This window comes from Chlorocebus sabaeus, chromosome 20 (assembly GCF_047675955.1).
Source record: "Chlorocebus sabaeus isolate Y175 chromosome 20, mChlSab1.0.hap1, whole genome shotgun sequence".
Classification (NCBI taxonomy): Eukaryota; Metazoa; Chordata; class Mammalia; order Primates; family Cercopithecidae; genus Chlorocebus; species Chlorocebus sabaeus.
In genome coordinates, this window is record NC_132923.1 from 16,524,297 (window position 1) to 16,812,654 (window position 288,358).

The 288,358-nt window shown below is 40.9% G+C and overlaps 3 protein-coding genes and 1 pseudogene across 3 annotated transcripts; 3 read left to right on the plus strand and 1 right to left on the minus strand.

Annotated features, from left to right (window-relative positions):
* Nucleotides 1-49,341: 49,341 nt before the first annotated feature.
* Nucleotides 49,342-207,847, plus strand: NOTCH2 (notch receptor 2). Its single transcript, XM_007977333.3, has 34 exons — nucleotides 49,342-49,828; nucleotides 89,906-89,987; nucleotides 114,464-114,723; nucleotides 122,090-122,425; nucleotides 132,440-132,562; nucleotides 150,037-150,270; nucleotides 151,860-152,015; nucleotides 152,462-152,650; nucleotides 153,594-153,707; nucleotides 154,533-154,646; nucleotides 156,301-156,534; nucleotides 160,717-160,827; nucleotides 164,967-165,159; nucleotides 166,506-166,651; nucleotides 169,393-169,506; nucleotides 171,115-171,234; nucleotides 171,673-171,825; nucleotides 177,971-178,199; nucleotides 178,969-179,170; nucleotides 181,719-181,872; nucleotides 182,263-182,447; nucleotides 184,093-184,225; nucleotides 190,407-190,643; nucleotides 193,005-193,117; nucleotides 193,851-194,356; nucleotides 195,698-196,045; nucleotides 196,902-197,044; nucleotides 197,235-197,445; nucleotides 197,876-197,972; nucleotides 199,543-199,711; nucleotides 200,338-200,639; nucleotides 201,400-201,547; nucleotides 202,204-202,301; nucleotides 203,222-207,847. The coding sequence occupies exons 1-34, from the start codon at nucleotides 49,357-49,359 to the stop codon at nucleotides 204,608-204,610; spliced, it is 7,815 nt and encodes a 2,604-aa protein (XP_007975524.2). The 5' UTR covers nucleotides 49,342-49,356; the 3' UTR covers nucleotides 204,611-207,847.
* A 15,869-nt stretch (nucleotides 207,848-223,716) lies between these two features.
* ADAM30 (ADAM metallopeptidase domain 30) lies at nucleotides 223,717-226,303 on the plus strand. The gene has a single exon (XM_007977331.3). The coding sequence runs from the start codon at nucleotides 223,717-223,719 to the stop codon at nucleotides 226,117-226,119; it is 2,403 nt and encodes an 800-aa protein (XP_007975522.3). The 3' UTR covers nucleotides 226,120-226,303.
* Nucleotides 226,304-261,160: 34,857 nt separating this feature from the next.
* Nucleotides 261,161-261,582, minus strand: LOC103224076 (profilin-1 pseudogene; annotated as a pseudogene).
* Nucleotides 261,583-265,248: 3,666 nt separating this feature from the next.
* LOC103224089 (NBPF family member NBPF4) lies at nucleotides 265,249-287,696 on the plus strand. The gene is made up of 13 exons (XM_037997387.2): nucleotides 265,249-265,567; nucleotides 267,320-267,422; nucleotides 268,253-268,461; nucleotides 269,513-269,585; nucleotides 270,442-270,653; nucleotides 272,383-272,434; nucleotides 273,614-273,753; nucleotides 274,732-274,783; nucleotides 275,621-275,790; nucleotides 278,446-278,497; nucleotides 279,246-279,418; nucleotides 285,102-285,338; nucleotides 287,353-287,696. Exons 1-13 carry the CDS (start codon nucleotides 265,393-265,395, stop codon nucleotides 287,556-287,558), a joined length of 1,854 nt encoding a protein of 617 aa, XP_037853315.2. The 5' UTR covers nucleotides 265,249-265,392; the 3' UTR covers nucleotides 287,559-287,696.
* The last annotated feature ends 662 nt before the right edge of the window (nucleotides 287,697-288,358 follow it).

A 288,358-nucleotide genomic window follows, 5' to 3' on the forward strand; every position in this document is an offset into this window, starting at 1 on the left:
GACTGTTTAGGTAGCCTTGACTCTGATTTACCCAATAGGGCAGGTTAGTTATCTTGAATCTTGAATTTAGCCATTTGTGACTTCATATTAATCTTTCGTCTCCAAAAACATTGGGCTGTTTTGCCTCTTTCTACTCCCTTATATCTTCTTTATCTTAATTCCAAATCCCAGCAACTCAGAGAAGAATTGGGTCCCACAAATGATATTCACAGTCTGTTGCTTTATGGGAGGTCATTGAAGCCCTTTCCCCATTTACTTTGTCAAAATCTGTATCTCTTTTCATTCCTAATTTTTTATCTGCAAGATTACATAGCAACATGGGAAACATTTGTAATATTAAATAGTGAAAGAAAGGGACACAAAAATTGCATGTAAATTATGATTCTATGTAAAAAAAGACTGAGCAAATAGACAAACAAAAAGACCTACACAGATACAGGGCAAATAAAACTGGAAGAAAACAAAACAAAAAATGAATAATGGCTATGGTAAAGTGCTGGGATTGTGGTTTTTTTTTTTTTTTATTCTTCTCTATTTACCTAAAAATTTTAAGGTAAGAAGAAAATACTTTTATAATTAAGAAACAGACTTACTAAAATAAAATAGGGGCAGAATGAGGAACAAAGTTTGCTGAAACAAATAAAACAGGAAAGCTTGTAGATAAGGTTTTATGGAAGTAAATATACGTAGCTTCCAGCTTAGTGTGTGTGAACTGATGGAGAAACACGACTACAGAGCTCTTATGGAAGGCGTTTAACCATTTGTCACCCTTGCAGTCTACTCCAAGAGTGACTAAAAGGAAGAACAACATGAGGAAGACTTCAAACCTGTTGAGGATTTGAGAAGAGGGGCTAGAAGTCCAGGCATGTTAGAGGTTTGGGGGCTGTAGAGAGATACTGTAGAAGTTACTACATTGGGGATTTTCTGGGAAGTGCTTCAAGCATGACATTGTGAGGCTATAATACTGTTTATTTTTAGAAGTCCTGTTGAGAGGAGTATCTTTCACCTCTCACTAAATTAGCTATGCTCCTTGGAACCATGGACATCTTTCTGCTGTAGCAGCAATAGGATCAAAGCACGTGTTTAGAAAGAGAAGTGAAAAACACCAGATGTGAGCAAAACCACAAGGGGAATTTCAGACAGGCAGCATGCACCAGATGACCCAATTTGGAATGTGGCCCAGGCCCCAGGACAGGCAGACCCTGTAAGTATCAGGCTGGACAGTCAGAGGTTATTGATCCCGATTTAAGCCAAATGTTGCTAAAACTTGATCTGTGACCTTGCTTAAGCCATTGACCTCCTCTAAACCACTTTCACCATCTGTAAAATGCAAGGACTGTGAATTTCCTCTCAGGAATAGCTAATGGAAACCATGCTAAAAACTAGAGATTAGAATGAAGCAGGATCTTGCGATCTTGAAGAATGGTGGTAAATTGTATTTGATTATATAAATACCACAACATACACACACTTACAGTGTATAGATGCACATACTTTATGAGAAGAATGTGTATAAAAAACAGAGTTGGCAGGGCACAGCGTCGCACGCCTGTAATCCAAGCACTTTGGGAGGCCGAGGCAGGTGGATATCTTGAGGTTAGGAGTTCCAGATGAGCCTGGCCAACATGGAGAAACCCCGTCTCTACTGAAAATACAAAAATTATTGGGGCATGGTGGCCCCCGCCTGTAATTCCAGCTACTTGGGAAACTGAGGCACGAGAATCACTTGAACCCAGGAGGCGGAGGTTGCAGTGAGCTGAGATTGCACCTCTGCACTCCAGCCTGGGCAACAGAGCAAAACTCCATCTCGAAAAAAACGAAAAACCCCCCACGGATTAAAGATTGTGTTCCATCAATTCACAGAGTAAATAATCTACATGTTGACAATTGAAGGGGTAAAAAAAATATTTTTTCTCTTGCACATAGCTCTTTAAGACTCCTAGGGCCAGATTCAGCATACTGTCTAGCACAGTTAGTGACAAATGAATTCTAGTATAGAATAGAGCTTATGCTTCAAATTTCAACTCTCTTCACCACTTAGTTGCTATGTGGCTTTGGGTAAGGCACTCCATCGTTTTGTGCCTTGGTTTCCTAATCTGTAAAATGGGGATAATACTAGTACCTACCTCATAGACTTGTGAAGATTACATAAAGTGATACATCTAAAGAGCTTAGATGAGTGCTGGGTGGATAATGTTAGTTATTACTATCTTCTAAAGTCTTCTATGTGGACTTCAAAACTCTCTGCATTTCTTTAGTTTATCTCCATTTTCCCATCTAAATGTTTCCCACATTCTCGCTCCATTCAAGACTATTTCTTGTTTGTCTTATTCATCTATGTAGGATATTGCTCCCTACAGACTTTAAACCAGCTTACTCATTCCCCCTCAAAGCCATTACTTTATTCCTATTTACGTCAATTTTGAGTCAGTCTCTAAGTTGACCCCACAACCAGAAATCTATGAAGTGTCACTAAATCCTCTGTTCTCCCACTCCTGGGCTTCTTATATAACAGGATGTCTAACCACAGGGGATGTTTCACTAAAATTAAAACATATATCTTTATCTTCTTTAATAGAAGAAATAATCGGTTATGGCATCACAGTATATAACAGAAAATCAGCTTTGGATCACTGAGCATGGCTGTCTTTAAGACGATGGGGCAGGGAGAGGAGTCCTGGGTGCAGTGAAAATGCCTTCCACCCTTTGGAGAGACATTGTCATTGGAGAGAAAGAGGGATGCAGTACAGGGTCCAGGAAGGGAAGATACTGGAATTCATCTTAGGTCTCATGTACCCAGGAAGTGACTCTGTATGAGAACAGAGGGGAAAATCAATAACTGATCAATGAGAGCTATGGTATTTTGGACTTAGGCCTATTAGGGGATGATGAGGGCAAAACTGAGAGGAATGTTAGGGAATCACTTTCTCTAAAGTATCAATATAAATTGACTCTACTTTTGGCGCTCATGAAAACAGCAGAAAGAGGACATCACAACCCCTACCTGGACAGCTTCTGATGCAGTTTACCAGCAACAGCGTCACTCCTTTCAAAGAGCACTCTTGTCTTCCACTGTTACCTTGTATGATTATGTGATTGTTGTTATCATTCTTATCATTATCACTTTCAAATCAGTTGACTTTTCTTTCATCCCTCCACTATATTATCTTCTAAAATAACTTTACTATAAGATGATTTAATCCCATGGAAATTTTTGGGCCCCTATTATGAAGGCTAAATCCTAGGGAATACATAGATGAGTAAAAAAGTCATTGCTCTTAAGGAGCTCATATCACAAGATTTAGGCAGATTGAAATTGCTAACCGACATTTAACCCAGGTCCAGGTGCTCCTAATTATCTTCCCTATTGGTTTGTCTTGTCCTGTTCATTTATTTAACACATATTTATTGAGCACCTACTATGTGCTAGGCACTGGGCTAGCCTAAGGATGCAATAGCAACTAAAATAAGCATCGTATTTACTTTTAGAGAATATAACTACAATGTGAAGAACTAGGCTCAATGATATACCTGGTTGACTACAGAAAAAATATTAAGTATTCCTGTCTCTCCTCCACAGAGTGGGGTGCACGCCAGTGCACTCCTCTTCCAGCCATTATGTAGTCAAGTTATAGCTGAGACATATTTAGTTCTTATGTGAGTCCAACTTGAGAGGCACCTGAGAATAAGAGGACAAATCTCCACTGCAATGCTGAGTAGCTGGTAGCCTCATGTCCAATATTCTTGTGCAAACACCCTTTCAGGAACCAAATACCCTTCATATTATGCCCTGATTCTATATGGGTTAGACATACACATCAAATAACTTTGGTTGGTCAATAAACAATCTAAATAATGGAAGGTGAAATCAATTATATAAAGTTTCCAAAGAAGGCTAGGGGAAGAGTTTCCAAGAAAAGTTTTTTTCTTATTGGAAGAAGCATATCAGATGAAGGCAGCATTACTTCATGTATGTATGTATGTATGTATGTGTGTGTGTGTGTATGTATTTTAAGGCAGGGTCTGGCACTGTCACTCAGGCCAGAGTGCAGTGGCATGGATCTTGGCTCACTGCAACCTCAGTCTTCTGGGCTCAAGTGATTCTGCCACCTCAGCCTCCCAAGTAGCTGGGACTACAAGCGTCCACCACCACACCCGGCTAATTTTTGTATTTTTTTGTAGAGATGGGGTCTTACCATGTTGCCCAGGATGGTCTCAAACTCTTGGCTCAAGTGATCCTCCTGTCTCAGCCTTGCAAAGTTCTGGGATTACAGCTGTAAGCCACCACACCTGGTGGCTCACTAATTTTCACTAATGGCAATAAAGCTACTACTTACAACATCAGAGTGTACAATTAATGTATTAGCTGACTAAATAAGGAATGTAGTAAGTTTACTCAGAGCTTCTGCCTATATAGAGTAAGAACCCAAGGCATGGAAGAATGACTCACTGTAATAAACTAAGCCAACTAAATATTGATTAATGGTGCTCACATAACAGCATAATATTAGAACAGAAAAGAAAATTATAGATTGTACTGGATAACTCATTTAAGCATAAAATTTGGAATCAGATGGTCCTAGGTTCAAATTCCAACTCAGCTTCCTCTTTGCCACCTCTGTGGCCTTGGGCAACTTGGCCTCTCTGCTCCTGCATTTTTTTTTTTTTTTTTTCCGAGACAGAGTCTCGCTCTGTCACCCAGGCTGGTGTGCAGTGGCACGACCTCAGCTCACTGCAAACTCTGTCTCCTGGGTTCACGCCATTCTCCTGCCTCAGCCTCCCGAGCAGCTGGGACTACAGGGGCCTGCCACCACGCCCGGCTAATTTTTTGTATTTTTAGTAGAGGTGGGGTTTCAATGTGTTAGTCAGGATGGTCTCGATCTCCTGACCTCGTGATCTGCCCACCTCGGCCTCCCAAAGTGCTGAGATTACAGGCTTGAGCCACCGCGCCCGGCCTGCTCCTGCATTTTTAAATTTGCCTGATACAGATCTATATTCCTAGCTAGTAGAGTTCTTTCTCTTATGGATTAAATAAAGTAACATAATTGAAGTCACATGGTGCACAGTGAGCACTTCATAAATACTGTAGTCTTTTCATTTTACAGAAAAGGAACAAAAGCCTGGAGGACTGATCTAACTTTCCTGAAGGCCCACAGTTAACCAATGTCAGACCCAGATGAGAGCTCCTGGCTTCCTGACTCCTGGTCCAGCTGGCTGTCTATCATTTCCAAAATAGGACTGTGCCAAAGACAACTGAAAATACATTTACCTCTGGTTTTTTAAAGCTGAAGAGAATGAAGTAAAAAGAGAGAAGGAGGCTGATGCGGGGTGAAAGGTGTAAGAATCAGATTTACTTTCCTGGCTTTGCATTACCTTCCTGAGTTTACACTGCCTGAGCACACACCCACTAATGGTGGGGGAAGTGGCAGAGCGTAGCCAACATGGGATTAAAAATTGTGTTACATCAACCCACAAAGTAAATAATCTACTTGCCCACAATTGAAGGGGGTGTGACAGGGTATTGTGTTTTTCTGACACATAGTTCTTTGGGTCTCCTGGGGTCATCCCAGATCTAATTTTCCAGAAGATCCTATATACACCTTTCCATTGGAGTTTTGAGCTTGCTAATATGTGGATTTGGCAGACAGATGCAAATTAAAGAAGATATATATGAAAAATCACTTGTAGCCTAAACACGATTTCTGTGTGGGACTGGTGCTCCACATGGAGAAAAGAACCATGGGCCAGAGACAGGATGCCTGACTGCTTCCCTGCACTGCTGTTAACACTCGGGGGGACCCAAGAGAGGAGGTTAACTTCTCTGGGTATCTATTTTGTCACCTATAAAACACCATCAAGTAGTCATTTGCTATACATTGAATGCAAAACGTTTGTCACATTTTATTTTTCTTTATCCTTTTAAGAGCTTCATGGGGCAGACTGTACTCCCCACATTACAAGTAAAGAAATAAGGGTTTAGGGATATTGTGACTTGTCCAACGTCATTTAGCTGGTAAGTGGCAGAATCTGACAGAACCTGGATTTGAATCCAGAATCTGCTTTCAACCTCCAAGCTATACTACTTAATATTGTGAGGGAGGGAAAGGATGTTAAACTTCAAAGTACTTTACAGGAGTTTAAACAAATGTTCAATACAATCATTTGTTAGAGGTATGATCCCTAGGAGGTGCCTGTACTTGTCATTTTCAGCTCATTGACTTTCTCATTCATTGCCTCTCATCTGATCTGTGAGCCTCAAACCACAGTTATCCTATTTCATTTCCTTTGTTTTTGGTGTCAGTACTCCTCCCACACTGGGTGATTTCAGGGGGAGCCGGCACCACTTCTCTTCAAGTAGGGGAGTGTAAGTGTAGGAAGCCTGTCACACACACACATAAATATGCATGTGCACACACACACATATTCATATTAGTTTGTGATACACACATGCGGTTTCAGAAATTGACAATTTAAGAACATGTCATTATTATGACAGTGCATATATCATGTATAAATAATTCCCCAGAATTGGGGTTGGGTGAAAAAAACACTGTGACAAACTGATAGAAAGCGAAGAGACATGTACTAAGGAGAATACCAACAGACTTAGAACCTTCTGGCTTCAGCCCCCACCTTGAATTTTAATACAAGTTTATGAATTTTTTCCTGCTCACTTGGTCTCCTGAAAGATCCTTACCCTTGGTAGGAAATGAGCTTGATACAACCCAGTGTCTCTTCATCAACTGATACTGAGCTTTCACTTTGTTATCTGTATCTGCATTCCAGGTAGTGGTGGTCATCACACTGTAAACTTTGGAGGCTCAGGGTCACATCTGTGGAATTCTCTCTTCTGTGGTCTGGCATGGCATACAATTAGCAAATTGGTGATGACAATGTTTTTCATTCCTTCTGTTGCTTTTTGTTTGGTTTGTTCAGGAGACAGACACAAAAGATTTTGAGACTGGGCACGGTGGCTCACGCCTGTAATCCTAGCACTTTGGGAGGCCGAGGCGGGCGGATCACAAAGTCAGGAGATCGAAATCACGGTGAAACCCCGTCTCTACTAAAAATACAAAAAATTAGCGGGGCGCGGTGGCAGGCGCCTGTAGTCCCAGCTACTCAGGAGGCTGAGGCAGGACAATGGCGTGAACCCAGGAGGCGGAGCTTGCAGTGAGCCAAGATCGTGCCACTGCACTCCAGCCTGGGGGACAGAGCGAGACTCCGTCTCAAAAAAAAAAAAAAAAAAAAAAAAGATTTTGAGACTCATTTAATTACAGCCCACAACTGTCATGGCATTCAACAAATGCAGTTATTCATTAAATATGTACTTGTTGAACATCATGGTAATATTATTGAACATCATGCTAATATTTCATTTTTTGCATTAACCCTTAATGGTTACAAAGTGCATCTATAATTAGTGTCACACCTGGCTTCCTAAGAATCCTTTGAGAAGGGAGGAAGGGATAAAAGCATTACCTACCTTATGAGGTTTGTGAGAATCATACAATAAAAGGCAAAAGTGCTTAGCACTGGAAGCTGACACTGTAAACAATCATGAAATGCTACTATTAGCACAGTTATTAGCCCATATTACTGATGACATACCTTAGTTCAGGGAAGCTAAGTCACTTCCTCAAGGTCGCACAGTGAAGTAGTAGAATTCAGCTAAAAGTCTGTTTCCAGACCCCAAATCTGTCTTAGGAAACTATCAGTTGAGATTACAATTATGGAAGGCAAAAAAACAGAGCCTTAAAGGAAGAGCAGACATGACAGGTTTTATGGTGGGTGAGTAGGCAGAAGTGTTTAGGGACCTCATGTGCATTGTCAAGTGCTCAGGGGGGAGGGTGAGGCCCAGGCTATGTACCACAGGCAGCTGTACCATTCATTTTTGGTTCCTCAAATGTTCTATCTTCCCTCAACACCTTCACATAGAATGTGTTCCTTCTCCCCTGTCTTCTTCTCTGTCTTCACTTCTCTTCCCAACACTTCACCCAAGTAACACTCACGCTTCCAGGCTCAACCCAAACATCTCTTCTTCCAGGAGGCTCTCCATCAGCCCCTGTCTGCATCTACTGACAGGCACTCACAGCACTCTGAATGCCTCCTTTAGAGAATAGTTATCCAATATTCGTCTTCCCAGCTAGGACGTAAGCGCTGAGAAGTCTGCAACTTTCCCTTGCTTGCCGGCTGATGTCTCCCTAGCAGCAGTGTCTGGCACGTTTCTCAAGTGCAGAGCAGCTGCTGGCCACCATAACGATGGAAAGGAATGAGACTGAAAAAAGGGTGGGAAGTCATGAAAACAAATGTAGAATGCTTTACTATTTTGCCCTAGAACCACTCGGGGTGGTGCTATTGGGAAGAGCTAGGCAGTGAGAAAACATAAAGGAGGCAATGGAAAGGAGCTGAGAAAAAAAGACACAAGAAAGGCATGGAGAAGTCACTTGATGCAAAGCGTAGCAGACACAGGTGTTCATCCTGAAGGAGCCGTGGATGCCAAGCCTTCCGAAGACATATGAAAGCTTGCTGAGAATTAGCCGTTTCTCTTTCTTTCAAACTTCCTCTTGTTTATGTCTGCCATCTTTTGTCAGAAAGAGATGCAGGGGCCCTGCTCTCTCCAGGAGACTAACCCCTGCAGCAGTCCACGGAGTCCAGGGATAAACCTGCCAAGGTAAGAGGAAGGGAGAGTTTCCACCAGGATGACATATTTCTGACTCTGCCCTCTGACAACAAAGGGTGCCGGCAGTGGGACTTTTGGCAGGAAGCACCCACCTTTGGGGGAGTCAGAATCATGCGGGGGGCTGACAGTGACTGAGGCCGACCCTAGAGCCCTGGCCGTCTCCCCTGCACAGCCCTGGGCCGCGGTGCCTGGATGACCTCCTGGGCGCCTCCTCCGAGGTTCGGGCAGGGCCGAGGGAGGATGTGATGCCCGAGCTCCGGCAGGACCCATTTTGTTTATGTTCCCACTCCTTCGCCCTGGGAAGCCCCGAGTTCCCACACTCACTGAGGCAGGAAGGTCACCACGGACACCTCATCTGTCTGGGCCGTTGACTAACTACAGATAAGCAGCAGCTGCCACATCCCTGTTGGGGTTACCTCCCAGTCTGCCCACCCTGGAACCAGGGGAGAAGCCCTCATCCCTGCCTGCTTGCACATGATGCCTCCCCAGCAAGGCCAGCTGCCCCTGAGGCCGGGATGGCAACATGGGGCCCCAGAAAAACATGCTTTTGCAGGAGAAACAAGACATGACCAAGAAATTGAAAGGTCTTAGACATCACTACCCAACAGCCCAGCCTTATATTTCCACCTTACTTTTTTTTTTTTTTTTTTTTTTTTGAGATGGAGTTTCACTCTGTCGCCCAGGCTGGAGTGCAGTGGTGCAAACTCTGCTCACTGCAACCTCCGCCTCCTGGGTTCAAGCCATTCTCCTGCCTCAGCCTCCTAAGTAGGGATTACAGGCATGCACCACCATGTCTGGCTAATTCTTTAATTTTTAGTGGAAATAGGGTTTTACCATGTTGGCCTGGCTGATCTGGAACTCCTGACCTCAAGTGATCCGCCTGCCTCGGCTTCACAAAGTGCTGGGATTGCAGGTGTGAGCCACGGCACCCGGCCTACCTTGTATTTGCTGAGCACTTTAGAGTTTTACAGCGCTCTACTGCCTGCATCTTTTCACATGACTCTGACCACCACCCGTGAAGATCGCAGAGCAGGTGTTTTTTGTGTCCATTTTGCAGATGAGTAAACAGCCCCAGGATGTTCAAGACGCTTGCCAAATTCACACAGCTAGTTAGTAGTAAAAGTCATGTTCACGGGGGCTTTGCGCTACCCCATGCAAACACACCAAACCAACTGAACAATCCCAATTTTTATCCCTAAAAGAGGACTCTTTCTCCCAGGTTTAACCTGTTTTCCACCCAAGCCTGCCGTGTTGTGAGGAACACAGCAGTTTTGGAGTTTGAATCTGATTCCTCTTCTTGTTAACCAAATGATTTAGCAGTTGTGTATTTGGGACTTGATTTCCCTGAATATTTGCTTCCACATGTATAAAATGCAGATAATGCTGCCTAACGTGAATGGTTGTAAGGTTTAAGAATAACAACAAACATCTATTCCCTGTTATCCATACTCTAAGCTCAGTTCTAAGCACCTTATGTTCATTGAATTCTCACAGCATGTCTATGTGATTTCATGCATGCTATCATTATTTTATTGTACAGTTAAAGAAACAATGGAAGACAGGTAAAGAAACATACCCTAGGTTACACAGCAAGCAGATGGCAGAACCAGGATTGCAACCCAGGCTACAGAGCCGAGTGCTTAATCTCCACGCTATATTGACTATGCAAATTATGTTTACTGTCCACAATCGGCACTCAATCAGTAGCTATCACTAAGAATTGGGAAAGGGTTGGTTTGAATTACAAGCAAAGCGATCGGCTAACTTAATTAGATAAGTCAAAAGTCCTGTCTACTCAAAAATATTTTCTACGTAGTATGTACTGGTTTCTAATTTCTTCCCACTAGATTCATTGCTGTAGAGCACGAAGTCACCCAGGGGACATTTGGCAATGTCTGGAGACATTTTTGGTTGTCACAACTGTGGGGTGCTACTGGCATCTGAGGGGTCAGGCCAGGGATACTGCTAAACTTTCTACACAGAAAGAGTTCCTCAAAAAAGGATTATCTGGCCCAAAATGTCAATATGTCGAAGTTTAGAAACTACTTTAAAATTGAGTATTTAGAGTTGAGCCAAGATTACTTAAGTTTTGAAGTGCCCTGATGGATCGAAATTTGACACACATACCAATTTGTTTATTCAAATTGGACACATATACCAGTAAAGTAATGCCCTGTTTAATATCTAGTGATACATTAACATGGTTCCTTATATGCGATCATTTGTCATTACTTATTGTTGCTGCTGCTGTTGTTACCACGCAAAACAGATGTGTGCCCTAGAAATGGTCAGGCTGATTTGGGGCTTGTGGTAGAGTTAGAAAATTGAAGCTGTTTTTCTGTTAAATTATGTTACCAACCTCCAAATTGCTGACATTTCTTCCAACATGTTGAAGTAGGTCATAAATAAACTCACAGCAATGCCATTTCCTTTCAGCATGCAACTCTATGAATCCCTGGTATCTTTCAGTGCAGTCAGCTCTTGTTTTGTGTGTTATGTACACACCAAAGAGATTTTTAAAGTTTAATTTTTGTTGGCCCCTTTTGAAAACTCCTATAGCTACTGACATTTTCAAAATGATAAAAGTTTTATTTTGTCAAACAGAACTTTGACCAACAGAACACCCTTGGTACCCGATGCACGTGTGGCACATCTGTGATGCCTGGCAGCACACTGAGCTTTCTTACTTTGTTGGAAAATACTGTGTGTCACATCATCAAGACTCACTGATTTTCATATCATCATGCATTAGCTTCAAAGACTCTGTTTATAATCCTCAAAGGAGTTGTATCAGTCAGTTTTATCTGGGTTGTGATACGGTAATGGATAATCTCCATATCCTAATAACAAAATAGATTTGTATTTGTTGATGTTACGTGTACACCATGAATTGGCCATTGATCTACTTCATGTCTTTTGCATTCTTAATCTAGACTGAAGGAGCTGGCCCTATTTGGGATATGGTAGCACCATAGCAAGGGAAATGAGAAAGATGAAACCACATGACGGCTCTTATAGTTTCTGCACAGCATATATCACATATGTTTGCATTCTATTGGCCAATGCAAGTCCGTGGCCAAATTCCTTCCATAGGCCCCATAGGCAGGGGCAGCAAATATTTTAAACAATATGATAATCTGCTATAAGAGTCTGTTTTTGCCACCAAAGTCACCAACTTCCTAAGAGCCAGGGACTTGGCCTTGAATCATTGCTTTGTAAAGTTGTTTTTATCAAGAAATGGGGAGCGAATAAAAAGTGAAAAAGTCAAAGAAGTAAAATTGTCAGATTCTAATGGTTAATTTGATAAGGAGTAGAGTTGGGTTGCAATGCCAAGGAAAAGACAGAAGTGAAAAATAATTTCTAAGATTCCAGGTCGGGTGACTGATAAATGATAGCATCAACAAGCGAGGTAGAGAAGAGAGAAGAAAAGGAGGTTTAGAAGGAGACAAAACGAGTTTCATTTTTGATGCAACGACTATAAGGTGTCTTTGGAACATCCGTGTAGAAATATACAGTGGACAGCTGGATATACGAGTGTGGCTCCTGAGAGAGTAGTAAGCTGGAAACAAAGCTCTGAGTTGCAAGACCATGTAAATAATAATAATCACTATTAGGGTTGCATTTATTGAGTATTTACTATGTGTCAGGCACTGTGCTAAGAATGTTCATACAATTTGCATATGTTTTATTATTTAATTTTCATGTAACCATATAAACTGGGTGTATATATATATATATATAGTCGATGTTATTTATACTCATTTGGCTGATGAGTTTAAAAGAGGGAAGCTTAGGGCCGGGCATGGTGGCTCACATCTGTAATTCCAGCACTTTGGGAGGCCAAGGCGGGTGGATCACGAGGTCAGGAGATCGAGACCATCCTGGCTAACACAGTGAAACCCCATCTCTACTAAAAATACAAAAAATTAGCCAGGCGTGGTGGCGGGCGCCAGTAGTCCCAGCTACTTGGGAGGCTGAGGCAGGAGAATGGTGTGAACCTAGAAGGCAGAGCTTGCAGTGAGCCAAGACCATGCCATAGCACTCCAGCCTGGGCGACAAAGCGAGACTCCATCTCAAAAAAAAAAGGAGGGAAGCTTAAAAGATGATATAATTTGGCCTAGGTCTCACAGCTAGGAAGTTGCAAAAAAGACGCAAGTGTTTAATCTGTGCAATGGACATTTTAGCCAGTTGTAGTCTCAGTTGGACCTATGATGGCAAATGAGAACATCCAGGAACCAAAGATAGAAAGAAAAGAGAAGAGCAGTGGGCGAAGGGCAGGACCCTAAGGAATACGAACACTTAAGGAGCAGGAAGAAGAAGAGCCCTTGAAGAAGACAGAGAAAGAGCAGCTAGGGGGAGACCTGAAGAGCACAGTCTCAGAAGCTAAGTGTGCAGAGAGTGACAACGAAAGGGAGGGTCTAACAGAGTCAGGGATGACAGGGTAGTGGAAGAGCAGACCTCGGAAATGTTCCTTGGTGGTGAGAGTTAGGTCTGCTCCCTGAAAGCATCTCTAACCTCAGGGAAGCATCTGTAACCAGCCTATTCCCCACCCACAACCCAGGAATAATAATAATAAGAAAACCCACGGTGGCTAGTCACACACTGACTTCGGACACATCAACCTGTTGCTGGTTCACTCTCTGAACATTGTTTCTCAAGACTGCCTTGACTTTTTTACCTGTCTGGGTAGATCTTTGTTTCTGAGTCTTAGTGACCTGGCTTTCAGACTCTACCTATGTACACTTCTCTGAGGTTCTGGACTGTTCTCTCAGCTTAGGAAACCCAGCCTTACACCACATCCTTACTCTTGGTTACTACCCACTCCCACCTACAGTCAGTGAGGTTGGGCACTGGCCCTCAATCCACAGGACTGTATCTCCAGCTGGTTCTCTGAAACTCAGCCTCCATAAGGCAAATGAGTTGTGGTCTCAGCTGGAGGCTGCTGTATCTGTTCTGTAGACGTAGCAAATGTCTGACAACAGGGCTGCTGCCTTTGAGATCACAGGTTGCTGGTCAGACTTGCCAAGTCTTGCACTGCCTGTTACCAGAGCAAGCTCTCTGTCTTCAGGTAAGCCTTCTCAGTTGCCATGTTATTTTTTGTCCCAGCTCCAGTAGTTTATGGAGATACAAGGCTTATATCTGGGGGCAAGAGGATACTTATGTAAATGGGACTTCTCATGTCTTCTGGACAGTGGCCTGGCTATAGTCTGGAAGGCCACACTGTGTGGGCACCACTGGGACTTTCTCACAGCTCTGACTGATCAGCAAGAGTCCTTGAAATCTGTAGAGTAGCCAACTACAGCATTAGAGTGGGTAAGTATCCAGACCTGCCTCACTCTCAGAGAGTGAACCGAATGAGCCAGTATCACGGAGAAGAGCAAAAAGCATCCCCTCCAAAGTCCTGCAAGGAGAGTCCCCTCTGATGTGAGGGCACCAGTATCCTGTAGCGTTTCTATTATTTTTGTTTAGTTGGAGGTTGCACCATTCATCAGCCTTCCCTGACCATACCCCTCAGTGAGGGTTACCAGACTTAGAAGGTGAAAATACAGGATACCCAGTTAAACTTGAACTTCAGATAACAAAGACATATTTGGTATAAGTATATGCTACACAATATTTGGGATATATTTATATCAAGACATTATTCATCATTTACTGGAAATTCAAATTTAACTGGTGTTCTGAATTTTATCTGACATCCCTGTGGCCACCACAGCACCCATAACTTAAGACTTGGTAGGAATTCATAGGCCTTGAAATCCACTGGGGCCCTATCTCTCCCAACAAGGCAGTGGAGCACTTTGTGAGGAAGAAAAGCAGATGACTGGGCCTCTGCTAAGATTACTGGGATCCTAATACTGTCTGGTTCCCTCATTCTCCTGGGCCAGCTCAGAAGGACCATAAAATTAGATCTTCTGAGTGCCTAGAACCTTGTCTGCCTTCCATTGTTGTATTTGGATGACAAAGAGTTTACAGAGAACACAATGCCTCTTGACCTCTGGCAGCAGCACGAGGGCTTCTACTTTCATGGTCTCTCAAAGCACTGCTTTCCAACCACAGCCCTCAGCTATGCCTCAGTTTGGGCCTATCAGGTCTACATCCACATATCCACCACCCCTAGACAGGTGACAAAAGTAGTGCTTCAGAAACACATGTGCTTTTTTGCCTCCCTGACACAACTGACTGCTCTGGCTAATATCACTGCTACACACTTTGCTTTCACGAATTATTATTTCCTGCCCTCCAGAACTGCTTTTTTGCATACAACAGTTTGAAAGTCCTGCAGGACTTTCTAGGGGATGCTTTTGGCTCTTCTTGGAAAACATCCGAATATACCCTGAAACATCCACATACAACCTGACCAGCTATGCTTCATATGATACTCTAGTCCCAGCAGTGCTGAGTTACCTGAAACATGAGCACCTTCAAAATAGCACAGAAATGTGTGACATTTCTGAACCAAGTTCAGTGTAGCCAGTTATCTATGATTCTGGAGTGAGAGACACCCTTGTCACTGAGGTTACCTAGACATTTCAAGAGATGTCTAACACCATTTTGTCTTTTTCTGTGCAACTGCACTAGTAATGACCTCCTAAAATAGAGAAGGAAGTTTGCCTGATGTGCTGAGGTTGACACTATGTTTGGCAAGTCAAGACTTGCTGCACCTCTGCTCCAGGACAACACGAGCAAGCACTGACGATGTGCCAGGCCCCGTTGAAAGGGCTTGCCTGTATTAACTAATTTAATACTCATGATGACCCTATGAGGTATATGCTATTATTATGATTGCTGTTTTGCAGATGAGGAAACGGCAACATGGAGTGATAAAGTAGCTCCTATAAAGCCATACAGGTAAAAAAGTTACTAAGAAATAAAAATGAATGCAAGCAACTCAGCGGCACAGTGTGTCCTCTGCTCCTGCATGCCAGCTCTACACAGCTGCAACCTAGCTTGGTTCAGCATCACACTGTTGAGACTGGTGCTGCCAACACTGTGGAGTGGGCAATCCTGACCCAGAGAAGCTTTATGCCACACTTCATTATCCCTGCTTGGAAAGGGGAAAGGACTGAGGTCAAGCATGTTTTCAAGCCCTAGAGAGTCCAATGTACAATAGGGACTTCAGTCTGCCATAGCCTGAAAGCTCAGCTCATGTTATGCAGGACAGCTCACCTTATCTGTGCTTGGGTGCTCCATCAGCTGTGTGCCCAGCACTCAGAATCACAGACCAGAGAGATGCTCTATCCTGAAAACCTGAGTACAAGGGGTAACAGAGAGACTCGCTCTGGAAGACCACGGCTTGAGTATTTCACAATTATTCTGCTCAAATGATGTATTTCAGACATTTATGCATGGTCTTAATCCTGACACAAGGCCTCTTGGGGGCAATTTGGATTGATGTTAAATGCCTCGAAGGTCTTTATAGGAGTAAGGTAGTGCTCATCCCTGCTAGCAAGGCCAGAATGCAGCCTCAGCGCAGCCACTAGCCCTCCCTGAGGTGACATGGTCTGGTACACTACCACAGAAGCACCTGGACCCAAAGCAAAGATAACTCAGGATTCCTCAAGAGCAGCAGTGACTCTTTCTGATCCACATTCACATCTGAAACTCTAGTTTTGGGACTTCTATTTGTTGTCTGTCTGCTTCCTGGATTGATTGATTGATTGTTTTAGAGACAGGGTCTTGCTATGTTGCCCAGGCTGAACTCAAACTCATGGACTCAGGTGATCTTCCCACCTCAGCCTCCCAAGTCATTGGGAGGTCTGCCTACCCCTCTTGACCTCTTCTCTGACTCTGCCCTCTTCCCTCCCTGTGTTGCTCCTCCACCCACTCCAGTCATTTATACCCTGATGGGTAAAAGAGGGCTTCTACTTTCATGGTTTCTTAAAGCAATGCTGTCCAACCACAGCCCTCAGCTATGCCTCAGTTTGGGCCTATCAGGTCTACATCCACATATCCACCACCCCTAGACAAAAGTAGTGCTTAAGAAACACATGTGCTTTTTTGCCTCCCCCACACAACTGACTGCTCTGGCTAATATCACTGCTACACACTTTGCTTTCACGAATTATTATTTCCTGCCCTCCAGAACTGCTTTTTTGCATACAACAGTTTTTATCCTTACTGTTTTCTTTTTACACCTCTTCTTGGTATTATTATTATTATTTTATTTGTTTATTTTTGAGATGGAGTCTTGCACTTTGGCCCAGGCTGGAGTACAGTGGTGCGATCTCGGCTCACTGCAAGCTCCGCCTCCCGGGTTCACACCATTCTCCTGCCTCAGCCTCCTGAGTAGCTGGACTACAGGCGACTGCCACCATGCCCGGCTAATTTTTTTTGTATTTTTAGTAGAGACGGGGTTTCACCGTGCTAGCCAGGATAGTCTTGATTTCCTGACCTCGTGATCCGCCCGCCTCGGCCTCCCAAAGTGTTGGGATTACAGGCGTGAGCTACCACGCCCGGCCCTCTTCTTGGTATTATTGATACTCCTGCAGTTAGACAGTACCCGGGAAGGAATGCACCAACTAGAAGGAGCTTGAATGAGCCTACCATGTTATGGCTGGCAGCAGCCTTCAGAGAGGTTTGAGTATAGGATGCCATCTAATTCCCCCCAGCCCATTCATTCTACCCAGCTAACAGGAAAACAAGACGATTGCTGATAGCAATATCATCAGCAAAAATAGTTATCATTTATCAAGCATTTACTACGGGCCAAGTACTATGCTAAATGGTCTGCATATATTTTCTCACTTAATTCTCAAAAAATGCATTGAGGAGAATGCCATTTTATCTCTAGTTCACAGCCTAGAAAACTGACCTGCCAAAAAAGTCACATAATGAATAAGTGATAGAGTCAAAATTTGAACCCAAGTTAATCTAAAGCCTGGGCATTCAGCCACTCTGCTGCCATTGTCATACATCATCTGACTTCCTTCATGTCCCATCTCCCAACTTCTGTTTTTTTTTTTTTTTCTCTCTTTTCCTGATTCTCCAGTTACCCACCCTAGCAGTGCAGGGTGATATATATGAACTGCATGCCAAAGCGGGTGTAGACTCATAATGACACCATAATGACACCAGCTGGACCATGGGAAATGGTGAAGGCAAGAGCAGTTATTTTAACTTGGCCCTTTGAAACAGAGAACCTGCTGCACGTTATGAGGGGTTTGTTTTAAGTGTGTTCCTGTTTCATTCACCCATAGATCCCAAACACCTAGAACTGTGCCTAGCTCATAGTAGGAGCCCAAGAAATACCAGCATGGAAACCCAGAAAACCGGGGTAGATCCGATGAAGAGCACAGGGATCTTAGTAAACCTGGGTGGTCTGAAACTGGCTTTTAGTTGAGCCAGTTGATAGGATCTTAATGACAATGGTGCACCACTTCTCATTTCTTGCGACTCTGCAGGTTTGCTTCTTGCTCTCTTATTCCAACTAACAAATTCTGTTTACTTTTCATGTATTTTCTCTACCTCAGAATTGCTGCTTATTCATAAATTCTGCCTTCTTATCACATTGTTCTGCTTCCTCATAGTTTTGGTTTGCTATAATCCTCCATGGCCCTGCTCCATTGTATGCCATCCTTTCAGCTTCAACTCCCATGGCTAACTGCTTCTATCCATGTTTCCCAATTCAAATCCTAGAAGCAGAGAATCTTATTGAGGAAACTTATCTTTTCCATTCAAGCCCTGGTTTTTGGAAAGGCAGCCCCTAATGTCAAGAACCAATCACTAGTCCAATCAGGAGCCATCCCTGGGTAAAGAACAACCTACCTCTGCTTCTCAAAGCAGGGGGCTGTGGGTGGGGCACTTTCATCTCAAAGAGGAAGTTGGGTGTGGCAGGCACTGTGTTGACATATCCAGTACAGGAGTGCCCTGGGAGCCCATCTCTCATTTCTGAAAGAGATAACATTGTAGGTCTGTACATTTCATCACATATTCCCAGGAAAGCCCAGCCAAGTGCAGCTGGTAAGTTGCTGAATTTGGAATTCCTCTTGGCCTTCCAACTCCTTGCACTCTTCCTTCTGGGACTACTTTGGTTTTTCGGTTTATTACGTATTTGGAATTGGCTTGTTTCTGGACTCTGTCTTCTGCTCAGGTGAACAGACTTCTAACTGGAATGCCTGGCTCTTGGACAAGGTAAGTGTTTGGATCCAACTCTGGTTCTGCGCCATTCTTTCAACTTGGATGACATTGCCTCACCTCTTGTATCCTTGTCCTCTCCCTTCTACTCAATCCACTCTATTCTGGGTTATTATTTACCTGAGGGTGCCTTCCCTTCCCGGACCCACCAACATACTCCCGAGGGAAGAACATTCAGAAGCAGCTGGTGGCTTCAGGGAGAGCAATTTTTAGAGGAATGATCGGGGCAGAAGCTAGATAGAAGCAAGTTGAGGAAGTGGAAATAGTGAGTGCAAGACACTTTTCTGAGAAGTTTAGATGAAAAGGAGGGGAAGAAAACAGCTATGTGTCAAGAGTTTGGTGTGTGTGTGTGTGTATGTGTGTGTTTTGAAAGAATTTGCTTCTTATTATATAACACATGATTTTGTGAAACATTTCGAAAAAACAAAAATTGTAAACAATATGTTTACAATTGCCCATTAAACTACTACCTAAATAATTACAATAGTTACCACTTTTTGAATACCTACTAAACAGAAGAATTATGCCAGGAACTTCATGAATTATTTTTCTATTTCTTGTGCAATACAATGTCCCAGCTGGGTCAGAATTCAGACAGATATGGTTGTGATGCAGAATAAGACAATGTCTCTTCCCTTTAAGCAATGATTGGCATCCATTGATTTATAAGGGGCCTGAGAAGTTTGCTGGGGGCAAAATGGAAATATTTGCCTCAGTAGGGTTTTCAGCATTTATGGGCATATCTGGAGACAGTTACAGAGGTAGGCAGTGCTGGCAGGAATAGTGGGGCCCCTGAAGAGAGCACAGTTGGTTGAGGAAGGAGTTTGTAATGGTGAGACTGGGCTTTAGACCTGGAAGGTCACGGTAAGTCTGGCTGTCACAGGGAAGGACCTAACCTAGCTTCCTTGCATGTGTCTTCCCAAAAGAAAACAAAGAAGGGCCTCTGAGTCATGGAGCCATGAAACTCTTTGATGCTCTAGGTCCTATCACCCAGTAACTGGTAACTCAGTGTAATATTAAGGAAGAGAGCTTTTCTTTTCCCACTTTGAAAGAGGATGCTGACAGACATCACAGGGGCTATCACAGCCCTCAATTTCCCATAAAACCAGCACCACAGTGCCAGCTGTGATTGCAGAGAAAGGCTTTTATCCAAGTTGCATTAAGGAAATAGTAGTTGATTTCAGTTAATTCAGTAATAACACTTTATCTTGAGCATTAATGCTGAAAAAGTCAATTCTCTTACTTCCTGTTTTTCAAAAGCATTGTTGGCTAGGGTAGCTGTGCAGGGCTCCACACTGACACAGTTTGTGGACTTCTAGCCCACAGTGGCACTGTCAGTGCCAGCATCTTGGTGTCTGGCTAAGCTAACTATAACAATACACATGATGACGGCACTGGCTTAAGAACACAGGTAAGATCTGTCCACTAATGACACCCAGATGTCTTTGTACAAAAACACCTACTCAGTGAGGCCCTCCCTGACAACCCTATAAAAAAACTGAACAACCCCTGTGCCTCCTCACCCTCTGCCTACCTCAACTTTCTTTCCATGGCACTTACCATCATCTCGTGTTTTGTAATTTTGGTTTCTGTTTCTTCTTTTTTAATCATCATTTTTCCTATCCTAGAACGCAAATGCCAAGAAAGCAGTGTCCAGGCCTGTCTGTTTATTGTTGTGCCCCCAGAGCCCACATCACTGACTCACACAGAGTGCTCAGTATTTATTGAGTTAATCCATTTCATGAGTTTCTCATAAATATTTGGGGAAGGATGAGAACTGTTAAGATTTTTAATTAACATGATCACATTTGGATGTATAGCCCAGGAGAACCAAAGATATTTGCTTACATTTATACCACCCTTACAAGGTCCATACTCTAATATGACCATTTTACAGATGAGGAAACCGAGGATTAGAGTGAAAGCAACCTGCCTCAGCTCCCGTAGATAATAAGGACCAGAGCCAATATAAACCGGTGTAGTAAGTAAGAAGACCAAGTAGGCGGCATTGCTATAGGTAAAGCAAGATCTAAGGAAAGCCTTAGTTGATATGGCAGAAATAGGAACAGAGAGAAAGGGATAGAAAACGAAGAAACTGTGAAGGCTGATTAGAAATATGGAAGGCAGAATTCAATATACTATTAGAAGCAGCCCATGAAAATAAAATGAAAGAAGGATTTTTTTCTAAGAGGAGGGTGGCTTCAATTTCTTTCAGAAAAGATTGGCTAACTGAAAACTAAGAAAGAAACAGACCAAGTCCTTGTAGCTTCTAGCACATCTATGATAAAATTATGTTAATTGGATTTCATACTTGGATTATAACTGCACAACACATGAGAGTAAAATGCCTTATGACAAAAAGAGTAAAAATTGAGTCATAACATGGAGACGATACTATTCTGGCAATAATATTCAAAGAACAGACCAGGGAGCAGTGCACAGCTTTGGGAAGCAGGGATTGTCAATATTAGGACTCAGAGTTGTTAGTGATGCGGTTCCTAGGCAACATAAGAGACCCTTGAAAAAGACCTTGGCTTAGGGAAAAAGAATTATAGGGGCCAAGCGCGGTGGCTCACGCCTGTAATCCCAGCGCTTTAGAAGGCCAAGGTGGGTGGATCACCTAAGGTCGGGAGTTCAAGACCAGGCTGACCAATATGATGAAACCCCGTCTCTACTAAAAAATACAAAAATTAGCCGGGTGTGGTGGTGTGTGCCTGTAGTCCCAGCTACTTGGGAGGCTGAGCCAGGAGAACCACTTGAACCTGGGAGGCAGAGGTTGCAGTGAGCTGAGATTGGATGCCACTTCACTCCAGCCTGGGGCGACAGAGTGAGACTCCATCTCAAAAAAAAAAAAAAAAAAGAAAAGAATTATAGGACCTAAGTGAGAAGGTCTGGCTCCCTTGGCATTTCTCACCCCCGGCCCATTAACTGGTGTTGCAGACTCCACTGTAGTACTCCGAGGGGTTTTAGAGGGAGAACCAGGGCAGATGACTATCCAGATCAGAAGGGCCAGGGAGGATGGTCAGCCACACATGTGAGGGGCAGATAGGGAAACAGAAGATTAATGCATATGGGAAGACTCAGGAGGCTAAATCCATCCCAGGTCACTCTGGATACTGGCTATGATGAGGCAGGCCGTTGGGGGTCAGCCTGGTGACAGCATATTTGTTAATTCAATCAATATTTACTGAATGCTTTTTATATTCTAGGCACTGTGCCAGACGTTGGGCTAGGTGCTGGGAATTGAAATAATAAACTATTTCCTGATTTCTCTTCTCTCTTCTGGAGAAAGAATTGGATTGGAACAAAGTATGGTTCTCACTGGCATGGGGATTGGGCAAGGCCATCTGCAAGAGGCAGACATCAGCTTGGGCAATGGGGTCAGGTTGGGGACAGCAGGCCCTGGCTGATACAATACTTATAATTTACCTGAAATCTGTGTTTATTTTCTATCTTGAACCTGGTGTTGTTTATATTTGATAAGCAAATTAATTATTTTATGTTTTAAGTAATTCCTGGATACACAGTTAGGACATTTTGCAGGGGAGGGCTTTTGATTTTCAATCCTAAAAGCATTAGTGTATCTGTATTGCTGGGCTTGACAATCACCTAAAATAAGTGTATTTCAAATCACTCCATAGGAGTGGCTGCAAATAGGGGAAAGGACATGATCTGTTACTACTTTGGATTACTACTTTATTCTGGCAAACCATAAATCACAGTGGGGAAGCCACAGTGGAGTATAAGGATCTTAAATCATGGCAAGAGTGATTTAAGGTCAGTCAGTGCAGCAGCTAATCTGGAGAGATGATCCCACTCATAACACTTTAAGACATGACACTTGGTAAACCACCTAACTCATAAGGGCGTCCTGGCAGTGAACCTCCACACCTCCTGGTTGGGGTGTGTGCTCCATCTCACCCAGCTTAAGTAGGCCTGAAAGACCACCCTGTTCTCTCAGGCAAGAGTATTCCTCTTCATTACTAGAAGGGTATTAAAGACAAAGCTGGTCTAATCAGTAACCCCAGGCCCTTGTCTTACTGAGAAGAATAAAAATGAACATGCAATTATTTGCCATTGTGGAATGTGTTTTCCCTAGTAACAATGCTGTATGTAATACTAAGGTTTCTACAGCCTATTTAATCTAGAATATATACATACATGCACATGCAAACACATACACACACACATATATAGTTATATACAGTATATAACTATATAGTTATGTATAGTTGTCTCTTGTATGGTATCCAGTCAAGTGTCTTTACTATAACTGGAAGTCAAAATTATATTAATTGAAAAAAATGTTACACCAGTAGAAAAGGTGGAGGGGGGAACAGGAGAATGAAAAAGAGGAGGAGCAAAAATGAAAATTCACTTTTAAACAAATGTAATTTTGGCTATATGGTTACAGGTATAGGTTCTGGCTGAAAATATTTCAATGTCTGCTTTAATGTAAATTATAAGTATTCCAGAAGACAGATTATTTTATTTTATTTTATTTTATTTTATTTTTTTGAGGGGGGGTCTCATTCTGGCCCCCAGGCTGGAGTGCAGTGGTGCAATCTCGGCTCACTGCAATCTCTGCCTCCTGGGTTCAAGCAATTCTCCTGTCTCAGCCTCCCGAGTAGCTGGGACTACAGGCGCCCACCACCATGCCCAGCTAATTTTTGTATTTTTACTAGAGATGGGGTTTCACCATATTGGTCAGGCTGGTCTCGAACTCCTGACCTAAGGTGATCCACCTGCCTCAGCCTCCCAAAGTGCTGGGATTATAGGTGTGAGCCACCGTGCCTGGCTGACAAGATAATTTTAGGAGCCACTTTAAAAAGTTTCCGGAACTGTAGTTTGTATTATTTCAGTCTCAGTCCCATACCCCATGAAAAATTTAGGGCATTTCATTGCTACAAAGAATTTTAAAGCAGAATCAATCCATGTAATTAAATCTTAACATTTATTAAGTGCTTACTGTATGCCAGGTACTTTTACTTTTCTAATCATTGTACAGGTATTAATTCATCCAAATCTTACAAAACTCTATGAATTATTGTTTCCATTTTACAGATGAGGAAATTGAGGCACATATATTGCCCAGGATCTCACAGCTAGTGAATGACAATAAGATTCACACTCAGACCATCTGACACCGGAGGCCTCACTTGTCATTCATGTTAATCTTTCTTAACACGTTTCATGCTAACTACAGACTTAGTTATCTCCATATGCATCTTCCAAGTAAATAGTTTATCATGACAACATTTAGACCTGTTTACATGTTTGGCACTCATTTATTGAATGATTACCTACTACACACTGAAATTTGTTAAGTTTGTTTCTAAAAGTGACAAGCTTAGTTTTAAAAACAATTCATCTTCTTCTGCTCTCTTTTTCACAAGAAGTAATTGTTTGGATAGTAGCCTTTTGAGAACCAAAATAAGTGAAGTAGAGCTACTTCTGTGAGAATAAATGATGGAGGGCCATTCACTCAAGAACTTGTTTTTAACAGGTATCAGTTGTCAGTATGCAAAAACAACAAGGTATACCAATGTAATTAATGTTCAATAAAAGCATAAAATTTATTTATATACATTAAAATCTTCCTACATAACAAAAGGCGTGTTTTATTTTTATCTGCCACTTTTCTTAAGTCAGTACACAATTCCCTCTTCTTTCTCCCAGGCTTGATATGAGGTTAGCTTTTCACAATTGATACTTCGGGGGGCGGGGGCGGGAGGGGAGGGGAACAGGCAAAATAAGTGAATGGGAATGCACTCAGACTTATTATTTATTAATTTGTGATATTTTAGCCTTTCAGTGACTTTTTTCATGCTATTTTCTCCAACTTCTGTGGGATGGGGAAAAATTGTTTGGAGTGATAACATTTCTCTTTTCCATTATTATTTCTTGCATGACATTTACAAACAATTTTTTTGGCATCATCTCACTTCGAAGATAAAGAAAGCAACAGTAAATATGAGCCTGCATATTGGGAATTCTTCTAGAGAATATTATTTAGACTTCATGAAACAAAAGAGGAGCTAAAATTATGCTTTTTGTAAATCTCAGATAGTGTGTTTGGCTTAAAATTTGCTATCCCAGCACTTTGGGAGGCCAAGGTGGGCAGATCACGAGGTCAGGAGATCGAGCCCATCCTGGCCAACCCGGTGAAACCCCATCTCTATGAAATATACAAAAAAAAATGAGCTGGGCGTGGTGGCGGGCGCCTGCAGTCCCAGCTACTTGGGAAGTTGAGGCAGGAGAATCACTTGAACCCAGGAGTCGGAGGTGCAGTGAGCCCAGATCCGGGCACTGCACTCCAGTCTGGCGACAGAGCAAGACTCCGTCTCTAAAAACAAAACAAAACAAAAAAACAACAAAAAAAACCAACTTTCTATTGTGTTAAAGTTAACTAGCGAGGAGACTCTTGATTCCTAAGAAATATTAATCTTATATCCCCAAATATATTTCATGTGTAGTTCAACACATGAAAATTAGATGCTCTGAATACGTTTTGAGCTTAATGAGTCTATTAGAATACGTGCTTTTTGTATAGCAGCCTCGGAGAGCTAGCCCAGCCAGGCCCAGTTGCTGCTGTTTCTCAAGCACAGGAGGCTGAGAGTGGAGAAAAGTGCTCTGTAAAAAGGCTGAGCCCCTCACTGGAGGTGGAACTATTACCCTACACGTCTTGTTTAGATGTTTAGATGATATGCTGAGAACCAAATCCACCCTGTCAGCTTACTCTTCAAGAACAAGCCAAGCAACTGAGAACTGAGTCCATGCTCAGCTAAGTCAAAGCCCAGGGGATTACTGGCATCATCACCCACCCCACCTGGAGCATGACAACGTCTGTGAGAGAATAAGAGGTGGGCGGGGTCACCACTATCTTTCTCTTTCTGTTCTCCAAATTATAATAATAAACAGTCTCTTTTCCTCCTCTAAACATTTTAGAGGAGGTTAAATTCAGTTGAAATATCTTGAAATTACTGTGGCTGGTTTACAAGTCACTCTGGAAAGTTATGCCCTGGCATAAATTTAGCAGCTATGTTTTACTGTAAAAAGAAACCCAGGGACATAGCTTATTAAGAAAATGTGGTCAAAGTGAGAATTTTCTTTGGTTTTATGAATATAGATATTATCTTACAAAATTAGATTTATATCATTGAGCTTGATACTAGACAGTAAATAGTATTTCTTAGGAAAAGGTTAATATATCATTAAATTTTCAAAGTTGAACACAAAATCTCTAACAAATTAAATTTAAATATTTCCATTTCAATATCAATGCAGACAGTTCATGATAATGAAGTACATTAAGAAAACTTGTTCTTTAAGAAAACAAACTTCTGGGTAAAAGATAGTAATATTATATCATCAAAAAGAGATTTTCATCAAGAAAGTTGAGGGCTATAGCATCATCAAGATAAAGATCAAATAGCATGGAGGCTAAAATAAACCTGTGCTTTTTTGTGGAGTTGGTCAATAGATATTGACTCTGTTGCTGGAGATCTTGAATTTTAAATTCTGGTGATCAGGCCAGCTGATGAAGCAGAAATGTCATAGCATATTTTACTAAGTCGAAGATAGGCAAAAGTTATGAAAGGGACATGGAGAACCTGGTAGAGCTCTGTGTACTGTGCTGAATTAATAAACAGAGAACTAACTTAAGGTGGACAAAACTGCTGGGTGTCTCTCAGGCTTCTAATGTTTTCAAAATGTATTTGAAAATTTAAAGGCTTATAGTAAGAAGAAGACTAGTCCAAGTTCTGTTTACTTCCTTTAAAAAGGAGTCAACGTTTGAGGAGACAATTCTGTACTCCCACAACAGGAGAAATGCATCCTTTTACCGTGTGAATAATTGAACCAGAGTCATTGCCCACTCTTCAGGAAATGGCTCATGTAACCTTTCGGCTGACCTGTGCTTCACAGTGCACTTACCTCTTGACATCCACCTCTGTAAACTTTTATTTGTATTACCAAATATTGACTGCAAACAAAAAAAAAGAAAAAGGAACCTCCCTTATACAATTACAGAACGTTAGAGCAAAAGAGAACTGAAAGATGATCTTGTGTAGGCCACCATTTTATAGATGAAGAAACAAAAGCACAGAGTGACTTGCTAATGCTTCACCAAGCTGGTACAGCCTGGCCTAGAGCTACATTCCCCTGTGTTCCAGCACCAACATCATGGATCCTCTCTCTCTCCCTCTCTTTTGAGACAGAGTCTCACTCTGTTGCCCAGGCTGGAGTATAGTGGCGCAATCTTGGCTCACTGCAGTCTCTGCCTCCTGGGTTCAAGCGATTCTCCCGCCTCAGCTTCCTCAGTAGCTGGGACTACAGGAATACTGCCACCATGGCCAGCTAATTTTTTTGTATTTTTAGTAGAGACGGGATTTCATCATGTTGGTCAGGCTGAAGATCCTCTCTCTTATTGTTTGATGAAAAAATGTATTAGGCACTGGGAGGATAGAAATTAGAGAGCCACAATACTTGACATCAAGGAGCTCACAATCCAGTAAGTCCATATGTAGACTACCCTCCAATATTTTATTGTACTCTGTACACTGTTGCTAGAATGATCTTTCTGAAAATGCAAATTGTAATGTATCTATCCTTGTGTAAAACCCTGCAGTGGCTCCTTGCTGCCTATAAGGTAAAGCTTTCCCCTTATTCTCCAGCCTCCTGTCTAACTGGGTCTATGCTGATGCTCAGGATCTAGCCATGGAGAACCAATTGCTTTTCTCTAAATATAGCAGGCTCTTTCATCCTGCCAGGTCTTTGCTATGCTGTTCTCTGCCTGGAATTACCTCCTCTCATTACCCTCCAGGAGGGTTATCTCTCTTGTAATAGATTTCCTTAGGTTTCTCTCCTTCCACCTCCAACCCCACAGGGAGAATTAACCACTCCTTTCTTCGTTTATTTGTCCTGCCCATATTTCTCCTACAGCACCTATAGTGCTTTGTAACTATTTTATTTTAATTTAATTTAATTTAATTTTATTTTATGACATCTTGCTCTGTCGCCCAGGCTGGAGTGCAGTGGTGTGATCTTGGCTCACTGCAAGCTCCGCTTCTTGGGTTCACGCCATTCTCTTGCCTCAGCCTCCCGAGTAGCTGGGACTACAGGCGCCCACCACCACGCCCGGCTAATTTTTTGTATTTTTAGTAGAGACGGGGTTTCACCATGTTATCCAGGATGGTCTCAATCTCCAACCTCGTGATCCACTAGCCTCGGCCTCCCAAAGTGCTGGGATTACAGACGTGAGCCACCATGCCCAGCCGATTGTTTTAAAATACATAAATGTACTTGCCATTTACACTTATGTCTTTCTCTACTAATTGAAGATAAACTCCTTAAGAGCCATCTTTGTAAGGACCATCTTTATCTTTGTACCCCTAGAATCTAGCTCAGTGCCTGGCTCAGAAGAACTCCTTTGAATGAACCATCCATAGAGGCCCTTACATCATGCTATGGGAATGCAACAGAAGGAGCAGTGAACTGTGCTTGGAAGAGTTTCCTTGGAAGCTGAAGCATGTATACCAAATAGAGGAACATCAGGGAAGGGCAGGGGTTGGTTCGTAGCTGGTCACCAGAATAGAATGCTCAAAGAAGTGAGAAGTGGTAGAAAGGTTGGCAGGTGTGGGAAATTTGAGGATACCTGAGAGGATGGACTGTGGGATGTGGTGGTTTGCTGTTGTTGTTATTGTTAAACTAGAAGAAGAGGCTACGAGCTAGTCAGGGGCTGTGTGTGAAAAGGCCTGGCAATTCATGCTGAGAAAGGAGTTTTGATTGTATTACAAAGAGTTAGAGAAAGAAGAGTTTTGAAGGTCAGTATTCAAGAGTAAGGATGATTGGATGTGCCTGTCAGAGAGCAAGGACAATGCAGTGACGAGGAGAGGTAGCTCCAGGGAGGAGTGGGACTGCAACTCAGAGTCTGCGTGGGGCGTTGCTGGTCCGAGGGTTCAGAGTACTGAGAATGGTCCAGGTGAAAACTAATGAGGGCCTGAGGCAAGGCAGTGGAGATGGAGAAAATGAGAATGACTGGAGAAATAAACACAGCAGTGGTGGAATGGTGAGTCGCAACCAGTTGAAGGTGGGGGAATGAAGGGAAATGAGGAGTCAAAAATGATCCCAAGTGTTTATCTTGAATGTTTAAGCAGATGGCGTTGTCCTGATATGGAATGCAGAAAAATAACATCGAGTTGAGTTTGTGATGCTTATGAGATACTTAAATGAAAATGTTGAGAAAGCAGTTGAAATTATGTGTCTCACACTCAGGAGAGTTGAGGGCATGAGTCTCTCTAGGTAATAACTGATTCCATAGGAGAGGATGAGAGCATCTGAGAGCATGTGAGGGCGAGAGAAGAAGGTCTAGGATGAGGCCCTTGGTTAAGCAGGAGAGAGAGGAGAATGAGACAACAAAGAAATCCAATGTGGAGTCATGAGAGCCATAGAAAAAGAGTTTATTCACACAGAAGAAAGAGTTTGTACTGTTAAAAATCAAAGAAAGGATATGGATTGAAAAAAAGGTTCTGAAAGAACTGTAATATAAGGCTGCAGACATAGTCATTGGGGGCTGGAGGCAGTCCAACATAAGCCAGCGCCAGAGTTGAGCCAGTGAATCAGAGACAAAAGGCTCCTTCTCTTTTTTAGTCCCAGCCAGTTCATAAGCCTGAGGTTGAATTGCAACTATGATTTATGCTAAATAGCTTCACCTAATTAGGGCTGGTAAAATTAAAGTGGTTGGAATACCTCTGGCAAGAACTTGATAAAAATTTGAGAGTCTTTCATATTAATTTTAATCTTCGTTTGCGTGAAATGGGATGGGTTAAGGAGAAGTAAAAGAAAAACATGAAAAGGAAGGCACAATAAGAAGTATTTATTCTCTAAAGGAAAATGATGTACCAAAGAGTAGTCCCAGAGCTCTTCCTTCTCCTGTCTCCACATAGTCTAAGGTCTATTTACAGGAAAAACATAAGCTAGCATGACCAATACAGGTTTCAATGGGCGAGCAAAAAAACACACACACACACACACACAAAAGGTCTTCATGGCCAAAAAGGAAAAAGCAATTGCAATAAAAGCAAAAATTGACAAATGAGATCTAATTAAACTAATGAGCTTCTGCACAGCAAATGAAACTATCATCAGAGTGAACAGACAATTTACAGAATGAAAGAAAATTTTTTGCAATCTATTCATCTGACAAAGGTCTAATATTCAGAGTTTACAAGGAACTTAAACAAATTTACAAGAAAAAACTACCCCATTAAAAGATGGGCAAAGGACATGAACAGACACTTCTCAAAAGAAATCAAACATTGACCAAAAACATATGATAAAAAGCTCAACATCACTGATCATTAGAGAAATGCAAATCAAAACCACAATGAGATACCATCTCATGCCAGTCAGTATGGCTATTACTAAAAAGTCAAAAAACAACAGATGCTGGCGAGGTTGTGGAGAAAAAGGAATGCTTTTACGCTGTTGGTGGAAGTGTAAATTAGTTCAACCACTGTGGAAGACAGTGTGGCAATTCCTCAAAGAGCTAGAGGCAGAAAAAACATTTGACCCAGTAATCCAACTATTGAGTATATACCCAAAGGAATAGAAATCATTATATTTTAAAGATACATGCATGTTTATGTTCATTGCAGCACTATTCACAATAGCAAAGACACGGAATCAACCTAAATTTCCATCAATGACAGACTGGATAAAGAAAATGTACATATACACCATGGAATACTACGCAGCCATAAAAAGGAATAAGATCATGTCTTTTCCAGGGACATGGATGGAGTTGGAGGCCATTATTCTTAGCAAACTAACACAGGGACAGAGCACCAAACACTGCATGTTCTCACTTATAAGGGGGAGATGAATGATAAGAACACATGGACACATGCGGGGAACAACACATGATGGGGTCAGTCAGAGGGGGGTGTGAGGGGAGGGAGAGTGTCAGGAAGAATAGCTAATGGATACTGGGCTTAATACGCAGGTGATGGGATGAATCGTGCAGCAAATCACCATGGCGCACATTTACCTATGTAACAAACCTCCACATCCTGCACATACGCCCCTGAACTTAAAAGTTGAAGGGAAAAAAAAAAGTAAAAAAAATTAGACACTTATAAAAAATGTGTTCCAAATCCCTCAAAACTCTTTTAGTAAGGGACTTACTAAGTATGGAGATTTCAAATGTGCTATGTGGATGGTGCTAAAATTGAGAGTAAGCATTCAGAAATTTTTAGAGCAAATCGAGAATGCTGTTACATACAAGCACACTGTCAGTGGACTCATGTCAATGAGCAGGGTATGGACTGGTTTGGGTGTCGTGGAATTCTCATAGTGAGTCACAGGTGGCATGACCTGTGCACTAGTCATATGCAGGAAGACACTTAGACCACAAGCTTGGAAATTAAAAAAAAAATTAACCACACAGATAGTCTGAAAAGCACTGCTTTAGATCACAACCAGTTTGTAAGTTAAGAGTCCCTACAGCTTGTCTGGTGCAAGGAAGTTGACAACTTGAGCACACACCAAAAAATTCAGATATAAAGTGAGAGGAAATTTGAAGCCACTGTAGAAGATATGAATTGGAGATGGAACTACCCAAAATTACCTTCTATAAGGATCTTCTACATTAAATGTAAAGTAGCTTATTTTTTAAATCGTTTCATTCATTATGATATGAACAGAGTCTATAACAGAACCTGGAACATGATAGGCACTAAATAAATATTTTATCAATATTGAATTAGTTGTTCTAACGACATGGTGGAGAATAGCTTGAGAAGGGGAAAGGCTAGAATCAGAAAAAGTGGCTAGGAAGACTTTAAAGACTGACTAGACATAGGTTGATGGGCGGATTAGCCTAGTGGATACAGAAATTCAGAAAATACGAATCTGAGAAATATTGGGAGGAACTTCCAGTTTTTCCCGTGTCAGTAAGCACATGGCCATTCACCAAAGTCCCAATCAGGAACGTAGGGTCATCCTTGACTCTTCCCTTTCTTCTTGCTCCTCATAGTTGGTCACTTTCTGAATCCTAAATATCACTACCTTGCCTTCTCCTACTACTCACACTGCTTTAGTTCAAGCCCCACCACATCCCTCCAGAACTTTGTGACAGCTTCCTTCAACAGTCTCCCTGCCCTGGGCTCTTCCCCATTAAGTTTTTCTTCCAAAACTGAAAATTCAGTGTTTTTCCTTTTTTGTGTGATACCATGAAATGGCTCCTGATTTACCTTCTAAGCTTCAGCAATACCTAAGCTTCATGGTAGGGCTGCTCCTTACCAGGCCCTGTGGCACTTGCCTTGCATGCCAGTGTATTCTTCTGCTCCTTACTTGGTGATTCTTAAACCTGAGCAACACTAAACTACTTGTAACCCCTGCCCCGAGGGTTTGCCATGTTATTTCATGCCTCTGTGCCTTTGCTTATACTATTCCTTCTGCCTGGAATGCTCTCACCCCCAACACCCTGGTTGCTTCTCCATCTGTATTCATTTCCTGTTGCTGCTGTAACAAACTATCATAAACCTACTCTTCTTGAGGTCAGAAGTCTGAAATGAGGCTATTTCGTGAGGCTAAAATTAAGGCATTGGCAGACCTGCATACCTCCTGGAGCTGGAGGAGAGACTCTGTTCTTTGTCTCTTCCAGCTTCTAGCCACAGTTTTTGGGTTTTCTTGTTTGTTTCTTTTTGGTTTTGGCTGATGGCCCCTCATTGTCACATCTCTTTCTCTGACACTCCCGCCTCCTTTTTCTATAAGGACCCCTGTGATTACATCAGGCTCATCTGAATAATCTAATCTTCCCATCTTCCTTAAACTTAGTCATATCAGCAAAGTCCTCATTGACATGTAAGGTAACATTTACAAGTCTGGGATGTGGATATCTTTGGGAAGCTATTACTCTGCTTACCACACCACCCAACCGCAATTAATCTCTTAAAGCTCTGCTATCACTTTTTCTCTGAAACATGTTCTGCTCAGAGCTAATCACTCTCTATTTTGTGTCATATACATACTACCTTCACTGCATGTGTCGACTTTTATTGCACATAATAAGTTTTAAAACACATCTACCTCTCTATTATATTTTGATTTCTTGAGGGGACAGCTCATTTATCTTTGTATTACCAGCAGTAAGCATGTTACATGGTATATAGTTAAGTAGTATGAGCTAAATTTACTGTTTAAAAATGAATGTTAGGCAGTGCAATGATCCATTAGACATGTAAGTTTAAATGGTGACTACAGCTGCGGTACATTCCTAACTTTCCAGGGTCATTGCCTACCACTCCCCCTGCCCCTCTTGCCTACTTCCCCTCCAGTCACATGGCCTTTCTAACCTTCCTTGGTCATGCTGTTCCTGTCCCATCCTCATCTCTCTGACTGTAATGCCCTTCTTCCAACTTTTCTTTTCATAAATCCCTAATTCATTCTCAGAGCACAAATTAAAACTTTTTCCTTCTGCAATGCCTTTTATTTTTCTCAAGACAGAATTAATCACTTCCTCTTTTGAGTTGCTACAGATTTTGTACAGATCTGTATTACATATTTCACTTTGTGTTTTGCTTGGTTATATATATATATCTGTTCCATCACAAGAATGCGCAAAAGCCATATCTTGTTTATATCAGTGCTAGGCATATAGCAAGCACTCAACTATGTTTATGACCTTAAAGCGAACATATAAACAGATGAGAATGGAGGGGCAACAGAAAGGAACCAAAAGATTAAAAGAGTGCCTTTGATAAAAGATAAAGAGGAAGGAAGAGACCGAGAAGACCCTCAAAGACAGCATTCAGAAGACTCTAGAGGCAGAGTGTGATGAAGGCTGCAGTTAGAGTGGCTGACCTCTAATTAAAGAGGAGAACGTGAGAGGCAGCACCACATGCAATGAGCTGCAGGCCTGAGAAAGAGAAAGGCTGTTGGATGTGACCATGAAGAGATCCTAAAGGTTTTAGGAAGCATAATGAGAATGTCCAGTCAGGACCCTGGGTCTGCTCCTGTTTTAGGTTAGGAGAGATTACGTTAGGTTAGGATCTCCAGAGGATAAATGACTTGAGGAAAAGGAATATCACACCTTATATCCGATCAACCTGCTTGAATGCCTGAGGGCATGAATACCTCAGCACAGCTCCAAGTCAGTTTGGAAGGCTTGGTTCTTTCATCTGATACCACGACTTCAAAGTACTAGGAGATGTAGATGGTTCTCAGGGAATACAGGAGCCAACATAATGTGCTCCCCTATAATAATCAGAGATTTTCATCAATAGGGCACAGTCGACTGGGTAGTCCAGGCTCCTGAGGAACAAAGGCAAAATGTCTAAATCTGGCTTCAGACCTGAGAATAATTTCTCTTTCACGGAACTTTTCTGGACGATGAGATTTCTCTATATAAGGCATTCTCTGACCCAGTGGACAAATATTTCTCACATCTCTGCCTGCCTTGAACCTTGCCCTCCTATCTTCCATCAACACTGCTGTCAGCTGTATTCTTCAACCTGTGCCCTGTTTGGCTAACCTGTATGGCCAACTGTCTGTCTTTACCTTTACTAAGCCTGATCTAGACAAACTTCTTTGCCTGACATCTGCATCAATTTTTGCCCAAATCGATTTTGTCTAGCATCTATTTCTGTTTTCTACTTCTGCTGTGTCCTGAATCAGTCTGCTGTGGTCTGATAGGTTGCACATTCTCAATGGGAGTGAGAAGTGTTCTTGGGGGATAAAACACAACTTAATTTTTTAAATGCAGAAAGTGCAGATATACATACAATGCATAAACTGATATCACAATATATCTGTGTGTATTAGGGCTTTCCAGAGAAACAGAACTGATAGCATATATTGCATATAGATATACAGAAATAGATTTATTACAAGAGATTGGCTCATGCAATTATGGAAACTGTGAAGTCCCATGATCAGCTTGTCTGCAAGTTGGAAGCCCAGGAAAGTCAATGGTGCATTTTAACTCCAATCCAAGCCAGAAGGCCTGAGAACCAGGAGAGCCAATCCTGTAAGTCCCAGTCCAAGTCCAAAGGCCCAAGAACCAGAAACACTACTGATATCCAAGGGCAGGAGGAGATGGATGTCCTAGCTCCAGAAGAGAGTGAACTTGTGCTCCCTTCACCTCTCTGTTTCATTCAGGCCTTCAAGGGATTGCATGAGGCCTACCCACACTGCCAAGGGTGATCTTTTACTCACTCTACCGATTCAAATGCTAACCTTTTCCAAGAACACCTCTTAGACACACCCACAAATAATGTTTTACCAGTGATCTCATCTCAGCAATCCTTAGACCGCTAAAGTTGTCACATAAAATTAACCTTCACACTACGGTACCAAAATTTCGTAGAGGAGAGCAATCTTTAAAAATGTCTGAAAAGCCTCCTTAGGAAGGCAATGACGAAAAGAAAAGCCTGCAGTTCCTGTAATGGAACCTAAGGAGACTGGATGGTGAGGAAATGGAGGTAGTCACAGTTGATTATGTGACTGAGAAGTAGACTATTGAAAGAATTCCAATGCAGCGACCAAATTATGAGCACTTATGATGTGCCATGAACTGTGTGAAACCCTTTCACATTTGTTAGCAAAGAGCTTCCCCTTTAGTAGTAAGGTACATATTCCTTGCAGAAACAACAGCAACATTTTCCATTGAGACAGGAGCACACCTACCTCTCTGCTTCAGCAGCCTTTATGCTAATTACTCTTTTGGAAGTAACTCCTCATTCACATTTTGCAACAGAAGATAATGAGAAACACAGCCCAGATTTTGTTTGTAGAAGCTCCTTTCACGGCAGCCTTTCAACAGGTTGGGTAATTTAAAAGATGCAGTTGTAATCGTTACTAACTCATTAAGATGCTTGATGGGCATCTTAATGAGTTAAAAAACCTGGACATTTTTAACCCACTTTTGGAAAGAGGCAAGAAAAATATAAGAGTGGGAATAATCCAAGGAAAACAATTTGAAGTCTTTGAACAATAGACCCTAGAATTTCCTTAGCTTGAGATAGGTTAGGACAAGAAAACAGAATGTTGCTTAAAAGAAGCCCAGTGATCATTTGTGTCTACTTGCGCTTCTGGAATATGACTTTTGTTTGTTAGTTGGTTCATTTTGACTTAAAAAACGTTTTTCGGCCAGGTGCGGTGGCTCACACCCATAATCCCAGCACTTTGGGGGGCCGACGTGGGGGGACCACGAGGTCAGGAGATCGAGACCATCCTGGCTAACATGGTGAAACACCGTCTCTACTAAAAATACAAAAAATTAGCCTGGCATGGTGGCGGGTGCTTGTAGTCCAAGCTACTCGGGAGGCTGAGGCAGCAGAATGGCGTGAACCCGGGAGGCAGAGCCTGCAGTGAGCCGAGATGGCGCCACTGCACTCCAGCCTGGGTGACAAAGCGAGACTCTGTCTCAAAAAACAAACAAACAAAAAACCCACAACATTTTTCTTTGTTCTCTCTCCGTACTCATTAAGAATTACTACTGAGTCTTTATGTTTTATCTCAGGCAGATCAATGCTATGTATTTGTCCCCTGAACCTGACCCCTGTGCTTTCCTTCTCTCCTACTTTCCTACTCTTGTCATGAGTGCTGAGGCAGGGATGATGTTGGGGTGGAAAGCTGAAGGGTGAAGATGAATGAGCCACAGTGTCCACTTAGAATCTACAGCCAACTCTTGGCAGCTTATCCGTGGTAAATCTTGTTTCAGCTTCTTGTTGACTTTATCACCCACTCAATGTGCTTAACTCTATGATGGATGTTATCACCAGCTCTGTTTATTCACAATGCCAAGAGCACCAGTGGAACAGGGAAATATTCAGGAAAATCCACTTTATGGTGTCAACTTGACCAGAAAACAAAGCACAACTCCATCACTGTTTTATTGAATTTGGCATCATTCTAGAAATAAACTATCATTTATATTTTGTCAAACAAAAAGAAGAGGAGAAGAGATTTCAAAAGCACTGCTTCTGGGGAGGGTCTGGATCAAAGGTAAATGTGTGACTTTAGGTGACAGAAAAGCATCTCCACTCAGGTGCATCCAACTTTGAGGGGGCACTGACTACAGGACAGTAGCGACAAGGGGCACTCATGAACAATCAGGCAGCTTTTCCAGTTCTGGGTCCTTTTCCAACTGTAATATCAGCACATATTTTTAAGTTTCATAAATTCTCGGAACATTAAACATACCCATTCAAACAGTTCTTTCAATATGGTGGGTATTTGTAGGCCGCCCTGGAAATCAGAACACCGTGAATTTAATTCCTGCTATGACATTGGCTGACTCTGTAACTTTCACCTTTTTTAGTTCTCCTAGATGATATAAATAATGGAAAACATATAGGGCTTTAAAATGGTTGCAACATAGGTTCAAGTCTGACCCCTACCACTTATTAGCTTGTCAACCTTGGATAAGTTATTTGACTTCTTTGAGCATCCGTTTCTTTATTTGCTAAATGGAGATAAAGATATCTATCTTGCAGGAATGTTGTATGGATCTAATGAGATCATGTATGCAAAACACCCAACACATAGTTGTCACTTTATAAATGGCTGTTCTAGTAGCCATTTGCACAGAGATGGGGAACGGCTAGGTGAAAACAGGCATGGGCATTCTGAGCTCCTGAGTTGATAGATGCTTCCTTAACATCATAGTTTTATTAGATAATGAGGAGGATACAGCCAGCCACATAGGAACTCAGGCCTGTTTTATTTCTGCAGGATCTGGTCACCACAAGAATCAGAATGTGCAGGGGTAAGACTAAGGAAGAGAGAGAGAGGAAGAATGGGGGTGGGGGGAATCTCTTCTTCCTGGCAGCAGAGAAACCCCCCAGCATTCCTTCAGTTGCAGAAACCAAATGGAAGGCAAATGGCTGTCTGCTGGCGGTGCATGCACCAAGACAAACTACGAAAGTGTTTCCTGCCCAGTCCCCACAGGTGTTGCTTCTCAGCTTTAGATAAGTCCTCCAGCAAGTACTTTGCTGAAAGCAAGAAAGGCAGCTGCATAACTGCCCAGTCCACAGAGCTGACAAACCACTGTGTCATCAAAGAAAGAGGGAATCATGGGAAATAGCCTGTGGTTCACCCTCTAAGGCAGGGAGTCAGGAGGCTGTGAGGTGGCACGTTTGATTCTTGCTCATTAACAAAGTTTCTCTTTGTGTCCTCCTCCTCCTTTTTGCCTGCTTGCCTGTTCCACTGGGCAAGCAGCAAGTGCCTACTCAAATCATTATTTATCAAATGTGTACTATGTTCTCAACATTCATTCAATGCACCTATATTGAAAGCCTTTTATGACAATAACGAAAATAATAAGATAGATTCACAGTAAGATTCAGAGACTGAAGCAAGTCCCCATATAGTAATCACATGTTCAACTAATTGTTAAGTGGTACATATAATATTTAGAAACCAACCGTGGAGGGCCTCAGGGAAAGGAGCCAGGAAGCTGAGGAAGGCTTTGGACAAGAGATGACATTGGAGTTAGGCCTTCACCCCAAATTCCATAGGTATTGGTCCATTTTGCATTGCTATAAAGGAATACCTGAGACTGGATAATTTAAGGGAAAAAGGGGTTTATTTTGGCCGGGCGTGGTGGCTCACACCTATTATCCCAGAACATTGGGAGGCTGAGGTGGGTGGATCACTTGAGGTCAGGAGTTTGAGACCAGCCTGGCCAACATGGCAAGAGCCTGTCTCTACTAAATATACAAAGAGTAGCTGGGTATGGTGGCGCAAGCCTGTAATCCCACTTACCCAGGAGGCTGAGGGATGAGAATTGTTTGAACCTATGAGGCAGAGGTTGCAGTGAGCAGAGCTTGCACCAGGGCACTCCAGACTGGGTGACAGAACAAGAATTTGTCTGGAAAAAAAGAGAAAAAAAGAAGTTTATTTGGTTCACAGTTCTGCACCTATAGGTGAAGCATATTGCCAGCATCTGCTTCTGGTGAGGGCCTCAGGAAGCTTGCAATCATGGTGGAAGGCAAAGGGGAGCCAATGTGTCACATGGCAAGAGAGGGAGCAAGAGAGAGAGGGGGTGTCAGGCTCCTTTTAAACAACCAGGTCTACTGTGAACTAACAGAGTGAGAACTTTCTTATCACCAAGGGGATGGCACTAAGCCATCCATGAGGGATCTGCCCTCAAGATCCAACACCTCCCACTGGGCCCCACCTCCAACACTGGGGATCACATTTCAACAAGAGATTTGGAGGGGACACACATCCAAACCATATCACTATGGCTCCACTATACCACTATAGATCCAGGGGAGGACGGAATAGGGGAGGGCAGGGAGCAACGGAAGTGCACATATGGAGGTGAAGAGGACATGAGCCCACAGCATGTCTGGGGACTGGCTAGAGCTTGATGTGCTTGGAACAAAGCCTATGCAATCCTGGGCAGCAACAGCGGGAGAGGTAAATGTGGTCGGAATGCCAAAGATTTTCCATGCCAGTCTGTCCAGTTTGGCCTCTAACTGTAGAGAATGGGGAGCCATTGGTGGGTTTTAAGTATGAAGTGATGGGTTTATACTTGTATTTTGGACAATCGTGTAGGCTTCAGGGAACTGAATGGACTAAAAGAGAGGCTAAAAGCTGGGAGACAGTTAAGAGGTCACTGAAATTGCCAATGATGTCAAATGCTGCAAACTCATCAAGGAAAATGAAGACTGATAATGAGTTCATTGCATTCGTCAGTTGGAGATCTCTGATAACATCTAAAAGTAATTTCACTATAACGACTGAAGCAGAAGCTGGACTACTAAGCCAGTGGTTCTCAAAGTGTGGTCCCCAGATCAGCAGCATCGGCATCACTTGGGAACTTGTTATAAATGTAAATTATCTGGCTCAATCCGCACCTCATCTAAAACTTTGGGAATGAAGCCTAGCAATTGGCATTTTTATAAGTCTTCTGGGTGATTCCAATATATGCTACAGTTTGAGAACAACTAGCCTAAATGACTCTTTCTTCATCTCTTCCCCAAACATTCCTTACTCTTATGACACCTGAACTATTTGGTATTTCCTAAGTAATCATTAATACGGTTTCTCGGTTATCTGCATAAGTTGTTCCTGTCAGTCATGTGCAATATATGTACAGTCTCTGCCTGGTAATATTGCATTCATTGTTCAAGGCCTAACTCAAATGTCACCTCCCTAGGAAGTCTCTCCAATTTCCTCCAGGCAGCCCCCATGGATACTTTTTTATGTCATAAAATTTATTTTATTGTGTTGTGTTGATTTGGTTTACTGTCTTCCCTACCAACTAGAAGCTCTTTGGGAGTAGGGACTACTTTATTGATCTCTGTTTCCACATTGTTTTTACATAGTAAGTGCTCAATAAATGTAAGGAGAGGAAGCTGTAATAAATTGCAGAAATAAAAACAGCAAGGGACAAACACTCTTTTAAGAGGTTTGGAAGTGAAAGATGAATTTGAAATAGAAATACAATAGAAAGTATGTGTGTGTGTGCGTGTGTGTGTGCGTGTGTATGTGTGTGTGTCTGGAAGAAAATTGTTGGCTGAGGGATAAAGCCAGTAGAGAGGGAAAGATGAATGATGAGACAGTGGGAATCAGTGGGTAATGAATGCAAAATGGTCCTGGAAAAGGCAGAAGGGAATGAAATCAATAGCCAGTGCTGAAAAATTAGCATTGAAAGAAGGAAAGACTCTTTTTTTTCTGAGATACAACGGAAGGAAGTAAAGGTGGGTACATAAGTGATAAGTTGTGAGGTTGAGAGGGGAGATAGTAGGGAGTCCATAGATGGCCTGTCAGTGTAGCAATGGTGACGGCTAGGGAAGGTTTTGCAGGGGAGGTGATATTTGAAAATAGGAGATGTCTTTAGTGAAGTAGGAAGTGAAGCCTTTTGCTGGGAAGAAAATGGGGAACAGAAAGAAGGAAAGAGGCTCCAGGAGAGTGGTGAAGACTTGTAAATGCCAGGGAGAGGATTGGAGAGCAACAGCAGGGGATTCTTTTGGGCTGAGCCATCTCCCCGATTCAATTATAAAGAAAGAGTCCACTTATTCATCCCATTGTGATGGGCAATAAAAGAAGTATGGAGGGATTGTCCCCAAAGGCTGTCTTTGAAATAAGATGGACAACTTCTGGATACAGATCCCAATACTAATATAGAAAGTATTCTAGCTCTATATATTAATTAAGGCTGGAATATTTTGCAGACAATAACAACACTATAGGTATGGCAACTATGGACAATGAAGGAAAATATTTATGATATATGAATTACCTAAGAAATCTGGATAAAAATTATATGTATGTCAGCTGGCCATGGTGGCTCATGCCTGGAATCCCAGCACTTCGGGAGGCCAAGGCGGGTGAATCACCTGAGGTCAAGAGTTCGAGACCAGCCTGGTCAACATGGTGAAACCCCATCTCTACTAAAAGTACAAAAATTAGCCGGGCGTGGTCGTGTACGCCTGTAATCCCAGCTACTCGGGAGGCTGAGGCAGGAGAATCACTTGAACCTGGGAGGCGGAGGTTGCAGTGAGCCGAGATCGTGCCACTGCACTCTAGCTTGGGCGACAGAGCAAGACTCCAACTCAAAAAAACAAAACAAAACAAAACTCTATGTATGTCTTGATTACAACTCTGTAAGAATATACATATGAAGAACAAATGAATAAAACACACGAAAATGCTATCAGTGGTGGCATTATAGGTCATTTTTCCTTTAAATTTTAAACTGATGTTTTAATGTTTATAATTAGTTGGCAATAAACAGAATTTCTTTCCTTGCTGGCTTTAAAAAATGTATTAGGAACACTTAGAAGAGAGTATTTCAAAATAAAAAGTTGTAAGGTGAAACCAATCAATAAAATTGTCTGAACATATCTCCCATATGAGGGGCAGATGCCAGGAAAAGAAGTCCTTAAGTAGCCCCAGAGTTGGAAGCTGACAAGCAAGAGGTTGGATGCCACAATACAGAAGACCACAAAAGAGGTATATGACCTAGCCCTTGACTCACAATAAACTTGAGAGAATAGGCTTACAATAAATGATTCGAGGATAACTTATTCAGTGGTTAAGTTGGTCATCTAAACAATGGATGAGACTGGATCACTGAAGCAGCAACCTGTGGGCAGGTGGGACAATGCAGAGGTCAACTATGTGCCATCGGAGTTGATCAGATGGACCTGGGCTTAAATCTCTGTGCCACTGCTTAGCTGCTGTGTGAGCTCAGAGAACTTACTCAGGTGTCACTTTTTTGCACTGTGAAGTAGAAATAATAATACCTACTCATAAGCTGTTGAAGCATAACCAACAGTAAAGCAGGTAAAGTGCTTAATGTTTGACATACAAAATTGCCATTATCATTATTAACGCTTTATTGTTGTGGTTATGTATGAGTATTTATGATGGAAGAAACTGATTTGGACTAGGGGCACAATGAATTCTTTGGAGGGACTTCAGGGAGGTATCTTAAGGGCCGTGAGAGAGTCTCAGGGGGGCAGTGAGACTCCCTCACTGCTGGAACAACGCTGTGGGCTCACCCTAGGCCTTCGGGAGGGGAGAGAGATGTGCAAGGAGGAACTCCATGGTGGTTCTTCTTTTGCTACTGTTTGTGCTACTTCCCCACTTCTAAAGAGGTGCATAGTACTCCAGAGCACCCTTACATTTTCCTTTCCCACTCTTCTGTTCTGTTTTTCTTCTCTTCAACTCTTCTTACTTCCCTTTTCTCCTCAAAACCCAGTAGTGGATGGGTAAAAAACTATACTACCTTTTGTGTGTTCTAACTTTGCCTTTTTTTTTAAATTTTTTTTATAATTTAAAGGTTATCTTCTAACTTCAGCTTTATCTAAGTAAGCCTGGGTTTACCCTATCCACTTCTTCCCTTATTTTTAAAATATCTATTTCCCCAACCATTGTCTTTGGTAAGTACTCTCAAATGACAGTCATCAGCAGAAAGGCAAGGATTTCAGGCCATAAGAGTCTGATTAAGGAAGGATTTTTTGAGGTAGCAATATCTTGCAAAAGAAACAGAGGTGTGAACTGTTTGCAGGGCTCTTCTCAGCAATGAGGTGTTCCTTCTGGATTCAGATATAGATCTTAATGGGGTAAACATTCTAGGTCTTACTACCATCTGTTCTTCTCTTTCTGCTTAGACTGTTAGTATGTGTTACAAGAGGAAAGGAGGCAAAGGTTTGAAAGAAAAATGATTGGATCAGTTGTCTGAGAAAGAGGATAAAGTAGTCATGTGACATTATTCTTAACAGAGATTAGAATGATTAAAAACAAAAACACGTTGGTATCCAGGATATTCAGGTACAACCACCCCTCACCTGCTGATTCCAATTTCACATTCCATTCCACATTGATGAATAATAATAATGATGTACTTTTAGCTTTGTCAGAAATCCTATTTGCATATTTATAAGGTCATTATGTTCAGTTGTTGCTGATATCTGGTCTGAGTCCAGCAATTACCACCTCTGTCTCTTTGCACACACTAGTAGACATACACACCCCTGATTTGTACTTTCCTATAAAATTACTCTTTCCCTTTTTAATTAGAGTGTTTTCAGAAGCAAACCCTATCGTTAAGGCCATGTATGCTTCCATTATAAATACCTGTTGCCAGCCATTAATTATCTCCCGATGAATTACTTACTTAGAAGGAGATTTCTTTTTTCTTTTTCTTTTTTTTTTTTGGGAGACAGGGACTCACTTTGTCACCCAGACTGGAGTGGTGGAGTGGTGTGATCATGGTTCACTACAGTCTTGACTTCATGGGCACAGGTGATTCATCCACCTCAGCCTCCTAAGTAGCTGGGACCATAGGTGTGCACCACCATGCCCAGCTAATTTTTGTATTTTTTTGTAGAGTCAGGGTTTCAACATGTTGCCCAGGCTGGTCTTGAACTCCTGGGCTCAAGCGATCCTCCCGTCTTGGCCTCCCAAAATGCTGGGATTACAAGTGTGAGTCATTGTGCCTGGCCTGTGCATACTACTTCTTGTAATGGGGTTTCTCTTCCTTACTTTTGATGCCCCTACTCTCATACTTAGTTAACCATTTTGAATTCCACTTAATAAGAAAAGTTTCCATTTTCTTCTTCTTTGGGGGACTTAGATATAATCTGCACCTAGATGGTATGAAGATTTTCCATATTTTAAGGTAGAAACTTTCTGTGTGCCTGAATCTTGCTGTCAAGAATGTCTTGGCTAATCATGAAGGAAGAATATAAGAATGTGAGTAAAAACAATTCAACAGTCCCTGAGAACAACGTGAATAAATATTCAAAATTGCATAACCATTTTAGTGACTAAAGCACTGAGACTCATCCAATAATATTGTGGTTTGATAATTACACAGTTGTGAATTTATGATACTGTGAAACTGGAGAGACATCTTGGTGCATACAGGTCAACCCTTTCATACATCATACGCAAAAAGTGCACACCTACTTAGGAGTTGAAGTGTAATACCTCCTAGCATAAAATGCTTAAAAGAATTAAAAGAAGATTTTAAGGTAGTGATACAGTGGGCATTCCTATATGAATTTTCCTGCTTATCTCATGCATAGCAGAAGATGTGAAATTTCTAGGTAAGTTTTTTTTGACAGGGTCTTGCTCTGTCCCCCAAGCTGAAATGCAGTAGTGGTAACATGGTTCACTGTAGCCTCAACCTCCTGGGATCAGTCAGCCTCCCGAGAAGCTGGGACTAGAGACATGCATCACCATGCCCAGTTAGTTTTTTGATTTTTTGTAGAGACAGGGTCTCACTTCGTTGCCCAGGCTGGCCTTAAACTCCTGGGCTCGAGCAATCCTTCTGCCTCGGACTTCCAAAGTGTTGGGATTACAGGCATGAGCCACTGTGTCCTTCCTTAACATCAATCAAATTGAGATAATCACTTTCATAAAAGGGCAAAACTGGGTCAAGAAGCCCATTGTATTAATCTGTCTTCACAGCGCTGTAAAGAACTGCCCAAGACTGGGCAATTTATAAAGGAAACAGGTTAACTGACTCACAGTTTAGCATGACTGGGAAGGCCTCAGGAAACTTACAACCATGGCAGAAGGCAAAGGGGAGGCAAGGTACCTTCTTCACAAGGCGGCATGAAGGAAAATGAATGCAGGAGGAACTACCAAATACATAAAACCATCAGATCTCATGAACTCACTCATTATCAGGAGAACAGCATGGAAGAAACCGCCCCCATGATTCAATTACCTCCACCTGGTCTCTCCCTTGACACATGGAGATTATAATTCAAAATAAGATATTGGGTGGGGACACAGGCAAACTATATCGCCCATGTTACAATGACTTATATTACTGATTCCCTTAATTAGAGCAGAGGTAATTAATTGGGTGTAGGATCAGTGGAAGGGTCTGGCTGGTTCTTAATTCTCAGAGCTAGTTTGAATCCTGAGGTTAACTTCTTGCCTTCTAGAACTTGTCCTGTGTTTGGCTGAACTTTGTGAACCTTTCAGAAAGTAGGTCTTTATTGAGCACATACTCTATGCAAGGCAAAGAACCAACTACTGTGGAGTTTACAAACATCAATAAGGGGTAAGAAATGACTCTTGTCACATGGTTTACAGTCCAGCTGTGTAGGCCACCACAGTTCATATCTTTCAGGCTAGGGCCTGGATGAGATGAAAGTGGACTCAAAATTAATCCCATGCTCTCTACTTTCCCATATCCCTGTGCTTTATCTCTGTTTTAGTTATGTTATTTGTATGCTGGCCTCCCTCAATGCTCTGTGATCTCCAAAGAACAGGGGCTGGGTTTTATTTATTTCTGCATTGCAGCAGAGCCTAGTATGTGCTTTGTAGAGAACAGGCTCTGAAAAATATTTTAAATTAAAAGAATGTATTCACTTGTTTATGTTTCCCAGTTACAGTGGGTCAGCTTGTTCTGTACTAACATGGAAGTGACAGGAAGCTGGTGTCCCTCTATGCAGAGGTCCCCATGCTAAATATCATCTTGGATGTGCTTCACACTGTTGCACAAAGGGGCAGTGGAGTGAGACTGAGTAAGAGGACAGAAATAGTGGGGGGTTTGTCTCAGCTCACTAATTACTTATTTAACCTTGGGCAAGATACTTAAAGCTCAATCTCAGTTTCTTCATCTGCGAAATGGGGATAATAATGACTGGGGTGCCTATTTCCCACGATTGTTTTGAGGATCAAATGAGATAATATACTTAAAAGTGTTTCTGGAACGTCTAAATCACTGCACAACTGCAAGGCATTATTAAAAGAAATCTTCCTTTTAATTCCTGCTTCCACAAACATCTCATCACATATCCTTGGGTTCCTGGGTTACATGGAGAGATTCGTGGTGTAGCTCAATCTGTGCGTCATAGCTACCCCAGAATCTCTTCTTCAACTTCTCCAACACAGTAAGACATTCTTCCAGTCTTGCATTGCTCCCCAGTTTATATAGATATATATGTTCCTCATTCAGCATTTATGTAAAACGTATATTATTGAGCACTTATGTGATAGAAACTGGGGCGAAACAGAAAATAAGACAGAGTCCCTGCCTGTGCGAGTTTTTTACAGCTTATTGGCTCTGAGAGGACAGACATGAGAACAAATAAGTGCCCAATTCTGCATTTATTTTGGAAGGTAGTTTTATGTAAGTTTAAATTAGTAAAGATATAGATGTACATTTTTAGTTTTGATTAAAACTAAAACAATTGGTAGCCCTTATTCATATTTTTCTATTATTAAAACTTACCTTTAAAACATGTCTTCAGTCATATTTTTCCCTTACTTCCATTCATACTATTTACTCTTTACTTCTCTTGTCCTTACCAGAATGTATGCAGTAAGTTTCATATTGTAACACATTTAACAAAAGTTATATGTGAACATAATAGCTGCTTTCTTTAAAACGGTTACTTTGAGAAACTGCATACCTATTTTTTTTTCTTTTTTTTTGAGACAGAGTTTCGCTCTTGTTGCCCAGGCTGGAGTACAGTGGCACGTTCTTGGCTCACTGCAACCTCTGCCTCCTGGGTTCAAGCAATTCTCCTGCCTCAGTCTCCCGAGTAGCTGGGATTACAGGTGCCCACCACCATGCCTGGCTCATTTTTGTGTATTTTTAGTAGAGATGGGGTTTCACCATGTTGGCCACGCTGGTCTCGAACTCCTGACCTCAGGTATCTGCCTGCCAAAGTGCTGGGATTACGACATGAGCCACCACACCTGGCCTGCACATTTATTTTAATAATGTTGTCATAGCTACAGTCACTTCTAGAGTTGCTCTTTGGGGATAACTATCTTATATTCTTCTGAATATATTTTAATAGTGACAAAACTTATCTTTGCAAGTGATTTTTAAAATTTGTATGCAGCCAAGTCACTATGAATTATCTTTAGTGAGTAAAGAGGAAGATCAAACTGGTAACACTGTGGGTAAACAACTGAAAAATAGTGTTATCTTTCTCTGAACATATTTGCACAACAGAAATTCCAAAAATGTTTTGACTACGCTATTTTTGAAAAGAGTTTCTAGTATTCCAATGTGACCACTTTCACTAACAGTACTTGCTTACCGTAAGTGCCTGCTAACATACAGTTTTGGAACTTCATAGGTCTATGCCCATACTGATTTGCACTTGCTTAGTGTTGTTTTACATTCTAGTTCAACATCTATTATGTGATAGACACTGGGGATGAATAGGCTGTGGTCCTTGCCCATGAGGACCTCAAAATGTAGTTGAGAACACAGAAATACAAAGAGTCCTGTGTGAAAAATAAATATCGGTGTAAGATAAAGAAGTGGCAGTGGAAGACAGTGGAGGGACTGTCTGTTAGGGGTAGGAATTTATTGCGGTGTCGGCAAAGCCTTCTTTGGACTGAAGGATGAATTATGATTAGAAGTTCATTATGAGGAGGAGGGAAGGGGACTACAGGAGTCATTCCAAGCCAAAAGAACAGAAGGTACTGGGACAGCAACAGCAAGATATGTTTGGGGGAATCTCAAGTTAGTCAATACTGTTATTGTGTGAAGTTCACAACAGGGGCAGGGAGGACAGGAGATGGGGCCCAATGACGAAAAGGCCTTGTATGTACCATTTTTAGAAGTTTGAATTTTACCCTATAGGAGTCAGGGTAGGATTTCCCATCCCAACAGGACTGTAAACTCCCACATCCAATTAGTCACATCCCCATTTTTTTTTTTCTTTTTCTTTAACATTGTCTGAGATCCATTCCTTCTGAAATCTACCTCATTAGTTCAGGTCTTCTTAAATTTGTGCCTGGACTGTTTCACTAACTCTTGACTGGTCCTGGGGCTCCAGTTCACCTCTTGCTCCCAACAATCAATTTTGTACAGGATTATCAGACCAATCTTCCTTTCCATCAGTCTCAACTCTGTTTAAAAACTTTCAATAGTTTTCTGTGACCTAAGAGGTAGCTGCCTCCCCACCCTTTCAGCTTGCCATTCAAAGCTGCATAATTTGGTTCCAATCCCCTTTCCCTCCTTGACTCCTCTCACTGCTAACAGAGCCAGAACTCGTTTACTTACTCTTTTGACTGTACCTTTGCTTTCATGAGGGCTCTTTCCTGGAATGATATGTCCATACAACTATTGCTGCTGTTCTTACTTTTAGCTCTTTTCTTAGTAGCCCATTTGTACCCAGGCTTGATCACACCCCCTACTCTCCTGCCCTGCAAGTAACTACTATTCTGGTTATAGTCTCTTAATATCTATATCTATATACATGCATCCACAGATAATGTGTAGTATTGTTTTGAAAACAATATGCATAAATGGTATACTTTGTCTCCCTCTGCGATTAGTTTTGTCACTATCATCTAGTTTTTAAGCTTTATCCCTATTGACATAAATATAGTCTTTTCAGTTAGTGTGTTGCATTTCATTTTATAAATGTACCATACATCATTCATCCATTCCTCTGAGGGTGGATATTTATGTTGTTTTCAAGGTTTTGCTATTACAGTGTTACAATGAATATCCTTAGCTTAGCTGGTCTCCTTGTCTTATACAAATTTTACTGACCTTTCAAGATCCTGCTTTCATCCCAGCTCCTATGTGAAAGCCTTCCCCGAATCCCCCAGCCCACAGGGGCAAAGTCTTGGTCCTCAAAGTTGCTTGTGCATCTTTGGTATCATTCCACTGCCAAACACACAGCTACGCAAAGTAAGGCACTTAAGAAATACTTGCTACACGGATGAACAAATGAATGAATGAATGGGGCAGCACCACTCCGTGATGGCTCTATTCCTTTTTAATGGACTTTGGCGCCTTGGCCCCCTTTCCTTCTTTGACAGCACTGGTCCTACTCCAGCGCATTCCTCTAGCTAGCAAAGCAGTGTGTGGATGTGTGGGTGTAGGAGGCGATACAGACCTCACTGGATGAGGGCCGCCTCTCCCTGCAAGTTCACGATCCCGGCAAACTCCAGTGCTTGAAGTTCAGAGCCCTACCCCACCCCGCTCCGCCCCAATGCCCCTTCGGCACGGGCCCGGCCAGCGAGGCGCTGCAGCCCTGATCGAGTGAAGGCGCGGCAGCCCCCGGGGCGGCTGGAGAAAGATGCGGCCGGCACCGATGACTCGTAGTAGATCCCTCCGCGCGGAGCTCGGGCCGGCGCTTCTTCCTGCGGGAAACCCCTGGGTGCCCAAGGCGGCGGGGCCGAGGCCGCGGCGACAGTGGGGCGGGGCTTGCGGTGGGAGGAGGCGGCTGAGGCGGAAGGACACACGAGGCTGCTTCGCTGCACACCCGAGAAAGTTTCAGCCAAACTTCGGGCGGCGGCGGAGGAGAGGCGGACTCGGGGCGCGGGGAGTCGAGGCAATTGCGCCGGGACTTCGGAGCGCAGCGCCAGGGCCTGAGCCTTTGAAGCAGGAGGAGGGGAGGAGAGAGTGGGGCTCCTCTGTTGGGACCCCCTCCCCATGTGGATCTGCCCAGGCGGCGGCGGCGGAGGCGACCGAGAAGATGCCCGCCCTGCGCCCCGCTCTGCTGTGGGCGCTGCTGGCGCTCTGGTTGTGCCGCGCGGCCCCCGCGCGTGGTGAGTATCCGGCTGAGGGGCGCTGTCCGCGGCGCCCGGGGCCGCCACCTAGGGCGACCCTTCTCCCCCTCGGTCCTCCTCTGTGTGGGAAGGCCAGGCTCGGCCGTCGGCGCAGAGCGAGGCCACTCGCCGGGTTCCCGAAAGTTTGGACATCGCCGGGGGCCCCTCCCGTGGCGCCCCCGCCAACCCCCGGGGTTCCCCGCCGCCTCTGCTCCCCGCGGCCCGGGACCCCTCACACGCCTCCTCGGCCGGAGGGAGGCCGGCAGCAAGTCTCAGAAACTCCCTTTTCCTAGTGTCAGGGTGCGGGGAGGTGGGCAGTTTTGCCCTTCAGGTTCCGCGTTTCCTGGGGTCGAGCGAGAGCCGACGGCGGGCCTCGGAGGGGCTGAGCGAAGGAATGCCAGATTCTGGCGTGGAGAGCGGGGGCAGGGCCGCCAAGCCAAACGGCCTGCACCTTCGCAGCCAGCCTCGCCTTTGCCGGGGGGCGGCACACGGGCCGGGTGTGTGGGCTTGGTTTGGATGGGGACGGGGTTTTGCGGCGCGCCTGAGTTTTGACACTCCGATCCCACCGAAAGTCCGGAGGAGCCGGGTGTACTGCTCGTGTCTTTGAAAGGTGGAGGCAGGAGAAGTAGGGCAACTGGTGTGGCTGCATGCTGAGGCACATGATTTAAAAATCTCAACTGCTGTTATTCTTTCCGAGGCGCGGAGCTCTGCTGCTCTTTCAGGCTGTGTCCAGACGCAGGAATGTGGTGTGACGATCACCAATTCCTCCAACCTGGCAGCAGCATTTGCTGCTGCTTTGGCATGGCTGGGGGTGGGGCACGGGCGGGTGAGGAAAAGTGGATACGTTAATTCAAAGGGCTTCCTTAGAAAGCTTCTTTATGGTTGGATGTTTCTAACACGGTTGGACCAAGGAAAGGGAATCAAATCGTATCTTCCCCATCCCACCCACACTTTTAGATTCTACATTTCTTCAGACTCTATAGTGGAAGTAACTTGGGCTTTGGAGCCCTGCTTTGTAATCCTGGATTCAAATCCAGCTCTGCTGTATGAACTCACCAATAAAATAGGGATGAAATTATCCAGCTAATAGGATTAATTAAAATAATGTATATTAAACGGATGACACTCTAAAGGTGTTCATAAAGTCCTTTCAGGGCCAAGGCTGTGTTTTACTCTTTCTGAGATTGATGCTCCCAGTGGGATGGTGTTTTGTGCATTTTTGTTGAACGGTAAGGAGCCCCTTCTTTTTCTGAGCCTAATCTGAACAAAGATTTTTACCTTCACCAAAAAACTAGTACGTGAACTACATCTTTTTTCAGATAAAAGGTTAGGAAGATGATGAGCTTCAGAAAAATATGGTCTTTGTTCATTGTTAACAGGCAGTCGACATGTCAATCGCAGATGTTTAAAAAGAGAACAAGGTTATTTATCACCTGAAAACAGTAGTGGGTTGTTCAGCACCAACTAGATACTTCTTGGAAAGTTCAAATTTCGTACACGTCTAGGTCACTAAGAATTTCAGAAGTGGACCAGGAGGCTTTGTAATGATGAAGCAGAGCTGTTGTTTCTGAAACATTTAATAAAGAGCATATGATGGTGTTTTTGCTTTTCCTTTTTCTTTGAGTGAAAGCTTTAAGTGTAGCTTTAGGATAGAGATGAGTATAATCAATGAGACAGTCTGAGGGTCATAATCCTTGGTCTGCCATTAATTTGTTTTGATGAATAACTTAATCTTCACGATATGTAGTCTCCTCACCTATGAAGCAGGACTAAAGGAATAACCGGCTTTAGAGAGTTGTAGAGAATAATACATATGATTGTAAAGTGATTTGCAAAATTAAGTGTTAAATAATCTGACTGATGTCAGAAATAGGATTACTCTGACACATAGGGCTTTTTTCATTCTAGGATCTCGGTGCATAAAACTATACCCTCCACCTCTGCTGTGCTGAGGTGCTGTGATCATTAGCTAGCGTTTAGGTAGTCAAGTTGAGTGTTAGTCAAGTTGACTCAAAGGATAGGATTTGGATGTTTTGATTTTTAGACAGGTGTTCTTTAGATGCTAAACTAATGCGATAGAAGAGATTTGGAAGCCTGTTTCTTGGTACAAATCTTAAATCTTCTTAGAGTCTACAGTGAAGGCTTCTTGAATCCTCTTAATTTATTGTTGTGTTTTGCTAAGGTACCAATTACAGCACGCCCTTCTAAACTTTTGAGTGTTCCTGTGTTTGGCTTGTGGCCAATTGTTAATTTAAACATCACGGAGTTTCTAAGGCAAGGAGATGTCAGCCCGTATGTCTGATTGTCTAAACAGCTATCCAGGACCACCCTCTTGCTCCTTGTTTTCTTTTGCTTTGCAATGGGAAGTGACTCCGTGATTTTGCTGCCTGCTAGATCATTTCTCAGCTGAATTCTTCTCTTGCTTAAACAAAATCGGAGTAATTTTCTTTCAGATGGAGATGAATTTTAACCTAAAACTTTTTCCTTTCACTTTCTTGTTCTTTCTACATTATTATTATTCCTTTTTTTGGTTTGGTGGTGGGGGAGGAGAGTGATTATTCCTAGTCTCTCTTATTTTTCTGAATGTTTAGATTTAAAAGATATTTACCCATAACTTCTTGGGATCTCTCTGCTCCATTCCCACCCTACTGCCTTTCCTGTAGGCTTCTATGGCATAGAGGAGCAACTTTTGGTTCACCGGTATTGTAGTTGCTGACTTCAGGACCTTTAAAGAATGTTTAAATTCAGTGGGATATGCTTGGATGCTTCAGAGCAGCCTTACAATACATTTTAAAAATATCACACCCACAGAAATTCTATTTTACCCACAACATTTGCATTGATCTGGTTCCCACTCTGTGATGCCATTCCTAGTGATCCTCCTCCCTACCTCTTCCATTGTGGTAGAAAAAAGCTCTGTGTCCTGGCTACATCAAAATCTGTTGGGATGAATCTTGGACTCAGCACCCAGGGATTCTGATAAGGTAAGTGTGAGAATCCATATTTTTTCAAGGTTTACAGGTGATTTTGACAAGTAACTTGGTTGCAACCCACTGATTCAGTAGTTTTTTTTTTTTTTTTTTTTTTTTTTTTTTTTACCTTCAGGTGTGTGTATGAGGTCTTTCTAAATTTAAGAAATTTCCGTAATGAATGTGACCTTAGTCATTCCAGTGTTTAATGCTTCTGACTGAAGGAATTTTAAAATTGCTAACGTAAGAGCTATAGAATATAATGTCTTTCTTCTGTTTATCTGGGTGCAATGTGTCTGCATTGACTCTTTGGAAGGGCTTCATATATTTGCATATTATAAATTCTCCACCTCTCCTTTTCCCTTTTCTTCTGTTATTTCTTTTTTCTTGTGTCATTCATATATGTCATTTTTTGACTCTTTATCTGTATGTCTGCAATGATTTTAAAGTAAAAAACTGCAAGGCATGATTTGAATAAGCATATAATAAGAAATTTGACACCATTTTCTTTATATTGTGTTCACAGTCCATAGTTACATGCTTCCTTTCTTTTTTTTTTTTTTTTGAGACGTAGTCTCACTCTGTCGCCCAGGCTAGAGTGCAGTGTCCAGATCTCAGCTCACTGCAAGCTCCGCCTCCCAGGTTTACGCCATTCTCCTGCCTCAGCCTCCGGAGTAGCTGGGACTACAGGCGCCCGCCACCTCGCCCAGCTAGTTTTTTGTATTTTTAGTAGAGACGGGGTTTCACCGTGTTAGCCAGGATGGTCTCGATCTCCTGACCTCGTGATCCGCCCATCTCGGCCTCCTAAAGTGCTGGGATTACAGGCTTGAGCCACCGCGCCTGGCCACATGCTTCCTTTCTTGATGTCTCAGTCAGAATGCCTAAATCTGAACTATTAATTTTCCTTCTACCCTTTCCTGATTTTCCTGTTTTTGTTTTCCCCCCTTTCTCTGCTAATGACTTGAAACCAAAAGGTCTTCTTTTCTTTCTTTGTCAGTCTACCATATGCATAGTATTTTGGACAGATCACTGAACTAGGAGCCAGAAGACCAGAATTCTTTTCCAGGTCTGTTATTAATTGGTTTGGTGACCTTGTAGGAGAGCCACTGTTTTGGTACTTCATTTTCTAATGTACATTGTTCATGGTCACAGAGCCAATTAGAGTTGAGACTAGAATTCCTGTCTTCTGGTGTCCAGTGCCTCATTGTCCACACTGCTTCCATCTCATGTACAAATGAGCTTATGTACACAAAAACTCTTATAACATCCTCAAGTGCTTATTGTTAATGCGTACATGAGGAAGGAATCGTGTCTTTTCATTTATGTGTTTATTCTAATGCCCACACCCCTACACCTGTACCTGGCATGATGCCTTGGCATCTAATAGGCACACAGTAAATATTTGTTCAGTCGGACAATTCCTTTTAGCCATTTTCTTATTTTGGACAACTGTGGTACTCCTAGATATTTTAAAAATAGTATTTGCAAGAGTCATGCTTACCTTACATTTGGGGAAAAACCAAATTTTTCCCTTCCCCAGATGTTTCATTTAAACTTATAATTTTGAATTTCTTTGTGTGTGGGGTTTCTTTCTCTCTTTTTCTGATCACTTCTGCAATTTATAAAGGTCACTTTGACTTTGGAATCTCACTTCAAAGGCACTGCCATCCACCCCCTGCGTCTCACTCAAATTTGCTTCCACTGCTTCCTGTATTACTATATTACTAGGCCAGCAATTTCTATTATTTTGTCCAGAATAGCCACACCTTTTTGTAATTTCATCATTTTGGGTACTAGTCATTTTTGTAATACTATTTTTAAAATTAGAGTTAACTAGGTTTGTGTTTGTTTTGATAATTTTTTTTGAGATTATTTTCATTGAGTGGGATATTGCAAACTTGTACTGGACTGAGAATATGTACATTTAGTAAAGTGTATTTGCTTTTTTTTCCCCCACCAAGAGAGTCCCCTGAACACCCTACTGACAAAAACTAAAGGTGAAATATAATGAATAAATATTTGAGAGAATCACATGGTGTTGAGTTGTCTCTGCCACAAGATTTTGCTCCTTAAGGGCCAGGACTGTGCTACATACGTTTCTTCTCTGTGCTACAGAACTTGTCTGGCATGTGCCCCAAATTCAGAGTCAACTGAGCAGCAGGTCTTAGTCACAGCATCTGTGACTCCTGCTTTCCCACCTTTAGAACATTCTACGGGAGAGGCTGGTAGTGAGTTGGAGTGTGTTTCTATGTTCTTTTTTCCTTTGAAGGGATAGGATCAGTTGAAAGCTGACCCTACCCACAGACTTTTATGCTATCCGTTTTAATTAATTAAGGAGTGGCTGAAATTTTCCTCTTTGTTGACTTATGCATTGGCAGGAACTTTAAAATTCATCTAGTCTTTCTGTCCATCCTATGCTGGATCTGATGTTTACAACATTCTGGTCAAGAGGTACCATACTTTCTCTCTTCTTGAACATCTCTTTTGGTAGACAGCTCTGCCTCAGCAGTTTATTCCATCTTTGGCCAGCTCTAATTCTTAGAAAGATCTTATATTCAGCTGTAATCTGTCTCCTCATGACTTGTCCTCATTGTCATCTACTCAGAAATTTGTCTCGGAGTCCTGAGACCTGTGCAGGTGATAGGGACCCAAAGAGGTGCTTATTTGTACACTTCACTGAACTGACATCCAACTCTCCATAAAAGGAGTCAAACCCATTGAGGAGCATGAAGATGACCCCATCTTGGGTGATTGCTCAGGTAAAGCATCTTAGCCCTACTTGTTTCATACCTCCCTGCACAGGTGGGCACTGGTGGGAGAATAACATTTATCAAGCAGTGTTTCCCTAACCTCTCTTATGATAAGAATAGCTCAGGTGTTCTCATGGAGATTCTGATTCAGTGCATCTGGGATGACATCTGGGAATTCGTATGTTTAAGAAATAGCCAGGTGATTCTTACATTAGGAAAGTTTTAGAATCATTGCAGCGTGAATCTGGGAAATCAAGGTGTTTGGGTTTTTTTGTTTGTTTTTTGAGCGTATTAGAGACAGGTTGCTTTGACTGGATCCTGTGGTCATTTTTCCCCCTTGAAAATGCCTCCTACTTGCTGGCCTCACTTAGTACAGAGAAGGAAGCTGCTATGGTATAAGGTTAGTAAAGTTGTTTGTTTTCTCTCAAAAGAAATTTGTGAAATCCAGTGTTTTCAGACTTCTGTTAGTGTTGTATGGCTTTGTTGGAAGCCTCCTTATTTCTTATGCCTCCATTAGAATGTTACCTGAGATGACAGAATTCATAGGAGTTCCACAGCCTTTTTGGTGTCCACTAAAGAATTCTGTCCTCAGCTGTTGCAAATAGTGCTTCCTTTGAGGATTTCTGCTTCATTAGCTCATGAACACATATTTGGTGTCAGCAGTTTCCCTCAGATGTGTTAGGGTGAAGAGATATAAAGGTCACTCATTTCTGGCAGTCATGCTTTTGGGGTGTCTGGGCTGCTGCAGCAAATGGAATAAGAAAAAATAAAGGAGGAATCTAGGGCCTCTTGAGCAGAACAAAACAATCTGCAAGAAGGGGCACAGGATTGCCCCTCTCACAAAGACACTTGATATTACTGTCCTTGATAGGAAGAAGGAAGTGGCTTCAGATCTGAAAGGATATGCTCATAGGCTTGAGACGGGACAAACTGCATCACTGGTAGTGGTAGGAGGTTTGCTGTAGATCTGTTTTTTTCTCTTCTCTCTCCTTTTTGAGAGGAATACTGTCTGTATGGCAGAACATACATTGTGGCCTTAAAAAGGAGAGTAAAGCCAAGAAAGGGGGATGATAAAGCCATAGCTTGGAGTAAGAAAAGCAAAGGAATTATTGTATTTGTGTATGTAAATATATAGATTTCTAAGTAATTCACTGGTAGGATCACTAGCCCTTGGCTCTAAGATTTACTATCTTTGTAGCTCTGCTGTCTTAGTGGTATATTGGGGGAGCATTGTGGTGTGTTGTGACACTTAATTTGTGGGTTTCCCTTGGCATCATGTGGTAGCAAGTACAGGGTATTCTACTCTTTTAGATGTGTGGGAATCATTGACCAAGTAGAAAATATGGTCCTGCCCCCAAGGAGCTGACATCATCATGGAGACAAGACAGATAAGCACACAATTAGGAATATGAAATACAGCTATTTCATCATTTATCTATGTTCTCTGAAAGCAGTTTCCTGCAGTCAGGGTGACTCGGAGCTATAGGGTCTTGGGGGTAAACTTCAGGTCTTAATACCACCAGGGCAAGGCGACCTCCAGCTCACCCTTGCTGGGCTTGTCTGCTGTCGTGAGCTGTCTGCCATTTTCCTCTTTCTGTGTTGTAATTTAGAAGTATTAGAACTTGGCTTGGGGAAAAGACAAAAACCCCTTTGTCTGGTGAGGGTGTAAATATAAATTTGGCACATGTTGTGGTGTCTATTATGTCTGTTAGTGGGTTTGTGGCAAGAGAGAGTGCTGTGTTCTTAGTCCCGGATGCCAAGCCCGATCTAGGACAAGTTATGGTGGAAATTTCTTCGGAAGATACAGTTCTCAGTGACAGTGACTGAAGGAACTTCTCGTCACAGCCAGGCAGTGACTGAAGTGTGGTGTGGACACACCCAGAGTTGCTGCCTCAGGTGGCATTGATTAATCATACTAATATCTCCCTCACCCTTTTGTACTTGTCTTGGCAAAACCCTGTTCTACTAGCTCCCCAATAGTTTGGCCTTTACTAGATATGACTGAACAAGCTTTTGGGGGTTCACCTTAGTGTCCCTTGCCCCTCTTGCATTTCCAGCCAGCTGTGTCGCTCCAGCCATGGTACCCTGGGTCTTCTGGCCCGGCAGTGAGGGGCCGGGTTTTTCTTCCCATTGAACTGAAGCACCTTTCCCTGGAGGCTTGCCTAGGGCAGTTTCTGGTCTCCGAGTCAGTTCCTTCTGCAGGGTACTGGCAGCCAGCAGAACTCTGGGTTATTTGAATACATCAGCCAAACATCTTGCCAAGACAGACATTGTTGCACAAAGACAGGTTGGATCTATGGGTGTTGCAGAACCTGTTTCTGGGTTAAGAGTAGCTCTCTCACCCTTATATATGTTTATTCATATGATGAATGTATGTGTGTATTTTGTGAAGTAAGGGAAAAATGATGATAATATTGTGGTTGGAGTTAGATATTGTATCCTAAATATGTTGTCTTTTAACAAATAACATTCCTTTAAAATACAGTTGTGCTTGCTGAATAAGGTGTTGTACAAGAAGCTATGGTTACATTCTAAAATAAACTGCCTTGTTCTGAGGCAGGCACGTTTTAAAATTGTTGTTGGCGGCCGGGCGCGGTGGCTCAAGCCTGTAATCCCAGCACTTTGGGAGGCCGAGACGGGCGGATCACAAGGTCAGGAGATCGAGACCATCCTGGCTAACACGGTGAAACCCCGTCTCTACTAAAAAATACAAAAAAACTAGCCGGGCGAAGTGGCGGGCGCCTGTAGTCCCAGCTACTTGGGAGGCTGAGGCAGGAGAATGGCATAAACCCGGGAGGTGGAGCTTGCAGTGAGCCGAGATCCAGCCACTGCACTCCAGCTTCGGTGACAAAGCCAGACTCCGTCTCAAAAAAAAAAAAAAATTGTTGTTGGCTTCTTTTTCATCTCTTTTTATTTTCATCTTTTTTTGTGAGAAGATTCGGGACGTTTTTAAGCCTCAAATATTTTCAGTAATCTGTTTTAACTGGTACCTAGCAGGGAGAGGTTGTTCTATTGGTATACTTAACCAACATTCAAATAATAATTGAATACTGTTTACTCACTAATCTGTTGAGTTTCTAAGTATGAATAATCACAAAACTAGATAGTGCTGATATGTTAACTTCTCTAAATGGTAAATGTGGTAAGCAGCAAAGACATTTTTGTTTAATTCTCTCTTTCACCTGCTTTGGTTCAGACACTGCCAAGACACATTGAAGTTTGAGGACATGTATAGTTTGATTATTACTTTTATTATATTTTTATTTGCTGTGAATATGGCTTTATTTATTTGCTAGATCTTCTTTAGTTAGAAACATTAAGGGCATTTACTTTGTTACAACATTTAAAGCGCATTCTAATCTTCATGAGGATTTTTAGGGAAAAGACTATATCCTGAGAATCATGCAAGTCTTTGGCATTATGTTACTATTTAAAGTAAGTAACAATATGAGTGGCTTCTCTGACATGTTCTTTCTAAGAGAGTTAAGGAAAATGGTTTTAACTAAAAACAAACATTGAAACAGTTTAAGGTAGGTTTACATAGCAACAGAATTATTCCTTCTGTTTATACATAATTAACTCATATTTATACTTTGTTGATTTTCTCTGGCACCTTTACAAGGTTTTTTTATTTTTGTAATATAAAAAGTAATTATGTTTGAAAAAGTAGTTAAGGATGTTTGAAGAATCTAGAAAAGCATAAATAAAATGTCCACAATCATGCTGCCGTTAATTTTTCGGTATACATCTTTGTTTCTTTTATCGTTAGATTTAGAAAAGCTGTTGATCCATTTTATATATATATATATTTAGTTTATGAACAGACCTACATATGTGTGTGTGTGTATATATATACACATACACACACACACACAATATACTATTGTCAACGCTGGGTTTTATTTTTAAAAATCTTTACCATTTGATAAGTGGTAAATATTACTTAATCTTAGCTTGCCTCTCTGATTACAGTGATATTGAATGTTTTTTCATATCAGTGGGGTTTGTATTGCTTTTTTTCTACTTATTTTGGTAAATTGTGTCTTACTCATTCAATTATTTTGTTACTGATTTGAAAAAGCTCTTTAAATATTAAGGGTGTTAGTCTTTTGTCTTAAATATGTCACAATATGTATGGAAATAATTAGCAGTGTATAACATCAAATTGCTACCAATATTGATATAAAAATTGTTCATTTCATAGGTTAATTATTTTTTAATCCTTTGGTTTCTAATGATATTGGTTAATTCATTTGTTAACTGGTATTTTCTGTAGCTACTTTAAAGTTCTTATCTGACTGTATTATAAATCAGCATGCTTTCCGCTGTATGTGTCCAGGAAATTTACATTTACTTTAATACTTAATAAAAAAATATGTTAGAGAAAAGCAGTGTATTCTGGAGTCAAATACATGATTTTGGGTGGGTGAGGGGTAATCTGCTACTGTCCTCCTTTTCTAGATAGCCAAGATTTTTGAAGCATTTAACATCCCTGAAAGGCAGGACTAATGCTATGTCTACCATGCACACTGCTAATTCTGACACTTTGACCTAATGGATAAGCCAGTACAGTGGGTCTAGCCAGTTAGCTTGGTCAGAGAACAAGATGACTAAGATCCTCTCCCCCTTCACCAAATTGATTAGTTGTAGGACAGAACTGACTGAAGCAGCCTGTTGTTTTGGCAACCCATGGACACCACCTGTTTCTTCCATTCCTCCGTCCAGCCTCCCACTGCCCTAGTGCAGTGCTGTGTGCACAGTGGGTAGGAGATCAATGTTGTTGCTAAAGAATGTAGCAATAAAGAAGAGTAGATTGCTTTTTTTCCAAGCTTGTGTGTTTTTAAGGCACCCCACTGGTTTTGACATTCGTTGCTCCAGCTGAACTGCTCTATGCAGAAGCCCTGCAGGTCTCAAGTGTTTGGTTCAGAGTAATTTCAGGCCATATGAATGCTTTCTTAAGTATCATTGGAATTTACTGGGCTGGCTGTCTGCCAGCTATTACCATATTTAGCATGAAGAGACCTGGGGAATGAGGACATTTCTGATCAACCAAGGAAGGAAACCTATTTGAAGGATTACAACTTTTTTTTTTTTTTTTTTTTAATGGGGTAGTTCAGAAAATGCCAGTTAGACTGAGACTCAAATTTGTGTCCACTGGTCTTTGTTTCTGTGCGTCCTCCCAAAATTAATTTATGAATAGGAAAAGAGATTTGATAGTGAAGTTCTTTCTCACTCTGAAGTCTAATACTGTTTCTGGGAGGAAGTAAGAGAATTATTATGCCCAGACTTTGCACTGAGAGGCTTAACCAGCAGGTGAAGCTGTTGATTAAAAACATAGGTTGATGAGTAGTCTCATTTTTCTCCTTTGAAGAGTTCAGAAATTTTCTGCTTTGTCCTGGTCTAAATTTATTTTGGCCCAGCCCTTGTCTCCAACCTACATTTCAAACCATTAGCCTTCCCTCTATGGCTCAACATTTCTCTGCCTCAGTTTTTTCCAGATAAAGATAGTGTTTGGAAGGACCAGTAAATACAATTAATATAAAAAATACTTTTATAGAATCAAACAACCTCCAACATTTCTGTGGAAATTTATAGTTTATAGAGTATTCTTACACAATGGTTTCCTTTAATCCTCACAAACTTGGTGGAAATGGAGCCGCACAGGGGTTAGGTGACTTGTATACATTGTTTACCCCATACATAATAAGTGACAGAGCTGCTACTTAAACTTGTGGCTTGATTTTTCATTTTTTTTTCATTTTTTTTTTTTTTTTTTTGAGACAGGGTTTTGCTCTTGTTCCCCAGACTGGAGTGCAGTGGCACAATCTCGGCTCACTGCCACCTCCACCTCCTGGGTTCAAGTGATTCTCCTGCCTCAGCCTTTCAAGTAGCTGGAATTACAGGCATGCACCACCACGCCTGGCTAGTTTTTTGTAGTTTTAGTAGAGACAGGTTTCTCCATGTTGGTCAGGCTGGTCTCGTACTCCCGACCTCAGGTGATCTGCCTGCCTCAGCCTCCCAAAGTGCTGGGATTACAGGCATGAGCCACCGTGCCTGGTCCTTGCAGCTTGATTTTTTAAACATCAGATTTTTTTTTTTGTTTTTTGAGTTTTTACTATGTGTCTGTCATTCTGCTAGGGGCTTTGCAAATATTGCTTTATTTAATTCATATGGCTATCCTTTGGGGTAGACAATATTTTTCTACATTACAGATAAGGAATTTGGAACTTAGGTTCACAGCTTTGGATGTTGGCCTATGGTAAGTGAGGGGTGTAGCCAGGATTCAAACCCCTGTCTGGCTGTAGGGCTGCTGCAGTAAATCATGGTGCTTTATGCACATTCATACACTTAACACTTTGCAACAACCTTAAGAGACAGGGGTAGGTATTTGGGGAAACTAGGGTTTCTAACATGCTCAGGATAATGCAGTTAATAAGTAGCTTAGTCGAGATTCAGAGCTAGATCTGTCTCCGTAACTCTCACTCATTCCAGGATATTGCAGATGCCTATTTTTATGATATGTATAAGTAAAAATTAATTCAACATTAATTTTTTGTTGAAAATTATGAAGGATCAACCAGTTAGGACTCTTTTCTATCTTCTGAATAAGTAAGAAATGGATGGACATTAACTGACCGATACATTGATGGCTCTTAACCTTCTGTCAGTTGATTTCCGTTACCAGGACAGGCAAATATAATTTGGAGGTAAAAAAGGGGAGTTCCCGTTAAGGATGAGTCTTTAAGCCAGAACGGGCCACAGTGATGAACTCTTCAGAGGACTGCTCTCCGGAGCGCTGGCCCTTCTCCTCTGGGTTCTGCTTGGGAACATTCCTGTTTGTATTTATGGAGATATCTTTTTGAAAGGCAAATGCCAGCTTTGGTGGGGAGAAGGCTGGAATACATACAAGCCTTGCTCTAAATTTACTAGCCCCGTGTTTTTGGGTTAGTTTCTAAAGCATGCTGTGCCTCAATTTTATTATTTTAAAAATAAAGATAGTAGCAGTATATTTTGGAGTTGTTATGAAGATAATATCAGTTAATAAATGTTAGATTCATTGGACAGTACCAGGCACATAGTAAAAGTGCAGTAAATAGTAGCTATTGTTGGTAGTGGTGTTATTTTATGTTGCAGTATAGACTGGCTTCTTGGTACATTCACTTTTCTTTAATCAAAAGTGGATGAGTGATTGGGAACCTTCATGAGGAAATAGGAACATCATCTTTGCAGCTTGTGGATTGTTCACTGGTTTCCTGTGATCTAATAAATATTTAAAGGTTTTGCATTTGAGTCTGTTCCCTTAATGAGGTTCACTTTCTGTTTGGGGAGATTATATCTACAGGCATACCTCATTTTATTGTGTGTTCCCTTTTATTGTGCTTCACAGATTTTGTTTTATTTTATTTTTTACAAATTGAAAGTTTGTTGTAACCCTATGTCGAGCAAATGTATCAGCACCATTTTTCCAACAGCATATACTCACTATATGTCCCTGTGTCAGTATTTCTTAGCAATAAAGTATTTTTAAACTCAGATATATGCATTATGTTTTAGACATAATGGTGTTGCATGCTTAATGGACTACAGTATACTGTAAACATCACTTTTGAATGCCCTTGGGAACCAAAAACTTTTTGACTTGCTTTATTGTACTGTTTGCTTTATTGCGATGATCTGGAGCTGAAGCCACAATATCACAAAGGTATGCTTGTATTATGCAAATTGCATTGATAGGTGTTAAATCATTTTCCCATTTTTTATTAACCACACATTTGTGGTTGGGTGTTATGTTTAGTACAGATATTGTGATTTTCTAAGGTACAGCTTTGATAACAGTATCAGGTCTAACACTCTTGTTTCCAAATCTCCTATGATATGACAAACATAATCATATGCCATCCAGTGTCACCATGCAGAATACTAATGTGAAGCCAAAATACTTGGTGTTTTAATTAGCCTTAAAGCAGTTCATGAACTATCTCTGTTAGACATTTTGAAATAATAAAAATATCCCATTATCTTTTATTACAACCTCAGGGGCTACTGGAGATTTTGGGTTCTTGGGTTGGGAACCACCCATCTAATCTATCCTTGTTTTAAAAAGAGAAAACCAAAGAAGCAAAGTGACTGGCCCAAGTACCTAGAGCTGAGTCAGGGTTGGGACCAGAATCCAATCTCTTGACTTCTAGTCAAGTGATTTTTCCACTATGCTCAGTACTCAAATTATGTATCAATATGTCGGCCCTTGTTTTTTGAGGTCTGATAGGGTTAGTGCCAGAGTCAACAACAGTAAGAGTAGAAAGGGTGTTGGGAGGGGAGAGGTGTGTCTATATTTAAAATTTCAATGACAGCAGTGAAAATAATTTGCCTGTGAACCTCTGCCTGTCCCTTTGGACTTCTTCGTAGTAGTTGAGACAACCTGGCAGGTCTGGTGTCATTAGTGATTCAGAGTTGGATTAGCCTGGACTGGTGGAGTTACTTTCTCAGAAAAGGGCTTTATATTTTAACATTTGTTTCCCTTGACAGTTTGCTTCTTCTCAAGTTTTGGCAACCTTGAACAAATGGTTGTCAGGCTTTTATTTTGTTTTGTTTTAAGAAAAAATTCCAAATTTTATTTTGCAGATTTAGTAAGTTATCCTCTACCTGCCACTCCCTTCTGCTCCCTCTATAACTATTTCTAAGACTTTATTTTTCCATTGTGGGAACACTATGGAAGGTTTTCTTTTACAGTCTGAGATATTTATAGTTATGTGTAAGCACACAGTTTATAGAATATGTAAATGGTCCATATGTTAACTTAAATACCCTTAAAATATTTTCCAATAATTTAAATCTTTCCATAAAAGTAGCTGAAGCTGCTTATAGTAAAAGAGAAGTATACACGAAGGATAGAAGAATTTGGATGTAGTTAATATAAATATGAATGCCACTTTGGAGGAACTGGAAGTATTTGCATGAACACCGATCAAGTCATGCCTCCTTGTTAATAGAGTGAACAAAACAGACGAAAGTTTCTGTTTTCATGAAGTTTATGTGAATATCAATAGCTTCCATATTCTGAGTGTTTATTATGTGACAGATGCTTGGGGACAAAATACTTTACTTGTTTCCTTTAGTCCTTAAAATAAATGTTAGGATTCTTGTTTACAGAAAAGTTAAGGAATGTTCATCCAGATCATGATCTAGCCAGTCAGTGGTATAGAGCAGCCACTGGAACCCCTCTTTCCTGATCCAAAGCCAACATACTTAACCATAATAAATAATGCCATTGTCTGGTGGAATCCTGTAGTCTGTTAGATAGCGTAATTTTGTGTTTAATGTAAACATTTTGTGCTTTTTAAATTTTACTTTTTAAAACAATATTTTAATTCTGAATGAGCATTTGCATAATAGGAGAATGATCTAAATTGCAAACTTCCATTTTGAAGAGTTGTAGTTCTTTTAAATCTTTTTGTAACTGGGAAGAAGAATGGATTTGTGTTTGTTGTAATCCAAGGAAAGTTGGTTAGCATTCTTTCCTGTTACTTTTTGATCCAAAAAGAAATTATTTAGTAGATTAAGACCAGGAATGAATGTGCGGATTTTTTTTTAAATAAAAAATTGAGAGAGATAGAAACTAGCAATTCAGAGCCAGATTTATGTTCAGAAATGTTTGATGCCAGCCATTTTAGTTACAAATAGCTTTTTCTTGACTGTACAGTTGTGTTCTTATGAAAGTACCATTCTGAAAGTGGTGTAAGAGACCATGTAAAATGATTGGAATGCCTCAGCCTCTGAACAATGGACATAGCCAATTATTAAAATTACCCAGTACTAACCTGTCTTAGCTTGGGAACTATGGAATTAACTGTGGGTAGCATTTCTACACATACCTTTACAGAATAAGCATAAAGACAACCTTGTTTTTTTCCTCTTCTGTGGATTTTTTTTTTTCTTATTACCATCTCTTTTGTTACTGAAAACAGGTGGTCATCTATACTAATAGATAAGAGAAGTGTGTTTGACACCAATACCTAATCTTAGATTATCCCTGCTATTTTAAAACGCAGTCCTTCACCTGCATGTTCAGACATGTGGGTTCTTTCAAACATACTGGACTTCCTCCTTAGGTTTTAGTTGTGTTAGTCAGTAGTTGAATGATGAAAGAGAGGATGCCAAGGGATACTAAAGACGGTAAAAGAGATAAGTGACAGTAAACATTGTTGATTTTTAATTATCTCTCAGAATGACTATTAGATACCCTTCCTTACTACATTTTGATTTTTGCTTTAGCATAGCTGGTGAGTTTTGGAATCAGAGAGACTGAGCTCTGATTTGTACTAGCTAGGAATATTAGACAAGCCACTTCTTTAAGTCTCAGTTCCCTTATTTATATAATGGGAATAATAGTAATATCTGACTTGCAGGATTGTTTGTAAAGATTGAAAGCAGCATATTTAATTGTGCTTTCGTGGTTCTGGCACAAAATAGGCACCTGAGTGTAAGGGCCCCTGAACTTTCAAGTTCATTCCTTTCATGGTAATTCCTCCTTTGAAATATATAATCTGGGAACATTTGTCTCTAGAACTTCTTGTTTCAGTTTCTTTTAATGACTCCCTTTAGGTTCTGCTCCATGGCCAAGGCAAGATTATGGATCACCTAAAGTGTAGACTAAAAGTACTATCGTCTAGTAACTTCAGGTTTGTAGATTAACTCACTGTGAATCAAAAGCTTTTAAAAATCTTTTGTGTGGTCATAGTTTGTAGTGTCTTGTACCTCTCATCTCAGAAGCAATTGATTCATAGAAAAATTATTTAGGATTTCAGATTAAAGATGAAGAACTCTTTCAATAAGGAGGAACTTATTTGGTTGGATTATTTGTTTCTATCTTTCACCCCTGAGTCTTCATGGAAATCAGGTTTGAAATGTTAGAAGCAGTTGGTTTTCAGCATTGAGAAAGCTTATCTAATCAGGCATGTGAAGTGGCCTATGTCAGATTTCTGGGCTAGAGAAGGCTAGGGGAGGTTGAGGAGATTATTGTACTTGTAATTCCTGAGCATGGTTGAGACACAGGGAGAGGACTGTGGAAATTGTTTTTAAAAAGTTGTTGAAGTTAATGCGTTCTTGGGTGAATTTACTAAACAGAACAAAACAAAAAGTTGTTGAAGTTAGTTACACTGGTCTAACAATGTATACTTACCACCCCCATTTGGGCTGGAGGAATGGATCTAATAATAATATAGGTGTTTGTGATCTAATTTCAATAATGTAATCATTTATCGTTTCTGGGTTAGATGGTAAGGATTTTCTGTTTCACAGATTTTTAGACTGGGAATTGTACTATTATAAAATAATATTTTACATTAAATAATACTTTCCGGATTTTAATCACCTTAATAGACATGGTCTTATTTGAGCCACAAATGAACTCTGCTAAGAATGGAGGGCTGGTTACATTATTTTAGTTTTACAGATGAGAATAATCAGTCTCAAATAGCTCAAGGGAATTCCTTTAGACCATATGGTTAGTGTATGGGAAAGCCAGAGCTAGAACCCAGGTTCTGATTTCCAAAGCAGTTCTTATTTCATTATACCACATAATTTTATAATGTCCCTAAATCTGAATTTCATTCCTCATGATGTGAAAGGATTCCCTTCGTTTATGTTTGGTTAGCTGTGTCAGAGCACGACAGTAATGGAGCAGACTTTGAGTATTCTTTCCCCAGATGGGTCAGTTAGCTTTTCTTAAAGCTGTTCTGTGCTTGCATTGTTAATCAGTTGTCCCTGGTTCCTAGACAGGATGTTGATCAGATGTGAAATAGGCAGAAATATGTGGCTGACTCAGCTTAACTCATCACAACTTTCATATGTCCTGCTAGTGGGTCCATGATGTCACTGTCATTTACAGGCATTTTTAATTTTCTGATGTCTATTTCTTAGTATTTTTCCTCAGCCATTTTCAATGTCTCAAGCCATAGTTCTTCCTGAGTGGCCTGAAGTCATTTTGCTGCTCTCTAAAGCTTCCTTAAGGTTTCTCAAGAGCGTAAAACATAGGCTTCTTCCAAATGTATTTTTATTTCCTAGCTCTTAGCATTTCTCACCTTATCATTATAACTTTAAATTTAAACAGAATACAAATTGTGTGCACAGATGGGTGTGTCAGTATTGCACTGTCACTTATGTAAGTGCAGTTTAGCATTTCTTCTTTCCTTTTAATCAAAATGAGGAAATAGAAAATGTTTTGTTATGGTAGTTTTACACATACACCCACAAGGAAATATGTACCTAGAGTCTGTGGGAACTGTAACTGATACATTACAGGGAAGAAAATGTATGATGGCTAAACTTTTAACTCTGCCAAATGTTTATGGGGAAAGAAAAATTAACAGACTCACATTTTACACTTTAGTTTATCCTAGCCTCTGCCTTGTTTATATCTATATGATAATGAAGCTATACTTCTCTTTCCACAACGTGTATTTTATATGTTGTACCTTTTGTTTAAGGGAGCCTTCTTAAACTTTCTTTCAGTTGTCCAGTGTACAGAAGCTTACCGCAAGGAGTGGCCAACTAGTTAAAGGTTTGACACCTCAATATCAACAAAATGCCAAGTGGATCATTTTCACTCCCACAGCAATCCAGTTGGACATTTGACCATGCCCCGTGGTCCATGGAGAGCTTCTCTGAAGGCCACTTTTATCTAGCACATCACGGCTATACACCTCTTTCACTAGAAAGAATTTGGCAGTTTTATGTTGTGAGAACTGAGATTCACCATTCTCCACCATCCTGAGAACAGCTTTGGTAGCAGGGCTGCTCCTGAGGTACATAGATTATCCAAAATACATATAATTTTTTCATAGAATATTATATATGTATTATAATTTTTATTCAAGACAGGTTGAAATTAATAGATTTCTTACATTCACTACATTAAAGGAATATTTATGGCTTTGGTAAAATTTTAACTTTCAAATTCAAAAATTTGAATATTTGAATTAAACATCTCTGATTTAACTCTGTGTGTGTGTGTGTGTGTGTGTGTGTGTGTGTGTGTTGGGAGGAGGAATAGACCTTGGAATTGTTTTTTCAAAACTTTTTTTTATAATAGTGCCTAATCTCAGTTGGCAAGGAATAGCTGTCCAGAATGCTGCATAGATCTAGCGAAAAGATTTAGGGAAGTTGTAACTAGTTTAATAACCATCTGTGGAGTGACATAGATTGACACACCCAATTACACAAGACCTGAGTCTGAGAACTGTTGATGTGCAATCATCCCATCAGCATCTGCTCGTCATTATCAACAACAATAATGGCTCAACTATTTCTTTGAGGCCACATGAAAAGACAGTGTACCCATAGCAAAGGATAAGTCAGACCTGACAAAAACATAGCCCTCTGCATCCCCTTGTTCCCAAACTTCTTTTTAAACATAACCTTTTGTGAAGTTCTGAAAGATTTCATTTTATGTTTTCTTTTTATTAATTTTTCTTTTTAAATACCATGGCTTTCCAGCTGAAATCCTTGCCAAAACCAGTAAGGGCCAGTGTACTGTCGGTGATTTTTCTAACTCATTTCTTTGTCATTTGAAGCCTTCTGTGGCTTCATGCTGCTTTACGTGTATGTAAATGTTCAGTATCTTTTCTAGTTTACACTTTTGTCACAACTGCTATTAAGCCACCTTTAGACACATTCTAATATAAATTATTTTCGCCACTGTGAGTGGGAGGGAAATAATCAGTTCACAGGGATAAATTTGCATGCATGTTGAGAAGATTATATATAATAGTTTGCAAAACACTTCTATGTACATTGTATCTTTTATAGAGACAAGGCCATGTTTTTGTTTGTAGAGACTGAGACAGAGACTCCATGAGATCTAATGCAGAGTCACATGACTCCAAAGCTAGGTCTTCTATCTGCTCTTTGGTATATAACTGGATCATTATTCTGTTGACAGAAATAAGGAATCTTATTTTTGAAAGGTACCCTTTTGCCCTTGGAAGGTATATTTAGAAATCTTTTACCAGAGTAGAAAGAAGATAGTTATATTTTCCTGCCTTTTGATAAAAAAACATTGTTTTTTTCCTAAATCTTGTTGTGTTTGACTAGAATCTGTCTAATTAAGGTACCTTTTGGGAAATTAAGGTTATGTAGAAATTACTGGGCTCAATCTAGTGATACAAATATGTGTTGTTTGATTTATCAACACATTACAAACCTTAACTTTGGAGTTTTAATATCTGATTATCTTTAACATCTGGTTATCTTCTTTCTGAAGTGTATGTACACAAAATTGATGCTAAATAAGGTCTTGTTGTTTTGGCAAATAGTCAAATGCAAGGTATTGGTAGATCAGTACTGTTATAACTTTGTTGCAAAGTTGCTGCATGCAGATTGGCTGTGGGACCTTGTTCATTTTTTGAGAACTAATGTAGAGTTTGAAAAAGCACCCTGAGCCTGCATTCCAGAAGTTCCGGTATGGATAGTGCGAGCCCAGGGTATGTGCTTAGATAAAAGATCATTTAACAAAGAGGTTTTGCATTTTTTTAGGAATCAGGCTTTTTGCTGAATATTAGAGTGGTTGTTTCAGAGAGTTTGCACCAATTAGGCTTTATTGGTGCACTGAGGAGAAGCAGAGAGGAGAAGCAATTCTTGATAACTTCCTTGGAAGTTGCAGCTAACTCTGAAAAGTCTGGGTTGAACTAGGTAAGTAACTAATTCCAAGGATCAATAATCTTTGCAGGAGTCCCTTTGATTGTACATGTAGCTCCCTGGAATTGCTATTGGTCCCTAAATCATCACAGTTTGTAATGCTGGTTTTCAAACTTGAGTGCACATCAAGTTTTGGAGGACTTGTTAGAACACAGATTGCTGGGCTCACCCCCAGAGTTTCTGATCTGGTGGGTCTGGAGTGGGACCTGGTAGTAGATTGCATTTCTAAAAAGTGTCCAGGTAATACTGCTGCTGTTTTGGGAAGTACACTTTGAGAGCCACTGGCTTAGAGCAATCTCAAGGTGTTTGGATTTTTGGGCAGGTGTGCTGTGTAGGTATGGCTGGGATCTCTTCACAGCACATCCACTGCATACAGGTGAGCCTCCAGATGTTTTCATTCATTCAACAAATATATGTACCTATTATGTGCTGCGCACTGCTTAAGTTGCTAGGGGATATTGTGAAGAAAGTAAGCAAAACCCCTTTGTTTGTGAAATTTCAATGAACGTAGTCCTGGGTTAACCTGACAACAGTCCTACTGGTTATTGATACTTATAGGTGAGCCTATTCGTTTTTCTAACTTTCTTCCACTTACTTTACTTTCTTTTGGAATTCTTGAATTTAATAATAGTAATATTTAATAATAGTAATATTGATGTTATTAGTCATCACTATAACTTTTTATTGAGTGTGTATTTCATGTCAGACAGTGTGGCCAAGTGCTTTATATATATATATTATATATATATATATAAAATATATATAAAATCTCATTTAGTCCTTAGAAAAAACCCTGGTGTATTAGTCTTAATTTAAAAGATGTACTTTGGAAAGGTTAGTAGTTTACCCAAGATTATGCAGCTAGTTAAAAGTAGTGCTGGGGCTGGGCTTGGTGGCTCACACCTGTAATCCCAGTGCTTTGGGAGTCTGAGGCAGGAGGATTGCTTGAAATCAGGAGTTTGAGACTAGCCTGGGAAACATAGCAAGACTCCATCTTTACAAAAAATCAAAAAATTAGCCAGGAGTGGGGGTGCATACCTGTGATCCCAGCTACTTGGGAGGCTGAGGCAGGAGGATTGCTTGAGCCCCAGAGGTCGAGGCTGCAGTGAGCCATGATTGTGCCACTGCATGTCTGCCTGGGTGACAGAGCAAGACCCTGTCTCAAAAAAAAAAAAAAAAAACCCACCAGAAAACAAAAGTGGTATTGGGTCTGTCTAATTGCAAAGCCACATTCTTTACTACATGCTTTAGTCCAGTGTTTTTTAAACTGCAGGTTATGACCACAAATGGGTCATGAAGCCAATTTGGTAAGTCTCAAACAGCACTTTGGGGGAAAAAAAGGGTAGAATCGAGAGTATAATGTAGTATGGATAAGCATTGTTTCTTGAAATTTTTCTTTTTGCTATGCACATATATATGTGAGTATTGAGGTCTAGTACAAGATATATTTCTCACTGTAGGTCACAGTAAAACCTGTTGGTAAGCTACTGTTTTCTTGGCTATGGGACTATAGGTCATCTAATCACTTTTTAAAAACAGATTACAAACTGTAGGCCTTAGAAAGGTAAGTAATTTTTCAGCTGGGTGTGGTGGCTCATGCCTGTAATCCCAGAACTTTGGGAGGCCAAGGCAGGCGGATCACGAGGTCAGGAGTTTAAGACCAGCCTGGCCAATATGGTGAAACCCCGATTAGCCGGACATGGTAGTGTGCACCTGTAATCTCAGCTACTTTGGAGGCTGAGGCAGAAGAATCGCTTGAACCTGGGAGTTGGAGGCTGCCAGGAGCTGAGATTATGCCATTGCACTCCAGCCTGGGCAATAGAGAGCGATTCCATCTCAAAAAAAAAAAAAAAAGCAAGGTAAGTAATTTTTCACGAGCACAAAAATAGTAGCAGTACAAAGACAAGATGACTTTTTTTTTTGAGGCAGGGCCTCACTGTGTCACCCAGACTGGAGTGCAGTGGCGCGATCTTGGCTCACCACAACCTCCACCTCCCAGGCCCAAGCGATTCTCCTGCCTCCGCCTCCCGAGTAGCTGGGATTACAGGGGTGCGCCACTACCACCTGGCTAATTTTTTTGTATTTTTAGTAGAAACGTGGTTTCACCATGTTGGCCAGGCTGCTCTTGAACTGCTGACCTCAAATGATCCATCTGCCTCGGCCTCCCAGAGTGCTGGGATTATAGGTGTTAGCCACTGTGCCAGGCCAGAAGTCTGACTTTTTAGCCCTTGGTCCACTGCTTTATCCTTCACACCATACCACTTCCTTAGAAGTGTACCTGGGAATGCCTGGGAATTGAATTTTTTCTTTCCACATGATGGCAGATATACTATGGAACCTTTAGGGATGTTGGTGAAACCTGAAAAGGGAAGTTGAATCTCAGCCTGCTCTGAGTAGGTGAAAATTCTGCCTTGGAGCCCCCAAAGTCTGCAGATAAAGATGTGACATTTCTCGTGTTAGTTCTGCTGTGCTTGAAGGAAAGAGGGTAATAATCTTAACAGTGCCAAGCTGTAAGCATGTTGCATATATTAACTTGTTTAATTACTAATTATTTTGATAGAGTGGCCATGCCTGGGATATGAACTAAGCTGTTTTGAGTGAGAGGGGACATCCTACCAGTGTGAGTTAACACTTCTCTATACTCTCCCCGGTTCCTCGTTTTGTTCCTTCTGAATTCGGAGCTATTTTTCTCATAGCCTGGCTTACCTGCGGATGTTCTCAGCCTTATTTTCTTTTGCTTGATCATATATCTTCATTAGGTGGGTGATTTTGGTTTCTGTTACTTTTTCCTTAGTATTAGTATATTGCTGATTTGGATCGGGGGCCGGGCTGTAGATTGTCAGCATGGTCAGGTGATGATACATGTTGGTCCCCCATGCAGAATGCTTCCCCAAGCACTTTAGCCAAAGGAGCTCTATAGTCTGTCCAGAAGTACTGGGGGACACTGGTAATAACCTGAGAATACTTACAGAGCCTTCCAGAAAGTGCCCTTTCGCATCATATAAACATATCATGGGAAGCTGAGAGAATGCAAAGTCAAGGCCTCATTGGAGAGTGGAAAGGAGGCTGAGATTGGTGGAGAGGAGTGGCTGTTACATTCTAATTAGAAGAATGACATGTGCAGGGTCATGAAGCAGCTGAAGATGGGATGAAAAACTTAACTCGTGAATCACAAAATTTCAGTAGGAGCTGGAAAGGCCTAGAAGTGTGAAGTGATTGGCCCTTGGTCAGATGGCTAGATGATAGAGAGCCAGGTGTAGAACCCAGAATCCAGGCCATCATTTTGTGGCCTCTTTCATCCTAAAGACATGTTAGCCAGAGATATCTTCCAAAGCACCTGATTATAGAGAAGAATGAATGTTGGTTACCCTAGAGTGAGTGAAATAGAGATGCCAGGAAGATACACTAGGTTTATCCAGTTTCTTTGCATTTTTCTGGCATACTGTATACTCTTGAGGGCATATGTATCCCACTTTGTGAAATCTGGGGGTAAAGCAGAACCCTTCAAACCTTTAAAAAATGTATGTCCTAAGAAAAACATTTTTAAAGCATGAATCCTTCCTCCTTTAAGTAAATACATATTTATACATTATATAAATGTCCAGCTATTAAACCATATATGCATATGTTAACTCTAAGTAAAGCTTAATTGTATGTTTTTTAGACCATAAATATGGAGATATTTTAAAATTTCTTCCAGTGCCCCAGTGGATGATCGTACACCTCCCCCACTTCTGGGGTACACACACCTAATTTTGCAGACCACTGGTCCAGAATGTAAATTGAAGAGTTTAATGTCTAAGATGTTTGTTCTTTTGTTAGTAGATTATCTTTTACTCCCCATGTTTCAGATATCCCTTTGCAAAATAATTTTTGAGTTAAAGTTTTCAATTAAAAAACTGTATTCTTGAGGTGGAAAAGATAAGGATAGAAGATATATATGAATTAGGTTATATCTCTCCTGAAGAGGGAATACTGTTTTTGATCTAAGCAGCACTAACAATCCTCCCTTTCATTGGGTTGGTATAAGTAAAAATCCTTGTTTGAAGTTATTAAGCCTTCCCACCCATATGGTGATTAGTGTGATTCACAATCTAGAGTTAGGGCTTGGTAAAGGCTCCTTTTTTTTTTTTTTTTTTTTTTTTTTTAAATTCTTTCAGCCTTAACTAGTGAGAAGGCTAGAAATGACAGAGCAGTAGAATGGGGAATCTACCAGACTGTCCTGCAGGACCTTGTTGAATGATACTGCTGCATGCAAGGGTTGTGGATTTGGTGTGGGCCTTCTGCAATATCACCCAAATTTGAGCAGTATATGTAACTAAAAGTAAGAAAAATAAATTAGACAGTTTATTTCATTTCAGACTTTGGAAACCCAAGACTGTGGGGATTAGCTAAGACAATTATTCACTGAGCAAATGCAGTGAGAGATTCTTTTGTTACACTGATCATCATTTGTGGAGAGACTCTGAAGAAGGATAAAGCTCTGGCTACATAGTCAAACCAGACCTACTACTCAAGGACATGCATATGAGATATGTAGGTGTTTCCAAATATTTTTTTTCAGTTGTGGGGATGTAAATCATTTCAATAGTAGAGTAACTCAGTTCATTACTGTTACTGGAAAAACAAGTTTAACCAAGCACATATCCTACTGAGGGTGAGTCAACAGTGTCATTTTAACATAAGAAGGACAGTACATTAAGTAAGTTATTCCAAGTCCTGTGGTTTTCCTACAGCTGAGCAAAGACAGCTGTTCTTTCGGAAGTGGGGCTTAGATGCACAAAAAGAAATTGCCCATCTCCTTTGATTATAGCCTTTTAGTTTTCTTTTTGCCTGAGACATTTCAAAAATTCATTTCCTCCTTAGATTTCTATAACCAAATACCCTGAATTTTGATAATTTATTTATAGAGTATATTATTTATTATAGACTTATTGTAGTTTAAAACTTTGTTGTAATTTATCTCCCATTTCAAGGTCCATGTTTGCTATATGTGTCAGATAATAAAAATGCCATAAGGAAAACAGGAGTGATCTTTTTTAATATGTCATTATTTTTTATAATTCTTTAGTGGTGTGAACATGGAATAAGGTGGCATTTTGTGGGACAGTATACCAAACTTAGTGATAAAATTTATACTTTTAATTTTGGAGGACAAGAGTCTTGTCTTCTCAGCCTTGTGGATAAGACAGTGCTGTGAGCTGTCTGAGGTTTCCTAAATTGAGAGTCAACATCATGAAGGGTATGTGACTGGATAGTTTATTTATTGGTTTGGGAAGGTGAGTTTTTGTCTTTTTTCCCCCTCTTGAGTTGATTTCTTTAGTTGGAAAGAAGCAGACCAGATGAAGAAAATACTGTATCTCTTAGGGCATTTTTGGTTTACCACATTAATTATGACCTGTCTTCTCTGAGCAGCAAGCCATGCTTCTCTTGTTCAGTAGTTCAGTTTTCACTAACTTAACTGCAGATGTGTTGTTGGAGGGATTTACTTCTAATCAATTGAATTATGGGTACTTGGATAAAATGATGATGGGTTACCTACTTTTAATAGGGCCATCATTTTTAAGAGTAAACTCTTGTATACTCTTGTATATAGGGTATATCATACTTTGATCTGGTTCCATCTCTAACTCCATAATTTCCTTTTGCTCCTGTGATGCGACTCTATTATTGAGAAGAAATGGTATCTTGTCAGTGTCAATTTTACAAAGAAATAATTCTAAACAATTTCAGTCATAGGGTAGCTTTTTTTAAAAATTTTTTTCCTGGAGAAATAATGCATAGTGTAGTATGCGGAATCCTAGAGTTGGCAGGTTTTCAAAAGTGGGGTTCTTTTGTTGTGTAGGTAGGGGTGATGCTAATGAATGGGCGTTAGTCATTAGGGCATGTGTATGAGTGGTAGTTCTCAGATACAGCATTGACATCCCCTCTGTCCCTGGAACTGAGTCCTGGTTTTGTTTTTGATAAGCAATTCCTGGTTTTGTTTTAATAAGCAGGTCATTAGCTGATCTTTGGTGTAAATGTTTTTGATGTGCATAGCTGGTATGTGGGTGGTTACCTACCTGAGAATGTTGTAGTCACAAATGTGTGTTATGGAAGTTTGCAGATTATGGTGGATATCAGGTTTTTCTAACTGCATATTTACAGATGTAGTGAGTGAAAGGAATGTTGGGTCAGTAGGTAAAAGACTTGTGCTCTGGTCCTGTTCAGACATCTTGATTTGTGTATGACTTTGGGCAAGGCCCTTATTTTTTGAGTTGCAGTTTCTTGTGTAAAATGGTGCTAATACCAATTTGCATGCCTCATAGCGTTGTTGTGGGGATCAAATGAGATCACTGTTTATGAGCAGCCTTCTCAGGAGTGAGAAATTGAGGGTTGTGAGCTGACTTTCTGATTTGTTTGGCTGAGGTGTTCACATAAGCCATAGAATGCTTTGTAGGCTTGGGTGGAGGAATGTAGATGGAAATCAGCTGAAAATCCCTGCCGGTTAGAAGCTGAGATGTTAATCCTAAATATATTCTATGGAGTGCTGTCAGATGCTGTGCTTTTCTTCATGATGCCACGTCCATATTAGCTCCATCTTCAGGTAGCATAGGTGCCTGTTACTCTCATTTTACTTGAAGAAACTGACCAGCCAACTGATTTAGGATATGGCTGGCTAACTTCTGAAACTCACATTAGAGTTACTCCTTGAGAGTAAAATCTTGTATTTTCTGAAGATTGCTGCTTTTGGGGTATTTTCTGTGGAGGTGGGTGGGCACACACAAAAACTCATTGTGCTCAAATTTATAAACTTGTTCTTCTTAATAATTTTAAAGCCAGAGTACATTGGATTGGGGGAGGGGAGGATATTAGATTTATTTAGTGTGTTTTAATTTAAAACCTTGTATTTGAGACTTTCTGCGGTAACATATATTTAGGCTCATAGCCAAAGTGATTACAAGGCATTGGTTTTAATATTTTCAGTGAGGTAATGTGTGCTTTAGTGGGGAGGAGAAATGTTATTTAATCACCAGCACTACACTAATAACCACATGTACTAAATCCTTTGTCCCTTTGCTTGAACTGAGGGTTACTTGGTTTTATACTGGTTTTCCAAAGGACTTAATCCTGTTAATGTGATGAGGTGATGGTGGGAAGGACATTCCCATCGAGCTCGAAGTGGTGAAACTGGTAAAACTACCTTTGTAAGTCCCTTTTGTTCAACATGAGTGTCACTCCCATGTCCCTAAAGTAGAATGGAGTTTTACTGGAGAGAATTTTAAGAGTGATAAACAAAAGAGATGGAAATATCTCCTCTGCCAGGTCATTGTGACCATTAAAGACTAGAATAAACTGTCACTTGGCAGATTTTCTTTTTGTCTTATGGGAAATTAAGGACTTGGTTATCCTCTCTTGGAGAGAGAGAGAAAACTACTGGGCCTGCTCCTTAACAGTTTAGCTTGGCTGACATTTTTCAAGCACTTACCATGGTATTATAGCTGGGCTGAGGCTAGGTGGAGCAGACATCACTTAGGTGTTGCCTAGCTCCAGAATCTCTTCTGGTGGAATTCCCTTAGGCTTCCAGACAGGAGGAGTGGCAACAAAGCAGATGAAATGGGAGATAGGCCAGGGCATCTGCTAGCTTGCTTTTCTTTCTTTCTTTCTTTTGTTCGTTCGTTCGTTCGTTCGTTCGTTCTTTCTTTCTCTCTCTCTCTTTCTTTCTTTCTCTCTCTCTTTTGCTTCCTTCCTCTTTCTTTCCTTTCCCTTCCCCTTCCTTCCTTCCTCTTTTCTTTTCTTTTCTTTTTCTTTTCCTTTCCTTTCCTTTCTTTCTTCCTTCCTTCCTTCCTTCTTCCTTTCTTTCCTTCCCTTCCCTTCCCCTTCCCCTTTCCCTTCCCTTTCCCTTTCCTTCTCTCTCTCTTTCCTCTAGAAGTTTATGAATCATTTGTGAGAGTCCGGGAAACACTGGGCTCAAGAAAGCCAACAGCCCTTCTAGGGCTTACCCCCCATTTTAAAATTTAATATATTGGAATTTATATTGTTTCTTTTGATCGGAGATCTTCAGACTGAAGCTGGAGAGAAATCTTTTGACCTCTCTAGAACAAAGAAAGCCTTTATCAAAGACAATGTAACTTTTTGAGTTTGGCAAATTAGGTGTTGCTGCAAATGGAGAAACTCACAGTTCTCTTCTGTACTTAAAGACACAAACATGGAAAGTTTAAGTTCCAATATGGTCACTTAATATATACAAAATTTTCTATCTTTGCTGTCTTTGTCATTCCAGCAACAACTGGATGAGCAAATAGAATGATTGTGAGCACTTGCAAACCAGATTGTGACTGTTAGTGTGTTGAGCTGCTTTTTTATTAAAATGACTGCTACAGCTCTGCACAAATCTGAGTAGTCTTGAAGATAAATTCTTGCTTGCATTTCCAGTAAAGAAAGAATATGAGTAATCAAAAGGCTGATGGAGTTGGAGGACTGGTGTTTTTAAGAGGAACTGATTTGGACATTGAGATTATCAGCTTCTCACCAAATATCATTAAGTACACATTTTTATTTTTTCTGTTGACCAGGAGGCCCAAGTTGTGTTGATGTGGGACATAGATGTATGTCTGAAGAAGCAAAGCAAGGGAGAATAAAATAAATAAAAATTGAAGTTTACGGCTATATATATATATATATATTTTTCAGACGGAGCCCAGGCTGGAGTGCAGTGGCATGATCTCAGTTTATTGCAAGCTCCACCTGCAGGGTTCACACCATTCTCCTGCCTCAGCCTCCGAGTAGCTGGGACTATAGGCGCCTGCCACCACACACAGCTAATTTTTTTTTTTTTTTGTATTTTTAGTAGAGACGGGGTTTCACCGTGTTAGCCAGGATGGTCTCAATCTCCTAACCTTGTGATCCGCCGCCTCGGCCTCCCAAAGTGCTGGGATTACAGGCATGAGCCACTGTGCCTGGCCGTTTAGGGCTATATTTTATGTTTTTTTTCTCCCTTTAGTATTTAATAAAGATATGATATTTTTCTATTATCTGCCTTCCTCTGTTCCAAGGTTTTTGGCCTCAGGTGTGTTCTCTGGAAATGGCAATGATGGGCATTAATATCTTCATATTTAGATATTTTCCTCACAGTGCTAGTTTCTGAGCTTATTTGAAATATCCTGGGTATGAGTTGAGGGTTTAGGATCTTTTGAAGCACTTGGATTTAGACAGTTCTCAGTGATGTGTACAGGAATTTGGGTACAGGAATACTATTCACAGGTGAACAGAGTTTGGTTTTGGCTGAAGGCATATTATCTGACCCAGATAATAATATAAAAATAATCTAAATGTTAGAACCTTAGCTTCTGCGAACACTGACTTGAGAATAGTTAGCCATATATGTAGTTGGACTTTATGTAGGACTAACCAATCTCCTCTGCACTATTTTTGCACAGTACATTGATTATGGTATCCCTGATGACCTCTGTCCCCCATCCTTGTTAAAGACCTGGAAATTTGCAGCATTTTTTTCTTTCTTATTTTACTTTTCTACCCAGCTTTGTGAATAGCCTTCATTGCTGCCACCCAAGGATGCTTTAAAAAGGCTGTGAGGAAGGATGCATGTGGGGAAATCTGAGGCTTTTCTTTGGATTTTCCCTGTTTTGTTTTGGGAAGTATCTGTGATTTTATATAATAATATGTAGCAATCTTAGGTTTTTCTATTTTCATTTTTAACATAATTTTGATTTAATTTTAATTTCTCTTTGGGTGTCTACCTCTAAATTAACAAACACGAGAAATTGTCGGCTCCATTTAAAAAGTGTTCTGGTCTGGGCGCGGTGGCTCACACCTGTAATCCCAGCACTTTTTGCGGGCGGATCACGAGGTCAGGAGATCGAGACCACGGTGAAACCCCGTCTCTACTAAAAATACAGAAAATTAGCCAGGCGTGGTGGCGGGCGCCTGTAGTCCCACCTACTCGGGAGGCTGAGGCAGGAGAATGGCGTCAACCCGGGAAGCAGAGCTTGCAGTGAGCAAAGATCGTGCCACTGCACTCCAGCCTGGGTGACACAGTGAGACTCCCATCTCAAAAAAAAAAAAAAGTGTTCTGAACAATTTAAGCTAAAAAAGTATGTTGTTTCTTTTGGGTATAGCAAGAAGATTATATATATTTATAAATTTTTTTCCAGCAAGGGTACTTAAAAGCATGTACTTAAAATTAAGGACTTAAAAAAACTAAGCTGTACTTAACAAAATAGTCTTTAGAAAGCTTTAAAAAGGGAGGGTTTACTAAAAGCACAGGAAATTGGTGACAGGCAAAATTTGTCTTGATAATAGTACAAATAAAGATAGTGGAACAGAACAGATAATACAAGATATGAGACAAGACAATAGGATAACACTTCATATTTACCTTTTTTGACCACTGAGCAGCACACAAATATGTAGCCCTTTTTGTAGATAATAATTTAATTTCTAGATATGATACAGCTTCTTCCTCACTGTTGGATTTTATTACACTGAGATCTTGAACCTTTTGGACATGTAAACTCTGTGATCATATTGGTCAATGTCATTTTACAAAGAGATACTTACACTGAAGTGTTGTTTGGATCTCGTTGGTGCTTATTGTTCTGCTGATGTGTATTAGTGAATCTACTCATGGGGAAGATAATACTATAAAATAAAAACAGACTATCTTAGTTTCCCATTCAGTTGGAATTTTTTTATTACTCTGTTTTCTATGTTTTTCATTTAGATGTAATTATTTTGGCTTGCATTCAACCTACTTCAGTCAGTTTTTACCATAATACACGTGGCTTAAGATTTATAGGAGGCTAAGAGTGGAGAGTGTATCTTCATTCATGCAAATTGTAAGAAAGGAACTTTCAAAGCTGTTTTAGTTTTGCAAAGATTAGAAAAGTACAATTCTACTTTCTCAACTTTTCATCCGTGTTAAAGGCCTGGAAATTTGCATTTTTTTTCTTATTTTACTTTTCTGTTTGTTACACAAAGTGAAATTGCACACATAAACATACACGCTGAAGGTTGGGTTTATCCATAGGTTTTGTCTTAATTATAGCTATTTAGTTTATTGAATATCTTATTGAATATTGAGTACCTGCTGTGGTCCAGGCACCTTCTTAGGTCCCAGGTGTACAAAGATGAGCCAATTATGGTTACTGCCTCTATGGAATTTCCATAGAAGTGGGAGAGAGAGAGATGAGTGAGCCAGCACTTATAATACACCTACCTAGGATAAAATGGGAGCACGGAAGAGGAACATCTGTATCAGTGGGTCCCTGAATGCTTCTTCAGGAAAATAATGCTTTATCTATGATTTGAAGTATAGTTGGAATTTAGCAAGATAGAGAAAAAGGAAAAGGAGGTAAAATGTTTTTCAGGTGAAAGAATGTACATGGATACATATGGAGGTGATCATTATTAGCAAATTGGCTACATCCTGATTTGTAAGTATTTGTGGATTTTTTCAAACCTTATATTTCATGTAGAAGAGCTGAATGCATTAGTCTCATCTCCAAAATCCAGGAATTGAAATTTAACCCATGCATAAATTGAATTTTTTTCTGAAGTCTTTAATAAGAGAAAAATAAAAGAAAAAAAACCACACAGTGTGTAGTAGATTTCAATATAACACAGCAAACATTGATGAATTTTTTTTGCAATAAGTTCAATATTATAAAATAGAACAAAATTGGAATTTTTAAAACCAAAAATTATTCTAGATTTATCAGCTAACTGGAATGTTTTTTTATAGTATGAAAATTCTATTAGTAATATAAAAATATTCATTTATAAGTTGTTTTTGTTGATTATATTTTCTTAAATTAAGGTATATTTTCAGTTTTTGAAAAGCAATAATAATTTGCTGTGACCCTATAGCCCAGTTCTTAACTTTTGGATCTGATATTAGCATCTCTTAGGTAGGAAACACATTTTCTATATGATAATATCTGTAAAGAGCACAAAAATCCTTGGAACACTGTTAGGAAAACAAAATTGGTGTCTCCCTTATTGCTCTTTTTTTTTTTCCTTTTAATCAAGACAGATTTCAAGGAGGAAGACAGATGTTTCTCCACTTCGTTTTTATTTAAATGTACCACTTGGGATTTGAAACTTCCGCACTTCTTCTGTTTGTTTGGATTTTTTTTTTTTCATGGCTTAATCCCAAAAAATGGAATGAAAAATTTAGTGAAAGTTTTGTTGTTTGAAATTGCAGGGTGCTATGAGAATTATTGCAAATCCCTGATGTCTCCTGGTCTGCCCTCAATTCTCCTATTTTTGGTAATAATGCAGGCAGTCGTTTTAGAAAACTTTGCTTTTTTCATTTTGCTGAGCCTCTTCCAGAGGCCATGTGCCAGAATCAACAGCAGCCAACCACAGCCAAGATCCTAGGGCATAAACTCAGACTTCATCTCTCTCAAATATTGCTACTTGAAATTTGCATAAACGTTGAAGAAAAAGTTAAAAGAGCCCTGTATAACTCCTCTTCATGTATTTTAGGAGTCCCAGACAGTCAAGACATTAAAATTTCTTCTGACTGAGCAGTGGATCTAAGCACAGATACCACACTGCAGACAGGGAGGAAGATATGAAAAAAAATCATGTGAGATAGACAACAGACAGAGGCTTATTTGAAGAGGCTACAAAGCAACAAGTAATGCCAATTTAAAACGATTACATGTTAATGGCAACAAGTAAAACACATTGAAGGCTGCTCAGATTACACTGGCTGAAGTACAGACTTAATTACTCATGTTAGAAATGCCTAAAACAAAGGGAGGCTTTTAAGCCAGTAATACGTAGCTGGTATGACATTGAAAAGCATTGGAAAACCTAGGTAAATGCCTAAAGGAAATTTTAAGGGAGATTCTATCAAGTCTGGATACCTTAGCCTTGTCCTTAAATGAATAAATTTCTGAGGCACTGGAACTGGTTAAAATCAATGGCAGCTTACTGTGTTATTTGCAGTTTTTATATACTTGGGGCTGATAAACCTAAATAAACAAAAGAACCTTGTCTGGATTGAGTTACAGTTAGTGCTGAACATCAAGGGTTCATATTGTATTTCTTCAAAGTTCTTTTTGGAGTGATGCTGAGATTGGTATTAAGAAGGTATGCCAAGGGTATGTATTGGCAATTTTTATTTTGTTTGTATTTATCTTAGAGTCATTTGGGTAGGTCACATTCTCTCTGCCCCTACTCCCAACCTCTCCTCATTAGATTGTAAGGACCATGAGGACAGACATTGTTTGTTTTATTTGTGTTTAATTTTCATGCAGTGCCCTAATAGGGGACAATGCTCACAGTAGTTGCTCAATAAATATTAGTGGAACTGTATTAAAACTGAGTTTTTGCTCACATATATTGTTTATTTTACCTTTAGTGGATCACTTCTCTTTATGCCTTCAGTGCTATACTTTTTTAAAAGAAGTGTGTTAGTCTGTTTTGCATTGCTCTAAAGGAATACCTGAGGCTGAATAATTCATAAGGAAAATAAGTTTATTTGGCTAATAGCTCTGCAGATTGTACAAGAAGTTTAGAGCCAACATCTGCTTCTGGTGAGGGCTCAAAAAACTTTCATGGCTGAAGGTGAAGAGAGAGCAGGTATGTAACATGGCAAGAGAGGAGGGAGCAATTTATAGGTTCTTTCAAACAACCAGCTCACATGGTAGTGAGAACTCACTCATTACTGCAGGTGGGCACCAAGCTATTCATGAGAAATCTGCCCCCATAACCTAAACACCTCCCAGTAGGCCCCACCTTCATCATTAAGGATTACATTTCAACACGAAGTTTGGAAGGGACAAAATAGCCAAATTATATCAAGCACAAAGAAGAAACAGAAAAGGTCAATGGTGGAGCTAGTATTCAAACCCAGATTCATCTAATTTCTACATCCATGCTTTCAACTGCTTATCTGCATTGCTTCAAATATTCAGAAAAGAAGAAATGTTTTCTATATCCCAGGAACTTAAAAGTGAAAAAGCAGAGAGCTAGAAGACCATGTAGTGCTGAATTGAGAGTCATGAGTGTTACAAGGATAGGGGATGGTGGCCCTGTGAGGACCAGAACCCTCCAGGGGAAGCTTTCTGGGTGAGACAAGAGGTGAACTGGGCCTTGAAGGAATGGGTAGAATTTAGATGGTAATGAGGAAGGCAGCAATCAGAGGAAGCAGACATGTATGGAGGAATGGAATTGAGTTCATTGGTGATTTGTTCAGGAAAGAGGGCATAAACTGGGCAGAGAATGCAGTGGAAGTGGTGGGGAGTAATACTGGGCAGGTAAGGTAAGCTCTGATCTGGAAGGCCAGCATGGGAGCCTAGACTGGTTGAAGTAAGAAATGGCTTGTCCTTGGAAGAAAACGTGCCAGACTTGGTACTGTGTGAAGGTACTGCACAGACCTCCCAACTGGTTCTTAGGAGAGCCAAACTGAGGTTAAGTTCTGAGAACTAAGTAAGAACTGACAGCCATTGTGTGTTAGAAAGTGGTGGGGCAACATGTTACAAGTAGTGCTTCTGGAAGGTTAGATGCTATTATAATAAAATCATTGCCATTTTGGGGAGCTGGGAAAATGGATGTCTTCAGTCTAGTCTAAAAAGGGGTGATTTGAATAAGCTTATGTAAGAAAGAAAAGAAAAGCCTTTTTACTCGCTGGACCATTTCATAATCTTGACTTTTGTCAAACATAAATCTGTGTCATTTTTCTTATTTAAAACAGCTGAGTAGTTTACTCTCCTACTTAGAGCTGTGATCCTTATCATGGGCTCTTGTGATCTAACCCCAGCCTGCCTCCCTGGCCACTCTCCTTGCTTAACAACCTCTAGCCATATGACCCTGGAATACCAGTCTCTCCCACTTCAAGGCCTTTACACTTGTTGTTTCCTCTGCCTGGGATGCTCTTCCCTCATATCTTCATGACACTTGTTCATTTACATTGTAGCTCAAAGCATACCTCCTCAGGGAGGCCTTTCCTAGACACTGTATGAGGTATGCTCCTACACCCCCAGCCTTCATGATTGCTTTTTATCCCATTACTGGGTTTTGTTTCCAGTGGAACTTATCACTTATTACTGTCCAAAATGATTTTATTTATTAATTTTTTAGCCACCTTTCTCTTATAGAAATAAGATTCCTGAGGACAGGGAGTTTATTCATTATACTACAGTATCCCTGACATCAGGACCTGTGCCTGCTGTGCCATAGTAGATGCTTTCTAAATATGTTCTGAATATTAGGTAGCTAGTTCCCAACTGCACGGCCCTGAAAGTGTATGAAAATTGGAAATTGGCTTCTAGATTTTTGTATTACATTGCCAAGTGATGGAGTGATGAGATTGAAATCTACTGCTTTTTGCCCTTTTTTTTTTTTTTTTTTTTGGTGGAGTAGAGGAGGGCCTCTACAAGCAGCAGATACACACAGTAAATAAGATTTATTTCAGCCAGCAAGTATTTATTGACATGAAAATTGGGGGAAAAAGTGACTCTTTGTGAGTGACTAGTTTCTTGGAGTCTATTAAAGCATCAGTTTAAGCATCAATTCTCTATGGTATGATTTAATGTTTCTTTTTTTATTTTATAAACATGAAGCTGCCTTCAATTTTATTGTTAAATTTAAATGTTTTACATTGGAAAAAAGTAAATTGAATTTTAAAATGAGGTCTTTCCCAGTCTCACTTTCATGATTTCAGGTTATCAAAGTTTTAATTTCTCTTTGTATGGAAGATAATTATAATATTCATTTTTGCTCCTGAGTAAAGCCACGAGTCTCAAGATTATTTTTCTTTTTTAAAAATTAGAATTGTCAATTTATAGTTGTATACATTTATGGGGTACAAAGTGATGTTATAATTTACAAATTCAATGTAGAACAATTGTATCCTTCATCTCAAATATTTAACATTTTTTGAAATTTACTCTGTTAGCAATTTTGAAATGTACAATACTCTATTATTAACCATATTCACCACACTATGCAATAGATCTCAAACATACAAAAAAAATAATCTTGTCTTAACTGTAGCTTTGTACCCATTGACCATCAGGCCCGTAGCTTCTGTAACCATCATTCTCCTCTTTGCTTCTATGATTTTGATGGTTTTTAATTCTACATATAAGTGAGAACATGCTGTATTTGTCTTTCTCTGCCTTATTTCACTTAGCATAATGTTCTCCAATGCTATCCATGTTGTCTCAAATGACAGAATTTCTTTCTAAAGGCTGCATAGTATTCCACTCTGTATATCTACCACTTTTTTTTTTCTTGTTTTTTGAGACAAAGTCTCACTCTGTCACCCAGGCTGGAGTGCAGTGGCGCGATCTCAGGTCACTGCAACCTCTGCCCCCCAGTTTCAAACAGTTCTTCTGCCTCAGTCTCCTGAATAGCTGGGATTACAGACGTGCTGTAATTTTTGTGCTTTTAGTAGAGACGGGGTTTCACCATCTTGGCCAGGCTGGTCTTGAACTCCTGACCTCATGATCCACCTGCCTCGGCCGCCCAAAGTGCTGGGATTACAGGCGTGAGTCACTGCACCTGTCCTATCTACCACCTTTTATTTATCCATTCATCTGTTGAGGGACACTTCCATAACTTAGTATGGGTGTACAGACATCTTTTCGATAAACTGATTTAAAATATTTGGGGTAGATACCCAGCAGTGGGATTACCGGATCATGTGGTGATTCTATTTTTAGTTTTTTGAGGAACCTCTGCACTGTTTTCCACAATGGTTGTACTAATTTACATTCCCATTAACAGAGTAGAATGGTTCCATTTCTCCACATCCTGTTTATTCAGGCAGTATATTATCATCTAAATCATCTATGACCTCTATATTATATAGCTTTTGAGTATTTTTAAAAGTGGACACTCAAGCTTTCATATATTTGTTGTCAATGTGTGGTTCCTCAGACCTGTGGTGTCAACATCACCTGGGAATTTGTTAGGAATGCAGATTCCTAGGCTTCCTATGGACTTAATCAGAAATTGTGGGGGTCAAGTCCAACACTCTTTTTTAAAAAGCCCTCCAAGTGATTCCAGTGCTTGCTGAAGTTTGAGAACCATGGCTCAGTAAATATTAAAGGTTCAAGGTAGCATGATCCCACAAATCAGCCAAGTGGCATTAATTATTAGCCTGGTAAGCCCACCTTCTTTTCAGTCACTGAGTTTGATTGGTTCACTAAGGCTAGGCTGTAAAGTTATTTGCTAGATTGATTGCTACATATTGACTTTGGGTTGTTTGTATTTCTCTGAACCTGTCACTGTAATGATTTGTCAGGACACTTAATAGGAATAGGCCGTGATTTTTGCACCCATGGCATTCTGAGTCATGGGTGGCTGGGTCTTTATGCACTCCAGGATAGGTTTCTTCAGGCACTGGGCATGCCATTCATGTACTTTTAAGGCGGGAGCTGTCGCTGGTGGATCACAGGGTATCTTCAGGGACATTTAGTTCACTCTCAGCTTGGTTTACAGGTAGGGAAATTGAGCCCCCGTGAAGTTGTGCTTTGCTTGCAGTTAGAGGTACAGACAGGATTTCAGGTCTCCTGAGTCCCTCCACTGCACCAGGATTCCTGCAGGGGGACAGAGCTACAGCTTTTTCTGTGCCTACAGGACATTCCTTTCCTACTGTGAGGGTTTTATTTATTTATCATTTTATTTAAAGAAAAAAAGTAAATAGAAAAAACCCCGGAAGTTCTCACTGAAACTAATAAAAGTGTCTAAAGAGAATGAAAAAATCAGTTTGAGAACTTTGGTATGGAGGAAATAACCTGACATTAACTGTTTTAATTATAGTTGTTGCATTGGGCTTATCAGTGTGGGAAGAGGGAGCATTTGAGCCTTACAGGGAAGTGGGATATGGACAGCAAGATGACCCTCTTCCTGAATTTGCCTGTTTGGGCCTGCAGCCTGGTGACTCTTTGTGTGATCCCAGCAGCTGTCATAGAGATGGGCTGGACTTAGCAGAGACCTGGGTCCTAGGCCCAGCCCTGCCCACTGGCTAGTGGTACAATGCCCCATGAAGAGGCCACTTATTCTCTCTGGCCTTCACTATTGGTAAATGGGTATAATAATATCCACCCTGCGAATCCTGAGAAATTTCAGGGAGTGGGAAGCAGTGTATCTTGGTGGTTAAGGGCAGAGTCTCTGGATTCAAATTCTGGCTTTCTAACTCACTGGTATGACAGTAGGCAGGCCACTTATCCTTCCTGTTTTCTCACCTGAGAATGGGTATAATGAAATGTACTTCTAAGGGTTGTTGTGAAGATTGAATTAGTTAGCTACTTTATGTAAAGTACTTAGGACAGTGCCTGGTATTTAGTAAGTTCTATGTGTTAGCTCCTATTATTATTACTATTACCATTAAAAATATTATTTTAAGGATGGGATGCATTTTCTGTAAACATGTTCTCAAATGATTCCACTACTGGATACAATATGGGGCAAATAAAGGGCTTTTATGCAGTAATTGGTGGAGGAGTTGTTCTGGCATCCAGCTTGCACCTGGGCTATTGGTTTTGATGCCAGGGATGGGCAGGCCTAGAGTCTCTGATCTTGCACAATTTATGCATAGAGTGCTGTGGTTAGAGGAAGCTTGGAGTGGGAACTTCTCAGTTTTGCTTTCAGGTTTTTATACATTAACTATCATAAGAGATGGACATCTTAATAACCTCCAAGGAAGAGTTCATGAGCTTCAATTTTGATATTTGTTGTTTGACTAGGTTTCTTTCTGTCTTACCTTTCCAGTTGTTAGGGTTCTCGATATGTATTTTGGTGATGAATATTTCAACTCTAAAAGCTAAGCAATCAAGATACTGTAATTATCCAGCAAGTGATTGGCAGATTTTGCGTAGACTTCTTCCATTCTTGGCTGAAATCAATGAAAATTTCTACTATTGCTGTTGTTTTTGTTCTTTTTTCTGAATAGTCTGTTTTTGGGAGGGCCTCAGATGTAAAGTGCCTTTTCATTGTCTTTTAAAGGGAATGGGGGAATCAAGAGTTTGAGAATTTTTATTTTATCTCCTTCTATTTATTTTGATACTCTCTCTACAATCTGTATTCATGTTCTACTCCCCATCTTTTTATGGGCCCCTTAAAGCTAGAGATTATGTTTATTCATTTATGTATTCCATTTCTCCTTTTTTCTGGATCCTAATTTTGTGCCTGGTACATACTAGGCTCTCAATTTCAGTTTGTTGAATGACTGTTATTGCTGTTTCTGATTACTTCTTGAAGTGGTCTGTTTTAAAACTTCACCTGAAGGCTAAGTAATTCATCAATATAATGGTGATCTATTATTTATCTAACATTTTCCTAGACATTCATTGATGAATCCTTAGAATACTCATCTGAAGTATCTAAATCCCAAGATAATCTGTCATGTCATAGATGGTATGGCTTTAATTTTTAATTGGGAGAAGGAGATGTAACAGCTGGAGATACTGGAACACAGAAAAGTAAGAGCATCATTCAAGACCACAAACATGGTTGTTGTTGGAAGATACTTTTGGGATAGGCTTCTGTGCTAGAAGCCAAAAAATAAAAAGCTGATTAAAACTCTAAAAAGAAACCCAAATTAGGTGGGAATGAATGTTGATCTGGATTGGATTACTCTTCTTTGGTGTCTTAGGGTTATGATTAGTGACTTACTTCTAATGTGCATTTGTTTCTATTTTTAGCCTTGCAGTGTCGAGATGGCTATGAACCCTGTGTAAATGAAGGAATGTGTGTTACCTACCACAATGGCACAGGATACTGCAAGTAAGTTTTTCTCTTCATATATTTTCTTTTTGCAATAGAACACTGGACAAGATTTGGCTCTACTCCTCTATTTTTAATACTTCCATGGAATGTTACTGGTTCTTGAGCTTTCCTGGTACAGATTTTGGTTGGGGGTGAGGATGGAAGGATGTGGATGCCAGAAAATTAGTTAATAAGAACTTCTTACTATCTTACTGTTATCTTTCTCACCATGAAAAAGACTTTTCAGTGGGTGGCTAGTTAATATATATGGGGTAGGCCGGGTGTGGTGGCTCACACTGGTAATCCCAGCACTTTAGGAAGCTGAAGTAGGTGGATCACGGGGTCAGAAGTTCAAGACCAGCCTGGCCAACATAGTGAAACACTGTCTCTACTAAAAATACAAAAATTAGCTGGGTGTGGTGGCACATGCCTGTAGTCCCAGCTACTCAGGAGGCTGAGGCAGGAGAATGACTTGAAACCAGGAGGTGAAGGTTGCAGTGAGCTGAGACCATGCCATTGCATCTAGCCTGGGTGACAGAGCAAGTTTCCGTCTCCAAAAAAAAAAAAAAAAAAAAAAATACACACACACACACACACACGTATATATACACATATATACATATATACACACACACACATATATATATGTATAGTAGATTCCCTTGTGTTTTTCAGTTTAAGGCATACTCTTAGAGTCTCCCCTTAACGTGTTAACTATGATCTTGTTTTTAAGTGAAACCAAATAGATATTAACTTTAATATTCTGCCCAGTATAAGTGAATATTATATTCATATTTGTTTTCTAGTGTAAAAAATCTAATTCTGAAAGTGCGACAGTGAGAAAGGAAGATGTATGCATATGTGTAGATGGGGCGGGGAGCAGGGGCTGTGAGTGTGTATTATTATATGGGGATAAAAGAGTAAAGATGAAGGAAAACGTAGGCTAGTTCTTAAGAGCATTTTTTTTTCCTTTTTTCTCCAACCATCTGCTCTAGCCAAGACATTTTGTTTGTTTGAAGAAGGCTGTGAGATAATTTCATGATAGCTTTTCTAGGTTTCCTCCAAATAATTTTTTTTCTTCTACCTCAATTGAAAATTTTTGAGAGGAATGTATATCCATTCTATTTATTTCAGGGAAGACGCTGGAGAAATAAGATTTGGTAATATGAAATTTCTCTTCCTTCACTTTTGTGAGGAGTAATTTTTCTTTGCTTTGGTAGAGGTACTTGCTTAATAAGCATTTTACATGAGTTTATCCAACACATTTTTATTTCTTACCAGAAATGTAATTACAGCTTTTTTCCAGTGAGATCTGTTCTGACACCAGGATTTAGTTTTTTAATGTTATAAACAAGATTAATTTTTTCACGTTAGAAATGATTTTCTTCACTAAAGTGAAAATATTCTAAGCTGTGATGACAGTAAAGCTTAACAATAGGTTGTTTGGATTGGAATAAAGATAACATTGGAAATAAAGTTTTTATGTAGCTTGTTATGGGCTGCTCATTTAGTTTTTTTCTAGCTAGGGGAAAAAAGTGTGGTGTATTCTCCTCTAAGAATGGAGATACAACTGGAGATAATAAGGGAGGGAACTTAATACCTTAGAGTTGGCCACTAAAATCTTGTTCAGTCTCTTTGTGACATTTGGCGCCTTAGTTGCTTGCTTTATTCTGTTATTCAACTCTTGTGGTAGTTAACCCCATTGCATTATGGTCATTTGTTGATGTGTTTCTTCTACTAGAACGTGAGGTCTTAGTCTTACGCATTTTTTGCATAGTTAATGACTAGTACAGTGCCTGGTATAGTTATTGTATAACAATGTGTTTCTTAAACTAAAAGGTGCTAAGTAGATATCATCATGCACATGTTTCTTATCTATTTATGTTAAATAAGAAGACACTGGTTCTCTCCTTTAAAAATTTCAGTGTGGTGATTCCTCAAGGATTTAGAACCAGAAATACCATTTGACCCAGCAGTCAATATATTACTGGGTATATACTTAAAGGATTATAAATCATTCTACTATAAGGACACATGCACATGTATGTTTATTGCAGCACTATAGTAGAAAAGACTTGGAACAAACCCAAATGCCCAACAATGATAGACTGGATAAAGAAAATGTAGCACGTTTACACCATAGAATACTTTGCAGCCATGAAAAAGAATGAGTTCATGTCCTTTGCAGGGACATGGATGAAGCCGGAAGCCACCATTTGCTGAGCAAACTAACACAGGAACAGAAAACCAAATACTGCATGTTCTCACTCATAAGTGAGAGTTGAACAATGAGAAGACATGGACACAGGGAGGGGAACATGACACACTGGGACCTATTGGGGGATGGGGGGAAAGGGGAGGGAGAGCATTAGGACAAATACCTAATGCATGTGGAGCTTAAAACATAGATGATGGGTTGATAGGTACAGCAAATCACCATGGCACATGTATACCTATGTAACAAACCTGTATGTTCTGCACATGTATCCCAGAACTTAAAAGTAAAATTAAAAAATATATATTTACTTCACATAGCATTCAGGATGGTAATACCACACAGAAAGGTAAATTAGTTCTATCTGAAGGTCTTTCAACTTGGTGACTTATATGTGGAGAATTTCAAATAGGTTCTAAGTGTTTGCCTATATATTTTTGGTCTGACATGGGGAGAGAAGGTTTCTAGGGGAGACCAATCTCTGAGCACTTACCAGGAGAGGACACCTAAGGGTCACTGTTGGGAAGAAGTCCAGTCGTTCTTTGTTGGACTGTTGGGTTACTAGTCTCATACTTGCCAACCAAGGTTGGAGAGATGAAGTTGCCACCGGTTCCTGGAGAACACTGCTGAGGGCAGGCACCTGTGGTTGATGAAAATGGAGCTGCCTAAATTCTGTCCCTGGGTACTTGTTAATTGTTGATAGGATGGAATACTTATGGATACAGTTCTGGGTGTGTCCCTCAGATGTCTTTCCTGTTTTGAGGGAAACAAGCTCCTTGAGAGAGAGTGAGAAAAAAAATGCTGAGGCCATCATTTTGGGAGACCAAGATGAACAACAAAACTTGTATAAAGAGAGTGATTCCCTACCTCAGCAAAAGTAATATTAGCATCTTTAGGAGTGGCAGGGTCAACATAAGTGGACATAGAAAAAGCAAGAACAATATCAAGGCAGCCATGTCAATCATTCTACAGTGCTTTGCCTACCTCCACAGAATTTTAAGCAAAATTTTATGCAAAAATAATGTGTACTTAGCAAAGCTTTCAGTATATTTTCACCAAGGTTACATTTTTTTTCTATGGAGAAAGAAGATGATCTAGCTAGTTCAGTAAATATTATTTTCACAAAATAGTAAATAAATATTAAAACACTTAGAAGGTTTATAAAAAATTCTATCAGGCATGCGGGGCATGCGATTATCTTTTTATTCATGAGATTGCTTAGTGGATTAAGAAAAGAAAGTTGAAGCCAAATTCCTTTTACAGGGCCAGGGTGGGGGTAAGTGGTGAGTGGTGGGATGGGAACTGGTAGAAAATGTTTTAAAATAGAAGGAATCTGACTATCTGTTTAGACAGCATAATGCTACTGATTCAGCTAAAATATAATGATTGTTTATAGAAATTATAAAAATCCTTGATAAGATCACATTGACAGATGAAGATAAGTACTTTTGAAGATTAGTTTTGTACTCAGCTCAACTGTTTTTTCTCACTGTTAGGAGCCTAAGTACCCTATCAGTCTGTGATTAGATTTTGATGCCAGATAAGGAGAACCTGTGTAATCTTGCATAAAACTCAATTATTGCTGTTAAATAACTACTGTCAAATCTTAATAAAGCCCTCTCACTACAGAGAGATAAGATATTTTATTCTTTCTCTTGTCCTTCTGGGAGGTGTAAATATATGATTAAATTTGATGTCATTAATTACTTTCAAGTTGTTTGCTTCGGGCTTTCAAATATAAACCATTCTAAATCCCAATTTGATTAAAGGTCATGGACAACTCAAGTTCACTAGGATTCTGGGGGTAGGTTAGGTTATGATTTGTGTAATTGACAAAATGTGCATTTTAAGGACATATTTATTGTAGTTATTTAAAATCTTTGCTAGTTCTTAAAATCTGGGTTGTCTATGGATGTGTTTCTGTTTCTATCAACTGGTCTTTCTTTGGACAATGGGTACAGTTTCCCTTTACTTTACACATGTATGGTACTTTTACATTATTTTAGTGGACGTTGTGGGTGATAGATTTTAAAGTTTGTCTCCCACTAAAGAATGTTGAATTTTGTCAAGACTGGCAGATCATCTTGATCCTATGGAAGCTAGATTTTAGGACACGTTAGGGTGGGCCTACTTCTGTTCTGCCCTTAGTTCAGCGATACAAATCTTAGTCATGGGATAGGGCTCTTATTCCCAACATGTGACCCTTCTGGGGGTTCAGTGGAAAGTGTGAGGGGCCTACCAAGCCCTGAGGTGTTCATTAAGCCCCTCTAAGGCAGAACAGAACCCCCAGCCCCAGGAGCCTTCTACTTAATCTTTTCAGCTGTCCAGCTCTTACTTCCTCTTGGGTTTCTGAATCTTATCTTGCTCATGCATAGTCAGGAATTATTTAAGGATTTGAGCAGAGTTGTATGCATCCTTTGAAGCTACCCACTCTGTGGTTCTGCCTTTTCCAGGATTTTTCCTCTTGTTCTAGCTGCTGTGACAGCTCCAGATACCTCTGACTCCTCAGCATAGCAGGACTTCCGTTTTCTGCTTGCACACTGTTCCTCTTCTGCTGGATGGACTGGGGTGTACCTTCACGGAAAAAAAAAAACAAACTGTAAATATGGGTTTCATATAGTTTACTTCGCTTTTTCTGAGGCTTATATCCCTTCTAGTTTATGCCTGCTTTCAGTGATTCTCCAGTGCCTTTGATATTTTGTCTAGAGCAAGAGGGTTAGTCTGATATAAGTTACTCTGCAATTGTTTTTATGATGAAAATTGGAAATATAAAGAGGCCTTTCAGAATTTCCTACATACCACTTGGTAAATATCTAACATAGTGTTTGTGTAACAGCAGAAAGTCACCATGCGTTGTATACGTTCCTATAGATGGGTGCTTGCATTTGAGAATGTCTATTTTTTGCCAAAGTGCTGATCTAAAAACTACACTTTAAGGTAAATTATTATAAATATAAAGTGTTATAAAATACAACTTTGTGTCACGTTTTATCTAAAACTTGTCTGCTAGCTGTAATAAACATTAAACATTAACAGCTAACAATTTTCCTTGCCAGGATTAGGGAGTCATGTTGGTGGTCCAGATCTCCTGAATCCATCCAAGAAAAACTAGAGTCACTGCCTTCTTTGTCTTCTTGGTAGATGTCTGTATAGTAAGTAGAGAGTAGAGACAACTCATAATCCCTTAGAACCTAGCTTTTTATGGAGGATGCATTGGCAATGTTTGTGTTGTGGTGCTTCTCCCCCAGAAAGGCATTTTCAGAAGTCATGGCTGACTCGGCATTTTCCCCTTTCCTTCACCTTCTTGTGAGTGCATTCATGGAAGCACAGGGGCATTGTCAGATCAAAGAAATAGACAGGGAAAAATATCAGCTGTTAAATCACTTTCTCTTTCTTCTCAGCTGAAACTGGTTCTGCCAGCCTAGTTCCTTCAAGTAGGGTGCCTATTTAGCTGAACATTGTGTATATAGTTTTTCTGGAAAATGATAGCAGAAGCTTGGCCACTCTTCCATAGTTTGTTTATCTTTTTAACATAAAATAAAGAATGCTGTTTTTTGGCTCATTAAATACCTTTCATAGAGTAATCTTTTCTTAAAATGTAATGCGTTCAGGATTTCTTAATTCAAGGATTATTTATGGCATGCTATTTATGTATACAACATATAACAGATAACTCAAGTATGTGGTAGTAGTTGCAATTAATCAATATTGTTATCATATTATTTCACACTTCTTTGGGAAGTCATAAAATAATTACCAGTTCATTAACCTGGACTTCTTAGAGGGATTCAAAGTAAAGCCAAGTATGAAATAAACTGACTATAATGTGGCCTTCTGTACGGGGCCACCAGTGAATGGCAGGACTGGGACCATGGTGAGGCGAGTAAGGCACTGGCCTCACTTGTGAAATTTGAGAGAGTGCCAAAACAACTCAGTAATCAAAATCAATAATATTTGTATGTAGTTGTTCAAAAAATCAAAATTAATGCAAAATAAGTTGAAAATTATCAAAATTTTAAATAAGGAGATCAGTACTACTGATTTTTTCTTTTGCCTCATGAACTAGCATGGCTCAGCCTGGCACTGGTGAGTGGAGTAAGGGTCATGGAAGATACTTGACTGATGACATGAAGAGGACGTGGAGTTTTTTTTTTTTTTTTGAGATGGAGTCTTGCTCTGTCACCCAGGCTGGAGTGCAGTGGCGCTATCTAGGCTCACTGCAAGCTCCGCCTCCCAGGTTCACACCATTCTCCTGCCTCAGCCTCCTGTGTAGCCGGGACTACAGGCGCCTGCTGCCACGCCCAGCTAATTTTTTGTATTTTTAGTAGAGACGGGGTTTCACCATGTTAGCCAGGATGGTCTCAATCTCCTGACCTCATGATCCACCCACCTCGGCCTCCCAAAGTGCTGGGATTACAGGCATGAGCCACAGCGCCCAGCTGAGGACATACGCGTTTTATGCCAGATAGACTTAAGTTTGAGTCCTGATTCCTATTAACAATTGGATCTTTGGCAAGTTAAAGTCTATGATGCTAGCTAACATTTACTGAGCACTTATTGCATTTTAGGGTCTGTTCTCAATTAAGTAGTTTACATGTATTTACTTTAGTCCTTATGTGAGAGAGAGACTATATGGAAGCTAAGAGAAGTTAAATAATTTGCTCAAGATCCCATCACTCTTTAGCGGACCTGAGATATACTCATGGAAAATGTGCTGTCACCCTGAGTCTCAGTTTCCCTATCAATAAAATGGGACAGAATTACCTGTTTTAAGTTGGTAGTTCAAATGGAACCTTCTGAAAAGGAAGTGTGGAACATTTGAAAGTATATGAAAGGAGGACTTTTCAGATCAGGAATATGATTAAAACACTGCTTTATGTAATTTCTAAATTTAAAGACAGTAGCATTAGGTAGGCTTGAGTACCTCATGTCATGCTAGAACACTGAATCTGCATGTAGTTACATGAGTGTACATGGGCCAGGTTTGGTGAATATTGCATGAAAGCTCAATGTAATAACTATGGATGAAATATGAGAGGAGGGCAGTGAAGGTAGGGATAGAGGATATTGTCTATGAAAGTGTGCTTCAGTAGAGAGAACTAATTTGAAACTTCTCCTTTCTTTTTACTAATGGAACAGGAGCAAGTCCAGACAGATTTATGCAGTTGTTAAATTGAGACAGGTTAAATTCAGTGATTTCTGATAAATGTTGTTGCCAGCACAAAAGTCACAAGTTGTTGAATATGGCACCTTACATTTGCATAGTGAGCTACAGATGCATATGAGTATGTCCTGTGAGGCTTTTCATTGTATTAGGACTTGAGATCTGGACCCTTTAACAGTACCATTCCTAAGTGATTCTTCTTAATACTTATGTCCTATTAAAATCCTTTATCAAATATGATGTGTCCCTAAGGGGTCTTTTGTAAAGGAAATCTTGGTTACTAGCATCTCCGTCTGTGACCCAGGCTTGAGTTCAGTGGGGCAATCATGGATGACTGCAGCCTCCACCTCCTAGGCTCAAGCTGTCCTCCTGCCTCATTCTCCCATTTTTAAAACTTTTTATAGAGACACAGTCTCGCATGTTGCTCAGGCTGGTCTTGAATTCCTGGGCTTAAGTGATCCTCCCACTTATGCCTCCCAAAGGGCTGGAATTACAGGCCTGAACCACTGTGCCTCACCAGTTAATAGCTTGTTAACACATAGCAACATAATTTCCATACTCTTTTCAACTAATTTTTATTCTTTCAGTTGGTACCTTTATATATTTCAGTGTTCAGTGAAGAAGTAGGAGAATCTGGTTCTTAGACTCTGCCTGTATCCTTTTAGCTGTCTTGGGTTACTGCCAAGAAATTAAATCAACAAATTTTGGCCTGCAGCCTGGCATTAATAGATGTAAATTTAGCTAGCTTTCTTTCAACACAGTCTCCAGGTTAATCATAATCTTATGTGAAGTTTCTTATTGTTCAGGCATGTCTCATTAGCACCATTAATTTCACATAGGAATTCTTTTTTTTCTCCCTTTTCTTGTGACTAAGCAAAATGAGAAGTATTTCTCTTTTAGGATCTGGAGAAGCTTAATTAAATTCTTTTATTTTGTCTATATCTGCCCTTATCAAGGATAGCAAGGAAATGGGGAATATCAGAATATGAAAAAAAGTAATCATCCAAAAATTTCGAAGCACTTTGAAATTTGTTAAGCTAGCATAAATATGTGGGTGTGATAGAGGTTTTCATTAGGCCTCCTCTCAACATTCAGTAGTTAGGAATGAAGTTTAGTGTCTCTTCGCCCTCCTGTCATATGTGTGTATGCACACACATGTGCACATGCGACTGTGTTATGCATTTTGTTTTCATATTTCTCCTAGTTGAGTTTTACCTTACACCCCAATGTAAGGTAAATTAAATTTTCTCTTGGATTTCTGCACGTTTTCTAGATCCTGTTTATTCACTGTCAGTGACCTTCACTAGCACTTAATGCTCTGTGTCCAAAAATGTATTGCCAATTCTTAACTCCATCAGCCTTCCCCTATGAAAAAGTAATGCAGTTAATTTCAGCTTGAAATGCTCTTCTCCTAGCTGGGTGCGGTGGCTCACACCTGTAATCCCAGCACTTTGGGAGGCCCAGGCGGGCAGATCACAAGGTCAGGAGATCGAGACCATCCTGGCTAACATGGTGAAACCCCGTCTCTACTAAAAATACAAAAAAATTAGCTGGGCTTGGTGGCGGGCACCTGTAGTCCCAGCTACTCAGGAGGCTGAGGCAGGAGAATGGCGTGAACCCAGGAGGCGGAGCTTGCAATGAGCCGAGATTGTGCCACTGCACTCCAGCCTGGGCGACAGAGTGAGACTCCGTCTCAAAAAAAAAAAAAAAAAGAAATGCTCTTCTCCTAAACAGTCTTCTACTTGATCTTTATGAAAAGGGTTTTATGAAAGAAAAGTGAAAATAAAGACTAAGAAAAGCATTATTTAAATGATGGGTGATATTATTCAGCGAACACATTCAACTAGAGCATTCTATCTAGTTTTTTGCCTTCACATAAATATGAGGAGAAAGGTAGGTGTTAATAAGAAAATAATCTGATTAGGATTTATGTAGAACAGTAGCATGTAGGGTATTAAATCTGTATAGATTCAGGTCATTTTCCTGCAGTCACTGTCTATAATCCTGTATGCTGAACACTGAAGGTTAGATTGACTCCAAGCACTATAGAATCCTCACTTTTCAAACAAAAGTTTCATTTTTATCACACTAGTATTTATTGAGCAGCCTACTATAACTGATCACTGTACTGGGTGTTGTGAATAGACAGAAAAGCCCAAGAGGCCTGTGTTACCTGACTTCTTTATTCGCAAGTATACGTATCCAGAGAGTATCTGACAATGAATGCAGTTTCTTCTGCGTAAGACATGGTGGCAGTCTTTTGAAGTCTTGCTGGGGAGATGAACCATACAGAGATGTGTAAAATAAAACAGTCTGTAATATCCCAGTGCAGGGGCACAGATAGTAACTATGGAGAATCAGACAAAGGAACAACTACTGTGGGATGAAGGAGTAAAATCAGAGGACTTTTGGTGCACTGCTTAGATCCTAAATCTTTGAATATTAGTGGTCCCTTAGAAGATGGATAGGTAGGAGAGGGGTGAGAGGAAGGGAGCTGAGGAGACTAGAAGGGACTGTTATTTCCTGGAATAATAACCAATTTCTTCATCACTTTTTCTTAATGACACAGTTTCAAACATTTTCTACATCTTGATTGCTCTCTTTTGTGTATCCACCAGTTTGTGTGAGGTTTTACTAAACCAGTGTGTGGATTAATCTAGTTTCACAGTGACAGGTAAGTGATTTAGAAAATCATTCTTTTAGCACATGTTAACTTGAATGTTTGGAGGTAGAATGCCTAGAGTGAGGGTAAAGAAGAGGACCTGGGGACAGGAAGAGAGGGAAGCTGGGAGCAATTACCTTCCTTCCCTCAGACCTTTTTGGCCTTGACTCTTGATTCTTGTACTTCTGCCAGACCGAGAGCCAGGTAGGCTTGTGACTATATTTTGCAAGGAAAATCAGAATCTAAGAATCTCTAAGGCAAGAGCAAGAATGGGTTGGGATAGGGGAAGTAACAGAAAAACAGACGCACTAAGAAGAGGGTTGGTTTTCATGTACTGCATAGTTCATTCCCTTAGTTGAGAATTCAGGTATCTTAACCTCAAATATCTTCTGTCCAGCATATCGCTGGCCAGATCTGATTCATATGAGGGATCCAGAGTAAGGAAGCATCTGTTAGCCAAGTGTTTGGTTACCCCAAATTAGCTCAGGTCCTTTACTGCTTGTTTCCTCTGATTATATAGTACATATCCAAACCCTCAATTATCCAGAATAAACTAGGGCTGCCTATTCTGTGTGGAAAACATTTGATGGTGGTTAAGATTCTCTTGCCTAGATGATGGTAGTGCCTTAGTCGTTTAACTGCCTGTCACTTTAAGATTTTGAAATACTGGTTCTTGTTGTGTAAGCCAGACACATCTTGAGGAATTATTTTTCGGGGCAACTTGCCCTTTCTGAAACCTCAGTCATCCTGAAAAGTAACTCTGTACCTCCTTGACTTTAATTTTTCTGTCTTAATTCTATTTGTATACAATGTTTGTGGTGTCTGATTCTCCATCTTGTATTGCTGAAACTCATGGCCTTGAATTTCTGGGTCACTCTTAAAAAATAGACATAACTTGATTACTAATGAAAAAGTGACTCATTTTCTTCCAGGCAAAGGCTGACACTGACTGTCACAGTTCGTGACAGAAGCAAACTCTCTCATTAGGAGACATCACCTATTCTTTTCTAAATTTTACAAGAATTAATGATAGCATCATGAGATGGGAAGTGAGTAAGATAAGCGTTTATGCTTTGTAGAGAGAATGCGTAAAAATGAGATCTGGATAAAGTTCTATCTGAGTTTACTTAAGTGGTTGATTCCCTGTGAGCTTAAATTTAGTGCTTCTCTTCCCAGACTGTTGTCTTACATACACACTTCAGTCAGTTTTAGCCTTGTATAACTCAACAGGTCAGATTCCATAGAGACTGAGATATCTACCACCATTCTATGCTCAAGAAAACAGGCTCTCATGTTGGCCAGTTGTTTGGGAGAAGATGGTTAGGCTTTTCTATCCCCTTTAAACGCAAGATTCTTTTTTCATTCCCCTTATCTTGTTTAAATATATTGTTCCTTCTGTTTGGTTGTTCTTTGCTTTCTTATGCATCTGTGAGGGGCTAGCTGAAAGTGTGAGTTGTGGAACAATTCATTTATATAAGTGTGTATTGAACTATCTGCAACTAGAGGGTGATGGGCACCTTGAGGGATATTAAAAAAGAGACACAGTACAGTTCTTGCCCTAGGATCCCCTGCTTGGAGTGGAACAGTGGTCAAGACATATACAACCACAAACACCCAAACATTAACATCAGCAAGCATCATTACATCCTTGGGTGGTATTGCCAAGGGACTTCAAAGGCCAAGATTATAGAGTCATCACACTTAGGAGGTCAAAGGGACTTTGGAAAGTACCTTTGTCACTCATTTTGTTTTATAAGTGAGGAGCCTGAGGCGTAATACAGCTAAGTGAATTAGCCTTTATTACATAACTCATTAGAATGTAGATTGGGAGTAAGAGCTCTTTCTCTAGATCCCCTTAGGCAATCTAAAGATTCTGCACTATTTCTTCTCATTTTTGGTATCCAAATATACAGTTGTTTTTGAACTAGGAAAATCTTTTCAGACCAAACGTAAGCTTTTTAAATTATTCTGCTTTTAGATACTTTTTGGACTTCAGAACTTTGAAGGTGGTCATCCACCAACATTGGGGAATGGAAAGAAGGCTCCAACATTATTTTTCTTTCTAGAGATCTTCTTTAATTTTCACTGGCAGTCACTACAGAATCTAGCAGTTCATGCTATTGAGGCCACTTTGTAGGATTTTTTTTTTAGTCAGGGATCCAGGTCCCTGGTGGTTTATGTAGTCAGTCTTTTATCAACAACTGATGAAAGACTAATAAAAGTGCAAGAGGGAATGAGGACTGTGTGTGTGTGTGTGTATGCCTGCATATGCACACATGCCTCTCTGTGTGTGTTGGTTAACTTCATATTTGGGAGGTGGGAGGGAAAGTGGTTAAAAAATAATCTACTTTGCATGGAGTTGGCATAATTTGACTGATTTAGGGATGAGCGCGGGTTAAGTAGTAGTCTATATATCAGGAATCTTAATTAGTTTTGAAAATCCTTTAGGTAAATAGCTCAACCTAGTTGTTCCCAAACTTCAAGTGTATTTATAGGGTCTTTTTAATGGTTAGTAAAGATTCCACAGAACCCTTCATTTTGACCTTTTGCTTCTGCACTGAATAGTTGAATGCCTTCTATATCCGAATCATTGTGTTACACTGGGAGTATGAGAATTAATAATTTTAGTCTGTTGACAAATAATCATAATAGAGGCTAATGAGTGACACAGTCTCAGGGTTATAAGAACAGAGGGGGTGTCAAGGCTGTTTTTCATAGGAAATAACATTTAAGTTGAGACTTAATGAAATTTTAGGTGTACTGTAGCATTTTCTAGGAGCTGAAAAGTGTTTAGCAAGAGTAGAGTGCATAAAGGAGAGAACTTGAGATGAAACAGTTTCTCAGTGTGTTGTTTGAATACAGTGTATACTGTCAAAATCTAAGAATTCAGGAATCATTTAATATATCTTTATATTTTACTAGTCATAACAGCATATACATATATTTAAATATGGACAAGACACTGTTTAGTAGTTTAGAAAGTGATTTATAAGGACTGCGGATCCCTTGCAATAACTCCACAGCCCATAGCTTGGGAACAACTGAGCTAACTCATTAAGTTTTTTCCATTACATTGAAGGGTGTTTTTTATAAACTCATATGTCTAGAATGTGTTTACCATGTTTTAATTATAAGTAGATATTTTCTCAGGGTCCAGTGCAGTGAAGTATGGTAAGATCCTGATTGTGTTCTGGAACACAGAGGAAAGACCACCTTCTGTTATAGCAACAACACAAGTCTTTTAACACTGTGTGCCCCTTCCCGATCTTTCAAGTGATGATTGAAGAGACTAGGTGCTCAGCTCAGCCTTTGAGTTCTGATAAATGAGCCTAGACTGTAAACTGGAAGATAAGGATGTTTGCAAAGTTCTTGTATAAATAAAGCATGGTTTCTCATTGCAATGGTTACTGATTTCATAGTCTCCAGTGAAGATGAATGATGCTGTGAATCAACAGCTTTAAAATCCGTACCACTTCAGCTTCTTTTTGGTTTAGATTTATTAAAATCAGTGTGCATTTAATGCTTTATTCAGATGAGGGGGTGAAAAACCTGAACACATGTAAACTAAGTGAGGTGGAGTTTCAGAGATAATTCCCAGCCTCCCAATTCCCCGTGAAGTTCTTTTCCTGTGGGAAACTTTTAATTTGGAAGCATGCAACCTAATGTGGGAACCAAGATTAACATTTTCTGAAATACTTCTACAAGAAAAGCAGAAATGGTCTGTCCAGGAAGCTGAATTTACATAGTAGAAAAATGAGCTGCCCTGCAGTATTTGGTAGTCTTTGTGTATTAGTTGTGATAAAAGTGTGTGTGTGTGTGCGCGCGCGCATGTGAGAGTGAGAGATTGTATACTTTGTTTCCTTCACATAGAACTAGTAAGGCCCTAGAAAAAGAAACTACACTAGAAAGTGTGTTTTACCACAAGCGTCCCAGTTCTGGACACTAATCTATACACAAATACTTTTTTTTAAAAGTTCTTTTTGTTTTTCCTTTTTGCTGAGTAAGCTATAGTATTTCCTTTTTTTTTCTTTCTTTTTTTGAGGGAAGGTGGGGTTCAGAGTAGAGTGGGAATGGCAAGAAATAGTCGGTATGACAGAGCTTCTTCCCTTTTCTTCCCCTCTTTACCAGGAAGTTAACTAGAAGTCCTCAGGCAGGTTTTTAAAACAAAGTCGGTAATTAGCATAACCTAGTTAGTTACCTTTACACAGAGTGACAGAATTAAAAAGTTGACAAACCCATCAGACCTCAGCCAGGAGGTACTGAAAGGAGAGAGACCAGTGAGGCTAGACCAGTAGGTGGGTTAGGCCTCCTGAATGCCAGCCTAGAAGTTTAGACTTGATTCTGTAGGCTCTGGGGTACCTATAAGTTTGTAGTCAGAGCCTTGGGAATTGAATGTTACATAGGAACTTTCACTGGTTACCGCTAGCCTTGGCTGTTAGCAATTATTTTTATCTACTTTAACAGGGGGGACAAAGAAGGGGGGCAGGAAACTAAGCTGGCATTATGGTCACAGGAAAGAACAGACTGATTTGGAGCCTTTCAAACTGCAGACCTTTGTTACTGACCGATGCTTAATTTGGTTTCTGGGTTTTGTTAGTTTTTTCCCCTGCCCTTACCTCATTTACCTTAACGACAGCTCCCCCCTCTAGAGCTCAGCTAGGGCAGGCTGCCACTGCGGATTGGGGGGCCAAGAGGCCCAGCGCAAGAAGAAAGTGGGTTGAAAGCAGAGTTCTGTTTAAAGAATTTTCTGCTGGAAACTAGCCCAGAGGGAGTAAAGAGGAGCTTTAATGAGGAGCAGCTGCAGTGCCGACGCAACCCACATGAGACATTTTTTTTCCCCTTCGTTCCACATTCTGTATAGTTTTTTAAAAATCATGATTTTGAAATAGCTGTTTTGTAAAGCATGCCTCTCTTTTTCTTCTTGTATGTGGTAGGATTTTGCTTTTTTTTTTTTTTTTTTAATGGCCAAATCCTCGTTAAAAAAAAAAAGGCTAAAGACAGAGCTGCAGCAAAGCCCTGGATGCAATTTGGCCTCACCCTGCTGATACAGAACATTCGGTGGAAAAACAAGGGGAGAGAACACTGGCTTTTATTTGGAAAAGGGGCTTATTTCCTGCTCAGACTTCAGTCATCTTGGAGCTGACACAAGCTGCTACACTGTTTTAAGCTTTTCTCTAGACGAGTGGCTATTCACTTAGGAAACGTGAAGGAACAAATGTATTACTAGGGAGACTGATCCTGAACTGCAGCCATTGCCAGATAGATTGGAATTGCTATTCAGATCCCAGCTTCGTTGAAATCTGTAAAGTGGCTACATGTAAACTAATCCAGGCTGCTGCTGAGATGTGAGAGTTGGGGTCTGGTTTTCATCTGCTTAAGTGAGAGGGAACTGTAGGGGTATCCTTCAAATGGAATGTTTTCTAGTTCCATTAGGAGGAATCCCTTGTTTTTCTCTGTTTTCTTCCTTCCTTTACTTTTCTACACCCAACCCCATGTGTATGTTTGAACAGTAACAATGAAAATGTGGACCTCTTAATGTCAGAAATGACACTTTTTTTTTTTTTTTGAGATGGGGGATCTCACCATGTTGCCTGTGTTGCCTAGACTGGTCTTGAACTTCCACTCTAGCAATCTGTTCGCCTTGGCCTCCCAAAGTGCTGGGATTACAGGTGTGAGCCACTGTGCCCAGCTGAGACTTTTAAAGAAAAAGTCATAAATATATCTTTATGGACCCGATAAGTATTCATATTAGTTTATGGAGTTTAAAATGGAAAAATTTCCCCCCCCCCAAAACCTTTCTCTGTATTCACAACCTCATCTGCGAAGTATGTTCTTTCAGAGTTCCAATGCTAGAGAAGAGAGAGTAAGTAGAAGTCACTGAGAGACATTGAAGAGACAATTATAAAAATAATAAATTCCCTACAGGAGGGAAACATTCATATAATTTTGGGGATGAAAGGCATCTATTAGATTTTTGTGGTTATTTTTTAGAATATACACCTTTAGTTCAAGTGGTAAGACTATTTTCCAAAATGTGTACTGGGTAGCTTAATAGAATTATAGATTTGTAAGGAATGTTGGGTGTTTAGCCATGTTTTCACCCTCTAACCAAATTAAACTTTAGGCATCTCAAGCAAACAGCTATTTTTAAGCCCTTGTTTTTAAGCAGAGAACCTTACATTCCACCGAAACTAACAGAGTATATGTTCTCCCTATACCACAGTTGAGTAGGGATTTGCAGGTTGAAAGATCTCCTGCCTTAGGAAACAAGGGTCTGTTATTTCTGACTATCTCACCTACTACTCCCCTTTCTTCCCATGTCCATAATGCTGCTTAGCTTCCTGGGGTGTGAAGGATAATTCTATACCTCAGGATGACTATTAGGTTGATTTGGCCTGTTATTCTGCCAGACAGATCACAGAGTAGAGATTTTTGTAGAATATTCGGATTGAGAGACTGACTTTATCCATCACATTGAAATTTAGCCTGCTTTGGAACTAGCTACTTAGTGGGATTTGGGTACTCAGGTATTCAGGGAACCTACACCAAGGGTTCAAGACAAGCTCTTCCCCACAAAAACTGTGACTAGATGGAAGTTTGAGAAAGGTACAGCAAAGACATAACAGTGGCTTAAATAAAGAAGAACCGTACCAGTGGAGCCAATGTAGTGCATGACATGGTATTGCATCTACTGTTGAAAGGATCAGAGATAGGTGGGATGATTTGGAGAAGGCTTACTGTAGAACAGTAAGATTTTTGAATCTTACAGCAGATTTTTGAAAGAATGATGGAAGGAAAGAACATAAGTTGGAAATATACCAGATATACCAGAAAGGAAGCATGATGTTTCTCACTGGAAATTAAAAAGATTCTAATATAGGGGACAGTAGACAAGATTGTGGAAATAATATGGAGCGTTCGAGTTATGGATTACTAAAGAGTAAGATGGTTAGATAATTGGAATGAGACAGACGAGCAGATCAGAGATTGTAAAGAACTTGGATTTGAAAGGCTTGGTATTAATGCTGTTGCTAGTTTCTGAGCAAAAGAATGACATCAAAATTATGCTTAAGAAAGATTATTCTTTTAGTCGTATGCTCAGGTTCAGCAAGGAATTTCCAGACTGTCCTTAGGGAGAGGGAGAGATATGGATAGGATACTGGTCCATTTAGGATGTTATTGTTGATTCAATAGGTGCTGGTCTTGGGGCAAGACTTAGTCATGCACTTTCGGTTAAGTGCTATTTCATTGCAAGGTCTAGGTGAAGATAGAGATATATTTGTAAAACGGGGAAACTGCTGGATTCACAGATAACCAGCTTTGGGTAGATCAGTTAACTTTGGTGTGCTTTACAGTGCTATAGGAGTTCAGACCATTTGGTTTCTGAGATCAGTTCTGAAATTCTGTGATTATATGAGTATAATGTAAAAGTTGTCTCAATCAAGGAAACTTAAAGACTCAATATGACAAATTTAAAAGGAATAAATGACAGTTCCAATTATTGGGTTCAAAAAATGTGTGCTACAAGTGTTTTGAGAAAAATAGGGCACAATAGTAGTTCATGTGAAATAAGGCTCTGAATGTTTTAGCTGAGTGTGTATTCCGTAGCACACAGTAGTATTTTGTGGCTTCTAAAAAAGTACACATATCCATTGGGTATGAGTGGGAGCATTACTCTTTCTTGAACTGCGCTCTCACGATGCCTCCCCAGTTTAAGAGCTTACCATGAAATAGTAAAAGCATAGTGTCCAGATCAGGAGGTCATGGTTCAGCTCTGTGCTGCACTGGTGAGAACATGTGTTAAGCCTTTTTCCATTTTGAGCCTCACTTTTTAGAGGTATTTGATGAACTGGAGTCATCCAGTGACGGGGAGGCAGGATAGCCTAGTGTTGAAGCACATGCACTGTAGAGTCTGCTTGGGTTTGAATCCTGCCTCTCCCATCTACTAGCTGTGATCTTGTTTTTTCTTTTCTTTTCTTTTCTTTTTCTTTTTTTTTTTTTTTTGAGACGGAGTCTTGCTCTGTTGCCCAGGCTAGAGTGCAGTGGCGCGATCTCGGCTCACTGCAACCTCCGACTTCTGGGTTCACGCCATTCTCCTGCCTCAGCCTCCCGAGTAACTGGGACTACAGGTGCCTGCCACCACGCCTGGGTAATTTTTTATATTTTTAGGAGAGGCAGGGTTTCACCGTGTTAGTCAGGATGGTCTCGATCTCCTGACCTCATGATCCGCCCGCCTCGGCCTCCCAAAGTGCTGGGATTACAGGTGAGCCACCGTGCCCAGCCTAGCTGTGAAATCTTAATCTTTCTAAGCTTTGAGTTCCTCATATATAAAATGGATATTATAATATAGCACTGTAGCGAATAATACAAGAAACAATAGCTATCAAATGCTTAGCAAATATATAATACATAGTTAAGTACTTAGAAAATATGTTTTCAGCTACTTCGGGTATATACCTGGGAAGGGAGGCAGAAAATTTTGGTCGTTCTGATTATTATTACTACTATTAAGCATAGAAGCACCACTAAAAAGGTGAGGAAGCCTGGAAATAACTTTATACCGAGGAATATGCCAAAGCATTGAATCCTGGAAAAAAGAAAACAAAAGGCCCACATAACTATCTTCAGATTCTTGAAGGGCTATGTGTAAAAGAAGCAGAAGGCTTGTTCTTTTCTGTTCTAGAGGGTAGAGATAACCTAGAAATTGTAGAGAGACAAAGTTTGTTCTTTTAAAAGTTAAGACATGATTTATGCATCATAAAATTTACCCTTTTAAAGTGTATAATTTAGTAGATTTTAGTATTTCCAGGGTTGTGAGACCACCACCGTTTTCTAATTTCAAAACATTTTTATCACCCTGAAAGAAACTCTCTACTGCTTAGTAGTCACTATCTATTTGCCTTTCTTTACAGCTCCTGGCAACACTAATCTACTTTCTATCTCTATGGATTTACATATTCTGGACATTTCATATAAATGGAATTATATGATATGTGGCCTTCTGTGTGTGGCTTCTTTCACTTAGCATGTTTTCAAGGTTCATCCGTGTTGTAGCATGTATCAGAATGTCATTTCTTTTCATGGCCACACATTTCATTTATGGATATACCACATTTTATTTATCTGTTCATCAGCTTATAGGCATCTGGGTTGTTTCTGCTTTTTGGCTATTATGAATAATGCTGCTATGAACATTTTGATTATGTGGGCATACGTTTTCGGTTATCTCGGGTATATACTTAGGAAGGAAGGCAGAATTTGAAGAATTAAGAAAGAAAGAGCTTTCTCACGGTGGGATCCAGCCACATTGAAGACTGTTCTTTTGTTGAAGTAGTGAGCCAGTAATTTCACTTAACAAATACATAGTGTTTACTATGTGCTGGATAGTGTTCTAAGTGCTTTACCCTTATTTAAAAATCCTATGAAGTAGGCACTGTTATTAAATCTCTTTTACAACAGGGAAGTTTAGTACCTTGCTCAAGATTACACATTGAGTAAATGGTGGAGTTGGGATTGAAATCCAGGTGATCTGGTTCCAGAGTCTATACTCTTAAGAGCAGGAATAATAATAACTCCAACCATTTATTAAATTCTTAAGATTTATCCGGCACCATGCTACATGCTTGTATTCAAACAGAGGCTGGTGATCATCTTTTAGAAATATTTTAGAAATTATTACTTAATTGGATAGAAATTAAATTTCTTGAATCTCAAGGTTCTGTTATTCCAAGGGTGGCTGGAAATGCGGGAAAAGCCAGCAACAAGATGATGTCTGGCCTGAGGCTTTTAAGAGGATCAGAATTTATATCAAAAAGGAAACTGTGAACATGAATGATAAGTATTATAGGAATTCAGTTAACAAGTCTTGTCAGAATGTGGTAATAAATTATATACAACTTAAAGAGATTAAGTTACTTTAAATTGTGTGTGGAAGCCTTAGAAAAATGGAATAATTAAAGTTTCTTGGGAAAATGATCTCCTTTTTCAAATGTTTAGTTTCAAATAGTGGCAGCACATACTAGGGTAGAGAGATGACTTTTAGAAAACTGAACATATGGGACTAGAGCAGTGTATTTTGGAGTCAGTTACAGGAAGGAAGTTATTTAAAACCAGGTGAACAACAACAGTAACAAATGCATTTGAGAGAAAGAGCAGTGCAGTCCAGACTTAAACATTAAGGTGGCCACAATAGATGGGGAAGAAGGAGATATCAGCAATCCAGACTAAGACTTCACTGGGCTTTAAGGTAGCAGAGGGAGTCAAACAAGCCAAGGTAAAATGATTAAAACAGTGCATGGAGTGGTTAGCAATTCTCCCTATAGGAGAGAGAGTTTCCTTATGAGTCTCAGATGAGACCACTGAGCTTAACTAGAGGAAAGTCATTGTTTTAGAAAACAGTTTCTAAGCAATAATTAGAATTAAAGTTTTGTTGCAGAGGGATAAGTAAGAAGTAGATGGAAAAGAAAGAGAAATATCTGAAATTAGGCTTCAGTCATAGAAGGTTTTTGTGAAACAATAATTTGGAAAGGGAAATGGGACTTCGTGAAAATGTAGGTTAAAAGAGACTTGTATATGTCCTAAGATGAAAGAACTAAGCTGATGTCCAGCCCTCTAAGAACATTTTAAATATAAATCAAATCTTTATTATATTAATACTAACAGTAGGTCTAGTTTCACATAGAGCAAATATGTGGTTCTGTACATGGGCTTTAGGAGAGTAAGTCTGTTGTATCTCATGTCTAAGTATTATCCCATTTAGAGGAAAACCCTAAGTCCTTCTTTACAGTGGCTTAAAGGCCCCAGCTGATCCAAATCCCAGTTACGGCTCTCATCTATTTTCTGCTGCTCCAGGTCTGCTTGCTGTTTCTCAAACACGCCTGGGCTGCTCTCTGTGTTATGGCCTTTGCATTTGCTGTTTCCTTTCTCATGAATGTGTTTCCCTAAGATACCTGCATGATTACTCTCACCTCATTCAGGTCTCAACTCAAGTATTGTCAGTGAAGGCCTTCTCTGATTTTCCTATTCTAAACTGAGATACTTCTCTTTACTCACCCCACACCCTCATCCCCAACTCCATTCCTTCCTGTTTTATTTTTCTTCACAGCACTTAACTACATCTACCATGCATCTTTTACTTAGTAATTTTGTTTACACCTTCCCCTATTAGAATTTAAACTCTGTGAGTGTAAGAATTTTTCTAGCACTAGAAAAATGCCTGGCACATAATAGGCCTTTACTAATTGTTGCATGAATGAATGATTATGAGTTTAATATTCTTTGTGGAAACTAATAAGGTTGATTTCCTATCAGAAACTGGTCATTATTAATAAGCATATTTGATGGTATTTATAGAATTAGGCTTCATATATTCTCTACTCAGAAGTTGGCAAACTTTTTCTGTAAAGTGCCAGAGAGTAATTATTTTTGCAGGCTTTGTGGTCTCATTACAGCTACTTGTCTCTGTTGTTGTAGTGGAAAATCAGCCATAGACAATCTATAAATGAGTAAGCATGGCTGTGTTCCAGTAAGACTATTTATGGACACTGAGATTTGAATTTTATATAATTTTGAAATGTCAGAAAATATCCTTCTTTTGTTTTTGTTTTTTCTAGTCATTTAAAAATGTAAAAACTATTCTTAGTTCACAGGCCAAACAAAAACAGGCAGTGGTCCAAATTAGACTTGCAAACTATAATTTGCCAATCTCTACTTTTACTGATTTCTTAAATATATCTTAGGTTAAAACTTATTTTTCCATACTTGATAGGGAGCAACAATGTGAATTAAACTCTAGAAACAAATAATTCAGAAATATGTCTGTTTGTCTTTAAAAACTTCCATTTTGCTTCATTTTTGTTTTCCTGGGAACCTTATATTTCCATTATATGTTTATGATGTTACCATTTAAATCACTTCGCATTCTCTTAACATATGCCACGTGATAGTGCTGGGGCGGTGTAATAGTTCAGGAGCAAAGCTGGGCAAAGCCCACCCACATTTAACAATTTGCCATTATTTAGAAGGTGCATAATTCCCGTATGGGAGAATCAAGAGTCATCTAATAATGCCCAGAGAACTGCACTGTGAATGAGAATTGTGTTGCAGTTTTTAACATCATTCATAACACATTTCTTGAATAAGCTGCAAATGCTTTTAACAATATATCTCAGAGTTAATTTTAGCTATGCTACATTGGCACTTTTTGCTCCTCCACTTCAAAAAACGAACACAAGAAACTATTCTCAAATCAAGCTGTGATTTGGATGGGGCATTGTATTTTCCTCAGTAAGCATAAAGAAGAGAGAAAAAATGTTTTCACTTGCAAAACTTTTTTTTTTTTTTTTTGAGACGGAGTCTCACTCTGTTGCCCAGGCTGGAGTGTAGTGGCACAATCTCGTCAGCTCACTGCAACCCCTGTCTCCCGGGTTGAAGCGATTCTCATGCCTCAGCCTCCCGAGTAGCTGGGATTACAAGTGTACACCACCACCCGGGCTAATTTTTGTATTTTTAGTAGAGCCAGGGTTTCACCATGTTGACTGGGCTGTTCTCAAACTCCTGACCTCAGGTGATCCCCCCCACCTCAGCCTCCCAAAGTGCTGGAATGACAGGTGTGAGCCACTGTGCCCAGCCCACTTGCAAAACTTTTTAATATTTCTAAGGCTTTTTACGTACTTGATTTTGTTCAGTTCTTACAATAATCTCATGATGTAGGTGACCTTATTAACTGTTTACAGTGTGAGAAAATGGATAGTCAGTGAGGATAAATAACTTGTCCAAGGTCATAGCACCAGAACTCCAAACAAGACCCTCTGACCTTCTTAGATATAGACTCCTCACAGTCACCTGCGTGCCATCTTTGGTTTCAGTGCTATGAACTTTCTTCACTGCCTGTTGGTCTCTAGCTTCACCTACTCATGAAGATGCCCAGAGCCTTAGCTGCTCCTGGCTCTGCCATGCATATCTTATGCAGCTTTGGGAGGGGTGAAGAGGCTCTGGCCAGTTACCTCACTACCACTGTAGCTATTCACCAGCCCTGTTTTCTCTAGCCATTTAAGCTACTATGCAATTCTTCTGGGCATGTTCTGTCTTAGTTCCCTGGTATCTGGCCTTCCTTCTTTTCTCAGTAACTGTGACCCCTGCAGAGCATACCTTGCCAACCAATGGTTAATGAAAGGTCTTGGATATGACTGTCAAAGACAAAAGCACTCATGACCCCAATGTTTCAGGTCACAATGATTAAGAAAATCAGGACAACAAGGCTTGGGCATAGGAAGAGCTGGTTTTTGAGGGGGGGATTTAGAGTTTGGTTTAAATGTGTAATATTTGAGGTTATGGTGGAACAGCCTACTAGATTCAGTTTTCTAGTCCCTGAAAACTAAAACGAGGAATAAGTTGAATCACATATTTGGGGCACCAGCCAAATACATAGCAGCATTTATAGTTAGAATCAAAGTCTTTGTGTTTCTTAATTTAAATGCTTCTCAGAGATTCCATTTAAACATCTTCATTATGAAAATGGAGACTTACCATGCCTTTTTGATACTGTTCAGAGAAAATTGTCATAAATAATACACACAGTTTTGAAATGGTTGTACATCTTATGAATCAAGAGGTGGCATATAAAAAGGTTCCTCAGTGCCTCAATTTGGAAAATATCATAGAATGTTATTCTTCAATTGTTTCCTTCCTTCACTTTGGTGTTTATACGGTATCTTAGATATTTTATGTTATTTTAATTATATTTTGTGCCTTTTTATTTGGTTAAAAATGCCTACTACTTAAATATTAACAGATTTTTAAATATCCGTTTGAACCCTTCCCTATTCCTGTACCTCCTTTCCCTTTTTCTGTTGCAATGTCAACCACCCGAACATAACCCAGAAAACTAGGTATTGGCCAATTGATGTTTCAGTGGAAGTAAAAGAAAGAAGAACTTACTATTTCTCTGTGCTTAATTGAGGAAAAGCACATAGTATCTTACATATTTTAAATTTGAAGGGGATAATAAGGTCAAGTTCATGCATTATCTTTTAGACATCTTAATCCTATCAAATGGCTTTGTCAAAATGAGAAAGTTAATGAATTTAAGCAGACAAGTATGAACAATGCTCAAAAAAGGTGCTGTTACACCATCCCAGCCTGTGCGCACATGAAAAAAAGCTGTGGTGCATTTTGCCTTTGAATAAGGGTCATGTTGACTGGTCATGGCAGTCCCTGCTAGACCATACACCTGGTATTCTGTCACCTGCTCAGACTCAAAAGGACATGGGAATATGTTGTTAAGTTCTCTAAGGACTCCTTCTTCTAAAGGGAAGAATTTTTATAGGTGGTACTTGTAGGTCTGTTGATTCACAATCTCATGCTTTCTTGATTGGACTGTATTGTATTACTGTAATTTTTTTGGACTTACAAGAAGTCAGGTGTTTTCATGGACTTTTCTCTTTTCCATATAGATGTCCAGAGGGCTTCTTGGGAGAATATTGTCAACATCGAGACCCCTGTGAGAAGAACCGCTGCCAGAATGGTGGGACTTGTGTGGCCCAGGCCATGCTGGGGAAAGCCACGTGCCGATGTGCCTCAGGGTTCACCGGAGAGGACTGCCAGTACTCGACATCTCACCCATGCTTTATGTCTCGCCCATGCCTGAATGGCGGCACATGCCATATGCTCAGCCGAGATACCTATGAGTGCACCTGCCAAGTTGGGTTTACAGGTAACTAATGAGACCAAAGCCAGTGCTTTCCTACCTTCAGCAGATACCTTTATTTAGCATCTTTTAGATCATGGTGTTTGGCTCTTAAGTGTCCCCCAGCTCTGGTGCACATTTAACATTATGGTAAGTAACTGGGATGTTCCAGACAACTATCCCTAACTTCCTTTTAAGAGTTTCAAGGGGCAGAGAAAGAGAAAGAAAAAGGACCAAATACTTTGACAGCTTGAAGTATATATGTCAGGGCCAGGTGCGGTAGCACACGCCTGCAATCCCAGCACTTTGGCAGGCCAAGGCAGGAGGATCACTTGAGGCTAGAGGTTTGAGACCAGCCTGGGAAACATAGCAAGACCCCATCTCTACAAAGAAAAAACAAGAATAAAAATAAGACAAAATTAGCCACTTATGGTGGTATGCACCTGTAGTCCTAACTACTTGGGAGGCTGAAGTGGGAGAATTGCTTGAGCCCAGGAGTTTGAGGCTGCAGTGAGCTATGATTGCACCACTGCACTCCAATCTGGGTGACAGAGTGAGACTCTGTCTCAAAAAAAAAAAAAAAAAAAAAAAAAAATGTATACCAGGATGGGGAATCAGAATTTACTTAACTAAAAGAAATAACTACACTGTCACCAGAGGAAAAGTTACTAATGTTATTGACTGTTTGCTTTTAGAAATCTCCCTCCCTAGACATTCAGGGCACTGTTCCTTTTGCTTCTTCATTGCTTTGTTCTTATCCATTAAATGTTTGTGCTCCCTGGAGCACTGTTTTGTGCCCTCTTTTGAGCCACATCACAGCTCTCCCTAGGGAATTTCACTGTCTTTATTCGCCTCCACTGCCACTGTCTTCATCAGTTGTTGATGAATCTCACCATCATTCCCTTAGCTCCACCCAACCCTGACATTCAGGCTCATGTGTCTAGCTATCCTTTGCTTGTTCTCCTTGGAGATATTCTCCAGGTACTTTCAGCTCTCCATGTTGATAGAAATATGTAGCAACAATGTACATCCCAAATATCCATGTTAGAAACTCCCTGTGGCTTGTTCTTACCTCACTTCAACTCAGTCACCCAAGCCAACCTCTCACCTGTCTATTCCTCCCATTTCCTCTGCTACCCTGTAGTTGAGGGCCGTGTTATCTCTCACCTGGAGTTCTGAAGTAGTTTCTGAATATGTTTTCTTGCCTTTTTTCTCTCCCCATCTCATTCACCCATGATATTACTACATCTTTAATTATAAATGCAAATGTTCCAACAATCTCACCTGCTTACAATGTCTAATGTTTTTTCATCATCCACAGAATAAACTGCAAACTCTTTTACATGGCTTCCATAGCTCTTTACAGCCTAGACTTTACATCTTTTTGTAACCTGACCTCCCCACAAGCATCTAGGCCTAGTCACACCAAATTCTCCTTATTTCCTGAAAATGTTGTACTTATTATTGCTTCCATACAGTTACACACCCTTTTGCCTGGAATGCCCTTTTCTACAACTGGTGATTGTCCAGTGTTATTTAAAACTGTGTCTTAGTGACCCTTTCATGATTCCTTTAGGCAAATGGTCTCTAAGTTATACTATTTTTATGCATCACATTTTGTTGTAATTTTTTTTGTGCATCTCTCACCTGAATAGATTGTGGGTTATTCTAGGTGGGTTTTTAATCTTATTCAAAAGTGTTTATTAAATTAGATGAGAAAAGGAGAAGCATTCTTCATTTTTTCTCCTGCTTTAAGCACTAAACCAAGAGTTCTATAAATGCAATAAGCAAAAAGTGAAAAATGTACTCAGAAAACTATACTGGATTAGTTAGTGTAGCATACTGTTATATTAATTTTTCATTGTATTGGGGTTCTCTAGAGGGATGGAACTAATGGAATGTATATATATTCCAACCCAAAGCGTCTTGGTGGCAATCTTAATATATATATAATATTTTCTATATATATTTACATATTTTATATATATATATATATATATATATATATATATATATATATATAAAGGGGAGTTTATTAAGTATTAACTCACATGATCACAAGGTCCCACAATAGGCTGTCTGCAAGCTGAGGAGCAAGGAGAGCCAGTCTGAGTTCCAAAACCAAAGAACTTGGAGTTCAATATTTGAGGGCAGGGAACATCCAGCATGGGAAAAAGATGTAGGCTGGGAGGCTAGGTGAGTCTCGCTTTTTCACGTTTTTCTGCCTGCTTTATATTTGCTGACAGATGATCAGCTGGTGCCCATCCAGATTAAGGGTGGGTCTGCCTTTCCCAGCCCACTGACTCAAATGTTAATCTCCTTTAGCAGCACTCTCTCAGACACACCCAAGATCAATACTTTGTATCCTTCAATTCAATCAAGTTGACAGACTCAGTTTTAACCACCACAAGTCTACCCCTTGTCAACTTGAACCCATACACCTCTCCTGAGATCATACATGATCTTCAAATAAAGACAATAATTTGGTCATAATTACACCTAATGTAGTACAACTATTCTTCGTACATCTGGAAACGTACCAATCCCCAACTGAAATACTCTTTACATAAAGTTAACAATACTTAAATGCTTACATGAAGTCAGTAAATCTTATGTCACATGATAAAGGAGAAGGGAAATAAAATGAAGATATTTTCTTAGTACAAGTGTGTACAAGCACAGATACGTTTTAATAAAAGAAGGAGGAAATACTGAGGACAATTACAGTCCTCGTTTCTGCAGCTGGTCACATGGTAGTAAGTGGTATTGATGACTACCTTCTTCTGCCCATTTCGTATTCCTTTTGCCTTCAGCAAGCACCTCAGCAGGTTGTGTTTTTTTTTTTCCTCCCTGGTGGAGAGTCCCAAACCTTCGTTCCTGAGGGATCTGGACCATTTGTAGTCCTGCCTGGATTGGGCTGTTGTAATTTCCCATTGACCTTAATCAGAGGGCATGATAATACTAAGAGACACCCTAATGGATCTCCTGTATTCCATGAATACTCTTTCTTACCTCCATTGTGGAGTAGTAGACTGATTTCATCTTGATAGCCTGGGTCTTGATAGCCTTGATAGCCCAGCCAACACTGTAACGCCCTTCTTAACCTGTTTACTTAAAGGTCGGAGGAACCCAAAGTGTCCTGGTGGCAATCTTAACTACCAGTTTAATGGAATTGTTGTTTTGTCTCCCTGGTGGCAGCATTCCTCCCTCTGGAACTAAGACCTCTAGGCCCGCAGAACTTAATGTTGTGGGAACAGGAAGCAAACATTTTGCTAGTGGATCACTAAAGGTGATGGTGAGTGATGCCACTTCCATTTCCACCCCTTGATTCCTGGATCTCTGAATCCTGACTATGGGAGAAACAGTACCATGTATTGGACGCTGATTCAGAGCATACACGGCCTTCTTGAGAACTTTGTCCCAACCGTGCAAAGTATTCTCACCTTGTTGGCACTGTAATTGTGACTGCAAAAGGCCATTCCACCATTCTGCCTCAGGATGTTGGGGAACATGGTAAGACCAGTGATTTCCATGAGCATGAGCCCACTGCTGTACTTCTTTAGCCATAAAGTGAGTGCCTTGGTCAGAGGCAATGCTGTGTGGAATACCATGACAGTGGATAAGGCATTCCATGAGTCCAGGGATGGTAGTCTTGGCAGAAGTATTGCATGCAGGATAGGCCAACCCATATCCAGATTAAGTGTCTATTCCAGTAAGGACAGACATCTGCCCTTTTCATGATGGAAGAGGTCCAATGTAATCAACCTGCCACCAGGTAGCTGGCTGATGACCCCGAGGAATAGTGCTGTATCAAAGGCGCAGTGTTGGTTTCTGCTGCTGGCAAATTGGGCACTCTGCAGTGGCAGTAGCCAGGTCAGCCTTGCACTGGCCCATCTTATTTTCTTCACTGGGAAGGTGGAGCATGAGCACAAATGTTAGGACCTGAAAGGTGGTGAACTATGCCTGGGCAGGGCAAAGCCAGAGGAAACTCTGGTGGAGGTCCATAGCAGTCCTGATGTGCAAATCAGTCATCCAACCTGGGTGTAGGGACGAAAGATCTACCGTCTAGAAGCTGGTTCCCTCCAAAGTTTCCCTCAGGATAGCTGGCACTCTGGCAAAAAAACCCACTCTCGGTACCAATTTACTGTATTAGTCCACTTTCATGCTGCTGATAAAGATATACCTGAGACTGGGAAGAAAAGAGGTTTAATTGGACTTTCAATTCCACATGGCTGGGGAGGCCTCAGAATTATGGTGGGAGGCAGAAGGCACTTCTTTCATGGTGGTGGCAAGAGAAAATTAGGAAGAAGCAAAAGTGGAACCCCTGATAAACCCATCAGATCTTATGAGACTTATTCACTATCATGAGAATAGCACAGGAAAGACTGGCCCCCATGATTCATTTACCTCCCCCTGGGTCCCTCCCACAACACGTGGGAATTCTGGGAGATACAATTCAAGTTGAGATTTGGGTGGGGACACAGCCAAACCGTATAATTCATCAAAATGTGTTGGTGGGGTAGAGGGTAGTTAGGATGATCCATTATCTCCATTATGACGATGGTAGCATTGATGATGTAAGTCGTTGAAAATATTTGGTGGTTATAAGAATAATTTCTTCTTGATAGTCAGTTTTGAGTTGTTTTGCTATTATGAAGCAAAGTGGGGGCACACATACCTATTTAAAATATTTTAATTCTGACTAGTGGAAATGACACTAATGCCTTCTTCATAATTAAAATGCCACTCTGAAATAGTCCCCAGATTAAAACTTCTTCCTTTGCTGTTAAAAAGGATCTCTTCTTGGTGTGTTCTGCAAGATTCTGATCTTTTTTTTTTTTTTGAGACGGAGTCTCGCTCTGTCACCCAGGCTGGAATGCAGTGGCACCATGTGTGCTCACTGCGAGCTCCACCTCTTGGGTTCACGCCATTCTCCTGCCTCAGCCTCCTGAGTAGCTGGGACTACAGGTGCCCGCCACTACGCCCGGCTACTTTTTGTATTTTTAGTAGAGACGGGGTTTCACTGTGTTAGCCAGGATGGTCTCGATCTCCTGACCTCGTGATCCACCTCGGCCTCCCAAAGTGCTGGGATTACAGGTGTGAGCCACCTCACCCGGCCGATTCTGATCATCTTTTATACATTTGCTACTTTTGTCTATCACTGTAGGAATCATCACAGATCAAGGTCATCCTTTTGGTCTTTGTGATAGCTCTATACCTCAGTGAGACCTTACTAGCTCATCTCTACTCAGAGATGAAGAAGCAGAGGCAGCAAGTTAGTGCTTATACATAATATATATGGAAACCAAATTCAAGGTTCTGTTCCCTTCCCTTCCCGTTCCCCTTCCCCTTCCCTTTCCGCTTCCCCTTCCCTTTCCCTTTCCCTTCCCTTCCCTGTCTCACTCTGTTGCTCAGTACAGTGGCATAGTCTCTGCTCACTGCAACCTCCATCTCTTAGGTTCAAGTGATTCTAGTGCCTCAGCCTCCTAAGTAGCTGGGATTACAGGCATGTGACATGAAGCCTGGCTAATTTTTGTATTTTTAGAAGAGGTGGTGTTTCACCATGTTGGCCAGCCTGGTCTCTCCTAACCGCAAGTGATCTGCCCACCTCAGCCTCCCAAAGTGCTGGGATTACAGGCCTCAGCCACCACTTCTGGCCCAGGGATCTTTCTGTTTCAGTTGTGGGCATCACTCTGAAAATCACACTTGCCAGAAGTGAGCATTTATATCTCTTCTCCACTGTAAGTGTCTCTTAGTGGCATGAGTGGAAAGACAGGAAGAATTGCAGTTCCTTCATTTTCTGTCTTAGCTCCCTGAGATGTATATGCTGTACCTAAATTTGTGTTACACTTTTCTCCTTTGATTTGACATTCCTTGATAGGCAGAGAACACTTTTCTGTGCTCATATGTCACATGTCACATCTTTTTCCCTTATGGAAAAACTCTTGTGTCTCCCATTTACCTTTCTGTGGGGTCAGAGATTTAGATACTTTCCCAGACAATCAATTGGAGTATTAACAAATTCAAGAAGTTCTCATCTCTGTAGTTTAAATAATAAAAGACTTAGACTAATGAAAACAAAAAGCCAGCCATGTACATATCAAATTTTCTAGTTCTGTGAGCATATTTTTTTCTCTTTCTCTTTCTACCTCAAATAATCTGCTTTGCTTTCCCCGGCATCATGATTTAGTTTTCAACCCGTCAGAGTCTTCCTGCTACTGCTGCTGGTACTTGCCTACTTGAGAAAGTCCACAGAATACTTTCTAGGCCTCTGTCCTCCTGATGGCTATTTCATTTGATATATAGGGACCCAGAGGTCCTTCATCATTTTCAAACACATCAAGTGATATTTATAGCAAGGCCACAATTAATAAAATGTTTCCCAGAATATATGTGTATGTTGCATTTAGAGGAAACAGAAATAGTATTCACTTGTTTCTATCACCAGAGGTCTACTTAGTAACTATATTTTGTGGAAAATATTGATATATTTTATCCATTCAATAGACATGATTTGAGAGCATACCATGGAGACCCAACCCTGCCAGTGTGGCAGGTGGTATAATAGAAGGAAACAGCAAACTTGGTGTATCTGTGTTTGCACATGTGTGTATGTGTGTGGGGAGCACTAAGGATGACTTTACAGAGGTTGGAACTTTAGAGCAGAGTTGCCAAGATAAGTAAGAGTTCACTAGGGAAACAGAAGGAAAGTTGATATTTCTTTCTTTTTTTTTTTTTTTTTTTTTTTTTGAGACAGAATCTCTCTGTGTTGCCTAGGCTGGAGTGCAGTGGTATAATCTCAGCTCACTGCAACCTCCGCCTCCCTGGTTCAAGTGATTCTTCTGCCTCAGCCTTCCGAGTAGCTGGGATTACAGGTGCGCACCACCATGCCCAGCTAATTTTTGTATTTTTAGTAGAGACAGGGTTTCACCATATTGGCCAGGCTGGTCTTGAACTCCTTACCTCATGATCTGTCTGCTTCGGCCTCCCAAAGTGCTAGGATTACAGGTATGAGCCATGGCGCCTGACCCAGAAGTTGATATTCAAACAGAGGAGCAGTATATGCAAAGACAGTGAGCTCTGAGAGAGTAGATGGATCCAGACTCCTGTTGCTGATAGCATCCTGCAGGGTTGGGCTTCAATGTGACTAACCTACAGTTGCCTCCAGGTGCTACACCCACTGAGTCCTTGTGTCTCTGCTGAGGCCCTTGGAGAGTTACTGGAGAGGGCTCTGTGTCAGATGACCTTGAGGAGGCTCTGATTTAGCCTTTTGTAAAATGCAAAGAGTTGAGGTCTTCTCCATGCAAGAGCTCCCTGATGTCAATGCGGTATTCAGGATGGGGCCATCTCCCATTTCTGTGGCCAGCACTGAGTTTTGTTATCCTTCCTTTAGGTAAGGAGTGCCAATGGACTGATGCCTGCCTGTCTCATCCCTGTGCAAATGGAAGTACCTGTACCACTGTGGCCAATCAGTTCTCCTGCAAATGCCTCACAGGCTTCACAGGGCAAAAGTGTGAGACTGATGTCAATGAGTGTGACATTCCAGGACACTGCCAGCATGGTGGCACCTGCCTCAACCTGCCTGGTTCCTATCAGTGCCAGTGCCCTCAGGGCTTCACAGGCCAGCACTGTGACAGCTTGTATGTGCCCTGTGCACCCTCGCCTTGTGTCAACGGAGGCACCTGTCGGCAGACTGGTGACTTCACTTTTGAGTGCAACTGTCTTCCAGGTAAGGAGCTCCCTAGTGTCCCAGGATTAGGGGACAAACCCCTAGCACAGGAGGTAGTGGGTGTGGCTCAATTGCTTTTTTTAGGAAGCTTCCTAAAGCAAGGAAAAAGGGAAGTGAGAATTTTGTGTGGGGTGGGTTGCTAGTGAGGGAGGAGTTTTATGGGCCCACTGTGGTCCATAAACTGAGCAGGGGGTAATTTAGCATGTCAGGGTTTATGATGATGAGTGGCTAGAAAATTGTTTATTGTCCCTTTTGTAGAAACAGTGAGAAATAAGAGGAACAGAGCTCTGGGAAAGAGACAGGCAAGTCTGGAATGAAAAAGAACACGATGAGAATTAGACATTGGAAAATATGTATGTGTGGTTAATAAAGTGGTTTAAACTGAATTGACATTAACAGTAGGTGATCAACTTTCGTATGTGCTTTTGCTTTTGATGGAGTAATTCTTTGTTATCCACCTAAAAGTACCCAGCTGCCCTTGATTTTCTCTGGGTTACTGGCCTTCACAACCCGCTCCCGTGTACCCTCTCTGACTTTGGTGTAACCCTCCCCTAACTTAAAGCTAGAGAATTCTGTAACTGAGGAAGGAGTTCTCTGTTAATCAGTGAGCACTTTTTGATGAGCTGATAGATGATATGTGAGAGACTATGCATGGCACAATACTTTGATACACTCTTCACTGATAAAAGTGTTCTAGAGTACACACACAACCCAAAGATAGAAACAAAAGGAGGAGCAGTGTCAGGGAGCTTGGGGCCTGGTGTTCCATGGAGAGGGAGAAAGGAACAATCCTGGCCAATTCATTCAGCTCCTTATAAAAACCATGAGGAGGCTGAAAACCAAGAATTTTGATTGGGAACAGAATACAAGCAGCTGGAGCAGATGAATTACTAAGCAACAAAGATCCTGTTTTTATACAAATATCCTTAGTACAAAAACAAAAGGAAAACTGTAGGGGGGAATAATGTGCTAAGTAAGCAGAATTGCCTCAAAAAGAAGTTGTTCTAGTTACTCTTTCAGAGTGGGAATCTTAGATTCTGGTATTGTGGATATGGTTCACATATAATGGGATTGTGTGTTTTATTTTGGAGGGATTAAAGGTCATAGGTTGGTCCTCAGTATGAAATCAACTGGTAATTTATTTATTTCATTTGGTAAAAATGTATTGACTGCCTGCTATGTTCTAGGCACCGTGCTATGTATTTGGAATACAGCTATACAAAGCATTGCCACATAATTGAAATGAAAACTTTATATTATTTAACTAAGTCACAAGAACAAGCATTTAATTGTATTACTTTTAGTTTCTCTTTTAATAAATAATAGATAATGCTATCATTCTAGATACTAAAGTGTTTTCTTAACATAATATTACTATCCACTTTATCTTGTAGAAAAGAAATAACTAAAATACATCTGTCTTCACTCCTGTATTTATTTGCATTTTAAGGGTTAAAGACAGAAATAGAAATGTAAACAACTTTATTTTGAAAATATTTCAATATTGCAAATATTGTCTGAGGCTGATACTCTAGTAATCTAATTGACTAGTAATTGATGTTAGTGTGATTTATTGTTGAAGGCTTAATGTGTTTTTCAGTTTCAAGAAAATTGCTTTTAATAATTGCCTAGAACAAGAGGTTGATTTGGCAGCAAGATGTTGACGGGAAGTTAGAGAAGTCAATAAAGGAAGTTTTTAGCTGAGAGAGAGTGATTATTCACTCCCATAGCCTCTGCATTGTTATCCATTAGCCATGATAAGAACCTTAGGGAATTCTGAGAGTGTGTCCAGGAAAGGATCTGTCAAACTAGAATAGTATCTCCTCCTTGAGAAAGGAAATAACCAAGGATTCCGCACTGAGAGGCTGCCAGGGCTAGTGAAATAGAGTAAGGAAATCTTGGCTGTCTCTTATTCTATTCTCTGCTTGTAGTTTAACGCAAGACACTTAATTTACTCACTGATGGTGTGTGTGTGTGTCTGTGTGTGTGTGTGTGTGTGTGTGTGAGGGGAGATTAGTATGAGGGGTGGGAATGGGGAGATTTGATGAAGAGAAAACTTAGCATTTTTTTGGTGGCTCAGGAACTGTGCCAGGTACTTCCATGCTTATTAGCTCAATTACACAAAAATCTTGGGAGCAGGTATTATGTTTCAAGTCTTCCCACATGAAGTAACTGAAGTTTGGAGATGTTAAGTGATTCACCCAAAGTTGTACAGCTAATATGTGGTTAGGCTGGGTCCTGAAACCCAGGCAGTTTATTTTCAAAGCCTTTGCTTTGTGCATCTTCCTGTGCCACACTGCACTGCACAGCTGCTTCCTAAAAGCACTTGGTAGGTGTGTAAAACTTTTCGTTAAATGCTTTAAGCTGTTTGGGTTAAAAATACATGTTCATGTTGTGAGAAAACCAAGACACTCCTAATTATAATCAAATAGTACTTGTTACATGTCTGTGTGTGTGTGTGTGTGTGTATGTGTGTGTGTATGGCATTGTGCAGATGTTTAAAAGTAGTTACATAGACTAGTTCTTGCTTTTCAGGGTCCCATAATCTAAAACAGATGACTTCAACTTTGGATAAATATATAGAAGGAAATTTAAAGAGAATTCAAAACAATAGATGATGCAGTGACACCGTGAATAAATGTTATTTATACAGTTTGTAAGATTTCATGCTCATTGTTCATGTGTCCCAGGTGGAGTTCAGAAAGTATTCACTTTATTTCCGCAAAGGGAAATAGTGCCTAGAGATGTATTTCTTTTAAAAAGTCCCTTTCATAATGCGGTGCCCTTCCTTCCATTGCCCTTCATTCAGTTGCTTTCCATGCTTGTCAGGAAACTAAAATGTTACTTAGAGTAATAGTCACTATCTCAATGTAAATAGCACCCTTATTTAATGAGAATTATTATTTCAGTTCTAAAAATGGGGAAACAAAGTCAGCAGGAGGCAAAGTAGCTTGTTAAAGTATCATGCAACTCTCAAATGGTTGCTTCCACTGCATTTCACGTCTTGGCACTTCTAATTGAGGGTTACTCTAACCACCCTATTTAAAATTGTAACTATCCCCCACCCCCTTAATTACTAACCCTGGTCTACTTTTTGTTTTCTTTTTCTGTAACTCTTATCTTCTTACTATATAATTTATACTATATAATTTACTTCATTATGTCTATTGTTTATTGTCTGTCTTTTCCAAATTCTACTGCCTCTTACCCTCTCCAGAATGAAAACTAGGATCTTTGTTTTTGTTTACTGTTGTATTCCAAACACCTACAAACAGTGCCCAGTATATACTAGGCCTGCAAATATATATTGGCTGACTGACTGTATGGTTTAGTATCATGTTATAGTATTGAGACTGTAACTTTGGTCTTCTCATTTTCTTCTTTGTATTGTGCATCCTAGACTTAGTTTGGCCTCTCCTTTTGTCCTTGTATACTCAAATAATACTGGATAAGAATTTTGGAGTCTTTTTCAACTCTGAGTCAGTGAATGCCACATAACTTAGTGACTATATTTAAATGGTTAAGTTACAGTTCTTTTCCTGCAAAGGATATTGTAGTCACTGTGAGTATTTTAGTATTATTGTAGGACTCAAGAGGGAATTAAAACTACAAAAATGACTCATCCTGTATGACACAGAAAGAAATGTTTCTTCACAGAGGGAGGAGAAAAATATCTCCAAGAGAGAACTAATAGAATCAAATCAATGAACCATGTCTCATCTTTTTGGATAAGTAACTGTTAATAATCCAGACACTTCATGAACTTTCATTATGTAAAGTCTTCAGTAGAAGCTAAAGGAGGGGCACCAACCACAGTAATTTTAAGAACAAAGTGGAGCATGAAAATAAATGATTAAATCATTTACTCCCACTATTTTTGGGTTAGGGCAATAATGAGGAGAGAAAGAGGTAGACTAGTTTTGTGTTTGTGGCAATTTTAATAAAGTAGCACAAGTAATCAGAAAACAGTAGGCTGTTTTGAATTTACTGGCTGTCCCTTATGAGTTCGCAGTTGGATTGGACTGTCCTCAGTGTACTTTCTTTTTTTCTTTCTTTCCCACATCTCTTTATTCCTCTGATTTTGTTTAAACTTCATAAAGAGTTCTCTGATCTTTCCTTTCCAAACAATGAAGGTTTATCCTTTGTAAACCACCTCTATACTCCACAGGCTGATGATATGTGATATCCCTATATCATTAAAGTAAAGCCTAAGCACATTCTGTGGCTTTTGTGTCTACTCTGTTGTTGCTGAGCTTAAGAACTATTAGAAATAATTCCCTCTTGCATTTTCACACATGGGGAATGTGACGTTCTTTTGGGTATTACGCTAATCATATTTTGGCAGGTTTCTCTGGAGCAGATGCAGAAATGATCATACCACTTTCCAGGGTGTATTATTTTAGCTCCTTTGACTTGGGCCCTAAGTCCGTTTTACCTGATGTTCCTGAAAGATGTTCCTGATGTCCGTCACTGTTCTCTCATGCTGGATGTTCTTGCCTATGCTGCCTCCTCAGCTTTCTATCACCCTCTTCCCCTTTTTTATATAGAACTTATTCTTAGTGATTTGTCAAAGATACCCTATTTCACTGAAATGTCTTCTATATTCCCTACCCTCCAAGTGGATTGGAGACCTTCTAAGGCCTTTTGACATCTGCATATCTCTAGCACAGCACTTATCATGGTGATTATTTATCTGTTCATCTTTCCAAGTAGGCACTCTCATTTTAACTCCCTACCCTAGTCCCCAGCATCTCCAGCATAGTGCCTGTCATAAAATGGTGCATCAATGAATACTTGAAAAATGAATGAATTGAACGTGGTAAACAGAGATGAGAATTCCTATATTCTACAATTTTTAAAAATGTACCGAAATTATTGTCTTTGAATCCTCTGATTTATTTCTTTGACTTCTTTGGTGACAACGTTAGAAAAAAGTGGAGGTCAATAGGAAGATATGAAGGGAAGCAGGTGGGAACAGCGAGCCTGTGCAGGTGATGGGGTGGGAGATACGTGGCACAGGCACAGGGGTCAGTGAGTTAATCTGGGCTCATTCAGAGAATGGAAAGTGTATGCCAAGAAAACTGGTTGGATAGGGACAGGTCAGGGATTCCCTCTTGCGTTCTCACACTTGGGGGCATGTGTCATTCTGTTTTCTTTCTTTCTTTCTTTTTTTTTTTTTGAGACAGAGCCTTGCTCTGTCGCCCAGGCTGGAGTGCAGTGGCACAATCTCAGCTAACTGCAACCTCCACCTCCCGGGTTCAAGCTATTCTCATGTCTCAGCCTCCCAAGTAGCTGGGACTACAGGTGCCTGCCACCACGCCTGGCTAATTTTTGTATTTTTAGTAGAGATGGGGTTTCACCATGTTGGTCAGGTTGGCCTTGAGCTCCTGATCTCAGGTGATCCACCCGCCTTGGCCTCTCAAAGTGCTGGGATTCCAGGCATTAGGCACCATGCCCAGCCGCATAGGTCATTTTCTTGGGTGTTACACTGATTGTATATTTGCAGGTTTGCTTTTGTGACAGACTTCTTCTGGGGGAAAAAAAAGTATCCTTTTATCTTTTTACCTTTGTCCAGTTCCAGGTATCCCTGTTTTTTTTCTTCACTCTTTCTTCCTTGTTCGTGGGAGCTTTTCTTGAGGACTTTGAGCCCAGCTTTGGAGAATCCTGGTTGTCATCTCATCTCCTTTCTGCTCACTTTTTCTTCTTCTCTACCTAGCCTTTCTACCCTCACACCTCCCAGGGTCTGAAAATGGAAAGATAAGGGTGTTTCCCTGAAAGTTTCTGTTGTGTGTGGGGATGACAGGTTCGAAAGACTCTTTTCTGGTCCCTGCCCTCATTGCCATCATTAATCAGTTAAGTGGCCCGTGGTTTTGTAACAGCACAGTCTTAAAATGCTTCTCCCAAGTTTAATTTCTCTCCATTTGACCTTTTAAGGATGTGAATTGGCTCTAAACAGTAGACTCCCTTTACTATGGCCCTGGGAGCCTCTCGGTGAATCTGCTACACCCATTCCACCCACGGGTCTGGAAACTTGTCTGTTTACCTTTCCCTAAAAACTTAAGATATATTTTTAAGAAGTGCCTTGTAACTTTTCATATAGCCTTTCCCCTACTTTGGATAGACTGTTTCCTACAAGAATTTGGTAGATCTTTCCAAAGAGAATTCCGTATCTCTATTTTTAAAGCATAAATCCTGTCTTAACTTTGGAGGAGAACTGATTTGGCTTGGGTTTTCTGAGACATGGGAACTTTTGACCTAAGTTTGTATTTTACATTGTCAAAAGGGAACTCCGGGATCCCAGAAAACGTATGGACTGCAATTCGGTAAAGTTTCTGGTTCAGTACTCATTCCTACTTACTAGCTATTTAATCTTGGGCAAGTCAACCATCTGGCTCTCAACTTCCTCATCTGTAACATAAAAGGATTAGAGTAGACAATCTCTAAGGGATGCTGTAATACTACTGACAAATAATAATTTAGCTAATATGTGTAAGGCAGTGTGTTTAGTGCTTTTTCCCTTAATACAATAGCTTTGAGATTTATATACCATATAATAGATTTGAGTTTATATACCATACAATTTACTTTTTTAAAAAGTACACAATTCAGTACTTTTAGTAGATTTGTAGATAGGAGTAACCATCACCACAATCAATTATAGAATATTTTTATACATCGAAAGAAACCCTTTACCCATTATCAATTACTCTCCATTCCTCCTAACTCCCTCCCAGCCCTAGGCAACTACTGGTCTACTTTCTGTCTCTATTTGCCTCTTCTGGACATTTCATACAAATGGAAACATGCAGTATGTAGTAATTTGTCACAGTTTCTTTCACTTAGTATGAGGTTTTCAAAGTTCATTGATGTGGTAGTGTATATCAGTACTCCATTCCTTTTCATGGCTGAATAATATTTTATCATATAGATTTACCATATTTTATCATTTTATTTATCCATCATCAGTTGATTGACATTTGAATTGCTTCTACTTTTTGAGTATTATCAATAATTCTGTTATGAACATTTTTGTATAATTTTTTGGTGGACATATATCTTCATATTTCTTGGGTATATACCTAGGAGCAGAATTGCTGCGTCAGATGGTAATGCTGTTTAACCTTTTCAGGAACTGTCAGACTATTCTGAAGTGGGTACGTTATTTTACATTCCAAGCAGCAGTATATGAGAATTCCAGTTTCTCCACATCCTCATCAACACTTGTTATTGTCTGTCTTTTTTATTATATTCATCCATAATGTGAAGTGTGTATCTCATTGTGGTCTTGATTTACATTTCCCTGATGGTTGATGATTTTCAACATCTTTTCATATACTTATTAGTCATCATGTATCTTCTTTGGAGAATGTCTGTTCAGATCTTTTACTTACTTTATAATTGGTTTATCTTTTTAATATTGAACTGTAATAGTTTTTTAAAATATATCCTAAATGCAAGTCTCTTATCAGATAATATGATTTGCAGATATTTTCTGTCATTCTGTATGCTGTCTTTTGACTTTCTTGATAATATCCTTTTCAGCCCAAATGTTTTTAACTTCATGAAATACAATTTGTTTTTTCTTTTGTTGCTTGTGCTCTCTGTCATATTTGTGAAAAGTTTGCTTGCCCCACATTACAAAGATTTACTATTTGTAAGTGATTTATAATTTTACCACCTACCTTTAGGTCTCTCATCCATTTTGAGTTAATTTTTATGTGCGAGGAGGGAGTCTAACTTCATTCTCTTGCATGTGGATATTTAGTTGTCCCAGGACCATTTGTTAAATTAAGTGCTGTTTTTATCTAATTCATTTAATCTTTACAAAACCATTTAAGGTAGGTCCTGTTAATTCCCCAAGAAAGTTTAAGTATCTTGCTCATGTTCACCCAGCTATTGCATGGCAATGCTGTGAGTTGAGCCTAGACAGTTTGGCCCCAGAAGCCGTGCTTTTAGCCATGAAATAGCTGTCTTACTTACCTCCCCTCTTACCTACCTACCTACCTATTGATGAGGAAGAAGTACCTCAACAATAGTCAATCAGTTGTAAAAAGAAAACACTTTATTTCTTTTCTGTTGTGGTTCTGCTGAAATGCTTCTGCTTTTTTAATTTGTCTGTGGTTGGTGAATTCAGTTAGTTGTAACATTGGCTAGTATAAAGTTAGAGTCACAGTTTCTATTCCTTATAGTTTAGCTACAAGGGCTTTACTACCTCCCTGACACCCTAGTCAACTGTATTTAGTGTTGCTCATCAGAGAGATCGAGTTAGGGTGAGGATGATCATTGACATTTTAGTACACCACCAGACCTGTCAAGTTTAGCAGTTGTAGGCCAGGGCCCCATTTTTCCCAACAATCTAAAACGATGTCTTTAAATTTTCCAAAGAATGTCTTCATCAAGAGCCCCAGACTAGGGGCTGGTCCTATGTTCACTCAAGGACATATTTTCACAGGTATTATTGGGCAGCAACTCTGAACCTAGTTCTTATTCAAGGACCTAGTAGATCCCATAGATTCTGTAGGGGTGGGCTTCAATGGCTCATCATTTTCTGGCTCATTAGTCTATTTGTAAGACTCATATTTCTGTATGAGTAATATGAAATATGAGTAATATACATTTTTGAAATTTGAGTATATTTTCATAGTCTCTTTCAGGCTTCCTTAGTGATTCATCTACTTGAATGGACTGAGTACCAAATACTTGGAGAAATATAATTTCCTTCAATAAAACCTTCAGTGATTTCTGTCTTCCCTGGAGTGATTTTTGACTAATGTTTTTGGTCACTCAGTTTATACTTATTTATATGACCACCATTGTATTAAGAGAAATCAGCCATGTTCCAATGTAGCAGAGCAGATGTAGAATGTCACAATAACTTATGGTAAGGAATAAAGCAAAGTGTGATTGATGCGTGTCCCACTCACCAGGCTGTAAATGCCACAAAAGCAAGGACTCACTGCTGTATCACCAGTGCCTAATGTAAGGCCCAGTAAGTATTTTGAGTGAGAGAGCGGAACCTTAAGGGATATTTTGAGGAAGCCAAATATGTAATCATACTATATTTCAAATAGGATAATGTTTATAATAGAAGCTGGTAGTCTTCTATTTAATTAGCTCAGGAGTTTGGTAGCAAGGAAAGAGAAAGGAAGAGGCCCAACATATAAACTACAAAGGACCACACTGTGGGCAGTTAGAGTGAAGTGTGGTGTACTAGTTTCATTTTTCATAAAAGAAAAAGTCAAGGGGAAGGAAGCAATGCTATAAGTTTAGAGAAGAGGCTGATGAATTTGAAGTGCTGGTAAGCTTAATTAGTAATAATGCCACCCAATTTTCAGATACCTTTTAACATTTGTATAGCACTTAATTCATGATGTGGCACTTATAATTGGAAAGACAGGATAGGCAAGTGGAATTAGCCTCGTTTTTTACAGGTGAGGAAGCTGATGTGGCGCTTTAGCTTACCATGTACGAATAGCTTGCAGGTGGTGAGATTGGGACTGACCCATGTCTTCATACTTTAAGTTCAGTGTTTTTCCTATATCCTCCTCCACTCCCTTCCCCACCTGGCTTGGAGGCCTCCTAGCAATCATTCAAAGAAAAAAAATAAAAGGAACTTAAAGTTAATTAGGTAATATTTTATCTGTTCTTCCCATTAGTGTGGCATGGAGCTGTGGAAAATCTAATACCCTGTTTTTTCAGAACCCTTGAATATCTATGCCCCAAGTAGACATTTATCATCCCTGGGATTTTATTTCATGAAAACATTTTGAAATACTTGTGAGGTAACTATGAAGGCATGCCATTGGCACAATGAATCACTTTCACTGTCTAGCTATGCTTGAGGCCAGAGAAGACAGAGAATTGGGGATTTTTCATATGGTGAGTCCTGGGTGAGCAGCTGTTGAACTGAAGTCATGAAGTGGGTCTATTCTAATAACCATGTTCTGTGGGAACAGAGCAGGTCATTTCTTCTGTATGAGATTTCACCATTTTCTTTTGTTCTTTATTTACTAGGTTTTGAAGGGAGCACCTGCGAGAGGAATATTGATGACTGCCCTAACCACAGGTGTCAGAATGGAGGGGTTTGTGTGGATGGGGTCAACACTTACAACTGCCGCTGCCCCCCGCAGTGGACAGGTATGTACAGTGTGGAGAATCCGCCAGAATGGGGTATGGATTGGTGACCAGAGGCAGACTGTTTTTTTAAAATATCAGTAACAAAAACCTTAGGCCTGCTCTGGAACCAGTATGTAAACTGAGCAGGATCTCCATGCTAGATCTTTGCTTATTGTACTAACCTCATACATTCTCCTATGTTCACTCAAAGACATATTTTCACAGGTATTATCAGCAACTCTGAACTCAGCACCATGCTAGATGCTGTGGCAGATATGAGAGAAGAGCATTACTGCTACACTCTAAGCTTATTATCTGGGAAAAGCAGGACATTACCTGGAACGTAGTTGATGCTTAATAAATATTAAAGAGGAAAAATTTCCTGAAATGCTAAAATAAATTGTACAGGCTACAAGAGTTCAGAGCTTATTTGTTCATGGACAGAGATCTGTTCCATCTTAATGTCATGTCCTATAACTAGGCAAGGTGTTGGGCAGGTACTCTTAATGACATTATTTTTATGATATGCATCCTACATTTGTTTTTTTCTTCTATCCCTTTTTGCACACAGGACAAAAATAGATTTTTCTGCCTCTAACATTAGAAGGGTAGTCTTGCTTAATTTTACAGCATCTTGGAAGTTTCTCATGTAGTCTTAGGCAGGTTGAGTGATTTATGCAGACATTTGGTTCTAATTTCTCTTTATATTTGTTTATCTACTGAAAGTAGAGACAATTAAGAACTGATTAAGGGACTAAGATCTGGGCCTTTTTGAGAGAAATTAATTTAATGTGGAAACCCAAGAGGAAGTTAGTATTATAAGAAAAAATTACAGCACCAGTAGTGGGACTATCTCCTACAAAGAATCTTAATGTTGAAGTGCAGTCATTACTACCTGGTATTCTTTAGTGTCTCCGAATTACTTTTCCTTATCTATAGCATCTAATTATTTAGAGTACTCTTTAAAGCTATAGACTATGAATAGAAAAAGATGAAAAGCATTTAAAAACTCAATCACACGACTTCATAGGGAGGCCAAACATTTCCGCTTTTAATCCCCAAACTGTCCCTTTTAATACTTTCCCACCAGGTTTTCCTAGAATTGGGAGTTACCCTAGAATTTCTTCATGGTGTCTTGATCCTAGAACTACACTTTTAGCCCTCTGTACTTTTTGTCACATTCTCTCTTCTAGTTTTTGCCATTTTTCTGTGGTAGACTTTTCAGAGGCCATTTTTTCAACTTAAAAAAAATACTGTAAAGTTATTTACATGACATATAGTAACTGGAAAATTTTTTTTTCTCTTCTTAATGATCCTTATAGTATTGGATAGGATGAGATACTTGTTAAGAACTTGACCACATTCTGATCTCTTCCTTGCTATGTGAGAGTAACTGTGTAGTACTGAGGCTTCTGATGCCAGTGAAGATTAAACAGCATTGTAACATTGTTGCTGGTTTTTATTTGATACCACACTTGGTTTCTTGCTTTGATATTAATTAGGAAGGCCTGCTCTTGGGGAAAACTTTCCCAGTGAAATGATATTTTATTCAAATTTGTTATCCCAGGACATTTAATAAATGCCTCTTTTTGATAGAAGTCTTTATAAGATGTTTCTTTTTTATATTTTCCAAAAAGGGTAGTGGAGATCATGAATAAGTTTAATGTGGCAATTTTATTTCTTTTAATTTGCTGTCTGTCATTTAGAGTGACCTTCAGTTTTTTTGTTATTCGTCACAGGTTTTCTTCTTCACTCATACCAATTCTTTGATTCCCAATGAGAAGCCTTGTTTTTGCCCTGCCCATCATCAACAGGATAAAGTCTAAGATCCTTCTCCTGTTATATGAAGCCTTTCATGGCCTCAGCCCTGTCTGCTTCCCCAGTCTCCTCATGCTTCTAGCGGCATGCCCTAGCAGTTCTCTGCTCCCAGTTTTCCTGTACATACTGCGTAGTACTTCACATCCTGTGTCTTCATTGACACCATTCCTTTTCTCTAGGGCTTCCTTCTCCACTCCTCCCCCATTTTTCTCATCATTTTTGGCATGCTTGACTCAGATCAAGTGGTTACCTCCTTCAGGAAGGCTTCTGTGATCTCTCTCCAGGCTGAGCGGAATGTTCTACTGTGGACTCCCTTAGTACCCCCTGTGATAACAGTTACCACGTTTGTATTGATATTATTATGTGCTTGATGTGAGGGATGTACCGAGTTATGGGGACGGTTGGACTATTGATGACAGCAGTTACTAGCACTCCTTACAGACCTTTGTTCTCAGTAGCATGTAGCTGAGCTATTTACCATCCCAGCCCCTATCCCATTGTAAAGAGAAAAGCAGAAGGAAAATTTTGTGTCATAGGGCTTATATTTCTACTGATATTAGATGTATACATTCAGATTAGTATTTTCTGTGTTACACGAATTAAGTGAATGGAGCAGGGATCTAGTAGGAGTTAACTAATGTTTGTTAGCATCCAAATACTGTGCTGATTACAATGTTTTATCTTGCACAATCTTTGCAATAACTGTATTAGAGACAGAGTTTAAATATCCTTTTTTCAGATAATGATGCATATTCAAAAGGGTTAAATAATTTGCCCAAGACCTGTAGTGGTTAGGTTGGGATTTGAATCTAGGCTTGTTGAACTCCAAATCTGTGCTCAAATCTGTGGTCTTTCTTCTATGTAAAATTGATTTTATGAGTTATGTTGTTTTATTTGAAGAACTTTGGGTTTTCTTAATAGACTGAAAATTTCATTTATAATTTCATTATCCTAAGATTTGGTGATTTACTTCTTATGTTTTCCCTTTTAGAGAACCTAGCTGGTTACTTTGAGGTTAGAAGTTAACATTATGTAAATGCTTTAGATTCAGTCTGATGCTTTTTCACTACACCTAAGAGACTACTACAACTTTGTTCAGAATTCCTTTTACAACTTCCAGCTGTAGATTTGAAGCATTAACTATTTGGTCTGGCTTTTGACAAAATGGAAAAGGAGGGGTTGGAGTAGTGGGTTGAGGAAATGAAGGAAATGAAGTTGCCAGCTATCTGAAAAAGAATGGGTAGGACTATAGGGCTGAGAAAAGATAGGCATTAATTTTAAATAAATGGAGATTTCGAAATTTGCCATTCTTTTAATGAGAAGAACCTGATAGTTACGGCTTTGTTTTGTAAGTACATATACATAAAAGGCTTGGTCTTTTGTAGCAAGTTCTACACTTCAAGATGAGTAGAATTTTTTCCAGCTCTATTCATGGTTTGATTTAAGATAAATATGTTAGCCTCCTTTTCTCAGAAGCCTTTATTTGCTATTATCTCTTTCTTGGGATATTGAAACAATAAAAAATGCAATAAAAAGTTTATTTTTTTCATTTGTTCTGCAAACAGCTATTATGCTAAACATTCTAAATCCATCCTATTCTGTATGGTGGCCCCTAGTTTCATCTTGCTATTGAGCATCTGAAATATGGCTAATGTGAATTGAGATGTGTTGTAACTGTCAAATAACTGATTTTGAAGACTTAGTATGGCCCAGCACAGTGGCTCATGCCTCTTAATCCCAGCACTTTGGGAAGCTGAGATGAATGGATCTCTTGGGCCCAGGAGTTTGAGACCAGCCTTCGTAACAAGGCAAAACCCTGTCTCTACAAAAAATACAAAATTAGCTGGGTGTGGTGGCGTGCACCTGTAGTCCTGGTCACTTGGGAGGCTAATCACGCCACTGCACATTCCACCATGGGGGACAGAGTGAGACTGAGAACCTGTCTCAAGTAAAAAAGAACTTCATATGGAAAAAAGATATCTTTTTAATAATGTTTAAATATTGAGTAGATGCTGAAATAATACATTTTGGTACATTGAATTAAATATTAAAATTAATTTCCCCTATTTCCTTTTTACTATTAAATGTTTTAGTAGCCACTGGAAAATTTGAAGTTATATCTGTGACTCTCATTACATTTCAGTTGGACAGCATTACTTCAGATACAAAAATGGTCTGTAGGTATTACCATTGCTGCTGCTTTGTGGAAGCATCTGTTCTAGCCCTGAGGTAGAGGAATAGATGGTTTCCCCATGGCCTGTGGGCAGAACTGTGTTATACCCCACTGCAGGCGTTTTTACCTACAGTGCCTGTCTAATTAGTGTTTGTTTGTGCCTTCAAAAACTACCACTCTTGTGGACTAGCTTAAGCTCAGATGGAAAAAAGAAATTGGTCTTCGGGAGTGGGTGTGGGGAGATGATTTATTTCTTTATAGGAATTGTCTTAGAGGGATAAGCCTGAACACTGGATGTTCCTTTAGGAAATAGAAGTAGACCTCATAGTTGGATGAAGATAGAGCACAAATGTCTTTATTATACTGTATTTGGCCTCAGGCCATCTTATCAGAGAATTTCTGCTCTGGCAGATACCCATTTAAGGAAAAAAAAGGTTTTAAAGGGCTCAAAATTTATTAGAGCAGCATAGATTAATGTTTTGTCTACATAGACTGTTATTTGAATTTTCTTTTTGAAGGTTCATTTCCTTCAGAATTAAAGTTGACCCTTAGCTCAACTCACAAATTCCTCTCTGTGGCTGCTTTTGACTTTGGGCTCACTTCTGGGGCAGATGTGATTTATTTTCTTGTGCTTGTTATTAATCCAGAAATGTAATTTCAGCGTGGGCTTGGAATAGTGCTCCGGGACATGAAGCAGAAGTGAACAATGGAAGTTAGGTGGATATGAGTCAAAGAAAACTGACCACACTTTCTCTCAGCTCGCCTTTAGAGCACGATGAGCCTCAAGAGCTGGGGGAGGTTTCCATTGCTGTCGGTGCTCCCATTTCAGTAAAAATGTTTGGCGTGAGTTGCAAGTACATTCGCCAGAGGTGGTGCATCAGCTCCTCGTGTCTGGGAATGGAGACTTTCCTCATGGTGCTCTTATTCTGAGCTGGATGTTCCTGTCTCAGCCCAGCCTCTAGCTGGGGATGAGCTATTCTCTAGAGTGAGGCTTTTCTCACAACCATTTTTCTACTTTGTTTAAGACTGTAGGGATGGAGCTTTTTGATTGAGAGACTAAACTACTTAAATCTGGGACTGGAAAGGTATTCTCATTTGTATTCTGCATGGAGGAATGGGAAAAAGGTCTCATATTTCAATTTCTCTGCGGTCAACTTGATTGTGAGGACTCTATAATAAGCCTGTTCTCTGAATTCTACCTCCTCACCCCAAATTCAGTTTCCTATCAGTTGGGCAGACTGCCACAGTGCTAACCCGAAGCACCCTTGCCCCAGATGTCCCAGAGTTGATTAGTGGCGCTGTTGGTGGAAACAAGGATGAGTAGATAGTCTAGCCCCACATGCAGGCGGTGAGACTGCAGGATCTTTCCTGCCCTACAGTCCATGACTCAGGGTGTAGCCTTGGCTATGTTACAGGCATGATCCAGTTTAACTTCATGGCTCTCTAGGCCCCCGTGGAATGGTTGTTAGTAGGTTCAATAATTTATCTTTACCTACTTACAGATATTTATTGAACAACTGCTACACGGAATATATTATGCTAGATACTGTAAGAGAAACAAAGAAAAAGATTCCTATTTTAAGAGTGGTAAAATTGACGAAGAAGACATAAGAAAGTCCACACATAACCACACTAGGAAGTAGAAAGTGTGTGTGAATGTGAATTTGAAAGAAACAGTGGTAGGAATTGGGAAGCATCTAAGTACTTGGTGGCGTAAGGAAGGTGATCGAGAAGAGTGAACTTCTGTTTTGAGTCTGAGTAATGGATGGGAACTGTTGACAGAGATGGAGAAATAGGGTAGAGATGATGGTAAGTTGGAGATGAGTTTTCCAAGTGAAAAACATGTGAGACCCAGGAGCTCAGCATACAGGCAGGGACAAGAGACTCAGATTTCGAGTCTTTTGGTTACCATGGAATGTGTCAAGTCTGTGAGGGAAATTGGGTGGAGTGATAAGAACAGAGGATTTGGACCCGAAGTATGAGAAACATCCACCCTTCAGAAAATGGATGAGGAATGGGATCCAAAGAAGGAAAGTGAGAAAAGGGGAGGTTTGAGAGGTGGGAAGAGAGCTCAGCCATGATAGCATCGTTGAGTCAAAGGATGCAGCCTTAGAAGCTTGCCCTGAACTCAACTCTAAACGCCTCGGTGGCAGCTCCTGTAATATTTCACTACTCTTACTGGGTTATGTGCTCAGCTTACCTAAGAGACTATCAGTCTCTGGAAGCCAGGAAACTGCTCTTACTTATTTTGACATTCCCAGGACTGATTTTAACAAACCATGGTTATTAATAAGTGACAACCAGGAGACTCAAATATGAATGATAACCGCAAAATGTTCATTAGAGAATTTGAGTTATTAGAAATTTTCTGAAATACAGTTTTAATACAAACAAGACTAAGAAGCTAGATTGCAGGAAGTTGAAGAAAAAAGTAGGCTTGGGGAAGGAGGAAGGAGCAAAATGGGTTTAGATCACTGTGTAAGATTTTGCACAACTAAAAAGAAAGAGAGAGAGACACACACACACACAACACAGGGTTATAGGAGGTAGAAACTTTATTCATCTCATTGACCATAGAGCTCAGCTACACTAAGAGCTAAGGCAGCTCAAAGGGCGTTGGCTAATGAAGTGGATTATTGGAAGGGGTTTACTCTTACAGGTTTTAGTGGAGAATACATTAGGTAAGATGTCTACTGGGAATGGGAAAGGAAGAAGATGGGGAAGTTATAGTCAGAGTGGAAGTACCAAGTTTGAGATCTTGGACGAGAACAATGAATGTCTTGTAACAGGGGTGTAGAATGTGAGTGTGCTTGTGATATGGAGTGGATGCGGGGGTCTATAAGGTGAGAAAAGTAAGAACCCTTGATTCAGATAACCTTAGTGGTCCTCAACCCAAATATTGATTTCATGTGAGACAGGAGAGGAAAGAGCAAGAACGTAAGCCACGCACTTGTCATTCTAGGAAGAGGAAGTTGGTCCAGGAGAACAACAGACCATGGTGTGATAATTTATATTATACTATGTATTTTTTTAAAATTTTTAAAGGACTTCAATTCATCTATCTAATTTTAATGTCAGAAATTAGAATGTATTTATTGATTTCTTTCTCTTGAAGATGAGGAATTAGCATACTTTTACTTCTGATATCTTTCATTCACTCCCTAGATTTTATATAAATAATCTGTTTCAATATTTATATTATTGTTATCAAATTTATAAACATATGAATATTCTTTAAAATTATTCTTGATATTTACAGTTTTATAACCCAATTTATAATATTTTCGACTTTGTTTTATGTGTTACTTGTGTTGTGCTAACTACTAGTGCAATTATGTCACAGCATTTTCATTTCTGAGTTCCTTATTTTCATTCACATTTTAGCTAAATAAGTATCTTTGAATAATTTTATTTCAGAGGAGTTACATGTTGGACCCATTTGATTATTCAAAAAATGTCTTTTGATTTAGTTGTCTTCATACACAAGTTGTATCTTGACTAGATATCAAATTCTTGGGTCACGAATTAATCTCATCAAGTTCTTACACATTGTTCCTTTGTGTCTTCCAGTTACTATTCTAGGGAAATGCAATGCCAGTTGAGTGTTTCTTCTTTTTCATACGTAACACTGGGCTCCCTGCTGTCTTTTTCATTTGTTGTACAGTTGTCAGGAAAACCTATTATCTTTGTATTAGGTCTTCATTCTTTCGTCTGCAGAGCTAAAGTCTCTCTTGATTTTTAATCTGTTCATTTTTTGTTTTGTGTTCTGTGAGAGCTCTCTTAAGGTTCTTCTTTATAACACTGACTTATACTTCTTCATTGTCAGGTCAGTCCTTTGTAGCCTCTTCTGCCTGCCTCTCAGCCCCTTTGATCAGAGACTAATGTCCTATATTATTTTTTATTTCTTTGTAGAACATAAATGTGTCTAAATGTCTTGAGCATACAGAACCCGTTCTTTCTAAATGTATTAGCTCCTGGAAGTGAATAATTTTCCCAGTGTGCTTTTCATCAATATCTTAAGTGCTATGTTCTCCACGTTTTATGTTATAGAATCTTTTAATAGGTGCCATGTTGTTTTTTTTTTCCATTTTATTCATTCTGAGCAGAGTAACTGCCTGCCCATAGACAGGGGAGGTGGGTACTCTTTGTATCTCCTCACTCTCAACCTGGCTGCAGCTAGTTTTTCCTCCTGGTGCAGCAAGGGGCTTTTATGTAAACTGGCTCAACAACCCAGCAGCCTAAGGAAGTGGGGAGAGCCAGAGAGTGGGGCCTCCTAGCAGAAGACCAAAGCTTGGCACCACTTTCTTCTCTGTGGTGGGGGTCAGCTTTCTGAATGTCCCGCACTGGCCCAGCCTCCATGGCAATCCACACAGTGGCTGAGCCTGGATGCTTTTCAGTGCTGCTGCCTTCGGAATCTGCCCCAGATGCACTGCAGTATTTCTCGTTGCTATAGTGGCCACAGGAGCCTGGACTCTGCAGTGCTTGAAGTTTTTGTTGACCTGGAGGGGTGAGGTGGAGTTCAGTCCATTCTCCTCACTGCAGCAGAGTGGACTTTCTGAAACACGCATTGGATCGAGTCATTTCTTTGCTGGAAACACTTCAGTGGGTCCTCCTTGTCTTTGGATTTAGTCCCAAGGCTGTCCATGTAATTCCCTCTCCAGCCACACCTCTCTGCACTCCCCTAATGCATGTCTTACAATTCAACCACAAGAATTTTTTTTCATTGCCTCAAGTGAGCCATGCTGTCTCTTCAACTCAAGCCTATACTTTCTGCCTGAAATACTCCGCACTCCACCCTTTTTCTACACACCCTCTCACACACTTCTCCCCTCTTGCATGCTCCTCCCAGGCCTTCTCTTAAAAGTTTCATTCTCTAGTTCCTCTCTATTCTCCCTGCTCTGTACTCCCAAGGCAATAGGTATCTATGAAAGCACCTATCACTCTGTGTCATCATTGCTTGTTTGTTTATAAATCTGCTATTTGTAAGTTCTGCAGGCAGAAGCCATGGCTGTTTTGCTCACCATTATAATCCTAGTGTGTATAGTCGGAGCCTGGCACATTGTGTTTGTGTGCGTGTGTGTGTGTGTGTGTATACGTATATATTTTTTAGATAACGAATGAATGAATTACAGCATTCAATTTTCCAGTCGTTCCCAGCCCAACCTCGTCTCCAAATTCACAGCTCTTCTTACCTTTCTAAGATACTTTAGTATTTTTGTTCAGTGTGCACCAAGTTTATACTAAATCTGTAAAACTAGACTAATTATATGTGAAGACTACATTTGACAATCAATGTAAAGCACTTATTATCACATCTGGAACCTAGAAATAACTCAGTACGTATGTTTTTACTGCTGAGGTTAGTAGTGATGTTGGGAAATAAAGAGAAAACCCACCCTTTCTCCCCTAGTTTCCTGTCGGTGGCAGTGGTTGAAAGAGGAGGACTGCAGGAGCTCTACTGCAGAGGGCTGACTGGACTGGTGCCTTTAGGGAAAACTCAGGTTTCAGTCAAAGAAGGAAGTTGTGCACCTTAATGTAGAGTTGCCCTTGAGGTGTAGTGGAAGGATTAGTGTGCAAAGGCAAGGTGAATCTGGGTGTGGTACAAATGAGATGGAGTTTAGGGACACAGGAAGGGGACTGGGATGAGGGGTTTGTGTGTGGGCTGGTGGTGTAGACAAGGGTGACAGACACTTGGGGTAGGAACAGAATAGAGACACTGTTTGTTGCTATGAGAGGGGTGAGTTGAAAGATGAATATTATTTTGGGATTAGGATAACTTAAATAAGAGAACTTTAAGCAGATAAACATTATTTAAGGAATATTTATTTAAGCTTGGGACTGTGTTGCATGCTGGGGATTCAGTGATGAGGGAAACAGCTCCCCCCATTTCTTCATGGCACTGACAGTCCAGTGAGAAACGCAGGCACAGACAATATAATTCTCCGTAAAATTTTGAACTGTACTAAATGCCTTGCAGGAAACATAGAATGTATCTGGAGAGCATATTAACAAGCAGAACTAATTGTGTTTAGTGACAGGCAAGTAAGGTCTCTTTGAGAAGGTAACATTTTCGACATAGACAATGAGTAGGAATTGGGGAGAGAGAGGATAAGACTATCCCAGGCACAAGCAATAAATGTGCTAGTCACTGAGGAGGGAAAGAATGTGATCATTTTGAGAAATGAAAAAAGCCCAGAGTGGCTGGAGCTAGTGGTATTTCATGGTTAGAGCTTAAAGAGATAGGCAGAAAACACAGGGAGGTTTTAGAATTTTATTCTACATGCAAAGAATTCATCAAAGGATTTGAACAAGCAAGCGGCACAGTCCACTTTACATGTTAAGATCATCCTGGCAGCTCATTAGAAAATACATTGGTCGTGGATGCAGGGAAACCAGGCCTTTGAGAAGTCCTGAAAAAGATGATGGTGTCTAGAATTAGCGGAGGAATTTCTTGCGTTTATTCTGTATGAGTATCCTTTCCACAACTACATTATCCCCTTAGTCACATCGATACTCCCAGACCATCCTCTCAGTAGGTAGGGCCTGTAGACAGCAGTGTTTATACAGGATGTTTCACCCAACTTTATTCCCTGCAGGTGATGGGACTCTCAAGCTTGTTCTTTGTTCTTCATCTCCAACTTCAGCAGCGTGATAGAAAGTCTGTGTATAGAGCTGAGGTTTTGTAGGATAGAAGTCACAAGAATGATCTTCTGTGATACAGAAAGAGATGGAACTCCAGAACTCAGGGGCTTGGGTGACTGCTGGTTGGAAGGGTATATTGGAGATGGAGCTCTTTTGACTCAGCCATAGAGGAGAAGGTAGCAGGGTCAGGGCAAGGGCCAGCCAAGCTCATTTTTTATTTGTTCCTCTTGTGGAGATTGTTGTTGCAATGAGAGTTGACCCTTAACAGGACCAGTGATGTGATCAAACTTTTTCCCACAGACTTCCCAGTTGAGAGATGACTGGAAAGGGTGAGAGCCGAGGCTCAGCACCTTACTTTTTTCAATTCCTTTCTCTTCTTTTCTTTCTTTCTCTTGTTGTCCACCTCTATTTTTTACCCATCACTTGTAGCTCCAAGTCAAACTAGTGGTTTGTGGGTGGGGCCCTTGCCTTGAGAGAGCCGTAATGAGCTGTTTGTGTCCCCGCGTGTTACAGCTCATAAATGCTGACTGTTCCGTGGTCCTTGGCTCACTTGGCTGAAGCGTGGTGCTAATGAGGCCCAGGCTGTGGTTTCTATTTCAGCACAGACCTCTTAGGTTCACCCAGTTATATTTACTGCCACAGCCTGTGCCCATAATTTTTGTTTTTTTTTTTTTTTTTTTTTTTTTTTTGAGATGGAATCTCGTTCTGTCGCCAGGCTGGAGTGCAGTGGTGGGATCTCAGCTCACTGCAACCTCCGCCTCCTGGGTTCAAGCGATTCTCCTGCCTCAGCCTCCCTAGTAGCTGGGACTACAGGCATGCACCATCATGCCCGCTAATTTTTGTAGTTTTAGTAAAGACAGGGTTTCACCATGTTGGCCAGGATGGTCTCAATCTCTTGACATCGTGATCCACCTGCCTCAGCCTCCCAAAGTGCTGGAATTATAGGTGTGAGCCACCGTGCCTGGCCAACTGTGCCCATAATGTTACTTGTTCAGCCTGAAGAAGCCAGAGGATGGAGCAACAAGAAAAGATCAGCATAGAGGTGACCCTACTCCTGCAAAACCAAAACGGGATACTTCCTTTGCTAATGGTGGGTTGATAATGCCATGTTATCTTCACTGTAGTACTCTTAGCTGCTTCCTCTTTCCCTACATCCCTCAACAGTCAGCTCAGATTGGCCTTCTTTATTTTGAAAACTAACTTGAGCTGTAGCAATCTCACACCCCAAAGTCTTTATCAGCACTGAACTATTTTCACTTCTAATTCTTTTGCCAACTAACTGCAAAGTTGGAGAAGTTGCCATACCTCTCAGGTCCTAGTTTCCTCATCTGTGAAATGAGCATGTTAGATTAGATGCTGTCCAAGGTCAGTTTCACCACTAGTGTCTAGTGCAGTGGCTGGCATAGATACCAAGGTGAATGGCAGACACTGTCCCTGTCCTCCTGGAGCTTATAGCGAAATGGGAAAGATACTGTGAAGAGTAAATAAATATAAAATCACAGCTTGTGATACATTCCAGGATGGATTGAATGGAATGATGCAGTGGTGGAGAATCATGAGATGTGCATTTGTAGACCTACTCTATTGATAAGACAGGTACCTAGCCATGTGAATAAGCAGGGAAAAAATGTTTCAGGTGGACAGAGCAGCTTCTGCAGCAGCACTGAGGCAGGAGGAAACTTAATGTTTGAGGAATCAACAAAAGTTATTGTGGTTAGCATAAACTGTACAAAGGAGAGGTATAGATTTGAGTATATTTACAAGGCAAAAGTGATCAACCAGAAAATTGTCAGTAGTTACAGGTGGCACTCAGTGTTTAAGGTATTAGCCAAGGATATGCTAGTTTAACATTTCATTTCAGAGTATTCCAGAGTCATTGTGGCATTAGAGAGGGTAGTTTTTAAAAACAAGTTATTTTCTTTCTCTTTTGCCCATAGGAAATAAGAGCCTAGCTAGTTCTCTACCTCAGTCCTGGTGTTAAAAAAATGACAGTAGCCTGCAATATCTGGCAGGTGGAAATTAGTGAGAGGGATAATTATTGCCCTTGAAAACTTGCCTAACTGAGCTTTGTGCAACATTTTGGGAGTTCACCAGCAAAGTTTGTATGTTGACACAGGTGATGACACATGCTGACACTTGTTTGTATGGAAGATTTAGTAGCTTGGTAGGACATGGAAACAATACAGCTCTCCTGTTTCACCAAAGGCTTTTATTTGCTAGGTAGCCTATAACTTAGTGCTCTCTCCTCCTTTCCCTACTAACATAAACTCATTTGCTTTTAATCCCTTCTATATTCTATTGGCCAACTTACCTTCAAACACAATATTGATCATGTCTTTCCTCATCCTCCTTTACTTGTTGTATCAAGTTCCGAATTCATACTCAAATTCAAAGCCTCAATGACCTCCAAATTTTTCTTCTTTTAAAACCCCAGCCAAAGAATACACTCCAGTTATTTTAATATGTTTAAGACTTAATCCTGTATTCCTCTGTAAATCTTCAACCACCAGCCCAGGCTGGTGCTTTCTTGCGCCAGTGGGATAAGCTCAGTGACCATAGAGCACACACTTAAGACCTCTAGGTGATCGCCAAGAACTTTTCCCACTCAAGTATCTAGTGACCTTGTGCCTCTTTATTCCTCTCTAATACGAGTGTTCCTTAACTCTCTTATGCGCCTGTGCCTTCTCAGGGTGCTATAAGACCCTGGGATCAGGGACCTCATCTGTGGATTGTGTTGATCACATCCAGGGTTGAATACTCAACTCTGCTGCAGTCAAAGAGCATCAGATTTGCAGTCAGACCAATCCGGGTTTCAGTGCAGCACTCTCACTCACCAACTGTGTGAACTTGGGAAGATTTTGTTTCCTTTTTTTACCTTCCTGAACCTGAAGTTTTTTATTTTTAGGCTTCTGCACTGGTTTTTCCTGTGCCAGGAGGGTGGTGACGTGAAGGAAGTTGTTGTGTCGTAGCAGATGTTCCACTGGGAATTTTAGAATAAGCAAGTGTTATGGCCGTCCTGGTTACTGTTCTTCCTAATCCGAATTTTAGAACCAGTTGATAGAAGTTTAATAGGGAGAAAATAATCTGGCAGAAATGGGACTAGGAGGAAATGTGAATCTGTAGAAATGTGCCTGAACCTTAGAGAAGTGTGATCCATCCAGTAGCTAATTACTTATAAGCCAGTGTCTTCTTGGATCTCTAAATTACTTGTCCCTAACAAGCACTGTCAAACAGATACATAGTCCAAAGGTGTTCAGTGAAGACAGGTAATCTTCAAAATTCAGTCTCATTCAAAAACCAGTGGACTGGCTGGGTGTGGTGGCTCACACCTGTAATCCCAGCACTTTGGGAGGCCGAGGTGGGCAGATCACAAGGTCAGGAGATGGAGACCATCCTGGCTAAAACGGTGAAACCCCGTCTCTACTGAAAATACAAAAAATTATCCAGGCGTGGTGGCGGGCGCCTGTAGTCCCAGCTACTTGGGAGACTGAGGCAGGAGAATGGCGTGAACCAGGGAAGTGGAGTTTGCAGTGAGCCGAGATCGCACCACCACACTCCAGCCTGGGCAACAGAGCAAAACTCCGTCTCAGAAAAAAACAAAACAAAACAAAACAAAAAATAGTGGACTGTACCTAAAAATACGTTTCCCTTTTAGACAGGAGTTTGCAGTCACAAGTGTTTCCAGTAACCAGTTGTTTGAGTCATGATGAGTCCTCACCTCCTCCATCCCATCCACTTCCCCATGCCTGTGTGCCCTTGGGAAGCCCAAGACATGCAGAGATGGCTTGATATGGTCAGATTCTCACCTTAGGTCTTTGTTAAGAATTTTGGAGTAAGGCAGCTCCAGTTCAAATCTCAACTGTCCTTCACTCACTGTCTTACAAAGGCACATTATTTTACCTTTCTGAGACTGTGTCCTGAGATTTAAATGAGACAATTTTTATGAGAGTCCAAGCACAGTGCTTGCTTCTCAGTAGGCAGTCAATGGCTACTGGTTTCCTTTCCCAAGAGTGCCACATTTCCTTTCCTTTATTTACCTACTTTGTCTTGCTACATTATTTCAGTGTCTGTTTATTATAGTGCATAAGAAATGTATACAAAATAGCTTTAAACACATTGTGTCTTACAGTACCCAAAATTATCACAAAGCCTCAATAAAGGAAAATGACATCTAAATTGTTCACATTCAGCAAGTCAGTTTGGTTGGTGGGTATTGTGGATATTTGAGTTAGCATAAATATAATAGATGAGACTCAGCAATTTTCATGTTGCAGTAACTCTTCACCTACTTCTTGGTCATGTTTTCATTTCTCAATCCCACCTGCATCCTAATAACACAGCTCTCATTACTTTGAGGTACCATTTCTGCTAGCACTATAAGACAGCAGAGTTTCTGTAATAAATGACATCATCTGCCCTGAGGGAGATTATTGCCAGTGTGCTCACTCCCTCCCTCCTTCACTCTCTGATTCCTTCACTCACTCACTGAGTCCCTCCTTCCCTTTCTCACCTCCCTCCATCTCACGCACTGCCTCCCTCGCTCACTCCTTTCAGCCACTCCCTCACTCACTACCTCAGTGTTCTCACTTTCTTATTCATCTTCTCCCTTCCTTCCTCCCTCATTTCCCTGATTACCTCCCCCATTCACTCCCTCATCCCTCACTCACTCTTTCTGTGTTAATACTTTGGGTTGCAGTTGACACAACCTCGTTTCAAATTAGAAAGACCTGTTGCAAGGGGCATCTCTCAGAATGGCTATGCCACTGAGTAGGCTTACTAGTAGTTGGGCTTCAGTAACAATTGGAACCAACAACTTGAATGCCACCATGTTTTTTTCTCTTTGTGCACGTCTTTTCTATTGTTCTTTTTTTGAAATAGGGTCTTGCTCTGTTGTCCAGACTGGGATGCAGTGGCATGATCATGACTCAGGTGATTCTCCTACTTCAGCCTTCTGAGTAGTGCCTGCAGGCTGGTCTCTTAACTTGTGGGCTCAAGTGATCTTCCTGTTTGGCCTCCCAAAATGTTGGGTTTACAGGTGTGAGCCACTGTGCCTGGCTCTCTGTGCACTGCTCATTCACTCATATCACTTTCTCTGCAGACCAGTCTCCATCTTTTTGGTCTATGTGGCAAAGTGGTCCTACTCCAATAATTTGGGAGAGATACAGTGATGTAGCTTGGATCAGATGCTCATCTTGGGTCAGTCAGCTATGGCCAGGAGGGTTTGATCATGTAAAGACATGGTTGCTCCTTCAAGAATTACATGGCTGGACTTAGGAGAGGAGCATGGAAGGGTTATGCTGAACACAGAGTTCCGGAGACATCCACATACCCATCCTGTCATCCTAGACAGTTGGCTCTTGGCTGGGAATACAAAAAAACCCTCTAAACTGCAGCCAAGTAGTGGGAGACAGAAGTACAACCAAATAAGTGTGATAGAGTGATATTGGTTCTATAGTAATGGAGGTACATGTTAGATAGGAATAAAGAACAGGCAGTCAGGTTAAGTCAGACACAACTAGCATCTGTGAGTAATAATGGCCAACAGGCCTTCTACAGATACGTGAGCCGGTCAAATTGCTAGGTATTCCGAGTCTAGAGATAGCCTTGGCATTTTCTAAGCACAAATACTGTGTTCTTTTTTTTTATTAGGAGGCCTCTTTATCAGAGTGCCTTTTAAAATTATTTGTTGAGTTTTATTTACAAAGGAAGAATGAAGGACACCTTGACATTTTTTTATTTTCAACAACTTACCATGTTTTAGAGAATTCGGATGATCTAAATTTTAGTTCCTTTGGTAGCTCTCTAAACTGTATTTAAAAGACCTCAAATAAAACCAACCACCAATTTATTTTATAGCTCATATGATCTGGCCCTATACTGCTTTTGTTAATCACAGATTCTTGGGTTGTAAGTTGAAGACATTCTCTTGTTCTTTGTTAAGGGACTTAGGAGCCTTTGCCTTAGTCTCCATTGTTGCTATAGTTGGTGGCCTGCAACCTAGCCAGATGTGGGCTCATGTTTAGTTAGCTTCCTTTAGTGTGGCCTTTTTCAGGCAGTGCATACCAGTCCTTCTTCCATCTCCTAGTACATTGGGTGGACTTTCCATGTCTTCTTCCACAAATCCCCATCCTTTAAGTATGGGGTGCCTCAGGCTGAGCACAGCTTGCTCCAGTCTCATTATTCTTGGCCTTGCCCTTCACATCCATACTTCACCAGAGATTTTCAACATCTTTCATGTCTTCTCTCTACCCTATGTTGCTTGCCCTAACATTTTCAAAAATTAGACTTTTTATTTTCAGATACTTGTAGTTTTGCACAGTTATGCAAATTAATACAGAAATATTTCCTGTACCCTTTATCTAGTGTCTCCCAGTGGTAACATCATCTTATGGAACTGTTGCATAATATTACAAGCAGGATATTGACATTGATACAGTCAAGATATAGAACCATTACCCTAATGTTTGGCATATAGGTTCCTTCTCATTTTTTTTTCTTACTCATCTTTTATACTCTTCTTTCCTTGCTCTTCTTACTTATATATTCATTGACCCAGGGATTAGTTAACTCAAGGGTCCTACAGGTTTTACCTTCTCTTTGATAGGTTGGCTAAACCCTCATGTTGTTAGAGTTTCTAGTGTTAGGAACTATTCTATTCATCTTGAAATGATTTGCCTGGAATAAATGTCATTTGGATGGCTCAGGTTGGCCTTAAAATTCATGTGAAGACCTGGCCTTCTGTGAGATCTGCTTGCCTTAATTTCAGACAGGTCACATGAAGATGAAGTGTGTGTGGGGGCTGGTATGGTACTAATCCTTTGAGACTCAAGAGCTCTAATCAAAAGTGATTTTCCCCTAAAAGGACAGTTCTGCACAGAGGATGTGGATGAATGCCTGCTGCAGCCCAATGCCTGTCAGAATGGGGGCACCTGTGCCAACCGTAATGGAGGCTATGGCTGTGTGTGTGTCAACGGCTGGAGTGGAGATGACTGCAGTGAGAACATTGATGATTGTGCCTTCGCCTCCTGTACTCCAGGCTCCACCTGCATCGACCGTGTGGCCTCCTTCTCTTGCATGTGCCCAGAGGGGAAGGCAGGTAGGTTAGCAGAAGGATGGAGCTAGAAACGGGGAAGGGGTAGGGGGCATTCAGGACTCTGCCTTCTCTTTCATCCCAAATAGCTGTATTCTTTGAGTTAACCATCCGTGGAAACATATAACTCAGGACTGTTCCAGAAATGTAACCTGCTAACCAAAGTGCTGTGAAGATAGTCTTCCTCCCTAGGACTTTAGGCTCTCTTCTCAACTCTGCATACTTTAGTTTTTTCATTCCAAAAAAGGAAAGTTAGTAACTATTGTCTTTGGAGCATCTGCTGAAGTCCTTAAGATCTTAGACTGAAAAGCACATCAGCTATTAAGATAAAATGGCTAATAAATGGATCCACAGGCTTCATTTTAAGAAGAAACCGTCTGTTTACTCAGAAGAAGTTGGCAGGAGAGAAACATTTAAGTGCCTTCTAACCCTCAATGTCTATGAAAATATTCGCCTCAGGGAAGATTTTTACATGCTACCAGGTTAACATTCCTCTCACCTCTCAATTTAACAGCTACTAGTTCTAGGAGAAGGAGAGCAATGTAAGGAGGAAGGTGATGGGAGAAGATAATTTAGCTGGGAGAACTTTGTGCCCAGCAGTTTTGAAACGTTCTTTCATGGATGCCTTTCCAAAAGCCCTAGCTCCAGCTTTGTGGAAGAAGCCTTAGTTACCTGTTCTTAAGTTAATTGCAGACTGGAAAATCCAGTTCCCATGTGAACTATATAAAACAGGAAGCCTAGTAATATCTTCAGAGACCTGGGGCCACCTGAATCAGGAATGTTGATGCTATTAAAAGGCTACTCTGGTAGAGGCTGATGGTGTTCAGGTGGCCCCATGATCATTAGGTAGCATAATATTGGGGAAGTAGGATTCCAGATAAAATATAGAATGTATGGAATATTTGAGACATACTAAATGTTACTTCTTGTTTATCTAAAATTCAACTGGACATCCTCTATTTTATTTGCTAAATCTGGCACACTATCTGGATGGTCGCTCCATTTTCCTATCTCTGTCTTCTTTTTTTTTTTGAGACGGAGTCTCGCTCAGTCGCCCAGATTGGAGTGCAGTGACGCGATCTCGGCTCACTGCAAGCTCCGCCTCCCGGGTTCATGCCATTCTCCTGCCTCAGCCTCCCAAGTAGCTGGGACTACAGGCGCCCGCCGCCATGCCCGGCTAATTTTTTGCATTTTTAGTAGAGACGGGGTTTCACCGTGTTAGCCAGGATGGTCTCGATCTCTTGACCTTGTGATCCGCCCGCCTCGGCCTCCCAAAGTGCTGGGATTACAGGCGTGAGCCACCACGCCCGGCCCCTATCTCCGTCTTCTTATTTTCTGGCCTGTAGATGTCTCTGCACTGAAGGAGAGGTCTAGCTGAGGGCTCAGGATCAGAGTCTAGGGTTGCAGCTAGGTACTTTGCTGGTAGCCAAGCATGTCCCCAGGGTAGGGTCAGGCAAAGCGGAAGTTGCCTATAAATCTCCACGTTGGATTTTGAGGAACTGATCATGAGGTTTTCCCTCCTGGGTGAAAGAGAAAGCTCTTCCCCAAGTGAGGGACATTTTCTCTTAGTTCTCCTTCGCCCCACCCTGTGACAGGTCTCCTGTGTCATCTGGATGATGCATGCATCAGCAATCCTTGCCACAAGGGGGCACTGTGTGACACCAACCCCCTAAATGGGCAGTATATTTGCACCTGCCCACAAGGCTACAAAGGGGCTGACTGCACAGAAGATGTGGATGAGTGTGCCATGGGTGAGTACCCAGAACTTTTTCTATCCTGTGAAGTGTTTGTTGAGCTCAGCAAATGTTTAAACTGAAGCACATTTTGCTGTAGGAGCATGTTACACCCAAACCTCAGATTCCTCTTGCTATGTGGCCGGTGTTTACAGGTGACCTTTCAGCATAACCATAACCATATATTCCATGCTGGGGATTAAATGTATGAAAGGTATGTACTTGATTCTTAATATAAGGCCATACCTCAATGACAGTTTGGGCAGAAACTGCAATAGCAGAAATGCGTAACAGTTGAGGATACTCTGCTTTTATTTCTTTTTAAATTAAGGAAAAAAGAATATTGGGAATGATATTATTAAAGGCCTGGCCCTGATGCAATAACCATCAGCTCTTCTTCTGTTGTTCACATTTGTGGAAACTCAAGTCCTTTGATCCCAGTAATTGGTACTTGTGTCTTTCAGCCAATAGCAATCCTTGTGAGCATGCAGGAAAATGTGTGAACACAGATGGTGCCTTCCACTGTGAGTGTCTGAAAGGTTATGCAGGACCTCGTTGTGAGATGGACATCAATGAGTGCCATTCAGATCCCTGCCAGAATGATGCTACCTGTCTGGATAAGATTGGAGGCTTCACATGTCTGTGCATGCCAGGTAAATGGGCCCATCAGCATGTGGGGTCTAGAGAGGAGGGACCGTTCTGAACTTCTCTTGGTAGAGCATTCAGTATACTATTGCAATCTGATGAGCTCTGTCAGCATTTGATTTCCTTTGCTGACTGGGGACTAGAGGAAGTCAGGGTTCACAAGCAAACCTTCCTTCCTCAAAGAGTAAGGCAGTGCTAGAATTCATCAAGCTATGTAGACCAAGTTAAACAAGCCTGTTATATCAAAATCCACATGTAATAGAAAATTTCAAAAATGATTTACTATAAGAATCCTTTAAATAGCAAGTTTTCCTGATACCTTCATGTAATTATAAATACTATACCATTCTATTTATAGAAATAAATTTTATCCACAATTATATAGGAAGTTTCCATTTATCTAAAGTGCAGTACATGTTTAGTTGTATTCTGGAGCTCTTCTGCAGAGACCATGTCTTTAATTTTCAGAGGATACAGCCAAATCCAGCTTGAAATGATGGCTAACATTGGCTGCTCTGCCTGATGAAGGCTGCCAGCTACTTCAGCCTTAAAAGGCACTCCTGACCTTGAACTGCACCCTGAAGGCAACACCAGCTCCAGCTTGGCTTGTCTTTGGGAACATAGAGTGGGGACATTTTGGGCCTTCCACAGTCCAGGAAGTATGGATTTATCACAGAAAATGCGGAGCAGTCCTTGTTTATATGCTAGGTCTTGCCAATGTCTTTTACAGTAATCCCTTCCCGCTTTTCACAGTAACATGGGTATCTCACAGTATGCCCTGTCCTGCTTGATCCTTGGAGTGACTATTTCTCATCATGGCAGAGTTCCTTTTCTCTCTGCAGGAGTGTGTGGACTCGCAGAAAATGTAGTTATCGTTGCAAATTTGTGCTTCTTTGTCTGGAATACACCTTTCTGTCTCTTTAAGCCACTTGTGTGGTCTGTTTTGTTTAGGTTTCAAAGGTGTGCATTGTGAATTAGAAATAAATGAATGTCAGAGTAACCCTTGTGTGAACAATGGGCAGTGTGTGGATAAAGTCAATCGTTTCCAGTGCCTGTGTCCTCCTGGTAAGTGCCCACCACCTGGCCCTGTTTTCTCTTAAAGCACAAAGCCAACTGACCACAGGGAAGAGAGCAGGGAGAGAACGTGTGTGGGCTGTGCATGAGGAAATCATTAGAGTAAGTGCTTGGTGATAGGAGTGTGTGTGTACAGAAATAGAGAATTTGTTTTAGCTACTATATCTTACAAATCCTTTGTGGCCAGAAGTCCAAGTCTGTTCTTGAATGGCCCATGACCTTTTCGTCTGTGTGTGTATTTCAGAATGTTCATACCTCACAGAAGCCTTAGTTGTAGGCTATACGGGATTTTGTTTTTTTCCCATGGGTCGTATTCTTGAAGGCCCTCTGTGAGACTGTTATTTTTAGACATTTCACCCATGAGTTCAGGAACAGAAAACACATGCCAATTTTTCCAGGATTCTGTGTCTCTCCTTTTTTTTCTCAAGCTATTTTTGAAGATATGCCAAATTGTCCTCTATAGACTGCATCTTACCCCATTGTATCTTCAGAGAGAAGGTTTCCGTTGCCTCTGAAGCTACAGTTACTCGTTTGACGTTTCCACCTATAAATTTCACTTCCTACATCCTTCCTTTATAAGTGAAGTCTGTCTGTGAAGAAGCAATGGTGGAGACACACCACAACTGCCTCTGATTCCCTGAGTGTCACCTGGTTATTCCAATTACCTGTTGGGGAGAATAATAAAGCATAGGCTTATTGACCCATTGGTATAAGCCCTGCCAGTAACCTAACCCACCCCTCCCTGGACATCATTCTCATAATAAAGGAAGATGCAAGATAATCCTTCAACTCATGTTACCACTGTCCCTTTTTGAGGTTTTACTGGGCCAGTTTGCCAGATTGATATTGATGATTGTTCCAGTACTCCGTGTCTGAATGGGGCAAAGTGTATCGATCACCCGAATGGCTATGAATGCCAGTGTGCCACAGGTAAGATTCTTCTCATTCTTCATCTCCTTGGTAGGTCTATCTGAACAAAATAGGGTGTTTGTCCCTGTCCTCTGCTAGCTGCTCTACCAGGTCAGTCCACTCCCGGGGGCTCCTCTGTGTTTAGGAAGAGCTGCTTCTAGCAAATTTTTTGCTGCTCTCTTTTTCTACAGCACCTGCCTCCTCCACCACAACAGTGGTCTGGCCCAGATATTTCCATTTGGTATCCATGTCTTTCTGGGACAGACTTTGGCAGCAATAAGTTTCCAGCTGGCTAGATTTACTCATTTAGGACAGAGAAGAATTCCAGTTGAAAGCTATTTTTCATTGGGGCTTCTCAACAGGAGGCCTGGTTCTGTGTTTCTTGAAGCAAGTGACTGAGAGAAGGCCCAGAAATTTAAAGGCTGAATGTATACAATTGCAGGGGTATTCTGCATAAAAGACACCAAATAGGATTGAGAGTCAAGTGTGTAAATGACAGGAGAGAGAGCTTTAACTGGGAAAGTTTGGGTCCTCTTTGCTGACTTCTGCAACTAGAGTCAAAAACGATCTGTGCACAAATATTCTGCATTTCTGGGTTTGTAATCACATTTTGTACTTGGGATTGGATTTCAGTAAGCCAGATGTTCCCTATTACACATTTCCTTTTACACAGGCCAATATTATACAGAAAGGTTAGAAATTATTAGAAGTGAACTTCTTTATTGTCTGACTGCTTGAGAAAGAAGTTATTTATATAATTGAAGACATTATCTAATTTTAGAGAATGGAGTCTTAAAGATTACAGGCATCATGCATATAATTTATTTCTGATCACAGAAAAGCAAATTTAATTGTGAAAATTAGTACAAAAAGTTAATATTTCAAGTATTAGACCTACTTAGGTTAGGACAACTCAGATGAGCCACTTTCTTTCTTTTTACAAATAGTTGCCCTTTGTTGGAGAATCCAAATTTGTCTTTCCCTGGCCAGATTCTTCTTGTAGAGGATAAGTTTCAAAGAGATTAAAAACCTTTAGTTCAGGTTTAAAAGTGGGGAGAGGTCTCCTGGAGTCTTCTAGGGAAAGATATAATGTTTGTCTATTTAAGCCTCAAAGAAAGGAACTCTTGTCTCTTTTTCTTTTAAATGCTCGTAACAGGTTCATTCATTTTATTCAACCAGTATTTATTTAAAACTACTATATATGCATAATACCGTCAGAGGAGCTGAGAGGAGTAAAATAAAGCTCTCTTACCTCCAAAGTCAGAACTGGGAACATAAGATACATGAAATCATTAACCTGTAAATTGGGCTGGGAAGAAAGAAATACAAAGATAAATATATAAAGGAAAAATGTTTTGAGCTGTTATACCTGAAGCCTAATAAAAAATGAAGATGCAGTTAAAGCATCTCTGCAGTGAAACTATTGATCAGTTGCAAACGTATTTCAGTTCTAAAATTTGATTTGAAAATCTTTATTTTAAGCACCTCTCTCCAGGCATGCTTTCTAAATCAATGCAGATAGTCATTTTCTACTGCTCAAGGCCTGCAGTATTAATTGACCACACATGGAATGTGTAGAGTAAATGGATGTAGCTACACTTGTGTTCTGTAGATACGACACTTGTGGAGTATCTGCCTTGGTTTTTGAGAATCCTTGATAAAATTATTTCCAAAGGTTTCACTGGTGTGTTGTGTGAGGAGAACATTGACAACTGTGACCCCGATCCTTGCCACCATGGTCAGTGTCAGGATGGTATTGATTCCTACACCTGCATCTGCAATCCTGGGTACATGGGCGCCATCTGCAGTGACCAGATTGATGAATGTTATAGCAGCCCTTGCCTGAACGATGGTCGCTGCATCGACCTGGTCAATGGCTACCAGTGCAACTGCCAGCCGGGCACATCAGGTAAGCCCACTCCGTTTATGTTTGGTATGGGGTTTTCACTGTTTCTCAGATCGATTTACACAGATGTTTCAGATGGTTGGCATATGCTCAGATACCTAAAAAACAGTCCTAATTCTGAGAAGCACAGCCAAAGCTACAAACATAAATGTCTCAAGGCAGATGGCCCTAGCCAGTGGAGAAGTCAGAGACAATAGCTCTGCCAATCTGATGATTTTGTGTGTGTGTTTTGTTAAATAGAGGCACACCACTTCAAAAATTAAAATTAATGATTTAAAATTGAAAACCCTCTTTTTTGTGGCTATATTATCTTTTTTTCTTTAAGTTCCATCCCACCCAGATTAATACATTCAGTCCTTCTTGCCTGCCTGCCTGCCTGCCTGTCTGTCTTCCTTCCTTCCTTCCTTCCTTCCTTCCTTCCTTCCTTCCTTCCTCCCTCCCTCCCTCCGTCCCTTCCTCCCTCCCTCCGTCCCTTCCTCCCTCCCTCTCGCCCTGCCTCCCTTCCTCCCGCCCTGCCTCCCTTCCTTCAATGTATTTTCTCTCTCACAGTTCAGTCTTTTTAGTGTGTCATGTTTCTTTAGTCACTTGTCTCTGGTGGGGCCTTAGCCATCTTGGGGGATTCTAAGGAAGAGGAGATACCTTGCAACACACCACAGTAACTAAAGTAGAACGCAGAGCTGTCATTTCCTGTCCTCAGAGTTCATCATTGTTCTCTGACCTTGGTCGTGAGGACATGCTGCTCCTTGTTGGGGGCATGTGGTATTATTTTCTCAGGGAGCAGCATCTCACAGGTTTGAATGGTTCTGTTTTACTTATTAGATGAATGATCATGGTCATAACTATGGTTAATGGACAGAGAAGTTTATGTTCCAGATCAAAGGAAAATGTATTAGTGGAAGATTAACCAATGTGTGCCTTTGTTAGAAGGAAACCTGCCAATATAAAGGAGTGATTTATTGAGAACTCATTCTGGATGTAAGGAAAATGACCTATGTAGAGAGCAGAGGTGGAGAAGGCAGTTAGCTGCCCTCATTTTCTTTTATTGTTTCCAAATCCATTTCTTCAAACTTGTCAAAGGCTCTGGTCTTTATCCAAGACTTCATACATGCCAAGTTTGAAAACAAAGTCCTTTTTGAATTGCTCAAGCATACGAAAAACATCCCATGCCGTCACAGCTGAAAATGCCTTTCCCTCCCCCATTTAGATAACTCACTAAAAGGGCTGAATAGATCTTTGTGAAAACTTCCAAAAGCAATTTGCTTCCGGGCTGTTCCTCAGACATGAGAAATTACAGTAGGAAAAGAAATTTGAGAGATTTACAAGCAATTGACTGGATGCCTTTAGAATGGAGGGGCTGTTTTAGACTTTGCTATCATTCCCATCATAATAAACATACTGGAAACCTGGGTGAGTGGTGGGTTGGCAAGTACTTTGTTTTCTCTGGGATTATATCATTATATCAGGATATATCAGGTGTTTTCTGGGGAGGACAGAGAGGGTATGGTGTAAGTAGCTGTCACTGAGAAGGTGAGAAGTCAATATGAGTAATCTGTAGGCAGCATGGAAAGGAAGGCCCAGAATCTATCAGAACCTGCCAAAGACATTCCTGCAGTTATTTGGAGAATTAAAGCAAGCAACAGTCAGACAACATTAAAAAAATGTTGGTCTGTAATGGGTGGAGAAAGAGCTGGCATGTATCAGGGACCTGGGTGGAAAATCCATTAAACGAGGCATTATGAATACAGTCTCAAGTTCTAGAGTAAGAATTCCTGTTCCACTTATATGGCCTAAGTTGGTAGTTTGGTGTTCGGATAGGGGAGTGGGTGGAAGAAATATTTTACAATTTGCCATCTAAAATTGTGGTAGTCAGTCACTGGGTACTTAAAGTGAGATATACTACCCAGAGTTACTTTCAGTGCCTTCTCTCATCTGTGCTTTTATGATAGTAAAGTTTTAAGTAAGTTTCTTTGTATTTCAAGTAATAGACCAACTTGAGCTAGCTTAAGTCATCATTTACAAAAAATAAACAACAACAAAACAAAGAAACAGAGCTTAGCTAAAGCACCCAGAGCCTCTTATAGATTCCAAGCAATTGAATAATAAGGCTTTGGAGAAAATAACAGGAAACTGGGCATTTGTAGACCAGAGGTCACACAGTCTGTGTTTCAGTGTTGTAATGAGAGAATCTCATTGGCCTGGCTTGATCCAGGCGTCTTTTCCTACTCAAGTACACAATGGACAGGGGGCTAGAGTCACATTGGATCATCAGGGCTTCATTGGGAGGGGGTGCTGCTGTCTTGGTTTGAGGGTAAAGGGGGTTGTCAGTCAAAGGTTAGAAACATCTCCTAAAAGTATCCACTTCTCTGCGGGGAATATGGAAATGTTTCCCTCATTTATGGCTAGTTAGGCAGCATAGCCTCATTAATCACGGGATGACAGTACAGTGTGGCAGAAAGAAGATGCTGTGGAGCCACACAAACAGGGTACAGAGCCCAGCTTTCCTGCCCTAATGGTGGCACTGTGCATGTCAGCCCTGTTGTCTATAAAATGGGTGTAACACAGACTAATATGCAGATTGGGTGACAGGGTTAGAGAAAACTTACGTGACAGGCAAAGCAGCATACTTTGCACATAGTAAGAGCTCAATAAACTGTTCCTCTGTAATTATTATTAATAAACATTATTGCAGAGTATGGGCACAGTGGCTCATACCTGTATGAGGTATACATACAGGTGTATACCTCACCTTTTGGGAGGCTGAGGTGGGACGATTGCTTGAGTCTGGGAGTTTGAGACCAGCCTGGGCAACATAGCAAAACCTCATCTCTTAAAAAAAAAAAAGCCAGGTAAAGTGGTACACACACCTGTAATCAGGAAGCTGAGGTGGGGGGATTGCTTGAGCCAGGGATATTGAGGTTGCAGGGAGCTGTGCTCTTGTCATTGCACTCCAGGCTGGGTGACAGATCAAGACCCTGTCTCTGAAAAAAAAAAAAGAAAGAAAAACAAAGTATGAGTGAATCACAAGTATGGCATTTTTATCCTGGGTGTTTTGTTTTATTCTCATTACCAGTTTTTATTTTTAGTCCTTTTAAACTACCAAAATATTATTGTATGATACTCAGAAAGCATCACTTAATTCATACAAAAATAAAAAATATTCTTACCATTATTTGTAAAAAGATATTTGTGAAATATATTACAAATATATTACAAAATATATTACAAATATATTTCACAAATATCTCTTTACAAATAATGGTAGCAATAATGATTGTATACTGTTAATATAACCAAACTCTTCCATTCATCTGGGCAGCAGAGCAAAAATAAGGCAGCTTACCTCAGGAGGAAGTTACTAGACTCAAGATTTATCCTGAAATTTAGCCTGTAATACTGACAGGCAGTGTCAAGCTCACTGTGATAGATAAAAATTCGAAAATTCTAATTTTGATTCAAAAGCTTAAGTTTTATCTTTGGCAAAAATACTGTTAATTTGCTTTTCCTCAAAATGACAGGCTTGCTGCTTTCACTTAATATTTGCTAAATACTCAATTGTGATTCACCCTGGTTTGTCTTGTCAGCTGCTCTTGCAATTAAAATGTGGTTTCATGAAGAAAGCGGCTATTTCAACGCACAGCTCAAACAATAGCAGTATAGCTCTTCCTGGAGACAACTTTCATACTTGGCATGCCACAGAAATGCTTTATGTATACTTCTATTTCATCACATGGAGTAGTAGACATTACTCAAGGTTCGAGATTTATTGAAATTATAAAGTTACTAATTTTAACTTCCTCAACAAAGCCACTCTTGAGTGAAACTGGCGTTTTTGCTTGTTTAACTGTGGCACATGGAGGTGAGCAGTAGAATAATTATAGTACAGTTTGGTTCTACTGCCTTGATTCATGCTGATGCGATCAGTTTCAACCCATTGCCTCTGCACCATCAGTTTGAATGTTGGCACGGTGAAAAGGAAAGATGATGGCTAAGTATGATTAATAAAATCCTTTGGACCTCTATATCTTCCTGAAAGAGTAGACTACATTTTGAGAACTGCTGCTTTATTCTGTCCAGGGTTGGCTGGAATTCACCTTAGATTTCTTACCACGTTGCTGCATCACAAGCAGAATGCCTTAGTATTTCTGTGGTAATATTGAATGGTTTCCCTTTGGTTTTCTCTTCCAGGGGTTAATTGTGAAATTAATTTTGATGACTGTGCAAGTAACCCTTGTATCCATGGAATCTGTATGGATGGCATTAATCGCTACAGTTGTGTCTGCTCACCAGGATTCACAGGTAAAGCTCCTTTTACTGCAAGGCCCCTCCTTCAGCCCTATCACTTTGGGAATATAGCATCCAAAGGAATATTGCTTTTCAAGTGTTTCCTATTTCTTTGTCTCTCTGGAAGGTTAGTAGTCTGTTTCTCTGCTTTTCTAGATCAAGTTTTCTGTTCACAGACTTTTTCTAAACTGAAACATACTTTTCATTAATTAGAGTTTTTAGATTATATGTTTATTGCTACCAGAAAATAATTTCTAGACAGACCATTAATTGCCTTTGCTTTGCTTGAGTTATATTGCTTCCAAAGCTATGTTTATTGACTACAGGTAGTAGTCAAGGCCTTCCATAAAGACATATTCAAGGTAAAATCTTATGAAAACACTGAATGCTTGTTTCTGGGTACTTCCTCTTTGACATATTCAAGGTAGAATTCTATGAAAATACTGAATGCTTATTTCTGGGTACTTCCTTCTCTGAAATATTGTTAGATGAGGTCAGAGCTTGGGGAGACCTCCCTAATTTGGGTAGCATGAGAGAGAGATTTCTGCCCAGGAGAAAGAAAGTAAATAGCTAGAAGAATTTTGAATGTAACTCCTCTTGAAGTATAAACAGCCTAAGCATTTACACATACACACATGTGCGTGTACGTGCGCGCGCGCACACACACACACACACCTTCTCTCTATTTGTTAATATTAACTTTGTCTTTTACCCTCCTGATCAAAAAGTGCTAGAGGCTACTACTGCAGAAACCTGAGGCCCCTCACTGACACACCTGAGTTTCTTATTGGCATCATCAGAAGGCACACACTGTACATTCTGTTCTTTCTGGACAGTGACACACAGAAGCAGCCACTAACATGTTACCATTTAATAATTTCCATGTGGTTGTTTGTACCCGAATGTAAAAGACCCTTCAAAGTTTTTGATACAGTCTGCAAAAAGCCAGAGCAAAGCGAAGTGAATGTCCACCATTCATTTGCCAGGAGTGGACTTTGTTCTCTATTTCACAAGAATTTCTCCTATTTGGTATGATTGTGGACATTAGAGAGGAAAGTTTGCAGCCCAAATGGGTCACAGCAATCCCTGTTCAGTGAAAGATCACTGAGAAGCCAAATCTGATGAAAACTGTCATGCCCAATGCCCAGTGCTGCTGTAGTAGCCTGATGTTCTGCATCCTGAAACTTGTGACTCCAAGATCAAATGGCAGTCAAGTGAATACACAGAAATCCCTGCTAGATAGGATAATAGGCACATTGTTGATAAGTGGGTAATACAAAGAGAATAGGTAACATTTATGAAGAACTAATTTTGAACTAGGCACTATGTGCCTAGTCTCAATTGTCACTGCTGTTGAGAATACCTACAGAATTTATAAGAAACTGAGAACACAGAGAGGTTAAGTAATGTTACCAGTGCACAGCAGCCAGAATTACATCCCAGGCAATCTGACCCCAGAGCCCATGCTCATTCCCACAACACTGGACATCCTGATTAGGGGCCTGTTGTAGTGTGTGTGTGTGTGTGTGTGTGTGTGTGTGTGTGTGTGTGTGTGTGTGTGTTTATGTAAGGCTTCTACTGGACTCATTTTTTCAAAATGCCAATGAATCATGTTCTTTCTCTTATTAACATTCAGCAAACCAGAAAGGTCAAGAAGGGAGAACATAGGCTAAAAATATTCTAAAATAAACCTAAGGTGTAGCATGAAACCTTATAAGCAAGAAATGGAATGTTTTGGTTACTAGGTGGTCCCCTGTTCATGGAACTGTTGTCTGTGTCTGAGATGGTTTTTTTAATGAGCTGCTGAAAACGTCAGAGACGACTGTGGTATATACTCATGAGTGGTAAATGTAAGGAGTTTTATTCTTGCTCTTGTTTTAATATATTTTTCCCATATCATTCTAACAATAGCTTTGACAGCTTTAAAGGATATTGTTTTTTTTGTTTTGTTTTAATACTAAGTTATCTGTTCTCTTAGAACCTTTTTAAATGGGGGAAGGTAAGGAATTATGTGATACTTCTATAAACTGCTTTTCAGTTTTACAATTCACCTTCATACCCATTATCTTCCTGAATTCTCATAACAATCCAGAAAGGAAGTTCTACTATCCCCATTTAACAAGTAAGGCAACTGAGAGACAGACCTTGATGTATATACTCATGGCCTGCCAGTGAGTTGCATAGTGAGGACTGTGAGTTCCCAGAAGGTGGAGACCTCGTTTAATCATCTTTATAGCAAGTGTCTAAAGCAATGTCTAGCACACAGGAAACACTCAGTGAATGTTGCGGAATGAATGAATGAATGGGACTCAAATACAGCACTTTTGCTAGCTAATCCAGACTCTAAAGTGTGGACTATACCATGTTTTCATTTATTAAGCACCATTTTACTGAGTACCTGAGTCAGAAGAAACATTGGGTAACTTCTCATTTTAGTTAGCCCAACAAATTGCTTGGCTTTCCACTGGACTTTTCTGATGCTCAGTGGAAACTCCTTGAGGGTAGGACCTTGCTGATGGAACAGCTGTCAATCAACATAGTAGAATGCATTTAACACTTTCAGGTAAAGATGGCTTGAAAATTTATTCTGCAAAGAGTTTAAAAGCAAACAAAGAAAACTTGGGAGGAGTGGCTTCTGAGGAGATGCTTCCAAGAAAAGGCCAAAAATGAGAAAGGCTTTTTACTGTCATCCTCCACTATATTACAGGCCAAGGCTAACTGTGTGGTTGAAGAGCTCTGGTTCATATTTTGGTGCCACTGACAAACATCTCAAAGAACCAGTGGTTGAGGCCAAGGAAATAGTATTTAAAAATAAGCTATTAATAAAACACTTAAGAAGAAAACAGCAGCCACTTCCAGATTATGGGTTTTTACCACAAGAACCACCAATAATGGTTTAGAGAGCAATGGAGGGTGAAAAAATGAATACTCATACTTCATAGGAGTGGGTATCTATTTCATTTGGAATGTCCTGTTCTAAATACAGGATTGCTCTTTCTTAAATGAGAAAAATGCATGTTTTCAAAATCTGAATCAGAACATTGTATTCTTTGAAATTTATAAATTCATAGCAGTTGCTTGATCCCACTCATTTATAGAATTATAGGTAATTTTAACATTTCATATCATTTTGGAATATATAGTTAAATCTCAGTTACTCAAAATGTAGCAAATGGAAACACTTGTATAACTGCCCGTGTTGCTTTATTCAGCCTAAGAAATATCAAGGTTATAACAGATGTCTTTTTAAAGAGCAATCTTGGCTATGTCTTAGAGGAACAACATATTCACTTCAATTTCACTTACTCCCAGTATCTGCATTGTATGATGATAAGTAATAATTGTCTAGAACAGAATTTCTCCAAATCTAGTTTTTACGCCACCTACATTTTTAAAAATATGGTTTGCTAGATTCTGTTCATCACAAGCTATGGCGATAGGGCCTAGGCATCTCCACTTAAAATAACAACTTAAAGTGATGATTTTACACATTAAAGTTTAAGAACCATAGGTCTAAAGTGACGGAATCTGCATTATTTTCTCCAATATCAGAGGACAACAAAATTATACCTTGAGACTCTACTTCCTGAGGTTAAAAAAATGGATTAATACGACTCTAAGAATGAAAACAAAATAGCTTTTCTTTACAGTCAGTTTAATTATTGAATTAAATTACTATCCCATTCATTAAGCATTCCAGTTAATTTGGATTTACCATAAATAGAAATGTAAGAGGCTAACTGAGAAAATGAATTTGTGGTAAACCAGCACAAAGCATGTTAATGAATGCTTCTTTGAGTTGTACTCAGGACAGCATTAAAAAGAGAAGCCTTATTTGCTGACATTTGACGTTCTCTTCTTAGAACCTGGTAAAGTTTCCCCATTTCTGAGTTGAAAGAAAATACCAAATTGCTATAACACTTTTCCAACCTTTTGTTAACTTTCCTTGATTATCAAAAGTCAATGCTCTTTGCTCCTTCTTTGCATGGCATTAAGCGTTATTGGGTATCTAATTCCTTACATCTTGTCATTTGGTGCCCCAACACACCTTATGGCCTGAGCAGATGAAGGGTGAAAACATAATGTGTCTTATAGTTCTGGGTCTATTTCCTGAGCATTTAGGATGTAAATAACACTGTCCCCCTTCTCCACAGGGCAGAGATGTAACATTGACATCGATGAGTGTGCCTCCAATCCCTGTCGCAAGGGTGCAACATGTATCAATGGTGTGAATGGTTTCCGCTGTATATGCCCTGAGGGGCCCCATCACCCCAGCTGCTACTCACAGGTGAACGAATGCCTGAGTAATCCCTGCATCCATGGAAACTGTACTGGAGGTCTCAGTGGGTGAGTAGCTGCCCCATGTAATAGCTTCTTATTGACCTGTGTTAAGCCAATTGGATTGTAGTACTGGTGACAGCCTGAAGTCGTCAAATGGGACCTTGAGCTGAAACTTTGCTGAAGATTTGGTAGTCTGCATCAAAGCCTTCTGAATTACCACTTAATCCATGGAAGCTGGCCCTTCCCTTCCATAAGTGAGGACCTAGATGGAACATAAGGAGGAATGTCTCCCTTATATGGGTCATTAGCAAGGACCTCATGGGAGGAACCCAGACTCATTGTGTGAATCTTTGGCAATTATGTTTTTAGTGTGTATTATTGGAATGATTTCTGAAGAATGTTCTAGCCTTTGTTTTTTTTTCCTCTGCTTAAACATAGTTCAGCTCTGTTCTGTCACAGTGCCAGTGTGTGCTCTGAAGTAGGGCCACTTCAGCCAACTTTAGAAATGTCCCTGATAAAACATTTGCAATTTTTAAGTCCCACAGACTTGTGTGATGTGTTAGTGATTTTCTAGAACCATAGAGTGACATTAGGTCTCATGAGACACTCTTATACTCTTGCTGTGTTTGCCATAGGATATGGCTTTGGACATTTTCCTTTGCAAACTTTGAAAGATGAAAGAATAAAGTGTTTAGAGGTAAATAGTAAATAGTTATTTTAAAATGAATTAACTCAGTATTGCTGTTTCAGAGTATAGCAGCCTTCAAGGCACCCTTATCCATCTCTCATTTTCTTAAAATTCTCCAGATAAGAAAGCTATCATTTCCTGATATCACATTCTAAGTGTTGGTGATATTCAAATTGGAGATTATATTTACATTTCAAATACCTTCATTCTTGTGCCTTTTCTTGCAGAATACCCTAGGTGCTTTCTGAAGCCAAGTTTCAGGTCAGAACAAAGCATGACTAAGATATGAAATATCCCAGGAGCATCTTAGAGTGGCTCAGGGTCCCTGATAGTGACCTAGGTATCTATTTTGCACCAAAAACTAATGATCTTAATGTTTGCTTTACTTTAGTTTTATGTATAATAAAATACATTGTGCAGATTTATCCATGATATTGTTTCCTTCAGAGTGGCCCAATATATTGTACGAACCATTGTTTACATAAGAAATTTCATTGTAATTTCACTAACTTGGTGAGCTAGGAAAGCACCAAGAAGGTTTCTTTACCGGATACACCTGATAGGGCCACATGGTACACACCATGTGCAAGGTGATGCAAGGATAGTTCCATGAAAGTAGAAATGAGATCATTTTACCCTATTTCTTCACTAAGTCCTGTATTTCACTCTATGACTCAATTGTACATTTATACCTCCTATAGTAAAAAGTTTTGTCTTCTTTCAGATATAAGTGCCTCTGTGATGCAGGCTGGGTTGGCATCAACTGTGAAGTGGACAAAAATGAATGCCTTTCTAATCCATGCCAGAATGGAGGAACTTGTGACAATCTGGTGAATGGATACAGGTGTACTTGCAAGAAGGGCTTTAAAGGTGAAAACAAAAGTACATCTTTCTGTATCTGCTCTCTTTTCTTTTTGTTGCATACTGCTTGACTCACTTCTTAGTTTCCTTTTCTCTTTTTCATTCATTCATGTAACAAACATATTGAACAATTAGAAACTTCTAAGGCACATGGGGAATAAAAACATGAATAGATTCAATTTCTACCTTCAGCCTAGCAGTGAGGTAACCTATCAAAATAGTATTTTTCTTTTTCTTTTTCTTTTTTTTTTTTGAGATGGAGTTTCGCTCTTGTTGCCCAGGCTGGAGTGCAATGGCACGTGATCTTGGCTCACCGCAAGCTCCGCCTCCTGGTTTCCAGCGATTCTCCTGCCTCAGCCTCTCTAGTAGCTGGGATTATAGGCATGTGCCACCACACCTGGCTAATTTTGTATTTTTAATAGAGACAGGGTTTCTCCATGTTGGTCAGGCTGGTCACAAACTCCTGACCTCTGGTGATCCGCCCACCTCGGCCTCTCAAAGTGCTGGGATTACAGGCATGAGCCACCACGCCTGACCTGAAATAGTCATGTTTAAGATGAACCGTTAAGACTCCAGTTTTACAGCATTGGCCAAGTGTCCAATTATAAGCTTCCTGGTCCAGGTTTGAGTCTATAATAGTTCAAATAGATATATGAAAGTAGAATGAAAATACTATGCTTACTGTAATTAAGATAGTAGTAATATCAAGGAAGAATCCACATGTTCAGAACTCTTTCAACAAACTTTTTAACACATTGAGATATTCTTACTTAGTCATCTTTGGTCTACACCGGAGGTCCTCAACCCTCAGGCTACAGACCAGTACCTGTGCGTGGCCTGTTAGGAACCAGGCCACACTGCAGGAGGTGAGCAGCCGGCGAGGGGGCCAAGCTTCATCTGTATTTATAGCCACTCCCCATCACTAACATTACCGCCTGAGCTCTGCCTCTGTCAGATCAGTGGTGGCCTTAGATTCTCATCGGAGTGCGAACCCTATTGTGAACCGCATATGTGAAGGATGTAAGTTGTGTGCTCCTTATAAGAATCTAATGCCTGATGATCTGTCACTGTCTCCCATCACCTCCAGATGGGACTGTCTAGTGGTAGGAAAACAAGCTCAGGGTTCCCACCAATTCTACATTATAATGTAGAGTCTACTATATTATGAGTTGTAAAACTATTTCATTATATATTACAGTGCAATATTATAATAAAAATAAAGTGTACAATAAATGGGATATGCTTGAATCATCATCCTAAAACCATCCCCTCAACACCAGATCATGGAAAAATTTGTCTTCCACGAAACCAGTCCCTGGTGCCAAAAAAGTTGGGGGACTGCTGGCCTACCCAACAAATGTATTGTCATGGGAGTTGGGTAAATTCTGTTTCTGAGTTATCACTGTTGTATTTCTACCATCAGTTTTCTCTTGGAAACTCACAAAAGAGACCTATGTGGATAAGTCATTATATTTGCACTCATCTGTCTACTTATTCGTTGATTTCCTCACTCAAATATTGTACCATGCTGTTGTCATACATCAGCATGTTTTAGAGCCACTTTGTTTGATTACTTGAAACTTTTCTGAGACCATATTTCAGCCATTAATTTTCTGATATATTATATTACATTGGCAAAGAAACTTGTAGATTTCAAAACACTTTTATTTCTTTATCTTATGAGTCTTGCTTATCAGTGAACAAAATAAAATTCAAAAGGTAAGATCCCAAGTTATATGCCCAGTGAGCAACAGAATACTCCTTGAACCCATACCTCTGCATCCCTAGACCATGTTTTCTTTTCCACAGTGTCATAGTTTCTCTATTTTAAGGCTCTGTGCCAGGCCCTATTGCAGATGCAAAGGTGCGCAGTATTTGGGTACAGTGCTATCTCCACTAATCTTTTATTCGTTTTATCCTTTTCTTAGTGGGAGAAGGTTTCATGCCTTGAATCAGGAGAAAACAGCTTTGTAACTCCAGGAAGTACCACATGGGTGGTAGACACTGTGTCTATGAAAAAATGGGCATAAACCAGAGGCTTTGATTAAAGTATTCAAAAACACCATCCCTTTTCCTGACCAGAAATGTTATATACAAAGGGCTTATGTTTATCATGCAGCAAGCTATTGGCTGGGTGTGATGGCTCACACCCGTAATCCCAGCATTTTGGGAGGGTGAGGTGGTAGGATCATTTGACCCCAGAAGTTTGAGACCAACCTGGGCAACATAATGAGACCTCATCTCTACAAGAAATTTAAAAAGTCAAGTGGGCATGATGGCATGCACCTGTGGTTCTAGCTACTCAGGAGGCTGAGGTGGGAGGATTGCTGAGCCTGAGAGGTCGAGGCTGCAGTGAGCCATGATTACACAACTGCATTCCAACCTGAATGACAGAGTGAGACCCCCTGTCTCAAAAATAAATAAATAATAAATAGATCATGCAACAAGCTTTTGAACCAAGAACTTCATTATTGAGAAGTTATTTGTAGTTGGAGGGGCATTAGGCTTTCAGACTGTTAGAACAGACTCTTTTTCCATACATCTTTTCAACTAATTGACTGGGGTCATTTACTGACTGTATGTCAGGGACATGGGACTGAAATGAATGAACAGATATTTCAGTGGCCTGAAGAAATGAATGCACTTTCTGGTGTGTTCAGTTTTTACCCCCAAAGAGAATTGGTTAGAAATTGAGATAATGAGACTGTCAGAAAGTTTTACTGTTTTTGGTTTTTCCCTTTTGTCTACAGGCTATAACTGCCAGGTGAATATTGATGAATGTGCCTCAAATCCATGCTTGAACCAAGGAACCTGCTTTGATGACATAAGTGGCTACACTTGCCACTGTGTGCTGCCATACACAGGTGGGTCCTGGAAGTACCAGCAGGGACCAGAGGGGATACTTGGCCTTGCTTTGTCAGTGCCTGAGTCTGAGTGCCCAGGTCTGTGGGGCTGCAGTGCTGCTCCAAGGGCTCACTCCTCAGTTGTCCTTCCTGCCCTTACTGACTGGATCTTGAGCTTTGAGGAAACATTGTGGCCTCCTAAGATGCAAGTGGTAGACAGTCATTTGCCTACATTGTACTTAAGTATTTGAAAGAAAAAAATTTTTAATTGTATGTGACTGGAACCAGGCACATAGCTGATGGTTGTCTATCAGTTGACCGTTTCCAGGACATTAGCTATTTGTCTTAGTTTCGATAATACAGCTACCATTTATTGGTAATTTACTATGTGCCAGACACTTTTTGTACTTTGGATTATTTAATGTATTCCTCAATAATTCTACAATGTAGAAGTTCCTATTGCCATTTTACACATGAGGAGGCTGAGGCAAAGGGAGCTTGCTTGCTCAAGGTCATATAGGTAAGTGGTACATCTAGGATTTACCTGTAAGTCTCTTTGAATCTGAAGTTTTTCCTCTTAATGACCTTTTTACTTCCCACATTCAGTACCGCTACATCTCACTCAGAGGTGTCACCCCTTTGACGGCTGTTACAACTGAGAAGACGTGAGTGTGACTGCATGCCACATAGCTGTTCTTTGTTTCAGGTGTTACATTTTACATTTGGAGTGTGCTTGGGACATTTATTCTTTGTTTTCTACTGGCTTATTATTGCCTTCTTGTGGTTGGTTATATTTCTATGGCTTGTTTATCTCCTCTTCATCTATTTTCCTCATTCAGAGGGAACAAAACACAAACATAGACAATAATTGTCTGTTTCATCAGGTTGCGGCATGCAGTCAGGAGCATGGCTGAGTTATTACTTCCCTGGTGTCTTGAGCTGTTGATAGCAGCTGTTGATAGTGACGCTAAGTTGTGTAGAGTAGCAGAATAACCATAGCATGACTGTGTTACCTGAAAGACTTGATAGCACATTGTTACTTTTTCCCCTCTAGAAGAAATAGTAGGCCGGGCGCGGTGGCTCACCCTGTAATCCCAGCACTTTGGGAGGCCAAGGTGGGCGGATCACGAGGTCAGGAGATTTCAACCATCCTGGCTAACATGGTGAAATCCCGTCTCTCCTAAAAATATAAAAAATTAGCCGGGCGTGGTGGCAGGCACCTGTAGTCCCAGCTTCTTGGGAGGCAGAGGCAGGAAAATGGCGTGAACCTGGGAGGTGGGGGTTGCAGTAAGCTGAGATCATGCCACTGCACTCCAGCCTGGGTGACAGAGTGAGAATCCATCTCAAAAAAAAAAAAAAAAAAAGAAATAGTAATGTAGAGAAACTACATTTAAAACAGGCCTAGTTCATAAAATCACAGTTGTAGGAGGTCCCTAACTATCTTGCCCAAGGTTACACAGTTAGCAATATTGGAGCCAATGCTGAAAAGACTACGGGTTTCTCCATTTTCAAAGCCTCTTAATCAAGACTTCTTACTTAAATTCAGAGAACATCCTTGGGATACAACTTGGGAAATTTTTCGTTTTCTTACCTGGTTATGTGTCATAAACTCTGTCATTTACTTTCCAGGCAAGAACTGTCAGACAGTATTGGCTCCCTGTTCCCCAAACCCTTGTGAGAATGCTGCTGTTTGCAAAGAGTCACCAAATTTTGAGAGTTACACCTGCTTGTGTGCTCCTGGCTGGCAAGGTAACAACATGGGTGTGGAGAAGCCAAGAACATGCATTCTGAGCTTTAAACAAAGTGGTCAGGTTATCAGATCATATGGAAGGCCCTGCTGGTCTTCTGAGGCCTGTATGTCTTGTCAAGAGCACACAGGTTTTGCATAGGAGCTGCTAATTGAAATGACTTAGAAAGCCTTTCCATTGTCTGTGTCTTTGGGGCCCCCTAGCGGCTGGAAGGCTGCTACCGCAGACTCTCAAGCCATGATGTTCGTTCTTCAGGGAGTTTTAGCACCTTGGCAGCAACTTCCTAGGCCACAGAAGTCTTCCTGAAACTTCCTAAAGTAGGGGACCAACCAGTTTGTGGAATAGCTCCATGCACCCCAACTTAAGCTCAGGTCCTGCATAGGTTTTTGTGGGAATCACCTTCCAAGGACTAGGTCATTTATTGGCCTTGTGTTCCTAGGTCAGAGGTGTACCATTGACATTGACGAGTGTGTCTCCAAGCCCTGCATGAACCATGGTCTCTGCCATAACACCCAGGGCAGCTACATGTGTGAATGTCCACCAGGCTTCAGTGGTATGGACTGTGAGGAGGACATCGATGACTGCCTTGCCAGTGAGTATGCCAGTCAGCTCTTAAGCCCCCCTGAAGAAAGGAAAGCACACAGGGAGCAGAGGAGAGCCCAGTGGAGGCTGCCACCACTCATGCCTGACATTGGGCATACCGGTCATTTATCCAGCATATTTAACAGTAGTGTTCTAACTCTTTCTTTTGAAGCTAGTGTCTTGGAGTTGAGGCAGTGGAATATATTTTAAGTATTCCCTTTAATTTGTGAACATTGAAAATGTGAGGACAATGCTATGATAGTGTTTTTTAAAAAACAGATTTATTGAGGTATAATTAATATACATTAAACTGCAGATATTTTTAGTGTACAATTTGACACATTTTGACATATGGTAACTGAAACTATCACCCAAAATAATAAACATATTTATCACCCTAAAATTATCTTCATCCCATTGCAATTTAACCTTCTCTCTCTCTTTATTGCCTGTGGAGCCACAGGTTTACCTTCTGTCACTATAGATTATTAGTTGGCAGTTTTTATCATTCCATATAAATGCAATCAGGTAAGCATAAGTCAGGAGAAGTTCTGAGTTGTTTTAATGAACATAGTATTTGAGATCCATCCATGTTGTTTATACCAATAGTACATTCTAGTTTATTGTTGCACGGTATTCCATTGTATGGACATATTACAGTTCATTGTTTGATGGCCATTTGGGTGTTTTCCAATTTGGGGATATTACAAATGAAGTTGCCATGAATGAGTCTTTGGGTGGACTTTGGATTTTAGTTCTCTTGAGTAAATACCTAGGAGTAGAATTGGTGAATCATGTGCTAAGTGTGTGTTTCACTTTTTAAGAAATTGCCAAAATATTTTCCAAGGTGGTTGTACTATTTTCATTCTCACCAGAATTATGAAAGTTCTATTTGAACCATATGCTCACAAACTCTTGGTGATATCAGTCATTTAAATTTAGCTCTTCTAGTTGGTGTATAGTGGTATTTCATTGTGATATTAATTTGTGTTATTATCTTTGCCAATGATGTTAAGCATCATTTCATGTGCTTTTTGCCCATCTGCATATCTTCGTTGGTGAAATGTCTATTTAAATCTTTTGCCCATTTGAAATAATTGGATTGTTCGTCTTCTTGAGTTGAAAGAGTTCTTTATATTTTTAGATAACAATTCTTTGACAGGTATTTGCTTCCCAACGACTTCCCTCCAATTTGTAGCTTCTCTTTTGATTTCTTTTGAAGATGAAAATGTTAACATTGATGAAATTCAGTGTATGCATGTTTTTTCTTTATAGTTCATGCTTCATATTTCTTGTTTAACAAATCTTCACCTAATCCAAACTCGAGGTTTATCTACTGTGGTTTCTTCTAAAAGTCGTATAATTTTAGCTCTTATATTTTGGCCTATGATCTATTTTGAGTTAATTTTTACATATTGTGTGATATTGTACTAAGATCTTCAATAAATGCAGAATAGAAGTGGTGAGAGAAGCCAGCCTTACCTTGTTTTTGATCCTGGGGGAAAAGTATGTAGTCTTTTACCATTAAGTAAGATGTTACCTATAGGTTTTCATAAAAGCTCTTTATCAAATTGAGAGACCTTGTACTTCTGGTTTGTTAAGAGGTCTTTTTGTATTTTTATAATGAATGAGTGTTTATTTTTTGGTGTGCAGTTGATTTCTCTACGTCTGTTGACATGGTGAAATTATTTTTTGGTCTTTTAATATAAGTAAATTGTCATCAACTTTATTATTTAATATTTTGCAAATGTTAAACTAATCTTAAATTTATTGGCTATATTCCATTTGGTCGTTATGTATTACTCCTTTTATGTATTATTGGATTTGATTTGCCAAAATGTTGTTAAGGATTTCTATATCTGTGTTCATGAAGGATATTGTTCTCCAGGTTTCTTGTACTATCATTGTCTGGTTGTGATAGGAGGGCAATGCTGTCCTCATAGAACATATCAGGAAGTGTTTCTTTCTATTTTCTGGGAGAATTTATGTAGAACTGGTGTATTTTCTTCCAAATATCTAGACATGGAACCTTCTTTCTGGGAAAGTTTTTAACTACAAGTTTGGTTTTCCTAATACATATATTGCCTTATGGGCTATCTGTTTTTAATTGAGCTTTGGTAATATCTGTCTATAAGAATTCCTCCAGTTCATCTATTTTGTCAAATTTGTTGAAATAACATCAATTTGTTTCATAACATTTCCTTACTGAGCATTAATAGTCTGCAAGATCTGTGACGATTTCCTTCTCATGTTTCTACTATTGGTAATTTGTCTCTTCTTTGAGAGGAAAGAATGTCTGTTTTGCAGATTTTTTCATAGAGTGTTCTATAAATGTTATTAATTCAAATTGGATAATAGTGTTATTCAGGTCTTTTATGTCCTCTATGACTTTCTGTCTACTTATTATTCATAGAGTATAGTAAGTAGGCTTTCTGTTTATTTCTTGTTCAAGAGTATTGAAATCTTCTACTATCATTGTATATTCATCTGTTTCTCTAGTAATTCTTTTTGTTTTGGCTTAATGAATTTTGAAACTCTAATATTAAGTGCTTATAAACATTTAGGGTTCTTATGTCCTTTTGAGGAATTGACCCATTTATCATTTTGAAATGGTCTTTTTAAACTCTTGTCATATTTCTCTCTCTGAGGTCTACTTTGCCTGATATTGATATAGCTACTCTAGCTTTATTTTATCATTAGAGTGTGTTTTAAAAAATCCTTTTACTTCTGACCTGTTTCTCTAAAATGGGTTTCTTGTAGAGAGCATATGTTGGGTCTTGTCTTTTTTCTCCAATATGACAATATCCATCTTTTAATTCAGGTATTTAGGCTGTTTAAATTTAATGTAGTTTTTTATATGGCTGGCTTCAAAATATGCCATCTTGCTGTTTGCTTTATCTTTGTTCTTTCTGTTTATTGTTTCCATTTTCCTCTTTTTCTGACATCTTTTGAAATAGTTGCATATTTTTATGATTATGTTATCTACATACATAAATTTCAAAAATTTATCTATATTCACTACCGTATTCGTTTTATATTTTTTAGTAGTTATTGTAGGGATTACTGGTGTGCAACTTTAACTTGTTATAATGTACCTTCAATCATGCAACTTCATATAGAGGAGAAGAGCTGTACACTCACATCTGCATTCCTCCTGGCCTCTCTTGTATTATTGTTATAAAATATATATATCGTTAAACCCACCAAATATATAATTAAAAGGTAGATTATTTTTTCAAGAAATTTGAAAAATAATTTAAAAGTCTTTAAGTTACCCACATATTTTCAAGTCTTGTTGGTTTTTATTCTTTTATGTAGATTTGTGTTTCCATCAGGTATCAGTTTCCTTCTGTCTGAAAAAATCCCTTGAATATTTTGTGTAATCTTTGTCTCCTGGTGATGAAATCTTTCTGTTTTTGTGTGTCAGAGAGGTTTTTATTTTGCTTTAGTTTTCAAAGATATTTTCACAGGGAAGAGAATTCTAAATTGACTTACTCTTTCAGCACTTTAAAGCTCTCCTATTATCTTCTACCTTGCATTATTTCTGAGGAGAAATCTGCTGTTATTGCACAATTCTTTTATCTGTTCCTTCATATATAATTATGTCTCCTGTGGCTGCTTTTAAGATATCCTCTTTCCACTGATTTTTACCAACTTGATTATAATGCCTGTTAGTGTAGTGTTCTTTATGTTTCTTCTGTTTGGAGTTTACTTGTATTTTTGGTTAGGAGTCCAAGTCTGGAAAATACTTAACCATTATTTGGAAAATATTTAACCTTTTTTTTTCCAAAAGTTTTTGCCTCTCCCCTTTATAATGTTCATTATGCATTTATTAGACTGCAAGGTTGATTCATTTATTTTTCAGTGTTTTTTCCACTTAATGTTTTATTTTGGATTATTTTATTATTTGAAGATATCTTGTTATAATTCCAAGTTCACTAATTGTTTCCTCTATAGTTTCTTGTTTACTGTTAATCTCATTTAGTATATTTTTCCCTCAGATATTATGTTTTTATAGGTAGAAGTTTAGTTCAAGTCTTTCTTTTAATGTTATCTCCCTCTTTGTCATGTTCATCCTTTTATTTCCTTCTTGAACATATTGAGTATCATCGTATTATAGTTGATAATAATTGACCATATTTTATTGTCATTACCTGCTTTTCTACCATATAAGAAATTCCTGAGTATGTTTCTGTTCAAATTTTTTCTACTCATTTTGAGTTGTATTTCCTGCTTCTTTGCCTGCCTGGTAATTTTTTGTTGGATGCTAGACATCAATTTTACATTGTTTCATGCTGAATTTTCTTAAAAATCTTTTTTAAAAAAACATTTTTGAACTTTATTCAAATATTCAATTATTTGGACATAGTCCAATCCTTCAGAGTCTTACTTCAAGTTTGTTAATTGGTTCCAAAATAGTCTTTAGTCAAGGGCTAATATGGCTCACTACTAAGACAGGGGTCCCTCGGGACTCTACTCACTGCCACATGGTTTTTTTCATTGTTATTGAATGAACATGAGCTATTCGCAGCCCAATGAAAACTATAGGGATTATACTGCCTACGTCTTTCTAGTGGTTGTTCCCCTAGCTTTAATAGTTTTATTACGTATGTACTGACCAATCCTTAGTTACTTGTGTAATGATTAAGTCATTAAACTTCAAATGAGATTATCACAATGCATTAATAATGGCACCTTAATTTAGAGGATATATAACTTCAGATTATCATAGGGAGGCCACCATGCTAGGTGCTGGCAGTGATAAGATAAATAAGTTTTAGTTTCTATTTTCATGAAGCTCATAGTCTATTAGGGAAGAAAGACATATAGATACAGTTTGAGACCAGCCTGGCCAACATGGTGAAACTAAAATACAAAAAGTAGCCAGGCGTGGTGGCGGACATCTGTAATCCCAGCTACTCGGGAGGCTGATGCACGAGAATCTCATGAACCCAGGAGGTGGAGGTTGCAGTGAGCCAAGATTGTGCTACTGTACCTCCAGCCCAGGCAACAGAGTGAGACTTCATCTTTAAAAAAAAAAAAAAAAAAACAGACATATGGACAAATAATTTTAATGATGTATTACAAATGGTGAAAAAGTATGTATCCAAGGCACAATTGATGGAGAACTTTAGGGAGTGAGATCAAGCTGTTTGTATTTCTTTCTCACATTGAGTAACATGTCATTCAAAATACTGAGTATTTTTAAATTTTTCTATATGAAGTGGAACCAATAGTATTTACAATGAGTTTAAAATAATTCAGTAAATTATGGATGGTGAGTTTCCTGAAAGATGCTATGGAAATTATAGTAACTGTGTACTGTGGTTAAGAAACAATTTTTTCTTAACTGAAACAATTTTTACAATTGCTTTAATAGAGACTGCAGATGAGTCTTATAAGGGAATTTGTTCAAGAGATAAATGAGGTATATTAAATGTTTCTCTAATAAAATAAGGGTCACATTACCCATTAGTTTAGTATTTAGTTTTCATTTTACATGTATAACCCATCTTTGCAATTATATTTTTAAGTTCCTTAAGAGCCATAGCTACAGCTTGTTTTTCTTGTTCTGATTTGTATGCCATATGATTGTAGAGTGCCGTAGCATGACTGTCACTTAAAATTTGTTGGTTCCTTACTATGAGTATAAAGTGTTCCAATTTTTATTTAAACTTTGTTTCATAAGGCTACTGAAATCTAAAAGAGAGAAAAAGAGAGAGGAGACAGAAGTGAAAGGGAGAGAGAAGATTAATTTATATAGTTAATATGCCTGGAAAAACATGAATATGTGTATTTTGTCCTCCCCCACACACTGCGTAATCACATATACCTTTTGAAAATATTGATTGATATTCTGTGTATTGGGGCACATATTTGATTTGCAAATGTGTGAGGGACCAATGCAAGTTTTATGACTATTGGTTTTACAAAACTGTTGGTGGTGATATAGATGAAGTTTATTCCAATTAACGAACAGGTTAAAAACTTCAAGCAAGTATTACTGAATTCATTTTCATAAATGGGGGAGTTGGCAGAGTTGAATGAAAAAGTCAGAATTATGCTGCCCTCGGCGTGACTTAGTTCAGGTCATTCACTTTTATGAATCTAAGATTAAATTGATGCAGAGCTCTAATTCTTATGTAATGGCTTAGATCCTTGCCAGAATGGAGGTTCCTGTGTGGATGGAGTGAATACTTTCTCCTGCCTCTGCCTTCCGGGTTTCACTGGGGATAAGTGCCAGACAGACATGAATGAGTGTCTAAGTGAACCCTGTAAGAATGGAGGGACCTGCTCTGACTACGTCAACAGTTACACTTGCAAGTGCCAGGCAGGATTTGATGGAGTCCATTGTGAGAACAACATCGATGAGTGCACTGAGAGGTGAGCAACCAATCACTTGGGCATCAGCATCTTACAAGAGAAAGGGAGAATGGGAAGGAAACTTCAGAGCACAGTGCTAGAATTATGGAGCAGGGATGAGGTGTCCCCATGGATCCCAGTCCACAGTCATCTCCTGTTGCCCAGTTACTGGTTCCTGAAAAACATATGTAGTTAGAAAGTTAAAGGTCAAAGGTTGCAAAGTTTATAGGAATGGTTTATTATTTCTTGCTTAGAGAACAGAAAGAGCTATAATTCTGTTCTGTTCTTCCCTTGGTCTCTTGTTCATTTCAAAAATCCAAAAATTCCATTTTCTCTGCAGAGATTGGAATTGTTACCAGTCTTTAAGAAATTTCTGGGAGTTTTGTTTCATTTGTTTTTATAATATCATGAACATATTTGTTCTATTTGTCTTTTATAAATAATCTATAGTGAAGAGGATTTTTCAAATAAATTGACTTAGAGATAAAATGAAATGTGATACATGGGAAAACTATAGAAGAACTGGGTAAAACCTAGAAGACTTCACTTTCTCTAGGTATCTATACTAAGCTCAGTCTTTTAAATACTTCTAAGCCTTTGATTATAGAAAGGAAGTGGGCACCTCAGAGCTTCTGGCACCCAATCTAGCTTGTAAGAAAGTTTACAGGATATGGGTTGCTCAGAGGTATTTGCCTCTGTAACATCTTAGATTCCAGAAATCTTACTTTCTAGTAGTAGGTCACAGGCACCAGATGCATAGCTGATGTTGCTCTTTCTGTTTGCTTCTTAGCTCCTGTTTCAATGGTGGCACATGTGTTGATGGGATTAACTCCTTCTCTTGCTTGTGCCCTGTGGGTTTCACTGGACTCTTCTGCCTCCATGAGATCAATGAATGCAGCTCTCATCCATGCCTGAATGAGGGAACGTGTGTTGATGGCCTGGGTACCTACCACTGTAGCTGCCCCCTGGGCTACACTGGGAAAAACTGTCAGGTAATTGACTTCCTTCCTATTCACCAAACTGCTCCCCTAGAGCAGCTGAATATTATACCTGTTCACTTTCTAGTCTGAATAAGTTCCTTCTAAAAGAGACTATTGTGGATCTCAGGGATGTCCCTGAGATAATCTAGGTAACTTCTTAATAACTTGCAGATTCCAAAATGATGCTGGCAATATGGTATAGATTCACAAATGTAAGATCTTGAAAAGAGGCTAACCAAGAACTGCAGAAAAATACATGTGGGAAATAAACACAGTTTTTTCTTGTTTTTTTGTTTTGTTTTGTTTTGTTTTACATTGGAAGCACAGAAGGAACTGAAGAAAATAGAGAATAATCAAAATAACGTTTTAAAGATCAGATGCAACATCTAAGGGGGTAATAATGATAATTGTTATATCTTACAATGTGGTAACATTCTCAAAACCAAACAATTTACATATCTTTTAAGTTCAAATATGTAAATACACACTTCCATAAAATTTTAGGATGGAAAGAGTCCTTATAGGCAACTAATCTAACCTTTGATTTCATGGAAGACAAAACTGAGCCCCAGAGGGGCAAAGTAACTTTTCCAAAGCTGCATACCAAATAGCACTGTATTTAATTTTATGTTATTCTACCTCTTTAATAGTGATAGAATAATAACTCCAAAGAACATAGGAACAAATGGCCAAACTTAACTTGACTTACAGGGCACACTTAAGTAAGGCTTAGGCTGTATTAGACATGCGAACACCCACCTCCACAGAATTAAGCGGCTTGTTGCTGATTCCATGGATCCCGAGAGCATTTTTGGTTGGGCTCCTATTTGTTCTCATAGCATCAATTGGAAGTGCTGGCGAAGCACTCCTCCCTTCTTCCAGCAAACAGTCTATATTGTGAATTTGGCCTTCCTCTCCTCAAGGGGCCAAGCCACTCCATGTGTGAATTCAGATGAAAGGTGCCAGTCCTTGTGTACTCTTTGCGTCAGATTGCCTTCCTTAGAAATAAGCTCTTAAACGGTTTTAGGCTTATTAACAGGCATTAAGTCCTTTTACCCATATTCACCAAAGATAGATTTGGTCAAGACCCACGTGGATTTCTCACACAGGATTAGCACAGCAAGTGTGAACCTGTCTGACAGCTTTAACTCTTTCTTTCTAGCACTGCGGGGTGGCCATACATGTAGGCAAATCATGTCTAGAGCATTGGGAATAGCTTAACCTGTTGGGCTTCCTTGAATTTTTAAACTTCTTTGGTAATAACTTTTTAAATAGAAGACCTAAGAGGAATTAGACTACAGCAGGCCCTCAAATAACTTTGTTTCCTTCAGCGTCATTTTGTTATAACATTGAGTGGTGGAAAAAATCTGTTTTTGGCCAGAGCTGCTCTCTGTGTGGGGTTTGCATGTTCTCCCCATGTCTGTGTGGGTTTTCTCCAGGGACTCCAGTTTCTTCCCACAACTCAAAGCCATGTATGTTGGGTGAAGTGGACATGTCTACATTGTCCCATTGTGCCAGAATAGGCTCTGGCCACTCGTGAACCTGAACTGGAATAAGTGGGTTAGAAAATAAATGAATGGGGCCAGGCACGGTGGCTCACTCCTGTAATCCCAGCACTTTGGGAGGCTGAGGTGGTGGATCATGAGGTCAGGAGATCGAGACCATCCTGGCTAACACAGTGAAACTTCATCTCTACTAAAAATACAAAAAATTAGCCAGGTGTGGTGGCAGGCACCTGTAGTCTCGGCTACTTGGGAGGCTGAGGCAGGAGAATGGCATAAACCCAGGAGGCGGAGCTTACAGTGAGCCAAGATTGCACCATTGCACTCCAGCCTGGGCGACAGAGTGAGACTCCATCTCAAAAGAAAATAATAAATAAATGAATGAATATGCCAATTATTGTAAAATGAAAACTCATAAAGCCTATGATAATCGTACCGGGTGCACAACAATAAGCGATGTGGTACAAAACCACCCAGCAAAGCCTGCCATATTGGTTAGTGTTGCTTTCTGAACTGTGTGGTGGTAAGAGGTGCTGACAGTTTTGCTTTGCAAACATTTATTCCTTGACTTGACCTGCCACCACTAGGACTACCGTTACTCGCGGATTCACCAAAAATTGGATAAATAATTATTTTACTTGTTTTTATTAATATTTCTTAAATGAATGTATAGCTTGTTTATTTTAATGTTTAATATTAGAAGTGGGTGTTAATTTGAAGTTTAGTGACTTTTTTAACTAGAAATAAGTATAGGAACTTAACTCTTTTTTGTATCAATTAGACTGTGGTAAAATTGGTTTCATTATATATTGTTGTCCTTAAAGTCGCAGTTTCCAGGAACCTAATGACGACGTTAAGTGAAGACTTACGGTACGTAAAAATAGTTAGGTGTACCTCAGAACGCTGAATCTAGTTTAAGGGCTCTTTTACTAGATGAAGGCTCCTTTTCTTTTTAATCAGTGTGCTTTTCTTTGATTTCTTGTAACACAATAGAACTTCTTTTTCTTCATTTCTAGTATTTGGATTTTGATGTATGTACACCCCTGCCTCTGTTTCAGACCCTGGTGAACCTCTGCAGTCGGTCTCCATGTAAAAACAAAGGTACTTGCATTCAGGATAAAGCAGAGTCCCGGTGCCGATGTCCATCTGGATGGGCTGGTGCTTACTGTGACGTGCCCAATGTCTCTTGTGACATAGCAGCCTCCAGGAGAGGTAAGCTTTGCTCCCTTGGACTCAGGTCATTCACTGAAATATTGACTGACCAGGGGCATTCAGAGCAGGTATTATTTTTTGTCAGATAAGAGGGAAGGGCAGATAGTAGTGGGTGGGCAGGGCTCTGGGGAAAGGGCTCAAGATAGAAGATGTAAGGGTAGAGGAATAGGTTCAGAGATTCCAGGAAGAAATGTATTTGAAATGAAACTAAGGTATATTCCACTTTCAGGGTTTATTTTTAATATACATCTGGTACTGAGGGCTGTGAAGAACTGGCTAAGAGTAAGATTTGATGTGTCAGCCAGTTTAGGTTTACTTGCTCATTGGTTGATTTGAACCCCATGTGTCACATGTTCTTCTGTGATATTTCTTCCTCACTGGGTTTCCCAGGTGTGCTTGTTGAACACTTGTGCCAGCACTCAGGTGTCTGCATCAATGCTGGCAACACACATTACTGTCAGTGCCCCCTGGGCTATACTGGGAGCTACTGTGAGGAACAGCTTGATGAGTGTGCATCCAACCCCTGCCAGCACGGGGCAACGTGCAGTGACTTCATTGGTGGATACAGATGCGAGGTGAGGACACTGAACAAGCAGAGGTCATGGACCTCCCAGGAGATCATACAACTGTTTTGAGCACTGATATATTGAATTTAGCTGCTTTTATCTTATATTTATAGTTTATAGATTTTTACCAATCCCCATCATAGTGTTTACCACTGTTTCTTTCAGCTTCTCTATGCAGTAAGTTAACATGTCCCTAGTATGGAACCATCCCAGCTCCTTAGGCTTGCTTTTAGGATTCGGAGCCAAGAGTCACTACCAGAGTGCATTTTACAGGCTCATCCAACATAGCAGTCCGCACTTCCCTGAATAGCAGCTGAGATAGGAAAAACTGCTTTGTGGAATATTCCTTTGGCCCCTGTCACCTTTGTATGCAGTCATTAATCAGTCAACTAGCAATTTTCTCTCAAAAAAAATGTTGCTCATCCTGTTCCCCATAGCATCATGCTAAATGTTACATGTATATATTGGAGGAAGTATGTGTCTTCAAGGGACATGTCACTATTTTAATGTCTGGGCTGATAATGGTTAGAGCAAGCAAGATATTAGCAAAATGTCTGAGACATTAATTTGATACCAATTCAAACCATCAAGCAACACTGAGAAAAGCTTTGCTTCTCTATTGTTATATGAATGAGCCAATGATAGCTTCTGTATTTTGGCCCCTGGGTTGTTTATTTCTTCACAGCAGGCTGGGACTCATTAGCTGAAAGGCCTGCCAGTGCCAAACCCAAATTTTGACACATCCAGTTGTTTTAAACATAGCGCTCAAATAAGCAGATTTTTAACTATTTAGAGCTTGCCTGCTTTGCATAGCCTGCAAAACGGCAGCCAAAATCTGCTATCCATAGTATAAGTAGGACAAGATATACCCTGGGGCCATACAGACCCCAGACTGATGCTGGCCTTTAGAGCTCTCTGACCCAGAGATTCCTGCCACTGGCTGCTGAGTGACATCACCTAGACTCCCTCTCTGATCCTTCTTTCCCAGAGTTTACTTGCTGTCTTCCTCTTACCCACCTACCCCTCTGGAAGGTCTCATGCTATATGGGACTTCTCCCACATGCAAACCTGTCAAAGTGTCCAAATAAAGCCACCTCACAGCCATATCCTTTTTCTTGGTCAGCCCTGAAATCCTTCCAACCCCTGTAGCCACCACAGCCAGCCAGACCCACCTCCCTTTACCCCCAGCCGTATCTCAACCAGTTTCTCACACATACATGCAGGTTCCTAAACCTGGAGATCAGTAATTGCATGTCTGTGCTACCATCCACATATGCCTTTTGACTGAGTCATAGGGTCCTCATCACATACAGAGAAATGTGTATTTTAAAGATGAGGAAACCTGTACCTGGGAGGAACAAAAGGTTTGCACACAAGTCAAATCTGAAATATCCTTCATTGTATTCAGTCTTTGCCTTCCCTTTAAAGTGCCTTTTTCAACTGGAGGAGGAATAGGTAAATGCCAGTAAGCTGCGGGTTTTCTGTCCCTGCATAGAATGATTAGCAGAGAGTGTGATGGCTCCAGAGGAAACATACAAAAGCTAAGTGGGGAGGTGGGAGAGAGTCACAGAAATGTTCCAGATCTCACTTGCTCTCATGGTCTGTTTCCAGTAATGGTCCAGTATTTCTTGTCCTTTTTGTTTCCTCATGGCAGTGTGTCCCAGGCTATCAGGGTGTCAACTGTGAGTATGAAGTGGATGAGTGCCAGAATCAGCCCTGCCAGAATGGAGGCACCTGTATTGACCTTGTGAACCATTTCAAGTGCTCCTGCCCACCAGGCACTCGGGGTAGGAAATCATCCTTATCCATTTTCCATCGAGGGCATTGTCTAAGTTATAAAACCATTCTTAGTGTTCAGGGGATTTTATAAAATCAAAGATAGTAAGACTAGCTTCATTCCAAGCATTTGGTTCTGCATCCTAGTAATTCAAGCCATTTTATTCTCCCATCTCTTGCTAACTCTGATGTTGTGATTTATGTTCTCAGTTTTATCCGGTTGTTTGGCATCTTGATATTCCATGAAACACAGAATATGGAACTGATACAATATTAACATAACATAACAAAATTAGCTTGGTCAGTAAGATTTCTTGTTGCTTCACAGAAAAGCAACTAATGACCTCTAAAATAAACAATTTACATTTACCTGCTTATGTATTTTTTAAATTAGCCAAGTCTTACCTCTATAAGGTGGGGGAATGAATGAAATGAAAATATCTGCCTATTTTCATCACCTCAGGGGAGGATACTGATGGTGCAAGGTTCTACCTTAGGAATTGTTGTAAGGCCTGATGAGAGATGCAGCCATGGACTGTGAGTGATGGGGCCATCATTCTTCTGTGGGCATTGCCACTGCTTTTCAGCTAAGTGGTAGGGCCATGATTCTGCTGCGGACATTGACACTGCTTTTGAACCATCCCTTGGAAAGAGTTTTGAGTATTGTTTATCAGAAGACATGTAGTTATGATGGGGCCTACTCTGAGAAGCCTGTGAAAAAAATGTTAAAGGCCATCCACACTGGTGACAAATTCATTCTCGTTAGTGTCAAAGAGAACAGAGTGCCAGAGAAGTATTTGTATTGCCTTAGAGCTTTGTGTCAGTAAAGTTTGATAATTTGCCTTCCCAGATATCAGAGTTTGACTAAATTAAAATAGGAGAGTACCCTACTAGTAGGCTGGTTATTGAGGAATGAGGTTAATGGGAAGAAGAAAACTAAGGGGAAACGGTCTTTAAGTATTTGAAGAATGGTCCTGCAAAAAGGAGACTTGTTCTTTATTCTAGAAATCAATGGTTGAGTAAAAATTAATTCCAATTCATTGTTAGTTTGTTCCTTTGAGAAATTGTACTGGTTAGGACAAGCTATGATTCTGGTGATAGCTATTATCGTAGTTCATTTATGTTGCTATAAAAGAATACCTGAGACTAAGTAATTTATTTTTCGAAAGAGGTATATTTGGCTCACAGTTCTATAGGCTGTACAGGAAGCATGGTGCCAGCATCTGCCTCTGGTGTGAGCGTCAGGCTATTTCCACTCATGGTGAAAAGTGAAGAGGAGCCAATGTGTGTAGAGATCACATGGCAAGAGATGAAGCAAGTGAGAGGGGAGGGAGATCCCAGGCTCTTTTTAACAACCAGCTCTCATGGGAACTAATAGAGCGAGAATGCTGTCATTGTCTCAAGGATAGCACCTTGAGACATTCATGAGGGGTCTGCTCCAGGGACCCAGATACCTCCCATTAGGCCCTATGTCCAACATTGGAGATCACATTTTAACATGTGGTTTGGAGGAGTCAAACTTGAAGCTATAGCAGCTAATTAAACCTCAAATCTCAGAGATTAATATAACACTGATTTTGTCACTCAGATAAAGTCGAATATGTGTTGGGCTACCTTTCTCTGTGTTTTAGATATGTAGTTTGAAACACCTGGCCTCCAAGGCCTCCATAGTACAGGGAAGAGAGACAGACTTGAAGGGTCATACAGCAGCTTTCACTAGCTCAGTCTGGAAGCAACACACATCACTGTCCCTCACAGTATATTGACCAGAATTACTAAATGACCTCCATGACTTCAAGGGAGGCTGGGAAATATAGGAGAATACATGAGTATTCATCAAACTCTAAAATCACTGCCATACCATGAACTTTTAATTAATAAGACTTGTCCAGTCCTAGAATGGATCATTTCAGGAGGAAACAAAATTTTTGTCTCTTCTAATGCTGTGGTAAAGATGGCTTAGAATACTAGTTTCGATATTATCATGACAGTCTTTTTCTTTGAGCACTTTGAATATGTCATCCAACTGCTTTCTGATATCCATGGTTTTTAATGAGAAATATGCTGTTAATCTTGTTGAAGTTCCCTTATGTGTGATACATTGCTTCTCTCTTGATGCCTTTAAGATTCTTTCTTTATCTTTTGATAGTTTGATTATGATATGTGTAGGTATGAATTTCTTTGACTTTATCCTACTTACAGTTCTTTGGATTATTTTACTATGTGTGCTTGTTTAGTTATGTGGAACAGTATTTTTTTTTTCATCCTGACTTAACTTCTCTGGCCATTGGTAAACATTCCAGGAAACTTTAAAGTCCCGTAACCCCATTGTGAGAGTCATCACAATGTGTCACCGTATTTCTAAACCTTGGATCTTTGCCTACATGTCCCTCCAGTTTCCCAGGTCGAGGGCTAACTGTAACAGTTCTGCCTCTTCCTATTACTTTGCTTCAGGCTGAGGTTGAGTTCTCTCTCATTTGATAGATCTGTTTATTTCTGGTGGTTCCATTCTGATGGGGAAATACACATTTATGTTCATTTTACTAGCAATCCCTAAATATCAAATATTCTTTGAGATAGGGAGCATATACTGGATTTTGTTTGTTTTTACTTTTTTGTTTTCAATTTATTCTGTGTATAAGGTGAGATATGCATATATGCATATAGACCGAAAATGTATTCACACGTAGAAAAGTATACAATGAAAATACTTCTCATTCCCATCTCTCTTCTGGTGGGCAAATTTTCCCTCTCCCACAAACACGTAATCACCACTTTTAGTTGTTTGTGTTTCTTTCCAGAATTTTTCAAAAACTGTATCCTTCAAAATTTTCTTTATGTAGAGAGAAGCCAAATGCAATGATATTTTATTTCCTTTACTTTTTACTCTGAAGATAGAATATTAGACACATTTTTTGCACTTGATTTTTTTTTTACTTAACTGGAGATATTTTCATATCAAAATATAGAACTTCTCTCTCCTCTATATATACTTCTCTCTCTATATATTATATATATTATATATATTATATATTATATATATATTGATGCCTCTAAGATTCTTTATCTTTTGATAGTTTGATTATGATGTGTGTAGGAATATATATTTTATATATATATATATATATTTTTTTTTTGAGATGGAGTTTTGCTCTTGTTGCCCAGGCTGGAGTGCAATGGTACGATCTCAGCTCACCACATCCTCCGCCTCTTGGGTTCAAGTGATTCTCCTGCCTCAGCCCCCCGAGTAGCTGGGATTACAGGCATGTGCCACTACGCCCAGCTGATTTTGTATTTTTAGTAGAGACAGGGTTTCTCCACGTTGATCAGGCTGGTCTCGAACTCCTGGCCTCAAGCGATCCAGCCACCTCAGCCTCCCAAAGTGCTGGGATGACAGGCGTGAGCCACCACGCCTGGCCCGAACTTCCTCAATATTTTTTATAGCTACAGAATTCCCTTTTACAGGCATGTCATATTTTACTTAACCAGTGTCATCATGATAGATATTTCAGTTATCTTGCAGGCATATAAGTATATTGGTAAAATAAATTTTCAGAAATAGAATCGCTGGATTGAGTAATATGTACATTTATAATTTTAATCAGTAATTGCAGTATATCAGCATACTGGCTTTTTGTTAAGGTGGAGAATATATTTTCATTTAAGAATCATTTTCCTTTTCTTGCAGTTTCTCTGTTTATATATATATTTATATATATATATATATGTCTTTTTTCCCCCATTAAGTTGTTGATTTAATTTTTTGTGGAAATTGGCTGTCTATGATATTAAAAAAACAAATATTTTCCCAGTATGTTGTTTTTTATCTTTTGATTTTCTTTATAGTGATATTTAGTGCACACTTTTACTTTTTAATCAAGTTGAATTTATCATTTTTAAAATGGCTTCTGGATTTTGAGTTGTAGTTAGCAACATCTTATACACTTGAAGGTTGTAAAGAAATTCTCTTATATTTTCTTCAAGTACTTTTTCCATATGGCTACTCATTTGTTAATACACAATTTATTGAATATTTTGTTTTTTTTATAATGATTTGAGATGGTACCTTTGCCAGATTCTAAATTCCCATGTGTATTTTTGGTATTCTTCTGGACTTTATTTTCTCTGTTATTCTATTAATTCACCAATAACTTTCTGTTTCAATTAAGGATCTTCTTCTTCATAGTTTTCCTGGTTATAGTTACAGTTTATTTTTCACATAATTTTATAATCAGCTTGTCTTAATAAATTCCTGTTGGTAATTTTTATTGGGGTCTCTTTAAATTTATGAATCAGTATAGAGAAAACTGACAACTTTATGATGAGGAATCTTGCTAACCAAATCCTGGTATGTCTTTCCATTTATTCAAGTCTCTTTTGTGTCTGTTAGGACAGTATTAAAGTTGTCTTCATATAAGTGTAACACATTTCTTGTTAAGATTGTTTCTAGGTATTTTATCTTTAGTAATTTGGTAATTGCTATTGAAAATTGGGCCTTATTTTACATTTTTTAAAAAATAATCTTGCTTTTGTTAGTGTATGCTACAATGCAAGTGGCAGGAATACAGAACTGTTTTCTTTTGTACCTGTTTTTATTTTTATTACGATTATGATTATTTTTTGAGACAGAGTCTCGCTCTGTTGCCCAGGCTGGAGCGCGGTGGCGTGACCTCGGCTCACTGCAACCTTCATCTCCCGGGTTCAAGTGATTCTCCTGCATCAGCCTCCCGAGTAGCTGAGATTACAGGCATGTGCCACCACACCCAGCTAATTTTTGTGTATTTCGTAGAGATGGGGTTTCACCATGTTGGGCAGATTGGTCTCGAACTCCTGCCCTCAAGTGACCCGCCCACCTCAGCCTCCCAAAGTGCTGGGATTACAGGCGTGAGCCACTGCGCCCAGCCTCTTTTGTACCTTTTTGAATTAATCATAGAATAATTTCTAGAATAGTCATTGATTTCTTTTGTTTCTTTCTAAGACACTGTATGCAGATATTCATACTAGATGGCTCATTTATAGCTATAGTACATTAAATGAGTCCTATTTTAAATGGAATAACTTTTGAACTCTCAGCAGGAAATTTATCCTCTATTTTTGTTAAATAAAAAGCATTGGTGCATTTACACACTATTACAGAAAAAAGCCAGTGATTATAAAACTTAAAAATGTATTTCATTCAAAATTCAGTTCCAATTGTTACCAATGTATTTACATAACCTATGTATAGTCATGGGTCACTTAACAGTGGGGATATGTTCTGAGAAATACGCCCTTAGGCAATTTCATTGTTGTACAATCATCATGGAGTGTAATTACACAAACAGAGAGAGTATAGCTTACTACACACCTAGGCTCCAAACCTGCACCTTGTTTTACTGAACTGAATATTGTAGGCAATTATAACACAATGGAAAGTATTTATGTATCTGAACATATTTAAGAAGAGGTACAGTAGAAAACTTAAAAGGTACAGTAAAAATACAATATAAAAGATAAAAATAGTATACCTGTATAGGGCATTTACTGTGAAAGGAACTTGCAAGACTGGAACTTGCTCTGGGTGAGTCAGTGAATGGTAAGTGAATGTGAAGGCCTAGGACATTACTGTAGACTACTATAGACTTTGTAAATACTGTACACCTAAGCTACACTGAATTTATTTAAAAAGTAATTGTGCTATGACATTACAAGGCTATGATGTTACTAGGCAACAGGAATTTATCAGCTTCAGCTTCATTATGGGACCACTGTTGTGTATGCTGCCTGCATTGACTAAAATGTCATTATACAGTTGCATGACTGTATTTATTGTTATGTTCTTTTTTGGACTGTTTTTATAGTTTAGATTATACTTTGGAAAAATTACTGAGCCTCTCTCGAGCTCCAGTTTCCTTGTCTTTGAGATGGGACAAATAATAGGACCTACACCATAGGGTGCTACTTCACTGGATTGTGTGGGAGAGTACATGTGGAGCTCTAGTGTGTTCGTTCCTTTACTTGTACAACTCACCAGAAGGATGACAGCTGTCATGAATAAAGCATGTGCTTTGCCCTGCCCCACTACAAGGTCCCACTACCAGTTGAAGAGTATACTCTGATTCATTGTGAAAATGCCAACAAGTGTGGTTATCCCTTGCTGGAAAGCAGGTTAAAAGGATTTTCATAATTCTGTACCTCTTCTCTTTCCTCCAGGCCTACTCTGTGAAGAAAACATTGATGACTGTGCCAGGGGTCCACATTGCCTTAATGGTGGTCAGTGCGTGGATAGGATTGGAGGCTACAGTTGTCGCTGCTTGCCTGGCTTTGCTGGGGAGCGATGTGAGGGAGACATCAACGAGTGCCTCTCCAACCCCTGCAGCTCTGAGGGCAGCCTGGACTGTATACAGCTCACCAATGACTACCTGTGTGTTTGCCGTAGCACCTTTACTGGTGAGAAGCTCTCTAGCCTCCTGGCCACTCTGCCTTGGAAGATGGTTTTAGTGAACAAATTGGGCCCTGTGACTTGTCCCAGACCCAAGTGAAGCCTTTCTTATATAAGAAAAACAACAGTAGCTTAATTTTTAAAAGCCAGTTTTTTCTTGGTCTGTACTCTATGGATGTTACAATCAGTGTCTACCTTTAATTTTTCCTGAGAGATTCTATTGTTGTGCATTGATTATATCATGCTATGGCAGGAATATTTTTTACAGTGTATATTGAAAGTAGTTGAACAAAATAACATTTCTTAATAGTGGCAAAATATCCAAAACCTAAAATTTACTATCTGAGTCATTTTAAAGTGTACAGTGTACAGTTCAGTGGCATTGTTTAGTACATTGACATTGTTGTTCTACTATCACCACCATTCATTCACAGAACTCTTTTCATCTGAACAAAATAACATTTTGTTTTAAGGAACCTTACGTCTAACTCTGGTTTCTTTGCCCTGCCTCCTTTGACATGTGAGGCTTGAATTACAGGGTAGTTCCTGCCACCGTGATCATTCCACTCCTAGGACTCAGAGAAGCTTAGGACCCTGCTTAGATACTTAAAGGGAGCAGGTCCAAATTCAAGTGTCTTTAACCAAGGATCGTTGATATGGGTATGAAATGAAAAGTGGCAGCGGTCACAAGCAATGCCCTGCTCAGTAAAGGCTTGACCATGTTCCTACTCTGTTCCCCAGCTGCTTTCTTTCATCACAGGGCATGAAGATGACCAAGCCCTGCCTCAGAAATAGGGGTCTTGTCACAAGAACTTACTAGTTACTTCTGGAGAGGGCAGCATGGTGACTGTTGGGAACTAAAATAGTCGTTTGTATCCAGATGTGGCAGGATACTCAGATTTGAAAATTATCATGCATTTCCTGGGGTCTGTAGTTGTATTTCTTATACAGAGGGTGTGATCAGATTCCTTGGGAGTCAGAAAATAGGCTTTAATAGTCTGTTTACAAACAATTCATCAAGCTGAACTCTGCTATATCCTGAGCCCATCTTCAGCCATCTTTCCTTCCAACTTTAAAGATATGCTACCTTACCATCTTAGAATTTTATAAAGAATAGGGATTCTGCAATATGGAAGCTCCCTGAATACACTAACATCCAAAAAGAAATAGTCCGTTGTGAACATAATAGCTATCGAGGCAATGTGGAACAGAATGAGTATGAACAGTCTGTCTACAGCCTCGTATTGGCCATACTGCAGCTGGAAAGCCAACGAAGCAAAACTGGCTCCCGTTTCTTTCATTGCCCCTGAGGCATTTTTCCCTGGAAACACTGACAAGCATTTGCAAAGTAAGGGGGAAGCAGGAGAAGGAAGGAATGGAGACCACTTTGAAGTAGTGTCCCACAGCCAGGAAGTAGTGTTTGTGTGTTTTCCACTTTGTGAATGAAAAAAAAAAAAAAATCTGTTGAATACATTGAGCGCAATTATTGTGGATGCTGTTGCAGAGATAAACAGCAAGGGACTGGTGGTCCACCAAGCTGTGTCCATGTGGTGGTTGCTCTTGGTTAGTGGCTGCTGCTGTGATTTGAAGAGACAAACATTTATACCTCTTGCTGCTTGATCTCATTGGCCAAAAACATTATATTTTTGTTTCATTTTTAAAGCTACCTCTTCTTTCCTGAGTGACCACAGGCCAGGTGGGGCCTATCTCCTGCTATTGACCAGGAGTCCCAGCTGTGCCCTGCGTCTCCTCTGTGTTTCCAGTTGACTCGTTCTTTATCTTGGAGCAGTGGCCCCCAGGGTCCTTCTGTTTTGGAACTATTCCTAGAGGAAACTAACTCTAGGAAAATTAAGCTGCATTTTAAGGAACTGAGTTAGGTTACGAAAGGCCAAAAAGTGATTGAAATGAGATATCACAGATGAAAATTCTCTATGCTGCAAATCACCTTTTAAATATATTGGCCTGATACAGCCTCTCCTATGAAGTAGATGACATTAACAAAATGCAGTGAATAGTTTTTCAACTGTTTCCTGCAATTTATGAAAGCTAAAGTGACTTCAAAAAGCTGAAGTGTGATTTCTCTTTTTTTGGTGGGATTTAAGTCACTTTTCTCACCCATCCTGTCGTGTGAGTTGGTACTTATTGTGGAGGCAAGACAGAGTAAGGGACTGGCCTGAGCCAGTGACAGGCCAATCATGCTGAGATGCAGTGAGTGTTTTCTTCCTATGCTCAGATTAGCACAGGCTTAGAACTGAACTCTCTCACACTTGCTTCACCTATGGCTAGTTCCCATCCCAGCAAAGTTTATTCAGTAACTTGCAGTGACTACTTCTGCCTTTTAAAACTTTTTTTATTTTTTATTTTCTGAGGCCGGCACTGTGAAACCTTCGTCGATGTGTGTCCCCAGATGCCCTGCCTGAATGGAGGGACTTGTGCTGTGGCCAGTAACATGCCTGATGGTTTCATTTGCCGTTGTCCCCCGGTAAGTGCCCTGTTGCTCATCTAAGAAGGGGCATTGTCTCTTCCATACAATCTGTGACAGAACTGAGATTAAACCTGGTTTAATCAATCTTCCAAATGGGAAGATTTCTCAGTTCTACTCTTTCACAAGAAAGTGCTTGGGTTCTTCCATTTAAAGCTGTTTACAAGTGACAAAACAAAACAAAAACAAAAGTAAATAACAGCTGTTTAGATACTCCCAGAAACAGTGAGCTTCCCAATCCATGACTGTCAGTCTTAAGAAAAACTAAGGGAAAACCACAAAAAGTGGTGGAATGCCCCCTTGAAAATAGGGCTGATGTATGTGGCTTCTTGACCCCAGGCTGGAGGGTAATCTCACTGCCCAGGTTGGGCCAGAGTTGGTGGAAATGCTGCTCTGCTTGCATTCTTTAGCAGGTTGCAAATTGGAAGCATTTGCAAATTGGAAGCAGGTTGCATTTGGAAGCAAGTTGTCTCTTAAAGTAGAGGGAAGCTTAATTTTAGCTCTTTGCTATACCCATTCTTTTATCACTGCCAGAGGCTGAAACCTTCCCAAAACAAGAGATTCCTATGCCTCGGGAGATACCAAAAGGAAACCTGTCTAGTAACCTTGGTTTGGGCTGAACAGGAAGTACAGAAGGGAGTAGTGAGATGTGGAGGTTTTCTAGAAACCCAAAACTTCCAATATGACTGTTTTCCTACCAATGCCATTTTTATTTCCTTACTGATTTCCACAGGGATTTTCCGGGGCAAGGTGCCAGAGCAGCTGTGGACAAGTGAAATGTAGGAAAGGGGAGCAGTGTGTGCACACCGCCTCTGGACCCCGCTGCTTTTGCCCCAACCCCCGGGACTGCGAGTCAGGCTGTGCTAGTAGCCCCTGCCAGCACGGGGGCAGCTGCCACCCTCAGCGCCAGCCTCCTTATTACTCCTGCCAGTGTGCCCCACCATTCTGGGGTAGCCGCTGTGAACTCTACACGGCACCCCCCAGCACCCCTCCTGCCACCTGTTTGAGCCAATATTGTGCCGACAAAGCTCGTGATGGCGTCTGTGATGAGGCCTGCAACAGCCATGCCTGCCAGTGGGATGGGGGTGACTGTTCTCTCACCATGGAGAACCCCTGGGCCAACTGCTCCTCCCCACTTCCCTGCTGGGATTATATCAACAACCAGTGTGATGAGCTGTGCAACACGGCCGAGTGCCTGTTTGACAACTTTGAATGCCAGGGGAACAGCAAGACATGCAAGTAAGGGCTTCACGTTTTCCAGAAGCTGAAGGGGACTGTCACTAACACACTTCAGTTTCTCATTCTTGCTCCTAACCACTCCAGTGCTTCAGCCTAAGCTGCCTCTGCTTTTCAGATGGTGCCAGCCTTGTCCCATCGCACACTACCCTGTGCTCTCCCTTGCTGACAAAGGGCCAGGAATGCTCATTGCATAATGACCCTCTCTCTCTGCCTATCTCTGCCTTCTCACCTGCTGCCTTCGTGACCTCCTGGGGGATATAACTTTTGGAAGTGGTGTTTCCCACTTCAAGCAGCCTCTCACATAACCTGCCTGCAGGATGGATGGAAAGGTCTGTATCTCTCTCTTCACCCCATTCCTTTCCCTAAGACTGTTTTTCCCCACCCAGGTTTATCAGGAAGCATGAATTAGATTAGGCCTGTGAACCCTCCTGGTCTTAATTGTTATAGTTGTAGGATGCTGTATGGTTTACTTAGGAACTTTCCTATTAATTAGCCATTCCATCTAATTTAATCCAAGTTAATTCTCAACAACCCATGAGGCATAGGTATTATTAACATTCTTTCATAGATGAGAGAACTTAGACCCAAGGGTTAAAGAACTTGCCAGAGCAAGTTGTTTCATTGACTCCTAATCTTTTGATTGAGATAGCATGAAAAGTTGTACCAAATAGTATAAATATCAAGGGGTAGGGTATGAGGAGAGGAGAGTGTAGATGAAATAGTTTGTACATCATTTAGGTTTGGGGGTTCTAATTCCTTTTGCAAATATTGAAAGAGCCTGTACAAGTAAGGTCTGGTGTGCTACAAGGACATACCCATCCCCCTTTAGCTTCTGTAGCTGGGATTCGCTCTTGGAAGGGGAAGAAATGGGTCATGTTAATATGGTTCTCTATGGCAACTCTCAATGGTTCAGGGCCATTTATCAAGTTTCTAGAGGCATCTTTCACTTCCTAAAGCCCGTTGTTACCTTACTGGGGACAATGGATACAAAGTAGAGGAAGCACGAACCAGGCTGACTTTTGTTTCAGATATGCAGCTTTGTTTGAAAACCTGACTTAACAGGATTGTAAACTGCCTGGGAGTCCCTAAGCTCCTGCAGCGTAGTGAGTACAGTGTTCTTTGTTTAGGAAGTACACAACAAGGATGAGTGGCGTAGACGATACGTACTCTGTGACATCAGGGATAGGAGATGCAAAGAAGGTTTTGTGAGGCATTTGGGTCCTGGGTGTGGGCCACAGAAAATGGGTAGGAAAATCCACAGTTAGTTCCAAATGAAAAAGCAAATAGAGCTCCAGTCTAATCTGAGCCCCTTTCTCCTGTTCTCTGCTTCCCCTTACCTAGGTATGACAAATACTGTGCAGACCACTTCAAAGACAACCACTGTGACCAGGGGTGCAACAGTGAGGAGTGTGGTTGGGATGGGCTGGACTGTGCTGCTGACCAGCCTGAGAACCTGGCAGAGGGTACCCTGGTTATTGTGGTATTGATGCCACCTGAACAGCTGCTCCAGGATGCTCGCAGCTTCTTGCGGGCACTGGGGACCCTGCTCCACACCAACCTGCGCATTAAGCGGGACTCCCAGGGGGAGCTCATGGTGTACCCCTATTATGGTGAGAAGTCAGCTGCCATGAAGAAACAGAGGATGACACGCAGGTCCATCCCTGGTGAACAAGAGCAGGAGGTGGCTGGGTGAGTGTTTGGTTTCTGAACTTCAAGGCTAATTTTATGAAGCCTAGCACTTTGATATGTAGCACATGTCATAACTCAACCTATAGAAATGCAAGGATCAGACAAATAGAATGGCCCACCACTTAAGATAAACCCATTACCCCAGTACTTATGTTTAAATGTAAAGATGTGCCTTGATCTTGGGCTCCTGAAAAGTGGACTGGGGTACACAGAAGGCAGGATGCCTGGAAGGCCTTCTCGGATGCCAGAATCCATAACCTTTTGCCAGAGTTGCCTCAGATCCCTTTATTAGTGACATTCCTTTGTACATTAATCATTGCCTTATTGTCAAGGCCCTTCTTTAGAATATACGTCTCTTTGACACAGGTAATGATCTTCACTTGCTCTGTCATTCACACCTCACTCTTTGTTGGTATATTCTCAAACTTTCAACCCTCCAACTAGCTGAGATACCAATGCACAGACAAAGGAAAATAAGGACTAAAAATGCACAGGGATGTATTTTTAGAGTAGCACTAAGTACCACTGAGTAGGTAGGAAAGAATGGAAGAAGACCACTGAAACCTTCAGGAGGAAAACAACTTCTCACTTTGTCATGCATTGCCTTAGCCGGAAGGCTTTGGTCAGCTAGACTAAGGAAGGTGGGACATCCTCTATGTGGGAATTAGTGTTTAAGATCTCAAGGGACAATATCCTAATTTCTGAGATATGTCTTAAAGCAGCATGCCAGAGGTGGGGACCTGATGCTGAAGGGGAGGAAGGGAGGCTCCCATCACCCTTTATGACACATTCTGCCTGACCTGCACTCTTCTGTTTTACCCCCATCCTCCTCCGCTTCTCCCTTGGCATCCCACAGCTCTAAAGTCTTTCTGGAAATTGACAACCGCCAGTGTGTTCAAGACTCAGACCACTGTTTCAAGAACACAGATGCAGCAGCAGCTCTCCTGGCCTCTCACGCCATACAGGGGACCCTGTCATACCCTCTCGTGTCTGTCGTCAGTGAGTGGCAGTGGTGTAAAGGGGAAAGGTGGCGGGGGGAGAGTGTCAGTTGGGGGAACAATTTTCATTATGTAGCCCTCTTATTTTTTCAGAACTGTTGAGGTCAAAGTTGCCCTCTAAATGAATCTAATGCTGACATTGAGAGGTTGATGTTTTATTCAGCACTTTCCCTGTCTCTGTGGACTTTCAGGTGAATCCCTGACTCCAGAACGCACTCAGCTCCTCTATCTCCTTGCTGTTGCTGTTGTCATCATTCTGTTTATTATTCTGCTGGGGGTAATCATGGCAAAACGAAAGCGTAAGCATGGCTCTCTCTGGCTGCCTGAAGGTTTCACTCTTCGCCGAGATGCAAGCAATCACAAGCGTCGTGAGCCAGTGGGACAGGATGCTGTGGGGCTGAAGTAAGAGGCGTTGCCAACAAGCCACTATTCACAGTATAAGTAGGGATGACTAGAAAAGCGTATCTTGTTGAATCATGATTTTAAATTCTAAGCTCTGGACATTTACTCGCACTGCCTGTGATTCTAAATGCCTTGTGAGTGACTGAAACCACAGTCAGAGCCTGGGTGCATCTATTCTGTGCATATTATCACAGTGCCACCCAGCTTCTGTGTTGAGGTGCGCTTTTGTTGTAAGCTCACGCTCAGTGGGAAGGGAAAGGATGAATGCCAAGGGAATATCACAGAAATACTGCCCATCTTCTCTGGGCCAAGACCCTGCAAGATTGTAATAGAGCCATGGGAGTGTGTCATGATGGAAAGTGTTGAAAACCGCTCTATTAGTTTATGACATAACTGCCATTCTTATTTTTTATTTTTATAATCATATTAGAAATCTCTCAGTGCAAGTCTCAGAAGCTAACCTAATTGGTTCTGGAACAAGTGAACACTGGGTCGATGACGAAGGGCCCCAACCAAAGAAAGTGAAGGTGAGGTGGCCATGGTAGAACCACCATTGTCAGACATTATCTGGTTACATTTCAAATTTCTGTCCTTTAGCTCCTGAGTGTCCTGAATGGGAGTAAAGAGTGATAGTCTTTATATGTTACCCAGACAATAACTATCCTAGGTTCTTTTAAACGGCAGGAATCCTTAGGACATTGATGACCTTGGGTTACCTACGTATACTCTTCAAGAATAACTCTTTAAAAATATTAAAACAAACACGTCTCTTTCCTTTTGTGTCATGCTGGCAGTAGTCAAGTTAGGAATGGTGTGTGTAGATGGCAATTCCTTCATGGCCACGTCTCTTCCTTATCCTGTATGGGTACTTCTCCTTCTATAAGAAAAGATGAAATTAAGCAGTAGAAGAAATTCAGTGATCATTGACATTGGTAAAACGAAAGCCAGTGATCATGGCAAAACGTTGACATTGGAGGCTCCATACTTTGAGCCCAGGAAACTAAAACCATATAAAAGCAAGTGGTAGATTGAGCTGAGACTGACATGAAAAAGGAGACCATCCACCCACAGCTATGCATTGCTGGGAGCTGGTAGAGCATGATGGTTAAGAAGACCATCGCTGGCCCTCACCCCTCCTCAGGCAGAGCAAGAGATGGATGTGTTGGATGTGAATATCTGGGGCCCAGGTCAGCACCTGGCCTCTTCCCCTCTTCACTGGGCTGTGTCTGCCCATGGTTCCACATTGCTGTCTCTGTGTTTGCCCCATCCAGCCATACACCCCTTCCCAATTTCACAGACTCTAAATCAGCTTGAGGAAGTGAATGCTTAAGGAATGTAGCTGTGAAGAAATTATGATAGTAACTAATCTTTAGTTAATATCAGAACTGGATTCAAATCCAAAACTCTGCCACTTAGTAGCTGGCAAGTTACTTAACCTCTTTGTAATTATCATTTCTTGTAAAATGCAGATAATAATAAACCTTTCCTCTGTGGGTTGTTGTGTTGGCATATGTGCCTTATCTAATTTCCTGTCATGTACTAAGTGTTCAGTAAAGGGTAGCTGCTTTTAAATTATCATAATTATTATTGAATAGTCTTTCCTGAGTGCTTTCTACATGTTGGGTGTTATGTTAGGTACAAGGAAGCAATGTTGAACAAGGCTTATTTTGCCTTCTCGAGAAGCTTACAGCCTGGTGGTGGAGATGGCCATGTAATACTATGTAAGCACTTAAAACAAGATCAGTTAAGCAGAGGTGAGCAGAGTATGCTTTTTAGGGCCAACAAGAAGAATTAAAGTTTACTTTCTAGTGGAGGGTAGGAAAAGTGAGAATTGGGTGCTCTGGAGATCTAAAGGCTAAAGCCTAGAGTTTGGGATGGGGGAAGGGAATTGTCTAGATGATGCAGGAAAAGTAAGCAGGAGCCACATCACGAGAGCAGTGGGAAGCCAAGGCTGAGGTAATCCTCCGGAGGGGTGGAGGAGTAGGAAGAGAGAAAACAATGGGAGATAAGCAGGGGTGGTGGAGACTCTGGACAGCTTCTCATTAGCAGTTTCTGGTGGTGGCCAGATTGATAGGGAGCGTTGTTTTCACCTTTCAGGCTGAAGATGAAGCCTTACTCTCAGAAGAAGACGACCCCATTGATCGACGGCCATGGACACAGCAGCACCTTGAAGCTGCAGACATCCGTAGGACACCATCGCTGGCCCTCACCCCTCCTCAGGCAGAGCAGGAGGTGGATGTGTTGGATGTGAATGTCCGGGGCCCAGGTCAGCACCCGGCCTCTTCCCCTCTTCACTGGGCTGTGTCTGCCCATGGTTCCACATTGCTGTCCCTGTGTTTGCCCCATCCAGCCATACACCCCTTCCCAATTTCACAGACTGTAAATCAGCTTGAGGAAATGAATGCTTAAGAAATGTAGCCATGAAGAAATTATCAACTCAGAAAGGGAAGGATTTCACATTGCTTCACGTACAGTGTGTTGAGACTAAACAGGCTGATAAAATGGGTTAGATTGTAGTAGGACAGAAAAATAATATCCCAAAGCAGAGGATAGTTAGTTAATACCTTATGCATATATCAGTTGCTCTATTAATATTACATATTTTTAAATGTCCAATTAAAATAACATATCACTTAAACTTGAAAAGAAAAACTTGTTTTATTTAGAGAAGAACCCCCAGCTTAAAAAGACTTGTACTTTCCCATTATTATTTACAGAAACGATGTCATCAGAGGAAAAGGTAGCAAATGTGAAACTAATAACCAGTTACTACAAGAAGTGCAGGGAATTCTTTGCCCCTAAGAGTAACTAAAATAGAGCTGTTTCAAGCTGAAGATAGGGTTAACTGCCTTCTCCTTCTTGAGTACTTTATGGAATTTTCCATTCCTACAGATGGCTGCACCCCATTAATGTTGGCTTCTCTCCGAGGAGGCAGCTCAGATTTGAGTGATGAAGATGAAGATGCAGAGGACTCTTCTGCTAACATCATCACAGACTTGGTCTACCAAGGTGCCAGCCTCCAGGCCCAGACGGACCGGACTGGTGAGATGGCCCTGCACCTTGCAGCCCGCTACTCAAGGGCTGATGCTGCCAAGCGTCTCCTGGATGCAGGTGCAGATGCCAATGCCCAGGACAACATGGGCCGCTGCCCCCTCCATGCTGCAGTGGCAGCTGATGCCCAAGGTGTCTTCCAGGTAAAGAACATGAGAAGAGTCACTTGAATAATAATTCCTATGGCTCTGTACAGTTTTATCTTTTTTAAGGAACTAATATCTCATTGAATTTATTCAATCATTTGAGAGATTAGGGCAGGTATTAGAGTCATGCCTGCTAGATGGGAAAGTGGGAAGGGAGACAGGCAAACTGACCCAGCTCTATATAGGAAGATAGTGATAGAGCCAACTGCAGACAACAGCAGTCTTTCTGATTATTAGTGATAATTTGTTGTGCCAAGATGCTTCCCAAATGCATAGATTAGATGAGAGTGATACCTGGTCTGGAGCCTTTGACTTGTATCCGCTACTGCTTACGGATTGGCCTGACTGTATGGGCTTCCAGCTGCTCATTGGCAGTTTTCTTGACCTGAGTTCCTATTATATTCCTTGATGCCTGTTTATCCTTATGAGGAAATCAGAAGCATTCTGAATCACCTTAGACTGTAGACTGACTGAAGTTGTGATATTTCCCCACATCCCTCTTCTTTCCTGAGGAAGTAGAAGGCTCTTCACTTTACATCGGCCATTATTTATTGAGCACGTATTTGTTTATTTATTCAATCAACAACTATTTATTGATTGATGACGATAGAATCTTGGGCACAAAGATAACAAGACTTTCCCTCCCCTCCGGGAACCTACAGTGTAGCCTCTGCTCTGATGCCCTTGTTTCTTCACTGAGTTTCATTATTTTCCTTCATCCAGATGACTCTCTTTTCTGTATTTTCTCCTCTTCTAGATTCTGATTCGCAACCGAGTAACTGATCTAGATGCCAGGATGAATGATGGTACTACACCCCTGATCCTGGCTGCCCGCCTGGCTGTGGAGGGCATGGTGGCAGAACTGATCAACTGCCAAGCAGATGTGAATGCAGTGGATGACCATGGTAGGGATGAAAGGCAGGGATTTGGATTCTTACCTGCAAAGCATGCCTCTGAGGAGGGGGAATGGTTACATGACCCTTAAAGAACTGTCTGAGATTCAAATACGTGGGAGATTCACTCATTCTTTCATTCATGCATTTATTCATTCTTCCTTTAACATGCTGAGCTCAGAGATCCAAGCCAGTAGGAGATCCCTAATTAAAATGAGGGATTTTTAATGAGGGTTCTTGGACCTCAGAGCAGATACATGAAAGGTGTTCCCATGTAGTTTCCTAGGCATACCACTCTTGATTTGAGGATTTATGAGAGCTGACTTCTCTAGGAGAGTTGTGGAATATTCTCAATATAAATTCTGACATGTAATATATAGGTTTTTGTCTTCAGTATGTAACAGGGTAGATTCTGCCATGTAGGGGACATGAATACCTCATACAAGTGATCCTTTCACCTAGAGGTCTTCTGCAGGCTAGGCAGCCTGTACTGAAGTATTTCTAGAACAGAGGAAAAGGAAGAGATTACTTTGGTTTTTCCTATAGACCCCTACAGAGAACTGCTTCCTGCTGATCTCTGGGGAATTTAAAGTTTCGTTGTACAAGTCATGGTGTTTTTTTACTAAGAGTATGATATGTCTGTTTATAAAAATGTTTCTCCCCTTCAGGAAAATCTGCCCTTCACTGGGCAGCTGCTGTCAATAATGTGGAGGCGACTCTTTTGCTGTTGAAAAATGGGGCTAACCGAGACATGCAGGACAACAAGGTACAATTTGTGGGCTCTGAGCTTGAGGAGGCTCATAGCAGTGCCTCAGTTATAAGCTCCTTCCCATTTCTCCTTACAGCTTCTCTTGCGATATGTATAGACAAAGATGGAAGCAGTTTGGGCAGACACTGGGTTTGGAGAGCTTGATGAGAATATAGGGCTTCTCCAGGCATGTGTCAGGATGGAGTTCTTTTCCCTCTCGGTGTTCAGCTTGCAGTAGGCTGGCTATAGATAGCTTGGTGTAACCTTTTCTCTTCCCTGACATTCCTTTTCTCCAGCCGTCTCTTCTGTTCATAGTCACTTCTTTTTCTCTTGTTTTCTTTCTTTTTTCCCTCCTGCTGCTGCTTTTTCTATCCTTGGATACCCTGATGTTTTCCTGTTTGATTTCTCTCCATCTGAGTTTTTTGTCCTGCTTCCTTCTGTCATTCATCTTCTCTCAGTTTTCTTCATTTTCCTCATCTTAGTCCTTTCTTGCACATGTTTTGTCTCTTCTTTCTTTCGCTGTTTCCCTTATTTTTTCCCAGTTCTGTGCATGCCTTAGTTTTTTCTCTTCCTACCTTTCTTATTTCTAACTCCTTTTCCTATTAGAACCTTATTTTGATAAGCTCAGTACTCTTTTAAGTGAGTCTCTGGCTCAGGGGCATGCTTTATTTTATGAATTCCCAACTAAAGAGATGTTCCCCCTAAGGTGCAAAATTGTTTTTTGAGGAGAGGTGAAATAATCTTACTCTTTTTATGTATAAATCACAGATATACATTCAGTACACTGGTAGAGGCACAGCCTATCTGTGGTGTTAATATTTCATCGGGGAGATAATTAGGAAAACATGTCTAAGGGGGTGATAATAAGAAAGACTGAGAAAAACTGCTATATTCTCAAGAGTGTTATTAACGTGTTCTGTGATGGGCCTTTTCTGTAGGAAGAGACACCTCTGTTTCTTGCTGCCCGGGAGGGGAGCTATGAAGCAGCCAAGATCCTGTTAGACCATTTTGCCAATCGAGACATCACAGACCATATGGACCGTCTTCCCCGGGATGTGGCTCGGGATCGCATGCACCATGACATTGTGCGCCTCCTGGATGAATACAATGTGACCCCAAGCCCTCCAGGCACCGTGCTGACTTCTGCTCTCTCACCTGTCATCTGTGGGCCCAACAGATCTTTCCTCAGCCTGAAGCACACACCAATGGGCAAGAAGTCTAGACGGCCCAGTGCCAAGAGTACCATGCCCACTAGCCTCCCTAACCTTGCCAAGGAGGCGAAGGATGCCAAGGGTAGTAGGAGGAAGAAGTCTCTGAGTGAGAAGGTCCAACTGTCTGAGAGTTCAGTAACTTTATCTCCTGTTGATTCCCTAGAATCTCCTCATACATACGTTTCCGATACCACATCCTCTCCAATGATTACATCCCCTGGGATCTTACAGGCCTCACCCAACCCTATGTTGGCCACTGCCGCCCCTCCTGCCTCAGTCCATGCCCAGCATGCACTGTCTTTTTCTAACCTTCATGAAATGCAGCCTTTGGCTCATGGGGCCAGCACTGTGCTTCCCTCAGTGAGCCAGTTGCTATCCCACCACCACATTGTGCCCCCAGGCAGTGGCAGTGCTGGAAGCTTGAGTAGGCTCCATCCAGTCCCAGTCCCAGCAGACTGGATGAACCGCATGGAGGTGAATGAAACCCAGTATAATGAGATGTTTGGTATGGTCCTGGCTCCAGCTGAGGGCACCCACCCTAGCATAGCTCCCCAGAGCAGGCCACCTGAAGGGAAGCACATAACCACCCCTCGGGAGCCCTTGCCCCCCATTGTGACTTTCCAGCTCATCCCTAAAGGCAGTATTGCCCAACCAGCGGGGGCTCCCCAGCCTCAGTCCACCTGCCCTCCAGCTGTTACGGGCCCCCTGCCCACCATGTACCAGATTCCAGAAATGGCCCGTTTGCCCAGTGTGGCTTTCCCCACTGCCATGATGCCCCAACAGGACGGGCAGGTAGCTCAGACCATTCTCCCAGCCTATCATCCTTTCCCAGCCTCTGTGGGCAAGTACCCCACACCCCCTTCACAGCACAGTTATGCTTCCTCAAATGCTGCTGAGCGAACACCCAGTCACAGTGGTCACCTCCAGGGTGAGCATCCCTACCTGACACCATCCCCAGAGTCTCCTGACCAGTGGTCAAGTTCATCACCCCACTCTGCTTCTGACTGGTCAGATGTGACCACCAGCCCTACCCCTGGGGGTGCTGGAGGAGGTCAGCGGGGACCTGGGACACACATGTCTGAGCCACCACACAACAACATGCAGGTTTATGCGTGAAAGAGTCCACCTCCAGTGTAGAGACATAACTGCCTTTTGTAAATGCTGCTGAGGAACAAATGAAGGTCATCCGGGAGAGAAATGAAGAAATCTCTGGAGCCAGCTTCTAGAGGTAGGAAAGAGAAGATGCTTTTATTCAGATAATGCAAGAGAAGCAATTTGTCAGTTTCACTGGGTATCTGCAAGGCTTATTGATTATTCTAATCTAATAATCAAGACAAGTTTATGGAAATGCGAGATGAATGCAAGCCTTGAGTCCATGTTTACTCTCTTCTATTTGGAGCATAAGATGGATGCTTACTGAAGCCCAGACATTCTTGCAGCCTTGACTGTGTTTTAAGCCCTGCGGGCTTCTGCCATATCCATGAGAAGATTCTACACTAGAGTCCTGTTGGGAATTGTGCCCTGGAATTCTGCCTGAATTGACCTATGCATCTTCTCCTCCTTGGACATTCTTTTGTCTTCATTTGGTGCTTTCGATTTTGCACCTCTCCATGATTGTAGCCCTACCAGCATGTTATAGGGCAAGACCTTTGTGTTTTTAATCATTCCGGCCCATGAAAGCAACTTTGGTCTCCTTTCCCCTCCTGTCTTCCCAGTATCTCTTGGAGTCTCACGAGGTTTACTTTGGTATGGTTCTCAGCATAAACCTTTCAAGTATGTTTCTTTAGAAAATGGACATACTGTATTATGTTCTCCTGCATATATCATTCCTGGAGAGAGAAGGGGAGCAGAATATTTTTCTTCCACAAATTTTGGGGGCAGGAGATCCCTTCAAGAGGCTACACCTTAATTTTTCTTGTCTGTGTGCAGGTCTTCATATAAACTTACCAGGAAGAAGGGTATGAGTCTGTTGTTTTTCTGTGTATGGGCCTGGTCAGTGTGACGTTTTATCCTTGATCGTCTAGTTACTATGACCCTCCCTACTTTTTTAAAACCAGAAAAAGGTTTGGAATGTTGGAATGACCAAGCGGCAAGCTAACTTGTGCAAGAGCCGGCTACCCACCCACAGGTCCCCTACTTCCTACCAAGCATTCCATTGACTGCGTGTATGGAACATATTTGTCCCAGATCTGAGCACTCTAGGCCTGTTTTACTCACTCACCCAGCATATGAAACTAGTCTTAACTGTCGAGCCTTTCCTTTCATCTCCACAGAAGACACTGTCTCAAATGTTGTACCCTTGCTCTTTAGGACTGAACTTTCCTTAGCCCAAGGGACCCATTGACAGTTGTCTTCCTTTTGTCGGATGATCAGTCTCTACTTTCTGATTATCTTGCTGCTTAAAGACCTGCTCACCAATCTTTCTTTCACACTTGTGGTCTGAGTTATTGGTATACCCAGTATGTTCTCACTGAAGACATGGACTTTGTGTTTAAGTGCAGGAAATGGAAAGTTGGACTTGTTTTCTATGGTCCAAGACAGCCCTATAAGAAGATTGGAAAAGGAGGAACTATATAGCTGTTTTCTGCTACCATTTCTTTTCCTCTGAAGCGGCCATGGCATTCCCTTTGGCAACTAACATAGAAACTCAACAGAACGTTTTCCTTTCCTAGAGTCACCTTCTAGATGATAATGGACAACTACAGACTTGCTCATTGTTCACACTGTGACTGCCCCTCACCTGAACCCACTGTTTGTATTCATGCTCTTGGCAGTTTCCTTGACTCTCTTTTAAGGGCAGAAGCATTTTAGTTAATAGTAGAAAAATAATAGTTTTCTTCCTCTTCTCCTTGGGCCAGTTAATAATTGGTCCATGGCTACACTGCCACTTTTGTCAGGTACTGTGATGCCCATGACACCTGCAAAATGAGTTCTGCCTGGGCATTTTGTAGATATTAACAGGTGAATTCCTGACTCTTTTGGTTTGAATGACAGTTCTCATTCCTTCTGTGGCTGCAAGTATACATCAGTGCTTCCCACTTACCTAATATGTCTGTTGGTGGCCCCATATGGAAACCCTGTGTGTCTGTTAGCATGATAGTTTACAAATGGTTTTTTCAGTCCTATCCAAATTTATTGAACCAACAAAAATAATTATTTCTGCCCTGAGATAAGCAGATTAAGTTTGTTCATTGTCTGCTTTATTCTCTCCATGTGGCAACATTCTGTCAGCCTCTTTCATAGTGTGCAAACATTTTACCATTCTAAATGGTGACTCTCTGTCCTTGGATCCATTTATTATTCATAGATGAGGAAAACCTTTCTGCATGGACCTCTGTGGACCACAGCATTCCTGCCTCTTCCTACCCTCCTGCCCCAGCCCCACTTCTGAAAATATCAGCTGCTGATCCAGCCACTGGATATTTTATATCCTCCCTTTTCCCTAAGCACGATGTCAGACCAAATTGCTTGTTTCTTTTTCTTGGAATACTTTAATTTGGATCCTTTGGGTTTGGAGAAAGGGAATGTGAAAGCTGTCATTACAGACAACAGGTTTCAGTGATGAGGAGGACAACACTGCCTTTTGAACATTTTACTGATCTGTTAGATTTTAAGAACTCTTGAATTGTGTGGTATCTAATAAAAGGGAAGGTAAGATGGATAATCACTTTCTTATTTGGGTTCTGAATTGGAGACTCGGTTTTTATGAGATACATCTTTTATGCCATGTATAGATCCTCCCCTGTTATTTTTGGTTTATTTTTATTTTTATACATTCTTTCTTTCTTTGACTCCTCTTCTGCCTGCTTTTGGGGATAGGTTTTTTGTTTGTTTATTTGCTTCCTCTGTTCTGTTTTAAGCATCATTTTCTTAGGTGGGGGAGGCAGAGGTATGAGGGAAAGAGAGTCTGAGAATTAAAGATTTTAGTATAAGCAATTGGCTGTGATGCTGAAATCCATTGTATCATCTTATTGAATTTGACAATTTGTAATTCTTGCATAATAAAGAACCAAAGGTATAATGTTTTGTTGAGAGGTGGTTTAGGGATTTTGGCCCTAACGAATACAGTGAATGTATGATGACTATTTGGGAGGATACATTTATGTACCCAGAGGCCCCCACTAATAACTGGTACTATGGTTACTTCCTTGTGTACATTTCTCTTAAAAGTGATATTATATCTGTTTGTATGAGAAACCCAATAACCAATAAAATGACCGCATATTCCTGACTAAACATAGTAAGGAAAATGCACACTTTGTTTTTACTTTTCCGTTTCATTCTAAAGGTAGTTAAGATGAAATTTATATGAAAGCATTTTTATCACAAAATAAAAAAGGTTTGCCAAGCTCAGTGGTGTTGTATTTTTTATTTTGCAGTACTGCATCCCTGGCCTGGCAGTGTTACCTCATGATGTCATAATTTGCTGAGAGAGCAAATTTTCTTTTCTTTCTGAATCCCACAAAGCCTAGCATCAAACTTCTTTTTTTCTTCCTTTAGTTAGATCATAAATAAATGATCCTGGGGAAAAAGAATCTGTCAAATAGGAAACATCACGAAACTGAGCACTCTTCTGTGCACTAGCTATAGCTGGTGACAGACAGTTGCTCAGGGACAAAGTGCCTTCCAGTGGAAATGCGAAGTAGTTGCTATAGCAAGAATTGGGAATTGGGATATAAGTAATAATATTAATTATGCTGTTATGTAAACAATTGGTTTGTAATATTCCTTAAGTGAACTTTGCATAGAACTTAATATACAGGATTATAAAATAATATTTTGTGGCCGGGCGCAGTGGCTCAAGCCTGTAATCCCAGCACTTTGGGAGGCCGAGACGGGCGGATCACGAGGTCAGGAGATCGAGACCATCCTGGCTAACACGGTGACACCCCGTCTCTACTAAAAAATACAAAAAACTAGCCGGGCGTGGTGGCGGCGCCTGTAGTCCCAGCTACTCGGGAGGCTGAGGCAGGAGAATGGCGTAAACCCGGGAGGCGGAGCTTGCAGTGAGCTGAGATCCGGCCACTGCACTCCAGCCTGGGTGACAGAGCCAGACTCCGTCTCAAAAAAATAATAATAATAATAATAATATTTTGTGTATAAATTTGTTATAAGTTCACATTCATACATTTATAAAGTCAGATATTTGAACATGAATACTTGATGTTGATAATATGTATGGCATTAGCAGTCTCATATTGACCCTAGCATCTTATTTCCATTTTCCATTATTTTGCAGAAACTTATCAATCACACATGCATAATTATAAATGGTAACAGTATTTTTTTAAATGACTTGAAATCTTAGGATATGCTTCTGCTAAGCAGATAAAGGAGCCTTGTTCAAGATCTGCACACTTAGGGTTTTAACGTAATTTAGCATTAATTGATTATGTTCAGAATGTTTTAATTTTATATAAAACATATTTAAGTCTTCATACTGGGTTTTATAATGGTGGAAGAATAAAATGAATTTGAGAGCGAAGGAATGATCACCTGTGCAGGCCGGCCACTCAGAGCTCAAGTTGCCACTTGCAAACTATTTGGGAACTAAATTGCTCAGTGAAAACCTGCTTCAGTGGATCCAGGCTGCAGGCCATTGGGTGGCTGACCACATCCGACCCCTGCAATTATAAGTCTTGAATGCTAGCCTTTGATTTTGCAGGGAGAACTCAGGACACTCCCAGATATGAAAGCCAAAAAAGGAGAGTAGTGCTGAAGCCAAGTGCCACCCTATCACAAAGCTGGAGCACTAGGCTTGGACACTAGACCATGAGCATGCCAGGAGAGGGGCTAGTGCCTCAGTCATGCAACTAAAAAGCTTCACGACCCAAGGAGAGGGGCTGCTTCCTTTCTCAGAACAACCTCCTTAACGCCCACATGCTTTTCAGGATGTGGGCAATGGGGGAACTGTGAGCCCGTGACTGCCTCTGCCACTATGCCTTTCAGCCACAGGGTATATGAAGTGTGTGTGTGTGTTGTGTGTGTGAAAGAGAATACAACTTTTCCTTCTTTTGACTTAGCACTTAGCAAAACACGTTTAAAATATTTGTACCAGTCAAGTCCCAACCACAAAGTTGGGCACACTCGAATTAGGATACATCAAAGAGGGCGATTTATAAAGGATTAATTACAAAAGTGTATGTGCAATGTCAGGGACCAACACAGTAATGCAGAAACCCGTGTTAGCATCAGCAGAGCTATTTCCACTTCTGGGCCCAGAAGACCAAGAGAAGTCATTAGGACCTGGAAGCAGAATCCTGTAGAGCAGGGGTCCCCAACCCGCGGGCCACTGACTGGATACCTTAGCCTATTAGGAACCGTTAGGAACCGGCCTGCACAGCAGGAGGTGAGCGGCAGGCAAGCAAGCATTACTGCCTGAGCTCCACCTCCTGTCAGATCAGCAGGGGTGTTAGATTCTCATAGGAGCACGAACCCTATTGTGAACTGCATATGTGAGGGATCTAGGTTGCACACTCATGATAATCTAACGTCTGATGATCTGAGATTGAAGAGTTTCATCCCAAAACCATTCCCTGGCCCCAGTCCATGGAAATACTGTCTTCCACAAAACTGGTTCCTGGTGCCAAAAAGGTTGGAGACTGCTGCTGTAGAGCAAGCTACCTCAAGAAGAGCTGTGACTTCCTTCAAAGCACATAGTGGGCCTTAAGCCCTCTCAGAAAGAAGCTAGGGAATGAATGAATACCCTGATCTAATTCGCCTCACTGGGCTTTCTGTTTGCCGACTCCAGGTGGAAGCCTGCAAATATGGGAGCTGTTGATTATAATCTATCAATGTAAGTCAACTTTCTGGCTGAGAGCTTGGTGGAGAAGGAAAGAGAGTGAATCTGAAGGGGCAAACATATCACTATCTAAAATAACATTCTCCAACTATATTTCTGAGAAATTTCCACTGGTATCCTGTTATTGATGTGTCTAGGCAGAAAGCATAAAGTTTAAAAAAAAGTATATATTTAGAATCCTGACTTCTTTTTCTGATTTAGTAGTGTGTTTCTTCACTACTTTGGCTTTGAGTATTCAAACTGAAGACAGTCATCGGCAGTGGGATGAATAAATTCTGGCACATTCATTGAAATGAATGCTACGCATAAATGAAAAAGAGCAACTTGCAACAACACGAAGTATATTCATCAAAATAATGTTGAGCAAAATAAGCCAGACACAAGTAATTCTGTATGATTCCATTATATAAGTTTAGGAAAAACCAACCAATAGTAAATAGATAATCTGAACAGTGGCTACTTTTTGGGAGAAAGGTCTAGACTGAAGTGAGGGAAATAAGAATCTTTCTGGAGTCTGAAAGTATCTTGACCTGGGTAGTGATTACATGAGTGTATACATACATAAAACTTCACGTAAAATTTAACTTGAGATTTATGCGTTTGACTTCTGTAGATTATACTTCAATAAAATGTATCTACAATAACCTAAAGAAATGTACAAGCATCTAATATTAGAATTCATAAAATGTTGATATTTTGCACTTATTTCAGATTTTTGAAGATGGCTTAAAACTCCTATATTTCATCCTCTAATTCCATTTCTCTTCCTGTTTTTTCCTTCCTCTTTCCCAGTTAGTTATTTTTATAAATTTGGTCTGTGGGGATTATTTTCTTCTTGAAAACGTTGTTATTTGCAATAGTTGGTCCATGAAAAAAGTCTGTTTTCAAATGCAATTGTATAAAATGTGGGACTCCATAATTGTGAATTTAATTGACTGAGTGAGACAAGCCAATGGAGTCAGCTTGCAAGGCAGGAGTTGTGGGCTCCAGCTGAGTAAGTCATACCCATCTGAGTCATGGCTGCCATTTGGCACCACTTGGTGGCACTTGTGTGCCTCAGCATAAATATATGTGGGATTGATTCTGGACTTTGTAACCTGGCTGAGAATTTCAAGAGCTTCAAAAGCCTTATTGTAAAACATCACCTGTCTATTTCACATGCCTATTTGAGAAAATTTAGGCCGGGCAAGCACTGAGATGTAGGGACCCAGTCCTGTCCCTCTGTCATGCAATTGTCTCACATTTCTCTGTCTCTCTGCTTTTTCTCTCTTCCATGACCCCTTTTCCTTGCCTCCTAGGAAAAGTTTCAGAAAGTGGATTTGAAGACCACTTTCCAACCACTAATCATATTACATCGGAATCTGTGTTACTGTGCTTAGGTTTTACAATTAAAACTAGGGTTTTACATATAATAATTAGAAAGGAGGTTAATATGACTATATACCTGGACAACTGAAGAAAACAGAACTACCATAAACTATTGGGGATTCAGTAAATAAAATGATGTAAAACCAATTCACAGAAGAACCATTTGGAGGATGTAATTGAAAAGAAGACCACATTTACAATAGTGCACACGTGCACACGCACACACAGCCACACACCCCAATAACTTTAAAAAAATTCAAACCCAGTGGAGGGGCTTCAAGACAGCTAACTAGAGGCTTCTGGTACTTGTGTTTTCTACAAAGAAGAACAAAAATAGCAAGAAGATAATCACACTCCAAATAGATCATCTAAAAGAGAACACAGGAATTCAACAGAAAAGTGACCGGAAACACCTACGGCAAAGAGAGAAGTGAGGCAGCCTGCTCAGCCATGACTAGCTGGGAGCCCAGAGAGGCTCCCCAATGTGGGGAAAGGGTAAGTGAGAGACCCCCAGCAGTCCACATTCCCACTGCAGATTCTTGCAATCCTAACTATGAGATATCTCCTCGACCCTTGAGGACCTTAAAGCTAACATAGGAAGCTGCCTGAAGACCCTACAACTCTACTGCTCCACAAGGGGAGCTCACGCTGGGTCCCGCACACACTACCCCTGGCAAATCCTAAGCAGCTACTACAAGGTTCCATTTTGAGGGTCCATCCCTCAGCAGACTGAAACCTGTCATTAGGCCCAAAAGCCTCTGCATCTCCACATCCTGGGTCCCCCGTTGACATCCTCCACCCAATTCTACTGCCAGGCCCAAAGTGTAAGCCATTGGCTGTGACACTGCCCACCCCCAGCAGTTGGCCACCACACATTTACAAGCAAACTAAGGACAGGCTACCTCATGCACATCTTCCACTTAGGACCAAAGCATGCACTCCCCAGCCACCTGCCCATGGTTGCTGCCACTGAAAACAACCCTGCCCCCTAGCAGCAGGGTCACAGGGCATCTGCTGCCACCCTCACCCAAGCATTCTTCCAGGGACCTGGTGTATTGGTCAGAGTTCTCCAAAGGGACAGAACTAATAGAATATATGTATATATGAAAGGGAGTTTATTAAAGAGAATTGATTCACGCGATCACAAAGTGAAATCCCGCAATAGGCTACCTTCAAGCTTAGGAGTTAGGAACCCAGTAGTGGCTCACTCGGAGTCCCAAAGCTCAAAAGCAGGGAAGCTGACATTGCAGCCTTCAGCCTGTGGGTCAAAGGCCTGAGAGTCTGCAGCAAACCACTGGTGTAAGTCCAAGAGCCCAAAGGCCGAAGAACCTGGAGCCTGATGTTCAAGGGCAGGAAGCTCCAGCACAGGAGAGAGAGGTGAAAGCCAGAAGACTCAGCAAGTCAGCTTCTTCCCTTTTCTCCCAGCTGCTTTCTGTAGCTGTGCTAGCAGCTGATGGGATGGTACTCACTTAGATTGAGGGTGGGTCTTCCTCTCCCAGTCCACTGACTCGAATGTTAATCTCCTCCGGCAACACTCTTACAGACACACCCAGAAACAATACTCTGCATCCTTCAATCCAATGAAGTTGACAATGTTAACCATCATATCCATGATCACTGTGCCCCTGTCTACCACAGCTAGCGCCTGCACACACTGCCAGTGGGTGTTGAAGACAGGCCTGCCTCGCCCAGCTGTGCCTCTTCCCACAGTGCCCAACCATACTGTCCAGGAGCCTGGGGATCACCCTGCCTCATCCACCACTTTTGGCATGTGAGCACTCCTTCCAGGAGCCTAAGGATGGGCCATCCAACCTGCTGCTACCACCACAGCTGGCACCCACCTGCATGCGTGACCTACGGGCTTCAGGACTGGCCCAACTAGCAAATTTCAGCCCCTGCCAACCCCAGTGCAGACTGCTCGGAAACAAGAAGGCTGTCCCACTACTGCTACTGCCATCATCTATGCCATGCTCACTGTGCAGGGGCCCAAAGACCCATCAACCTATCCAGCCCACCACTGCCACTGCCAGCACCAAAGCAAGCCATTTGGAGGCCCAAGAACCAGCCTGTCTAGACCTGCTAACACTTGGTGCCAGTGCACATTTCCCTGGGGCTCAACAACAGGCATTCTCAGCCTGCCACTGCCACCACTGGGGCACAAGGACTGGCCCATTTTGTGTCCCCATCCCTAGCAGAATGTCACCACAGCCTCCACTAACAACCACACCCTAAGCTGTTGCTATTGATGCTGGCTACAGCCAAAGAAATCATACAGAGACTACACTACTGCATGCACCTGGAATCAAAGCCTAAGTGCCCTACACAACCAATACCATAGATACATCCTCAGAAAAATGTCCTTCCTCATGAAATCAAATTCACAAAATTGGAAGAAGTGATTGTTACACCAGATGTGCAGATATCAGTGTAAAGACACAAGAAACATGAAAAAGCAAGGAAATACAGCATCTTCTAAGGAACACAATAATTCTCCAGCAAAAGATTCCCATAAAAAAGAAACTTATAAAATCCCAAAAAGGAATTCAAAATAACGATGTTTTAAAGCTTAGTGAGATACAGCAGAACAAAGTAAACAATACAAAGAAATCAGAAAAACAATTCAGGATATGAATGAGAAATTTACCAAAGAGATAGAGGTCATAAATAAAAGAACCAAACAGATTCTGAAACTGGAAAACTCATTGAATGGAATTGAAAAATATATTCAAAAATTTCGATAATAGACTAGATCAAGCAGAAGAATCTCAGAACTTGAAGACAGATCTTTTGAAATAACCCAGCCAGACAAAAATAAAGAAAAAAGGATTTAAAAGAATGAGCGAAGCCCACATGACATATAGCACACTATTAAGCAACCAAATGTTTAACTTTTTGGTGTCTCAGAAGTGAGAGAAAATACAAGGGATCGAAAACCTATTTAACAAAACAATAGCTGGAAATTTTCCAAGTCTAGCAAGAGATTTAGACATCTAGATAACAGGAAACTCACAGATCTCCAAATAAGATACAATTTAAAAAGGTCTTCTCCATGGCCCATTATAGTCAAACTGCCGAAAGTCAAAGACAGAGAATTCTAAAAACAGCAAGAGAAATGTGTTTAGTCACTTATAAGAGAATCCCCATCAGACTAACAGCACATTTATCAGCAGAAACCTTATAGACCAGAAGATAATTAGATTATATACTCAAAGTGTTGAAAGAAAAAAAAATGCCAACCAAAGGTACTATACCCAAAAACTTATTTATAAATGAAAGAGAAATAGTCTTTCCCAAATAAGCAAATGCTGAGGGAATTCATCACCACTAGACAAGTTCTACAAGAAATGATTAAGGAAGTTCTATACCTGGAAACAAATGGATGATATCCACCGTCATGAAAACACATGAGTGTATAAAGCCCACTGGTAGAGCAAACACACAAATAAGGAAAAGAAAGGACTCAAATGTTACCACTAAGGAAAATCACCAAACCACAATAATAAACGATAAAAGAGAAAGGAACAAAGGATATACAAAAATCTCGAAATCAATTGATAAAATAAAAACAGGAATAAGTCCTCACATATCAATAATAATCTTAAATGTAAGCAGATTAAACTTTCCATGTAAAAGATATAGACTGGCTAAATGGATTAAAAAACAAAATAAAACATGCTCCAACTATATGTTGCCTTCAAACATAGTGAAAGTATTCTAGCTTGATGTGTAAACTAACCAAGGAGTATACCCTTGTAACAAACCAACTGAGTCTCAGCCAGTTATAGTAGCTGAACCCTCAGCAAATCTCAGGCTTTAAATTGCCAGATTATGCCCAAATAAAACAAACCTCAAACAGTACCAATCATTTAACTCCTGTATGTCATTTCTTGTTTTCTGATTTTTAAGTATAGCTCACCATGTTGGAGGTGGGGGTATTCTGAACAATTTTTGGTTCAGAATGCTTCCCAGCTCTAAAACCTGTTCCCTGCACAAACTTTGTTAAATTTAACCTGTCTTGGGTTTTTTTTTAATAATTGTAAAATATAGCATATAAAGAAACGAGGATAAAACTTTCAGGAATATTTTTAACAAATATGTGCAGCAAACCCTAGCGGTCAAGAAATATATTGCCAACACCCCAGCAAAAGCTACACCAAGCATACCCTTCTTCCTCCCTCCCTTCTTTTCCTGAGTATAGCCCCTTCCTTTCACCCTAGAAATAATAACTCCCTGACAGGTTTAATGATAATTTCCTCAATTTATTTTACCAACTATCTGGGCTGCTATGACAAGATACTGCACACTGGGTAATATGTAAATAGAAGACAAATCTTGCTTACAGTTCTGGAGGCTCAGAAATCCAAGATAAAGACAACAGCAAATGTAGTGTGTGGTGAGGACTATTTCTCTCTTTGCTTCAAAGACGGTGCTTTCTTCTGGGATCCTCACATGACAGTAGGGGCAAAGAAGCCCCCTCAGGCTTCTTTTTAAGGGCACTAATCCCATTCATAACTCATGGAACCCTGCTGATCACCTCCCAAAAGCCTACCTTTTAATACCACCACACTGGGGATTAAGTTTTCACATTTCAACTTAGAGGAGACATAAACATTCAGACTATAGCATTCTGCCTCTGGTGTCCCAAAATTTATTTTGTTCTCACATGCACATTACATCCCAATAACCTCAAAACTCTTAAATAATTTCAGCATCAATACAGAAATCTAAAGTCCAGAGTCTTGTCTAAACATCATTTAAATCAGATATGAGTGAGACTCAAGTTAGAATTCATCCTGAGGCAAATTGCCCTCTGGTTGTGAATCTGTTTAATTAAACTTATGTGCTTCCAAAATACAGTGGAGGAGAAGGCATATGATAAATGTTTATATTCCAAAAAGGAAAAATAGGAAGGAATAAAGAGTTAACTGGTCTCAAGTAAGACCAAAACCCTTCAAGGTAAACAACAGTAAATCTTAAGTCTTGACAATCAAGTTTGACTTGATGTCCTGCCTTCCGGACATACTGGTGCAGAGGTTGGAACCTCAAGGCTCCAGGTGACCTCACCCCCATGGCTTTGCTGAGCACAGCCCACACAGCAGCTTTCAGGGGTTGGAATCAGGTGCCTGTGGCTCTCCCAGTCTGTCGTTTCACACTGGAGGCTCTTCACTTCCAGGGTTTTGGGGTAGCCCTGCTCCCACGGCTCCATTAGACATCGCCCTACTGGGGACTCTCTGTGGTGACCCAACTCCCACCGTTCCAGTGAGCAATGCCCTAGTGGGAGCTCTCTGTGATGGCCCTTCCCCTGTGGCAGTTCTCAGCCTAGATTTCAAGGCTCTCTGGGGTATCCTTTGAAATCTATGTGGAGGTGACCATCCTCCCACAGTTCTTGCATTCTGAGTGCCTGGAGAGTTGGCACCATGTGAATGCTGCAAAGGTTTACTACCCACAACCTCTGGAGGGCCAACCACTGCTGCTGGCACCACAACTGGGCCCACTGGAGCCACATCGGGGGTGGCCAAGAAGTGCTGCATTTGAATCAAAGAGCAGAGATTTGAAGTGGCACTGGGCAGTGAGTTAAAGTCCCCACATATGTCCTGGGCTCCTCCTTTTAAACCATTATGCCCTCATGGCTCTGCCATCATGGACCTGTGATGGAAATGGCAGTCCCAAAGATCTCCACATTGTGTTCAGGGTCATTCTTTCATTGTCTTGATGAATGACACAGGGCTGAGTGATGCTGATCCCCTTATCAAAGAGTGACTTGGTCACGCCCGTGGTATTTTCTTCTGAACATGACCTGGCTGAGAATTTTCCATATTATTACATTCTTTTCCCTTTTTGATTGTCTTTAGCTCATTTCTGTCTTCTCATATTTTATCATAAGCAATCACAAGAAGCCTCAACACTTTGCTTAGAGATTTCTTCCCGCCAAATATCCTATTTCATCACTAGAAGTTCTACCTTCCACAAAACACAGTTCAGCCATGTTTTGTGCCACTCTATCATAAGGATTGTCTTTCCTCTCATTTTCAATAACACGTTCCTCATTTCCATCTAATACAATGTCCTCATCAGAATAACCTTTGCTATTCACATGTCTATTTAACACCAACATTCTGACTATGACCGCTTAGGTAATCTCTGTGAAGACTGAGGCTTTCTCTACAGCTCTTCTCTTCTAAGCCCTCACCAGAATCATCCTTAGTGCTTCATTAATGGCAATGTACAGTTTAAAAAGAAATCATGTACCCCCAAACTCTTCTAACCTCTACTCATTACCCAGTTCCAAAGCCACTTTTACATTTTAGGTATTTGTTAAAGTGACAGCCTATTCTCAATACCAATTTCTGATTGAAACTCTAAAAACAGAGTTAGATTTTGCCAGATTTTGAACTTTATATTCATTATGTTTTGTTTTTCCATGTTTGTAAAATTCTTCCGTGTTGTTGCATGTAACTGATTCATCATCTCCATTGCCACAGTCACTATTGATAGAAATTTGGATTGTTATCAGTGTGGAGAATATTGTTATGTCCATGTATCCTGGTGTACATACGAACACATTTCTGTAGGATATATACCTAGAGTGGAATTGCTGGATCACAGGGTCTTCATATTTTCAGATACATAAGAAATTCTAAACAGGGCTTTAAAGTGTTTTTACTGATTTACATTGCCACCAAAGGATATAAGAGTTCTTACTTTTCTACGTCCTCACCTAAACTTCATGTTAATCGGCTTCCTGAATCATTTTCAGCCTGAGGGACATCCGATAGAAGATTTAATTTGCAGTATTCTGTTTAGTAATGTGGTTGAGAACCTTTCCAATTGTTTACTGGCCATATACATTTTCTCTTTTGTGAAGTGTTTGTTAAACTCTTTTGCTCATTTTTCTGTTAGATTATCTGTCTTTTTCTCATTGACTTGTCAGAGTCACTTACAATATCCTTTGTCAGTTATAGGATTATTCAATATCTTGATCCAATAATAAGACAGATTCCTACCTTAGATGGGAGACAGAATTATATTCCATATAAAAGAAAAATCAGAGATAGACCAAAATAAATTTATCAAAGCACATATTAGACAGACAATTTTACAATCATAGAATGAAGAAAGACAGAAGAATGACATGAAATTCTGCAACCAGGTGGGTTTAAAATGTTCCACATGGTGAAAAACACTATAAAAGTTAGTGACAAATAACTGACTGGAAGAACAGAGTTGCAAAATATAAATAGCTCCAACAAATCAATAAAAGCAGAACAGACCATGTAATGTAAGAATGAGCAGGCAAATTTAAGAATAAAAAAAGTAAATTGGTTTTCAGCTACTAAATATGCTCAACTTCACTAATAACCAGAGAATGCAAATTGAAATAGTGAGTTGCCTTCTTTTTATAATGCAGGTGTAGGTTAAAAAGTTGGATATTATATACTACTGGAAATGTTGCGAGAATATGGGCCTTCTATACCTGCACTGTATAACACTGCAGCTACTGGTCACAAATGATTATTTAAGTTTAAATTAGGCCAAGCGCGGTGGCTCACGACAGTAATCCCAGCACTTTGGGAGGCCAAGATGGGCAGATCACGAGGTCAAGAGATCGAGACCAGCCTGACCAACATGGTGAAATCCCGTCTCTACCAAAAATACAAAAATTACCTGGGTATGGTGGTGGGCGCCTGTAGTCCCAGCTACTCGGGAGGCTGAGGCAGGAGAATTGCTGGAACCCAGAAGTGGAGGTTGCAGTGAGCAGAGATCACGCCACTGCCCTCCAACCTGGCGACAGAGCGAGTCTCCCTCTCAATAAATAAATAAATAAATAAATAAATAAATAAATTTAAATTAAATTAATTTTAAAGTATAAAGTTCAATTGCTCAGTCACACTAGCCACATTTCAAGTGCTCGATAGTCAGAGGTGGCTAGTGGCTACAGTATTGGGCTATATTAACATTTTCACCATCACAAAACGTTCTATTGGGAAGCACTATTTTATAGATAGTTTGCAAAGAAGTAGAAGATTTTTAGAGGGAGGTTGTATTATCTTGGATCTAACACTTTCAATTCTAGGACTCTATCACAATGTAAATACTTTTCAGGGGCAAAGAAAATGTATGTGTATTTATTATGTGTGTGTGTGTAAATTGTTGTAAACATATTTACCGTCAAAATATAGAAAACCTTATAAACAAGATAATTATAATATTTTAAACAACATAATTACATCATCCATACATGAGGAAAATTGTTAAATAAATATTTGCTTCCATACTATAGAACAGTATGCATCTATTGGAAGCAATAACCTAAATCAGAGAAGTACTTACAATATGTTGTTCACTTTTTTTAAAAAAATAGAGACAGGGTCTCACTATGTTACCCAGGCTTGTCTTGATCATCTGAGTTCAAGTGATACACCCTCCTCACTTCCCAAAGTGCTGGGTTTATAGGTGTGAGGCACCACTCCTGTCCCCAATATGTTGTTCACTACAAAACACAAGGGTAAAATAATATGAATAGTATATACTTATTTATTTATTTGAACCATTTTATTAAGGTATGATTCACATGTAAAAAGTTGTACATATTTAATGTATTTACATCTCAGTGAATTTGGGGATAAATATATACCTGTGAAACCATCACCATATCACCATTATCAAGGCCATGAACATAGCCATCATCTCCAAAGTTTCCTTGCACCCTCTTTATCATTATTGGGGTGTGTGTGTGTGTGTGTGTGTGAGAATACAAGAAATTGACCCTGTTAGTAAATTTTAAGTATACAGTACAGTATTGTTGGCTATGGGCAGGCACTGTACTGTATTATGGATCTCTAGAAGTTGTTTATCTTGCACAACTAAAACTTTGTACCCTTTGACCACCACCTCATTTCATCCTCCCCCCAGGACCTGGAAACTACCATTCTACTCTCTGCTTCTATGACTTTGACTATTTTATTCCACATATAAGTGAGATGATACAGTATTCATCCTTTTGGGTATGGCTTATTTCACTTGGCATAACGCCTTCAAATATTACATAGTTTCTATACTTGTAAAGACATATCAAAAAATGGAGAAAGAATTACATTTAGTAGTCACATCTGCGGAGGGGAGTGTATTACACAAGCATGCAGGGTTGGAGGATAATGGGGGCTTTCATTTGTTACTCTATTATCATTCAGGGTTATTCGTATCCTTTGTGATACACATGTATAATTTCCATAAATAAAGAGAAATATGTCAAAGCAGGCTATTTACACAAGGCTTGGGGTCCAACATTCAGAAGCTACACATCTGTGTTTAGCACACAGATTGTATTGTAGCAGTGGGAATTGATCAATTAGTGTTTTTCTTCAAGAAATTCTATAACAGCCCAAAGAAAAATGGTACAGAGATGAAGATGATGATTTGATTAAATAGAATAGATCCAGAAGATATACTCCAATTGCCCTTCCCAATTTAGGCTGCTGGGTGTTGCTTGAGAAAATCAAATTAATTTACACATAGGAAACTGCAATTTCTGGTTTCCAACCTGAATTAGGCCCTCAACACACTTGGTGATACTTTTATTTTTCCCTAGTCCACTGTCTCTTGAGCTCTCTTCTTCATCTCTTTCAGCTCTGTCACCCCTACACTCCCAGCAGCTGACGTCACAGAGAAAGCCGAAGCCTTCTGACTAGCTCTCCCTTATTTTCTCACTGCACTCATAGCTTCACTGCCTGCTACCCTGCTGTCTGCTCCACCCCTGCCTCCTGCTCTGCTGTCCCCAAGGAGGATCTCGCTGCGTCATCACCCAACCTCTCCTGGAGGCTGAGCAAGGCTCCACCAGGGACTCTTTCCTCTAACAAGCCCTCTTTCTACCACATGGTTCCCAAGCTACTTTCTTACCTTTTCTCTCTCCTTCACCCAATTTATTGAAAGTGCAGTCTAGGTCTGTGATCTCCTCTTTCTAACCTCCAATTTACATTCCAACCTCCTGGTATGTGGCTTTGCTCATCAGCAGTTCCCCGAAACAGTGTGCACTAAAGTTTCTATGACCTCCTTTGTGCTCATTGCAGTGTTTCTGGAACTCTGCTCAGCGTTTCACCTGTTGGTCATGACATCGTTCATGAAGTGCTTCTGCAATCACCTGTTATCCTGCCTTTCTTTTTATGTCAATATCCACTCCTTCACAGGTCATTGCAAGCTTCTTTCCTTCAGCCCGACCTTAAATCCTACTATTCCTGAGCGCTCCAACCTGGTCTTTCTCTGTTCATTCCTCACCATCCCATGAGGCGTCATCATCTGCTTTTATGGCTTCCATCAGCACCACTGAGCAAAGGCCTCCAGTTCAGCTCCAACTCAGGCATCTCAGCCCAGAGGAAGCTGCCTACTCATCTGACTGCAGTTGAGAAATCCCTTCTTCAGTGCTCCTTTACTGGCACCTGGAAATCTACATTTTGCGAGCAGAGCTTGTCATATTTATTTGCTTTATCTAAATCTATTTGTTCTGACGTTTCTCTTCTTGGAGTGGTTAGAGCCATGACACACACATACACCTAAGCCAGAAACATCAACATTCTTTCTCATTTTTGCCTCTTTCATTCTGGGAGAATCCATTCAAGCATTAAGTCCAGGAGAGTCTAAGTGGTTTTAAATCTCTTGAAGCTGTCAACTTCTGTCCTTCCCCAAAGAGACAACAGAGTTGACTGGAAAAGAATACAGGTTCTGGGTAGAGTTGCCTAAATGTTCACAGGGATTGCTTCAGCTGACACCACCTTCTGAACCATGGTACAGTTTTCACGTCCTCACGTGCAAAGTATGGGTGATAATAGTAGTACCTACAACCTAGGGTCACTGTGAAGATTTAATGGGCTGATTTATGCAGAGCATAGCAGGGTGTGTAGCATGAAAGAAGTCAGTCCTCCATAAGCACTGTTTATTATCAGCCCTAAGGCCATGCTTTCTGCCAACGGACAACATAGATTAGTGCAAGAGTTTTTAACTAGTCCCCCTGACTCAAGCCTGGTCCTTTTTAATCTTTCCTTGTAATTCAGCCAGATTGAATATCCCAGGAACAAAACTGAAAATATTCCTCTCCTATCAGAATCCCTCAAAATCACCTCATGACCTTCTGATTTGCCCTTTTATGGACGATAACCCCTTCCATTTTCTGAGCCAGAGGCTTCTTCCTTTGCGGAGTCAGCCTCATCACTCGACTAGGAACATAACCAGCTCTCTACCTTTCTCAGAAAGCACTTGGGTTTGCTCTTCTCACAGGCACTTTTTCTAGATTCTCCCCACCATTGCACATGGACACATGAAAATTACACTGACCCCTGGCACCCCAAAGACAAACAGCAGAAAGCACCCTCAGGCAAAATGAGCTCAGAGCCTTTCTGTTGCCTGGGCCCACAACCGAGGCTCAGGGCCTTCTCTAAAAAGAAGCCACAGCTGAAGCCAGAGGAACTGCCCAGAGTGGGGCTGGGGGTGTGGAGTCTACACTGATACTCTCAGGCTGTTTCCACTCTTGCTGGTTCTGATGCTCCTTTCTTTTGCCGCAAGCAACCCTAGTGGAAAACTGGGAAACGTCCAACAATGAAGTTAGGACAGTGGCCCATAAAACATCGGATTCCAACCTGTGTCCTAAGGTGTAAAGACTCAGACTAAAGGCACAAGATATAGTGAGCCTTTAACACTTTCTCCTTTGTTCTTCCTATTTATTTCTTCTCCATTTCCGATGGTGTTCTTTACCCTCTCTCCATCCCACGTGCCAACAGTCCCTCTTTTCTCTTTCATTCTCGCCCACGGTTTCCCTCCTTTCTTCCACCTGCGCCCAACGGTACGGCCCAGAAAACGAACTGGATGCGTTGGACAGGGCACGCGCGCACTGGGGACGCCAGCTAGACCGAGCCCTGGGAGGCAAGGGGATCCCCAAGAAACCCGGCCAAGGGAGCCGGGTTTTGCGCTCCGGCGCCTCTAGCGGCGGCCCCCAGAAGTCTGACTCGCGAGGCCCGAGTTGCAGGGACTGAATAGCAAACTGAGGCTGAGTAGGGAACAGACCATGAGGTCAGTGCAGATCTTACTCTCCCAATGCCGATTGCTCCTTGTACTAGTTCCGACAGTGCTCCTTCTTAACTCTCTTGGCGAAGATATAATTTTTCACCCTCAAGGGGAGTTTGACTCGTTTGAAATCACCATTCCCGAGAAGCTGAGCTTCCGGGGAGAGGTGCAGGGTGTGGTCATTCCCGTGTCCTACCTACTGCAGTTAAAAGGCAAGAAGCATGTCCTCCATTTGTGGCCCAAGAGACTTCTGTTGCCCCGACATCTGCGCGTTTTCTCCTTCACAGAACATGGGGAACTGCTGGAGGATCATCCTTATATACCCAAGGACTGCAACTACATGGGCTCCGTGGAAGAGTCTCTGGACTCTAAAGCTACTATAAGCACGTGCATGGGGGGCCTCCGAGGTGTATTTAACATTGATGCCAAACATTACCAAATTGAGCCCCTCAAGGCCTCTCCCAGTTTTGAACATGTCGTCTATCTCCTGAAGAAAGAGCAGTTTGGGAATCAGGTTTGTGGCTTAAGTGATGATGAAATAGAATGGCAGATGGCCCCTTATGAGAATAAGGCGAGGCTAAGGGATTATCCTGGATCCTATAAACACCCAAAGTACTTGGAATTGATCCTACTCTTTGATCACAGTAGGTATAGCTTTGTGAACAACAATCTTTCTCAAGTCATACATGATGGCATTATTTTGACTGCGATTATGGACACCTACTTTCAAGACGTTCGTATGAGGATACACTTGAAGGCTCTTGAAGTATGGACAGATTTTGACAAAATACGCCTTGGACTTCCAGCGTTAGCTGATGTTTTAGGCAGATTTGTAATATATAAAAAAAGTATATTAAATACTCGACTGTCATCAGATTGGGCACATTTATATCTTCAAAGAAAATATAATGATGCTCTTGCGTGGTCTTTTGGAAAAGTGTGTTCTCTAGAATATGCTGGATCAGTGAGTACTTTACTAGATGCAAATATCCTTGCCCCTGCCACCTGGTCTGCTCATGAACTGGGTCATGCTGTAGGGATGTTACATGATGAACAATACTGCCAATGTAGGGGTAGGCTTAATTGCATCATGGGCTCAGGACGCAGTGGGTTTAGCAACTGCAGTTATATCTCTTTTTTTAAACATATCTCTTCGGGAGCAACATGTCTAAATAATATCCCAGGAATACGTTATGTGTTTAAGAGATGTGGAAACAAAATTGTGGAAGACAATGAGGAATGTGATTGTGGTTCCACAGAGGAGTGTCAGAAAGATCGGTGTTGCCAATCAAATTGTAAGTTGCAACCAGGTGCCAACTGTAGCATTGGACTTTGCTGTCATGGTTGTCGGTTTCGTCCATCTGGATACATGTGTAGGCAGGAAGAAAATGAATGTGACCTTGCAGAGTACTGTGACGGGAATTCAAGTTCCTGCCCAAATGATGTTTATAAGCAGGATGGAACCCCTTGCAAGTATAAAGGCCGTTGTTTCAGGAAGGGGTGCAGATCCAGATATATGCAGTGCCAAAGCATTTTTGGACCTGATGCCATGGAGGCTCCTAGTGAGTGCTATGATGCAGTTAACTTAATAGGTGATCAATTTGGTAACTGTGAGATTACAGGAATTCGAAATTTTAAAAAGTGTGAAAGGGCAAATTCAATATGTGGCAGGCTACAGTGTATAAATGTCGAAACCATCCCTGATTTGCCAGAGCATACGACTATCATTTCTACTCATTTAGGGGTAGAAAATCTCATGTGCTGGGGCACAGGCTATCATCTATCCATGAAACCCATGGGGATACCTGACCTGGGTATGATAAATGATGGCACCTCCTGTGGAGAAGACCGGGTATGTTTTAACAAAAATTGCGTCAATACCTCAGTCCTGAAGTTTGACTGTTTGCCTGAGAAATGCAATACCCGAGGTGTTTGCAACAACAGAAAAAACTGCCACTGCATGTATGGCTGGGCACCTCCATTCTGTGAGGAGGTGGGGTATGGAGGAAGCATTGACAGTGGGCCTCCAGGACTGTTCGGAGGGGAGATTCCCCGGTCAATTCGGATTGTGTCCATCATAATGTTTCGCCTTTTTTTATTAATCCTTTCAGCGGTTTTTGTGTTTTTCCGACAAGAGATAGGAAACTATTTAAAATCCAAACAGGAAAAAATGCCACCATCCAAAGCAGAAACTGAACAGGAAGAATCTAAAACAAAAACTGGAGAGGAAGAATCTAAAGCAAAAACCGAACAGGAAGAATCTAAAGCAAAAACTGGACAGGAAGCATCTAAAGCAAAAACTGGACAGGAAGCATCTAAAGCAAAAACTGGACAGGAAGCATCTAAAGCAAACACTGAAAGTAAAGGACCCAAAGCAAAGAGTGTCAAGAAAGAAAAAAAGTAACCAGTTAATCCATACTCATTCAGTAACACACGCTCATTTATTTAACCAGCTAAGCATTTATCCAAAGGCTTTCCATTCTTCTCCCAATATTTTTTTACTTTAATTTTTCCCACAAGTTTTAATCAGCAAATAAATGGCATTCTTGTTTTGGAAACAAACCAGTGCATTCTACTTCTCTAGTATTCACTTGCCCCTCAGTTTGTGATCAAGTTGTGGGTATTTTGAAAATCCTGCTCTAATGGCTTTTCCATCCACTAAAGCTCTGAAAGTAGCGAGTTTCCTAGAATTACTGTTGTATTCAAGGTGTAGTCTTATTTCTCAGAATCCCAGGGAACAAAGCAATTGTCTGCCTCTCCCTCTTCTTCCCTCAACTTGGTCCATGTGATCATCCACACCTGCACCCATGCTGATCAATAAATGCCGACAACGTATTTTATGAATAAAAAAACGCTTCTAGAAGCATTTTTCAGTATTTGGGGTGATCTCAGGTGGGTTAATGACACCGATGTGTCCTAACTCTTGCATTGCACCACAGTGCAATGATGACAAGATGATGCCAGGCCTTGGTGGTGTCCTGGGGCAAGGCTGTTAAGAAAATTTTGCGTTTGCAGTGTCTTGCTTGCAGGGGCAGATCTTTTGTGAGTGCGTGTGTGCTGAGTGACACCTGGCCCCATGTTTACCACTCTCCTAAGTAGCACAGAGGAGGAGTGAGGAACGCATTTCACTCCCAAGGACCTCCGTGTCTCTGCCTCCACATCTTCCTTCCCATTTGCACAGTGCTTTGGGTGGGAGGAGAGGACTGAGGGGTGCCTTGGCAGGAGTCAGTATCCACTTCTTATATCCAAGGGGGGATCATCCCTCTCAGATTTGTGTCAGCCCAAGCTTTTTGGTTTTGTTCTAGGCTGGGTCTTCCTGCTGTTTTCTCATCTTACCCCAGTGCTCCTCTCCCTCCTCAGGCAACACCGCAGGCCTGCAGTGCCCCATCTCAATCTCCTGTTTTGTTTTTTGTTTTTTATTTTTGTGAGGCAGAGTCTCGCTCTGTCGCCCAGGCTGGAGTGCAGTGGCGCAATCTCGGCTCACTGAAAGCTCCGCCTCTGGGGTTCAGGCCATTCTCCTGCCTCAGCCTCCGGAGTAGCTGGGACTACAGGCGCCCGCCACCTCGCCCGGTTAATTATTTGTATTTTTAGTAGAGACAGGGTTTCACCATGTCAGCCAGGATGGTCTCCATCTGCTGACCTCGTGATCCGCCCACCTTGGCCTCCCAAAGTGCTGGGATTACAGGCGTGAGCCACTGTGCCCGGCCTCCTGTTTCTTAGTCACACTTCTAATGAAAGATGAGCTTGCAGCAGTCTCACAGGGAAAGCTGGTCCCCAGACGGTTTTTTTCTCAGTGTATGTGCCAGCAGCCTTCTAAGAGCTTCATGCCTATTACTAACATGCATACTGCTGAAAACAGTTCCATGAGATAGGTGTCATTATTTTCTCATTTTACAGAAGAGAAACTGAGGCACTGCGAGGTTAAATAACCTGCCTGAAGTTACACAGCTAATAAGTAATGACATTATTCAAGGAAACTTTACATGAACATTAGAAAATTGAGTTGAGATCATTTATTTAAAAATCATAAGGATATTTACACATTAGGATTTTAAAAAATCTTTGAATGTAATAAAATACACATACTATAATATTGACCATCTTAACCGTTTTTATGTGTGTGGTTCAGCGGTGTTAAGTATTTTACATTGTTGTGCAAATAATCTCCAGAACTCTTTTCATCTTGCAAAACTGAAATCCCATACCCATTAAACCACAATTCTCCATTCTTCTGTCCCTTTACCCCTCCCAACCAGCATCCTACTTTCTATCTGTGTGAATTTGGCTAATCTAGGTACTTCATATAAATAGAATCTCATAGTATTTGCCCTTTTGTGATTGGCTTATTTCACTTAGCACAATGTCTTTAGGGTTCATCTATGTTGTAGTATTTTGTGTTGGAATTTCCTTATTTTGTAAGGCTGAATGGTAGCTAGATGTTTCTGTGTACCACATTGTGTCTAATCATTCTTCACTGAGAGCCACTTGGGTTGCTTCTACCTTTTGCCTATTGTGAGTAAGGCTGCCATGAACATAGGTATACAAACATCTGTTCATGTCTCTGCTTTCGATTCTTTTGGATATAAATCCAGAAGTGAAATCGCTAGATCATGGGGTAGTTCTATTTCTAATTTTTTAAGGAATTGCCATACTGTTTCCCATAACAGCTGCACCTTTTTATATTCCCACTAGCAGTGTACAAAGGTTCCAATTTCTCTACATCCTCCCCAACACTAGTATTTTCTGGTTTTTACAGATAATAGCCATCTTAATGGGTATAACATGGTGTCTCATTGTGGTTATGATTTGCATTTTTCTAATATCAGTGATACTGTGCATTTTTTCTTGTGCTTGTTGGCCATAAGGATATCTTTTTGGAGAAATGTGTATTCAAATCTTTTGTCCATTGTTTGAGTTGTTTGGTTTCTTTTTTGTTGAACTGTAGGAGTTCTTTAGATATTCTGGAAATTAACCCTGTATCCAAATATATGACTTGAAAATGTTTTCTCCCATTCTGTAGGTTGCTTTTTCATTCTGTTGATTTTGTGCTTTGATGCACAGAAGTTTTATTTTGATGTAGTACACTTTATCTGTGTTTTACTTTTGCTTCCTGTTTTTCAGTGTCATATCTAAGAAATCCAGTTAACCAAATTCAGTATCATAATACACTTTTTCCTGTATTTTTTTCTTTTCTTTTTTTTTTGAGATGGGATCTCGTTCTCTCACCCAGGTTGGAGTGCAGTGGCATGATCTCTGTTCACTGCAACCTCCGCCTCCTGGGCTCAAGCAATTCTCCTGCCTCAGCCTCCCAAGTAGCTGGGAATACAGGGCATGCACCCCCATGCCCAGCTAATTTGTATGTTTTTCTCTAAGTGTTTTACACTTTTAGGTCTTACATATGGGTATTTGATCTTTTTTTTTTTTTTTTTTTTTTTTTTGAGATGGGGTCATGTTCTGTCACCCAAGCTAGAGTTTGCAGTGCTGTGAACACAGTTCACTGCAGTCTCAACCTCCTGGGCTCAGGTGATCTGATCCTTTCACCTCAGCCTCCCAAGTAGCTGGGACTACAGGCATGTGCCACCACACCCAGCTATTTTTTTTTCTGTTTTTTTTTTTTTTTTTTTTTTTTTTTTTTTTTTTTGCAGAGATGAAATTTCACATGTTGCTTAGGTTGTCTCTAACTCCTGGGCTCAAACAATCCTCCTGACTCAGCCTCCCAAATTGTTGGGATTATAGGCACGAGCCACCATGCTTGGCTTTTGAACCATTTTGAGTTAACTTTCGTATGTAGGGTAAAGTGCTTTTTTCTTTTGCATGTCCATATTTAGTTTTGGAATCTTCTACTATTGTGGTATTTCTTCTATTTCTCCCTTCAGTTTTGTCAGTGTTTGCTTTATATATCTAGGTGCTTTAATGTTGGGTGCATACATAGTTATGACTGTTGTATCTTGCTGGTGGATTGATATTTTATCATTGTAAAAATCCTTTTTTGTCTCTTGAGACAGTTTTTGACTGAAAGTTTAGTTTGCCTGATATAAATATAGTCACTCCTGGTCTCTTTTTGTTAACATTTGCGTGTAATTTCTTTTTCCACCCCTTTACTTTCAGCTGATGTGTTTCATTAAATCTAAAACGACTTTGCCATAGACAGCATAGGTTGGGTCTTGGTTTTTTTAATTATTATTATTATTATTACTATTTGAGATGGAGTCTCATTCTGTCACTGAGCTGGGGTGCAGTGGCATGATCTCGGCTCCCTGCAACTCCCATCTTCCAGATTCAAGTGATTCTCCTGCCTCAGCCTCCCGAGTAGCTGGGACTACAGGTGCCCATCACCATGCTCAGCTAATTTTTGTATTTTCAGTAGAGACAGGGCCTCACCATGTTGGCCAGACTGGTCTTGAACTCCTGACCTCAAGTTATCCACCTGCCTTAGCCTCCCCAAATGCTGGGATTACAGGTGTGAACCACCATGCCTGGCTGGTCTTGCTTTTTTTAAAAAATCCATCCAGCCACTCTATGTCTTTTGACTGGGGAGGATTTTAACCCATTTACATTTAAAGTTATTATTGATAGAAAAGGATTTACTATTGTCATTTTTAAGTTGCTATCTGTTAGTCTTGCCATTCCTTTCAGTGTCTTTTCTTCTGTTTGTCTCTTCCTTTATATTTTGTTGGGCTGTTGTTCTTTTTTTGGTATAAGTGTGCTTTGATTCCTTTCTCTTTTTAAATGTAACCTCTATGGGTTTTCTTTTTTTGTGATTACCTTGGGCTTAAATAAAACATCTTATTGTTATTACAGTTTAAGCTGATAACAACTTAAATTTAATCGTGTACAAAAACTACCCTTTCAATTATCCCCCCAAACACATACTTTAGGTTATTATTGTCACAGTTTACATCAATTCATACTGTGAGTCTCTTAACATTTTTTAGTGATAGTTCTTTTTAATACTTTGTCTATTAACTTTTATACTAGAGTTAAAAGTAATTTACCCTGTAATCTCAGCTCTTTGGGAGGCCAAGGCAGGTGGATCACGAGGTCAGGAGATTGAGACCATCCTGGCTAACACGGTGAAATCCCGTTTGTACTAAAAATACAAAAAATTAGCCAGGTGTGGCGGCAGGCGCCTGTAGTCACAGCTACTCGGGAGGCTGAGGCAGGAGAATGGTGTGAACCCTGGAGGCGGAGCTTGCAGTGAGCCGAGATTGCGCCACTGCACTCCAGCCTGGGCGACAGAGCGAGACGCTGCCTCACACACACACAAAAAGTTATTTACCCACCACCACTATAATAATACAGTATCCTATATTTGTCTATGTATTTACCTTTACCAATTAGTTTCACTCTTATGCTATCAGGTTGCTGTTTTGTGTCCTTTTATTTCAACTTGAAAAACTTCCTTTAGTGTTTCTTGTAAGGTAGGCCTAGTGGTGATGAACTCGCTCAGCTTTTGTTTGCTTGTTAAAGTCTTTATCTTGTATATTTGAAGGAGAGTTTTGACAGTTATAGCATTCTTGGTTATCAGGATTATTTTTTCCTTCAGGACCTTGGATATATCATCCCAATTCCTTCTAGTCTGCAAGATGTCTGCTGAAAAATCTTCTGACAGTATTCTAGAGGTTTTCTTTTATGTGACAAATCACTTTTGTCTTACTGCTTTCAAAATTCTCAGTCTTTGACTTTTGACAACTTGATTATAATATATCTCAGTGTGCTCCTTTTGTTTGGTGTCCTTTGGGCTTCTTGGATCTGTGTGTTTCTTTCCCCAGATTTGGGGAGCTTTCAGCCATTATTTCTTTCAATAAGCTTTTTGGTCCTTTCTCTCTCTATTCTCCTTTTGGAACTTCCATAATGTATATATTGATCCATTTGATAGTTTCACATAATTCCCTTAATCTTTCTTTATTCTTTAAATTTTGTTTTTGTTACTCTGACTGAATTATTTTTGGTGACCTGTTTCAAGTTCACTGATCCTTACTTCTGCTTGATCTATGTGCTGTTAAATCCCTCTAGTGAATTTTTCAGTTCAGTTATTGTGTTCTTCCCTTTCGTGATTCCCATTTAGTACTTTTCGATATTTTCTGTCCTTTGTTGAAATTCTCCTTTTGTTCATTTATTGTTCTCTTGGCTTTGGTGAGCATGTTTATGAGAATTATTTTTAATTTGCTGTCAAATAAACCATATAACTCTGTTTAATTAGGGTCAGTTTCTAGATATTTATCTTGTTTCTTTATTCAGAACATCCTTGCTAAAATTTTTCTTTCTTGACCTCTGTGTTGATGTCTACACATCAGAAAGGGCATGCACCTTTCTCAGTCTTTATGGACTGTCCTTACACAAGAGAAGGTTTGTACCAATCTTCACAGCCAGAGATTTTTGAGGCCTCTACCAACTCTTTCCATCCCCAGAGAGAAGCAGATAGGTGTGGCTATTGGCTCTTCACTGTGTGGTAAGCCAGGGGGGAAACTATGTCACCTGTGGGCTCAAGCCACTATCTCTATTCTCTCCCCAGCAGACAGACAGTGCTGAAACCATTAGAATTTCAAGACTGTTGTGACAGACACTAGGTCTTTGAGCATTCCTGGAAAAGTTGGAGCACTGGACACACGGATCAATGCTTTCTCCAGGGAGAATCTTAGAGCTGGGGTTTTTACCTGCTCACTCTGTGCTGAGCAGGGGGGTAGGTCAGTGGCTTCCACTAGACCAAGTGACTGTCTCTGTTTGCCTCCAGGTGACTGTGCTGCACTGGATCCATGAGATCTCCAAGACCAGTATGTGGAAATCCAGTTTTCTATGGAGTCCTTTCAGAAAAGTTGGCACCAACCCCCTCCCTCCCCTAGGTGAAGCTGGGAACTAGATGGTCTCTTCCTGACTGTAAGGGGATGAAATAGGGACAGGGTCTCTTGTGAAAAGTGTCCTGAATCTCCGTATTAGCTTCATTAAGTTTGATTTTGTATTTTCCCAGGGCTCAAGATGCTTTCAATGTGTGTCTGATATCTCACAAAGAGAACTGGTCTATAAATTATTGCTGAATCATGTGTTTGTGAGGAGAAGAAGGGCTGAGAACTTCCACCACCATTTTTCACTTCTCCCAGTTATGATAATTTTGAAGGAAAAGAAACAAATAAGAGGTCCTTTCTTCAAGGCTTAAATAAATCAACATTATACCTTTGCTAAAAGGCTCCATTTGGCCTTTCATCCCTTTTAAACATGAATTCAAGGGTTTTAATTTCTCTCCAGTGAAGCTTATCCTTCACAAGAAGAATCTGTCCAGGGAAAGACAAAACCTTTTGTAGAGAAAAACTTTACACTTGCACATATTCTGCCCTTAAATTTCTGGGCCTTCTTTCAGTCACTTTCCTCTTGAGAGAGATCTCTTGTTGAGAAGCCCTGGTGAAAAACACGTTTCAACTGGAATCTTCTCTTTTTCAAGGGAGTAAACCAAGCCAGCTGGAAACTCATTGCTGCCAAAATTTGTCGCAGAAAAACATGGATACTAAATGGAAATATCCGGGCCAGACCACCGTTGTGGTGGAGAAGAAAGCAGCTGTTGGAGAAGAAAAGAGTGAGAGCAGCAAAAAATCTGCCGGAAGAAGCTCTCTAAACACAGAGTAGCTCCTGGGAGTGGTACTGGTAGAGTAGCTAGCAGAGGATGGTCCCCCTATATTTGTTCAAATGGACCTACAAGGGGATGAAGAGTGAGAAGAATCTTACCCGTGGCACACTGGCATTCATAGCCATTCGGGTGATCGATACACTTTGCCCCATTCAGATACAAGTACTGGAACAGTCATCAATATCAGTCTGTCAAAGTGGCCAGGTCTTTTATAATCTAATTCTTAATTCTTAATTTCCAATTCTACCCTTTAACTAGAAGAGAGGGGAAGTGTGTGTGAGTGTGTGTGTGTGTGTGTGTGTAGCTGTGTGTGTGTGTATGAGAGAGAGAGAGGTGCATTTCTGCTATCCTTTTACCCAAACTATCACTGAGGTGGGGCTTTGTATTAAGAATCAAATGCATACCTTTCATATGTTTAATCACCAGCATGAAATATATAGTTATGGTTATGCTGAAAGGTTAGTTGTAAACACTGGAGATGTAGCAAGAGAAATCCGAGGTTTGGGTGTAACTTGCTCTAACGGTAAAATGTGCTTCTGTTTAAACACTTGCTGAGTTTGACAGACGCTCCAAGGAATAGGAAAGGTTCTAAATACTCACCCATGACACACTTGTCCACATCTTCTGGGCAAGTGCAAATATACTGCCCATTTAGGGGGTTGGTGTCACACAGTGCCCCCTTGTGGCAAGGATTGCTGATGCATGCATCATCCAGATGACACAGGAGACCTGTCACAGGGTGGGGCAAAGGAGAACTAAGAGAAAATGTCTCTCACTTGGGGAAGAGCTTCTCTTTCACCCAGGAGGGAAAACCTCATGATCAGTTCCTCAAAGTCCAACGTGGAGATTTATAGGCAACTTCTGCTTTGCCTGACCCTACCCTGGGGACATGCTTGGCTACCAGCAAAGTACCTAGCTGCAACCCCAGACTCTGACCCTGAGCCCTCAGCTAGACCTCTCCTTCAGTGCAGAGACATCTACAGGCCAGAAAATAGGAAGACGGAGACAGGAAAATGGAGTGATCTTCCAGATAGTGTGCCAGATTTAGCAAATAAAATAGAGGATGTCCAGTTGCATTTGAACTTCTGATAAACAGCATATCTCTCTGTATTCTTATAACTGCCCATTAAACTAAAATTATCTCAGAAGAAGAAGTTTACTTTTTAACTGTTAGGGCAAGTAAAGATAGAGAGAAATGATTAAAGACGCAAAGCCCTGGTGTAGTACTGTTGTGAATGGTAAAGCCAAGAATGATGAGACTGGAGCAAACTGTGCTCACCCAGACGCACCCTAGTTTCAGGGATGTGGATTCATGCAATATGACGCAGGAAGCCCACACAATGTAACAGGATAGGTTAGCTCTGCCTGAAAAAAAGAGCACATCGAAGGATGAAAAGTGTGAGACCACCCGTGCTTATATGGGAGGCCACTGCAATAGCAAAGGATGGGGGTCTAAGGCAAAGGCTCCCAGTCCCCACGACAAGGAGCAAGGGTGTGAGTTTAAGTTACACCCAAAGTATTTGTGTGAGGCAGTGAGTGCAGGAGAGCTGGGATTTAAACTGGGGCTGCCTCACTCTCAAATTCTGAACAAAGACCTGAGGTGAGAACCTGACCATATCAAGCCATCTCTGCATGTCTTGGGCTTCCCAAGGGCACACAGGCATGGGGAAGTGGATGGGATGGAGGAGGTGAGGACTCAGATAATGACTCAAACAGCTGGTTACTGGAAACACTTGTGACTGCAAATTCCTGTCTAAAAGGGAAATGTATTTTTAGGTAAAGTTTGCTGGTTTTTGAATGAGACTGAATTTTGAAGATTAGCTACTTTCACTGAACACCTTTGGAACATGTATCTGTTTGATAGTGCTTGTTAAAGACAGAAAACCTAGAGATTCAAGAAGATACTGGCTTGTAATTTTCTACTGAATGGATCACACTTCTCTAAGGTTCAGGCACATTTCTTCAGATTCACATTCCCTTCCAGCTTCACTTCTGCCAGATTTTTTTCTCCCTATTAAAATTCTATCAACCAGTTCTAAAATTCAGAGTGAGGAAACAGCAGCCAGTCATTGTACTTGCTTATTCTAAAAGCCCCAGTGGAACATCTGCTGTGATTCAGCAATTTCCTTCATGTCACCACCCTCCTGGCACAGGAGAAAACCAGTGCAGAAGCCTAAAAATAAGAAACTTCAGGCTCAGGAATTAAAAAAACAAAATCTTCCCAAGTTCACACGGTTGGTGAGTGAGAGTGCTGCACTGAAACCTGGATTGGTCTGACTGCAAATCTGATGCTCTTTGACTGCAGCAGAGTTAAGTATTCAACCCTGGATGTGATCAACACAATCCACAGATGAGGTCCCTGATCCCAGGGTCTTATAGCACCCTGAGAAGGCACAGGTGCATAAGACAGTTAAGGAACACTCGTATTAGAGAGGAATAAAGGCAGAAGGTCACTAGATATTACAGTGGGAAAAGTTCTTGGCGATCACCTAGAGGTGTTCAGTGTATGCCCTAAGATCATTGAGCTTATCCCACTACTCCATGGCAAGAAAGCACCAGCCTGGGCTGGCGAAGGAAGGCTTACTGATGGCGGTAGCCAGGGGCTTAACGGGAGAAAATGGTTGGAGATCATTAGGAGATCTGACGTCAAGTACAATTCTGAACTTGATACAATAAGCTAAGTAGAGTATAGGTGCATGGGTGGGAGAAAATATGATCAAAGATGTGTTTGAACGTTAGTTGGGCAGTAGCACATAGAAGAGACTAAAGACCAATGACTGTTAATAGGCAGAGAGGGAGGAGAGAGCACTAAGTGATGAGTTACCTAAATATAAAATCCTGGTGGAAACGGAGAGCTATGTTTTCCCCAGCTCTACAAAGCTACAAAATCTTCAGTTCAACAAGGCTGAGCATGAATTGTCATATATATCAACACGCAAACTTTGCTGGTGAACTCCCAAAACACGTTCTACAAAGCTCAACTAGGCATATTTTTGAAGGCAACAATAATTCCTCTTAGTAATTTCCACCTGCCAGATATTGCAGGCTAGAATCACTTAACATCAGGCTATGGCAGTGGGCTAATACATCTCACTTCCTAAATGCAAAAGAGAAAATAAAAACCAGCTAGTGTTTAAAAATTTCGTTCTCTAATACTACAATGAGTCTGGGCTAACCTAGCATGACATGTCAACCTCCCCAATTCTTGGCTGATATATTAACCTTAAAATACTGGAGTCACTATCAGCTACTGATAGCTTTCTGTTTACTTCTGCCTCTTAAATACGTTTCAAATCTAACTCCTTCCATTTCACATGCCAGCACGTTTGTCTAGGAAATCAGAACCCCTCTGCTCTTCTAATCCTGCCCTACTTCAATCTATTATCCATACAACAGCCATAAAATATTTGAAAGATATAAATCAGATAATATTTTTTCCCGCTTAAACTTCCAATCCTTCAACTAAAATTCAAACTACTTTTCTGGACTCACATTATCCTGCATGATGCCGACTCTTCTTTCTCTGCAATCTTATTTAGCCTCACTCTCCCGTTCATGCTTTTTACTTTAGCCACAATGATTTCCTGTTGGTTCCTTAAACATTAAGTTCTTTCCTGCCTCAGTGCTGCTGCAGAAACTGCTCTGTCCACCTGAAACATTTTTTCCCTGCTTATTCACATGGCTAGGTACCTGTCTTATCAATAGAGTAGGTCTACAAATGCACATCTCATGATTCTCCACCACTGCAACATTCCATTCAATCCATCCTGGCATGTATCACAAGCTGTGATTTTATATTTGTTCACTCTTTACAATCTCTTTCCCATTTCACTATAAGCTCCAGGAGGACAGGGACGGTGTCTGCCATTCACCTTGGTGTCTATGCCAGCCACTGTACTAGACACTTGGTGTCAGTGGTGAAACTGACCTTGGACAGCATCGAATCTAACATGCTCATTTCACAGATGAGGAAACTAGGACCTGAGAGGCATAGCAACTTGTCCAACTTTGCACAGTTAGTTGGCAAAAGAATTAGAAGTGAAAATAGTTAAGTGATGAAAAAGCTTTTGGGGTGTGTGATTGCTGCAGATCAAGTTAGTTTTCAAATAAGAAGGCCAATCTGAGCTGACTGTTGAGGGACGTAGGGAAAGGGGAAGAAGCTCAGAGTGCTACAAGTGAAGATAACATGGCATTATCAACCCACCATTAGCAAAGGAAGTATCCTGTTTCGGTTTTGTAGGAGGATGCTGATCTTTTCTTGTTGCTCCATCCTCCGGCTTCAGGGTGAACAAGTAACATTATGGGCACAGCCTGTGGCAGTAAATATAACAGGGTGAACCTAAGAGGTCTGTGCTGAAATAGAAACCACGGCCTGGGCCTCATTAGCACCATGCTTCAGCAAAGTGAGCCAAGGACCACGGAACAGTCCGCATTTATGAGCTGTAACACGCGGGGACACAAACAGTTCATTATGGCTCTCTCAAGGCAAGGGCCCCACTCACAAACCACTAATCTGACTTGGAGCAACAAGTGATTAGAAAGAAAGAGAGGAGGCCAACAAAGGGAAAGAAAGGAAAGAAGAGAAGAGAAAGGAATTGAGAAAAGAAAGGTTGCTGAGCCAGAGTGCTCAACCTTCCCGGTCATCTCTCAACTGTGAAGTCTGTGGGAAAAAGTTTGATCACATCACTGGTCCTGTTAAGGGTCAACTCTCATTGCAACAACAATCTCCACAAGAGGAACAAATAAAAAATGAGCTTGGCTGGCCCTTGCCCTGACCCTGCTACCTTCTCCTCTATGGCTGAGTCAAGAGAGCTCCATCTCCAATATACCCTTCCAACCAGCAGTCACCCAAGCCCCTGAGTTCTGGAATTCCATCTCTTTCTGTATCACAGAAGATCATTCTTGTGACTTCTATCCTACAAAACCTCAGCTCTATACACAGGAGACTTTCTATCACGCTGCTGAAGTTGGAGATGAAGAACAAAGAACAAGCTTGAGAGTCCCATCACCTGCAGGGAATAAAGTTGGGTGAAACATCCTGTATAAACACTGCTGTCTACAGGCCCTACCTACTGAGAGGATGGTCTGGGAGTATCGATGTGACTAAGGGGATAATGTAGTTGTGGAAAGGATACTCATACAGAATAAACGCAAGAAATTCCTCCGCTAATTCTAGACACCATCATCTTTTTCAGGACTTCTCAAAGGCCTGGTTTCCCTGCATCCATGACCAATGTATTTTCTAATGAGCTGCCAGGATGATCTTAACATGTAAAGTGGACTGTGCCGCTTGCTTGTTCAAATCCTTTGATGAATTATTTTGCATTTAGAATAAAATTCTAACACCTCCCTGTGTTTTCTGCCTATATCTTCAAGCTCTAACCATGAAATACCACTAGCTCCAGCCACTCTGGGCTTTTTTCATTTCTCAAAATGATCACATTCTTTCCCTCCTCAGTGACTAGCACATGTTATTGCTTGCGCCTGGGATAGTCTTATCCTCTCTCTCCCCAATTCCTACTCATTGTCTGTGTCGAAAATGTTACCTTCTCAAAGAGACCTTACTTGCCTGTCACTAAACACAATTAGTTCTGCTTGTTAATATGCTCTCCAGATACATTCCATGTTTCCTGCAAGGCATTTAGTACAGTTCAAAATTTTACGGAGAATTATATTGTCTGTGCCTGTGTTTCTCACTGGACTGTCAGTGCCATGAAGAAATGGGGGGAGCTGTTTCCCTCATCACTGAATCCCCAGCATGCAACACAGTCCCAAGCTTAAATAAATATTCCTTAAATAATGTTTATCTGCTTAACGTTCTCTTATTTAAGTTATCCTAATCCCAAAATAATATTCATCTTTCAACTCACCCCTCTCATAGCAACAAAGAGTGTCTCTATTCTGTTCCTACCCCAAGTGTCTGTCACCCTTGTCTACACCACCAGTCCACACACAAACCCCTCATCCCAGTCCCCTTCCTGTGTCCCTAAACTCCATCTCATTTGTACCACACCCAGATTCACCTTGCCTTTGCACACTAATCCTTCAACTACACCTCAAGGGCAACTCTACATTAAGGTGCACAACTTCCTTCTTTGACTAAAACCTGAGTTTTCCCTAAAGGCACCAGTCCAGTCAGTCCTCTGCAGTAGAGCTCCTGCAGTCCTCCTCTTTCAACCACTGCCACCAACAAGAAACTAGGGGAGAAATAGCAGGTTTTCTCTTTATTACCCAATGCCACTTCCATCAGGACACCCTCCTTCTGCTCCTCCTTTGAAACTAAATCATCTTCAAATCTTCACAACTGGATTCCAGGTCAGTCTCTCTCTCTCTCTATATATGTATATAATATAATGTATAATATATATTTATTTATATAAAAATTTATTTATTTATTTATTTATTTATTTCTGGGTTCCAGGCATGGTGATAAGTGCTTTGCCTCAATTGTCAAATATAATCCTCACCTAGAATTAGTCCACTTTTGCAAATGTAGTAGAGACCTGGTCCATACTAAAGACAGATACTAAAGTACTTCAGGGAAGTAAGAAGAGACTCTGACAGACCTTAATTAACAGCCTGAATTTGGAGGGAGGAGTTAGGTCCAGGAAGAACTGGAAATTTGATACCCACAGTCATTCGTGCATTTGTTTTTTTAAACAAATATGAACACGCCATGTGCCAGGCCCTGACGTACACACACTGGGATTGTTACGATAAACAGCCATGGCTTCTACCCTGCAGAAGTTACAGATGGCAGATTCCAACAAACAAGCAGGGATGACCCAGAGTAATAGGCGCTCCCAGAGATCCCTGTGGCCTTTGGAGCACAGAGGAGGGAGAAGAGAGAAGAACTAGAGGAAGGAAGTTTTAGGGGAAAGCCTGTAGGGCACACAGGAGGAGTGTGCCAGGTTGTGTGAGAGTGTGGAAATGTGTGGGGACGTCTGAGGGAAGGGGGTAGGATGGGGGACATTTCAGACAGATGGAAGTGATGTGCATAAACTTGAATTGAGGAGAGAACATGGCTCATTTGAGGCAATGAAAAAATATCCGTGTAGTTGAATTACAAGGCATGCATTAAGGGAGTGCAGAGCGATGTGGCTGGAGAGGCAGTTACATGCATAGCTTGATCTAAAGACAAGGAGGACCCATTGAAGTGTTTCCAGCAAAGAAATGACTCGATCCAATGCGTGTTTCAGAAAGTCCACTCTGCTGCAGTGAGGAGAATGGACTGAACTCCACCTCACCCCTCCAGGTCAACAAAAACTTCAAGCACTGCAGAGTCCAGGCTCCTGTGGCCACTATAGCAACGAGAAATACTGCAGTGCATCTGGGGCAGATTCCGAAGGCAGCAGCATTGAAAAGCATCCAGGCTCAGCCACTGTGTGGATTGCCATGGAGGCTGGGCCAGTGCGGGGCATTCAGAAAGCTGACCCCCACCACAGAGAATAAAGTGGTGTCACGCTTCTGTCTCCTGCTGGGAGGCCCCACTCTCTGGCTCTCCCCACTTCCTTAGGCTGCTGGGTTGTTGAGCCAGTTTACATAAAAGCCCCTCGCTGCACCAGGAGGAAAAACTAGCTGCAGCCAGGTTGACAGTGAGGAGATACAAAGAGTACCCACCTCCCCTGTCTATGGGCAGGCAGTTACTCTGCTCAGAATGAATAAAATGGAAAAAAACAACATGGCACCTATTAAAAGATTCTACAACATAAAACGTGGAGAACATAGCACTTAAGATGTTGATGAAAAGCATATTGGGAAAATTTTTCACTTCCAGGAGCTAATACATTTTAGAAAGAACTAGCTCTATACTCTCAAGACATTTAGAAGTATATAGGTTTTATAAATAAATAAAAAATAATATAGGGCATAAGACTTCGAGGAAAAGAGGGAGAGCTAAGAGCCAGAGGACCTAGATGAGATGAGTAAATATTAAAGAAAAGAAGAATGCAATTTAAACAAAAAATCAGGATTTGAAGCTATAAAGTGCAAAATCGTCAATGCAAAAAAAAAATAATGCAAGAAATGAAAAGCTAAGAAGCTCTTGTAAATACAACGGGAAAAACAAACAGGTTAAAATATTGAGAGAGAACGTTTGGGCTGTGGGGAAGAATGAGTGAAGACTCAATGAAAAGGTAGTAGATGTTCCTGAAGGCATGAAAACACACCGTGAATGCACTCTTTTCTAGGTTGAGGATAGATCTAAGTTGGTAAATCCAGTACTAGGAGAAAAATGATAAAAGACAATATACTTAGACAAATATTAGTTGAAAGTTGAATACTTTTTTTTAACGAGAGAGAGAAAGTGGGGAAGCCAGGGTACCTACCAAGAAAGAAAAGACCCCAGTCTGACATTGGGCGTCCCCATAATATTCTCCACCTGAAGTTAAGGAATTGTCTAGGAGCTTCATGGGATTAATTTCTCACCCAAGAATTCAGTGCCTGGGAAGAAATGGAATCTTTTCTTCTTTATGACTTTCATAGCATCTAGAACAGTATATTAGATGAAATTGTAGTTCAAAAATTCTTTTTTATTGAAACTACTTGCGACCATTCTGTGGGAATGTGAAAAGCTATGAAGTGAAACTGGATCTTGCCTGGAATGTAGCCAAAGCGGGCCATTATGCATATGCCATTTGTGTATGAAAGCAACTAGATCAAAAGAGATTTTTTAAATATCCAAGAGCTCTGAAAATATGCCAACAAGTGCCCTTTCTGGAAAACAAAAATTACTCAAAGGTATGGTCATTTGATGGAAAAACAATGATCAAAGAACTTAGGAATGAAAAAGTTGTCACATAAATGTAATGATGGTTAAGACAAACCAAATACATACTGAACTAAATCCAAACGATTATAAATTGAGTTATAAAACATTATGAATATCAAAAATAATTTTAAAAGGCCGGGCACGGTGGCTAATGCCTGTAATCCCAGCACTTTGGGCAACCGAGGTGGGCAGATCACGAGGTCAGGAGATCGAGACCATCCTGGCTAACACGGTGAAACCCCGTCTATACTAAAAATACAAAAATTAGCTGGGCATGGTGGCACGCGCCTGTAATCCCAGCTACTCAGGAGGCTGAGGCAGGAGAATTGCTTGAACCCAGGAGGTGGAGGTTGCAGTGAGCTGAGATGGCACCACTGCACTCCAACCTGGGTGGTGGAGCAAGACTCCATCTTAAAAAAAAAAAAAAAATTAAAAAAGATGTATGAGATTTTCAAACTCAATCATAATAGTAATACTATAAAATAAATGTTTAAATTCCATATATATAAACAAAATATGGGGGAGTGAAGCAAAAACAGAGAAGGAGAAATAAGCCTATGCTAGTTTTGCATTTTACATAGAAGGGAATCAATACCATACTTTCATTTTTTACTCAAATAGAGAAATTAATTCAAGTTCAAACTTTTCTAAACATATCTTCTTTAAAAATAAAAAACACACGACATAGTACAATTTAAATGATCACAACGTGGTCTGTTGTTCTTGTGAACCAATTTTCTCTTCCTAGAATGACAAGCACGTGGCTTATGTCCTCGCTCTTTCCTCTCCTGTCTCTCATGAAATTCAACATCTGGGTTGAGGACCAGTAAGGTCATCTGAGTCAGGAGTTTTACTTTTCTCAACCTTACAGACCTCCGCATCCACTCCATATCACAGGCACACTCACATTCTGCACTCTGTTACAAGACACTCATTGTTCTCCTCAAAGATCTCAAACTTGGTACTTCCACTCTCTGACTATAACTTCCCCATCTTCTTCCTTTCCCATTCCCAACAGACATCTTACCTAATGTGTTCCCCACTAAAACCTGTAAGAGTAAACCCCTCCCAATAATCCACTTCATTAGCCAACGCCCTTTGAGCTGCCTTAGCTCTTAGTGTAGCTGAGCTCTATGGTCAATGAGATGAATAAAGTTTCTACCTCCTATAGCCCTGCCTTGTCTCTCTCTTTCTCACTCTCTTCTTTTTCAGTTGTGCAAAATTTCACATAGTGATCTAAACCCATTTTGCCTCTTCCTCCTTCCCCAAGCCTACTTTTGTCTTTAACTTTCTGTAATCCAACTTCTTTATCTCCTTTGTATTAAAATTGCATTTCAGAAGATTTCTAATGACTCAAAAATTCTGATGAACATTTTGCAGTTATCACTAGTATTTGAGTCTCCTGGCTGTGACTTACTAATAACCATGGTTTATTAAAATCAGTCTTGGGAATGTCAAAATAAGTAAGAGCAGTTTCCTGCCTTCCAGAGGCTGATAGTCTCTTAGGCAAGCTGAGCACATAACCCAGTAAGAGTAGTAAAATATTACAGGAACTGCCACCGAGGCATTTAGAGTTGAGTTCAGGGTAAGCTTCTAAGGCTTCACCCTTTGACTCAACGATGCTATCATGGCTGAGCTCTCTTCCCACCTCTCAAACCTCCCCTTTTCTCACTTTCCTTCTTCGGATCCCCTTCCTCATCCAGTTTTCTGAAGGGTGGATGTTTCTCATACTTCGGGTCCAAATCCTCTGTTCTTATCACTCCACCCAATTTCCCTCACAGACTTGACACATTCCATGGTAACCAAAAAAAGATTCAAAATCTTAGTCTCTCAGATTTTGTATTCTGAGCTCCTGGGTATTACTGCTCCATATTTTTCACTTGGAAAACTCATGTTCAACTTACCATCATCTCTACCCTATTTCTCTATCTCTGTCAATAGTTCCCGCATTCTCCCATTACTCAGACTTAAAACAGAAGTTCACTCCTTTCAATCACCTTCCTTACCCCATCAAGTACTTAGATGCTTCCCAGTTCCTACCATTGCTTCTTTGAAATTCACATTACTATTGTTAGCAGTGCTGCAATAACCATACGTGTGCATGTGTCTTTATAGTAGAATGATTTTTAATCCTTTGGGTATACACCCAGTAATGGGATTGCTGGGTCAAATGGTATTTCTGGTTCTAGATCCTTGAGGAATCGGCACACTGTCCTCCACAATCATTGAACTAATTTACACTCCCACCAACAGTGTAAAAGCTTTCCTATTTCTTCCTCTCCACCATCTGTTGTTTTCTGACTTTTTAATGAACGCCATTCTAACTGATGTGAGATGGTATCTCATTGTGGTTTTGATTTGCATTTCTTTAATGACCAGTGATGATGAGCTTTTTTTCATATGTCTGTTGGCTGCATAAATGCCTTCTTTTGAGAAATATCTGTTCATATCCTCCTCCCACTTTTTGATGGGGTTGTTTGTGTTTTTCTTGTAAATTTGTTTAAGTTCTTTCTAGATTCTGGATATTAGCCCTTCGTCAGAAGGATAGATTGCAAAAATTTTCTCCCATTCTGTAGGTTGCCTGTTGACTCTGATGACAGTTTCTTTTGCTGTGTAGAAGCTCTTTAGTTTAATTAGATCCCATTTGTATATTTTGGCTTTTGTTGCCATTGCTTTTGGTGTTTTAGTCATGAAGTCTTTCCCCATGCCTATGTCCTGAATGGTATTGCCTAAGTTTTCTTCTAGGGTTTTTATAATTTTAGGGCTTATGTTTAAGTCTTTAATCCATGTGAAGTCAATTTTTGTATAAGGTGTAAGGAAAGGGTCCAGTTTCAGTTTTCTGCATGTGGCTAGCCTGTTTTCCCAACACTATTTATTAAATAGGGAATCCTTTCACCATTGCTTGTTTTTGTCAGGTTTGTCAAAGATCAGATGGTCGTAGATGTGTGGCTTTATTTCTGAGGACTCTATTCTGTTCCATTGGTCTATATGTCTGTTTTGGTATCAGTACCCTGCTGTTTTGGTTACTGTAGCCTTGTAGTGTAGTTTGAAGTTCAGGTAGAATGATGCCTCCAGCTTTAAACTGGATAAAGAAAATGTGGCACATATACAACATGAAATATTAGGCAGCCATACAAAAGGACGAGTTCATGTCCTTTGCAGGGACATGGATGAAGCTGGAAACCATCATTCTCAGTAAACTAACACAGGAACAGAAAACCAAACACCACACGTTCTCACTCATAAGTGTGAACTGAACAATGAGAACACATGGACACAGGGAACATCACACACTGGGGCCTGTTAGGGGGTGGGGGGCTAGGGGAGGGATAGCATTAGGAGAAATACCTAATGTAGATGACAGGTTGACAGGTTGATAGGTGCAGCAGACCACCATGGGATGTGTATACCTATGTAACAAACCTGTACATTTTACACATGTATCCCTGAACTTAAATATAATAAAAATTTTAAAAAATAGAAATTAACATACACACATATCTTCTACTTCTTAGTGTGACTATGTGTAGACTTTCTTATTTCTCCCTAGTGAATTTTACTACTCTTAAAATAGGAATTTTTTCTTTGTGTCTCTTACAGCCTCTAGCGTAATATACTCTATGTAGTAGTTGTTCAATAAATATCTGTTATTGAACCTACTTACAATCATTCCATGGGGGCTTAAAGAGCCACGAAGTTAAACTGGATCATGCCTGTAACATAGCCAAGGCAACACCCTGAATCACGGACTGTAGGGCAGGAAAGATCCTGCAGTCTCACCGCCTGCATGTGGGGCTAGACTATCTACTCATCCTTGTTTCCACCAACAGCGCCACTAATCAACTCTGGGACATCTGGGGCAAGGGTGCTTCGGGTTAGCACTGTGGCAGTCTGCCCAACTGATAGGAAACTGAATTTGGGGTGAGGAGGTAGAATTCAGAGAACAGGCTTATTATAGAGTCCTCACAATCAAGTTGACCGCAGAGAAATTGAAATATGAGACCTTTTTCCCATTCCTCCATGCAGAATACAAATGAGAATACCTTTCCAGTCCCAGATTTAAGTAGTTTAGTCTCTCAATCAAAAAGCTCCATCCCTACAGTCTTAAACAAAGTAGAAAAATGGTTGTGAGAAAAGCCTCACTCTAGAGAATAACTCATCCCCAGCTAGAGGCTGGACTGAGACAGGAACATCCAGCTCAGAATAAGAGCACCATGAGGAAAGTCTCCATTCCCAGACACGAGGAGCTGATGCACCACCTCTGGCGAATGTACTTGCAACTCACGCCAAACATTTTTACTGAAATGGGAGCACCGACAGCAATGGAAACCTCCCCCAGCTCTTGAGGATCATCGTGCTCTAAAGGAGAGCTGAGAGAAAGTGTGGTCAGTTTTCTTTGACTCATATCCACCTAACTTCCATTGTTCACTTCTGCTTCATGTCCCAGAGCACTATTCCAAGCCCACGCTGAAATTACATTTCTGGATTAATAACAAGCACAAGAAAATAAATCACATCTGCCCCAGAAGTGAGCCCAAAGTCAAAAGCAGCCACAGAGAGGAATTTGTGAACTGAGCTAAGGGTCAACTTTAATTCTGGAGGAAATGAACCTTTAAAAAAAATCAGATAACAATCTATGTAGACAAAACATTAATCTACACTGCTCTAATAAGTTTTGGGGTCTTTAAAACCTCTTTCTTGTGTGGATATCTACCAGAGCAGAAATTCTCTGATAAGATGGCCTGAGGCCAAATACAGTTCAATAAAGTGCTTCATCTCTATCCAACCCTCAGGACTACTTTCATTTCCTAAGGAACATCCAGGTATCCAGGAATATCTCTAGAACATCATCTCACTGGGGCTTATAAACCACCTGCCCTTTCTGTCAGGACATTTCCCTGTGCCATCAGGTTCAAGTAAAAAGCTGCAGCACGGTCACTGCACCATTGCTGCCAGCTTCTATTTTTCATTTTGTTGTTGCTCTGTGTGTGTGTGTGTGTGTGTGTGTGTGTGTGTGTGTGCGCATACGTATGCATGCAAGCATGCTTCCACATGTTTCTATCAGGAATGATCTTTCAGGAGCACATAAGAAGTGCATGTGGGAATCTTATGCTATATCTTGTAGGCTCTGTCTCATCTCTGCTGTCCATTCTCTCCAAATTTTCTGGAATCTGTTGGAGACTACCAACCCTTGCTTCTGCCTTTAGACATCCAGTCTAAATGCCTCTAAGACATCTGGAACACTCCGACAACCCTGTCCTCAAGGAACTCTGTCCTCTGGGCTCACAAAATACCTGCGGGTAACTTGGCTGTGCTCTGCTGTGCCAGTTTCCACAATTCCTGCTTTGAGAGATCCCAGGAGTCAGGACAAGCCTTTCCCCCCTGCAAAGCACTTGGCACCACAGTCCAAGGCTTTAGAATGCAAAGGGCTCCAGGCTCCTCTGAAGCACTGCCGTTGCTCTGTGACATTAGGTATGGCCTGTGGTTGCCAGCACCATCTCTACACAGAGGGCCTCCTGGAGTCCTGGTGACATCGCTGGCCTGGCTGGGACCAGGCTTACCTCCTGTCCTTTCCCTGTGTGTCATATGGACATAATAGTACCCACAGCTCAGTACGCTGTGCGATTGAAATAACCCAAATGCACACTTAACACAGTATGGTTCCTGGTAAAAGCTCTGCTAATATTAGCTATTAGGATATATACTGACAACAAATAATATTTTTTCTTTAATTGTGTAATGCAATATACAGAAGTTGAATAAAACACAGGTATAAATTCTTGCATATGTTAACAAGCAAGCACTAGCCAGAACTAAACACTAGCTTCCGGAATCTTCCTACATGCCCCTTCCTCACCAGAGCGCCTCTCCTACCTTTAGCAATGACCATTACCTGATTTTCACGATGTTTGGTTCTTTATAATTTTCTGCTTCTCACACCCTCCTAATGGGTCTAGGTTTTAACCTGCAATCATACACGTGTATTCCCTTATGCCTGGGGTTTTTTTTAACTAAATGTTATGGATTTAATAGTCATCACTGATTCACCCACTTTCATTGCTAACGAAATATACCATAACCTGTTTATGCATACGCTTGATGATGGGCATCTGGGCTGTTTCCAGTTGGTTGCTGTTAGGCACCGTGCGGCTGTGGCCATTCATGCAATGGTGTCCGGGGCATGGGAGCACCAGTGTCTCTGGGTTACACACACGGAATGGAATTCCAGGCCCTGTGTTTCACTAATCTAAGCCTTTCTGAGGTTAAGAAAAAATTGGGCTGGGCATAGTGGCACACGCCTATAGTCCTAGCTACTCAGGAGGCTAAGGTGGGAAGATTGCTTGAGACCCGAAGTTCAAGGCTGCAGTGAGCTATGATCACATCATTGCATTCCAGCCTGGAAGACAGAGTGAGACCCTGACTCTAAAAAAAAAAAAAAAGAAAAAGAAAATGAAAGAATCCCCATAATCAGGGGAAAGGAAAAGGGATGAGAAGCTGTTTTGTAGAAAGAAAGGCAGCTAGGGGATGCTCGACCAGGGTAGGATGCGTGGGCACAGAGTAGGGTCGGGGGCATTCCAGAGAAAGGGTCTGCCCTTCTGGGGATGACAAGAGAACACCTTGATAGCTCGCCCACCCCCCACCCCCAACCACTCTTCCACATGTGTCTCTGGCCCTTTTCTCATGTCTCCATCTCCCCATTCTTGCCATTCTCCTCCTATCTTGTTCCTGCTCCTCCTCCACTCTCCCAATTGAATCTCCGCAAAGCACACAGCAGGAGGCCCCGGACCACTGGAAGGTTTGCCCAGTCTGAGAGAAATACGAGGGAATATTTTCCACCAGCAGAAGCAGCATGAATGCATCTTTCTCCGGTCAGGGTCTGTTTTCGAGGAAATCAAGCAAGATTGCTTCACCTGACGCTCTGAGCCTCCACAGCCAACTCCCGAGGCCTGGGCAGTGCAGACCTTAGGCCGCTCCCTGGAATGGTGTGACCAAAAGTCAAGAACCTCTGGATACACAGGGCTAATATTTGCCACAGTCTCCCCGTAACTGAAACCAGCAGAGTTCCAAGGGAAAGCACCATGGCGCACTCTTGTGGCCCCCGTGGGGACTGCAAACAGAGAGCCCTAGGGATCCCCCTGGCCCTAGAAGCAGTGCTAACCTGGAAGACCAACTTATTCTTTAAATCAAATTTTATTAATTTATATTGTAAATTAATATACAGTATGCACCTGCGCATGTTTTAATTTGTTTTAAAATCAGAGGCAAATAGAAGGAATCAGCAGGTGTAGTGCAAGTCCTTTGTCCTTGGTGACCTCTAGCAAGGAACTTCCCTCCTCCAGGGAGGGGGTCCTATCTGGAAGGCCCAGAGTCCAGCCTTGCAGTTCAGCCTCAGTTTATCTTTTCTTTTTTTCATACTGGAGGATTTCGGAGCTCAGGGCAAGAGTTTTCTTGAAGGTCACAGTTGCTACCTGTGTTAGGAGACGTGAGGAAGAATTGCCTTACGCATTTTATAAATGGCCCGATTTTCTTCCAACCCACATGGATGAGCTGAAGTGAAATAATGGTTTAAGGAAGTCAAGTCACCAAAGAGGCCTCAGTGGGACACGGCAGCACTAGGGCAGCTTGTAAGTGAAAAACTCAGCGCCACCACCAGACAACTACTTCGTCAGTCCCATGGGCCCGGAGACTGTTGTGGATGGGAGAGAAGGAGAGATACAGCCTTGAGGGGGAGGTGCGGGATCCCAAGAGTGTGTGAGAAGAAAAAGAAACAGTGAATAAAATGATTGAGAACAAAGGTGTTTTAAATTATGCTGGGAATGAGGAAGCTGTGATTATCTCCCTGTTGAAATAGAGTCCCCTGAGATATCCCTCTCATCTATCAAGAAGCCTCGTAAGACCCCACATCACCATAGAGCTGTTGACCACAAACAAGGTTCAGTATGCCAGAGCTCCAAGTGATTTGGCTACCCTCTGAAAATCACATTATGATGATTTATCAGGAGTGCTAATAAAATTAAGCTTATCACTTACCATATAATGAGCAATTATGTACCAAGCTTATTAAGATCCATTGGCGTCCTAGCCTGTAATTGCTCGATGCGCAAAAGTACGTTTTCAGAGTGATGAATTTTCTTTGAGCTACTGGAACAATATGAACTCATTTCTCAATAGGATAAATAGGGGCAGTATAAATAACTCTGTATAAAACTTGTAATAATAAATATAAAAATCACCCACTTTTCAGATAAATATAAAAGATAATTCATTAAGAACAAAGAGTGCTGCTCAACTCCATTGTTCTGCAGAGAAACAAGAGTCCCTTTATGCACTTCAATAAGCTGTACTTATCTTGACCTCTCAGTCCATGTAATAAAACAGAAAGCTTCAATTTGTAAGTTAAGATTACTGGAGTCCAAAACAAAGATCATAAGACAGCAGTGAAAAATGGCATCATGCTTCTGGAGTTGCAAATGGGCACATACAAAAGAATATATGGTTTGGGAAGGAACTTCAGCAACGTATTTAGTTTAATAGGGACCTAAAGGCCACTGAGTATTTGATCCATAAGCTAACCATGACCCTACACACTGATTATTCTGGTTTGGCTTTGGCCAACGGTCACTATTTTTTTAACTTTTATTTTAGGTTAAGGAGTATATGTGCAGGTTTGTTATATAAGCTCATATTCTATACATTATTTCCTCACCCAGGTACTAAACCTAGTATCCAATAGTTATTTTTTCTGCTCCTCTCCCTCCTCCCAACCTCCGCCCTCAGGCAAGCCCCAGTGTCTGCTGTTCCCCTCTTTGTGTCTGTGTGCTTACATCATTTAGCTCCCACTTATAAGTGACAACCTGCAGTATTGGTTTACTGTTTCTGAGTTGGTTTACTAAGGATAATGGCCTCCAGCTCCATCCATGTTCCTGCAAAGGACATGACCTCTATTTTAAGAAAGGTCAGGGAATTGCGTAAGAGAATATCCACCTGAAATGGAGAAAACACAAAAGATCGGATTGCAAATAAACCTTATGAGAATCATAAACCATACCTAGTATCAAATTTTATTAATTTATATTGTCGTACTCAAGAAGAAAACTGATTATAAGACACACACAAATCAAGCACATGTGTGAGAGCATCACTCCCCAAAGAGCCTCCCTTCCACATTAGGAAATGATGTAGCCCAGATGTAATGTAAGAACTCTGTAAGTGATGCACGAGATTGTAACTTTCATAAATATGGAGCCATTTTTGTCATCTCCATTTGATAAAGCTGATAGTCGCATAGATTATGTGACAGTTTCCAAGGAACAAAAGCAAGTAAATCTACAGATTTCAGGTTTGACTACCATGATTACCTATATAGATATGACACATCTTACTAAAAGCATTCCACATGTAAGAAGGTTTCCAATAGTAAGGACTATTGGTGTATTTACCAAGAAGTCTGTCACTATTTGTTTACAATGAAAATTGCCTGGGTTACCTTTTTTCCTTTCCCAGGCTATCCTTCAGTAAAGGGAGATCATAGCAACTGAAATAAACAGTTCTTTGTGTCTTTTCTCCAAATAATTTTGTGGAGATTTTAGCCAAATCAGTAGGAGTTCAATTTTCCTTGTCTAAGAAAGGAAACAGTGATTCCTTCCAGCATTGGCCATTAGTCAGTGCCAGATCTCAGAGAATTAGTTCAGAGTACTATTCTTAGAAATAGCATCATAGCAATCCTATCTGGAACCATTACACACTTAAGAACACCCCTATGGTGTGTAATAATCTGTCTCTAATGCTTTTTATTGTATCCTGGACACACATCATTTTCCCAGTGGTGAAACCGGTTTAGAGGTACCATATGACTTGGCGATGGGGCCAAGAAATAGCCTGACCAAGCCTGAAATTGAGTTGCATACCAAGTTGGCTTCCATAAGGCTACATGATGTGAAGTTAAATTCCATCATGTTATACTGTTAGGAATACACATTCCAAATTCAAATGTATAGATATGGTATCTTTGGGATGGGTATCAAAGTTCTAGGCCTGCAATCCCAGCACTTTGGGAGGTCAAGGCGGGCGGATCACGAGGTCAGGAGATCAAGACCATCCTGGCTAACAATAGAAAAAATTAGCTGGGCGTGCTGGTGGATGCCTGCAGTCCCAGCTACCGGGGAGGCTGAGGCAGGAGAATGGCTGAACCCATGAGGCAGAACTTGTGGTGAGCCGAGATCACACCACTGCGCTCCATCTTGGGTGACGGAGTGAGACTCCTTCTCAAAAACAAAACAAAACAACAAAGTTCTTGGTACAGGATGTGCTCTCGGAAGTTATGTTGCTGGACTCTGTTAAAGGCGACCATCCCCTCACCTGCACACTTGGGCATTTCCTGTCCAAAGGCCTCTGAGACATCTGGACATGCCAGCAATCCTACCTTTGAGAATCTCCACCTTTATAGGCCCCCAAATACGTGAAGGTACCTGGGAAGTCGATTCTTCCCTGCCATGGTTAGGCATTGGTGCTAGACTTGGGCCTGGAACCCTGAGATCAGACAAAATTAAAAAAAATTCTGAGGTGGGAAAGATATTTTGTTATACTAGGCTATATAATTGCATTCTCCCTTTACCCCTCATTCCACTTCACAAATCTAGAAGACATTCCAGTGGGATCTGTACTTTACTTACCCTTGTTCAAGCTGAGGACACAATAATTTAAACTACAAACCCAGCCTTTCCAATTTTGTCCATCTCCCCTGTTTTGACTACCATGTGTTTCAGTTGACTATCAAGGGTTTCATTTTTCATTTTCAGAAAGGCTACTGCAGTGAGAGTGGTAAGTAATACATTCCCTGAACTATGTATTTACTCACAGTGTCAATTTCATTGGGCTAGTGTTCCTTTGGTCACACATAGGAAACCCAACAAATCTTAAAAGTGTGGAGTCTGTGGGCTGGGGTAGGGTAATATCAGCTAACACTTAGGATTCTCTCAGAGATCACTGGTTCTTAAATGGATGGAACCCATGGTTGTCAAATTTCTCTATCTTTTCTTTAGGAGATTATAAGTCTAGATGCCTGCCATTTTCATGTTGACAAAAATGTTTACAAACTGAGAAATACCTTCAATCTGCTCCTAACTCCCAAAACACATGTTTACTGAGTCCCTGCTATGTGCAAGTTCCCCTTTGCATCCATCTCAGGAGGAGACTTCCTAGGAACCCAACCTCCATCACCTGAGATCCCTGTTAGCCCCTCTGTACAATCCTTCCCTGCTTTTGGTGCATTTTTGCTCCTAAGGATTCTTCTAGTAGGACTATCCTTGGGCTACTGTAACCATTTTGCACCCAGTCTCCCCAAACGGGACGTATATGGGAGTGTATAATCCATATATCCCACTTATCTCTCTTCCCTCGAGGCATTAGCCAATCACTAACAGAGGCAGCAGGAAATCTCAGTTTCATGGGCTGGGGAAGGATAACTTCTAAACATAACTTAACTCCAAGTTCCCCGGCTGCTATCCAGAGAGAGCTCCCTCGTGGCACTTAGCTTGACATAACACATACACAGCAATTAACTCAAAATGGATATAGACCTAGTTGTAAGAGCTAAAATATAAAAGTTCAGAAGGAATTCATGGGACAAAAACTTTGTGAATCTGGGTTAAGCAAAGAGTTCTAAGATAGTATACCAGAAGCACAAGCCATAATAGAAACCATTAATAAAATGGACTTTCTTAAAATTAAAAAGCTTTCTGCTTCGAAAGAGACCATTATAAAGAAAATAGTCATAGACTGGAGGAAAATGTTTGCTAATCATACATCCTACAAAGGACTTGAATTCACAATATATAAAGAACTCTTTTAACTCAATAAGAAGCAACCTAATTTTAAAAATCAGCAAAAGGGTATAGATGCAATTTTACTAAAGAAGAAATCTAAATGGCTAAAAAGCATATAACAGGGTACTCAGTGTCATCAGTCTTTAGGTTGATGCAAATTTAAACCACACTAATATACCGCATACACCCATGAATATGATTATGCTTTAAAAGACAGAGAATACCAAGCCTCACTGATTATGTGGGAAAACTGGAATCCTCTAATATTGCCTGTGGGAAGGTCAAATAATAATGACTTTGGAAACCACTTTGACAGTTTTTTAAAAAGTTAAGCATATGGTTACCATATGATCCAACAAGTCCACACCTAGAAATCTATCCAAGAAAAATCAAAACATATGTCTACACAGGATTTGTTCTGGAATGTTCACAGCAGCATTTTTCACAAGAGTGAAAAACTGGAAGTATCTCAATGTCCATCAGCTGCTAAATGGATAGACAAAATGTAGTGTATCTGTGGAATGGAATTCTACTCAGCAACAAAATCTCATATATGCTACAACATGGATGAACCTCAAAAACATGTTAAGTGAAGGAAGCCGGTTGCAAAATGCTACATATTGTCTTATTCTATTTCTATGAAATGGCCAGAAAGGATACATTTATAGAGGCACAGAGCAGATTAATGATTGCTTGGGGCTGGAGTGGTGGGGGCAGATGAGGGAGGAGAGACTGACTGCAAAGGAGCCGGAGGGAAATTGAAGAGATAAAGAAACTGTTCTAAAACTGGATTCTGGTGATAGTTGCACAAGTCTATGAATCTACTAAAATTGTGTGAATTTGTCAAAATGCATTCAGCTGTATACTTGAGAGGTGCATTTTTTTTTTTTTTTTTTTTTTTAAAGACAGAGTTTTGTTCTGTCACCCAGGCTGGAGTGCAGTGCTGCGATCCTAGCTCACTGCAGCCTCCAACTCCTGGCTCAAGTGATCCTCTTGCCTCAGCCTCCACAAGTTGATTAGTAACAATTATATGGTATCAGTACATAAACCAACAAATAAATAGATAAGTGAAAAAGTATAGATAACTCATTAGAGATCATTGTCTATAAAAATTTAATACTTAGTAATGATATGTCAAATCAGTGAAGGAAATAAATTTTTAAAAATAGTCTATGCTGTCAAAATTTAGTGTCCATCTGGAAGAAAATAATGTTGGATCTCATCTCACTCAAAGTAATTTCTAAATGGATTTAAGCCTAAAATGTAAAATAAAATTTTATTGTAATTTAAAATCTTTCAAGACAACTTAAGAAAGTATATATGTAATATTGGCAATAGGGATACATTTTTCAACTAACACTGGAAAGCCAGGAGACACAAAGTAAAAATGGCATCCGTGATAATATTAAAAATCTTCCCATTCTTCCACATGTTACATCTCTTCATTTGTTGAGGCTTTCTAGCTTTTGTCTATTTAAACCCTGCTAAATTTACAGATTAATACTAGTAATATTAAGAATATTTCTTAGGATTTTCTACTTACATGTTGACTAAGACCTCCAGGATGTTAGTGAATAAATGTTGGAATAGCTGACATCATTCCCTTATTCCCTGTCTGAGATGGAAAGCATTCAGCATTTCACGATTAACCATGATATTAGCTCTATGTTCTTCATAGATGCGTTTTGCAAGTTAAAGAAAATTTCTTCTATTCTTAGTGTGCCACATGTTTTGTTTTCTTTTGAAAATCATGAATGAATTTCAATCTTGTCAAATACTTTTTCTGCATTTATTGAAATAATTGTATAATTTTTTTCTTTGTTCTGTTAATGGGCTGAATTACATTAATTGATTTACAAATGTTGAAGAAACTTTATATTCCTGGGATAAACTAGACTTGGTCAGGATTTATTATACCTGTTATATATTTGGGTTTGATTTGTTAATATTTTGTAGGATTTCTTGAATCTATGTTTATGAGAAAGAACAGTGTATAATATTTTTCTTATAAAATCTTCTGATAGCGGCATTCTACTTGCTTTGGTTTTGGCATCAGGGTTATGCTTGCCTCAAAAACGTTGAAAAGTTTCTTCTTCTAAATTCTGAAAGAATTCATTTAATATTTGTATCATGTCATTCGTAGATAAAGGAAAGAATTCTACTTGAAAGCATCTGGGCTTAGATTTTGCTTAGTGTCAGATTTTTAAATTATAAATGCAATTTCTTTCATGGGTGGAGGGATATTCTTGCTATTTCTTCTTGTCATTTTTAGGTGAATTGTACTTTCCAAGAGATTTGCCCTTTTTATCTGAGTTATTGCTTTTATGGACATAAAGTTGTTTACTATGATCTTTTATTATCCTTTTAATGTCTGTAGAATCCATGGATATCACCTTTTTAATTCCTGATAAAAAGATAATTTGCATTTTCTTTCCTTTTCCTTAATTTGTCTTTGTAGGTATTTATCAGTTTTATTAATCTTTTAAAAAACAGCTTTTGGCTTTAATTTTTCATTGTTTATCTGATTTCTATTTCATTGATTGCTGCTTTTTATGATTTCTTTTGTTCTACTTACTTCAGGTTTAATTTGCTTGTCTTTTTTTAGAATCTTAAGACTATAAATTTAGATCATTGATTTTAAAATTTTCTTCTCTAGTATAGACATATAAAGTTATACATTTTTTCCTATCACTTTAGCTGCATCTCACAAATTTTAATATGTTTTGTTCTTATTTTCATTAAGTTTGAAGTATTTGTCAATTTTCTCTCCAGTGAGACTCCCTCTGGCCATAGCACTGGTTACTCCTGGACCGGTTTTGGCAGTTCCATTTAAAGTGATTACAAACATGGCTGTATTTTGGGCAGGAAGTCGGTGTTCCAATGAAGACGGTCATGATATAGTTGACAGATGAAGTGATGGTAATTTCCCTTGTGGTGGGGTTTCCAAAGGCTTGAAGTGTTTCATTATTAAAATTTTCAAATATAAAACAGAGTTGAAAGATTTTTACAAAGCTGGGGTGCTTTTACCTATATACCTATCCCCTATATTCTATCATTAATATTTACTATCCTTGCTTTATCATATATCCATGTATTTACCCATCTCCCAACCCACCCCTTCATTCATCTACTTTTTTTGATGCATTTCAAGTAAACTGCAGACATCAGTATACTGAATTCACATCCCACTGAATCCTTCAGCATTCACGTCCTTTCCTAAAGTTCAATATTTACCTACAGTTTTTTTTGCTTTTGAGGTAAAATTTATGTATAATAAAATGCTCAAATCATAAGTGAACATTAGATGAGTTTTGACAAATGCATATGAACATATAGAATATTCTCATCACCCTAAAATTTCCTCATGCCCCTTCCTGGACTTCATCCATAGGAAACTATTGCTTTTTTTTTTTTTTTTTTTTCCTGCCAGAACATCTACTAATGGAATTAAAGAGTGCGTACTCTTTTGTGTATGACTCTTATTGCACTCAAAATGTTTTTGACATTCATCCATGTTGTTTTGTGTGTCAACAGTTTGTTCCTTTAGCCATTCCATGGAATGAATGTGTCACAGTTTATTGATCCATTCTTGTATTGACAGATACTTGAATGTTTCCAGTTTTTCCTATTATGAATAAAATTGCTATGAACATTCTTGTACACATCATTTTCTGGACATCTGTTTTAATTTCTCTTGGATACATACTTAGGAATTACTGAGTCATAGAGTAAGTAGTTGTATAGTTCTGTAAGAATATGCCAGACATTTTCTAAATCAGAGAAAAAAGTAGAATATCTGTTGTTACTCTTTCAATCCAGCATTATACTAGAGATCTAAACCAATGCAATAAAGTAAGGAAAATAAATAAATAAAAGCATTGAAAAGTTTAAAACTAAACAATTGAAGCTGTGTTTATTCACAGATAATGACTGTGTATGTTAACAATCCTAGAAATCTACAAAAATCTACCAAAACTAATTAGTGAGTTTGGTAATGTTGCAGAACATAAGCTCAATATAAGTAGTCTTTTGTATTTTTGTATATTAGCAATGAGCATTTGGAAAATGAAATAAAAATACCATTTCATTTAAAGTAACATCTAAATATATGATGTGCTTATAAATAAATTTAACAGGCCGAGTGGGGTAGCTCATGCTTCTAATCTCAGCACTTTGTGAGGGCAAGGTGGGCAGATCATGGGGTCAGGAGATCAAGACCATCGAGCAAAACATGGGGAAATCCCATCTCTACTAAAAATACAAAAAACTAGCTGGGTGTGGTGGCACATGACTGTAGTCCCAGCTACTCAGGAAGCTGAGGCATGAGGATCACTTTAACCCAGGAGGCAGAGGTTGCAGTGAGCCAAGATCGCATCACGGCACTCCAGCCTGGGTAACAGAGTCAGACTCCATCTCAAAAAAAAAAAAAAGAAGAAAGAAAGGCAACAAAATTTATATAGGGTCAGTACACCAAAAACTACAAAAATTGCTTTGAGAAATTATAAAAGAACTAAATTAGTGGGGAGATAAACCTTGTCATGGATCAGAAGAGTTTTTATATTTAAAAAGTCAGTTCTTCCCAAATTGATCTCCAGATCCAATACAATTCTAATAAAAACTCCAACCAGCATTCTACCATTTATATGGAAATGTCAATGATCAAGAATAAAAGAGCAATATTATAAAAGAATAATGGTAAATAAATTCACTACCTATTTCCAGAATTACTATACAGCTATGAAAATCAAGAGCATGTGTTTTGTTGAAAAAATAAAACATATATCAGCGGAAGAGAAGAGAGAATCCAGAAATAGATACTCACATATATATCTAATGATTCTTAGGACACATATGTATGTATACACACACACATATATATATATTCACTGTTTTGAAGATTATCATTATTTCCAAATAGGGAACATTAAGAGAACATATAAAGAAGCCACAATATAGGAGATACCATATTTATCTCCAACAAAGGGTTTTTTTAGAGTGTGTATGTGTGTGTGTGTGCATATATATATATATAAAATGCAGTCTGATAAGATAAACAGCACAATGAAACAATTTCTCAAAAGACTTGAATAGATACTTCAGAAAAGAAGATACATGAATGGTCAATTAGCATGGGAAAAGAAGCTACACTGTTTAGTCATCAGGGAGATCAGTCATTACAACAATGAGATACCAGTACATATCCATGAGAATGGCTGAAATTAAAAAGGCTGAAAATAGCACAGATTGGTGAGGATATAAAGCACTTGGAAGTCTTATACTTCTGGGAATGAACAATGGTACAACTCCTTTGAAAATCTAACAGTTTCTTAAAGGTTAAACATATACAAATCAGACGGACAGTCATTCCATTCCTAGGAATTTACACACGATGTCTGCACAATGATCTGTATGTGTGTTTCCAGACCAAACTGAGGGGCGGGCTGCTATTTCTCATGGCCCAGTAACGAGATGCAGATGAACTGGGGAGGAAGAGAGTTTTCACTTCTGCAACTGGTTACAGGGAGAAGGCCTGGAAATTATCACCAGACCAACTCAAAATTACCAAGTTTTCCTGAGCTTATGTACCTTCTAAGCTCTATGTGTATGTGGAAATGTGCATTCATCTAAGTACATAAGTGATTAACTTCTTTTAATCTATAACTAAGTCTGAGTCCTGAACACCTGCCTCTGGAGCCTCAGTAAATTCACTTAATTTAATGGGTCCAGGTGGTGGGGACCCTCATCTTGTCTCCTGCTAAATCGCAGAGGTTTGGGGAGTTCCTTCAGACTTCCAATAAAACTTATTTAATCCTAAATGATTCCTGTTAAGAATTCCTTCGTTATTTTGTCATGCTTTAAGGCCCAGGAAAAGCCTAGGCAAAACTCTTGGTGGGCTTTTGTTACATTCTAGCCTTTGTATAAGGGCACTGGCTTATTTTTTGCTCTTAATACTTAATTTGACCACTCAGTCGGTACTGAAACAGTAGTTAGGGAGGCCTGCATTAGTGAGACCTGGCCTTCCATATATGGATGCTCACGTTAGCTTCATAATAGCCCAAACCTGGAATGATGGTAACGTTCAATCACAAGTGAATGTATAAACAAACATGGTATTGCTGCACAAAGGAATACTACTTGCAATTACAAGGCATTAACTGTTGATGCAAATACTCATATGGATGGATTTTAAAGTGAAGTTGATGCATGAAAGAAGGCAGACACAAAAGAACACAGGTATCATTTCATTTATAGAAAATGGTTAAAAATGCAAACGGACCTGAAATGACAGCGGCTCCTTGGAACTGAGGGTTGAAAGATGGATGAACTGCAAAGGGGTATAAGAAACTTTGGGGCATAGGGAAATTCCTCTCTCGGTTGTGGCAGTAGTTCCGTTAGTGTATACATTTGTAAACATGCATTGAATTATACATTTTAAAGTGGTGCAGTCTGCTGTAACTAAATTATACTTTCATAAAGTTGATTTCATCATCTTAATTTCTCCATACTAGCAATTAGCAGCTAGAAAATGAAATTCAATAAAATATAATAGAGATTGATAGCTGGAATCATTACATGCTTAAGAATACATGCAATGAAACAGGTACAAGGCCCCTAAAAGCAATTGGTGAGAAAATTAAATAAGACTAAACAGAGAAATACATATCATGTTCATTGATTGGAAGACTCAATTTTGTTAGCATAGTACATCCACACAATTTTGATTAATATTTCTAGTAAGAGATTTTAGAGAAATTTAAAAACTAATTTCAAAATGTATCTGAAAATCAAAGAATCTAGAATAGGCAAGTCGGTCTTGAAGAAGCAATAACTTGGAGGACTTACTCTGCTAGATTTCAAACCTGATTTTAAAGCTACAGTAATTTAAAAATGGTAGTTTGGTGTATGTATCCATAAATATATCAAAGTAAAAGAATACAGATTCAAACAATATGCCCACATATGTACAGTTATTTAATTTTTTTAGTAGAATCTTTTTTATTCATTAAAAAAACTCAAAACCCCCAAATGAAAAAGTTTTTCAACCACACACAGGAGGGGTATGGGTACAGGGGGTGTCTGCCCCTCTAGTCCTGGCCCCCAGCCCATGTGGTTTTGGCAGCAATAAGGGGTGTGGGGTAATGGCCCCCAGAATTAAAATGATGTATGTGTGTATGAGAAGGAAAGTGGGGCAAAGCTGTGGGAAGCGGTGGAGGGGAAGGAACAAAGGAGATCAGTACTGGGAACACTGAAGGTGGGAGGCCATTTCATAACACTGCTTGTTGATGAAACTGCCATGGACACTTTCTTTGCCTATCAGCAGGCCTAGCGTCTTGGCAGTCATGGTAACAATGGCATTGAAGGTGGGGGCTCCACTGATGCTCTTCATTTGAAGATCCATGGTCAATTCCCCATCCTGCAGCAGTGAGTCTGGGACCACAGTACATTTCTGGCCCCCCAGTGTCAGCCCATTCATGAACAAGCTTCACCAGTCTTTGCCAACCAGGACACCAATCTCATCTGGGGTGATGTTGACGAAAGTTTTCCCTGGGACGGCGGCCCAGACAGAAGGCGAGTCCTTGTAGCCCACGATGGCCATGTCCTAACAGGTCCCGTCTGCCACCAGGCTGTAGATAGAGGCATCCACCCGGCCATTGTGCTGCTGCAGGGGCTCCTCTGGTCGCTGCTGCTGGGGCCGCCGTGGCTGGTGGGCGCAAGAGGCGGAGAGCTCAGGGCAGGCGCTGCCATCCTGACCAAGGCGCTGGCACTGCCAGAGATACCAATGCCCTTCATTGGGGAAATAGAAGACTTTTAAGTAAAACGTTTTTGAGTGAAGTAATATTTGTTTTTTTGAAAAGTTAATATTAACAACCACTCTCCACCATACACTGAATTTAACTTAAGGCATGAAAGTTAAAATGAGAAACCTTGTGAAGGAAAAACAGGAAATAGTTTCATGAACTTGACATACGAAAATATTTCTTAGATGAGATACTGTAGCACTCACCACAGTAAGCAATCAAGTGAATTGCACTTCATTTTAAAAAACTTTCTGCTTATTATGTTTTCTTTAACAACTTAAAAGCTATCTGTAGACCAGAAATAATTATTTGCTATATAATATCAAAAAATGTATATATAAATGGACTCATTCAACATATATAAAGAACTCCCTATAGATTACAAAGAAAATGACAAACACCCCAATATATCAATGAACAGAAACATTTGAAAAGGTCTTTTCCATAAGAAGTTATCTAAATGAACAATAGGTATGAGAAAACCAAAATAGGATATCTCCATACACATGGTAGAATGGCTATAATTTAAAAGACTGAAAATATTAAGTGTGTGGGAAGGTACAGCACCTGGAAATGGCCTGTATCTTTCATAGAAATGTAAAATAATACAACTTCTTTGCAAAACTCTGTGACTATTTTCTACCCATTCACCAAACGATTTCATCCCTAGGTTTAGATACCCAGGAAAATAAGTAAAATAAGTATAAGTGTGTATATTCACAAAAATAATTGTACAAGAATATTCATAGTTACTTATGCACAGTAGCCAATAAGCAAACCTGTCTTCCATCAAAAAAAGGGATATCAAATTGTGTGATAACCATACAATCAATAGGATATTACTTGGCCAAAACAAAATGAAACGAGAAAAACGCAATCAAACAAATTAGTGTCATATATAACCACCTAAGTAAGAAAAGTCAAAACAAGAGAACATACTAAATGATTCCTTTTTTTTTTTTTTTGAGACAGAGTCTTGCTCCGTTGCCCAGGCTGGAGCACAGTGGCACGATCTCAGCTCCACTTCCTGGGTTCAATAAATTCTCCCTGCCTCAGCCTCCCAAGTAGCTGGGATTACAGGCACCTGCCACCATGCCTGACTAATTTTTGTATTTTCAGTAGAGACAGGGTTTTGCCATGTTGGCCAGGCTGGTCTCGAACTCCTGACCTCAGGTGATCTGCCCGCCTCGGCCTCACAATGTCTTAGGATGACCCGTGTGAGCCACCAGGCCCAGCCATAATGATTCCATTTTTATGAAGCACACAAATAAGCAAAATTAATCTATGGTGGCTGCTATAGTTTAGATATTGGTCCCCTCGAAATCACATGTTTCAATGTGGTCCCCAATGTTGGAGGTGGGGGTTAATGGGAGGTGTTTGGGGCATGGGAGTGGATCCCTCATGAATAGAATAATCCCCACCCTGGGAGAAGGTAGTGAGTGAATCGAAGAGTGAATTAAACACAGCCAAGGGAAGACCCAAGTCTCATACTTCTCTTGCATATTCCAAAGTTCCAGGGAAATTCCAGGTGATAGAGGTTATTTCCCATACTGTTAAAGCAAGGTTGCAGACACTTGGGAATTTTGGTCCCAGTACTCTAGGAGGGCACATCTCTGTCCTGGAAAATAATACAGGAATGAATTCTCTTCCTGTGACTCATTCTGCTCATTCTTCCAGCATCACAAAAACCAAGAAATGGAAATATCGCCAAACACATGGTTTGCTATCCCTCTTCTTCAGGCTTCTTACCTGTTACTTATGGATAATAGCATTACCTTAAGGATTATGATGAAGATACAATGTCCAAATATGAGCACAGTTTTGAACAAAATACCTAGTACGAATTGGTCAATGAATAATTACTAAATAATTATGTGAATATTTACTGAATTATATGGATCCTATGAATAATTACTGAATAATTATTGTGATTGCTTTTATTGGCAGTGCTGAAAACTCATCCCTGTGTGACCTCATGTAAGCCATATAACTTTTGTGAACCTGCAGTTTTATCATACTTGACAGATTTTCATTCTGACACAGAATGTCAGGACCCCCAGACCCCAGAAAATGCATTGACTTAAAGCCTTTGATGCATCTCAAAGCAATATCCTTACAGTGTCATTGGAGGATGATGTGGGCTGCAGAGACGGATGCTTTCAAATGGGATTGATCCAGTTCTTCCTTCACTTCCACATGAATGCTGGGCAGCCCAGGGTCACACCCACTGCACCCTCAACTCAGGCAAGTCCAGCAGCCTATCTTGGGAGACCTGGGCTACAGAACAGTCTCCCAAGTTCCAGGCTCACAAAACCCAGGTGGGAGTGAAAGCTAAGAAAGTGAGTAGGTGGTTCAGGGGATCACCCTTTCCTACTCGTTCCTCTCACCTCAAACTCACCTTCTACTGCACAGCAACACTGAGGATCACCAACCAACCCTGACCAGAACCTTGATCTTGCCATGTTCTGTTTTGAATGCAACCAAAAATCAATGGTGTTAGTCCAACTCAACAAAATATACATCAAACCATATTCCATAAGAACTGCTCGTAGCCCTGTTCTTTTCAGTATATGGGAAAAAAAATGGAAACAACAAAATAGCATCAGGTTTACAAAAATTCCCAAGACAGATGGTCACACGTGTTTTCAGGAGACCTCTATATAAATGATGTTGATCACTTGATACTTTGAAAAGTACTCTTGTGGCACTAGAATGACATCCATAAGTGACAAGTATAAAATGTAGTGCTCAGTGACATTAAAAAACAAATCAACCCACATAGAGGAAGAGCTCTGGATATAGGGATGCCAAACTGGTCTTGGTTGTGATGAAAACCCAAGATGTTGCCCCAGTAAGATAAAAGAAATCGACATAACAACGGGATGCAGCAAGAATAATACTGAGACAGGAAAGAAAACATTTTTAAAAAATGAATTATTTATTCACTTTCTAGTGGATACAGAAAAAACTGCAGAAGACCCAGAGGATATCAGGGCAGGTTAAAAGTTTGATATCTTACACCTGTGGAAAAGCCTTAAGATGTGTTTTAACTTACAGCAGGTGGGGTGACTTCATGACTACCATTAGGAAAATATAACCTGTTGGGAAACTGTTTCTGCCTTGATGATTTTTTACAGACAAGAGCTAAACAGTGAGGAATATGCTTAGATGTATTGGGAAAGAGATGGGTCTGTGCCATTGTCACAAGGGTACACGAATACTGAGAGTGAATGCTGAAGGAATGATCCCCATTGGTGGTGACCTCAGGTGAGACCAGGGTGCCTGTGTTTCAGCCAAGCCAGGGCAATTGGAACGCAGGCTCCTAAGATTCCATGACACCCCCACCTTCTAATTCTGTTATTGCAACTGCAGACAGTTACCTGGCACGCTGGCGACAATCTCCCTCACTCTTGTTAGAGTCTGAGCTACGGGCAGTGCCTTCAGCTCTGAGCTAAGGTACCTCGAACCTTGTCTTTGTGGTTAAGGATCCTAAAGTGCTGTGCAGAGTGATCACGTTTTTCTCAACAGTAAGTTAAGAATTTCAGTTACCGACATCCCTTAGTCCTGACTAAACCTATTTGATTTCACCAATGTTTAACCCACCATATATTTGTGTTTCTTCTCCCCAGTCCCTGACTCCACCTCTTCTGCCACAAACCTCAGCATGGTGGTATCTGCTGGCCCTTGGTCCAGTGAGAAGGCAGAGATGAACATTCTAGAAATCAATGAGAAATTGTGCCCCCAGCTGGCAGAGAAGAAACAGCAGTTCAGAAACATAAAAGAGAAATTTCTTGTAACTCAAGTGGCCTACTTCCTGGCCAACCAGCAGAATAAATACAGTAAGATCTCTAGGCTCACCATCACGAAAGTGATGAATGATGTCCTGTCTTCTCTCTGAGAAACTAAATGGTCTCTCCATCAAAAATAATTTCATCCTTTCTGTACTTCTAGGAAAACAGAAATGGGTATTTTAACATTTTGTTAAAGTTGGGAGACAGAGGTACCAAAGTATTTGGCAACTTTCCGTGTTTGCAGTCAGGTTGGGGTGGGACTAGAGTTCAAATCCCAGTTGTTGATTTTCTGACACAGGCAGAGAACCACCTGTTTTCTCCAAGAGGCTCAACCATGTTTTCAAGAATCCTCTCTGTACCATATAAGATCCTACAGACAAATAACATCTAGTCTGTTGTTCTAAATGTCTGGGACTAGTGAACTTTTATTCAGTTCAAGCTTCTGTTGAGGCCCAAAAGGCAAAGCTCTGTTCTAGGGACCCTGAGGGAAAGTTGGTGATAGTACCCAGTACCCGCTCTGAGGGGCTTCAAGAGGAGTCTGCTCCCTTAGAACCTGTGGTAGCTATAAGTGACAGCATCAAAAGCAGGGAGTAGGGGCCGGGTGTGGTGGTTCACTCCTGTAATCCCAGCACTTTGGGAGGCTGAGGCAGCCAGATCACAAGGTCAGGAGTTTGAGACCAGCCTGGCCAACATGGTGAAACCGCGTCTCCACTAAAAATACAAGAATTAGCTGGGCATGGTGGCAGGTGCCTGTAACCCCAGCTACTTGGGAGACTGAGGCAGGAGGATCCTTTGAACCCAGGAGGCAGAGGTTGCAGTGAGTCAAGATCGCGCCATTGCACTCCAGCCTTGGGGACAGGGCAAGACTCGAAGGAAAAAAAAAAAAAAAGCAGACAGTACCCTGGTGAGAGGAAGTCCTGCTTCCTGGGGCACAGGCTCTTGTTCCTAAAGAGGAAGAAAGATAGTACCCGAGAATGTGTGGAAGTAGCAGTGCAGTGTGCATAGCAGGGACCCTGGGCCTGTGTCCTGCGCTCCATCCAAGTTGCTTGTCTTTTCTGATCCTCAGTTTTATCATTTGATCATAGAGTACTACAATAATACCTACCTCTGTAAATTGCTGCAGTGAATTACATGAGCTGTTTCTTGCCAATCTCCTGGAACAGTTACTGGCACAGAGTAAACACTATCTATTAGTTCTTCACTGTACTGTTTCTAAATTAACACAAGCTTTATTAGTATTTGGGCATATTTCCTTCATGGCCTTATGGTCTTATGTCTCATACTTTATGCTTCAGATACGATTCTTAAAATCTTATCTGAAGATATGATTTAAAAATCAAAGATTTTAAAAAATCTTTGACATACTTGTCCTTGAAATTCCCAGTAAAAGGGAAACCATCAGTCCCATAGTCCTAGGGGCCTTCCCGACTGTACAAGAAATCACTGCTTCATGGCCCAGTGCAGTGTTTTAGAGGAGAGGCTGAAGGCTTGGAAAAGCGGCCCCACATTCAGACTCAGACCTCAGGGGCTGTGAGTTCTGACTCCACTTCGTTGTGGTTGAATCATCTTGTCAACTTCCTTGATGTGCCCTTGAGTTTCTCTTTCTTTGTCTCTAAATTTTGGAGGATCAGATGCCAGAAAGTCAGGAGGCTGAAGAGTAAAGATGTGGAAATCCCTGCCTAGAGCCTGGTAGTGGGGACAGTTTTGTCCTTGGGATGGACCTGCCTCCTGCCCTGTAGGCAGTGACCACAGCAGTATGTCCAGCCTTCCACTGAGGCAGGCGTGTCTGTCTTTTCTCAGAGTATGAAGAGTGCAAAGACCTCATAAAATCTATGCTGAGGGATGAGCTGCAGTTCAAGGCGGAGAAGCTTGCAGAGCAGCTCAAGCAAGCTGAGGAGCTCAGGTGAGGGGGCCCCGTGGGGGCAGGCAGGTGGGCAGGTGTGTAAATCTCTGACGTACAGCAGTTCGGCGGGGAGAAGTAAGAGCTAAGCTGGGCCAGGGAAGGGAAGGAATTGCCATGGCAGGCTCACGACACACAAATATTTATCAAACAGAACAAGGATGATAATAAGTTATGGGTTGCAGTTGTTTCTCAGAGCCTTGTTTTCTCTTTTTCAAACAAGTAATTGTTGAGGTGAAATTTGCATAACACAAAATTAACCAAAGAAGTGGGAACCACCCAGCAGCATTCAGTATACTCAAAATGGTGTGCCATCACCACCCCACTTACCCTTAGTCAGAATCACCTCCTGACTGGCTGCGGCATCTCATTCTTTCACTCAATCGATGTTGCCTTCTCGACCCTGTCATTCTTTTCTTCTTTCTTCTTTTCAATTCGCCCCATCTGCACCCGGCCTCATTTCTGTACATGGCTTTGTATCTATCACCGCAAGTTGCACTATGCGTATTTTCACATGGAAATGTCCATGACCAGAGTGAGGAACTGAAAGGATGTCTTTTTGAAACGCATTAGGAAGACACCTACTTTTGTTTACAGAAGAGAAAGATGAATGGAACATCATCAAGGATCTTACAGGAGCCCTCTCTGATACAGAGGAAGCCTGTAAACCATTTTCTATTCTTTCTCTTAGCCACAGACATTCCTTTAAACATGTGCTGACCTTCTGCTTGGAGGTCTCCTTGAGGACATTGTCTCAGAAATCTCTGTTGCAATATTAGAACTGATCACTCATCCCTTTCCACTGTTAAATTTTCTCTACCACCTCACCTTAGGCAATATAAAGTCCTGGTTCACTCTCAGGCACGAGAGCTGGCCCGGTTAAGGGAGAAGTTACGGGAAGGGAGAGAAGCCTCCCGCTCATTGACTCAGCATCTCCAGGCCCTCCCCACTCTGGATGAGCCGGACAAGTCCCAGGACCTCCGAGAACAGCTGGCTAAGGGGTGTAGGCTGGCACAGCACCTTGTCCAAAAGCTCAGTCCAGGTAAGGTGGCCATTGGCCCTGATGACCCAAAACCCCAGGCTTATGAGAGACTCCAGACCTCCACACTTTCACAATGACAGTTGTATCGGTGGAGTTTTTTTCCACTAAACATATGTGGCCATGACATGACCAGGACTTCCTGGGTAAGAACGGAGATGAGAAATCCATGGGATTGGAGGTCACAGTATTGCAAATGTCCCTCCTTCCTTGATGGAAGGTGGTCTTTGGAGCAAGAGGCAGCATCTGTCTAGTTTTAAAGGAAAGGAAGGAGGCTGTGATGGGAGAACGCTTGTTAGAGTGAAAAGAGCTCTGGACTAAGAATGAAGGTTCCCAGGCTGTCTCTTCGGCAATGTTCTTAGTAACTGTTGGTGAGTGATTTGTTTGTCTTTCCTGGGTTACTGTCTCTCATTCTACAAAGGCAGACACATTGTCTCTTGCAAGTGTCTCTATCATTCAAATGCCGGAACACTTATGACTGCTTTTCAAAATGAGATGAAGCCCCTTGCCGTGTGGTGTTGGAGAAGGCACTTGATGTGGGGGCATTTGGTGGTAGGAAGGGCTTTAGACTGAAGCACTTCCCATGTAGAGAATGTCCCTGAATAACACAGCAGAAGCCACGTGGAGGGCCTGTGCAGTCTCCTGATGTATAGAGGACTGTGGGACAAGTTTGTCCTCTCCTAAGAGAAACAATTAGTTTCTAAATGCAAACTGTGACAGGACACCAAGCCTGTGCCTGGGAATCAGATCTGTGGCGGGATGGGAGAGACAGCTGCCAAAGGCCGGAGAGAGGCTGCACAAGCCTCCAGTGATATGGGGAGCAAAAGGTCTTTTCAGTGTTTGGCCACATCTTGATGGTGGCCCTCCAGATCAGAAATGCATTGCCTGATGGATCAGGAAACCACGCCAGGGCATTTTGCTAAAGATAAAACATGAGAGCTTTCAGTTCAATGCTGACCCATCATAGATGTTCATGTCTCTGTGCACATTGGGCTGACTGTGCTTGCAGAGTGTGAAGTGGGAAATATCTGAACAAACACTTCTGCATTTACAGAAGATGATGAAGATGAGGATGAAAATGATAAAGCTGAGGAGGTCGATAAAGTACAGGAACCACCTGCCCCCAGGTAAGACTGAATAATCAGGAGCAGGTAATGGGTGGTAACATATGGAAAAGGTCTCAGCAAGAACACAAAGGGAGTGAAGGTAGTCAGATTCCGGATGCAGGATAAAGAAAGCTGCAGAGTGCACTAATTTATTGCCCTCACCCAACAAGGAAATAGGCCTGTTAACATGTTTGTCCATTGTCTTCATGGTACCTTAAGGAAGACCCTCAATAAACTCACCAGCCCCAGGGACTTCCTGCACACACAGAGAAGGCCTGTTCTACCCTGTTGTGAAAACCAGGAGGAGGTGCAAAGCTGCTTTCTCCATGGTTGTCTTTAGATACTTGTTATGAATGATAAATAGCAAAGAGGCAACAAGCAGAGGAATTAGGAAGTACCTAGCAAAGTTAAACACCAGGAAAAGTACCTAGACAAAAAAAAATTACATTTTATCTCACAATGTTAAAATAAAAAGGCCTAGAAGGCACACCATGTCTGGAGTCTATAATGGGTCCAAAGCCTGCATTCCCTTGGCCACAGAATGTGAAATTCAACCCAGCTTAGACACAGGGTGTGGCAGCTGTTGTCTCTCTGTGTGTGCTGTGTGTACTGTACAGGGATAGCTGAGTCTTCATCCTCCTCAGCTCCTATCTGTCCAGTGCAATGAACACCAGTTGCTCTCTTCCTCTCTGGCTCCCATGGCAGCCATGCTGTGTTGCAGAGAGAAGAGGATTGCCTGTTCTCTCTTAATGGGAACTTCTTGTTTGCTTTCTGGAACCACTCTCTTATGCCTCCTGTCAAAACCAGCTAGGACTCCCTGGGGTCCAATCCCTCTCGGTCTAATCTTCTGTCATCTCTATCCCACTTGGCTCATCAGAGAGGCGCAGAAGGCTGAAGAAAAGGAAGTCCCTGAAGACTCACTGGAGGAATGTGTCATCAGTTGTTCAAATAGCCACGGCCCTTCTAACTCCAACCCGTCTCACAGGAACACAAAAATCACATTTGAGGAAGACAAAGTCACCTCAACTCTGACTGTAGATGGTGAATCCTCTCAAGATGAATGGCAGCATGCTCTAAACATTCTCCCAGGTAACCTCTGTTTTCCTTGTGTCTCATACCTCTGTCTAGGCTATGGAAGATCAATTCTGAGGATGGGCTGCATACACACATATTGGTTTGAGTCAGAAACTAGGATGGAGCTAGGTGCGGTGACTCACATGTATAATCACAGTACTTTGGGAGGCCCAGGTGGGTGGATCACTTGAGATCAGGAGTTCAAGACCAGCCTGGACAATATGGTGAATCCCATCTTTACAATAAATACAAAAAATTAGCCAGGCATGCTGCTGCATGCCTATAGTCCCAACTACTCAAGAGGCTTAGGTGGAAGAATTGTCTGAGCCTGGGAGGTAGAGGCTGCAGTGAGCCGTGATTGCACTGCTACACTCCAACTTAGGCGACAGAGCCAGAACCTGTGTCAAAAAGAAAAAGAGAGAGAGAGAGAGAAAGAGAGACAGAGAGAGAGAAGTGAAAGAGGAGAGAGAGAATGAGAAACTAGGATGGAATATTAAACACAGATACCAGTGGATCAGAGAGCTTTCCTGTACTCCCTGGCCTATGTGATACCTTTCTCATCCTGGCCCTAGTATCAGGTTATTGCAACAGAGGCAGGTGTGACAAAGCCATAGCTACCCATGTACAGGAGGAGTACAGGAGGTATCTGTCAGGCCTCCTAGCTCGGTTCCTATGTCTCTTGTCAGCTACAATGGTGTAATTTGTGTCTCTGAACAATGTCTATGCAGTTTCTTTGCCTATCTGAGACCACTGATAGCCTTGTCCATTTATTTGAAGATGTTGTTTCCCTGGTTTCACTCTCCTCATCTCCAGTCTGGATCTCCTTTAAACCAACTTGTCTCAGCTATTCAGTCAACTGAAACCAGGACATCAACACTTGTACCCTAATCTTGCTTATAAGTTTCCATAAAGCAAGGCTGGGTCCTGAGTTCTTCACCCCATGAGTGGCCACTGTTTCTGTGTAGCACCACAGATTTCTTTTCTTTCTTTTTTTTCTCTTTCTTTCTTTTTCTTTTTTCTTTTTTTCTCTTGTGATGACGTCTCACTATGTCACCCAGGCTAGAATACAGTGCCGTGATCTTGGCTCACTACAACTTTTGCCTCTAGGGTTCAAGTGATTCTCTTGCCTCAGCCTCCCGAGTAGCTGGTACTTCCAGTGTGCGCCACCACGCCTGGCTAATTTTTGTATTTTTAGTAGAGGTGGGGTTTCACCATGTTGGCCAGGCTGATCTTGAACTCCTGACATCAAGTGATCTGCCTGCCTTGGTCTCCCAAAGTGCTGGGACTAGAGGCATGAGCCACCCGCCAGCCCCACAGATTCTTTGTTAAGCAAAAGTTGTTAGAATTAATCTATCGGTTCAGTTTTCTATATAAATTTCTCTAACCATTCATTGACCATGATATATGAAGAGATAAATCAGTATTGCAGCAGCACTTCTGGAAATCAGTTAGGGCAATTTTTGAAAATCTTAGGGAAAATGATTTAATTGTTTGTGCTGACTCAGGTCAGAGGATATAAGATTAAGATCTACCAGATGAGGGAGATTTTGTCCCACGGATCTGAAAAGCAGGCTCATCTACTTCTGTCAAGACTTAATCTAGGGCACATTAGAACGTTCCTGTCAGAATATCACATTCTTACACTGAGAATATTTATGTCCTTGTGCTATGACTAGACACTGATTTGGTCTTGTGTGAAGCGTGATCTGCTTAATGTGACCTGCTCTTCTGAATTTGTTTACAGAAAATCGAAATGATCATGAGGAAGAGGAAGGGAAAGCGCCAGTGCCCCCCAGGTAACTCTGTAGATTTGTGGGATGTTAGTACAATAGTGACACCGGGAGACTGTAGATCCAGGGAAAAATAGAAAGTGACAAACAGAACTGCCTCATCCATTCATCCAGCTGCAAATTATACGTTTTAACAATGCTGTCTTTTTGATTGTGGTACTTGAGTAGGTTACAAATTTCTTTCTTTCTTTTTTTTTTGAGACAGAGTCTTGCTGTGTCTCCCAGGCCAGAGTGCAGTGGCATGATCTCGGCTCACTGCCAGCTCTGCCTTCTGGGTTCACGCCATTCTCCTGCCTCAGCCTCCCAAGTAGCTGGGAATACAGGCACCTGCCACCATGCTGGGCTAATTTTTTTTTTTTTTTTTTTTTTTTTTTTTTTTTGTATTTTTAGTAGAGACAGGGTTTCACCATGTTAGCCAGGATGATCTTGATCTCCTGACCTTGTGATCTGCCTGCCTTTACCTCCCAAAGTGCTGGGATTACAGGTGTGAGCCACCGCGCCTGGCCAGGTTTCAATTTCTTAATCCCCCCCTTGCATAGGAATATGCAATCAGTTGAGCCAGGTGAGCTAACCAAACTCAGGGGTGTCACCTGTTCTCTCCCATGTGGTTAATCCAGAGTGAGATGCATGTATGCTTTCTACATATTTGATGTCAGCGTGTTGGCAAGTATTTCATTACAAAACAGGGAAATGGTAATTTATGTCAAAATATTTTAAAAATGGGCTTTGAAAAGATAAGATCTGTGTATCCGGAATGCCTCAAGTGCTGTGTTTACTTGGGTGCTGCATGTAAACATCAACACATTTAGGCATAGGAAGCCAAGCCCTGTGTCAGTTCTCTGCGCTGCAAGTCATGATCGCGGTTTACAGGGAGAGTCTGGGACCTCCCGCAGCAGCTCGTTTGTGGCAAATGCGCTGAGCACCTGCTGCTTGCGTTTGCTCTGTCCCCAGGGCGGTCACATCCACCCCACATTTAGAAGGATAGATTTTTATCTCTTGGAGGAGACTACCCCTTTGGTTTCTGTGACCACTCCCTTATGTGTCCCATGGAATCACCTGAGATGCTGTGGTGTTGAATCCCTCTTGTCACTCCTCTCCTGTCTGGTGCATCAGGAAGCTGCAGGAGTCTGAAGAGAAGGAAGTGCTGCAGGACTCCCCGGAGGAAAGTGTTCTGACTTCCTGTAGTCACCATGATATGTCCCAATCTTACCAGCCTTGCGAAGGCACTTTCTTGGCACTGGACGAACAGAAAGTTTACTCTGCTCAGGATGTAGCCAGCGAACACTCCAATTCCAAAGGAGAGGAAACCCCACTTGGCTTCCCAGGTAGGCTCCCTATTCTTGGCACCCCACAACCGGTCTAGAATGACAGATGCCATACCGTCAGGCAAACCCTATACTCATATACTGGTTAGAACCAGGCTCTGGGATTGAGTTTGAAGAAGGCATCCCATGAGTCAGAGAGTTTTACTCCATCCTAGCCGCAAATCACATGTCATCTTTCATCTTTGCCCCACTAGCAAATCACTGTACCTAAGGTTGACCTGACAAATTCACATGCACCCCTGCGGCCTGGATGCAGGATTTATCCATCAGTCCTCCCAATTTAGATTGAATCTGTCATCTCACATGGGATTTCTACCCAATCAGCCTGAGTATTTATGCTGTCCAAGGCCATTGGCAGCCATTTCTACATTCCTGGGGCTGTCATTACGCTTGTTCCCTTCTGTCAGGCTAGACACTGTCTCTTTTTAGTTGGCTTGTCTTAGCTAGGAAGTCTCTGAGTACCAGAACATGAACACCACTATTGGACTTTCGATGTTTCTCTGAAAGAAGGCTGGGCCCTGAAACTCCCTACAAGATGAAAGGCCAGTGTTTCTGCATAGCATAAGAGATTCTTTTGACGCAATCTATCCATCTAAATGTGAATTCTACAAAACCACCAACGGTAACTTATCAGAAGGAAGCATGCTGAATACTGCAGTAACCCTCCTAGAAAGCATTGAAGTGGATCCCCAGGATCTCTCAGTAAAAAAGGATGTGTTTAACAGTTTGCTGTGGCTCAGGACAGAAGGGACTGTGATGATGACCTGTTATGTTAAGGAGATTTGCTCCATGGCTCAGGAAAGTAAACCTAGTGGCTTCTCGCAAGGCTCATGCTGAGGCCTCCTGGGAAGTTCCTCTCACAATAGGCTGCTATTACACTGAGTATATTTATGCCACTGTGTGGGTTTGGACACAAGTTTGTGCATGTATGAATGGGATCAAGTTCATGTGACTGGTTTTCTCTCAATGTATTTGCAGAAAAGCAACTTGGTCTTGAAGAGGTGAAAAGACAAGAAACGATTGCTCCCAGGTAATTGAGAAAAATCAGGAACCGTCAATTCAGGGGTGATAGCTCTACAACTCATATCCACAGAGAACCAGAAAGTCCTGAATATACCTAATTCATCCCTTCAGCCAACCAGAAATGATCCTTTTGGACAATGTTTTCTGTTTTCATTGTGATACTTGTACTATTTGCCATTTCTTATTTGCCATTTCTTATTAACTTCTCAAGTTCAGTACACAAAACCAGTTGACTTTGTGAACAACTAATCAGTCACAGAGATTTCCTGCAAGCAGATATGTTGTTCTTATGGTTTCAACCACCCTGAGATGCATATCTGCTTTCTGCTGGTTTTGCATTAGCACAGTGGTGAGTATTCCACGGCAGAAAATTTGATAGAAAAATTATTATTATACCATGCCACAATATTAAGAGACAGGGGACTTGATGACATGAGATTTTGGGGATATTATAATGCCTCAAAATCTGTGCTTACTTGGCCAATACATATAAAATTCAATACAATTTAAGAAAAAAGGATGAAACCACTCTTCTGGGACATGATCATCAGTAAGTCATGACTGTACCATACAGAAACACTCAGTCTCCTGCCTCAGAAAATCATAATCTGGCCAATTCATGGAGTACCTGATGCTTCTCTCTCTCTTGTCTCTCTTTCCCTCTCTCTGTATTGCTCACCTACCCCATGGCAACCACACTGCAACCCACCAAGAAGAGGAGAATATTGAACTCTTTAATGGGTTGACCATTTGCTTTCTGTGGTCGCTCCTTCATGCCTCACATGAAATCCAGCTAGGGCTCTGAAACTTTTTGGATTAATCTATAGTCCTTCCTACCCTGCAGGCTCAGCAGGGAACCGCTGAGGGTGGACAAGCATGAAGTCCCCCGGGAGTTACTGGATGGATGTTATTTGATTGCTTCTGTTCTTCCTGACCTGACTTACTCCTGCCAGCCTTATAGGAGAACTTTGTATTCTTTTGAAGAAAAGCAAGTCAGCTTGGCTCTTGTAGACAGTGAGTACTCCATTTTGAACATGATAAATCTCCAATTGGTGCCCCAGGCAGACTTTGTAATCCTTGCACCTCACACTCCTGGCTGGACTTAGGCGTGTCATTGGTGTGTTCATGACTCATAGACACAGGTTGATTTGCTGGAGCTTAGGCTGTAATGTTGGCTCTCCTGCTACCCACTTCCTTCTGTATGGTCTGGTTCCTGACAGGCCATGTATCAGTGCTGGTCTGTGGCCTGGGGATTGGGGGCCCCTGTTCTAAATCATCAAAACCTGAGTATTTGGTGAAGAAGGCTGAATATTACAGTTTCCCTCATACAATGCAGTTTAGCTATTTGCCTAGAGTCTGTGGGGAAAAGGATTACTTCACTGTTTGGCCAGAGTCAGAATGGAGGATGTTGGGATGGTGGCCTACTAGCACAGGCAGATTTTGCCCCATGGCTCAGGAAAGTCAATAAGCCAGTTCTCTCAAGACACAACCTTATGCCTCCTGAAATATGTCTCTCGCAGTATCCTGTTCTCATACTGGAAAGTTAGATGTCTCTGTGTTAGGACTGGACAGTGAATTGGACATGTGTGGAGGGGAATCAGCTTAATGTGACAGCCCTGTCTGAATTTATTTGTAGAAAATCTAAATGACCGAAAGAAGATGGAAGACCAACAACTACTGTGCCCTAGGTAAGTCTCAGGAACTGTAGACTGTTCATTCACTGTTGACAGCTGGAGACTCCAGACCTAGGTAAAACAGAAAGTGCTATATATATATATATCCTCTCAACAAGTCACAAATTATCCCTAGTCATAAGATTGTCTGTTTTCATGGTGGTACCTGCATAGGATCCCATTACTTCCTCCCTCTGACATTTAGTAACCTGCAGTTGGTTACTCAGGTCAACACACCTGACTAGGGAGCTCCTGCAATTGCCCCTTCTCTCTTGGGTGCGGGGCCACAACCAGTGTGATGCAGACTTGATTTTGACTTGTTTCTCTTCATAATGTGTTAGGACTTTGGTAATAGGAAAAGGAACTAGAAAAAAACCATAGCCTGTCACTATATTGAGAATAAGAGGCCTGCCTGAAGGTGAAAGGTTTTGGAGCCTACACTTCCTCTAATGCTACAATCATGTACCTATTGCATATCAACTTCAACTCATTTTATGCAAAACCACTGAAGCCACTGCTCTAGTAATCTTTCCATACTGTGTGTCATGAGGGTGATCATAGAGGGCTTCCTTTCTCCCTCCCCATCGCCTTATAATCTGGCCAGTTCCCTGAGCACAGCCCCACACCACATTCCCTTGGAAGCCACACTGTATCCTACAAATTAGAGGATACTTTTCCTCCTTTTAAATAGATTTCTGCAACCACTGTCTCAAACCTTCCACCAAATTCAGATAGACCTCTGTGGCACCTGATCTTCCGTGGATTAATTTTTAGACCTTCCTACCCCAACAGGCTCAATAGGCAACTGCTACAGGTGGAGGAGCATGAAGTCCCTCAGGAGTCATGGGATGAAGCTGACTCGACTATTCCGATCCCTCCTGACCTGACTGACTCCTACCAGTCTGATATGAGGAGTGCCCTGCATTCATTAGAGGAACAGCAAGCCTGCGTGGCTCTTGACGTAGACAGTGAGTACTCCGTTGTGAAGGTGATAGAAGTCCTAGGTGGACCCCAAAATCCTTGGGCCTCCCACCCGTGGCTGGACTGAGAGTTGTCAACACTGTGAACTGGACCTAGATATACATGTAGATTTGTATCACTCTGGAATCGAGTCTGAAACAAAGACGTAGGATTGGGTCCATGAACTTTGGCCTCTTCCTAGTCTCAGGCCATTCTTGTGGCATCCTGGATCAACTGTTAGGACACTGGACCCCAAGCAGGTGTGAAAAATTCACACCAGTGTACGTAACACATGCCCAGCAGGTGTCTGTCAGGCCTCTTAATCTGAATAAACTTTGTCTTGCCAGCTATTGTGTTCCTTACAAGTTTCCTTCCCCAACCATGTTCCTTCAGGTTCTATGCCTGCCCAAGGCCAGTGGCATCTTTGACTACATTTCTGTTAGAGATATTACCCAGATTTCAATGAACCAAGCCTCATTCTCTGTGTCTTCGATGTTGGCCTGTCTTAGCAGAGCAGTCCATTACCTTTTGTTATGTTTGCAGAAGCAAGACTGGGCCTCGTCACTCCTAGATGCCACGAATAGCCAATGTTTCTTTATAGCACCAAAGATTCATTTTGATTCAGGAGTCTGTTGATTCCCCCCTTCATTCTAATTTCATTGTCTAACATCCTCGCAACCATGAACAATGTGGGTATTTAATGATAGAAAGCTAGATATTTCTGCTAGAAAGCAGTTGGGATTTTTGCTTTAAATTGGTGTGAAAAATGTTGCATAACTCTTCGCACAAAATCAGGAGTGATGATATTGGGATGATGATCTACCACAACAGGGAGATTTCACCCCTAGGCTTAGGGAAGAAACCCAGAGCACCTCTCTCATGACAGGACCTCAGGCCTCTGGGAAAATTTCTCTCACAGTGTCCTGTTCTCCCACTGAGGAAACCGATGTTCTTATGTTAGGATTGCACAGTGGCTTGTTTGTGTGTGTAGGGGAACCTGCTTAATGTGTCTGTCCCTGTCTGAATTTATTTGCAGAAATTAACAGGGATCAAGAGGAGCTAGCAGACCAAGACCCACCATGCCGCAGGTAACTCTGAGGAATCATGGGCAGTCAATTCAGTGTTGATATCTGGAGACTCCACATGCAGGGAAAATCAGAGAGTGTGCTGAATATACCTGTTTCATCTGTTCAGCCAACCATGAAATAGCCATGTTCATAATGTGGACTCTGTTCATTGTATACCTGTATTTGTTTTTTCTCCTTATTAATCTCTATAAACTGTACTAGTCTGCATTCAGTTGACTCTGCTGAACTGATCAGTCACAGACATTTTCTGTGGTCCTCTTTTCTGTCCTTTTTGCTTAAAGTGAAGAAGAGGTGCACATCTGATGTCTGCCACTTTGACAATAACATGTTTGCAAGTATTTGATAGCAGGAAAGTGAGGGAAAATTACTCATGTCCTGCTACAATATTGAGAGCAAGGGATGTTGAGGATGCACTCACTCTGTCTGTGAAGCCTTACGAGCCTGTATTCATTTGACCAGTGATGCTAATTTCAACAAATGTATGCAAAAGTGCTGAATGCACTGTGTCATGGCCATTTCTCACAGGGATTGTTCCATCTCTTTCCTGCCCAGCTCATTGTCTGCCCAGTGCACTGAGCACCTGCTGCTCTCTGTCTCCTGCTCGAGACAGGGAAGCATCCTTGTATCTCTCTGAGGGGACTGTCCTTTGCTTCCTCTGGTCCCTCCTGTGAGCCTCCCTATAGACCCAGCTGAGTACAGTGGTTTTGGTTCTCTCTGGTGTTTACCTTATGTCGTCTTTACCCACCAGACTGAGGCAGAAGCTGCTAGAGGTGGAGGAGCAGGAGGTCCCAGAGAACTCCCTGGATGAAGTTTACTTGACTCCTTCGGTTCCCCATGACCTGTGTGACTGCCACCAGGCTTATAGCGGCACCTTGTACTCACTGGAGGATCAGTTCGCCTGCTCTGCTCTAGATATAGCCTGTGAGTACTCCAGCCTAAAGGTCACAAAGCTCCACCTTTCTCCCAGGCAGCCTCTATCTGTTTTGCTTTGTGCAACTTGTGCAGCTGAGGCAGTTCATCTCTGTAGGCAGGCCGTGTATACTGAGCCTGTTTTGAATCTGGCTCTTGGATCTAGTTTTAAGCACAGACATCCACTAGGTGGAACTTCCTCTTCTTCTGTCCCAACTGGCTCATCTGTCACCTGGCATCTTCTCACAAGAGCAGGCTGTGCGTATCCAAACAGACCAGAGAGGGGGATGGTGAGGGATCATTGCAAAATCTTGACAACAGTAGCTCACCTGGAGAAATCTGTATAACAGACCTTCTTTTTTTATTTTATTATTTCATTTTATTTTACTTTAAGTTCTGGGATACATGTGCAGAATGTGCGTGTTTGTGACGTAGGTATACATGTGCCATGGTGATTTGCTGCGCCTATCAACTCGTCATCTAGGTTTTAAGCCACGCATACATTAGGTATTTCTTCTAATGCTCTCCCTCCCCTTTCCCCTCAACCCCCAACAGGCCCTGGCATGTGTTGTTCCCCTCACAGTGTCCATGTGTTCTCATTGTTTAACTCCCACTTATGGGTGAGAACATGCAGTGTTTGGTTTTCTATTCCTTTGTTAGTTTGCCCAGAATGATGGTTTCTAGCTTCATCCATGTCATTCACTCTGCAAAGGACATGATCTCAATCTTTTTATAGCTGGTATAAGGAAGGTGTAAGGAAGCGGTCCAGTTTCAGTTTTCTGGATATGGCTAATCAGGTTTCCCGGCACCATTTATGAAATAGGGAATCCTTTCCCCATTGCTTGTTTGGTGAGGTTTGTCGAAGATCAGATGGTATCATTCTTTAAGATAGGGCATCTCTCTTTTCTGAAATTATGTTGCTAACTGCTGCCCTGAGCAGTGCCCTTATCTCTTTTCTTGCCACCCACATGTGCTTGCAGTCTTGCTCAATTATTTTGGAGGTCTATTTCATGATTTCTGTGTCCCAAGCTAGATTCTCTACTTTAGGGGTCCCCAACCCCCGAGGCCATGGACCTGTGTTGGTTCATGACGCACAGGAGGTGAGCAGTGGGCGAGCATTACCGCCTGAGCTCCACCTCCTGTTGGATCAGCAGCAGCATTGGATTCTCATGGGAGCTTGAACCCTATCGTGAATTGTGCGTGTGAGGAGTCTAGAGACTCCATATGAGAATCTAATGCCTGATGATCTGTCACTGTCTCCCATCACCTTCAGATGGGACCAACTAGTTGCAGGAAAACAAGCTCAGGGATCCCAATAATTCTATATTGTGATGAGTTGTATAATTGTTTCATTATGTATTACAATGTGATAATAATAGAAATAAAGTGCACAATAAATGTAATGTGCTTGAATCATCCCAAAACCATCCCCCCTACCCTGCTCGTGGAAAATTGTCTTCCTTGAAACTGGTCCCTGGTGCCAAAAAAGTTGGTGACTGCCACTCTACTTCCTCTGTGGTAGCTTTCCATTGAAAGCTTTCCCTCTACTGAAGCAGTCTAGTGTCCTTTCCTCCATGCAAGGCCATAGCTTGCATCCTCTGTAGAGCGCTAGTAGATTTTACATGGATGGGATTGTAGTTTCAACCACATGTTGGTCTCAGTGCTATATTCTCACAGAAGCCATTGACAACTCGTATATCTGATGAGGTGCTGGCCTAACTGATGAACAAAGCAGAGTGGTTCCCGTCCCCACGATCTCCAGAAAACCCTTCCTCTTAGCAACTTCCCCTTGAGACAGCAGCTTCACAGGATGTGTAGAGAAAAATATCCAACGTTCATTTCTTCTTGCTCATTCTATTTTTTTTTTTTTGAAACGCAGTCACTCTGTCACCCAGGCTGGAGTGCAATGGCATGGTATCGGCTCACTGCAACCTCCACCTCCCAGGTTCAAGCAATTCTTGTGCCTCAGCCTCCTGCGTCGCTGGGATTACAGGTGCCTGCCACCACGCCCAGCTAATTCTTGCCTTTTGAGATGGAGTCTCGCTCTTGTTACCCAGGCAGGAATGCAGTGGCACAATCTTGGCTCACTGCAACATCCACCTCCCGGGTTCAAGTGATTCTTGTTACTGAACCTCCCAAGTAGCTGGGATTATAGGCGCCCACAATCGTGCCTGGCTGACATTTGTATTTTTAGTAGAGATGGGTTTCACCATGTTGGCCAGGCTGGTCTCGAACTCCTTACCTCAGGTGATCTACCCGCCTTGGCCTCACAAAATTCTGGGATTACAGGCATGAGCCACCGTGCCTGGCCTAATTTTGCCTTTTTAGTAGAAATGGGACTTCACTATATTGGTGAGGCTGGTCTCCAACTCCTGGCCTCAGGTGACTTGCCTGACTCGGCCTCCCAAAGTGCTGGAATTACAAGCATGTGCTACCATGCCTGGCCTGATTGTTGAAGGTTTTGCCCATCAAATTATCTTCTAGTAAGAGCAAGGAACTCTGTGATGTCCCCCAAAATATATGAATATTTTATAATGAAATTAGCAACAATGCCAGGTGCAGTGACTCACTTCAGTAATTCTAGCGCTTTGAGAGGTCGAGGAAGGGGGCTTGCTTGTGCTCAGGAGATTGAGACCAGTGTGGGCAACATGGCAAAACGCTGTCTCTACAAAAAATTAGCAGGACATGGTGACACACACCGGTAGTCCCAGTTACTATGCGGAGGGCTGAGGTGGAAGGATCATCTGAGCCTGGGAAGTTGAGGCCTCAGAGGGCTGCGATTGTACGACCACACTCCAGCCTGAGCAACAAGGAGACCTTGTCTCAAAAAAAGAAAAAAGAAAAAGAAAAAAAGAAATAAAGAAAGAGAAAAGAAACTAGCAACAAAAATGTTGGCCTCTATCTATTTTGGTAAGTGCCTTTGATGTTGGGACCCTCCCCTTTCCTGTTTTCCATTTCTCCCTGAGTTTCAAAGAAGCAAAGGCTTTTTTTAGGATCACAGCAATTCATGAAACAGAAATAAAATACACATTGACTTTGCATCGGCTGTATGCCAGGCCCCTTGCTAAGCAAGCTCTGTCCTTGCTGTAACTCGTTCAGTGCTCCAGGGACACTCCCAAGTTTGCGGTGGCATCTCCATGTTAGAGCTGAGGACGCCGAGGCTCAGAAAGGTCCACTCACTTGCCCAGGATGTCTTGACTAGTTGCGGTGGGAATATAAGCCCCATATCTACCTGACTCCAGAGCACAGTCGCTGTTATTTATTTCTCTGTTGGCGGGAGAACGTGTCAGGGCTGAGCCGACATGGGTGCTCATCCTTTTTTCTTTTGTAGAAATTAATTTGGAATGATTTCAAGTTGAAACAGAAAAGTTGCTAGCCTGGTACAAAGAACTCCTGCAGCCCTTGGCGCAGAATCTCCAAGGAGGAATACCTCTGTGCACTTCGTCTGTGAGCAGAGCTAGTGGTTCCTCCAGTCCCTCCAGGGGGACCTACAGCTCCATGGGGCTCTCCTTGGAAAATCACACAGGGGATGAAAGGTCTTAGTCTCTCCCCAGCCCTTGTCCCCAGGGTTTCAACTTGGCCATCCTTGAGCCCCTGTAAATCTGCAGGGCTCTGTCTGAGGAACACCCCAACCAGGACAGGGCTTCTACAAGGAGGAAGGGAAGTGCTCAGACACATGCCTCAGAAGTGATATGCCTCTGATATGGGCCGGCTCTGCCAGAGCATCATGAAACAGGGGCCTGGGGAGGCCACAATCCTCCATGCAGATGGGTTGAGATGAATGAATGCACCTTTCAAATTACACAAGGATGCATCCTGTGTGTGGGTTCATGACAATGGTGTGTGAATAGCGTGCACAGTACACAGCCCTGACCCCAGCAGCGGTTTCCACAGGCGATCTGCTCCATCCATCCTCTCCCTACAGAGGAAAGCTTGGTAGAACCAAGGAGAATACAACCTAAATGATCACTTGATCTATAATTGAGTGCTTTTTCCCACCTGCCCAACTCACAGTACTACCGTATTTTAGAAGCTTGAGAAAATGTTTTCCCTTTTCTCCTGAAAATGCAAAGAATATTCAAAGTATAAGTTTAATAAGACTCAGTAGTCTAGCAAAGAGGGACAAAATGACATGACAAAATTAAGTAGTGATAATTTAAAACATTCCTAGACATTGATTCTAAATAGCAAGTGCAGAGGAACAGAAAGAGAGACTGTGTTTGCCCAGTCTTCACCCATGAGATTTGTTGTTTCAGCATATTGTTCTCATTTGCCCAATATGAACCATCATAAAATCTTAGAGTGTCTTAAGTGACTGATGGTGAACGATCAGTAAACTGTGCCCTGAGTAACTAAGAAGGCCACACCAAGCCAAGAGAAGTGCTGCTGGACAAAGACCCAGAAACTGGAAGGCACCCTGTGCAGGGCTGGGCCAGGGAGCAGCCAGCCTGACCCCAGGGGAGACTGTGTGAGGGAGTGGTGGGAGGTGATGCTGGATAGGATAATGGGGCAGAAGACAGTAGGAGCACACAGGCAGAGTGAGCGGGGAGAGTGGCACAGTGGGCAGCAGAGAGTTTTCAGAAGCAGAGTAGGAACGTGGAAAGAACAGGGCTTTTGGGTGATAAATTGCTTGTGGTATAATTGCTCGTGCAGAGATGGCAGAATCAGAGAAAGCAGTTGCAGGGGTGTATGAAGCCAGGCATCAGTGATGAGTCTGATACACTGTGCTCTCAGGAAGATGAAGGAGAACAGATACACGGAAGGCATTTTTAAGAAAACTTAGAGAAATCTTGGTGAGAATGAGGATGTGCAGAGGGCAGGAGAGAGAGGAGCCCTGCAGCAATGTGGGTAAGGCCCTGAGGGCCCCATTCCTCTTTTGAGGCCGACCTGGACTGATGTGAGGCCACCGGAAGTCTTTCCTTAGTCCACTTTCTGAGAGTGTGATTTCCTCTTCCTGTGGAAATAGCGATAATTTTTATGAGGGGTGTTGCCCGGGCCCCACTGGAGGAGCGGGTAAGATGAGGACTGTGCTCAGTGTTATCTCCCTACAGAACCACACACGCTGATCGGTAATACCTGTGGCCCCTAAGTGTCCGTGAAGGGACTGGTCCCTCTAATACTTTGCTTATGGCTGCTGAGACCCTTCATATGGCAATAAGATGTATGTGTGTGGGCAGTTGGTAAAACCATTATAGGCAATAGGAAATTCAAAATGTCCCGGAACCCTGAAAAGCTTTCCTCATTTAGTGTTTGGTCTATAGGATCCCAGCCCCCTTTTCCATGGTTCTTTCTCAAAGCCTGGCGGCTCTAACTCTTGTCCTGTTCTTATACCCCTGGGTGTGGAGAGAAACAACTTCTCCTCTCCTATGCTCTGAGGGCTCTCTAGAACTTTCCCTCTAGACCACTGGAAAGAGATCAATAATGACAGAATAATTAGCATGACCTTGTTAGCCAATCCAAAGCCTTCTGGGCTGAAACAGGGGTATTTCACTTCAGGGACGCCCAGCCTGGGCACCTGCTATCTCAGCATCCCCAGGCACAAACAGGAAAGGTGACTATGCCTGCATGTACATGATGTCGGTCTGCGTGGCCTGGTCACTGGGTGATTTTACTGAGAGGCAGGGACATCAAGGATAGGCGTTCTGGGCATGCGTAACAAATGAGGTTGTTCCTACTGAAGACCCTTCTCTTTCAGCTCCCACCCAGGCAGCTTGTCCCCACGGGCCTTGGAGTGGAGACATCGGCCACCACCTGTCAGAGATGCAGGCTTCACAGGCACAGCCGGAGCCGAGAACCCTGGTGCCCAATTCTTTGCAACTGCAGCTGGATCAAGGGTTTGACTGTGGCTATGGCTTAGCCAGGCGGGGCGTTTCCTCCACCACCTGCAGCTTCACAGCCAACGCTGATCCTGGGAAGCAATGGCCCTTCCAAGGTAGGAAGGAAAGGGGACCAGGAAGCTCTAATCCGGGTGTTGGTGGTCATGGTACTGTGGGTGGAGGAGACAGTGGGGTCTCTTCATGCTCCCTCAGAGTCAAGTTGAAATCCACGATACTCCAACCCAGTGAGGTGAGCAAGAGCCTGGGGCTTAGGATCAAATTTGCTCTCAGGCCCTGGCTTTGCCACTGTCTAGTTGTTCACTCTGGCCAAGGTTTTTATCTTTTTGCTATTTATATCTCAGTTCCCTCATATGAGATACCTGAAAAATCGTATCTACCTGTAATCATTATTGAGAGTATTAATTATGATAATTTCCAGAGGGCCGGATTCAGTAACAATTGCTCAATAAACCTATGAATAGATGATATCGAATCATTTTCTCTTTCTGGCAAATTCGCACTTAGATAGTGACTTCATATGCGGTGTTTCGTCTGCAGTAGAGCAATTGTTAGGATCTCTGCTTTCTGGGGACCCCTCTTCCATCGCTTTCTTAGAAAGTCTCCTTTGCCAGCTTTCTTCCTCTCGTTACTCATCCCTTATGAGGCCAATTTTCCTTTACCAGACACTTTCAATAATAACCTATTAGGCACATTCAGTAAAAGTGTAAATCCTGGCCCACAAGTCAGTCTCCTGACGTATCCAGCCTCTTCTGCTTTTTCAGCTTTTTTTGAAATAAAAGGGCAACCTTCTCATGGAAAGTGTACAAATCAGTCTCTTTTATGAAACTCCATTTAGTTCATCATCTCTACTACGTCCACAGCCACGTCCTCAGTTTCCTTCTTCCAGGGATCCACTTTTGCTCAGATTTCCTTAAAACCCTGGATCGTGTTCATCCTTACTCTCTGTCCCACTCAATATCTCCTCCTGGAGGCCCTGGGGCTGCCTGGTGCTCATCTGTCAGGCGATGCCCTCAGCTGAAGAATAAGGAGACCCATGTCCTCAGGAGGAGGGAGGGTCACATGATGTAACGAGCACCATCTGGGTCCCTGAAGAGGACACACGGAAGGCGCTCAGTGAGTGTCAGGGAATGCATAGTCCCTGACATGTGCCGTGATAACTTCGAATATTTAAACATATTTCTTCCCACTGGAATCTCTTTTGTTTCTCCATGGATTCCCACACCCCCAGCCAAGACTCACCCCGCTGGCTCAGACACGCCCTCTCTTGCTCATTTTCCCTGGAGTCTAGAGCATGAACCAGGCTCCAGGTAAGAGGACAGAATGAATGCCTTTTGTTTTCTTTTCCTTCACCTGGTGATTTCTCCTGGCTTTCCAACTGGTCATTTGTTTCTCACCACACTTTTTCTTCTCAATATTCTCATGTTTCTATTTTTTTCCAATTTTTATGGACGAGAAGAGTGGTTATACTGTTACATTCAATAGCTCCCAAATCCCTGTATAATACTCTTATTAGATTAATATGTATATATAGATATATGCATTTGTGTCATTTGTCATATATATTAAGCATATTTGGTGTGTATGTTATACAGGGTATACATACATGCAGGAGATCATATAATGATGCAAGTTTTGTAACTTCTCCATGTTTAGTCTTCCTGGTTCTTTTCTCTCATCAGCTGCTGTCACCGCTGTCTGATCTCACCTCTGTGCCCCATGGGCTGCCGCCCTGCCAGGCCCTGCCATTGCCTTCTCCTGTTTGAGCTCAGTTCTGATTTCACTTTGATTTTGCTTGAGTTTTATAATCTCTTCCTTCCCAAAAGCACAGTCTATATACAGTGTGATTTCCTTGCCTTATCTACCTGTAATCTACTTGTGTTTCTTAATCCTCTGTTGTTTGAATATTTTTGTGAATTGGGAGTGTCTTTGCTTCCTGGCCATCTTGTCATTACTGGGTAATGTAAGAAAGATCAACAAAAAGAAAATACCAAAGTGACTCCATTGGCTTTGGACGCCACTTTTCCTTATTTGATGTTCTTTGCGTAGAAGGAAAGTCACGGTGAGAACATGGATGCCAGTGGATCCCATTGTCTGTGGTTTTATTTTCAGAGCTGGGTTCAGAGCCTTCCCTTGGAATGAAGAACCCTTCCCAGCTGGAAGGTGATGCTCTTGAAGGCTCAACCGACAACACACATGGACATCAAGTCATTGGCCACATTCATGCCTCAAGTGTCCTAAAACCGAAAATGATCAAAAGAAAACTGCCGTTCAGCAGGTGGAGACTGGCATGCAGATTCCCTGGCCTGCAAGCTTAGAGTAGGAAAGTAATCACATCTATGGCTCTTAGCGGCACTCGCTCCTTATTCCTCTCTGTCTATGATGACAGCTCCTTCTCCCACTGCTGTTCTCTTCCCTATTTGTGGGTATTGTCTGAGGCCCCTGCTGCTTCTCACGTCCAGGTTCTTCCCATAGTCTGCTCTCCCGCTCCTTCCCAGAAGACTGGGACATGGAGTTGTAAGGGGGTGGGTTTCTCTGCAAAGGGCCCTCTCCTTCTACAGCCCTCTGCTTCTGAGTGTGCATGGTTGACGCTGAGTACATCCTGTCTGGGAGGTGTGAAAAGCCATCACTGCTCCGGACAAAGGGGATCAGAATGAAAGGGTCATCGGCTGCTGGTTGGGCATAGGCAGGTCCTTATATCTGCACTCCAGGCTGACTGGAAGTTCAGGGGTGTTTTCTTCTCACTTGTGGATGGTACTTGCCCCTTCAGCTAGCCAGAGGCTGAGGCTTCAGCTCATCCTCCCAGCAGGAGCTCAGTTTGCCCCTGGGCTATCACAACTTAACAATCCCTCCAGACTCAGTCATCAGCAGGACTTGACAGAGATGCTCTTTTCATTTTTTCTTTTCTCTCTCCTACAGATACCAAATACTGCTGGAAGGATGAAAAAGATGAAAAGATGTCACAAAAAGTAGCTTTTCCACTTGATGAAAAAAACTAAAACAGCAAAGCAAGTTGAAGTTCAAATACAACACTGCAGGGGTCCTTTGCTGAGGACTGAATTTTAGACACAGAATGCTCTTGATGATTTCAACCCACTAGGATCCATTGATTTGAAAA

Excerpts from the sequence above, each read along its gene's own strand:
- NOTCH2 (XM_007977333.3), top strand. The coding sequence starts at position 49,357 with ATGCGGCCGGCACCGATGACTCGTAGTAGATCCCTCCGCGCGGAGCTC. Across the intron at positions 196,046-196,901 it reads CAAGAGCAGGAGGTGGCTGG|CTCTAAAGTCTTTCTGGAAA; the intron begins GTGAGTGTTTGG and ends GGCATCCCACAG. Across the intron at positions 199,712-200,337 it reads TGTGAATGTCCGGGGCCCAG|ATGGCTGCACCCCATTAATG; the intron begins GTCAGCACCCGG and ends CCATTCCTACAG.
- LOC103224089 (XM_037997387.2), top strand. The coding sequence starts at position 265,393 with ATGGTGGTATCTGCTGGCCCTTGGTCCAGTGAGAAGGCAGAGATGAAC. Across the intron at positions 265,568-267,319 it reads CAACCAGCAGAATAAATACA|AGTATGAAGAGTGCAAAGAC; the intron begins GTAAGATCTCTA and ends GTCTTTTCTCAG. Across the intron at positions 285,339-287,352 it reads GAAGCAATGGCCCTTCCAAG|AGCTGGGTTCAGAGCCTTCC; the intron begins GTAGGAAGGAAA and ends TTTTATTTTCAG.
- ADAM30 (XM_007977331.3), top strand. The coding sequence starts at position 223,717 with ATGAGGTCAGTGCAGATCTTACTCTCCCAATGCCGATTGCTCCTTGTA.